Here is a 240,270-nt window from a genome sequence, read left to right on the forward strand (position 1 = left end):
GCCCGTCGTGCTTCTTGCGCTCCCTTTCACACCCTGCACACAAAAGGGGGTGGAGGGTGGGGGGTAGGGGATAGGTCAAGCTGTTGCACCCTTGTCTCCCTCCTCCACCGCCGCCGCTGTGGGAAACCCCCCTGCGACACCAGCGACATGCTGCAGATTTTAGGCCCTGCGCCTCACAATGGTGAACACACGCAGCCACACCAAGACTGTGGTGCCTTTTGTCTGGGCGGCAGGTTCTCACAGCCCCTCATCAGCAGCAGCTGAGGAGATACGTCAGTGTGTGTGTGTGTGTGTGTGTGTGTGTGTGAGGGGTGGTGGTGGTGGTAGGGGTTGGATGGAGAGGGGGTGGTGGGCTCCAACCTTCTCAATTATTTTATTGATGCCATTAAGTGGGTTAAAAAAAAAAAAAAAGAGTTGTGAGGTTGCAATTTAATAAGCCGTTCCTCCTGCCAGAGTGAGAGGTCGTCTCGCCAGGATCACTAAGCCCTCTGTGGCTTCAGTCTTCTCAGTAACAGGTGTTGGTGGGAGATGCTGCAGCTGATACAACACTAGCTAACATGACAAAGGTGACCCCCACAACACCCTCCCTCAAAACCCCCAACACCACCAGCATACAGACCCCCAACAACACCACCACCACCATACAGACCCCCAACAACACCACCACCACCATACAGACCTCCACCACCACCACCACCATACAGACCCCAGCACCACCACCACCACCATACAGACCTCCACCACCACCACCACCATACAGACCCCACCTCCTACACCACCACCACCATACAGACCCCAGCACCACCACCACCACCACCATACAGACCCCAGCACCACCACCACCACCACCATACAGACCCCAGCACCACCACCACCACCACCATACAGACCCCAGCACCACCACCACCACCACCATACAGACCTCCACCACCACCACCACCATACAGACCCCCAACAACACCACCACCACCATACAGACCTCCACCACCACCACCACCATACAGACCCCCAACAACACCACCACCACCACCATACAGACCTCCTACACCACCACCACCATACAGACCCCCAACAACACCACCACCACCATACAGACCCCCAACAACACCACCACCACCATACAGACCCCACCACCACCACCACCATACAGACCCCCACCACCACCACCACCATACAGACCCCCCAACACCACCCTCCAGATCCCCACCTCCACCACCACCATACAGACCAGAACAGCTTGTTTCCTCCATCCCCGTCATGTTGCTCCCCTTCCTAAGACATCTGCCCAGTAATGTCTAGTGACCGGGCGACCAGTTGAGCCCGTCGAGTCTCACTTCATTCGTCTCCACTGCGCTCTGCCATGCGCCAGCGAGTGATGCTGCAGTCTGTGTTAAAACGTTCCACCACCACCACCACTACTACTCTGTTCGTCGAAACCCAGTGTCGCTACTGTGCATTGAAATGTCACTGATGAGGGCATGACTCCAGATTTAATTAAATAAATGAATAAATAAATAAATAAATAAATAGATAGATAAAAGCCAGCTCACACTGGCATTAACAGATTATAATAGCTCTTTATGTCCAATGTATAAAACTAAATGTTTTATATTGTTCGGGTTTGCATCTTGTCTAAATATCTCCATATACTGTTAGTTTATATTTGAAGGAAAATCACATTTCGATGCATTTCATTTCAATTCAAACCCTGTGCACACACTGCGGGTACATTCTGAGCAGGCATTCAAAATAACAAAAGATAAAGCTAACTTCATTCCCCCCCGAAAACCTCTGTTTTGTCATAAACAAATCTTTGTCTCACAGAAGCCACGGTGTCTCGCTGCGGTGTTAACACGCGCTGTGCAAGCGTGCGTGCGTGCGTGCGTGCGTACCCACACGCCACGTTTATTGTTTCATTTCACCTTTGTGATCAGCTCAATATTTTTTTTCCTCCTAGCTTCCACGAGACAAAGATGATGACTTCATCTCTAACATTCGCCAACACCTTTCACCCCTTTTTTTTTCCCCAGTTACCGGCTCGGGGGGAAAAAAACAAACTGGGTTTTGTTGTTGTTGTTTTTTTCTGTATGTACGCGCAATATGAACAACAGTCTTACCTATGAAGCGCCGAGTCCTCCGTGTCCTCCGTGCGGCAGGCAGGCTGCGGGATGTGACACCATGCGGGAGGGCTCGACGAAACCCTCGACGGGATGAAGGAGGAAATGCAAGGGGTGGGAGAAATATACGGAGCCGTAACGACGCGAATGAATCGAATGTGAGGGAGGGAGGGAGAGAGGGAGGAAACAACACCAAGCCCGGTGGTGAGTCTGCTCCGATCTGCTGCGCTGGCTGGAGACGCGCTGAGACTTCAGAAGTGGGAAGTCTGCTGCTGCTGCTGCTGCTGCTGCTCCGACTGCTGCTGCCGCGTGCTGCTGCACCTGCTACTGCTACTGCTGCTGCTGCTGCTGCCAGTGACGACGAGCCGCCTGCCTCGCGCAGGTCAAGCTGGAGTGAAACGCGCTCCGATGCGCAAGCCTTCAGTCAGTCACCCGCCATCTGTTCCGTCACGAGCGTCGCGCACGCGGTGACGGCCAAAAAGAGTCCCCACCCTGCCGCGAGGCGGAACAGCTGGAGGCACTGAAGGCATCTCATTGTTGTGACTGTTTGACCTCTGCCCCCCCCCGTCCCCCGTCCCCCACACGCCACTAACCCCCTCCAACCTCCCCCCCTCCCCGCGACCGCATGTAGCCAAAGTTCACCGCCGTCTGAGAGGAACCAGACATCGTGTTAATTTAATGAGTCCTAATTAGTCACCGTGAAATTGGATCCATTTCAAATCGGATTTTTTTTTTTTCTTTCTTCGTTCCCTCCCAGTCCTGCCCCCCATCCCCCCCTCCTCCTCTTCCAGTCTATATTTCACAGTATTGCATGCAGGACATCACAAGCAGCGAGGTCACTGTTTAAAAGGGAGATCTTGCTGAATTTTTTTCCCTCCTCCTCCTCCTCCTCCTCTTCTTCTTCCTCCTCCTCCTCCTCCTCTACCTCCATCTTCTTCCCCTCCTCCTCCTCCTCCTCCTTCCCTCCTTGCCCCTTCTCCTCTCAGTGGGGAAGTGATGAAAATGACAACGTTTCATCAGTGGCCGTTTGAACTGCAGCCTGTCTGCTTCCCCATCCTGCACTTAAAGGGGGGCGTGATCGTATCACCGCTGGGACGAGGCTGTTGTTTTATCGTCGCTTCAGCTGTGTTATTAGAATGAGGCATAAAGGAACCATATATATATATTTTTTTTTTTTTGCAAAAGTCATTACAGTTTCTGCGGGATGTGTGAGTTTTTTATGCTACAAACCCATGCCATGAAAAAAAAAAAAAACAGCGTTTGATGACTGTAGTGGGACTTCAAGGTGGGGCCTTTCTGTCCAGAGTTTCCAGGTTCTTCCTGTGTGTTCTGACTCCAACCTCCTCTCGCTGTCCAGTGCAAGGCACACCTACAGGCTGATTGGCGACTCTGAACTGTCATGAAAGTGTTTATTTGCCTCTCTGTGTGGCCCTTCACCACAAGGACAGGTGGAATCCTGCGACCTGCAAGAGGAGCAGTGATGGAAGATGGATGGATGAACAATCACACCTATCAGATTGAACACCAACAGTAAAAACCTTGGAATGTTTTTGCAAAACTGACACTGTTTGGCCTATTAGGCATTATCTTTGTTTTTTGTTTTTTAAATCATTTTTTAAAACATTGGGTAGCCTATTTAACCTGAACTAGTTAAAATAACTTATTTTATGTACAATATTAATTTCTATGTTTGATTTTTTTTTTTTTTTATATCATGGACTTTCCCAGTTCCAGCTTTCCCATTTTGCCTTTTCCAAATGTTAGGTAACAAAGGAGGAAAAATAAATATTTTTCTATATTCTTAATCAATTTCGGTAATGTATTAAATCATGAAATCAGAAATTTCATACAATGCTAAAGTCGGTCCATCCATAGATAGATAGATAGATAGGTGTACTTTTATTGGGCTTTTTGCAGGTTGCTGTACAGTTCAAAAGATTAAATGAGAGCATCTTTGCTGCAAAAACGCAGCTGATAAACAAGGGGTATTACATAACCATAACAAAACCTACTTCCAAGTGTTTGGTCTCCAAGTTCCTGTTTCCAAGTGCCTTCTTTGGGCTTCTCTCCAGATTGAGAGACGTTCCATATGCTATGCCAGGTTATTTGGTAATGAGCCCTTCTTAAAATAGGGCTCAACTAAAACTCACCCATAGTAACTACTCAGCTCCCCTCAAAGGACACTGATGGACGGAGTTAAATTGTGGCAGTAAAACAATTCACGCAGGAGGTTAACCAATCATACAAGCTATGAGATATTATGAAGCTGACATCTGATGCAAAGCTTGCGTCAAAGCACCTGCCACATCACGAGGTACGCCTGTTCTGACGCTCATTAACAGCAATATGTTATCAGTCAATCACTCGGAAGCGATTTATTACATTCAAGCATGTGGGCACTGCCGAGACAATCTGTTAAAATTCAAATTCAGAGCCATAACAGACCAAAAAAAATAAATAAATAAATAAATAAAACAGTATTTCAGTGACTGAATGTGGTGTGGGTGTTGGTACCAGACAGGCCGGTCTGAGTATTTTTCACAAACTGCTGATCTACTGGGATTGTCACAACCTCCCAACCATCTCTAGGGTTTTGCAGGCGATGGTCGGAAGAGAGAAAATATGCAGTAACCAGCAGTTCTCTGGATTGATGCCAAGGGTCAGGGGAGAATGGCCAGTCTGGTATTGGATGACTGAAAGGCAACAGGCTCACCAAAACTGGGCATTATAGGGTTTGGAGGTTGTTTTCACTTGACGGCTGGAGATAGAAGCCAGGAAGAGGAAAGTAGCTTCGTAGCTGAGGATCTCTCTGAGAGAAAAATGCCGATATTTGGAGCAGTTTACCGTTGCTCCAATCGCTCTAACCAATCTGAGTCCGTTTCTTCTTCTTCTCTCCATCTGAATTCACGCCACCCTCACGCGTCATTATAACCACCTGCGGGAAATCCAGCTACTGGGTTTGATGAGTGGAAACACCATGAAAACATCCATGGAGCCATTCTGCCTTGAATCAACTCTTGGGGCTGATGTTGGTGTCATAGTAGCTGCATTTCCACTACCCATAGAATTGCACAGAACCGATATATCACACTAATAAACTGGTAACGTAAATACCTGAACTTTGAAAAACCTCTCAAATGTCACTGAAAGGTTTAGACGCTCTCATGAGGTGGGTTTTCAGACGTATCGGTACGGAGGTATATCGCAAAAGTGTCATGGAAACAGTTTTATGGCATTTACACGTCACCGGGCTTGACGTACGGGGTCACGTGACCACTTCACTTCAAGTGAAAATGGCACGTTATGTTTGGACGGAGGAGAAGATGAAATATTTTTTCCAAGTAATCAAAGAGAAAAATATAAAAAACATTCTTGGCAGCAAAACAAACGTAAACAAACAAAAGCAAACGTAGCTCTAGAATTACAGTTTGCGCACTTCACACCGTTCAATGGAAACACCTGCAAATTGCAATTGTACTTTGTTGAAATTTTAGAAATATTGCTTTCACTTTGCAAAAAAAAACTGTCATGGAAATGCAGCTCGTGTTGGGGATGTTTTTTGGCACACTGCGAGCCTTTTAGTACGAACTGAGCAATGTTTAGATCAGGGGTCACCAAACTTTTTGAACCTGAGAGCTACTTCATGGGTCCTGAGTCACACGTTCACTGCACTCATCTGAAATAACACATTTTCTCAGAAAATACATTTTTAGACGCAGCTCACTGAGTTGTGCTGTTTTTAGAACAGGCCTGCGGGGGACTGATGAGGTGTTTGGGGGCAACGTGGTGCCCGCGGGCCCCGTGCTGGTGAGCCCTGGTGTAGAAGTGACAGCCTCACCAGTATCGCTGTTGACCCACCTTCCGATGGACACTTCCAGAAGGAAAAGGCTTGAATCACCTTAAACTGTTTCCGGAACAAGACGGAGAGTTCGCTGTACTTCAGTGGCCTCCACATTCTAATCGCAGTTGCGGATGCCTCGTGTAAGACATGTGCAGCCTACAAGTCTGAACAGCAGTCCAGCTTTAAAGCTGATCCGGCCGTCGCTGTTCGTTAGCAGCCAGCAAATTTTAATTTCCTCCCATTTACCTGCAGTGCTTGTGGTGCGGTTGCCGGGGCAACAACTCACTCCCTGGAAAGGCGGTGCAGCATATCCACCGGTTTATTAGATCTCTGATTACAAAGCTCCCTCTCCACGGCCTTCCGGGGGAAAACCCAGAAACATATGGCCCTCGTTTTACCTTTTTGCAGTTTTTCTTCTTTTTTTTCCTCCCCCAGCATCTTGCAGCATTGCGCTCTACCAGAGATGACGACGTGCCGTCTCTCTAGTCAAAGCCTGCCGCAGACGAGCAGAATACTGAGTGAGTGTTGTACTTGGTGAGAGGCGATAAAATAAATGTGGGAATGTATATGTTGGCAGCGAGGAGAAGGAGACCTCGCAGGGTTCACAAGATGGTGAGCCGATGAGTGACGCAGACGCTGATCGAGATGAGCAACTTTTATTTGGAAAATATTTGAATAGCTTGAAGTAGAATGAACACTTCCTGCTGGATTTGATTTTTTTCAATTGGATATAAACTGGACATGTTGTCCAGCTGCTTCGGAACATCTGTCTGCATCATTTCCTCCATTAGTGATATTGGTGTGAGTCAAGATAACACAAACACACACACACACATGCACATCTTACTTGGACATTTGATTTGATGGGAACACACGGACGAGAAGACAACCTGCAAAGTGTTGGACACAAAGACCATATAACACAATTCAGCACAACACACAAACCGCAGCCCCTAGAAAATCCCCTCGGTGTCGAATCAGCACCTTCCAGCCTCGACACAAATTGAACATTATGAGTCTCATTGAGGTCCAAGTTATTGCAGGGGTGTTTTATTGGATTGCAAGAGAAAGAGCAGGTGATGTTTTGTCTCTGATGCGGTTTTCACTGACCTTGATCTGGTTGTTCCTTTGACCGCCACAATTTTAGGGCTTACCCAATGAAAACAACAGAAAGCAGCAGGGGAATGGCACACACAGGGAACCGTCCTTTCATCACAGATAAGATTTCTTTTTTTTTTTTTTAAGTGCTACTGTTATTGTCACTTAAAAAAATTTCTTTAGGAAGTTTCCCTGTGCATTTGAAGTGCAACTAGCGAAGTTTATCCAGAAATAATTAAGCCTGATACAAAAGCATTTCATTATTGTACCATAATTACATGTTTCTATGGGGTTTTTTTTCTTTTATGCGGGAAAAATTTAAAAAGAACAAATGACTGATTATCCTGAGAAGTAAAGCAGTGCACAGGTAAGGGTCGATTCTAGCTGTTGGAGTGGAGTGGAGTGGAGTGGAGCCGTATGCTATGAAGTGAAACATCCTCAGCAGATCGGTGCGCTACTTGGAAGAAGAGTTTGAGAAACTTGTTTGGACTCGTTTCGTTTGGTTTTGAATCCATTAAAAGCGTTGCATTAGCAGCAGTAAATATGAAACACAACAGCTTGTCTTGTGTCATATCCACCGAGAGTAAATACATACTGTATTAAAAACACCTCGTAGGTTTTTTATCATATTTTATGCTTTTTAGAAACTTTTAAATGTTACAATGTTTTTTTTGCAAAGCTTCAATTTTGCATTCTTTTAACCAACTATATTGACTTTGTCTCTAATTATTTGTATAACAGAGACACGCAGGGCACTGGCACTTCTTCTGTGTCAGCAGTGATTGTTCACATCCACTTGTGCTGCCAGGGGTTCACGGTAAGTGCGAGCATTAATTGTCTTCCCTGAATTAAGCCTAATGGGCACCGAGGTGAAGAGGTCCTGATACCTGTTAGACGTGTCGCTTTGCATTAGCGTCCGCATCAAGGGGACGACGACTCCGCAAGCAATCCGTATCAGTTAGCAGCAAAATTGACAGATCTCTTTGTAATTGCCCCGAGAAAAGCAATTTGGAAGAGGCTCTTGGGGCTGGACTTTGATCCGACTCCGTCAAGCCAGCCTTGTTTGATCAGAGAGTCCGAATTGAAATCCGAAGAAAAGCAAAAGTTGTATTCTCTCTCTCTCTCTCTCTCTCTCTCTCTCTCTCTCTCTCTCTCTCTCTCTCTCTCTCTCCATTGTCAGGTAACTTCATTTTCGTATTGGAATAAAAGATTTTTTTTTTTTTTTTTTTAACAGCACTGTTGCCAAATAGAACAGTACCTTAAAACCCAAAACAGCCTTGTGATGTGTTTTGAGAAGATGTTTTTTAAACAACTTCTAAAGGAATCAATGCAGAAATTAGATTTGGATTGATGTACAAATTGACAACCGCTTTGCCTGTGATGTGCCTTTTTTGTTTCTTTTTAGAGCAGGGAAGTAAAAAAAAACAAAAAAAAAACCACCACACCAATCAATACATTTGCATGAACAAATCAGTTGAGCTGCAGCTTTACTGTGACATTTTATTGGCTTACCGTCTCGTTAAACACGCCTGGGAACAGAATTTATGTATAGTCTGAACTAAGCTTGACATTGTTTAAATAGTTGTCGATAAGCGCTCTGTTAGCACTCTGTTAGCACTCTGTTAGCGTTGAGCATTTTTCCACTTAACGTTAGCTCTCAGACCAAACAATCCAAAATTGGATAAATCTGACTAATAGCCGTGTTGTCTTGGTATAATGATGAAATATAAAGACTCTGTTATTTGAGTACAAGTTTAATCAAACTAATGTGCCAACATGTTAAAGACACATACATGCATATATGCAATGAGCAAGTCCAGCTTCAATTGTGTTTAACCATCAGAATTCTTAAATGTGATAAATTAAATAGGTTTTATTCTGATGTTTGAAACAACACTTTATGGAGGAAATATTTTATCTTTTTACATTGTGCACTTTCAGAAAATGTCTGCAACTCTTTTTTGTGAATCCAGTGTAATTCAGATTTTTTTGCCTGGGGACACTGTGCTTATCTTCAAATTCACAGACTGCTTGCATGAGAGTGGACGTTGCCAGCCACATTTTAGGGCCAAGCTGATTTTCAAAGGAAATGTTGCAATACTGAATAGGGTGTTTTATAAAGTGAGTAATTTGTCATAACTCATTATAACAATGCAAACGATAAAAGCATAAAATCAGGCTTCTTTGCCTGCTCCACTTTCTCGAGTGTATTCTAAGGCACACAGTTCTGGAAATGAGGATTGTTGTGATGTCACAAAGGGCACATTCCTCCCTGACACCTCTCCTCGGGTCGTGGCAGTACCTAACAAGGTATGGGGGGGGGGTTTCAGGAAGCTAAAAGGAAACATTTCTGTGGGAGGATGTGGGAGCCTAAAGATTCTGACTGTTTTCTGGAGAACTTGAGAGGTTTTTGGACAATCAATCATCAGGCTTCAAGCTTCATCAGGCTTCTCAACCTTTCCCAGGGGAGGAAACTTTGAGGCATCTGACCACATAACTGTTGACAACATTGTTTTGTTGGTTTGGATCAATTGAATATTTTGTTTAATCTTTTTTTTTTTTTGCCAGCTGTCTCTCAAACACAAAAGAGAGCTGCAAAGTCTGTGCTTTTCTCTCCCATCCTCCATCTTCCCCCTCCTGTCGACCCCTCCCTCCCTCCATCCGTCCCTCTATCCCTCCCTCTCCTGCATCCGCTGAACAAAGACCACTGCTCTTTGTTGGCTCAGTCCAATACTTGGAGTCAGAATCAGTCTTTTCACTGATGCTGGTGGCAGAGACGCTGCAGCATGAGTGGCCGTGAGTGGAGTGGAGGTGTAATGTAATGTAAAATGATGATAGCAGGGGGCCTTGGTGCCTACTAGCTTTCTGTTTGGATCATCGGTACCTTTTTTTTTCTCTCCGGCATTCTCTAGTCGGGTCAAAGCGTGTGTGGAGCTGAAGCAGCTGTTTCTGTAAAGGCGCCTTTTTTACTTGAGATCGAACCACTCAGCCTTTCCATGCCGCAGCAGCTTTCTGTGCTTCTCCTTGAAAAATACCTCTGATTTTTTTTTTATACTAAGAGAGAGTTGCTCTTTTCCTGTCACGAGGATAAGATGCTGTTAAAGGATCTCTTTTCTTTTTTTTTCTCTCTCCTCTCTCCAAACCAAAACACTTCATCCTTGTAGCTCGGCGATGAAAGACAAAGAGTCCACAGTGTTGTGAGGTATTTGGTCAAGTGGCTTTCACGTCTCGTCCCACTTGTGAAGCGACAAGGTGAAGGAAAACATACTCGAGGGATGAGTTTCAGTTTCAATTGAGTTAGGATAGCCGCATATAAAAACAGCACAAAGACATGCTTTCCAACTTCCACAGCCCCTCACACCCCACCCACCACATCACAGGCTCTCAAAATAATAAGTTAGAGTAAATATATGCACGCGTGCCTACACTGCAGTACACTTAAATAAAACATCTGGAGCAACAGAGTGACACTGTGGTTTGGTTATGGAAGAAAATAATGAAATGAAAAAAGTAAATAAGAAATTATATCAGAAAGAAGAACAGTGTGTTTGTACATGAGAAAATAAATTTGCTCTAAAGGTAAAAGCAAAGAGGTTATGGACTTTAAAATGGACGGTTAATTGTTCCAATTAAATGGGGCTTTTCCGATTTGGGGATCTCTTCTCTTTTTTTTCCCACTCTCCACACCAAAACACTTCATCCCTGTAGCTCAGTGACGAAAGACAAAAGAATCCACAGTGCTGTTGTGAGGTATTTGGTCAAGTGGCTTTGTGTCTCGTCCCACTTGTGAAGCTACAAGGTGAAGGAAAGCATACTGGAGACATGGAGAAGAACAAGGTCAATAAAGATTTTTATTTTGGCATGAGATAAGAGTGATGGAATCTCCCCTTCTCCTGCCCCACCTTTTGCTCATCCATACATGGCAACAGTGATGTGCTCGGGGCTGTTGAGATGGCTCGCCGCTCTCTTCTCTCAGGGTATTATTTTGGCGAATGGGAGATGGGGGTGGGCTGGCCTACTTTACTAGCCTTTTCTCCAATGGAATACTTCTTTGTCTGCCTTTTTCCATATTTTTTCTTTTCTTACCTCATCATGAGTGTGCCAATAGCCTTTTTGGTCCTGGTTATTCACACTGAGCCACAGTAAGGAAAGAAAAGAATGTCTCGTGGGGATAAATTATTCCTATTAAATCATAGTAAAATATGTGCAACTAAATGTCAATGTGGAAGCAGTCACCAGTGCGGTTTAAAGTCATGGCTGTAGACAGATGCATATATCTAGATTGTTTGATATTCCTGTAAATAACAATTTCAGCTACTACTTCACGGATTATATCATTAGCATCAACATATTTCTGTTTTCTGCTTTTATTTTCTACCTAGGTGACAATACAGCACTGTTTGTTGCAGCAATGTATTTTTCTTGAAGTTTAATAAGCTGGGTTTGGTTCATGTAGCTTGTTTAAAATCTTAACAATGTGACAAACATCAGATTGCTTGTATGGTTGTATGATTGCATGGGAGGGTTTTGGGGGAAATCCCTGCACATCCTACTCTGTCTGTTTCGTACTAATTGCAAATGCAAAATTCAGCGCAGTAATTGTAATGCATTTGGGATTTCCTCTTTTTTTTGAGGGGGGTAAATGAAAGCGGTTCATTAGGTAAAATCAATAAACACTGCTCTTCAAAGAGATGTAGTGAAACAGCCGACAACTCCTCCAAGCCTCATTACATTTGAATAATGAGTTTATCATTTTGAGACAAAGTCAATGGTTTGAAGTGTGTTTTTAAGATTTCAGAGTTTCGTCCACTACACCAACCCCCTACCCACATTATTATTAACTATCAACATTTTCGAAGTTGGAGGTCATACATACATACATACATACATACATACATGTATTGTGCATTACTTTCATGTCATTGCTTTAAAGTATCCAAACGTGTTCACTTCCTTTTTCAGAAGTTGTTGATGGCAATTCTGGCATTTCTGACAAGGCAAACAAATCTACAGAATTCTTTGTTTTCCAGGCCTTCACCTTCCCAAATTCGTAGAAAAATCATAGAAATATAGACTATTGTTGCTGAGTTTCAAAATGTTCTACTTGAGCTGAGTCAACAAGCAGCTATGCTAAGTTAGCTATCTGGAGTTCAGTGTAACTACCATGGTGGAATGCCTCTATTTGCTAAACTTCTCATCCAGAACTGCAAACCCCCTGCACCTCAAACTCCGAACTATCCGGAAAACAAACTAACTAATGACAAGCTAACAAGCAAACATGTCGCTCCTTTAGTTTGGACCAAACAGTGGAAATGTGGAAGCAACGTTCAGCAACAGCGCTTGATGTTAGGCAACAAAAACATTATGCACTTGTAACTTAATGTTTATTCTAGTCCGTGTGAGTTACATTTTGTTTGTTCCTGGCTTCTCTCTCATCAGCACAATTGTCTGATCTGAAGTGTCTTGACTACCAGACGGCGTTCTCTGTGGCTGTTTGCTGCTGCGGTGTTTTGAACGACACTTCCAACTTTAGGCCCTGCAGCTTTTTTGAGAATCTTTTTGCGAAACCTATGTTTTCTGGGTGCCATCTCTCTCAAGAAGTGCAGTGATTCCCGGTATTCAACACCTGCAAACACAGACAACATGCAACCTGCTTTATATTCAGCCATCACGTCACGGTCCCATCGCCATCCCACTGCAGCAGCTGTTGTTTCTTGTTACACCTAGGCAAACATTAAATTTAAATATTAACCAGCTCCTCTGACAAGACAATTACATGCACTATGGGACAGTCCAACAGATTGCGACAGTGGTGCTAGCAGCTGGAAACAGCTTTGTGGAAAAAATACACCAGCACACCTAGCAGCACACAGCCACACACACACCACAGGCTCCTCATAAGAGATTTACACTACGTTGCTGGTAGAGTCACATGGCATGAATGGGCCAATCAGGGCCAAAGGTTAGATAAGAAAAAAGGCTCTCCAAAGAGAAAGAGAGCGTAAAATCTCATCAGTATTGATGTTTGATGCAACTGAAGTCATGAATAAACCAATAAGGCCAAAAGTTCCCTTTAAAAAAAAGGGGGGGTCTTCTCTAAGGGGAATGGAAAATCATATCAGTGCAGACCTCCTCTACATGTTACCATTAAAAATTCATGTTCTTTTCATATGCAGAGTCTGCTGGTTGGCTTACATCAAGTGGGACGATGTCACGCACAGTGGGGTGAACAGTCGTTGATATTAGCTGTTCAGCTGAAGCGCACGACAAACAGGAGTTAGGAGACGATTGATTGAAGCTGAGCGGCAAAGACAACCTGGCTGACTTTTCGTCCTTGTGTTACCGCTGTTCAGTTCATTGATTTCACATCTGGGTCACGGTGTCATTAGACCCCTGAGCCATCGCCCACCTCTGGACACCACCTCTGTTCATTTGACCCAAAGCCACAGGCAATAGGATAATGCCCGGGGAACTGTTTACTCCACTGTATAATACGATAGTACCTCGGCCACATTACCAACAGAAATTTGTCTGTTGTCTGTTTGATGGAAATGAGGCTGTGTGCTCCAGCAAGCCTGTTGTTCCCCAGTGGAGAGCATGGTTCCATTTGGTATTTAAATGGGTCAAACTGTGTTGATTTATTCATGCTCTGAGTATTTAGTGCCAGTCAGGCTGACAGGCAAGTTCCAGGTCTCAGCGCACCAACCAGGACCTCTTCAACCTCTTCTTATGGCACCTTTGTGTTAAATATATTCTGTAAATGGACAGCATCCTTAGATGAACGTGCTGTATAGACTCTGAATACTTGCAGGGTCGATACAGCTGCAACATGCAGATGTTATTTTCTAACAAGATACTGGTTCAGATGGCTTGGAATGCAATATAAAGCTTGTCAACAGCCTACAAAGACCCATTAAGATTTTATTAGAAATATGGACACATTTGATATCAAAAGGAGAAATACATGGAAATGATGGCAAATCTAATACTGTATGTATTTCAAAAATTACAAAAAGGCAGATTTTGTGCACCTTAACCAACTATATACCTATATACCTTTGTATATAGGAAAGAATAATCACTTTTTAATGCATATTTTCAGTTTATTTGTTGTTTTTTGTTGTTTTTCTAAGACCGCAAACAGACAGAAAATCAGATCAACACTTTCTGTTGGATATGGTTCTGCCATTTGCAATCTTTCACCCAGTCCTGTCAGATAATAAAGGCACACAAACCCTCTCAAGCTCCCTTTGAAATCTGCAGACTGGCGCTTCTACCTCCATTGACTCCAGGTTAGCAGTACCAGCCATCGGTGGCGGGCATCGCAAGTGAATAGCGGCGCTGTTCACTGCACTCAAACATGAAAGAATACTCAGGAGACAAACACATGTGCAGGCAGCTGCTGACAAAGACTACATTGTGGGGTTCCCACTCTCGGGAGGTGTACGTGATGGAAAGACGGACAGCGGAGAGAGATGAATGGCAGCACAAGGTTGAGCCTGTTGTGTGTCCGACGTAAAGGTTTTTTGTCCACATGCACCGTTTCAAAAAGGATGAGATCCTTGTCAAGGTCATCGCAGAGGCATGTTTGCAGCCCTTTTCTTCCCCATTCACGGCCTGCAGGAAGGCCATTCATGGCTCAATATTGCGCGTTAGATACCTTTAGTTATCAAGAGGCATCAGATGGCAAGCATAACGCTCTCACTATGACTGTGTTCTTGAAAAAAAGAGAGCCCTTGGACTCGAAAAAAGCAACACATTGGACTAATTCTTATCTTTCTGTCTTCTCCTCATGAAATCCTGTGAAAATTGGAGTGAGAAAAGAAGACGTTTTATTCCATTTCAGTCAGGCAGCGGGCGCGTGCAGTGCAGTCCGCAAATACTGCTGCACTGCAAAACGCCTGAGAAATCCACAGTAATTATACTAATATTGCGCCCTCTCAGCAGGCGCATTTGTTTCGCTCCCAATAGGGTGGACCAGATGGTTGGCTGAACTGAGTGAGCTTCCATATTCATGAGCTGGAGTTTGACCCAGCCTCTGGAGGCCTGACCTCTGACCCCAACCCTTTAGGACGTCAATAGAAGGTGGAACAGCACACACAGGGGGAACCATTGCACCAAGCAATCCAACCCCCCAATAACCAACCGGCCCAATGGGTGACTACTCTTGCCTGCGTGAAGGCATCTGATAGGGGGTGGGTCCAATCTGTGGATGGGTTCCCAGACTGTGGAGGACATGGTCTCTGGAAGCGCACATCTGTCTCAGGGGTCTGCAAGGGTGAAGACAAAGATGGATCATGAAGCCGATGAGGTCAGACATATGTCCCAATGATCAAGAACACACCAGTGACCTTGTCCAAAGTGCGCAGAATGTTATCGTAAGCACTTCGTGATGCACAATCACGTCGTTTTTTTTTTTTTTTGCCCCACCAACATTTCACGGCCACCTATCGTGATGAGAAAAATTAAATCTTTGGATCTTTTAGCAAGAAATTAGTGGAGAAAAGAGTCTCAAAACGATGGACGCACTTCACGCCCCAGCCATGTTAAAATATTGATGGGCACTAATTGAAATAATTAGATGAGGATGTACGTGGCAACGCACGATGGCAACCCCTGCTACTCCACTTCCAGCTGCTGTGCAGAGAGGAATATCAGCAGGATGGTTCTTTATTACTGATCCTATCTCAGCCTGCACGTCTGCATTATTTTCACAAGTCTGTGTGCCCGCTGAGTGAAGATGAGCCAGGGTGAAGATAACATTGCACATCCATCTGCCTAATTGGCTACTCAATGCAGCTACGGGGGGTGGGGTGGGGTGGGGCGGGGAGAAAGAAAGATCTTCTGATTTATTAGGTTTGAAAATGCAGTTTTTGCATTCAAAACATATCCGTCTTTGGCGGCATCGTCTCGCTTATAAATGTATCGCTCATTTATCCAATTAAAGGCACTATTCCTTTATCTCATTTAGGAAATTCTGTCTGAAATGCCTTTATATGCGGCTGATGGAGATTTCAATTGCTCAAGCACAGCGCAGTTAACTGCCTCCATACAGGGGGCTGTGTAAAGCAGGAAATCTGCAACTTTGGACCACTGCCACTTTTGGCAAGCTGAAGGCCTTTAGAGAGGCTTTGTACAAAGGAGATTCATCCATATAAGCTGATTATGTTCCTCCTGGAGATGATCATGTAACACTTTATTTTGGGTGGTTGCAAATTATCCACAAATTATGTGCACAATGGGATCTAATTAGCTGCTCATTCTTGTCCTCGCAGGTTTTCACAGAGACGCTGGTGGCTTTTGGTGTCTTGCTCACACAGTCTGTGTGGCCTTGGGCGATGCCTCGCACGGGACCCGTGTGACGACGTGCCGCCGTCACACGGGTCAGCGCTATAGGCGGTCCAGTCTGCGGCCCAGTCAAACTCCTCTGCACTGCCACGATGGATACATGTCACAATTTTCACCATCACACTTGTCACAGGAATTCTTGCCACTGTCAATACAACCCTTGTCACTGTGACACAAGAAAATGACAGCGGAGGCTTTTTTTGGAAGCCAAGCTGCAATATGCTGTACATGCAATGCATAAGAGACATCCGTAGTTTGAATATGTGTAATCATGTCTGCACTCGTGGAAAGATTTCCGTTTAGGGTTTTTTTTCTTTGACGGCACATTTCTTTGACGGCTGCTTCCTCAGAAGTGTCACAAGCCGGCGTAGTGTGACACGTCTTATCAGTTGCTGTTAGCAGCAGCAGCTGATAAAAACGCATCAACACCATTGAAACATGTCAAGGCAACAAAGAAAAACCTTAAGTGCGCGGAGAAAGAAACAAATCTCTTCACTGAAGACGCATCCAAGTATGAGCGCAGACTTGCTGACTTCATTTATAAGCCCTTGTTGAAAAAAAAAAGAGAGAGATCTGAAGCACATTTTTATTAACACCACACATTAAAAAAATTAAATGTTGAAGATGATGATGATGATGATGATGATGATGATGATGGGGAATTTGAACCAATATTTTTAAAGGCTAAAATTCAAGTTCAATATTGCATATTAATTTTGCACATCTTAACTCACTGGAGCGGCCACGCATGATCAATTATCCAATGAAATGCTCAGTTTTAGCGACTGGTTACAGCAAACGTCAGTTGGGACATATACAAACACATAAAAATAGGGACACATACAAACACAATGGTTTGTCATAAGGAACACACAATACTTGTTGCAGATACCAGGACTTTTCTGTAAATTTTGCAAAAAGCAAAAAAATAAGCACAGAATCTCCACTTCACATTTCCAGGATACGTCAGGATTTTTTTTTTTACCAAATTCATTCAAAAAGAGAATTCACAATATAAATGACAGTACAAAACAAAATGAAATTGATTTTCCACCACCTGGAGATCACAAAATTCACACAAAAGTAATGTTCAGGTGTACCTTTAATCAACCCACTTCTACTGCCAAGGTAAGGTACTAGTTCTTCATTCCAATACTCCAATACTTTGTATTCCAATCCTTGTCCCAGAGACGGGAAGAAACACTGTGACTATTTACTGGGAATGTGCACTAATGGGTTTAAATGAGGAAAAGGACAAGGTAAGAAGGTGCTAAATGGTCCAGGGCTGCAGGGACAGTAGATGCTGCATTAGGCCTGTAATGAAGCACTGAGAAGCTGCAGCCTGTGGGAAGCTTTAAAGTTAAAGCTGAGGCAGGACACTGAGTCCTGACTCACACTGAAGGGAGCTGCAGCCACGGCTAAGGAGGTTTTATTCACAGGTCAATAAGAAATCCTGACCCCTGCCCTCGAACTATAAATTTGGTAAATTCTTCAGGCATTTAAACAGCGCGGCCCTGTTAAACCAGCCTGGTCCTGGCTCAATCACTTTAATGACAATGAAAACAATTAAAGAAAGTGCATTCGCCCACTTTGCATCCAATCCATCATCCCAGCCGACGTCCTGCCGTGGCTCCCTCTGAGCTCGACGGCCAAATTTCACACTGTTTGTTTTCACCACTGGCAAATTGTATCCACGCAGCCGGGTGCTCATGAATCACCCGGGGGGACGTGGCTCAAGAAGGTCACCTGAAGGTCACCACAGTTGTTGCAAATGCACCTGAGAGCACCGCGCTGTAACGGTCAGCGGGCTCCTCTAATGGCTGCAACTTTGTTTTCAATCATGCACCTCGGAGAGCTCTGCGGTGCACAGGGCAAAAAAACACAGGAAAAAAAGGTGCCTGTCATTCATGTGTTGGCTACACGATGATTGATTGGTTCCACTCTGTGCCCTCAACGCCATCAGCTGGAGGGAGGAGAAGCCTTCATCAATATTCATCCCCCACCACCACCTCTCATCTATATTCATGCCTTCATTCATATTCATCACTGGATACACAGAGCAGATTAGAAAGCTTTGTGTGCATTTCTGGAGATCATCGTTTGAGATGAAGAGGTGGAGGAGTGCCGTGGCACTCCCCGCCACCGACGACACTTTTTTTTGTGTGTGTGTCCACAGGTTGAGTTCAAGCTTTCTTGCGCCTGCACTGGAACCAGTTCTGCTGGTACTGTACATTTTCTCATTGGATTCTCGGGCGCAGACTGTTGAAAACAGTTTGATCATGATCATCATCAGATCAAGCAAGCAGTTGATTATATTACATTTCATTTTTAACAAGAGACAGAGAACAATTACAAAATTAAATGGAAACTTTGCCAACATTGTTAGGTAGTTTGTTTGGAGTGGACAAAAAACAAAAACCGCTGTGGACGCTATGGACAAAAAACGCTGAGTCATTGGGTTTGTTCAGAGGTCAGAAACAGACCAAGTGAAAACACTTTGGGTGCATAAGTGAAAGTCAACCTTAAAAATCACATCCTGCAACAGTTTTGGAGACATTAGATTTTTAAACTTTAAACTTTAACTTGAGTTTAAAGCTGCTCTTGTGATAACTCACACCTGAAGCCAGTCAAGTCAAAAAAGACTCCCTGTCAATATTTAATAATAGTAACTATTATGTTATTATTATCATTGTTCTAATAATAAAAAGGATTCTGCCTTCAGTTGCAACATAACAGTAAAAGTTGTTTCATGAGTTGGTGTTTGTCTTCGTTTGCTTTCCATTGCCTGCGGAAAGAGAAGAATGATAAATTCAGAAAATGAAGTTTGCTCAGATTCCTGTATTGAATTGAAAGCCATGCCTGTGAGGCTGGATATTCTATTGTTTACTCTGTAACTTTGTGAACACAATTTAGCTATCATGGCTTGAAGGCAGAATGTTTCTTCCTTCACGTTGTTTATTCCACTAAATAATGATTATGGTTTTATAAAAAAAAAAAAAAAGAAAGTCTAAAACAACATGACTGCTGATAGAAACGTTGTGTAAAACAGTGTCATAGTGTTTGATTGTATTGGCCAGTCAGTGTATCAGTGCACTGGTCAGATTCCAGATAAGCCACCTGTGCTGCTGCTGCTGCTGCTGCTGCTGCTGTTTCCACTGCTGCTACTACTGCTGCCACCGCTACTGCTGCTGCTGCTGCTGCTGCTGCTGCTGTTTCCACTGCTGCTACTACTGCTGCCACCGCTACTACTGCTGCTGCTGCTGCTGCTGCTGCTGCTGCCACCGCTACTGCTGCTGCTGCTGTTTCCACTGCTGCTACTACTGCTGCCACCGCTACTACTACTGCTGCTGCTGCTGCTGCTGCTGCTGCTGCTACTGCTGCCACCGCTACTACTGCTGCTGCTGCTGCTGCTGCTGCTGCTTACTGGGAGCAGAATGTGTTGAGATCTCCTCCGTCCAGACGGGCGTGGACACTGTCTGCGTCGCCGTTCATTTTCGTCTCCAGCGACTGAATCCCTCTTCTGCCTGGCTTTGATTAATAATTCTGCTGCTCCATAAAAAAAAGAAAAAATCCTTAAAGATTGTCCAATTAATTTCCGCCTCCTTCAAGCAAGGCTGTGTTTTTTTTCTCCCCTCCCTGTCTCTGTTCTCTTCCGTCTTCCTTTCCGTTCTTCTTTCAGTGCGTCTCCTGATGGTTCCACTTCTCCATTAACCCCCCCCCCCCATTGTCTACTCTGCCTGTACCCTTCACTTCCCTCAGTTGAATCAGTAGAGGCGACACACGTGCACACAGATTTATTAATATGTGCTGTCATTCTTTAATGCTTTAAAGGTCTTAGAGCTTAAAAAAACAAAAACAAAAACAAATGTATTTATGGCATCATTACAGCAAATGAGTGGTTGGTTGATCTCAAGTTATTCCCATCCGTCCATTTTCAATACCTGCTCCGTCCTGCACTCAGGGTTGCAGAGGCCTGCTGGAGCCTCTCCAAGCTGTCATAGGGTGAAGGCAGGGTGACACCCCGGACAAGTGGCCAGTTCATCACAGGGCCACACATTATTCCCACTCTCACACGCACCTACGGACAGTTCGCCTCACAAGCATGTTTTTGGACTGTGGGAGGAAGCCGGAAAACATGTAAACTCCACACAGAAAGGCCCCAGGAGACCCTGGGAATGAAACCCACAACCTTCTTGCTGTGAGGCAGCAGTGCTAACCACTGCACCACCGTGTCACGTTCAAAAGTAGTTTTGTAAACATGTATACACACATTTAAAAAAAATGCACACGTTAATGTATACTTGTATATATATTATATATATGTATACAGTATATATAGGATGTAAACTTCTGTATATATTTTATTTTATTTTACCACCATTTCTTTTTTTTTTTTTTTTACTTTTGTTGACTATCTTCTCGTTTTCTTTTGCTTTTTAAGCTAAGTAGAGAGAACAAAGATAAACCGGAGTCAAATTCCCTGCTTGGCTTGCGCAAACTTGGCCAATAAACCTGATTCTGATTCTGATTCTGATTCAATATATACACAAATGTGTTGGGGCACTGTGGGGAATGCTGTAAAATAAGAATGGCTTTCAAATGCAAGAGCTCTTAGTTTTTATTATCAATTTGCAAAATGCAAAGTGACTTAAAGCGAAGAAAAGTGTTGATTAAAAAAAACACGACAACATCCTTCCCTCAGATCTGGGGTGACACGGGGTCTGATTTACAAAAAAAAAAAAAAAAAAAGGTTGATAATCTTGCCCCACCATATTGAACAAACATGATAATCCCTCATCATTCTACGTGCCCCCAAGATGTCACTATGGACGGCTCAGCATCTTTTTTTCTTTTTTCAGCGAAAATCCTAAAGTTTCCTTCACGCCCTTCACTCCCCGGCAGACTGCTGACAGGGACGTCAGCGCGCTTCTTATTTTAATATCCAGACTTAATACCAAATTCTCTCTCTCTCTCTCTCTCTCTCTCTCTCTCCCTCTCTCTCTGTCTGTCTGTCTCTCTCTCGCTCTCTCTCTCTGTCTGAAGAGCACACATAACTTTGGATATTTGATGGGATTAGACCATTTCAGCAGTGCACCTCAGGGCACGGTGGCTTACAGTTATTATACTGTACCCGTCAGTCGGGCAGTGACGGCTGTTTTGGAATCCTCCACCCGAGAGACGTGCGCAAGGCTCCCGCGCTCGGCCCTCCCTCTAGCCGGACTCCAGTGTTTTATTCAGCGAAATGAAATGTGTCCTTGACATATTGCATCTCTCTTCTTGTCCCTTCAGAAGACAAACGCACCCAAGAGCATCGGGGGCGCTGCTTTCCTTCATGCATGTCCTTTCACAAAAGCCTTTGTATACACAGGACACTGGCCGAGTGGAATCCATGTAATCTGACTCTCCTAAGCGGGGTGTCCGGCCGTGGTGCGGGCATAGATGCAGTGGCAAATCTCAGTGTCAGAGCAGGCAGGAAGTAGAAGGCTGCTGACTCATCTCTGGACCTCTGTGTTGTACTTTCAGAAGCCCTTTGGTTTCAGGGGGAAAAAAGAAAGAAGAAGGTGTTATAAATATGGACGTTAGGCAAATGTGCCAGCGCTTTCCCCGCAGTGCTGGCTCAAGAAAAATGTGAAACTTATTTATAGATAAACATGTGCACTATGAGGCAAGTTGTGAGTGTTGGGGTAGCCTCAAGTTTGTTTTTTTTCCAAGCATATTAGGATTAAAATTCTTTGAGGTACCAAAAAGAACAATTAATCTCAAAGAGCTGTTGTAGGAAACTATGTTCTTTCCCTGAGAATAATAAGTTGGTGGTTACCATCTCTGTTCTTCACTGTCTTCCAGTAGCTGTTTTCATGGCACTTCATGCTTTAAAGTATATGCAATAACCATGCGTTCACACTGATGTCTTCTATCACATGAAAATATTCCTGTACATTAAACATTTGTACTATTTGCTGTCATATTCTGCATTGTGTAATGGAAACAACGCTGATACAATAACATGGTACAACATTGGTGTAACATTGGTGTCAAACTCTGGCCCGTGGGCCAAATTTGGCCCGCAGTGCAATTATATTTGGCCCGCGAGGCAATGCAGAATCGCTACTAGAGCTGGTCCGCTGGTATTATACAGCACATGTACTGCTAATACTACAAATACCAGAATCTGCTCAATCAGGACAGGGTGTTCATTGATATAGATATTATTACTTCATTGGCTTATTGGTGTTACTTTATTTTGAAATTTATTGGAAAAGGGTAACTTTTGAAATTTAAATCGGAAGGCTGCAAATAAACAAATAAAAGAGGCTTATTTAAAATTTTTATGAGCTTTTTTCAATTTGAAATTGGATTTTGCATGTGTGCAATATGAAGTTATTTATTGTATAGTTTTAAGCTTTGCTTGTTCCATATTCAGGTTGAAGCAAAACTTGTTTATGTCCACAGGTTCACTGTTATATCTTATGGAAGATATTGTTCAATAAATACTAATGTTGGCCCGCTACAATGTCAACATTTTTGGCCCACTGGTTTGACACCCCATGTAAAGAAAGCTGTGTATCTGTCAAAGATTGTTAAAACAAAAAATAGAGATGAGTTTTCTTCTGAAGAACTGGAATCTGAGAATTGGTTTCTATTCCACCCACAATCATTAATTATTGCAGTGACACAAAAATAACACGGAAAACAATTCAATTTAAAAATCCACTCTCGCATTCCTTTATTGTGGCCCCAAACAATGTACAGCTCCTCCGCTATTGTCCTCCAGAGAGGAAAGCAATTATTGCTGCTCGCTCAGCTTGTTTCTCTTTGTTCATCCCTCTTTTTATTCTTGTTTGCTCCTTTGCAGGAAGTTTCTGATTAAAAACACAGCGAGCGCAGCTGCCGGCTCAGCGCCATCCCATCAAACCCTTAATAGTTTACCTTGCAGCACTTGTTGTTGGGATTTATTGAGACTTTAGCATGTGTTGTTTTAAAGTAAGATATGACGGCCATTTCCCAAGAGGAGGCCTGAGTTTGAAGGGGAACAGCAGCAGGCGGGGCGAGGCGGCATTTGTCTTGTGCTCCGGAGTTGGTTTAAATAACAGATGCTCTCGCAACTCTGTCAGCTGTCGGGACAGCGAAGGGATGACTTTCCACGAGGTGGTTTTGCCCTTGTAGTTTTTTTGTTTTGGAGCATGTGGTGCTGTGAGCAGAGAGAGCCTGTCCTTCAACTGGCGGAGAAGACGCTTCCCCTGATTTGAGCCACTTTGCCAGCAACCATCACTCCACTGAGGTTGTCCTTGAACAAGAGCGCAACAGAGTCTGGCACAGCTTTTTCCGGACACAGTTAAAGAAGAGCGACTGGAGTAGAAAAAAAAGGAAAAAAAAAAACAAATTTTCCTCGGCCATTGTGACAGTGACAAAGTCAAGTTGTTGTTTTTTTTAGACATTTTAAACAGAAAAACATTTCTCAACCACTTACATTTCATAAAGGTGCAATAAAACACTTATTTGCATTCAATGTGGTGTAAATAATTTCTAAATAATCCAACTGTCCTTATAGATGTAAATATTTGTTTTCCTTTTTTCCTCTAAGTATTTTATTGTTTTCCATATTTCTTTTAAATTCATTTACATTTTCCTTCTCTTTGCACTGTATATGCTGCTGGAATTATGCAAATTTTCCCCAAAGTGGGATAAATGAAGGCACTCTGTTCTATTCAAAAAGACACGTTAGAACAGAATGTGCAGGAGTTGTACAATAAGTTCACATGCTGAGGACACGTGACAGGCTGACCTTTAGAGTAGCGAGTCTGCATATGTGTGTTGGAAAAATGGATTAATAATTGATTTTACTCCTCCAAACTCCCTCCCTACTTACTCCTTTGCATGCATGCATGTGTGCATACGTGCGTGTGTGTCTGTGTGTGTGTGTGTGTGTGCTTGGTCTCAGTAATAAAATATTGGCTGCCATTGAGTGATTTCTTGTGTGCTCCCATCGTTAATATTTCATACAAACCTTTTACGTGCGAGAGAAAGGTCGAATAATGATGTTGTAACATCATGTGATGGACAGTTTAGTAAAAAAAAAAAATTTTTTTTTTCTTTTTTTTTTCCGAGAGTCACGCCGCCATCAGAAGTGGCGGCGGAAGTCGTCACCCCAGCGTGTCGGCCTGTCCTGACGTTATTCCCGCACAGCTAATTAACAATATCATACCCTCAGCCGCAGCCCCTTTGAAAGGCATGACAGGCAGCCACGAGGGGAGCGCGAAAAACATTAATATTTATGGATCCGTTCGGGAGCTGAAAGCGAAACTGACTGCATTAGCAAGTCTAACGCTTCGCCCCGCGATGATCCACCGCGCGAGCAGGAAAACTGATATACAATATCTACACGGAGCGCCGTTACTGCCGCTGATTGCCGAGCTTTGTTTTTTGTTCGCGTGTGTGTATTATATTTACCTCGTGCCACCCTGCAGGGTCAAAGCAGGATATATTCCTTACGAGGCCGCGTTGGCTGCAGATGGCTCGAGCATCTGCATCGTCGAAGTCGTCCTCTTCCCTCCCCGTCTCGTTCTCCATCCTTCAAACTTTTAATGAGTCATAATCTGGGCATGGCAATGATTAGATTTAATGAGGTGCCAACAACCTTGGGTTGACTCCGCTCGGCGGCAGCACGCGCAACTAATTTGTGACAGAGTGCAGCTGAGCCTCCAACATAATGACAGGAGCAATATGCAAACACATTTGGTATTGAATGCACCCTCTCCAAGTGTTGCCTCTTTTGGCCTGTCTGTCCATTAAATTACTGTCACAGTTTGGGTTTTTTTGCTAGAATGTCCATGGCAGATTGGAATGTTGGCAAGAAATACTTATGTCGGTATTCCCCATGATACTGAGTTCTACTCTTTAGTCAATGGAGACACATTCATTTTAAAACAAAATATGTTTTGTGGAAAGACGGAGGGAGAAGAAATCTAAAAAATGTGTCTGATGGGATGTCAGACTTTCAATACATCAACACAAATATGTTGTTGTTTTTTTTTAGTTTTTTTTTTTTAGGCGTGTCGATGTGTTAAACGTGACTTGCTAAAGTTCAAAGTGAGCGTCAGAGAGAAAAGGGGACTCCAGTGATATTTAATGTTGCACCGGCGTTGGCACCAGACAGGCTGGTCTGACTGCTGATCTACTGGGATTTTCATGACATCACACCATCTCCAAGGTCTGCCGACGAGGGTGCCGGAGGAGAAAATATCACCAGTGCGCGGCCGTTGTGTGGAGGAAAATGCCTCGGTGGCGTCAGCGGAGAACGGACCGACTTGGTCAGAGGTCTGCTGCTGAGTACCACCCCTGAACGCTCACAACACAGTGTTGATTGAGGTGCACCTTGTCAGCAACGGGTACCTTTTAGTGAAGCTTTAACGTCCATTGACGGAGTGTCCTCCACTGCCTTGACCTCTCATGACCTTCTTTACACCAGACAGAGTTCGCTTGTGTGAATAAAAGATTCATAACACCACCCGTGTATTGTTTTCTTTTATAGCTGTTTTTGTCATCTGTGCCATGTTTTCATATTTTATCATCCATCAGCTGACAGCCGTCAAGAGTGTCGCTAGCTCACTCTGACGGCTGACTCTCACTGTGAGGTGTGTTCACAGTGTGCTGAGACAAGCGTCACTGCCTTTGCTCCGCACATGTCACACGGCCCCCCCGTCAGGCCACAGGCCACTGTAACGAGCGCTGCCTTTCCACCAGTAATGAGCTCCTTTAGCAAATCAGCTCCAAGTGCTTTTTTATTTTTTTTTCAGGGGGATGCGCACGCAACACACACACACACACACACAGACGCGCATGCAGAGTGTTGCCATGCTCTCTCCGTCCTTGATCTGGGTCATGCTGGGAAGGGTTCTCATTTGAGCGTGTGTGTGTTTGTGTGTCCAAGTGCACTCACCCTGTGCACTAGTTAGTTGCTGCAGCCAGAGGCAGAAAGCATCAAAAGTATGCCTCTGCTGTTATGAAATTCACCCTGTATAATTCCGTGGCTCGCGCCTGACTTCCAGTAAAAATGCAGCGAATAAAGTCTGATACAAAACTCCCGAAAGCAGACGGCAGTTCGGTCCACACTCAGTGAAGCACTTTGTTTATCTCTGCAGATAAATGACCCGAACGGCAAACCTTAACATCGTAAACATGGCCCATTAGCCACTGACAGCTACTTTCACAATACCTAATTTAATTCATTCGCTTAAAAAAAAAAAGAGAGAGAGAGAGATATACAAATTCTAAATAAACACATTCTTGAGCATAATGATCAGTGAAATGTTTCTCGCTGCCAGCAATGCGGCGAGGCACAAGCATAAATTTGGACTTTGCAGTTAATCAGTGGGTGTACACAGTGGGCAGGGGGTGGGGTGGCTTCAGCTGTGGATATGAAACATTGTGTTTCTCAGGGAAAGAACATAGTTTCCTACAACAGCTCCTTGAGATTAAACTTTAGTCAACACACTTGAAGAGTTGTGTTTCTACAGCACAATCGCACACTTTTCATCTGTTCACACGTTCAACATTTGGCTCCGAATGTAACTCCATGAACAATGTGAGCGGAATTTTTCACACATTGAAATGGATGCATGACTTCCTTACTGACAGAGACATTCAACTTCATCGCCAAATATTCCACTTCAGTTTCAGCATCTCTTTCTATTTGGTGCTTAGGAGGCAAAACAAATTCTCACTTACCAAATTTCACTTTGTAAAATGGTTTCAAAAGCATTGATATACATAATTTGCACCATTTCATTCAATTCATGGCCCAGTAAAATGTAATTTATGCCCTCACACAGTCGCATTGTTAACCTGATAACCACTGATTTTGTTTCTAAATCAAGTTAGTGGTTTGTATTATTCAGGTGAAAAATACAATTCAATTATCCTGTTATGCAAAGAGCATAATTCAAAATTCTGCCCATCAGCGTGCTCCCAGTTAGCATCTTGCACTGCCATATTTCTAGGGAAGCCTGGTAAGAGTACAGACGGGGAAATGTCAAGAAGGAAAACCAGCAGGGAAATAGACCATAGCGAGGAAAGGGACTGTCTTTTATTCAAAGACAAGCGCATCCATTTATTTATTTTCACAGGTGAGATTTTGAACAGCAACAACCTTATATTTGCTGCTTCAATATTAGCCAAAGCCAAATATCCTCTTCCTGCGTGCTCCTCTCGGAGAGCAGGCATCCCATCTATCTCCGACTCCTATCTCGCCTCCTCACTCTCCCAGCAGAGAGATTACAGGCCGGAACAGATGAGATGAAGCGCGCAGCAGTGCTGAGATATGGACTTACACTCTGCACAAGACAGGGAAGGTGGAAGCTGAGATTGCGCTAAAGGCTGGAATCCAGCTAAGTGCTGCGTGTCATACTTTGGCGCTCGAGCCTCGCTGAAGGATGATTTATTTATTTATTTATTTTTTAACAGTCGAATGAAAACCCCCAAAAATTTGAATGAAGCGCGGGAGCTTTACAAAATAGTTTGGAGAAAGGCAAAGAGAGAAAGTTCAGGCCGGTGTGCCCTTGCTGCCGAGTCCTTGCTGCTGCTGGAGAAGTGCGGCCAGCTGATTAATGATCCGCAGGCAAGAAAGGCACACACACAGAGGCGAGCAGGTACTTTGGAGGATCAATTCATCACACTTTATTTTGTGTGACCCCCCCCCCCCTCCCTCAGCTGTAGGGGCTGGAGAGCAGTGGCATACACTCGGCGCAAATGTGTGAGTGTAATATGGGGCACTCACACACACACACATACACACAAAAACAACAAAGACCTTATAAAAAAAAAAAAAAATTCTGTCTGGGCTGCACCTGTTTGTTTGATTTAGCAGGGAATAGTGGAAGGTGTGTGTGTGTGTGTGTGTGTGTGTGTGTGTGTGTGTGTGCGTGGTGTGCAGGTTTACTGTTCTCTCCGCTCGGTTTGCATCTCTTTGATTTTGTGTGTGTGTGTGGACAGACCAGGTGAAGCTTGTGGCTAGTCAGGGGCACCACAGGGAGAAGGAAGGGGTTTACACCACGCTGTGCTTGGACACGGGTGAGGGGGGGGATGGAGGGGTGCTTCGTGAGGTGAGGGTTCACCACGTCATCCCCCTGAAGGACTCCAGGTGCTGGTTGAACTGTTGGAGGCCGTCTCTGGCCGTAACAAGCTGCTTCTCACACCACTGAACCAGAGCCTTGCGCATCATCTCCACACGGACAGCCTGCAGCCGCGAAATCTGAAGGGAGGGGTGTGGGGGTGTGGGAGAGAGAGGGGAGGGGTTGGTACAAGTAGTGTTGGGGAGAGGATACAACACATGGAACAGCACCGTTGACAGCTGACGTTCGTTTTACCTCGTCTTGCGCCCTCGCCGATATGTGATCAAACTCCTCCTGAGCCGCTTTCTTCACCTCGTCCATCTGAGGCACATGGAGACATCGCGCAGCCTCAGCATAATTAGATTCTACATCTTGGCGCAAGGGCCCATCTGCATTTTTTACTGTCTTGGATTTGTTTCCACAGAGCGCTACTGACACCTGCTGGCCCGCAGCGAGTGAAGCCATGTAAGAGTGGTGGGCTGCGTTCAGAATCTACGTGGAAACTCCAAATATTTATTTATTATTCGTCGATTTATTTTTGCTCCAGTCACCCACATTAACCTACATGCTCCCTTCTGCAAGCTCACTGTTCCATTCAGGTTAAAACTGGTATGATCCAGCAAGATAAATGATAAAACGTTTATAAAAAAAAAGAAAGAAATAACGACAACATTTTTTGAAATTGTATAAAATCCCACTATTGTACACAAGTGGCCTTTTTTTGTAACATTGGTGCACACACTCACAGCAGCCTTCTTGGGAGGTTTGGCCTTGTCAGCGTTCCTCCTGGCGGCCTCCAGCTCCACCAGTTTAGACGTTCTCCGGAAGAGCATTTCCTGCCATTGGCCATTGTAATCATGTTATACCCAGAGGACAAACAGCTTCATACACCAGATTACAAAACAGAAGTGATCTAATGTAGTTCTGACGCAAGGGCTGTAAAAAGAAATAATCACAATTCTTTTTTTCTTTTTGAAATCACCTTTTTGGCCTCCTGATAGCGCGACTCCAGGTCCAAAGCCAGCCCGAGTGTGCAGGCGTCGTTCGCAGCAACCAGTGTCACGTTTTTCTGCCTCACAAAAACAAAGCCGCACACTCATTACGTGTAACCGACTTGTCAACAAACGGAAACTTACAGTGTTAAATCTGTGCACTGTTTTGTCTGAGAAGAAGGGGAGAAGCTACTCACCTTCATGGACTCCAAGACCTCCGACAGTCTCACACAAAGCCTGAAGAGAGCGCATGTCAGTCAGTGCATTTCTCTCAGAGTATGTTTTTTGTTGTTGTTGGTAGTTTAGCTAGTATGCAGCGTCATCTTACTTTGAGAAAACCTCTTTCTCAAGATCGTCCCCTGGTTCCACACAGAGATGCAGTGCAGCCGCAAAGTGCCCACAGGCCACAGCTATTTCTGCAACCAATCACAGCGCGGATCATACTCCATGCTAATAGTTAGCTAACAACAAATAACAGAGGGACACTTCCTGCCCCCCTCCTGAAAACAAAACAAGAATCTCTTACTTTGTTCCGATTGTATGACATCGAGGAATTTCTAAAGGAAAAAAAAAAGAAAAATGAAAAGGTTACTGAATCAGTTGAGAGGAGGATGAGGAGTCAGCGAGTCCTGTCTTACCTCAACCGCAGTCTTGGTGGAGCCGGTCAGAACCAGGCAGTGATCGCGTTCATTCTGAAAGAACTCATCAACATCCTACAGGCAGAGTCAGGATGGCATTTACAGCACACACACACACACACACACACACACACACACACACACACACACACACACACACACACACACACACACACACACACACACACACACACACACACACACACACGTGTCAAAGAGGCGGTAAATACTGTATGTTGTTTTGCTTGACTGTACCTTATAGCCTTCTTTCCTCTTCTCATCCACAACTTGACTCAGGCGGTTGAAAAGGTTTTTCCTCGCTCTGTGTCTGCCTGGAGGCTGAACAAAAGAACACAAACAAACCAAACATTAAAAAATAAAAATGCAACAAAAAAAGGGACAGGATGAATTCGTTTTAAGACAAGAGGACGTCTGATTCACTCAGTCACTCATTCATACATTCATGTGATATCTGGCACCAGGTGAACACTGCACATGCTGAGAATATCAGACACATGCAAACAAGCTAGCTGCTCCATCGAGGTGCAGTCAGTGTGCGGAGCTTCTCTAATATCCATGTCTGTGTTACATGAAGTTGAAGTGATTCATGAAGGGACACTCCTGTCTGCAGGGACCCTACGAGTCGTGAATCCTTCCACTCTCAGCTAAAAGCTGAGGCATCGTTAACTTTGTATGTTCACTACAGGTTGATAATCAGGGCTGTGGGGAGATTACGAGGACTTTGTCATCGGGGTACTAGATGAACCAATATAAACTACGGCCTCTTGGAAACTAGCAAAGTCATCCAAACAGCACTGCATTGCCAAAGTTCTAAGGCTTCGGCCGCCCTCATGTGCAGACTGTGTGCACCACCTGACGCAGCAGGTGGCCACCCGCGCACTAAAAGCTCATTTACAACACGCCGCCGGAAACAGCAGCGGCAAAGATAGGAAAGAGCACGACAAAGGCAAATTGTGTCCCCCTAACAACGCTGTGGTGCACAATTGTAATGGTCGTAGGGCGATAAAAATGTTCACGGGGACAAATTCAATCATACTGAGCAACGGACAGGGAAATATCACCGAGGCCATCCATCGGGACTATTCAGCTGGTCAAGTCTCTCTGAAATCCAACACGTTCCGATTTAAGAAGGCGCAAAAGGAAACACTTTTAATCTGACAACAGATATTTTATAGTAGCATCAAGTACAAGTTAAAGCTGACTACACTCTGTCAGATTCCCCCATGACCTATTCTGCAGCACTTAAGAGTAAAAGTTTAACTGTTTAATATGACTCTACTGTCATTAAAATGGCATCAGATTTCTCTGTAGTAGTTTTATGTTCTTCCTCGTCCTGGTCACAAGGGCCCGTCATAAAAATAGCTGCGTAAAAAAAAAAGAGTTGTTTCCTTACATCTGTGCTGGTGAGAAAGGTCTCCACCGCGCTGTTTTTGCTGAGAGTGGCGTGCGTGGCAACGTGCCTGAGGAAGGTTTCCAGGGCTTGAGAGTACAGCTGCCACTCCCCTAAGCCAAGGACACCTGCACCAAAGGCATGGGAGGGGGAAAAAAACACAATAAAACATCAGGTAGAGGGTCTTCATCTTCGAAAATGATGTTTCTGTGGAAGTGATGCACTCACCGAGCTGCTTGAGGGCCTTGGCCGACACGTTCACCTGAGCCTTGGCAGGTAGGGGAGGAAACTTAAAGGGAACAAAAACAAAAGGAAAAAAAGGCGGATGTCATTTTCCTTTAAATGCCTTTAGGTGTGTTTCTGACTGCTCTTGTAAAACTGCCGACTACGGTATTTAAGGCTGATATTACACAATATCTGTGCGTAAAATATCATGCATACAGCATTTCTTTTGTAAACTGTGTTAAATTGTGGGTTCGGTATGAGGAAAATGATGTTAGAGAAGAGTAGAGAAGAGAATGTGGCATTTTATGCGATGCAATGAACTGGAATCTTTTTGAATGACTGGTTCAACAGAGCGAAGTTTGACTCCATCAGATGAAGCTCAAGGACCTTGTGTCAGGGGTGGCTAGTATATCTACAGCAATAGCAGAGTCTTTTTATTCCCATCTCTTCCCTCCTCAGGGGTGGCAGCAGCCAATCATCTGCCTCCATGCCACTCTGCCCTCTGCATCCTCCTCTCTCACCGCTCACACCAACTAACTTTGCGTCCTCTCTCACGACCTCCGTGACACCGTCCTCTGGGCCACCTGCCTGCCAGTTCCACAGCATCCCTCCGCTGATGTATTCACTGTCTGACCTCTGCTCACGTCCAAACCATCTCATTATCCGAGTACGTAATCTTTTGCTTTCTGTCTCAACCTGCTGGTCTTTTACTCGCACCTTTGCTCACAACCCTCTATGGCAGGGGGAAGCACATAAAGCAGTGAAACAACACCGGTCAAAAATGAACGGTCAGCAGATTTCGTCACCGCACTCGATGCTGTAAAGATGTCAGAAACAGAAATCGACACACATGCTGACACTGCACGAGAAAATCCAAAGAACCGGTGTGCAACTTACAGAATTTGGTGAATCACGCTGCATTTATTTGTTCAGCACTTTTAAGCCACTGACAAAGGCACGGCTCTGACACTTTGGTGTAAGGCAACAATCTAAAATATTTGTCTTTCTGAAGGAGACGAAACAATTTGAAAAAAAGCATCCTCGGACAAATTACCTTTCAGAAAGACCTTAAACAAAACTTGTGAATCTGTCACGCTGCAAGGAGAAATACACAAGGTGAGGTGCAGCAGCAAATGATGACAAGGCAACCGACGGATTCCAGCGCTCATCGTCTCGACCCCCGCAGCAGTCGGGGATAATTAACAAATGCAGTACTCACTATGACTCCCTGGATCCCTGGCACGTCCTCCTGAGAGAACAAGTGCTGCTGGAGCCATTCGAAGTCGTCGTAAGTCCGGGTCACATGGTATTCTCCAGTGCCAGTCAGCTGTAAAAGAGAAGATAGACGTTTAAAAAAAAAAATTGACTCAGCTTTTTGTTGCAAAAGATTAGGCAATTTTGAGCAAAATGAAAAAAAAAAAAAAAAAAACATCAAGGGGACGAATCATTCGCTCACCTTCTGAGACACAATTAGGAAAGTGAGCATGTCGTCATCTTTCAGCACCTCTATAATCTTAATGTTGTGACCATGAACACTGAGAGTGGATTCTCCTTCTTTAACCTCTTCCTACAAACAACAAGAAAATGTGGAAAACAATATCATTAAAAAAATAAACTAAACAGGAGTGCAAAACTTGACTCATCCAACAATGGATATGCGGACACTGCCTGGCATTAAAAGCAATCACATGATCATCAAGAGGTGGACAGAAAAGACAGCGGTTTAACAGTGAACTTACCATCATTGTCAGGATTGGATCGAGCAATTCCTCAGTTCCGTTAGAAGAATTTCTGAAACGTTAATGGACGGCGGAGCTACCTAGATCTGCTTTTTTCCCTCTCTTTTGTTGGCTTCTCTGCGCAGCTGTACGGCTCCAAATGCTGAGCAGGCACAGGATATCCTCTGGGTCAAAGTGCACGCTGGTCCTGTGAGAGATGGAGTAAGGAAAACGATGAGTAACTGGCGTGTTAGTCAGTAACTCCGGACCGTGGCCACGCCCACACAGGAAAAGCAGCGCAACGGTCCGACAGATCTGTTGGCATCACACACGCATACATTTGGAGACGTCCATTGAACCTGTTGAACCTTTAAAAAAAAAAAAAAAAAAGTGGCTGGACACAAGAGAGGTCTATTCTGTACAGCGTTGACATTGAGGTTAATTTATTGTAACACACAAACAACAATATGACAGTGTAAACGATGGAGGATTCTATCTATCTTATATCTTTAAAAAAAAAAAAAAGGAGCAGACAGCATCGACCTTCCAAACATATCTAGTATAAAACATCTTCATTTTCATCCTCAACAAAAAAGTAAAAGGCAGAGCTGGAGTGTCGATAAAAATAATCATCTTCGTCCTCAAAGTGATTTAAAGTCCAGTGAGAGCTTGGCTGGGTGAAAAGTGGACTATCGCTGCCGTGGAAGAGGTCAGCGACGGTGAAGAGGGGGTCATCCGCTGGTTCATCCATGGGGTGAGCAGGGGTTGAGCCTTGTTGGAAAGCAGCGTGGCCTTCGCTGTCGTACAGCCTCCTCTTCTCTTTGTTTGAGAGAACTCGATAGGCTTGAAAACAAGAGCGCACGTCTGTCAGTTTGATTGAGGAAAAGCATTCAGATTCAGGTTGGTTTTGGCTTGGTTGGTCTGATTAGTCTTGCAATACATTCACGTGTCATGGAGGTTATGATTGAGATTTCTGTTTTTTTTAAAAGAGATGAAAAGGCAAACTGTCCACTGTTTCAGTGTCGCCTCCACAATGGTGATGCAGAGAACAATACTGAAATACTGAATCAATCAGTATAAAGTTGGAAGTGGGAAAATTTAACCCTAGCATTATTAATGTGATTAATCAGTCAAAGCATTACCCAGCAACACATTCGGCCCAGGCTTCGCCACTGTAAATTCTCACTGCTTTTTTTTTTTTTTTTTTTTTTTTTTTTTTTTTTAATAAATACCTTCGACAGTCTCTCTGAAACTCTCCTCTGCATCGGCGGCCTTGCTCTTATCAGGGTGGAATTTGAGGGCGAGTTTGCGGAAACTCTCCTTTATCTGGCTGTCAGTTGCAGTCGGTTCTACATGCAGAGTCTCGTAGTGGTTTCTTCTTGTCTCGGCGGCGGCAGGGAGGGTTTGAAATGATAAGGAAAGCAGCAGGAGGACGCCACAAACGTGCGGCCAGTGGAAGAAGACACCGGCTGCTGCCATCCTGCTGAGTGGGCGCACATGAGAAACTGGTCGGCGTCGCACAACACACGGCCTAACCGTCGAAATGAGCTGCTGGACGCGCCCACCTACACACGCAGTCGAGTGATCCACTATCAAATTCCACGACGAAAGCCGTTTAGAACGTACAAACTACGAAAAAACAAAAACAAAACCCAAACCATCCTGCCTCTCAGGTGATGACGTTAATTCAGTCGCTATCGCTATGAACGTTGCTATTTCAAACTCACTTGGTTGAGGTTGTTCAGTCGAGTGGTTCTGCCTTTGGAAAACTTCAGAACGTGCGACTGTAATTTATTTATTCTCGTTGATTTTTTTTTTTTTTTTAACAGGTAGCTATTAACAATGACGGTTTTTTGTTTTTTTTGTTTTGTTTTTTTAAATATATATATATATGAGAATGTCCATGGGGGTCTGTTGTTTTTTTGTTTTGTTTGTCACACGCTAGCTCCACCTTTTGAATGAGGTTATTTTAGCATTAAGTGTCTCTGGAGATTTATACATTTTAAATTCAGTGTCATGAACTATGACTTTACTCTGAGATCTCTGCCTAAATAAAATGTTTTAACGCCATGGCCCCAGGTGGTCTCACATGAGGGAAGGGTGTGGGAACAATTCACACAACCAGCCTGTTTGTGGGTTGTGACGCATGAGTTTTACTTTATCAACATAACAAACACAGTCCCATGGATTTGACCATAGCTCTGTCAACAAACACATTTGTTGACAGAGCTATGGTCAAATCCATGGGACCCTACCCAGTCACTGAATTAAAGAAGCTATATAGTGACTATATTTTGATTGGTTAAATACATAGGACCCCCTCATTTTTATTTATTTATTTATTCATTGTAACTGAAAAGGCCTATTGGATGAGAGGTCAAAGGTCTTTGCCATCGCAAAACCAGTACAGTTGCCTCAACTTAATCCTTCACACCGAGACGGCCTGGACAATGGAGGACCTTCACAGACATACGGGATACTAAAGTTATAATTGCAAAAAATTATTGCAATATGTTTACTCTGTATGGATAGAAATGTTTGTGACTTGGGCGACTGAGAAACGTCACAGACATGTTTGTGAATTGTGCATGAACCCTCAAGGATAGAATCGCTTACCTATTAGTCAGGCTAGTGACAGTCATATCATTTCTTCAACAACTACAAAGAAATAACATAATTTAAAAAAATTAAATTAAAAAAAATTGGAACAGATGGGGACGAAGCAATAGCGGTTTAAAACCAGATGGGGGCGGTAATAAGGGTGCCAGCTTCTGGTCACACTAAGAACGAAGACGACGTCTTCTTCGTTGGTGTAGTAAGAAGCATCGCGGAATATGGCCGTGGGGGCCTTGATGGACTGATAAAAACAATGCACGAGTGATTCCAGTTGCTTGCGGACATTATTGCTTTGAACCCGCCAGGTTGGATCGACGTGTTTTCTGCGTGCAGGTTGACGACCAGTCGTTAGAATCCGGCATACTGTTTGAGCTTGGTAAGACAGCATCCTTCCCCCCCTCGTCGCTTCTCGACAGCCACGCTCCTGCGCTAATAATCCTATCGCGTTTTCCTTTGATTGTGAACGGTGGTGTAGTAAAGCCAAATAATTTTATAGTGTTAAATGAGTCTGTTGTTTTATTTTTACTGGCTTCGCGTTGCTGCTTCAAAATTGTGCTCAGACCTTGCTTTTGTTGTTGTACTAGCCTTGAGCTAACCTCCAAGTCAACACAACCTTGTGTCCGCGTTGTAAACACGGAGCGTTACCTGCTTTGTATACCACCTGGGTTCGCACAGATGAAAGAAAACCCATTTATGTCGTTTTTACTATCGATTATAAGCTGAAAATTTACCTTATCCAGTTCTAAAGATAACGTTGCTTTAAAAAAAAAGGAAAGGGGTTCTTAGACCGTTTCCAATAGCACTATTGATGAACGTGCTAGTTTTGGGTTCTCTGACAGTGGATCATAGTAGCAGGCCATCTAGCACAGCGGCTGTTTCATACTCACAACTTTTAGATGTACCGAGGCCGTTACTTCCATTGATCTTCTTTCATCTGTATTGTTGGTGATCTTTGCTTCTTAATCTCCCTGTCAAACTTTGCTTTGCGCTTTAATCTTGCGTCGGTATAAATAAAAGCTATCCACATCACTCACATCTCCCTTGTCCTGTTTGGGTTTCTTGTTTCCCAGGTCACGTCAGCCCCCCCGCCCCCTACACACATGAGTGCCGTCTTCTCCCCCCGTTGGGCCGAGCGCCATGCCTGACCGGGACAGTGCCTACCTGTCAGGTGGTGGTGGGAGTGCTGCTGGTCTGGTTGTGGAGGAGGGCGGTCCCGGGGCTGGTTTGGTGGGAGGCTCGGCGGAGATCAGAGGAAGTCCGAGCGGAGGTGTCGGAGGCAGCGTCTCTGCTTGCGGGAACATGGGTGGAGGCGAGGTGCTTGGCAACGGCGGCGGCTGCGGGAACGGCGGAGTCGGGGGACCCGGCCTGGGCATGGCGCTGGACGGCATCTGCAGGGACTTCATACGCAACGTCTGCAAGAGGGGCAAGCGCTGTCGCTTCAGGCACCCAGACTTCAACGAGGTGCCGGACTTGGGGGTGCAGAAGAATGAGTTCATCTTCTGCCACGACCACCAGAACAAGGAGTGCATGCGCTCCAACTGCCGCTTTGTCCACGGCTCCAAGGATGACGAGGACCACTACAAGAAAACTGGCGAGCTGCCGCTCAGACTGAGAGGGAAGGTCGCAGCACGCCTGGGCCTCTCCCCCATGGACCTCCCCCATAGCCGGGGGGAGGTCCCCATCTGCAGAGACTTCCTGAAGGGAGAATGCCAGAGGGGCAATAAGTGTAAATTTCGCCACGTCAAAAAGGACTACGAGTACGAGCCCACCAGGGTGGGGGTGGGCGGCACCGTCGGGCCGGGAGCCGGTGGAATCGTCAACGCTGGAGGAGGGATGGGTGTCAGCAGCGCCTGCGGAGGCATGCAAGGGCTCGTAGGCGCTGGGAACAACATGATGGGGATGGGCTGCCAAAGTCTGGGCGGGTGCAGGGACCCCAATATATCAGGAATGGGTGGCGTGGGGGTAGGCGGGATGAGCGGGTGCCTGTCGTTAAGCTCGGCGGGACAGCGGCGCTACGACAGGAGCGCCTGCTCGGTGTACGACCCTCTGCTGGAGAGCAGCCTGTTTGACGCCGGCTCGCTGGAGGCCTCGGTGGACCACACGGCCATGCAGCTGAAGAGGCGGAGGCTGGAGGGGCTGCGTCTGGCCGACGGGGTCGGGGGCGGCCACTACGAGCTGGGCGTCCAAGCCGCCTTGCCACCACGTCCTCTGGAGTACAGGTTTCTGGAGGAGGAGAACTCGCTGCTGAGGAAAAGAGTGGAAGAGCTGAAAAAGCAGGTGAGAAACTACAAAGACAAAAGGGTTTATTTATTTATTTATTTATTTATATGTATGTATTTATATATATGAATCTCTCTCTCTCTCCCGATATATGTGTGTGTGTGTGTGTGTGTGTGTGTGTGTGTGTGCGTGTGTATATATATATATATATATATATATATATATATATATATATATATATATATATATATATATATATATATATATATAAAAACTGTCCTTTTAGTGATCTTAAAGTAATAATTTTAATGCTGAAATTCAATTTTTGTCAATGTACACTTTCCTTTCTCTGTTTAGTATATATTAAGCACTGGAAAACAGTTGTGTTGTTTTCAAAAAGCCATTTGTGTCCATGTTTTTGCCACTGGGGCTGCAACGGTTTTCCGCTTCTGCGACGCTTCTGAAATAACTTCTGGATAACCGCAGCCGTATTTGCCACCCATTCCCGGGCCACTCCCCCCAATCCGTGTCCTGTGTGTCTCTCAGGTTTCCAATCTCATCGCCACCAACGAAGTCCTCCTGGAGCAGAACGCCCAGTTCCGCAGCCAGGCCAAGGTGATGACCATGTCGTCCACGCCGGCGCCCACCGAGCAGAGTCTGGTGCCCTCTGTCGGAGCAGTCAGCTCCTACAATCACGGCATCGCCCAGACTCACACCACGCTGAGCAGCGCCGGGCTGCAGCCGCGGCCCGTCACCCAGCAGGACCTGGTGGCCCCTGCCGTGGCGCCCGCCGCCCCCCCGACCAACGCCGCTCCGCCCACGGCCCCTCCCCCCCACCTCAACCCCGAGATCACGCCACTGTCCGCCGCCCTGGCCCAGACCATCGTCCAGGGGATGGCGCCGCCTGTCTCCATGGCACCGGTGGCGGTTTCCGTGGCACCGGTGGCCGTGTCCATGACGCAGCCGATGCCCGGCATCACCATGAGTCACGCCACCACCCCCATGGTGTCCTATCCCATCGCCAGTCAAAGCATGAGGATCACAACTTTGCCTCACTAGCTGTGTGTTTATAAGAGAGCGAGGCTGCGTGTGTAGATGAACTACTTCTTCTTTTTCTTTAAAAAAAAACAAATGTAATTGACGTCAGATCAGTGACTTGGTTTTTAGCAGGACAACGGTAGCGTAACTATGAGATCGTCCACCAGAGGGCGTGTCTGCGACATCCATCCATCCATCCATCCATCCATCCATCCATCCATCCATCCATCCAGCTTTCTGTCACTGAGCCCATCCCAGTTGTCTTGGAGAGGACAATTCAGGAGTCTATCACAGGGCCACTGTGAGACAAACAACAATGCAACAAAACAATGGCACTCACACTTCTTGCCACTACAGTATTTCAATGCTCTGCCTCATATACTCGTCTCTGGACTGTGGAGGATAGCCGGAGTACCTTGCAGAGAAGCCATGCACACACATGAGGAACATGGAAACTCCCATATCCCAAATCACAACCGCCTACACCACAGCTGAAGACAGCTGATGACTGCAAGCAACCTTTGTACCAAAGGGATTGTTGCAGCCTGATGCCAAAAGTAGCAATGACTGAACTGCAAACATGCGAGTACTGTTCTGTTGGGACTGTGGTGATGGGAAGATTTCAGGAGTTATATTTTGGTCAACTGTCCACTTGTAAATAAATGTTTTTAATGTTCACAGTTCCAAGAAATAACAAACCTGCAACCCCATGTGCTGTGTGGCCTGTTACTCACCACTGTCTTCTTTAGTTCTCCTATTTAACAGCTGCATACACTCTGTTGCTTCGGGTGAGACAACTGCGGTACTAGGTGTGACGGCTTCTCCTGGTAAACACTGCTGCTGACTTCTCATCGCTTGAATAGTGGGGGTGGAACTGCTTTGTGTTCTCTAGCAGCTTCACGTCCGTGTGTATGTGTGACAGAGGCGGGAGTCCTGTGCTTGTGTGTTCACATGGGATTTAGGGATTGAGAGGAATGCAGAGTCTGCTTTAAAAAAACAAAACAGTTGCACAGCAGAAAGAGCAGAGTGCTTTGGACCACTTTACTGTGAATATTTCTAATTATGCATATAATACAATTTAATAGACAACTTTTTACGTAACAGTCACTTCAAAGACGTGGCTCCGCGGTCGGGAGGGTAATTACAGTAATTTGACCGCCGCAGTGGCAGGGGAGTCGCAGATGCTACGTTCCTGCGTCGTCAGTGGGCGTGGCTTTATCCGGATAACGGGACTCGGCGAGGATCACAACTTCGCCACGACCAGCAGATCTCACCGAGGAGCCCTGCTCTCCCAGTCCCGACAGCCGCAACTACAATAAAATATACACATCAGAAACAACGAAAGAAGAAACGGCATGGGAGCGGAGTGAGCTAGTCGGTGCGTGGGAAGAAGAAGAAGAAGAAAGAAAAAAAAAACTAAGCGTGTGTATATTTCTGAAAGCTACTTAAGGGAATCAGTGGCGATCTCTGCTGCCGACTATTTCATCTCATGCGACGCTAACTTCAGTAAGTATAGGTCCTGATCCAAGCAGAGAGAACAGCGCCACCATGGAAGGCGACAAACCCGCGGCGGCCGAGTCGACGACGGCCGACCGCCCGAGCGGCGACGTGGCCGAGAAGGAGGCACCGAGTGCGGCGGAGTCTCGCCAGGAGAAGCCGCAGCAGGGGATCAGCGCCACAGCCGTCCTCTGGACCTTCGGCAAATGTGTGGGAGCCCTGCTGCCCGTCTACCTGGCGGGCTACTACCGGGTCAGCACCAGCCTCCTGGTGTGCGGCATGATGGTCTACACGGGCTGGAAACACGCCCGCGAGGCTAAAGAGGCGCGGCTGAGGTCGGCGATCCAGTTCCTCGGCAACGAGGAGGAGTTGACGTCCAGGACGGTGTCCGGTATCAAGCGAGAGCTTCCCGCATGGGTGAGCGAGACGCACGACCCTCGTCTGTTGTCGACGTGGTCTGATGAAGTTGTTTGTTTGTTTAATGACGACTTGCATTGGCCGCAGTGAGGTCGCAGTGAGGTAACTCGACCTCACTGCGGTAACTCCGTGCAGTTTAACCACGAATCAGAATAACCAGCGACGGGAGACAAGGTAAAAGACCAGGCTGTGACGTCATCTCGCCACTCCGTCTGTTTCCTGGTTTTATGTTTTTGGTCTCCAAAAACAGTTGATGCAACCCCTTCCATCAGAAACCTGGGTGGTTTAGTGTCACCAAGCGCTCTCGCATACAATAGATAGCAATAAATAGACAACAAAAAAATATAGGTTGCTGTGTTGCCTTTAATTTTTAGACCTTGTGTACAATGCAGCAAGTATGCAGCCATGTGTGCAGAAACCTCCCCCCCGCCTATTACTTTCTCTTCTCAGAAGCCAATGTGTGTGTACATGTTAGTGATTTTCAAGACTAAACTTGTTATAAGCGCCGATGGAATTTATTTGAAAGTTCACTGCGAGAAGAGCCCTTCACGTGCACCCGAAACCGAGGTGGCACAGGAAATGTGCACAGTAGTTTTTGCTCTAAGTTTGAAAGCCATGCAAACACAGAATATATGGACCAAAATAGCCAACCACACGGAACTGTTTGGCATTGGAACAACTTGCCACACCCTGTTCCTTTGGCAAGTTTTTTTTTTGTGTGTGTGTGTGTGTGTGTTTAGTTAGTGAATGATTGACCTCCCTGAATGCATACTTCTGGAAGTGACATTAAAATCTGATCTGATCTTGCTCTCTGGCACACATTATTCTTATTAAATGACTTTGGACTTTCTTTAATAAACATTGCATGTGACCACATACATAAATATGTTACATAATAAGCACATTAACTGTTGCTCTCATCTGCCTTCCTATTTTACTATGGAAAGATACGCTCAAAGCCCCAGACTGCCGTTAGCAGTGCTGTTGTACTGTGCATCAGATGAAATACCTTCTTATCTTGTCATACTTTATCACTCCTGTGAAGCTTTAGTTTCGTTTACCTCTCTTTCTCTATAATTGAACCTCCTTTTCTGTTCCTCAGGTCAATTTCCCAGATGTGGAGAAGGTCGAGTGGCTGAATAAGGTAAAAATGTGGCTGGTTTCTGGTTTGCTTTGTCACTTCAGACTCTTACTAAACAGCAGTCTTGTTTGCCCGGTCCATCTCCCAGCTGTTGCGCTGATTGACACTCAGTCAACTCCGGTACATTAATAGCATTTTGCCAACTGATGGACGCTGGCGCTGCTGATGTCGCTGCCATGTTGCAGACAAGGCCACACCCCCACTGCTGAAGCCACTGTTTCTGCGCAGCAGAGACCAGGCCTGAAGCCAGAGCAGCTCACTCAACATTTCCATTTCATTGCAGCTTCAGTCTCGGCAGGGAGGCGGAGCCGACCAGCCCCTCAAAATAAAACTGCAGTCATTGTACCCCCGCTCTCCTGCCACCATTTTTTTTTTGTTCTGGCCCTCAAGAAACAAAAGATCTTAATACACTCGGATAAAAAAAAAAAAAAAAAAGAAGTATTCATGCTAAGACGACCACGAGATCTAAGCTGCAGAGGTTCACACAAAGCAGAGGTTTGAGACAGTGAACTGGATGGGGCGGGTCAGCAGATCCTCTCACTCGGGCTTCATTCTCTTGAACGGAGGAAGCTGATGACTCACTCCCCACTTATGCCACCCAGTAAACTGACTGTGGTTTCTTCCAGGCACACAACAGTGCCTGTACTATTGGCACTTCCGTGTTGCCCTGGCTTGTTCGCGTAGAAACATTAACACAATTGTTTTTAGAAAAATACAAATTTGCGCTGACACTGAAAGACGTCGTGGTGGAATGTAGATAGATAGAGGGAGGGAGGGAGGCAGGGACATTTTAGATATCCATTATCTTACAGTTATAAGATAATGGATACCCTAACCCTTACAGTTTTGTGTTGTTGTTGTTGTTGTTGTTTTTTTTAAATGAAATCCAGGTTATTTGACACATAGTTTTGTTACTTTCTTTACTTTATTTAAAGAGGTGGTCTGAAAATCCTGTGTCTCTACTGTGTCTGTGGTCATATCAGGTGCTGCAGCAGGTTTGGCCCTTTGTTGGACAGTACCTGGAGAAGCTGCTGGTTGAAACCATCGCCCCATCCATCAGAGCCTCCAGTTCCCACCTGCAGACACTCAGCTTCACCAAAGTGAACATGGGAGACAAGGTTCAGTTCTTGACAGTTATTGGTGGTTTAGGCCACAGTGATTAATATGGAAATCCCTGTTGCCTGTATCGTCTAATCAAATGAGCTTTTGGTCTGCATCAGGCCATGAAAGTGGTTGGCATCAAGGCCCACACAGAGAACGATAAAGGACAAGTCCTGCTGGATTTGTACATCAGGTGAGTGGCTTGTCTGTTTTTATTTTTTTTTTATTTTATGGCTTCATTGGTTTTCCTTGTCGGTGACGTTTTTCTCCCTGATGCCGCAGCTACGTTGGAAACGTTGAGATCGATGTTGAGGTCAAGAGGTACTTCTGCAAAGCTGGGGTGAAAGGAATCCAGGTGCGTCGTCTTTCTCAGAACCGTCACTTTGACAGATGTTAAAGTCGCTCCCGGAGATGCGACTGTCTGCTGTGTCACACGTCTTGGATTTCTCACTTGTCTCTGTGCTGCTCTGTCTCCAGCTTCACGGCATGATGCGGGTGATCCTGGAGCCGCTGATCGGAGACGTGCCCATCGTTGGAGCGGTCACCATGTTTTTCATCAAGCGGCCTGTGCGTCTGCTCACACTCACCCCGTCGTGTCCTCCTGGTGTCTGTTTCTGTAACTGCCCTCGCCTTCCCGTTTAGAGGCGCTTCCTGCTATTGATTCCTCCGCAATCGATACCTTTTTGCTAAGAATGGCACGTCTCTTTTGCCATATCCCTTCCCAGAAACTGGACATCAACTGGACTGGGCTGACTAATTTGTTGGATATCCCTGGGCTGAAGTGAGTGGGCGAAAGTAAAGTGTACAGTCATGTTGTGAAACATCATAGTTGGTTGTATTTTATTGTACAGCCAGTTGGATATGGTGGATGTGTCAAATGAAATTTCCCTTCCTCCTCCTTCTCCCTTCCCAGTGTCATGTCTGACAGCATGATCATGGATGCCATCGCCTCCTTCTTGGTGTTGCCCAACCGCCTGGTTGTCCCCCTGGTCCAGGAGCTGCATTTGGCCCAGCTGCGATCTCCGTTGCCGAGGGTGACAATCCAATACTCCACTGCAACCGAGAAAGAAAACCAGGACGCAACATCCGGGGGCTTACTGTGCTTTCTTTGTGCTGTTTTCCTCAGGGAGTGGTGCGCGTTTACCTCGTGGAAGCCCAGAATCTGGCGGCCAAGGACAACTACGTGAAAGGGATCATGGCTGGCATGTCTGACCCTTACGCCATACTAAGAGTTGGACCGCAGACCTTTACCTCCAAGCACATTGACAACACGGACGCTCCCAAGTGGCAGGAGATGTACGAGGTGAGAGGGGTAGGAGGGAGTGGGGGCGTGGGGGTGGGGTCCACTTCAAGTCAGTCCTGAATCTGAACACTGCTGGTAATGTCAGGCGCTTCATTCATGGTCAGTGCAAACCACCACACACCCCATGTCAGTCTTCATGTCTGTGTTTGTTTGTTTGTGTGTGTGTGTGTGTGTGTGTGTGTGTGTGTCTGGCACATCAGGTCATTGTCCATGAAGTGCCTGGTCAAGAGATGGAGGTGGAGGTCTATGACAAAGACCCCGACCAGGATGATTTCCTGGGCAGGTACTTGTGAATAGTTCACCTTCCTTATGTGTCATCGCCTTTCATCTCTGTCTTTTCACTGACACTTTGAAAAAGTCTATTGATTTTTATTTATTTATTGCTGGAACCTACAACCACACTCTCAGGCATCTGCTGTGAGAGATGCAGTCCTCTCCCGTCTGTCTCTCCCTGTATCACGACTCTCACTGTCATGAATTCTCACTTTTTATGCCTCCACACAGGACCACCCTGGATTTGGGAATTGTGAAGAAATCGATGGTCGTTGATGACGTAAGTCATAGGTGTCAAACTCTGGCCCGCGGGCCAAATTTGGCTCGCAGTGCAATTATATTTGGCCCGCGAGGCAATGCAGAATCGCTACTAGAGCTGGTCCGCTGGTGTTATACAGCACATGTACTGCTAATACTACAAATCCCAGAATGCTTTGCTCAATCAGGACAGGGCGTTCATTGATAGATATTATTACTTCATTGGCTTATTGGTGTTACTTTATTTTGAAAGTTATTGGAAAAAGGTTACTTTTAAAATTTAAATCAGAAGGCTGCAAAAAAATAAATCAAAGAGGCTTATTTACATTTTATTTATTTTGATGATTTTTTTTTTTTCAATTTTCAATCAAAAAGAAGTTGGTTTTTGCACATGTGCAATATTAAGTTATTTATTGTATAGTTTTAAGCTTTGCTTGTTCCATATTCAGGTTGAAACAAAACTTGTTTGGATCCACATAAAAAGGTTCACTTTTAAATCTTATGGAAGATATTTTTCAATAAGTATTAATGTTGGCCCGCTACAATGAAAAAGGTGGGAGGTATTTTTCACGGTCGGAGGTTCTAAAAGCAACGTTAACATTTGGGGTTTTGTTCCGTGTCCAGTGGTTCCCTTTGAAAGACGCTCCTTCAGGACGGGTTCACTTCAAACTGGAGTGGCTCACCCTGCTGCCCAGCACGGATCATCTTGAGCAGGTCTGCGTCCCGGAGTCACTTTTATTCTGCTTTAGCGTCTACACATCGGCCGCACTCGCGACGCTCTCACGCTGACATTGAATAAATCTCCCCTAGATTCTCAAAAGGAACGAGAGCCTCGGCAGTCAGGCCGGGGATCCCCCTTCATCGGCCATTCTGGTGGTGTACTTGGACAAGGCTGAGGAGCTTCCTGTGAGTCAAGTAGCCCTGCTCATTCTCTCCCATGTCGGTACTCCGTGCGTGGCATAGCTGCTTCCTGTGAGTCAAGTAGCTCCACTCATTCTCTACCATGTCGGTACTCCCTGTGCCTGTGGTTTTGCTGCGGCGCAGCTGCGAACGCCAACTGTCGTGCATTCCTTTAAGCTGTTGTCTCCGCCTCTGACCCTGCGCATTCTTCGCCTCATGGACGTCAATGTTATGCAGCGTTGGAATATGGATGGAACCTGTTTAAATATCTTGGCGTTTTTCACTGCTCCGACTTCTCCTTCTAATCTAGATTCTTTTTTTTTTAACTTCCTGATCAAACCATGTGCTCTGCCGCTTACCACAAGTTATTTACATTGTTGCTATGGTAGCCGCAAACACACTGTTAATCACCTCAACCACGTGGTTGGAAGAATGGTTGAAGTCACTTGATTATTCTGCTCTTGGGCGCAGAATGACTTGCACTCCGTGCACTGCCTTTATGTGTGTTTACTCGCTACCGTACTGTTATATTTATCAGACGAAGAAGAGAAATGCATGTTTGTCCACCCATGTTGACAGATGAAGAAGGGGAACCAAGAGCCCAGTCCAATGGTGCAGCTGTCCGTACAGGACATAACACGAGAGAGCAAGGTATACAAATATAAACACATTGGAAAAAACAATCATAAAATGACGTTTGATCTTTCATCTGAATCATTTTCCATTGTTCCCTCAGACTTGCTACACGACCGTCAATCCAGAATGGGAGGAAGCTTTCACCTTCTTTATCCAGGACCCTCGCAAACAAGACATCGACATTCAAGTAACTGCCTCTCAGAGAAACGCTCTGCTCAGCCGGTGAGGAGCAGGTGGTGCTCTCGTCTTAGATTTGCTTCGTTTCCCGCTGAACTCACCAGGTGAAGGACGCCGACCGCGTGCAGACTCTGGGCAGCTTGACCGTCCCTCTGTCCCGCGTGATGTCCAGCCCGAATCTGTCTCTGGATCAGTGGTTCCAGCTGGACAACTCTGGATCTGCCAGTCGCATCTACATCAACTCTGTTCTGAGGGTACGGAGGCCTGTGCAGTAATCCTGTCCCAATCTTTGGAGAAAGCGAATATCTCAGATTTACACAAACAACAACAACAACAACAACAACTATGTCGTAGGATTATTCTGATCTTGATCTTTGATTTTGAGTTGATTTGAATGTGTTATTTCCTCATCTACGATGCTGCTGTGCTTCTTCTGGTAGGTCTTGTGGCTGGACGAGGAGCGTATTCCATCTGACGTGGCCTCCAGTCTTGAAGCTGGATTATCTAAACATCTGCCCCAGCATTCATCCCCTCATCCCTCTTTCGCCACTGAAGTAATGGACCGCAATTGTAGTTTTTTGATTTTGAAGTCCTCTTCTCTCTTATAAATAAGACTGACTTTTCATAATGAACATATGACTCCCCGCCCCTCCCCCACCCAGGGTCTGCTCCGGATCCACCTCCTGGCAGGCCAGAACCTCGTCCCCAAAGACAACCTGATGGGGGGCTTGGTGAAAGGCAAAAGTGACCCCTATGTGAAGATCAACATTGGAGGCGAGACGTTTACCAGCCAGGTTATCAAGACTAATCTGAACCCCACATGGAACGAGATGTATGAGGTGAATAATAGCTGCAAACACACTGTAGGCTTGGTCCTCTGGTGTCGAGCCACTGGAAGTACGCAGACATGTTTTCAATTGATTTGTAACTGGCATTGTCCACCAGGTGATTCTCACCGAGCTGCCGGGCCAGGAGCTTCACGTGGAGGTGTTTGATAAGGACATGGACATGAAGGATGACTTCATGGGCAGGTACAGTCACAATCAAATCTCCAAGATGATCCATTTCATGTCAGTTAACTCATTGCCGATGCTTTCTAATCTCACAATCACGTCGAAAATGTGCAGGCTGAAGGTCAATCTGAAGGACATTATCGACTCTCAGTACACCGACCAGGTGGGGATTCCTCTTCTCAAAGCCACTTCTGCATGTCCACCAACACGCTGTGTTTGTGCATATTTACACAGTAGTGCAGGCGACGGAGGGGGCGGAGGAACGCAGAGGCGACTGACTCTCACAAATGTGCCAAACACATTAAAGCTGAACTCTGAGCGGCTGCTTGGCCACGTTGCCCAGTTCGCTTCTCCTCGCTTCTCTCATGTGATAGCAAATAGAAAACATGAGTTTGTGGTGTGTGTGTGTGCACGTGTGTTTAGCTTTTCCCCCTAAGTCATGCGCCCGCTTTGGCTGCAGAGATTGTACTTGAAACAATGAACATGAGGGCGTGCGACACCGCCGTTGTTACTGATATGGGCGCTGAGGCCTGCAGCACCAAATAAAACAATGATAAAGAGTAACATTCCAAGTAAACACTCTAAATATGGAAATACCAAGCAAATCTCACCTCACATACCACAGAAATAGAGTCACTCCTTTGTGGACATTGTGTTGCTGTTCTCTTCGCTCTCTTTTGGCCAAAAAAAACCCTTTGACGAACCCAGTGTGACTGAAAGATAGTGATTTTTTTCCTCCTGTGAGAAACTCCACTGGTAGCCACCACGTTAAAGACGCTCTGCTCCTTCCCCAGTGGTTCTCCCTCACTGACGTCAAGTCTGGCAGAGTGCATCTCATCCTGGAATGGCTTCCCAAGGCCTCTGACTCAGACAGTCTGGACCAGGTGGGTTGCGCGAGGCTCGTGTGTTCCACTTGCACTCCAGATGAGCGGACGGACAGCTGCTCCCACGCCGGATCATTCATTCTTTTCCCGTGTGTGCAGGTTCTCCAGTTCTATTCGCGGCAGTCCTATCAAAACAAGGCGGTTCCGTCCGCCGGCTTGCTGTTTGTCTTCATCGAGCAGGCCAATGACTTGCCAGTAAGTATTCTGTCATCTGTTAGCAAGCGGAGGACAGGAAGCAGCCTTTTTCATTTTCTCTTTGTCCTTTGTTTTTGTAAAAGCTTAAAAAGAGCGGCAAGGAGCCAAAGGTGGGAGCTGAGGTCACCCTGGGAGCAGCGGCCCGTAAAACTACTGTGAGACTTCAGATTCATTGATCGATTTTTCAGTCGAACTGCCTTCACAACCGCTGATGATACTGACTGATCCCCAAAGGTGTGCGACCGAACCACATCGCCCCAGTGGAACGAGGCCTTCTGCTTCCTGGTTCAAGACCCCAGAGAGGACAACCTGGTCGTGAAGGTGTGCTGGCCTCTATTTTATAGACGTGTGGTGTTTTTCAGTTAAGTTGGGTTTATTCAGAAACACAATGGATTGTGTTTGCGCAGCTCTCCCACAGCTGGACTCTGCCAATCGGCTCCCTGGTGGTTCCGATTAGAGAGCTGCTGTCAGAACCAGAGCTGATGCTGGATCAGTGGTTCAATCTGGATGGGGCCTCACCAGAGAGTCAGATCCTGCTCAGGGCTGAGCTGAAGGTGAGGGAACCACAGTCCACATCTGCTGCTGTAGTGGAAGGAACTCCACAGCTGTTGTTTAAATCTCAGGAGGTTTTTATTTTATGTTATTTTTGTCCGAAACGTTTCATTTCTGTTCTGCTGTGTTTCCCCCTTTTCGTTACCACAAAACCTATGAACAAATCGCAATATTCATCCGTGTTTCCTTCTAGACGTTTGTTCCCAGCAAGTGTCAGACCACTGCTGGTAAGACGAGGGCTGCGTCCGTGTCAGACCCCTCCTCATCTCAGCCTAAACAAGAGAAAGACTCATCTCTGAGGTGAGACGTCTTTGAAAAGCGTCTCAGCTTTACATTGGTGCATCGTTCTTTTAACTCATGCTTCTTTTTGTTTATTTTTTTAGATCAAGGTCCATTGACTCTGCTCCCCTGGAGACTTCCTCTGAGGCAGTACCTGAAGTTGCTGAGGCCAGTAAGGATGTAGCAAGCGTGGCTGAGCAGAAGGTTGAAGAATCGGCGGCTCCTGCCGTCGTTAAAACTCTTCAAACTTCCCCCGATCTGAACTTTGCCAGCGAGGTAGCATCAAAGGGTTGTGACCCTTCTGTTTGACACGGCCAGTAACAAGTTATTCAAGGGGAAACAGTTCGATATAAATTAAAACCGTCTCAATTTCAGGGGCTCCTGAGAATCGTCTTGATGGAGGCCCAGAGCCTGATTGCCAAAGACAACATGATGGGTGGCATGGTGAAAGGCAAAAGTGACCCGTATGCCAAGATCCGCGTTGGGGAGTTTGAATTCAAAAGTCATGTGATCAAGGAGAACCTCAATCCAGTCTGGAATGAGATGTACGAGGTGTGTATGAAGGCTTCTTGGGTGAAGCACAGTCCTGCAGGGCAAAAGAACAACAACAAAGATCCGTCCATCATATTTGTAAATAATTAAACCATTCTGTGTTCTGTGTTCCCCTCAGGTGCTGCTGAGCCCTCAGTCTGGATGTGACGTTCAGGTGGAGCTCTTTGACAAAGACATGGACAAAGATGACTTCCTGGGCAGGTAACAGAACATCTATCTATCTATCTATCTATCTATCTATCTATCTATCTTAATAGATAAAGAGAAAGAAGGAGGGAATGCCACCTGAACAGGAAAAGGTCAAACTCCCCTTCCTACCAATATGTTTTGGAGGAAGGGCAGTGGCCTTTAGTTGACCACACACTCAGCATTTAGAGAACAGTGCCCTGTTTGAATGACCACTCACACTGCTGTGCTGCAGGACTTGATGTTACATTAAGGTGTTTGATTAATGCATTTCTTTTATTAAAGGATTTTTCACCCTAACACTAGCTAGCTACATTCATCGTCATATTCTGGTAAAGTCACCCTACTGGTGATCAATGGTAATAAAATCAGATGATTCTTGCCGATACATGAATTTTGGGGTGTTTGCAGATTCAAAGTCAGTGTGGCAGACGTCATCCGCTCCCAGTATTCTGACCAGGTGAGTGTTGGACGCCTTGTTGTGTCTTGGTCGTCACTGTGTGGTCACTCAGCGTGTCGGTCAGTGAATGTGTGCCTCTGTGTTAGTGGTTCACTTTGAAGGACGTCAAGTCTGGAGCTGTTCGCCTCATCCTGGAGTGGGTTCCAGCGGTATCCCATAATGCCACGCTCGACCGAGTGAGTGAATAGCAGTTTGTGCTATTTCTCTCAGACATTCCTTACCTTATTTTGCGTGTCTTACTTCTTTCGCGTCTGCTCTTCCTGCTTCGTCCACTCTGCCCGTCACTGCTGACTCACTGCAGTGTATTTTTTATCTGTTCCGCTGCTTCAGGTGATGCAGCTGCAGTCTGGCCAGTCCTACCAGAACAAGGCTGTTCCGTCTGCGGCCCTTCTCTTTGTTTACATGGAGAGAGCAAATGCCTTGCCTGTGAGTCCCCTCTGTAATTTGGCATCATCCAAACCACGGCAGCGGCATTCGGTTGCAGAAGTTAGCATGGACTCATTCCACTTCTTACATAACACATTATTTTTCCATAAAAGTTCAAGAAAAGCGGAAAGGAGCCCAAGGCTGGAGCAGAGCTGGTGTTTGGCAACACCACCTTTAAAACAAAGGTATGAGATTAAACCCACACATGTGAATCATACCAGTTTATTTAGGTACAGTCTTTAATATTGAAATCATCTTCAGGGTTTCTTTTTCCTGTTTTTGGTTTTACCTCATGACGTAACTGTGAAATGCCTGAACACAAGAGAAGGCTGCCCTTTTATAGTACAGCTTGACGTTGGTGCCCCCTGGTGGCGTTTCGGGAAAAAAACACAGATGCATAAAAGTCATGCGTGCAATTTAATTCACTGTGTGTGGTGGAATGTCTGCTTAACCACAGAGAAATCGTTGTTGTTGTTTTTTTAACTCCTTTTCGAAGGTGTGCGATCGCTCCAGGTCTCCCCAGTGGAACGAGTCATTCTGCTTCCTGGTCCGCGACCCCATAGAGGAGATGCTCATCGTGAAGGTAGCTTTGCTGTCCCTGTGATCATGCAACAAGTGAAGCCTTCCGCCACAGCGTCACAATCATCTCCACCTCTTCTTCTCCTCAAGTTGTCCAGTGCGTGGGACCAGCCAATGGGAGCTCTGGTGTTCCCTGTCAAAGACCTGCTCCCTCAACCGCAGCTGGTCCTGGATCAGTGGTTCCATCTGGACGGCGCTTTACCCGAGAGTGAGATTCTGCTGAGAGCGGAGCTGAAGGTGAAACCCGTGCACACAGTCGAGGACCAGTGGTTGAGGCGCAGCAGGATGGCTAGCTAGTAGCGTGCACACGTCTCTTCCAGCTTCCAAAGCAGTGTCGGTAAAACTCCCTAATAGAGTCCAGGGTTGGCAAAGGTATTTACATTCTGTACTTAAGTAAAAGTACAGATACTTGTGTAAAAAAAAAAAATACTTTATTAAAAGTAAAAGTACTGATTCAACTCCTTTACTCAAGTAAAAGTAAGAAAGTACAACAAATACATTACATACATACATTTGCTGAAGTAAAAAAGCAATTGATTTTGATAGTTTTTTGCCATTAATGAAACAATACATTTGTTAGTTAAAAGTTAAAAAAATAAGTTTTTTTCTTTTTCAACTCCAGCACAACCAAACTGTTATCAGCAATAGTTCTGACCAGTGAGCCGTTATTGAATGTTACCAATGTTATTTTCCATGTTTACTTCTGTACTTTAAGTTGTCTAAAATAATCTCCTTCTAAAATATCCATAAAATATCCACTTTTATTTTGAACTACACAACAGCAGAGTTCAAATAGCTCCGTGTCAAGCAACAAACAGCAATAATGAATAATAAGTCAATTACTTTGAACAGAATTTGTATCTTTTAAACACAAAAGTAACAAGAATGTTTTTTTTTCCAATGTAAGAAGTAGAAAGTACAGATATTTGTGTACAAACGTAGGGAGCAAAATTAGAAATGTTGTCAGAAAAAATCTAAAGTGAAGCACGGATGCCTGAAAAATCTCCTCAGAAAGAGTAACAAAGTATTTGTGTGCTTTGTTACTTCTACTCCCCTCTGATAATAGCGACCAGTTTTGACTGTGTCTCACCTCCGACATGCTCAGAATGTATCAAAGGGTTATTGTTGGCTGTGTTGTCAGATTTTGAGCTCCAGGATGCCTGAAGCTCCGCTGCCTTCCGTGAGGTCAAAGGAAGACGAGTTGCCGCCGCTCGCCAGCCATCAGGCCAGCGATCGGACCAGCGAGGAGCTCCCAGTGCACCAGTGAGTTCATCAGCACATTAACACTACGCTGAGTGCATTCATATTCTTGATGAGCACAAAAACACGTGTTGCACGAAATTTGACCAGCCCACTCTCAGTAACAAAGCCACTGTTCTCTGTCCGCTGGTGGAAGTTGAGGTTTTGTCTGAGGTGTTGAACAGAGTTGTGTTTCTTCCTGACCACCCAGCCAACCCAAACACTCTGACGCAGCAGAGGCAAACACCGCAGCACCCGCAGAAGAGCCTTCTCCTGCTGAACCAGCCGCCGCTCAACCTGCACCCGACACAATCTGTGCTGCTGATGTGAGTCAAAGCACACACACACACACACACACACACACACACACACACTGTCTTTTAATCATATTTAGCTTGTTTGTTTTAACCTCCTGTGACCTTTATTGCGTATGTGTAGCTGGAGGTGGAACCATCTGCCCCAGGAGATCAGCTCACATCTCTGGAAACGGGGGTCAAAGAGGGTTTAATGCAGACTGCAGAGTGAGTTTTAAACCACAGTGACACCACGGAATGTTTCCCGCCTGTGTTTTAACTTTCCATCATACGTGTGTACGATTGAATTTTGATGTCGGTGTCTCCGCAGTGCTAGTTTAGGCGGCCTCGCCCGCGCCACTGTGACCGGTCTCCCCGCTGAGACAGTCGGCCCAACAGAGTCCACCACCGCTGCTGAAGAGCTTCCAACTCACAGCAGCCCCCACCAGGACTTTGCCAAAGAGGTGAGTTTTGTATAGCAGCCACTTAGCACATAATTAAAAAAAAAAAAAAACTGTAAATCTCATTGAGAGCTTTTTGTAACAACGTCCATATTTAATACAGAGTGTATCTTTGATGTGGTTAATGTTAAGCTTTTAAAAGGTTGCAGTTCCACCTTTCAGTCAAGGAGATGAGTTGGACCTTTCTGTAAACTGCAACTTGTCTGCTAAGAGGAGACGCACAGACTCAGAGATAGAGGAATAGAGTAATAGCAGAGACCCTCCTTAAACAGTGCTCCTGTTAATGAGTTCTGAATATCTTCATTCTCCATTTGTTCATTGTCACTCTGGGCTCTCAGCTCATCTTGTGATCATGAGCGTCTCCGTGGTTGTTGAACCATGTGAATGTGCCACTTCCTCCTGTGTTATATTTAATTCAGAAGCATCATGACAGATGTTGAGTCAATTTATCAATGTGTGATTCAGGGGGCTGTTCTTCTGTAAGTGGAAAAAGCAATGAATAAAACTTATAAATACCGATTTTATTTGAGGAGCCACCCGCTGACTTCTAACTGTGTGTGTGTGTGTGTGTGTGTGTGTGTGTGTGTGTGTGTGTGTGTGTGTGTGTGTGTGTGTGTGTGTGTGTGTGTGTAAGGTTGACTGCAGGACTGGTATCATTTTTTTATTTTTTTATTTATTTATTTATTTATTTATTTTAAAAGCAACTTTTTACCACTCAAGTGCTGAGCAAAATGTCAGGGCTTGAATTTTAAAATCATATCTTCAAACACCATTAGATGTTGTATTTAATATATTGTTTCCATTTTACTGACTCGGCACTCATGAGAAGGTCACACAAACTCTCGCTCTCGCTCCCGCAGCTCAACACTCTTCCGTTATTATTTTTTCGCCTGCAGGGGGTGCTGAGGATTCACCTTCTGGAAGCTCAGAGTCTGGTAGCCAAGGATAACCTGATGGGGGGCATGGTGAAGGGTAAGAGCGACCCTTATGTCAAGATCAACATTGGGGGAGTGTCCTTCAAGAGTCACGTGATCAAGGAGAATCTCAACCCCACGTGGAATGAGATGTATGAGGTACGCTGTGTTACCACTTGGATGTCGCAGCGTCCATCCACACATTGGGTCAGGTAGGCGTTCATGTCCTTTTTGTTTGACGATGTGTGGCAGCTGGTTCTGACTGAGAGCAGCGCTGAGGAGATCAAGCTGGAGGCCTTCGATAAGGACCTGGACTCTGATGACTTCCTCGGCAGGTGCGTCTCGTTGTCCCGTATGTGGCAGAGTTGTTTAATCACTAACCTTTATTGGTGATGAAGACAAACAGCAGCTGTGTGCTGAGTAAACCAAATGTATGACGTCGTAATGCTAACAAAAAGTAGCGTTGGCTTCATTTTTAACCTGAATTTTAATTCCAGCTCGGCTCCTGCTTTGGAATTTACATTTTTTTTTTTTTAAGAGGAAAAAGTGTGAAAATGACAAGTTTGTTTTTTAAACACGTCTGCTTTCCTATGTTGACAGATTCAGCGTTAAACTAAACGAGGTCATCCGCTCCCAGTACACAGATCAGGTTGGTTAATAATAAACTCGCTCGGTCGTGGACGGACTTCCCTGCCTTTGTCTTTGCCCGCTTCCTGACTGGTTGTTTTGCCTGCGCTGCAGTGGTTCACCCTGAAGGACATCAAGTCCGGGAAGTTGCACTTGATACTGGAATGGGTTCCGACGGTGGCGCGCTCACTCAGACTCGACCAGGTGGGTTCTTCAACCCTCCTAACTCACAACTCTCACCAGACTCATGCAGGGGAAAAAAACAGTTCAGCATACGTGCACGCCACTGTCTCCCCACTGCAGGCGACGCAGCTTCAGTCTCTCCAGTCCTACAAGAACAAAGCCGTCCCCGCCGCTGCTCTGCTCTTTGTCCACTTGGAGAGGGCGCACTCCCTACCTGTAGGGCCCTCCTCAGTTATTCACACGCTGTGCAAGCATCACAGTCACATGACGATGAAGCTGAAAGCCCCCCCTGTCTCTCTATTTATTTTTTAATAGTTGAAGAAGAGTGGAAAGGAACCCAAAGCAGGAGCTGAAATAGTTCTGAATGAAACGGCCTACAAAAGTAAAGTAAGTCCTTAATATTTTATTTCTTTTATTTCCTTGTAATTTACATAAATCGTTCTTCTCTTTGCACTACGTTGTTGCTGTAATGATGCAAATGACTATTCTATTCTATTCATATGCTTTCCAATACTTTCTTTACAGCTGTGTGATCGCAGCACCAGCCCTCAGTGGAACGAGTCCTTCTACTTCCTGGTCCACGACCCCAAGCAGCAGATGCTCGTGATCAAGGCAAGATCCCGTTCCATTTCTCGAGTTTAAGCGTCGGCCTCTCTTATTCTGAAGCAGCAGCAGCGGGGGGGACTTCATTTTGTCCTGCACGCTCTCCTCTTGCCTTGCAGTTGTCCAGTGGATGGGACCAGCCTATGGGCTCTCTGGTGCTTCCTGTGAAACTTCTGCTCGTGGAGCCACAGCTGGCCCTGGACCAGTGGTTCCATCTGGATGGAGCCTTAGCCGAGAGTCAGATCCTCCTGAGGGCTGAACTCAAGGTGGGGGAATCAACTGCACCTACACACACACACACACACACACACACACAATGACCGTGTCCTTTAGCATCTTACCCATGGATGTATTATAAGAACTGAATACCGGACTGGCAATATGGCAGTGCGGTCATTCTTTCCCAGTGGCCACTCCAGGTACTGCAGCCAAAAACCCATCTGGCCCAAGAAGCGTTTTTCCCAGTGAAAAAAGTAGCAAAGGCCACCAGAGGGGTGTCCAGGGTGCCACTGGCTACCCCTGAAATGTGATTGGCCGCCCCAAGTGCCACCCCTAAATTCAATTGAGCAGAAAATTGTGCTCAGTAAATGCAGCTTTGTCATTCATGGTCTTTTAGTCTTTCAAAAAAAATAAAATAAAGGCCAGAAAATAGCCAGCAAAGAGTTTATTCCAGTTTATTCAGTGCTGGGTTAACATTAACCTTGATTTGACCACATAGAGTCAAAGTGACACATTTATTGGTTTGTTTGTTTGTTTTGGAACAGACCCTGGAGTCCCGGATGGTGGATATGATCGGTGACGAGACTCTGCCCTGCGCTGCTGGTCAGGGCTCTGGATACGGTCAAGTGAAGCTCTCGCTGTCGTATGACTCGCAGGACAGACATCTTCTGGTCACCGTCCACTCCTGCAGGTGTGTTTTTGGTGTCATAAAGCACAAAAAAAACAGATCGGACAGTGCACTGCTGCTACACTCACAACAGCAGTAGGAAAGTTCTTAAATCACAATCAGTTAATAGTCATGATGAGTTATTGTTTATTGAGTTTTAACATGAAAAAAGAATAGTAGTGAATTTCTCACGATGTACTGACGAATGTTTCAGAGAAATTGGCAGAAGGCCGACAAGCCCCTGTGAAATATCAGTGGATTAAAACACACAGTGGGCAGAGATGAGCGCTTATAGTTGACAACATCAACGGGAAAACTATCATAATGTTATTGTGTGCTCAGTGAATCAGTGAATCCATGGATAGTAAAGTTAATCCTACATGCACATCCTTTGCATATCAGTGTGTAAAACATGAACGCCACCCCTCTTCTTTCTGTGCACAGAGGTTTGTTGTCTCAAGGCAAAGACGGCGTGGACAGCTACGTCTCCCTCATGCTGCTGCCAGACAAGAGCAAAGCAACCAAGAAGAAGACAGCCGTGAAGAAACGAGACCTCAGTCCTGAGTTTAATGAGAGGCACGTCACTTATTCCTGTAATCCTTGGTGAAAGTCTGGAATCTGTAATAATAACACTAATAATCTGCCACCCTAAAAGGTTTGAGTACACGCTTCCAGCGGACGAGTTGAGATTCAGGCGTCTCAGCGTGTCGGTGAAGAACAACTCTGCCTCGTTCAGGAGCCCTGACGTTATTGGACAGGTGTGTGTGTGTGTGTGTGTGTGTGTGTGTGTGTGTGTGTGTGTGTGTGTGTGTGTGTGTGTGTGTGTGTGTGTGTGTGTGTGTGTGTGTGATTGTGACACTGCACTGTCACCTTCACCAAGGCAGCAGGCTGTTTCTGGGCGGGTGCTATGTGATTGTCATGACGACGCTGCACGCTAATGCTAAATAAACTGAGTAAATCCACAGCTTTGCAGTAGTGCTAGCGCGTAGCTGGGAACTAGCTTGGAACTAGCTAGCTAGGAACTCATGTTTATTTATCTATTTGAATGTTTTAGCTTAAGTTTGTGTTTTGTTTTTTGTTTTTTTTGTTTTTTCCTATGCTCTATATTGTAAGAAGTACTGCTTTAATGACATTTATTTGTACTCCAGGTGCTGATCGAGTTGTTTCCGCTTGACCTGATGACCGGCGTCACAGAATGGTGAGCAAAGAAGATGGTTCTTGTCACAATTGAATGACGAGGATTTGGTCATAATGATAATGATGCTTTAGTCATGTTTCTGCTCCGATCAGAATGAAAAGCAGGTGCATGAAGCCTGCCAGGGCCCAGAACATAATAACAATGGCTGGGAATGGTTGAGAAACCTTCTGGTCCATTATTTATCCTAATCCTCTACTGGCAGATGACTATTACTGCCAGTGTAAAAGACAAACGTTATTCAGGACATTTTCTTAAATATTTTGTTCATGACATTTTTCACATTTGCATTCCTCCATTCATTCCAGGTTTACTCTGAAAGATGAAGCTGAGTAGTCCGGCCATGGTCTATGACACCGCTGCAGCTCACTGATGCCTTCTCCCTGCTATATTTGCAAACGTCACAACTGTAGCAGCCGCACCTGCACCTTCCTGGCCGTCTGTGCACAAGTAATGTGTTTCTAGTTGGACCGTGTTGTTGTACGTTCACGCACATTGATGCTCTTGCCAAAGATTAGATGATAGCGTAAGTTGTAAAAAAAAAAGATTGTGCTGACTGAAGGTCACTCTGGTATGAGAAGGTGTTTCTTTAAAAGGCCGCGTGCAAGAAACTCAAGTGTGAAGGATAAACTTATAATTGTGTTTTATTTGTCGGATTTGAATGGCTGACATGTTTTTAGTCTATAGTTTTTAATGTGCTAATGCCCGTTCAGTATTATGAGTATGTTTAACGCAGTCTCACAGTGGTGTTATTTTTTTTGCATGGTGCAGCCGTTTTGCTATCTTTATATATATATATATATAATTGAGCTATTTTACATATATAAAATGCTTTTCAAGAAAGTTTTGTTGGAGTTTTTCTTTTCCTATCAGACATGTTGTGCACTGTTTTCACAAAAAAAAGATTAAGTTTGACTTTTGTATATTTGCAAAACTTTGGGTCCAGCAAATGGCTAAGATGGTTCAAAAAAAAAGAGAAAAGAAAATAAAGGTACTGTGCACATTCCATTTTGTCGGTTGTGGTCTGCCTGTCTCCATTCCTCATCTACTCTACAGGCTGACTCTTGGTGGCAACTGGCAGTATGATCGACCCCAGATTGTTTTGCCTGACTGTCTCACAGTCTCAAAGTTATGGCCTCTCGGGTTGGGGTTGGGGCTGAAGTAAGGCTTTTTTTTTTTTTTTTCCCAAGAATTTTCAGACATGTTGAGGTTTTGTTCTCTTTCTGCTTATTCCATGCTACACCGTAATAAAAGTGATTTCGGCCTCATCTGAGTCATCACATTTTTTAGTTCTCATGTCGCTCGGCATGTAAGAAAAATCTCTCTGAATACTGCAGAGGACGGTTAAGTTCTAATGACGAGCAGAGTTGCACCGCCAGTCTTGGGATTCCCAGCTCTTTGTCTCACGCACTGAGCTATTTGGCCGCTGTGAAAAACCATCTTTTGGTACACTTATCCTTGGGAAGTCTTTGGGTTCAAGGATCTTCTGTGTGGAGTTGACAGGTTCTTCCCGTGTTTGCGTGGATTTTCACCCGGCGCGCTGGTTTCCTCCCACCATCATCAAAAAGCATGTTAGATACTGAGAACAGGTTGGGGATAGGCAAATTCAGTGTAATAAGATTTGGCAAAAAAAAAAGAAAAAAGACACACTATATGATCTAGTTGTATTTTGTATCACTCAGTCCCATGCTAAATTGTGATAGGACGGTGATTTCGGTGAGTTTCAGGTTGATTAAAGATTTTTTTTTTTTTTTTTGTCTCAGCAAAAATAATGACATAACTCAGTCATTGAAACCTCCTCATGGAACCAGCAGCAAGAACAGCCCATATTATATGTATCATATAATGAAGTGAAATTACCAGCTAGGCTTATTCGCCCTATACAAAATATTACTTTTTTTTTTTTTTTTTTTTTTTGCCACAAACTTTATATAATCCACATAAATATCTATCAGTGATGCCATTGTAGCAGATGGAAACATTTCTTGAAAATACAGAAATTTTATCTGCCTAATTTTAAAATGAATATTTAATTCATAAAATTAACACAAGTGTGGCACTTTATCGTCGATCAATGTTTGCTAGTTGATTAGCTGGCTACTGCTCACGTCGAAGCGGTTGAGCAGCACGGCGACGGCCCTCGTGCGCGGGCACGATAGATAGAATGCGCGGGCACGTCAGTCAGCAGTTCCGGTGGGTTTCTTTCACTTTCATTTAACGGGAAGCCGCAGCGTCCGAAGACGAGGTAAATCTTTTGTACCGAATAACGTAGATGTTTTTCTTGCTCTTAACACAATACAGTCGTTCGGGTTGTCCCCCCCCCCTTCATTATACTTGACTGTGTTTGAAACGGAAGAGCAAAGGCAAAACGTAGCCTATTAAATAACAACGACAATCCGCGTATCATAAACGAAAGTCAAGTCGGGACAGTATTCCATTCCACTGTGCACGGAATGCTTTAAATCTGCGACTGAAAAAAAAAGAAAAGAAAAGAGTCTTGTTTTGTTCACTCGTTCACTCCTCGGGTGTGTCGAGCCTAGAAGGAGAAAGAAAGAGGAAAAGCCCCGCTGCCTGCCGCTGCGTACCAGTTTGTCTTCGAGTTAAAATGTCAGCCAACTATGCGGGCGAACCGATGCAGGTGAGTAGCGAGCAACCTGTGGAAACAATGAGGCTTCGAGGGAGTTGAGGCGTGAACGTTAACCAGCGCTAAAAAGTTGTATTTCCCGTCTGTCTGTCTGTCTGTCTGCCTGTCTGTCTTCCAAGGTGGATGAGGTAGCAGGATCTCCGCAGCCTGCACAGGTCGGCTGGCCTTCCCTCTCGTCTCAGTATCTCCTCCTGTTTTCTGAGAATCCAACGCAACAATAAACACCACTTGTGCTTGCTCTCGCTCTCAGGGTCGCCAGGCTGCGGGGTTCTTTCCAAACGCAGTGGAAAGTGACTTTGTGCACGTGAGTTTGCAGTCCTATTGATACACCGACGTGGTTTATTTGCGTCTAAGTCGTTTCAGGGAACCAACACGCGCAAGAGTAGCATGATCGTAATGTGAGAAAATGTATAATAAATGCAACGAGAGAGAGAGAGAGAGAGAGAGAGAGAGAGAGAGAGAGAGAGGTTGGTTGTGTGCATGAGTACTTGTGCACTGAAGCATATCAGCTGACAATAATTTACTGCTTTTTTAATAGTAAATTTGTTTAAAAAAACAAAAAAACAAAAACTGAATTAATATATTAGAAGCCATCCTAAGATGGCAGGTAATTGAGTTTTATTGAAGTTTAGTTTTAAGTTTGAACTCTCTTTTAAAATGTTTTATGGCCATCAAATGTATGAAAGCATGCCATTTTAAAAATATTCTACACTATTAATTCAAAATGAAATAAATATGCTGGTGTGACATGTTGTTTTTATTTCAGACAACCTCAGTGGAGAAAAAATGTACAATCAGGTTCTCATTTGAGGCGTGTGATGGTGAACAATCAATAAGAACCTTGTCGACTGCCCTTCAAAGCTGGTGCAAGGGACAAAGCCCCGCTCTTAACTTGGAGAATCCGCTGTGCCATGCAGATGGAAGTCTTAACTTTGAGGTTAATTCTGCTCCAGGTACAGTGCCTTTCTTTAAATGGTTCCTTCACCATGAAACATCAAAAATGTTCTGCTTGGAAAAAGAAGAAAAATAAGAAAAAACGATATATAAAAATGTATGTATGTATATATATATATATGTATATACATATGTATATATATATATATATGTATATATATATATATACATATATATATATATATATATATATATATATATATATATATATATATATATATATATATATATATATATACTGTACATACATGTGCATACTTTTGCTTTTGCTTTATTTGTGTTATTTGTGTGTTTGTCATCTTCTTCAGATGTTCAGATGCTGCAGGATCTCAATGGAAAAACACTGAAAACAGGAAATGGGAAAACAGTCAAAATTACCTCTATTAGCACATCTCAATCAAGTATACCAGTAGCTGAGAAGGCCCCCATGAATGAACCTGCAGAGCCTCAAGAGGTAAGCTTCACCATGGAATGCAATCTCTTTAAACTAAAAAATAAATCCTTTTTCTAATTATTTTATTTATTTTTCAGGAAAGCATGAAACCAGTTGCACAAAGCGATATGGGCAGTTCAGCCGAAGCTCCTGCAGAAGACTTGACCTGTCTGTTGTCAGTGAGTCACTTCTGGTACATGAAGCACATTTACAAGGACGAGATCCAGCAAATCCTGGAGAAGAATGGAGTGGACATGGTGCCAGAATTGACAGTGTCATTTAAGTTGCGGGGAGAGGATGGGAACCAGGCAAAAGCACTCGCCGAATTCACCAAACTCACCCAGAAGTCCTTCACTGGAATGGGCACTTTATCCATTCCCTTTAAGCACCTCAGTGCCGAGAAGCTGAAGGACTCGCTCAGTCTCTTCAGAGCAAAAGATGAAAAGCTCATGCTTGTTCTTTCCTCGCAAGAAATTACCGCGCATGGGCCAAATCAAAGTTGTAGTGCCATCTGCAAGTCCCTCGCTGCCTCCCAGGAAACAAACGACAACATTTCTGAAGGAGCCACATCGGCTCCTACACCCAAATACACAGGCTTGGTCTTGAACATCAACGACCCTCTTAGCAGAAACGGGCTGACCATGGAGAGGAGCGAATGGCAGCAGATTGTCTCTCAGGGACATACCATCCGTGACATCCAAGACAAGTTTGGCGTGCAGTTCAAGGTCTGCGAATTGGGCAGTGACAAATTGAACATCAAAGCTGTTAGCAGAAAGCGAGAGGGAAACGCCTCCATGGAGAGCCACGCCACCAGAGCGCTTGTCCGTTTATACCAGAGGTTTGTTATGTTCAAGCGCAGTTTTGGCGCCAGGAGCCCCCGCTCCGACACCCAGAGCTTCTTTGCTGAGGGGGCGATTGCGCGCTCTGGTGGACCGGTTCCAAACGGCCAAAGGGAGCCCTCTAAAGCTGAGGCAGCCCTAGTGGTGGAGGAGGGAGCAAGAGCTGGTGACAATGAAGATGAAAAATGTCCAATATGCTTGGACTCATTTACTGACAAGAGACAGCTCAGGTGTAAGCACGTGTTCTGTAATACATGTCTGAATGACGCAGTCAAAGCCCAGGGGAAGACCTGTCCAGTATGCAAAGATGTGTTTGGTATCATTGAGGGAGATCAGCCAGACGGAACAATGGACATTAGTAAACGTAAAATATCACTGCCTGGTTTTGAATGCCCCGGAATCATCGTGATCACCTACACAATTCCACCAGGTATCCAGACGGTATGTGTCCTCTCTCTAACACCGGGAGACAATTTTGGCACCTGTGTGCTTTGACTGTTGTTTTTGAAGCCTTTGTTTAATTTGCAGGAGAAACATCCGAACCCTGGAAAGTGGTTTAGCGGTGCGTCAAGAACAGCATATCTGCCAGACAACAAGGAGGGCAATGCGGTTCTGAAATTGCTGCAAAAAGCATTTGAGCAGAAACTTATTTTTACTGTTGGAACATCCACAACAAGTGGGATGGACAACCAAGTGACCTGGAATGACATTCACCACAAAACTAGTTCACATGGAGGACCAGCAAAGTACAGTAGTCCTATCTCCCTAAGTCATGTTAATATGAATTAGCTTTTGATGCTATGTCTACCCTCAATAAAAATTTGATTCCATGCTTTTCCACAGTTATGGCTATCCTGACCCTAACTACCTGGACAGAGTCAAAGATGAACTGAAGAGTAAAGGCATCGTGTAAAGATTCAAGACCGACGATTCCCTCTGTAGAATATTTTCAATGAAAAGCTTCAATGCCGAGTTCCAACATGTGAACATGTTGGGTCTTAAAGAAGCTACAATAAGACGACTCCCTGACAGCTGGACAAGACCATGTAAGCAGCTTGGATGCGTTTTCCTTTTTTGTGTTTTCATTGTGTTCATTTTCCCTCTTTTTGCAGACAGTAAGTAGGCTTTCTGCTGAGTCATGTTCTAATCTCTGTGAAACTCAATAATGACAACGTGGATTAAAAAAAAAAAAAAAAAGTTAGCGTGAGAAACTCATCTGATTTCAGTGCTAGTGAAAAATTGATGTTTAAAATTTGGACCAGCTGTCTCTTTAGTTTGTTGATTAGATTTGCACTGATTTGAATATGTGAATAAAGTGAATCTGCGACAATAGAGAAATATATTATAGAGTGCTGGGAAATGGTAGGTGTAGATCTATGTTATACATGTAAGCAATGCTCGATGAATTAAAAATAAACCAAATCCAATCCCTTCCAGTGCATTCTCTCCTATACCGCCACGTTAAAACAAAGAAAGATAAAAAAAAACACAGGACATTTGTTTTCTGTACAATTTTTTTTCAATTTTATTTATAACAATATCTGTTATTTAGTTTGTAGTACTCCAGCAAAAATTAAACGTTGTCTTTCTAGAAGAAAGTCTGAGCCTCCATGCATTGTGTAGTTACTATAAAAGCTATGTCTCTTATTTAAAAAAAAAAAAAAAATTATAACAATCAAAAAAATAATTCTCAAAATGCATGTGTGATTTTGCAAAAATGTTCTTTAGGTAAAATGATTGTACTTCTCTCAAAGACAAAACATCGACAGCTTTTTAATAACAACTGCTGAGCGTAAGCAAAAACAAAACAACAACAAACAAAAAAAAACAGTATCGTGGTTACATTAATGATTTTTGTGTTACTTTACACGTGCATTATGATATGGCTGACGCATGTCTGACAAGAAGCAGCATATTGGGGGCAGGGGCTGAGTGTAGGTGGCGCGTGTCTGAGCGACCAGGATGGCAGCACTTAGCAGCAGCAGGGCACTGAGGAGAGAGTCAGACGCTAGACAGAAGCCAGCGAGAGCCGAGAAATCGCTGAGGAGGGCCAAATGAAAAAATGTAAAGCACTTGAGATGATGCAAACGCATGAAGAGCTTTGAAACTCTGGATGTGCGGGGTGTGGGGGAAAAAGACACATTTTGGCACCAAGTAAAGGTGGATGTCATGCCGTCAGGATTCATAAAAAAAAAACAAAAAAACACAAGGCCGATTTTCAATCCTGGTTCCGGGCATGTGTGCAACATTTTTCTTGCCATCTAAAAAAAAATCTTGCTCACACAAAAAAAAAAAAAAAAAATCTAAATGCTAGATTAAAGACAACACTGTCCAGGTTTCTCTTTTAATCTGCTGCCTTCCCCTATTAAGCCCGCTGCGGCACAAACATGTAGCAGATTGATTTTTTTCCCCCTCCCACCTCTGTACATCTCCCCCTGTCCACCCAAACACCTCCGCCAGGAATGTTTCAAAAAAAGCAGAGACCAGCTTGATCCCTCTCCAGTTGCCGTCATCACGCAATGCAAACGCCTCACCCTCACTTTTAACGCAACGTGTGCTCCTAACCGACGCACAAAGTGGACAAAAAAGACTTGCAGTATAAAAGCCCGACAAACAGTTTCGAACGGCGTACCGTAAAATGTGAGTTCTGTGCAAGGAAGACGCAACAATTTCATTATTCTTTGACGAAAAAACAAACAAACAAAACAAAACAAAAAAAAACATGGACGTACTGTAGTTGCCCACCTGGTATTACTGACATTTTGGCTGTGCTTTACACAAACGGTGCCGTCGCAAAAAAGAAAAATCTGTCTGGCACAATCTCGTCAAAAGAGGCCGGTGAGGCCACGCACGCGTACCGATTTAGTAAAACTGTTGAGTGTTTTTTTTTTTTGCCTTCCCAAGAAATCGGCACAAATGACAAACGGTTGGCACTGGTGAAATGGAACGTTTTTTTTTTCCTTTTCTCATATATCTATACAATTCATACAAAAATAAAAGATTAAAATTGCTCCAATGACAACATCTTTTCTCTTCGGAATTTCTCGTTTCCATTTCGTTTTGCACAGAGGTAGTGGCTATTTAGGTAAAGGGTAAGGGACAAGTGAAAATTAAAAATCTCTCATAGAAAATGTTACTCATTTCTGACCAGAACGATCTCAAAAGAACAAAATATAATACTGCAATCACATACAAAAGTAGTCCTTCATTTTTGTACATTTTATACAGTGTTCACACATTTTTTTGTAAGCAATTTGCTCTCACATGATGATTTTTTTTCTTCATTTCTCTTTTTTTTCTTTTTTACAAGGCAAGAAGAGGGGGTGCGTTTGAAAAATGATTTAATCCGGACCTGCGGCTCTTAGGCCAGCGGGTCCACGAGGGGCTCCTCGTCCCCGCGTGAGAGCAGCTCTTTCTTCTCGTCCGTGCTGGCCAGAGAATTGCGGCTGTTGTGGGCTCCCATGTAGAGAGTGGCGTACACTGGGTTTGTGAAGTTAGTTGGCTGGAGACGGACAAAACAAAAATCCAGAACATTATTGACATGCACAGAGGCTCTCATAGAAAATGTTACGTTGTATAAATTTCTTTTAAGTATAAGTATAGGTATAACATGGTATAACATATGTTATACTTAAAGGTCCAGTGTGTAATATCTGGAGATTCTGAAGAAGAAATGGCGACATCAAGTGGTTACATGTTAGATTGCAGTATCTTTCACTCTCCCTCCCCCTCCTGAGCTTGCCAGTGAACTACGGTGGCCTGCGGCCCTAAACCTGGATACCTTGTCCACCTTCTTCTTCGTTGGTTTATTTGAGGATGTGAGCAGTCACCCTAACTGCCAATATATATATATATGTATATATATATATATATATATATATATATATATATATATATACATATATATATATATATATATATATATATATATATATATACATATATGTATATCCAGCCAAATATTACACACTGGACCTTTTGAATACATTAGTATGTGTGGTTCTGGTTCTCCACCTTGTCTGGGTCCAGCGTGAAGTCTGCGTCCAGCAGCTCCCCGGCGTCGTCGTCAGGCTCCCCCTCGTAGATCTTGTAGGCGGGGTTTCCAATCTCCACGTTCATGGCCCCGTTGGTCATCCGCTGGTGCTGGAAGCCTTTGGCCCTGAAAGAAAGTGCAGAGAGCATCATTACAAACCTTGCTGCTCTTTTGGAGATTTGGAAAAACCCTGAGCGGGTGCAAGCAGGGGTGATAGCCAGGGGGCAGCACCCAGCCCGAGAGGAGAAGGAAGCCACAGCACAGGCACCAACACAGAACAAGCAGACCTGGACATCCATGTACACTGTCCAAGGCCAGAGTGTGGGATTTAGTGGCATCTAGTGGCATGACTGCAGATTGCAAACAAATGAAGACCCTCTCACTTTCGCTTCTCTTGAGAGTTCACGTTGCATCACTGCAGGTCAACTAAGGGCAAAGAAGGAGGAAGAAACCTCTGCATTTACTGTGGGTTCATTCTGTATGAATGCATGTTTAGGCAAAATGATGGCCCACTATTAAACATGGTCCACAGAATGCTTAGTAGCTCTTTTTTTTTTCCATAGAAATGGAAAAATCAAATCATCAATCAAATTTCTAAAATGTATATGTTTCTCCCCCAGTGAGATTAGCTCATAATTGACATTTTGGGGTTCTTTATCCATTTCTATCAGCACCTAATGAAATGGAAAATGAGAAAAAAAAACTGAATATCAGCGAGCCAATGAGATGAAAGCTGAGGCGACAGCTCAGGGCTCGTCCCACTCCACTCCCCTCGTCCATCCACAGCACAGATACAAACTTTTACAGATTATATATTTTCCAATAATGGACCCCATTAACCACATGAAGAAATGGACATAAAGACATCAAGATGTCAATTACGAGTTTATCGCTGCAGCAAATAATACCATTTTAGAAAATGAAATGCAAGTTTCCACTTGGCTATTTATCGCTCTCGCAGTGAAAAAGCACAACGTCGTCCTCTGCAACAAGACTGACCCCGGAAGAAAAAACCTCCAGTGGCCGCTTGTGTTTCTGCATGGATGACTGCTGAGAGGATCTGCTGGTGGATTCCTCCAGGGCTGTTTGGGATCTTAAAGTGTATTGATGCTGTATTTTATTAAATTTTTTTAAACGCAGCTTTTTTTTCTCTCTCGAATGAACGCCATAGCAATATTCACCCGACCACCAAACACAGTACAAAACGCATGGCACAGCACAAGTACAATGACACTCACACTCACACACACACACACACACACACACACACACACACACACACACACACACACACACACACACGACACAAAGAACGCCAGGGTCACAGCGTCGCCCGTCTGCAGCTCAGGCAGATCTATCGAGAGCATCGTCTGAATAGATCTGCAGATCTGGAGCTGCTCCTGCCGGGGGGAGGGGGGGAAGCCGAGCGGGAGAGGGCGGGAGAGGGGCATGTTGCAGCTCCCAGTCACCACAGGGACAACAACACCGCACACAGCCACCAGGGGGACGACAACATCAGGATGCAGTCAGTTAATAAATGGCAGCACGGAGAACAAGCGCAACCCCGGCCAACTGTTACCGCAAGCGCTTGGAGGCGGCTTTGCTGGGCCGGCTAGACCTGAGGATCAAACCACACCAGCAGTTACAGACAAGGAAGAAAAGGTAGACAAGTGAGAGCACAGGAAGGAAGGAAGGAAGCTGCAAAGAGAGAAAACAAAAGTCATTTGTGTTTGTTACTCACCCTCTCATCCGCCTCCGGTACCAGATCAAGGCTCCCACAGCCAGCAGGATGAGCAGCAGCAGCAGCAGCACAGGGATGATGATGGAGGCTGTGCCTAGTACACACACACACACACACACACACACACACACACACACACACACACACACACACACACACACACACACACACACACACAGACATTCATCAACAACTGTGTAGCTGCCAGATTTGGTTCTAAGCTGTAAACTCGAGATTTTGGCGTCAGTGTTGTGGAAACGTCGTCTTCACCTGAGCCTGAGGTGCTTTCACTGCTGGCAACGGACTCACACCGAAGCCCCGTCCAGCCAGGTGAGCATCTGGCAGACACACACACACACACACACACACACACAGAAAGAGAGACACAAATGCAGGGAGTAGGATATGAATCAAGGTCAAGAAGCCTTTATATAGTCTTTTAAATCCATGTACAGTGGTGGCGTAAACTTTTTGGACACCTCCTGCGTTTGTGATGTGCTGTATTGCACTAAGAATCAGTCTCCAAGTCCAGTTCATTTTAGTTCACCCACCAACATTTACCAAAATACTGCACGTGCATCGTTCCATCCAGCTCACAAGTGGATGTTTCAGCATGATGACAACATTTGGATGCAACACATCCAGTGTACAAGAACTACCAAGAATTCAATTTTCTTATTCTGTCTTATTAACGACAAACAATAAAATCATTTCCATCTGTTTGTTTGCCTCTGATGCAGCCAAAACTTTCAAAATTCACACAAAAACATCTCTGGCAAATATGACAATAATTGAGCATTTTTAGGGTGACCAAAAACTTTTTTCCACGACAGTGTGTACATATGCATGCATGCATGCATATGTACACAGTATGCATACACAGCATACACAGTATGTATGTATGTATGTATGTATGTATGTGTGTATGCATGCATGTATGTATGTAATAACACGTACATGATAACAAAGAAGCATATATATATATATGTATATATATATGCAATTTCAGGGCCTCACCTGCACTCTGGAAGGTGGGTGGTGGGGTTTATAGAGCACTGGCCATTTGCACAGTATTCATTAGTATCACATGTGTAACAGCTGGGTTGAACTTTTCCATCGGAACAGCTGGAGACAGAAAGAAAAAACATAAAGACAGAGTCAGGACATCAGGGAATATGAGGACAGTAGGGTGAAGGTCAGGTGGGTGAGGGCTCCTACCGGCAGGTGAAGTCCCCGGCGGAGGAGAACCCGTGGCGGGGGAAGCACTCGCCGTCACGGCAGTAGTGGCACTTGTCCACCTCGCACTTGCTGCCAGTGAACTGGGGCAGGCAGCGGCACTGCTTGGCCCCGTTCTCGGCCAGGAGACACGTGCCCTGGTTGAGGCAGTGGCCCTCGCAGGTCCCTGCTCACACGGACAAACAACCGTCAGGCACACACACACACACACGCCCGGCTGCAACAAGGCTTTACCGGGGCCACCCAAACCCCTCCACTCTCAAACAATATTAGGTTCTAGCAGGGAATCCCTCTTTGCAAACCAACAGACAATATATTACAACATATGTGAAGAAACACCAACTTTTAGATTGCTTTTTCTTACTTTTTTTTTTCTATTCAGTAATTACTTAGAATAAATTAGTTTAGAATAGGCGACACGGTGATGCAGTGGTGGCATTTAATAATAATGGTTAAACACTTTCAAAACCTCTGTTTTCGAGTGCAACAGGAGCATTTGAGCGCCCCTGTTTTTTCGTCCAAGAGTGGGCCACTAGGAAACACTCACTGTACTGGCACTGGTCGCCCAGGAAATCAGGGGCACAGCGGCACGTCGGCTGGTTCCCAGCGCTGACTGTGCAGTTGCCGTCGTTCTTGCAGTAATCCTTGCAGGTGCGCACGTTACAGTTGGGCCCGGTGAAGCCGGTGAGGCATCGGCATGTCGGAGAGCCTGTCGGCAAAGGGAGATACAATAATGATCATTGCAATTATGATTACAAAGCTTGTGTTGACAATGCATGACTATTAATATACTGTTGCCACATAACAACAATGCAATTGACCAGGTGAAATTCTTATGTGTCAATTAATGGATCACATTTGGTGAAGAAATATTATATTCCAACTTCCATGAGCAACAGTGTTTTAATACAGTGGAGTGATTATATATCAAATAACGATGTGCTTCCCCTTTAAGACTGCAGATCCAAGAAATCCAAAGACATGGAGAGCCAAATCATCCAGAGGAAACGTGAAAATAAGGACCGACCAGAGGTTGCGCAGGTTCAACTTGCAATGTCACCATCTCACCTCTAGGGGAGGGCGTGCAGGTGCCTCCATTCTTGCAGTAATCCCTGCACTGGTCAATCTCACAGCGCTCCCCGCCGTAGTTGGGCTGGCAGCGGCACTTGGGCTGCTTGTGGGCATTCAAGAAGCAACTGCCGCCGTGCAGACACTGGACCTGGCAGGGGCCACTAGGAGGCGCTGTAAACGGAAAGGAGACTTTGTCATTAGTGCGAGTGAGTGGTTTGAGCAGAGCCCAGATCACTGGTGAGAACTAAGCAGAAAAACAACACATCCAACTCAGGACACGGAGCAATAAGTTTGTGTTTGTTGCACAACGCTGGAACACTGTTGTGTGTTTCACTCACAAATGGGAGACAGTGTGGGAGTGGGCAGCTCCACGCATGTGCCGTTGTCCAGCGAGCGTCCATTGGGGCAGGTGCAGACGGGTCCGCTGGGGCTCAGCAGACAGAGCCACTCGCATTTCTTCCTGTCGCACGGGTTAGACACTGGCAAACACAGGGAACACAGGGAGAGAGAGTCAGGTTGGGAAAAATAGAAGGAAAACAAGAAAGAAAGACACAGTCTTAAAGGTCCGGTGTGGAAAATTTGGCCTGATTTACGATTATTACATTGGTAAATAAATATTTTACTGTCTGTAAATACATTTATAAAGGTGGATAATCACATAAATTTGGTTTTCCTACCCTTGGAATGGTTCTTATTTATATATAAGAATATCCATAGATCAATAAGGGTCTCGCTCCCACTTAGCTGCCATCTTGCATTGCCATATTTCAAAGGAAGTCTGGTGTCGACAATCCAGGTCGCCTGACAGCGCGTTTCGTAATTACAGTAAATACTTGTCCTCAAATAAACCAACGAAGAAGAAAGTGGACTAAGTATCCAGGTTTGTGTGTGCAGGCCACTGTAGCTCACTGGCAAGCTCCGGAGAGGGAGAGGAAGTGAAAGAGCGCTCCAATCTAAAATGTAACCACTTGATGTCGCTGTTTCTTCTTGGAAATCTCCAAATATTACACACTGGACCTTTAAGCTCTTCTCTCGGCCTCTCAGCCTTCACGTCTGGTCTTCAACTCACTCTCAGGTTGCTTGTAGCGATGGTGCAGGACGATGTCTGTGGCGTGGTTCATTCCGATGGTCAGGTTCTCGATGGGGCCTTTGCCAAACTTGTTCACTCGGAAGACGTAGTTGTTGATGTATGTGACGCCGTAGATGTAGTCCTCGAAGACGTCGATGCTGAAGGGGTGACGCAGCTCTGGGTAAAAAGCAGAGTCAATGTCAGAGACCAGGCAGACAGTGTCTCTGTCCAACACCATTTTTATTTATTTTTTTAATTCTTTTAAAGAAGTCGCGGCGTTGCTAGCGTGTCACTCAACTGTTCTTGATGCTGTTTACGGCCACCACCGGATCGCTGCCGTTGAGCCTCACGCTGCAGATCAATGAGAGTTTTGCATCGGCCCAGTACAGGCGCTCGTTGAAGTAGTCCACCGCTAGGCCTGGTGAGAGGGTAGGGGGCGCTGTTAGCAACAAGTCTGATCCGTAGGCTGCCATGAGCTCAGCTATTTGACGCACATCACCAGAGGTGGGAAGTAAGGAAATACAAATACTTTGTTGCTGTACTTACATAGATTTTTTAATGTACTGTATCTGTTCTTTACTTGAGTATTTCTTTTTATGTCGACTTTTTACTCTTACTTTTTTCTAATACTTTCTACTTTTTACAGTGGAAAAACATGCTTGGGTGATATTTTAGAGGGAGATTATTTTAGAGATTCTCAGCTTTGGCGTCACTGTCCAGTACATGTTCAGTACATTTTGAAGAAGTAGAAAAAAAAAAACATTGGCTATTGTTCATTTTGTTTTTTGTTATTGTATTATCACTGGTCAGAACTATGACTGATTACAGATTAGTTGTGCTCTCTCCTCTGACCTCTGATCAGTTCAGTCCAGGTCGTTCTGTCAAAACATTTCCATTTTTGCTAAATTATCGACTAATAAAGAGTTGAATCAATACTTTCACTTTTATCAGAATATTTTTTTAAGCATCCGTACTTTTACTCAAGTACAGAATGTGAATACTTTTGCCACCTCTGCAAGTCACTTCTTGCTCTCTTTTATCAACTACAACAGTCTTGTCACTCTTCACCTGTCTGTCCAGAAACGGCTGGCTTGAGTGGATGGTTTTACCTGTTGGCCACTGAATATTTTCCTCCACCAGCATCTCTCTCATGGTTCCGTCCATGGCAGCAGTTTCAATCTTGGGGTGATTGCCCCAGTCCGCCCAGTACATCCTCCTATGAAATGGAAGACCAAACCCAAATTACCTTGATGCTCTTACTCCACCTTGAATCTCTACTCCTGAGTTTCGAGAGTTCTGGCTCACCCTCTCTGCGGATCCACCACGATGGCGTACGGCTCATCGATCATGCCGGAGATGAGGGTTTTGCGATGGCGTCCTCCACTCAGCTGCGCCACCTCGATGACGTCTCTGCCAGAGTCGGTCCAGTACAGGTTGCCCGCCACCCAGTCCACGGCGATGCCGCGGGGCATCTTCAGATCGGGAATCTGGTACGCAAAAACGACAGGGACGAGAAACAGGAGTCGTGATTTGGCGTGAGCAGGGGCGGAGCCAGAAATGTTTCTTTGGCAGTGGGCAGTAAGATGACACCTGAAATGTCTACATGACTGTTTTTATTTGTTAGTGTTTTTTATTGACATTTATTCTAACAGCTATTCTGTAGTTTTTTTGTATTCATTATTCAGTGTTGTCAGTATGATCTTTTAACAGTTGGCATGTCACCATTGCCATGTAATAGTGGACGGTAAGCTTGTTAATATTAATGATAAACCTACATCAGCTAGTTCCTGCTGTCCTGGGATTAGAGCTCCATTCAATTTCCTCTTTGAGTTTCTTGTTTCCACCAAGAAAAAAATCCAGTCAGAAATGGTACCTTGGAACCATAGGTGTCAAACTGTTGGGCCAAATCATTACATTTGGCCCGTGAGACAATACCACTACTAGAGCTGAGTAGAGTATTATACGGCACTTGTACCGCTACTACTGTAAAACACAGAAATGGTATTTTGGTGCGTCAATCAGGACAGGATGTTCATTGAAGGATATTATGACTTCATTGGTTTATTGCTGTTATATCACTCATTTTTAAATGTATTATTGGCCCTTGGAAAGGTTACTGTTGAAATTTAAACCAGAAGGCTGCAAATAAAAAGAGACATTTTATTTTATTTTGAAGAGTTTTTTTTAAATTTGAAATTGGATTTTGCATGTGTGCAATATGAAGTTATGTATTGAATAGTATTAAGCTTTGCTTGTTCTGAATTCAGGTTGAAGCAAAACCTGTTTGGGCCACCACGTAGCTCCGCCCCCGTGCACGACCAAAGGCCACGTGCACGTGCAAAAAAACAAACCAAACCCCACCCACCTCCACGTTGGTGACCCTGGAGTCGCTCTGCCGCCGGTGGCGGTTGCTGTTGGGCGAGGACGGGGAGGAGGGCAGGTCGTAGGAGGAGATGCGTCCCGTGTGCCAGTTGGTCCAGTAGATGCGGTTGGTCTTGACGTGCAGGTCCATGGCGTCGATACGCACGCTGGCGTACCCCTGGAATATCTGCTCGTAGCGCCAGTTGGGTACGGACGGGTCGAGGCTGCGGATCTCGTTGTCGTCGGCGATGTACAGGACCTGCCGCGGAGCTGCGAGGGGAGACATTGGTTTAGAATAAGAATACTGTCGACTAACATGTCATGTTGTCATGTTGTTGTTATTCTAATAGTTGTTCTGTCGTCTTTTGTATGGATGAAATGTTTTCAGTGTGACCTGATGACAGTCGGCGCGTCACCGTTCTCTCACCGTCAGCTTTGCAGGTGTCGTTGATCTTGGTGAAGTGCTTGTGGCAGATGCACTTGTAGGATCCCTTGGTGTTGTTGCAGATGTGGGAGCACGCCCCAAACTGAGTGCACTCGTTTTTATCTGTAACACAACGAGGCAGTCGCTCAAGTTTAATGGAAATGAAGGGCTTTGCTTGTACGGAACAAGTAGGATTTAAAGGTCCAGTGTGGAAAATTTGTCTTGATTTATAATTTTTATATTGGTAAAAGCTTAACATACTGCCCATAAATATATGAATTAAAGTGTATGCTGGCAGTTCCAATAAAAGTCATTTGGTTTTCCTACCCTTAGAATGGTTCTCATATATATAAGAAGATACACAGAACAATCTTGCTCTTAAGTTAGCTGCCATCTTGCACCGCCATGTTTTAAGGAAGCAGCACGACCGTGGCCTAAATACCAGACGCACTGTCAGATGGGCTTCCTTAAAAATGTTCCACACTGGAAGCTGATGGACTTAGAGTTGATGTAGCAGGAAGGAGCGCGGGAGCCGCACCGTCACATCTGTTGGGGCCGTTGGACTGGAAACCAGGTTTGCAGGAGCAGAAAGAATCGGTGCCGTTTATCACGCAGTGGGCTTCGTCTCCGTCGATGCACACCGTCCGGTTGCTGCGGCAGTCGCTCTGCACGTTGTCTGCGCGCACGGGATCACAAGAGCACAGTGAGAGCCGCGCCAAAGATGACGAGGCGGCGAGGCGGCGGAGCGCAGCAGCAGCAGCAGCAGCAGCAGCAGCAGCACAACACACCCTTCTTGTTGCAGTTGATTTCATCCGAGCCGTAATCCTCGCAGTCGTTGAAGTAGTTGCAGCGAAGGACGGGGCTGATGCAGCGGCCGTTGGAGCAGAGGAACTCGTCCTTCTGGCACACAGGCTTGGAAGGTGGCACTGCAGTGGGGAAAACGATGAGATGTGTCTGTCTGCTGTCTCTCTCTCTGCAAGCTCTCTGTTTTTTTGACTGGCAGGCCATTATATGATATATTATGATATATTACATTCAATAATTATTATTTAACGATAATTAAATCATATCCCATAATAGTCACTAAAAGATCATTTGATTCTATCATTTATTTTATTTATTTATTTATTTGCATTATTTTTTCCCCTTATCTTCTTTAAGTTCTTTGTAAATGTGTTTCCTTGGGTAAAGGGGCGAAATGATAATATAAGATTATTCTTCTTTCTGCTCCCTTTCATTCAGAGATGAAATAAAATAAATTAAAAAAATAAAATAAATAGAGCGCTACACTACGTCCAAAGTCGTCTCGAAGCAATTTCAAGGGAAACCAACCCATCTCTCGCAATAAAAAAAACCAAACAACAAAAACTTGCTCAAGTGGTAAAACTCACAGCATTTGAGTTCGTCGCTGTCGTCCCCGCAGTTGTCGACGCCGTCGCAGCGTTTGGACAGCGGCAGGCAGACGCGATCGTTGTGGCAGCGGAACTGGCGCGTCGGCGGACACTGGAACTTCACTGTGACAGAGGGAAGGAGTGTGGGAGAGCGATGAGACACACAGAGAGAGAGAGAGAGGAGGACGCACGCCGACTGAGACCATCGTCGTGCGTGAAGGCCATCCTCACCGCACTCCTCTGGATTCTCGTCAGAGTTGTCGCCGCAGTCGTCCTCGCCGTCGCACTTCCAGCCCAGCGGCTTGCAGAGAGTGTTGTTGCACTGGAACTCATCCAGGGGGCAGTGTCTACCCACTGGGACCGACAGAGGAGGAAAAGAGGAATAAAAAAAATGATGCACGTTTGCACACGAGGTCTCAATGCGTTATCACATCCGACAGACAATATTCTGGACTTTTCTGGACTCAGTGGCAAATATTGCAACAATGGTTCATGAAAAACGTGCTTATCCTTGCCTTTGCACAAGTGGCTGCCTTTTGCACAACTTGCTCTTCTTTGTTCTCTTTAGATTCACTTTGACTCTTTCTTGTAATTGCTGTATAGTTTATTTTTTGTATTGTTTTGTTAGTGCCGTAACATTGTAGTTGCCCCCTTTTGGGATCAATAAAGTACTTCTATGATCCATCCATCCATCCATCTACCTACCTGTCTATCTATCTATCTAGCTCTCTTTCTCTCTGTATGTCTCTATCTACATATCTATCTGCCAGTGTGCATGTGCGTGTGCGCGTGCGTGTGTGTGCGTCTCGTACCGCCGCTGTCACATTTCTCCTCGTCGCTGCCGTCCAGACAGTCGGCGTCGGCGTCGCAGCGCCAGCGAATTGGGATGCAGTGGCCGTTTTTGCACTGGTACTGGTCACTGTCGCACTTGACATCGCAGCCGTTCTGGCGACCAGAGAGGAACAGTTAGAGCTTCCCGACGTGCCACAGAGCAGCCTGCGGCCGAGAGAGGCGGTCGGTCCGTTGGGCGGTCGGTCGGGCGGTCGGTCGGTACCTCGTCTGAGCCGTCGGCGCAGTCGTGGTCGCCGTCGCACTTCCAGCGTCCGGCGATGCAACGGCCGTTAGTGCAGGCAAACTCGCTCTCTGAACACTGGCGCGGCACTGAGGGGAGAGGCAGGCGTTAGCTTAGGGATTTTGAAACCAACCGGAAACAAAAGATTTTGTTTCTTTTTATATTTTTTTCTTTGGTTGCGGGGCAAAGAGAAGCACCGGGGGGAAGAAAAGGGGGAACTTGGAATAGAACAAAAACAAAATTGGAACCCAGGAACGCTCCGTCAAGAGGACACAGAAACGGAAAAGGCTGAGAAGTCTAAGCACAGGATGACTGGGACTCAGAGATGGGGGTGGGATGTACTGCAGGGGGCTGGGAGGGTTTGGAAGGGAAGGACACGGACGACTGGAGAGAAGAAGAGTCGGGGCGGCAGCACAGGAGGCTAAAAGGGTGGAGACACCTACCTCTGGCTCACATCACCAGGCCAGTGTGAAATACAAAATAGACATGAGATGATGTGAGATGTGCAGATGGCCACAGAACTCACCCCCCTCCCCCGACCCCACAACAAAAAAAACATTTCGCACAATGCCCAGTCGCAAGAGCAACAGACAGACACGCAGTGACAGGACAAACTGATGATACAATTCATCTGAAATGTAATTATTTCATAATTGTTAATGTTAATAAAGGTCCAGTGTGTAACATTTGGCCTGATTTATAATATAATAATATATATATATACATCCATAGTTTAAGGTTCTTGCTCCCAGTAAGCTGCCATTTAGGTCACCATATTTCTAAGGAAGCCTGATGTGGACAATCCAGGTCGCCTGACAGCACATTTTTAGTATTTAGGGTGAATCCTGGCATCCTCCAAAAAAAACAACAAAGAAGGAGGTGGGCGAGGTATCCAGGTTTGTGTGCACAGGCCACTGTAGTTCACTGGCAAAGTCAGGAGAGGGAGTAGTGAAAGGTCACGCACCACACTTGTCTTCATCCGAGTTGTCGCCGCAGTCGTTGTCGTAGTCGCACTGCCAGCGGCCCGGCACGCAGCGGTTGTTCTTGCAGCGGAACTGGTACGGCTCGCAGGTCCGCTCCTCTGAACAAACAACACGCAAGACAACAGTCAGCACGAGCAAAGCGCCACACCGTCACTTCTCTTTTTTTCTCTCGCTCGCCCCTCACCGCACTCTTCCTTGGGCTCGTCCGAGGCGTCGCCGCAGTCATCCTCGCCGTCGCACTTCCAGCGCGCCGGGATGCAGCGGCCAGAGTCCTTGCAGCGGAACTCATCCACGCCGCACGTCATTTGAGCTGCGAGAAAGAAGCGGATTTAATGGATTAGACGCAGCAGCGGCGGTGAAAACACTGATTCATTGGAGCAAGTCTGTTTTTTTTTGAGTCTTACTGCAGTTGGCAGGCTCATCAGATCCGTCCACGCAGTCGTTGTCCCTGTCACACACCCACACCCGTGGGATGCAGCGCTTTGTGATGGCGCACTGGAACTGATTGGGGGCACAGGTCACCTCGGCTGCAAAAAGACAAACGGTAGAAGACGCTCCATGAGAATACAGAAGAATTGCAACGCAGCTCCTGCAAGAAGTGACTGCCAGCATAAAAACTGCACTCAGGTCAGTGCATAGCTGGATGGACGACATCCCACAAGGAAGCATCGAGTGTTCAAAAGTTGAGGGTCACTGTAAAAACAAAGCAGACTCACGGCAGTCCTTCTCGTCCTCTCCCTCGCCACAGTTGTCCTGCCCGTTGCAGCGGAAGATGCCCGGGATGCAGCGGCTGGGGTTGGTGCATTTAAACTGACTCGGCAGGCAAACGTGGATATCTAACGGGGGGAAATGAATGACTATGGGTGTCACAACCTGTGCTGAGAGACTGTTGAAAATGCAGCTCTTTCCACTGTGTGTGTGCTTTTTGTACCGCAGTTGGCCTCGTCAGAGTTGTCCTGGCAGTCGTTGTCTCCGTCGCAGATGTAGGCAGGGTTGGTGCAGATCCCCGTGCTGCACTGGAACTGACCCGGCCTGCATTTGAATTCGGCTAGAGCAAAACGCATTGCAAGCGCGGTTACTGACCAGGACAACACACACAACACACAACATGCTGGTACAAGTCGTCGGGTGTTTGCCGATTTGCCAGGGTTCCCTTCAAAACTCACGGCAGTCTGCCGGCTCATCAGAGTGGTCGCCGCAGTCGTCCTCCGTGTCACACTTCCACCAGAACGGAATGCACTTGTCGTTCTTGCAGACAAACTGAAAGATGCAGACAGTGTCAGTGATAAAGTATATATACATATATACATACATACCTACTTACAAACACACACACACACACACACACACACACACACACACACACACACACACACACACACACACACACACACACATCCCTGTAAGGTGCCATCACCTCGAGTTTGTCACTTCCTGTTATTTCCTGCACCCATTTCATAACTCTACTGTCTGTACAGGGAAAACAAAACTAAGAGAATCAAAAAAAGGCAGTGAGCTTACTTGACTGGCAGTGCAGTTGGACAAGCACTGTTTTCCATCGGCAGCAAGGTAAAAGTTGGTTGGGCAGGCGCACTTGTAGCCGCCATCAGGAGAGAGCAGGCACAGGTTACTGCAGCCTCCGTTATCCTTTTGACACGGGTGCTCGTCCACTGAAGAACCATCAAAACACACACACACACACACACACACACACACACACACACACACACACACACACACACACACACACACACACACACACACAGCATTAGAGGAGAATTGATGAGGACATGTGAGGGGCTGTGTGTGTGTGTGTTGGGTGACTGGGCTGCACCTTCAGGCTGGCGGTATGGGTGGTAGATGTGGACGTCCATGGGCCTGTGCAAGGTGCTGATCAGCACCGTCTTGTTGGTCCCCAGTGTTTTATGAGCCCTGTTGATGGATTTGGTCTCCCAGTCCGTCCAGTAGATGTACTCCTCAAACAGGGTCATGGCAAAGATGTGGGGGATGTCCTTCACCAAGACTGCAAGGACACAGAGGTTGAGGAAAAAAGAAGAGTGTGTTCAGACGGTGTAAAAAAAAGTGAGTGTGTGTTTGTGTGTGTTTGTGTGTGTGCATTACTCGTGTGTCTGTTAGTTCCATCCAGGCTGGCGAAGGCGATGTAGTCCTCCCGAGCGTCGGCCCAGTAAATGCGGTCGTTGACAAAGTCCAGCGTGAGGCCGTTGGGCCACGTGATCTTGTCCTCCACTATCACCTCCCTGTTGGTGCCGTCCATGCCGACCCTGCCGATGTGCGGGCTGTCTCCCCAGTCCGTCCAGTACAGGTACCTGCCACACAAATCTCGCGTTGGTCCAAAATTATGAGCATTGAAATGTAAAAAAACAAAAAAAAAAGAAAAAAAAAGAAAAGAAAAATCTGCCATTTAGAATAGAGTAGATTAAAATAGAATGCCTTCCTTTATCCTACTTTGGGGAATTACAGCAAATATCTGCTTATGCTCCATACATTTGGAATCATCTTCAGCTAATTCTCAAGTTTCACTCATAATGATCATCTCTGTTCCTGTATTTTATTGTGTCGATCTGTATGTTAATTCTTGTTTTGCTTGTCTGCACTGTAAATGAAGCCTCAGTGTATTAACGAGATTAAATAAAGGTACCAAACAAACAAACATGTAGTGCAATAGAGAAGAAAAAAAAAATATGAATTAAAAATAAATGAAAGAAGTAAGAAAAAGAAAGAAATCAACTAGTTACATCTATATACTGTAGACAGTTGTATCTTTTTTAAATGTCCAAGAGTATCTAACAGTAAGGGACAAACGGACGTCTGTGAGTCAAGACCCAGTGTTTGCTCGATTCCGACTCTCAGTCTCACCCGTATCGGACGTCCACAGCCACAGCGCGTGGCTCCCGCAGGCCGCTGTTGACCAGGACGGTGCGATACGCCCCGTTCAGCTTGGACACCTCGATGGTGTCCCGCCCCTTGTCGCACCAGTAGAGGTTCCCTCCGACCCAGTCCACCGCCAGGCCGTCCGGGTTGCTGAGCGACGTGCGATGGAGGACCTGGAAGCGACGGTTAAACTTTGCTGTATGTTTCTACGTCTCCTCTGCAACAGTGGCTAATGATGACCTAAAGCACTGGAGCTATTTCTGCTTTTGCCTGAACATTGTGGTTCTCTTGCCTCATTCTGGTCTAGGCCTGAAATACACACACAAAGGGACCTCAGTCTGAAAATAGGCTAGAACATTTGAATTTGGATGTTTGTTGGAATTCCAGCCTGGAGTGCTAGTTATTGGTGCTCAGTCCCACCTGGAAAATAAAGGCGACTTTTCCAAGATGGAATTTTGCTTTGGAGAAGAAGAACTTTCTTTCCTCCAACTTTCCCCAGAAGCACCTAAAGGTCAAGCGTGTAAAATCTTTAAGAAAGCCCGCCTGGCAATGTGTTTGGTACGTAGGCCACTGAATATAAACTTTTATTAATGTTTTTATGGGCAGTATGTTAAGGCTTTACCGATGCAAAAATCATGAATCAAGCCCAATTTTACACACTGGACCATTAAAAGAGAAGAGGACTGGAGTCACTGACATCAGTGTCACTGCTTTTTGCAGCCTCAGTCTCTGCCTGCCCACCTCCCTCTTTCATCTCCCTTGAGTCTCTGCCAATTGTCTTTGTTGTATTCCTCTAATTCTGCACTGTGTGAAGTTAAACTCTGACCTGCTGGTAGTTTCATTAAAACACTATTGCGAGTGATGAAAGGACAAAGAGAAAAAACAAACAAACAACTACTGGTGTGTTTCCTCCCCGCCCGCTTTCCCACTGACCTGGACATCGCTGCCGTTGATGTACATTCGTCGGATCATGCTGCCCTGCGTGGTCACGTCGGTCCAGTAAATCATCTGCTGTCGATAGTCGAAGTCCAAGGCCACAGCGTTGTTCAGTCCCTGTCAAGGAGCAGGCAGGATTATTAGAAAAAAAAGAGACAAAAACAAACAAACAAAACATCCTGTAAACATTTCTGAGCACTTTGTTTGGTTTTTTTTTCATTTACTTTTTATTGATTTTTAATTTTTGTATATAACAAACAAAGAACATGCGGACCTTTCGACAAATGCAAAAATATCACAGAGGAAATAAAAATTGACAAAAAGAGTTTGGTGAACACCTCCTGTCAAGAAAATAAGCCATAAAAGCAAAAGGGGGGTAAAGAGGTAAGTAAAGATATACGGCATATACAAGTGTATTAGCGGGAACCCGATCAGAGGTTACTTGAAGTCCGGTCTGATGGTAGAGATGCATGTGATCCATTTTTGCCAGTTTTCAGTAAATACCTCCTTTGGAGCTCTAAGGTTAAAAGTCATTCTTTCCATCACAAAGATACTGTGCACTACATCAACCCAGTCATCTACACTACAGTAGGTGCCTCCCTCTCCAGCCACTTCTCACTTATGGACTTCTTCCAAGCCACCGCTAATATTCTCAGCAAATATTTATCTTCGTTACTCCCCTCCATTTCCTCCAGATCAACTGGATATACACAGTTTGAAACAAACAGTTATTTTAGTCTCTAAGAGTCGAACGGGGTTAAAACCGAGGCGACTCCAAAATATTTGATAATGATTGGCCTCTGCGCTCCTTTTCTCATAGCATTTCATCAAGCTAATAAGTCCAGCAGCAGAAACGTCATGATTTCTCTTATTCACTACATCTGTATCGTAATCTGCACAGCATCAAGCTCTGCGAACAGAGCTTGCCGAACCTTGCTTCCCTCATCCTGTTATTCAACTGTGGTAGAACTTAAAGGGAAATTGTTGTGCAACTATTATTATCATTGTATTATTTTATTTCATTTTATTATTAGTATCGCTCCTTTTCTTTGAAACATACACGAGCGACTGCACCCAACTGGTCTTTGTCCTCTTCCACAGATCAGCCTCACTATCTGTCGAAACCTTTCACTTCAAGCGATTGCTTACACTTGCAATTCTTCCACAACGATTCTCACATTGTTCCTCTCCCGAAGCCTGGAGCCTCACCTGTATGAGCAGCGTGTAGTTGGAGCCATTCAAGTTGAGCTTCCTCAGGTAGTAGCGGTTTGCAAAGATCAGGAACGGCTCCACGTCTGTGCGGGAAGAGGGAGAGAGGATTCCATGACAGAGGAAAGCGGGTGCGAGGGGGTGGAGGGTTTGGACCGGCGCTGCTGCTGCTGCTCGTCCCACCTGAGGTGGACTTGCACACGGTGGGGTTCTCGGGGCTCAGCTGGTAGCCGTCCACGCACAGGCAGTGGAAGCTGCCGTGCGTGTTGATGCAGCGCTGCGTGCACGGGTACGTGGACGTGCACTCGTCCACGTCCATGCACGTCTTGCCGTCGTCTTTCAGACGGAAGCCGGGGTGGCATCTGCACTGCGGGGGTGGGAGGGGGAGGGAGCAGGTAAAGCGAGCGTGTCTCATAGAGACATTATAAATCCCCAGTCTTTTGCTCACTTACCTTGAAGCCAATCTTGAGGTCCTGGCAGAGCTGCGAGCAGCCGCTCAGCTTGCTGTTCAGACACTCGTTGATGAAGCAGTTGAGCTCGTCGGAGCCGTCGCCGCAGTCGTCCTTGCGGTCGCACAGCAGCGTCTCGTTGATGCAGTTCCCGTTGTTGCAGGCGTACGCCGTGCCGTTGCATTTCTTCTCTGTTGCAGTGAAAAAAACAAATGGTGAAGGTGATTAGCTCGAGGGCATTTAACCTCTTTTGAATTGAATTGAATTGAATCCTTTATTGTCACAACATTAACTGCAAAAATCACTTTTAGGCCCAAGAACATACAAGACAAACAGTACCGCCAGTAAGACGGACACAAAATAACACACTGTGCACCACTAGTATAAAAACAGGTAATACAAAATACAATTGTATGTGCATTGCTGTAAACAAGTAAGATTTCGACGTTTTAACCTTTTAAAGCGAGAACAAGTACGAGCGAGGTTGCTCATCATCAGGTGCACCCCTTGAAGGCCTTTGGTTGACTAATGTATCGTTAGCTGTGAGGCTGCCAAGAGGTATAAATGAATCTAATTTATAGTAAAGGTGCAGACTGTGTTAGATGAGTGGGGCATTGGCAGGGCAGGTTCCCAGCCCATCAAAGGGCTCTCCTTCACAGCAGGAGGAAGCTCAAAGCCAAGCGAATTATTGTGCATCCACATCACGATGATTTCCCATTTTGGGTCATCAAAACTGATAGGCAAGAGTCAAAGGGTATCACAAAGACTCTACGGGTGGTCAAACTGGCCTCACAATACTATCATCTAATCCAATCTAATCTAATCTGATCTGATCTCTTATAATACATGCTACCACTAATAAATAATTAATAACAACTAATAATAATAAAACATTGTAATGCAGGGGGCGCTACTGAGCCATTTTTCCAAGCCTGTGTTCAATTACGTTACGGTTATTTAGGTTCCAATTTTCTGTGCTGTCTTGGTCTTCAGTACGTTTAGGCTCAAACTAAATGAGTTATTTCGATAATTCATAATAATCTCAGCAGTCAACAGGCCGCCTTGTCGTCACGACCTCACACCGCTGGCTGCAGCTGCAGGGCTCTGACCACTGACCTGGCCCACTGCAGCGGGGGTTCTTTGGGGCTTCGTCCGACTGGTCGTGGCAGTCGAAGTCCCCGTCGCACTGCCAGGAGCTCTGGATGAGGCAGCGGCCGTTGGCACAGCGGAACTCACTGGGGCTGCACGTGGGATATTCTACAGCACGCAGGCGAAGGAGAGAGAGAGAGAGCGTCCATAAGCTAGCGTCCTCATTAAAGTGACCCCCCCCCCCCCCCCCCCCCATTAGCAGCTGGAGGTCACTCACCACACTCCAGGGACTCGTCGGAGCCGTCGCTGCAGTCGTTGTCATGGTCACACACAAAGTGCTTGGGAATGCACTGCCGGTTCTGGCACATGAACTCGTTGCTGCTACACGTGTCATTGAACACTGGGAGGTGTAAAAAATAAATAAATAAATAAAGAATGAAAAGAAAATGTCGAGGGTGATTCAAGCAACTTGCCGCCCCACTGGTGGTAGCATTAGCTTAAATATTTACAATGAGAAACAATAAAATAAAACTGTTTCGCAGGAAGTTGGAATAAAACTTTTATATAAAAAAGCTTTTCCATTAGGTAGCAGCACCTGGTACCAGATACTATTTTTGAACATACTTGGCCACTGTTGTGCTAAATTTGATTTTCATTAGATTTTTTTTAGAGTTAGGATTAAGGTTAAGACTGGGTTAGCGCTGGTTTAAAGCAGTGCTAGCAATATTTGACAAAGGAGCTGAAAGCAACAGAACACCTATCGAGTCCGAGTCAAGTCAAGTCAAGTCAAGTCAAGAGAGCCAGCAGGCCACTGATTGGACAGGCAGTGACTGCCACTTTGCTCTGACCACTGAACAACAGTTGAGGTGAGAGTCAACTCTTATAGGGAACGACTAACGCAGAACCGAGTCGAGGTCAGTGGTACGAAAACTGAAAACTGTGTCATGGAAAAGAGCCGTTTGAGCAACCTTTGCACCTGGTCATAACTAACAACTGATGTATTTGAATAGGAACAAAAGGAGGATGATTATGTCTGAAAAGCCAGTGAGTGCAATGTGACGGGCAGCAGTGTACGATGAGTCCAGTCAGTCTCACCACAGCCAGCTTTGACGCTCTCGTCGGCCCCGTCAGGACAGTCTTTGTCCCCGTCACACTTCCAACGCTCAGGGATGCACATGTGCGACCCAGGGCACTGGAAGGCCTCCGGACTGCACGTTTTGTTTTCTGAACAAAGACAAAAAACAAAAAAAAACACAAGTCATGCGGAAATGTTCTATTTTGTGTGGACTGTTGTTGTGCAGTTGTCATATACTGTAAACATGTAAATGTCAATCTTCAGGGCACTGAGAAATTCACGCACTACACTACTGTAAAATGTATTGTATATGAAATACACAAGTATGATCATTATGCGGACAAGGAAAATGATTACATTTTTAAGTTTAATTAAGTTTCTTCACACTCCTTTCAAACATAAACACATTCGTTCTTGACTGATTTAAATGTTTTCATTTTTCTTTTATTTTGGTTCCTTTTTTATATTTGTTTTACTCACACACGTTTGAAATAACAAAAGCCTTCACTGACTCCCAGTACTGCATGTTCATATTGGCTTGAGTGAACAAGCACAAATGTCACACAGATAAAATCACAAAATAAAATTCAAGCTCAGTGATTGGTCAAAAAACATTCTCTGCAACGCGCCGCCGTCCAAATGTTTTGGTTTTTTCTTTTTGGTTTTGCGCTAAAATGTTTCACTCACTGCATTTGCTGTCCTCATCGCTGTTGTCGCCGCAGTCGTTGGCTCCGTCACACACCCAGCGCGTGGGGATGCAGCGGTGGTTGGTGCACTCAAACTGAGTGGCGGAGCAAAATTCATCTGGAGACGGACGTGGAAAAAAATTGAGGAAAAAATAAAACACAAGTTTTCGTAGTTTTTTTTTGTCATTTCTTCTGAAAAAAAAAAGAAAAAAAAAAAGACAAAGTGTGTGTGTGGCTGGGCTGCCTCAGAGCCTCTTGGGGGGGGGGGGGGGGGGGGGGGGGGTTTGCGTGCTGACGTACCGCAGTGAGCCTCGTCCGCGCCGTTCTCACAGTCATTCTCGTTGTCGCACGTCCAGCTCATGGGAATGCAACGGCCGCTGGGACAAGCAAAGAAGGGTGTCGGACACTTGGTTTTGCTGCTCCCTTGAAGAGAGAGACGAAAGACGACCAGTTAGGAGAGAATTATAATGGAGCCGCTTCTGTTTCTGCTAGTTTTTGGGGGGCAGCTGTACAGGAGACAAAAAATCCTCACAAAATGTCAAAAGTTCATACGTTCATATTTTAGTGCAGTGTAGCATTGTGGGAAGTTTACCTTTTTTTTTTTTTGTTTCCTTAAAGGGATTTTAGAATATATGCAGTATATTTATAGAGAAAATGTAGGGCATCTATTTTGCAGGACACACAATTCAAGTAAATTATTAATAATTATATTATTAATAATATAATTGTTTTACTGGACATGATAGAAAGTGGGCTCGCGTTTTTATTGTGTGGAACAGATTTGGATCGCAACTTCATAAGAAGGAAAAAAATGTGGGTCCTGAAGCTCACTTCATTTTGTTTCGTAAGAATACGACTCAGACAAAAAGAACAAGTGTGACTCCTTCGTGGAGAACGGAGAGAAGAGAACGTGTGAAGGCGAGGCGGCGATACCTGGGCAGTTCTTCTCATCGGAGAAGTCTCCGCAGTCATTCGCTCCGTCACACTGCCACGACGGAGCGAAGCAGAGAGTGGTGAACTCGCACTTCTGAAATGTCACGCCCTTCACCCCCAGACGGAAGTAGCTGGAGCAGTCGGTGGCAGCTGGACAGAGAGAGCAGCGCTGCGTCAGACCGCGCCACAACGCAGCCACATAGACCCCCCCCCCCCCCTGGCATTTACTGCCGTTACTACGACAGACCACTCGAAAACCTACTGCAGTTCATCTCGTCGCTGGCGTCGTCGCAGTCCACCTTCTGATCGCACTTGCTGGAGTTGGAGATGCAGCCTCCGTCTCGGCACTGGAACTGATCGGCGGAGCACAGCGTGGCTGGAAAAGAGCAGGTGGCAAGGACCGTTAGAGAAACTTTGCAATGTAGTGCTCAGTGATGCACGGGGCGACCTGCAACCTGTGGGGTGCTGGCGGAGCGGGCTGAGCTGAGGCAAGACATTTTCAAGTCAAGTAATGTATAATGGTATTATTGTAAATGATAAAACACACATTTTATCATCAGACTGAAAGCAAATCTGTTGATATGGATCTACTATTATACTACTTAATAATAGAAAATGCTCTCAGCGATCTAATATTGATACATTAGGTAAATGCATATGCTACGTAACCTGCATGTGTCTTGACACAGACGTCACGAAAGCGCCGAGCGGTGAGCGGCACCACAGCAACAACAAACAGGGTGGAGAAAGATCAGCCAGTTTCAGGACTATAGTTGGACTGTAGGCTGCTATATTCTACTGGGTTGCCCAAAGAGAGTCGCTGGGGGTTAATCTAGTAACTGTGTTGTCTTATTGTATTCTGTTGGTTGCTGTTTCACGCACTTGGCACTTAAGTGACATTAGCCCATTAAGGCTTTTAACAACCACCTTTTTGACGGAATAAAAAAGCTATCAATTTTTCAAAGACATATTGGTCTATTTAAAGGTCCAGTGTGTAATATTTGGCTTGATTTATCATTTTTATATTGGTAATTCTGGAGGCAAACAGCTTGTTTTGAAATCAAGCGACTGCTTGCGTCCTCAAATAAACCAACAAAGAAGAAGGTGGATGAGGTATCCAGGTTCTGGATACCTCATCCACCTTCTGAGAAACTCAGGAGGGGGACGTAGAGTGAAAGGCACTGTAAAATGTAACCACTTGATGTCGCTGGTCCTTCTTCAAACTCTCCAAACAATACGCACTTAACTTTTAATGACAGTGGGTTGTCTGCTTGAGGGGGGTTGTGATAATTGATGTGGTAGTGTACGTGGGGTGGACTGGGACCCGTCTATTTATTGATAACTGCGGGACCCGTGGGTGTTGAAAAACCCTGACCCCCGCGCCACTACTACTGTTCACAAAAGGATAAAAGCCTCAACTCACTGTTGCAGAAGGTTTCATCAGAATTGTCCTCGCAGTCGTCCTTCCCGTTGCACCAGGCGGTGTGAGGCACGCAGCGGCCATTCACGCAGCGCCTGTAGCCCTTCTTGCACACACGGTTGGCTGAGAACGAAGCAAAAGGCAGAAGAGCCCAATTATAAAAGTCAAACGACTAATGAGCACGGCTGCAGCTCAACTGGATGAAAAAAAAAAACCAACAACAAGGATGAGCACTACTCACCGCAGTAGGACTGCTTCTCATCGGACTTGTCCTTGCAGTGGGCCATGCCGTCACACGTCAGGGTGTAGTTGATGCAGTCGCCGTTTCCACACTCAAACTCATCGATGACATTGCACGTCGTGTTGGAGGCTGTGAAACACACAGCTCAATATTGAAGACCCTTGATCTATGTGAATTCTTGTATATACATAAGAACTGTTCTAAAGTTAGGAAACCCAAATTACTCTTATGGTACTGCGAGTATCCACTTTAATTTGTGTATTTGTGGGCAGTATGTTAAGCTTTTACTCATATAAAAATCATAAGTCAAGCCAAATTATACACACTGGACCTTTAAAACATAAAACTTTGAAAAACAAAGAGGTAAAATATGAAAAACCTGTTACGTAGCAAGAAAACATTAGAAGGAAGTGCCATCAGGAAGAGTGTCTGAAGTTATTTAGCTTAATAATGTTGCCGTGCTCACTGACATTATTTTAAATCTTTAGGTGAATCATTGATTGTACAATTATACTACAGAAATTATGATCCTATTCAAATGTGCACCAGCATTAGCGCCCCTTCATTTACAACTGTGTGCTTGCCTATCAGTTTTTATCATATGTGGCTTTCAGCACCAACTGCTTTTTTTTTTTTTTTCCCCCCCATCAAGGTCATTGAGCGTCTTTACCAGAGCATGTGTTATCCTCCAACAGTTTTCGGTCGCCACGGCAACTGCAGTTGACCCTGCCCTCAGAGGTCAGCAGACACAGGTCCTGGCACCCTCCGTTGTCCACGCGGCACAAAGAGAACTCACCTTGGGAGAGATGGGCAGGTCAGACAAGGTCATCAGCAGGCACAAAGCTTTCACACGGCTTGCGACGAAGTCACGCAGCAACACGCACACACACACACACACACACACACACACACACACACACGGGCAGATAGATCCGTCTGCATGAATGTGGCAGTGTCCCTGCCTGTAAACGATGCATAATTCAATGCGACTAGATCTAAATGGGATTCAGCGCTATTACCACCGGCTCTGGGCTTTTACCGGTTCCGTGTGCACTGGAGCGCGTGAGTGCTCAGTGAACAGAGAGACTGTGAGGGTGGGGTGAAGATGGGATGATACGGCGGATCAGAATGCAGGGCTTCAAGATCGAGATGGAACGGTACAGAATATAAAGTAATGCACGGCAATTTAACCTCTGTGTGTGTGTGCGTGTGCGTGGCGCGCTACTATACCATATTATTGTGAATGACAGGTGACCTGTGCTGCTGTCTGTCGCTCATCTAGCGTGTCATTACTGATGACCTCGTTATCTCCCCTACTGGGGAAGATAATGAGTCGCTCTGCTGTTCATCCGTCCAGCTAATCATTCATCTACAAATTCTCACTTCTCTGTATTGCCAACGTCCACAAGAAAGCTTTTCAACCTGCCGTCATTTCACAATGGAGTTCATTACTGGTCACGTTGCCTTCAGCTGTGAGAAAAACGGTTGGCTACTGCTGCCCGCGGCTCATTGGTCCTGAAGAAAAATATCAGACCAGGAAGCAGGAGCGAGCTCAAGGTACTGTGGCAGGAATTAGCATGGATGCCGCAGTGGGAGTGGCCTTATCAGAGGTGTTTAGCATTCCCCCATTAAAAGATGAACAAAGAACAGCGCTGGTGGCTTTCCTCCGTGGACGACAATGCCCTTCTCCCCTAGAGGGCTTTGGCAGGAGTTTAGTTAGAAACACTGCAGCAGCTGGGCAGCGGCAGTGAACTGAGGTCACCCTTGAATGTGATGACGGGCAGAAGGAAGGAGGGAAGGAATCCTGTGGGCTTTTAACAATACAGATGTTAAAAAAAACCAAAACAAAACCAAAGGGTTCAGGGCCTGTTCCATGTACGGCGCACCTGGATTCATTTTATGAAAACGTATCAAGGCCAAGAATCCATTTTAATACAAATGATGGTTGGTTGAACAATTGGCTGAACCACTTTTGTGAGCAAAGGTTTCATGTTGTTTCCAGGGCAGGTTGGCTGACCGGCGGAAAGAAAGATACTACAACGCAGCATACAGCACCCTCGAACAGTTGGACTCGTGTGTGCGTGTGTGTGTGTGTGTGTGTGTGTGTGTGTAAAACACTCACAGCTGTTGGTGTCGTTGGCCACGGCAGTGATGCCCATGGGCTGCTGGGGGATGTCAGCACGCAGCACCTTCATGTCTCGTCCTGTGTACTTGTCAGCTCGGAGCACCGCCCTCCTCACCCAGTCCGTCCAGAAGATGTAGTCGCCGTACACGGCCAGGCCAAACGGATGCACCGGCTCGTTCTTCAGCACCACCTTCCAGATTGGAGAGTGAAAAAAAAAAAAAAAAAGATTAGCGTCACGTGCGCGGTGGGAACGTGCAGTAACACCTTAGGGTGAAATTTCCTGCTCTCCAGACTCCAGATATGTGGGGAGAGAAGAAGAAGAGGAAGAGGAAGAAGAGGAAGGAGGAGAAGAAGAAGAAGGAGAGGAAGAAGAGGAAGGAGGAGAAGAAGAAGAAGGAGGAGCAATGCTCATCCATCAAGGAAGAACTAACAGGAGTTAAAAAAAACAAACAAACAAACAAACAAAAAAAAGAAAAGAAAATCCCTGCACGCACTGATGCGCGCCGCCGAACTGCACTTGAGATTGCGGCTCACTCACGTGTCGCTGAGTCCCATCGTACTCGCAGCGCTCAATCTTGTCCAGCGTGGCGTCCGAGAAGTAGAGTTTCTCCGCTCGGTGGTCGATCGCCAGGCCGTTCGGGGTTCGGATGTCGCTCCCGATGATGACAAGAACGTTAGCGCCGGCCAGCGTGGCGCGCATGATACTGGGAGACTGCTCGTTCCAGTTGGTCCAGAACATGAGGCTGCAGAAGAAATCACATTTGAAAAAAGTGCATTGTGAAAAAAAACAAACCCTATTCTTCTTCTTCTATTATTATTTACTCAAACGATCAAATACGTTAGCCTAGCATCACCAAGACGCTAAGCTAACAGTGTAACTGTGTTGTGTGTTGACTATTCTGACGAGTTGCTGGAAGTTTTAGTAAAATCCTATTACGCAGGTGGTTCTACTGTACATGTAGCCATGAGTCTTTTAAAGGTTTTCTCATTCATTAAAAACATTTTTTTCCCATGCAAAACATTTGTAATAATATTAATAATAATATGAACAATAATTATAATATAATAACAATAATAATAATAATAATAAATACTTCTCATATGTAGTATAATGTGCATATGTGCAAATAAGGTGTAACAAATATTAACAACCACAAAATAAACAAAATCAACAAAAATCAGCCGTGCAGTATAACCGGCAACGTCTGAGAACTTGATGGTCGTGATGAAGTGAAACAAGGCGCTGGCTCCTACCTCTGGCACTCATCCAAGACAAAGGCTCGGGGGTGGTCGTCTCCCGACATGGTGACCACCGTGTGCCTGTCAACGGCGCCCCAGCGGCTCTGGTCTACCGTGTGCCGGGTAATGGTGGAGGTGGTGTAGCTGGTCCAGTACAGCGTGTCCCAGCCCCGGTGATAGGCCAAGCCCTCCACTGAGCCGACATCTTAGGGGGGAAAGAAAGAAAAGTGGATCAGACACGGGAAAGGAGCAGAGAGACATCATTCAACAAAAGAGAGGAATCGGAGAACAGGGGTCCATGGCTGCTTGCTTTGTTAAGACGGCCATGTAAGAATCGTCTGGCAGCGAGCGCTGAGTGCCTGCTGCTGTGCCAGTGAGAGTCTAGACTGCGAAAAAATAATAATAATAATAATAAAAATGACAGCCAGGTATTAGACCAAGAACACCGTGTGATTTCAGGCTTTAATCCAACAAATAGCTCACGAAAAAGGTCAGTGGCAAAGGTATCGCTTTCCACTGCGCCTCCCACTTGACATATACGCAATAAAAAGTCATTTCAATTTTGTTCACTTTGCAGGAACAGAAGCTGGTCTGAAGCTGCAGTTGGTGAGAAAAATCACACACGCACACATACACACGCGCGCACACACACGCACACGACAAACGACAAACGACTGCATAAAGGCCAGATCATATTCTGCACTTGGTGGAAAGCCGGAGTCAGGACCTCAGCACTACCGCTTCAACTCCCTGAGTACCAATCAACACTTTGTCCCATCTGGCCGAGAGCTGAGCCCTCTCGCAAAAGGAAAAACAAAAAAGAACCTGCTGTTGCCGCTCAAAATCTTAAGCCAGCAACATCCACCTCCACTCCCTCTTTCCTTTCACAAGTTAATGAATTAGCCTGCAGCACATCTACACTTCTCACTGCAGTTTATCTTCACCATGTTAACTTGGGGGCCCACTTTCTCAACATCCGCCACTCGATGCTTACCACAGAGCAAACAAACAGACAGTAACACCTCCTCATTGTCCTAAAGTGTGTTATATTTGGAGATTTTCAAGAAGAAACTGCAACATTTCAAGTTTTCAAGGATGAATCAAAAGATTATTTTCATCTGCGGGGATCTTAACATTGATCTCTTAAATCCAAATAAGCTCAAAACGGCTGATGAATTCATTAACATCAAGTGGTTACATTTTAGGTCGCAGCGCTCTTTGGCTCACCCTCCCTCTCTGGAGCTTGCCAGTTCTTCTTCGCTGGTTTATTTGACGATGCCAGCATTTACACTAAATACGAAACGAGCTGTCAAGCGACCTGGATTGTCCACACCAGGCTGCCTTAGAAAATGACATGCAGATGACAGCTAACTAGCAGCAAGATCCTTAATCTATGTATATTCTTGTGTGTGTGTGTGTGTGTGTGTGTGTGTGTGTGTGTATATATATATGTATGTATATATATATGTATATGTATATATACATATATATATACACATAAATATACATATATACACATATATACATATATATGTATATATTTATGTACAAACTTTAATCAATGTATTTATGGGTAGTATAAAGTAGCAGTATAAAGCATTTACCTTTATACTATTATATTTCTACATATATATATATATATATATATATATATATATATATATATATATATATATGTACATACATATATATATATATACATGTATATATTTATGTACAAACTTTAATCAATGGTATTTATGGGTAGTATAAAGTAGTAGTATAAAGCATTTACCAATGTAAAAATCATAAATCAGGCCAAATTTTACACCCTGACTGGACCTTGAAGCCTAGTTGCTCATCCTAACACATTTTTGATGCCATTATCTAGAGTGGCTGCGATAGCAGAGCCTGCCGGCCGGTCAATAATAACCCTGATTTTCTGAAGGCAGAACGCTATCACGCTTCGTTTCCACTGTTTATACACCTTATCTGTGGATGTTCCCACGTACGTATGCGAACAGACCCAGAAATTGTGCAGATCCTTTTAGGAAACATGCACGCAGTGCGGCTGAACCCTGGGAAAAAAAAATCCTGTTTGGTCTCATTTGGCCCTCCCACTGATAGTAGGCCAGCCCATCTCTTGCCTGGCGTATGATAATCAGTCCAGAGTTCACCTGCAATTCACATGCTTTCAGTGCACTCACTGTCTGGCTATTTGCCTCCCTTCTTCTCCAGCCTTGGCTTCCAGTGGCATCGGTTCAGAGATTTATTCCACGGAGGCAGAAGAAGTGACACCGACTGGGGATTGCTGCGCTCAGGCCTGATTGTGGAGCACTTTCTCGCTCTGAAGTGACAGGATATCATAGCGATTTCCTTTCAGTGGTCAGCTGAGAAAGCAGGAGTGTCTTTACCTCAGCCAGCTCAGAGAAGTGACTCACTCTGTCGCAGGTAACACTCACCACGATGACTCGTAAGAAAGTTGCACGCAGCCTGGTATTTATTTTTGTGAAAGTGAAGCACAATGCAAGACATCACGTGCCTAATCGTGCCTGTTAGTACTTCTTGTGTAATTAATGTGGCTGGCTGAGTGATGGGATTTCTGAGCAGATGATTGTTGCACCGCAGAGTAAGTTTTCATTCCGCTGTGTGATATCAGCTGACTTACTTTATGACTGACCTGAGCCCACAGCCTGGAAAAAAGTTTTTGGACACGCTTTCCCAAATATTATCATTGAATATTTGCCAGACATTTTTTGTGCGTGTGTGTTTCAAACGGTTTGGCTGCATCGGAGGCACACAAAGATTATGTTTTTGTTTATTGTTAACAAGTAAAAATAAGAAAACTAAATTCTTGTAGCTCTTGTACTCTTGATGTGTTTGCAAAGGGAGGTCGCCACCTTGCTGAAACAACCAGTAGCGAGCTGCATGGAACAGTGGACATGAGGCATGTACATAAATGTGGGTGACTGCACTAAAACAAACTGTAATCTGAGACTTAAAGGTCAAGTGTGTAATATTTGGAGATTTTGAGAAGAAACAGCGACATCAAGTGGTGAAATGTTAGATTGCAGCGCTCACCCTAACACCCTAACTTCCCCTCCGTCTCCCGAGTTTGCCAGTGAACTACAGTGGCCCTGTGCACTTGTGGACTGGATACCTCCACCTTCTACATCGGTTTAATTGAGGACGCAAGCAGTCACCTTTATTATGAAACACACTGTCTGGTGACCTGGATTGTCCACAACAGGCTTCCTTAGAAATATGGTGGCGCAGGATGGCAGCTAACTAGGAGCAAGACCCTTGATCTATGTGTGTGTGTATATATGTATATGTATGTATAGACATACATACATATACATACACACATACCTATATATGAAGAATTTAAGATTCTTTGCACAGAACAGTACATCACAAATGCACAAGGTGTCCAAAATACTGTCCAAAGTATTTGACCCATGTAAAAAAGCTAAATTCTGTGTCTTCACAGCTGCAGAATGAGTGGCAGGCTGAAGTGTGGCCACTAAGCCAACAACCTGCAGCGGTGGAGCGCCGCAGACATGGGGGACGCGGCCAGGAACGAGAGCGACGCTGGACTGCTTGCGGTCAACGTGGAGCGAGTCCTGGTCCCGGTACTGGACGTCTTGATCCTACTGCTGGGTGTCAGCGGACAGAGCGTGGTGATGCTGATCCTCTGCAGGAGGAGACACGCGGGACTGTCGGCCCACGGGTCCAGGACGGGGATGGGGACAGACGTCCTGCTGCTGGCGCTGAGCGCCGCCGACCTGCTGCTGTTGGCCGTCCTGCCCTTCCACACGGTCGCCGTGGCAGCCCAGAACTGGCCCTTCGGGGACGCCGCCTGCCGCCTGGTGGGCTTCATGGGATCGGCCTGCTCCTCGGCCAGCGTCTTCACGCTGGCTGCCCTGGCCGTCACCCGCTACCTGACGGTGGTGCACCCGGCCCGGGCCTACGGCCGGCTGTCGCCCCACCGCCTGGCGGCTGTGGCCGCCGCCCTCTGGGTGCCCGCCTGCTGCCTGGCGGCGCCACAGCTAGCCTTCCGATCGGTGGGCGTCCGGACGAGTGAGTCAGACGGCCCGCTGGCCTGCTTCGCCTTCCTGTCCCGCACGGACCAGCTGATCTACAACCTGGTCCACTTCCTGGTGGCCTTCCTGCTGCCGCTGGCCACCATCGCCGCCGCCTACTCCCTGATCTACGTGTCGCTGCGGCGGGCTGGGGGGAGAGCGACAGGGAGGGGCCGGCGTTCCAGGACGCCTCAGGCTGAGCGCTACCAGAGCAAAGTGACCCAGACGTCGGCCCTGCTGGTGGTGGCCTTCACCCTGTGCTGGCTGCCCTCCTACGGCCTGACGCTGGCCAGGCTGGCAGCCGGCCAGAGCTCGGGCGCCACGGGTGTTTCGCCGCGCTACAGCCCCTTCAGCACCTTCGCCCGACTCATGGCCACCTCGTCCACGGTGATGAATCCCATCCTGTACGTGCTCATGTCCCAAAAGTTCCGACAGGACCTGCTGCGCTTGTTCAAAAGAGGCCGAGGACGGCCAGGAGGCGCGTCGGCCACAATGGAAGCCACTCAAATGTAATGTTCTTCTGTGTTTTTTTTTTTACAACTGTCTTTCCACCATTTTTCATGCCACATTTTTTTTTACATTGAGAAAATGAAAAGAATCCCATTGCACACTACCAAAAAAAATATGATGAAATGACCCAATAGAGTCTATTAATTTATTTAAACACACTGAGCTTGAACCGTGGGCCTGTTTAGATGCACAAAGAGCTGATATCCTGGGAGGAATTGATAAAATGCTCACATTCGCTTAAAAAGCACTCCAAAGAGTCACTCCACTCGGACAGACGTGTTTGCCTGCTGGGAAACATTCTCTGGCAGTCTTGTTGCTGTACAAGAGGATCAAACTCTCAAGAGGCGAACTGCTGCAATCTGTCCATATTCCTTGTAAAAACAGTTTGAAGAACGAGGCACTTTGATAATAACCAAGCGTGTTTTGTTGCAAGGGAGACAAGGTGAATGAAAGTCTGTTTACATCTTCGCTCTGTCCTCAAACGACAGATACAAAAAGTTGTTTTTTTTCCCCCTTGTACATCTCACTGGGTTCCGACCTCAGAATAAAAGCCTACATTTGCGTGCGAGAGTGGCACAAAGTGTTCATCTCTCCGACTCTCAGTGTTATTTCCCAACTAAGCTTCTTTTGTCGTTGACACTGTACACACATTCCACACAAAGAACCTCAGCAACAATCACAAAAAAAAGGCTAAACACAACCACAATGTTGCACTAAAATAAACTGCACTTGGAGACTTAAAGGGCCAGTGTGTAAAGTTTTTAAGCAAGCCTGTCTGTATTTACGACACTGTCACTGGTTACAATTTAGACTGCAGCGCCCTTTCACTCCCGCCGCCGTCTACCGAGCTTGCCAGTAAACTACAATGGCCTGCGTACACAAACCTGGATACCTCGTCCATCTTCTTCTTCATTGTTTTTTTTTTTTGAAGATGCCAGCCTGTCTCTACCAGACTTCCTTAAGAAATGGCTATGCAAGATGGCAGCTAACTGGGAGCAAGACCTTTAATGCTCTATGAATATTTTTAAATATATGAGTTAACTGTTCTAAGGGTAGGAAAACCAAGTGACTTTTATTGTACTGTGAGCATACATTTTCATTAATGTATTTATTAGCAGTATATTAAGCTTTTACCAATATAAAAAAAAATCATAAATCAGGCCAAATTTTCCACATTGGACCTTCAAGCCTGATTCTTAAAAAACTTTCCTACCATTGTGTTTGACCCAGCTAAAAAAAAGCCAAATTCTCAACTATGCGAGTGAAAGAAAAGAAAAGAGGGAAACATTGAATACTCACTTTCAACCACAGTTTTGCGGTCGGAGCCGTCGTCGCTGATCTGCTGGATGTTGCCAAAGTGGATGTCGCTGAAGAAGATGCGGTTGGCTCCCTTCCCTCCGCCGCCGCGGTAATCGAAGGTGAGCGCGATGACGTTCTTCATGTGCTCGGGATCCTCGAAGGGCTTGATGGGCGCGTTGAGGTTGTTCTCGTCCGAGAGGTGGACACTCTTGAGTATGGTGCGCTCCGAGTACAGCAGGTAGCCGTCGTAGTCGCGGCAGACTTGCCCGTCTTCGCCCAGCATGCCGTGGGCGCAGGCGCACGTGCGCTGCCCGTTGCCGCGGTAGAGGCACAGCTGCTGACAGCCGCCGTTGTTGACTTTGCACACGTTGGTTCCTGTGCACATGGGTTCAAATTCTTCAGTAATTATAATCAGAGGTGGGATGTAATCAAGTGCAAACACTTACTTCCTCAACCTAAGTAGATTTTTTTTAAAGGTCCCTTTACTTTAGTATTTCTTTTTCTTTACTCCCTACATTTGTACACAAGTATCTGTACTTTCTACTCGTTATATTTGAAAAACAACTTTTGTGTTTCAAAGTGTTTAAAAGATACAAATCCTCTTCAAAGTAATTTGCTTATTATTCATTCACTATTGTTGTTGCTTGAAGTGGAGCTATTTCAACTATGATGTTTGTGTGTACTTAAATATAAAATTGGAACAGATTTTAGACGGAGATTATTTCAGAGTACCTCAGCTTTGGGGTCACTGCTCAGTTTTCAGTACAGAGAAAAATAAACGTAGAAGATAACATTGGTTATTGTTATTCGTGTCAACATCTAATAATGGCTCACTGGTCATAAATATTACTGATTACAGTTTGGTTGTGCTGCAGCTGAAAAAGTGTAGTCCCAAGGGCACCAAAGCTGTTAATAATGTTCCAGATGCTCATGCAAGTGAGTTCAGTGAAGATGATTCTGTCACAATTTTTTAATTTTTGCAAAACTGTCAATGACTGTATTGTATTATAAATGGCCAAAAACGAATCTTTACTCTTTACTCAAGTACATTTCACAATCTTTACTTTCTTACTTTACCAGGGTATCCATACAAAATGTGTGTAATAACCAGCGCTAGTGTATAACTAGTGTCTTTTCACCTTGCTGTCTGGCCCTGTTGAAAACCTTGATGTCTTTGAGCTGCACGCCGATCCCAGTTCTCAGTGACACAGAGTCAGTGGCGTTGTCCTTGTTGCCTCTCTTAATAGAGCCGTTGGCGTGCGTCCTGTTTCAAACACAATCACGTTCACAGTAGGCGATATGGGAAAAAAAGGAAAACACGTGAACATCGGCACCTGCGCCTTTATTCATCCCACCTTGACGACATTTGCATAACGTTTCTGACCTGTCACTCCAGTAGATGTAGCTCTCAAACACCGACACGGAGAACATGTCCATGTTGTTGTTGGCCAGAACCACCTCTCGGTTCTCACCAGTCTCCAGGTTGATGCGCTCGATCTTGTCCGTCCTGGCGTCGCACCAGTACAGCAGATTCTCCTACAAACACAGAGCGGGAGAGAGAGAGAGAGGGAGAGAGGATGTTGCGGACCTGCACTTTTACACCATCACAGAGGACTGAATGTGTGCGGCTCATCGTCGTCGTCGCGGCACCTCGTAGTCGATGGAGATGCCGTTGGGCCAGCTGATGCTGGCGTTGACCAGGACGGCCCTCTGAGAGCCGTCCTGGCGAGAGCGCTCGATGCGAGGGTACTGTCCCCACTCCGTCCAGAACAGGTAGCTGCACGCAGGCAATAAACGCTGTCGTTAGAGTTGAAGCTAAAGAAGAGCGCCACGGTTGACCTGTTGCCAAAATGTGGTCAGTCCCTGGCTGCTCTCACCCTTTCTCGGGGTGGACGGTGATGGCGCGAGGCTTGTCCAAGCCCTGCGAGATCACCACGTAGCGGAAGGAGCCATTGAGCCGAGCCACCTCAATCACATCGAAGCCCTGATCCGTCCAGTAGATGTTTCCTGCCGAGGATGTAGATGTTTAGATACTTCAGATGTTTCCAGACATTGGACATCACACGTAGATGTTTCCAGACGTCAGGTTATGACACCTTGAAAGTCCCCAGGGTCGCAATCTTTTTTTTTCTTTACCTTGTGAATTTGAAAATATGTGTGTGCAATACAAATATGAATAAATGACAAAAACAAAAGGCTTAAATCAGTCAAGGACAATAGAAATCATATTAACATGACATGTTTGAAAAGGAGCAGGAAGAAGAATTTCGTGGACTTAAAGGTCACGTTTAATTTTTCATTGCTGACTTCAATGGAGCAGTCTCACATAATTAATGATCTAAAGTGTGAGTCTGAATGTGCGCATGTTTGTTTTTTCTTTCTATGTGGCCGTGTGATGATAGGATGAGATGGCACCAGCAGACCAGCGGGGGAGGCAGGTGCAGAAGAAGATGGATGGATGGATGGATGGATGGATGGATGGATGGATGGATGGATGGATGGAAGTCAGTAGATGGAAACATGTGAAAACAGCATATTTAGCCCTTTGTTTACAGCCTCCTGCAAAAATGCACCATTTTAGCTTCCAGCAGTGTTCGGAAGGGGACAGAAACAAAGGAGCCGCAAGTCCTAAAAAAGGAGTTCCAGAGAGGCACGTTTGAGGAAACGCTTCCTGGAAAGTGGAGCAAGAAAATGAACTCACTGAGCACAGAGAGAATATGAAGATAGAGTGAATTTTGAATCATTTAGGAGCTTAAACGTTTGAGGAATAAATTACATGAAGTCTACTGGTCTAATTTGGGTCCGTGTTGGGGTTGGTGTGTAAAAGGTTAGGTACCAGTGCGAGAAGAAACTACATTTGGCAGTAAGTTTGCATACAGATGGCAGGTCGTGACAGATTCTCATTGTTTTTAACATCCTCACCTGCGATCCAATCCACAGCGATGCCCTCAACTCTGCCGATACCATTTGTCACCACGTCTTCTCGCCACGTTTGGTCTCTCTTGGCCCTGCTAATGGTGCTCAGGCCCATGTCCACCCAATAGATTGTGTCATTGTCTGTAAAGAATAAGTACATGATGTTAATTTACACATTTCTAATATGTATTTAAAAAAAAAACTTTTTAAACATTTTAAAGGGCAAATGTTAAAAAAGACATACCAGCATGGAAATCTATTCCCACAGCGAGGGAGGTGCCTGACACTGGTACCAGAGCATCAGACTTATCTGATGGGTCCAAAGGAATACCTCGAATGCCTTCATGCACAGAGTAGAGCAGGAAGGAGCCAACACCTGCAGCAAACACAGCAAACACACAACAGTTTTCAACCTCCAATGAACGTTGTGTTGCATTTGTGAGAGAAAAATAAACTCAGTCCACTTCTGGCTGGATGGGGAACGTTGCAAGTGTGTGTGTGCGTGTGTGTACATCAATTCATTGATTTTTATTTGACATGCCAGTGCATATTAATGCACAAGATGTAGTGTAAACGCATCAGAATTAGCATAGAATGGCAATACTGTCTGCAGTGCCCGCGTAAAACAATGGGCTAAAAAGATCAATAGATAAGTACACATTAAAACTACAAAAACACAAGTGCAAAAGTGTATGTGTGTGTGTCTGTGTACGTGCGTCTCTTACCCTCACATGACTGCTGCCCCGTGCGCAGGCTGTATCCAGCAGTGCACATGCAGGCTCTGGTGGTCGGGGAGGTGGGCAGACACAGCTGGGAGCAGTCTCCATTGTTGTGGCTGCACAGATTGGTGCCTGGGATCACAAAAACACACACGGAGCAAAATCAAAGGGGAGCTCACAGAAAGGCGAGCAGATGTTCTCAGGATAAACAGGCTCCTCGTGGCAATCACAACAACACATCTTCCATAAAATATTATCAGCAATGTGATTTGATTTCAGCTGAACAAACAGGCTCCAGAGGAAAAAAAACAACAAAGTCGGCCGTCGTCCTGCACCTTTCTGCACTGTTTCATTGTAGATTTTCATGTGCATCATGGGGGAAGTGCTGTTGCGCAGGACTTTCCAGTTGCCGCCGTCCTTCTTGTCGCAGGTCCCGATCTGGTCGGTCCCCTGATCGGCCCACCACAACTTTTCTCCTGAAAGACGCAGCACAGCACAAGACATGTAACACTGTCATTCAAAATTAACTTCTTCCAGCATCCCATCCTTCCATACATTTTCAATACCATCTTCTTCCTGCACTCAGGGTCACAGGGGTCTGCTGGAGACTCTCCCAGCTGTCATAGGGTGAAGGCAGGGTGACACCCTGGACAAGTGGGCAGTTCATGGCAGGGCCACGAGACACACAACCATTCACCCACATTCACACCTACGGACAACTTTGAGTTTCCAATTCACCTCACATGCATGTTTTTGGACTGTGGGAGGAAGCCGGAGAACCTGGAGGGAACCCGGGCAGACACAGGGAGAACATGCAAACTCCACACAGAAAGGTTGCAGGCCCGGAATCAAACCCACAACCTTCTTGATGTGATGTAACTACTGCGCCACCGTGTCACCCACATCCCATCCAGCGATGGGAATATTTTTATTATTATTACTACTATTACTACTATTACTATTACTACTGCTGCTGCTGTTGCTGTTGTTGTTGCTGTTGTTGTTGCTGCTGTTTCTGTTGCTGTTGTAGTTGTTGTTGTTGTTGTTGTTGTTGTTGCTGTTGTTGTTTTTAAGAGCTTACCCATGATTGCCAGAGCCGTAGCTTTGGTCAGTTTGCCCTTCACTCCGTCGAGCACCTCAAGGACGGAGCCGTCCAGCTGACAGCGGTTGATGGTGCTGTTGCCTGAGCTGATCCAGTACAGCTGCTCCGTGTCAAAGTCAATGGAGAGGCCTGTAAAAACACAGAGGATTAACACAGCAGCCCACTGCCACTAGGATGCGCTCCGTGTCACAGCCGAGCCCAGGTACGCGGCGCGCTTCCAGCCACTGACCGACGGGGCCTTTCTGGTTGGTGAAGAGGACGCTGCGGTTGCTGCCGTCTGTGTTGGCGATGTTGATGGTGTCGCCGTCAGTCCAGTAGAGTTTCCTGAGGTGGACGGACAAGGGACATGGTGACTGGTGATCCAAATCTTGTGGTCCCTTTGTTGATAGACATTCTTAAAATACTTTGTAGAGTGGGAAGCAACGGAAGAGAAGGAAGAAACACCAGCATTCAAAACATTCCTCTTCCTCCTAAAATGGCCCAGATTTTTCAGTAAACCGCTGGCAAAGTTGAGGTTGGTTGAGACATCTACACCATTTTCTACGGCGAGACAAAAATCTACTGAGGACCCACTGCGACATTTGACCCTTTCAATTTTATTGGTAAATTACTGAAAAACAAATGGGAAAAAAAACAGTTTTGGTCATGCAGGAGCAAACATTAAAGTTCTACACATAGTAGCCTGACATGAGAAGGTGGTTGAAATGTTTCTGCCATTTTCAGTGACCGAGCCTAAACAACTAACCAACCCTAACCCTCATTAAACCCCATAAACATGCTCCAAAACTAAAATAATTTGGCACACAAACCAAGAAAAGGATCAGATTAAAGAACAACAAAAAAAACTCTGTAGGTTCCAAGAGTTACTCTCTAGTGCCACCCAGAAACACTAACATGGCCGTTGTACTAAGATCACATCCACACAGACAACCAGACGGTGACGTGGCTTCCACTTTTTTCCTTGGGGCAGAATGGTGGGACTTCATGTGGCTCATTTATAAACAGTATTAAAGGCACACAAATCCACAGACCGGATTTTTTTTTATTACGTGGTTAGTAAGTGTCAGTAGAGGGCAAGGTCCCGCCCGTCCCCGCTTGCAAGGCTAGTTTTTGTTTTTTCTTAAATGGAGCGTGTTGATACCATCGACCATTATCGCTGAGTCAAAGTGACTCTTCATTCTCCCTGGGCCAACACCCACTTCCTGTTATAAGCAGCCACATTCAACACGCGCTGTATTTATCTGTTAACGTGCCTCAACGTTAAAGTTTGCGGTTGATTTGAAACGCCTGGATTCTTAAAACACCAGTAAAAGTTTGTTATTCGCCCAAATCTCTTTGATCCCGCCCCTTCCGCATGCAAAAAAACTGCTGCGGAAAGGAGGGGTCGGGGGGGTGTTTGTGTGTCAGGAATAGAAAACAGCCTTTGCATATGGATTCAACATCTGCTTCTCATTTTGGCGCCATGCAGTCGACACAGATCAGAAACATGCCTCCGCTAAAGCGGGCTAAGGTCGAGGGAGAGCACATGAAAAAACAAGGACACAGAGGCTTTTCTGACGAGAGCTTCCTTCTCCAGTCGCCTCAAATACTGAAAAGTGCACATTCTGGCATGACATAACAGAAATCTAAAAATACAGATGACCTGTGTCTGCTCTGACGCCGAGGCGAGGCTGTATTTGGGGTAGATGGTGGGGTGGTGGTGGTAGTGAGGGGAGGGGGGTGGTTCCAGAGGAAACGCAGGAGGGAAAAATGGACATCTTCTAAACAAGGAAAGATGGGACAGGATGTAAGATAAACACTGGAAAAGAGAGCGACAGGGAAGCAGGCTCTAAATAATTTATAGATGTCTTTTAAAATAGAAATGGAACAGATGAAGAAGGGAGAGCGACAGGAGGGAGAAATAAAAAAGCTTGGAGAGGAAAAAGTCAGAAGTTGGAAGCAGTCAGCCTTTTAGTTTGTGTGTGTGTGTGTGTGTGTGTGTGTGTGTGTGTGTGTGTGTGTGTGTGTGTGAGGAAAATTGAACCTGTTGATGACATTTGGTTTGCTCATGCAAACGTATGGAATTTTAGCGTTGGTGAATACTTAACTTTAACTACTTGAACAAGCACTTTAACTTAAACAAAACTATGCACATAACTTCGGTTTTCTTTCCACTCTTACCTTGACATGTTTCGGCATGCGGCGCCGATACCAAAGTTATGAGTAATGAAGACATAATGAATATCATGGAGCTAAAACTATGTACACCCTTGGCTACTCTGAATTATCTCTACAGACAATTCAGAGTAGCCAAAATGCTTACGTCTTTGGACTGGTTCGGGAAGCTGCAGTACCCTGACACGGCCACAAGGAGAACACGCAAATGGCACAAAGTGAGGCCCCCAGACGACAGAAATCAAACCTGCAACCTCACCTACCAACGCTAATCAATGCACCACCACCACCTGCAAATGAAAACAAAGCAATACCAAAATGTATGTGTGTGCGAGTGCACGTCCCCAATCCGGTCCACCTACCCCAGTATTGGATGCAGCACCAGACAGTGCGGCTTGTCGAGGCCCTGGATGACGGCGTTTTTGAAGGAGCCGTCCAGTCTGGCCACGTTGATTTGCTTCTTGTTGCCGTCGTAGCTCGTCCAGAACAAGTTTCTGGAGACCCAGTCCACAGCCAGGCCGTGAGCATTGGGGAGATCTGCAGTTGGAGCACACAGTCTGACGTTGTTTCATCTCCAGCGAGACCCTTGATCTAAGCACTTTTATTAATGTATTTATGGATATTATATTAAGCTTTTATCGACATAAAAATCATAAATTAAGCCAAATTTTACCCACTAGACCTTTAAATGCCTAATTATAACTGTAGGGGTGGGGGTTGAATTAACGGCCAGATACGCTGCACACTGTAGAATCTTCTCTCTATGCTGCTTCTCACCAGCAGAGACCACCGTCTCGACCCCCGTGCCGTTGATGAAAGCCCTCTTAATGGTCTGCGTGCGGACGTCGGACCAGTAGATGCGGTACTCCTGGGCATCGTAGTCCACCACCGTCACGTTGTCGATGTCCGGCACGGTGAAGGAGATGATGTAGTTGTAGTGGGGGTTGTCCACGTCCACCCCCCTGATCTCGATCTGGCGAGCGTACAGCAGGAACTGACGGGACTCTGCAGGCAGAAGGAAAATAATGACGCACACATCGCTAACACAAAGCGCCAGTGTTTGGCGCGAATAATCCACCAGAGGTGGGAAGCAACAAGGTACAAATACTTTGTTACTGTACTGAAGTAGATTTGTCAGGTATCTGTACTTTACTTGAGTAACATGCTGGTTACTTTTGTGTTTAAAAGATTTTATTTATGACAGTTGTTATTTCTTGAACAGGAGCTTTTTGAACTCTGCTGTCGTGCAGTTCAACATAAAACTGGATGATATTTTCGAGGGAGATCATTTTAAAGTACCTCGGCTTAGTTCACTTCAGTACGTTTTCAGCACAGAGAAAAATAAAGACGCAGAAAATAACATTGACAATTGCCGTTTAAAGCGTAAACATCCAACAATGGCTCACTAGTCAGAACGATTATGGATTACAGTTTGCGTCAGAGTCACAAACGCATGGGTGCACGCCGAAACTAGCGCCTTGCGGCCGCAGCCTGCAAGGCTGCGCCGTCACATTGATCCTGCCTCTTCAACGCACTTAATCCAATTGCATCTCGGGGCTCTAATGGTCGTGGCTGGCCTGGATAAAACCAACAGTGCGGACGGAGACGGCTGGGGTAAATTAAATGGGTGCAGGGCAGCGGTGCTGCCGCCGTTGTTAAAGCGCGGCCACCTCCACAGACGCACGGGGGGAGGCGGGGGGGGGAGAGGGACAGCGGCAGAATGGGACAGTAATGACAGTGTCACAGCGGATTGGACGGAGAAAAGTGGACGGCGGCGGTTGAGGCTGACGCCTGGATCACACAGAATGCAGCTCCCTGTTCAATTACCCCTCAAGATGACAGAGGGTGCTCCCCGGAATACTAAACACACTCACACTAGCGACAGCAGCAGCAGCAGCAGCAGCTTTTTACCCACGCATCTTTTCTACTGCTAACACTACTTTTCATAAAGGTGCAATTAAAACACAGATTTATATTCAATGATATGTATAATAATATAAATTAATAATAATTTGTAAATAATCCAACTGTCTAAATTGATGTATATATTTGTTTTTCCTTTCTTAGACTACAAATATTTTATTTTATTTCTTTTTAATTCAAATTTTTTCTTCTGCTTTTCACACTGTTTATGCTGCTGTAAATATGATCATTTCCCAAATGTGTGGGATAAATTAAGGTATTCTATTCTATTCTATTCTATTTTGTTCTACACAAACCTTCAAATTTGACTTCAGATTGTGTTTTGTGCTCAGGAAATGTCGTCATTTTTTTCCCCTATCACTTTGTTCGTCCTCACCGTAGCAGGTGCGCCTGTCAGGTCCGAGCTTCATCAGGTGAGGACAAGCACACGAGAAGGTCTGGTTGTAGTTGATGAGGCAGAGATGGGAGCAGGGCTCCTGGCCGTCTTTAGCCGCACATGGGTTGGGAGCTGAGGAGGAGGAGGGGTAGAAGAAGAGGAGGAAAAGCAGTTAGATTTAAAAGATTTGAAATTTATGGGCACCAGATCTTGTAACACCGTCTAATCCGTTGGGTTTTTTTTTTTTTTTAATGATTACGCGGCAGCAGGATCACTGAGAGTTCAGCAGTGGATCGTCGCCGAGCCACGTTGGCGACGCTGAAGAGTCTCAGAAAGACATCGGACACCATTAGCAGTCTGATCTGGCAAACCACATGGAACATTTTCTAAATCCCTCAGGATTGAACTTGGTAAAATGCTCATAAAGAGATTTGACCATTTGTTTGTCACATTCAACGAAATGAAATGAAACAAAATGAAATAATTCATTTTCTTGAATGTGACAAACAAAAGGTGTTGCCTTCCAAGTGTTGCCTCCACTTAACCGAAACTCTTTACTGGCTTTTAAGAGGAGATGAAACTCGGAATGCAATGCACAAATCATATTTGTTACTGCTGGCTTCACCATTTTTATTGGTCCAAAGGTCGACATTTCCCCCGTGACGAGCCGCGACCCGCTGCTGCGTGCAGTCGCGAGTGCTCCTGTACCTCTGACCTCATTACACACTGAGGAAACTGACTGATCAGGATATCCAATAAAATTTTAGGACCAATTCCAGATGATGTTTGTTTGAATGTGGGAAAACAGCTGATCGACAGGTGGAACTCGAAGCGACTCCGGTGCTATGCAGCATTATTGACAAACACATATAAACAGGTTGGGTCGTGACCACAACAGGCTAGCGCTACTAGCTAACCCAAGAAAGTGAAGGCTGGCCTTGTTCTGCTAAAGTGATACCTTGAGAGTCAGTTAAGGCAGTTTTATCAAGAATTGAAAAAGGCGTTCCTGCCTCACTCATAAACTAAAATAGTGAACTTCCCACCAGCTGCAAGCTACGTGGCTAACCCGGGAGGAGGGGGTCACTTGAATGCAAAGGAAGGAAGTAACAAAGTACAAATACTTTAGTACATTTTTCACGTGTCTTGTACTTTACTTCCTACATTTGTACACAAATATCTGTACTTTGTACTCTGTAAAAAAAAAGCATGCTTGTTACTCTTGTGTACAAAAGATGTTAGTTCTTTTGAAAGTAATTCACTTATTGTTACTATAGTTGTTGTTGCTTGAAGTGGAGCTATTTGAACTAAACTGTTTTGTTGTTAAATATAATCATATTTTTGACAGAGATTTTTTTTAGAGTACGTCGGCTCAGCAACAAATGTATCGTTTCATTAAGTGCAAAAAAAAAAAAAAAAATTTTTCCTGAAGTACATTTCAAACCTTTACTTTCTTACTTTTACTTGAGTAAAGGGGTTGAATCACTTCTTTGTACTTTTATGTTTTTACACGAGTATCTGTACTTCTACTTAAATACAGAATGTGAATACTTTTGCCACCTTTACTTGAATGTGAGAGACAGGTGGATTGCCCAATCAGCTTCTGACTTTACAATCCTTTTAACGCTTTGCAAGAAATGTGCAACAAGGCATTTGATATACGATAGATTCAAACAATTGAATAACCAGGTTAGATATAAAAACTAATGCGGACAATGTGCTTCTCACCCTGGGGCTGTCTGGAAGGGTGGTAGACCTGGAGGTCAAAGGGCTGCGTGTTTGTTCTCTGGACCACTGTGACGTTGCTTCCCGTCCACTTGTTGGCCTTGGCCAGGGTGTTTGTCCTCCAGTCTGTCCAGTAGACCTCTCCACCGTACATAGTGACGGCAAATGGATGTGACAGATACTCGTGTCCCCTCAGGACCTCGATCAGACCAGAGCCGTCGTACTTGGCAGAGTAAATGGCATCGGACCTGCAGAAAGTGCATTTTGTAACTATTAGAAACACATCAGATGAATGCATCAGAACGACGTCTTTAGAGTTCTGTTTTTTTCATTTGACCTGGCATCAATCCAGAGTATGCGGCGCTCCAGATAATCGACGGTGAGTCCGTTTGGCCAGCCTCCACTGCCCGTTTCCTTATGGATCGTCTTCCTGCCCTCCCCACTCATGGATGCAGCTTCAATCCTGGGCAAGCTGGCGTCCCAGTCGGTCCAGAAAAGGATCCTGCAGCAACATGGACACGTGTAACTCAGTGTGTCCGCCCAACAAATGAGATTCACGCTCAAAATGCAACTGAGATCTGTTGATATTTGGGTCGAGAGGCTGGAGAACAGAGGGATGAGAAGGTTACCCATCACGAGGATCCAGTGCGATAGCCCGAGGGTGCTCCACCTCTCCGGCCAGCAGGGTGGTCCTCATGGTGCCGTCCAACTTGGCCACCTCGATCTGGTCCAGGTTGCTCTCCACCCAGTAGATGTTGCCCGCTATCCAGTCCACTGCCAGACCCTCGGGTGTAGCCAGTCCGTACTGGATGACCACATCAAAGCTGGTAAGAGCTGCACGGGTGGGTCGAAAAGGGACGAGAGTGAGGATGAGCATCAGTATAGAACTGCTTCTTTATCTACAACAGGTGAGAAGATACATTGCATCCTGTTCAGTGGTGACAACAGTGACATGACATTAAATAACTTTAATGAATATTAATTTCTTTTGACAAATTGAACTGGATGCTTTTACCAAATGTAATTTCAGACTAAATGCAAAACCACAATATAAATACACCATCTAAAGCGTCTATTTTTATTTAAGAAAAAAAAAAAACAGACTCTGCCCGAGGAGCCAGATTTCAGTCATCTCTAGTGACTACTTCATAAGAAAATAAACATATCTGCAGGGCTCTTAAGATTCTTAATGAATTCGTTTTTGTATTTCAATATGTGCAGACGGAGGCTTTGAAGGCTGGGATTTGCTGGCGGTGGCGCGCCGACTGCACTAGAAGCTGAGAGAATATTTGGTTTTGCTTATTTGCAAACGGCAGATGTGATGAGGCTGTTTGGTGGCAAAGTGAGCCGCCGCATCACAGGCAATTCCTTTCATCACGCTGTCAAATGATAAGTCCAGAGTGGCCTAACGTCATATTTGCTCCAAGGTAGACATTGCACGCGGCGGTTTTAATCCGCTTTTTCCATCTTTGCCCCTTTCATTTTCATTTGGCTGACTAATAAGAGGGACACGCCGTTCGGCTTGCAATACGTCCCGATTACAAGACTGGGGAATCGTAAAATGAGCACACCGTCAATTTAACCTAATTAGCAAGGCCTTGCAAACAAAACCTGCTACCGCCAGCTGCACAAACAGCCACGCACATGTGACTGGAACAAGACGTTAACACGCAATCGCCGCATGTTTACAGCTCAAGCGGTGGCGCAACGTTGTGAGCTGCACCCTCGGATTGGCCTCATTTCTCTGAAACCCTGGTGTGTGTGTGTGTGTGTGTGTGTGTGTGTGTGTGTGTGTGTGTGTGTGTGTGTGTGTAAGCGCAGAGAGTTTTAATGGATAGTCAACAGCTTTAATGTTAATGCAATTTGACACTGCGGCAACAAAAGACATCATTTTGTGAAGTCATGAAGGACGATCATGGCACCGCCTTTAAAACAAGATTTTAGTCTGTCAAGTATTTTTCAACACTCATGTTTCAACACTCGGACAGACATTCCAAAGTCCCAGCAGCAAGTGATGACGGGAAACTCAAAACCTACTTGGAAATAAAGGTTACTTCATCCACGTTGCAAAACAAAAAAAATAACTACAGACAACGGTGGAACAGCGTGTTCTCCCCGTGTCTGCATGGGTTCTACCCAGGGGAGCAGCCCCACCCTCCACAATCCACAACAACGCACGTGAGGTGAAGTGGGAACTCCAAACTGGCCCGCAGGCGGGAGTTTCCAGCGGCTGTTTGTCTCGCCGTGTGGCCCTGTGATAAACCGGAGCTATGACTGGAAAAATAAACTGGCCTTCACACCAAGACGGCTGCGCTGGACTCCAGCAACATCCACTCATTTAGGTGCAGGAGAAGCAGTGATAGAAAATGGACGGATGATTGTATGAATGGATGGATTTTGGAACAAAGACCCCTCCCAAAATAAAAATCCTAATCCGTTTGGAATCCCACATTAATTGTCAGACACATTGATCTGGTATTTTCATTGAATACGAGTTAGGATTGAAAAGACGAAGCCGAGCTTGTGACTGATGAGTTCTTCAAGCCGGTAATGAATTTCTTCCCAGACTGACTGCGGATGAGAAGAGAGACGTGGGACTATGGAAACTATCCATCAACACATTTTTTTTAACGGTTTCCTGGCTTTTAGTTCAAAGTAAACTACAGTGAGTAGATTTGCCCAATAACCTTTCAAATGGTCATCCGCAGGAGTGGCACAGATATCTTGCATGTCTTTTGCAGCTAATTAAATAATTTGATAAATAGATAAATAAATAAATAAATAAAATACAAGACAATTCACTCACCGTTTTCTGCAACATAATGTAACAACAATACACAAATACCAAGTGTGACAAGAGAGGCCTTTTACGTCTCCAACAAGTGATCACCTCCGTTCTCCGAGAGCTTCCCGCGGTAGATCTTGTCCTCCACCACGTCCGTCCAATAGAGGGTGCTCTGGCTGAGGTGGAAGTCCAGGGCGATGGTGTTCCTCAGGCCCGGCACTAACACGCTGAACTCCCCTTTGTTCAGATCGATGCGGCGGATCTCGTGGCGGTTGGAGAAAATGATGAAAGGCTTGAAGGGATCTGTGGACACCAAAGGGGGGAGAGAACGGCTGTGACCTTCATCTTTGAGAGGAAGCCGGCGATAACAGAGGCCCCTCGGCCGAGTCAACCCGGCTGTTAACCCCCACTGCAGAGCGGACCTGGAATTCGTCGATGTCCTGTCCTGCCGTGTTGCCAGTGTCGCTAATCCTGGATAATTAAAACGCAGCGGGAATTATCTGCAGCTGACAGGCGGCCACGCGGCCTCCAGGATAACTGACTGACGCAGACCACAAACAAAGCAGGTAAACAGCCACCACCGGGCTATCAGTCTCAGTCCGCTGTGCTGGCAATACAAATGTAAACCTGACTGAGAACGTTCTGTTCTTTTACACACACAAAAACTGATGCTGCACTTTAAAGCTCCAATATTGTGAGAAAAAAAAAATGCTTTGCAGCAGCAAAATGTGCTACTAGCCTGTTAATATTCTCCAGTCAGTGATTGACACTTTTTGCTTGCTCTCTATAAGAAAGAAGCATTACTGGGTATCAGCTCACTGGTCCCTCCCCCTGGACACTGACCATCTTGAGGACACCTTGTTCATGTCCCTTTCCAAACACGTAGAAGGTGCGGCCAGTTTTAGCAGAAAGCAACAAGCTAGCATTTCTACACAAGGCTATAAACAGAGAACTCCATCTGCTTCTCTCTCTCCTCTGGGCGGTTCCCTTCAGTGGAGGCTACAGCCAATGATGTGCTTCCATCTCACCCTCCTCCGAATCCTCTTCTCTCACACCAGATATCCCTTTTTCGCCACTTCCAACTTTAGCATCCTTCTATCTATTCACTGAACCATGTCAGTCTGAACCATGTCAGTCTGAACCATGTCAGTCTGGCCTCTCTGGCTTCAACATCTAACATGCACTGTCCCTCTGATGTTCTCACTCCTGGTCCACTCCATCTTGCTCACTCCCAAAGAGAAGCCTCCTGTCTGTCACTCAATGGCATTGACTCTATATCATAGAAAACACAAAATACAAAATTGTGGCTCTCAGTACTGCTTTCTATATCTTTTCTTAATTCTGGTTGGTAACATTTTTGTTTGTACCGTACACTGTCCCATTGCAATAAAGTAAATAAAGAAAGAAAATGCAGAACTGAATATGCTTTGCTTTTTTTGCTTCCCAGATAATTCATCACGCGAGGCCTCGCCAAGGCCGCCGGGGAAGAAAAATGACCATCGTAAAACAGAAAAAACGGCAGAACTTTTAATACCAGATCACATTTTTCATCCCCTTCACCTCTTAAGAGTCGATACAAAGCCAATTAAAAGACAATCTTTGCTTATTCTTCCCACCGCTGCGCCGTCACCATCACGCCACCTGGACCCTGGCAGGTGTACCTGTGCTCTTGCAGCTCTCCATGTCGGGCTCCAGCTCCCAGCCCTCGTAGCAGGAGCACTTGACGCTGTATTTGTCCTGCTCGCAGCGCTGGCTGCACTTGAGGTGCTTGGCGCAGAAGCTCTGGATCTGGCAGGTCTTGTTGTCGGCGCCCAGCTCCATGCCCAGCGGGCAGGAGCACATCACGCCCTCGCCCGGCGCCACCGTGCAGTTGTGGCTGCAGTCGCCGTTGTCCAGCGAGCAGAGGTCTGCAGGAGGAAGGGAGCAGAGGGACTGAAGCGTTGGGTTTTCCAGGTCCGGGTCCGGGTCCTGTCCACGCTCGCGTTCTCGCCAACTTACCGCAGAGCTTTTCGTCGGAGCCGTCCGGGCAGTCGTCGACGCCGTCGCAGAGTTTCTCAGCGGGCAGGCAGATGGTGGAGTCGTTGGCGCACACGTGGTGTGACAGTTTGCACGCCAGCGCCTCGCAGTTGTCCTCGTCCGAGTTGTCCTCGCAGTCGCTGTCGCCGTCGCACACCCAGGCCTTGCTGATGCAGCGCGCTGCACGCAGAGAAAAAGGAAACCAAGGTCGCTCAACCTCAAGATCAAGGCCTGAGCTTCCCCCCACTCGCCCTCTATTCAGGGGAGTCCCAAAGTTTTCCACGCCAAACAGCATTAGCTTCTAGCAGGGAACCCCCTTCGCGAACCGACAAACAATGTTGCAAAATATATCAAGAAACATCAACTTTTAGGATAAAAGTCTCATATTTTATTACTTTATTTTGCTAATTCTTTCTTTCTGTCTGTTCCTTCTGTCTCTTTGTCACAAAGCCATCCATAAAATCTTTGAATTAATTATTGTAATTTTGTCTTTTTTATTTCCTTCTCTTGTTTTTATTTTTTTTTAAGTGTTTGCTTGTGCCTTTGAGGATGTTACAATTACACCAAGAACATTTCTCGAAGAAAAAAACTTTTTAAAAAAAAAATTATTTGCCGTCCTTACCCGAGTCCCTGCAGCCAAACTTGACGGCCGGGTCGCACATATGCGTGACGCCCTCGCAGTTCTTCTCGTCGCTCAGGTCCATGCAGTCGGTGTCGCCGTCACAGCGCCACCGCAAGGGGATGCACAAGCCGTCCATCCGACATTGGAACTCGTCTGTGTGGCAGCCCCCCGGGGGACGCGTGGCTGCAAGGAGACACAGGTCAACTCTGACTGTGAGGACGTCCTGCTCTCCTTACTGCCCCTCCTCCTCCCCCGCCAGACATGCAGCCTTTTTTTTTTCTCAGCTTGGAACAAGGGGGTGTGGAATAAGTTGGTTGAAGCAGTTGTGTGCAAGTTGGATGGCAACAGAAGGGGAAAAAAAAAATCAGTCCAAAAAAGTGAAAAGTTGAAGGTTCAACAACGCATCCTGCTGTTTTACCACAACAAAAAATGCCCTCACACTAATTTTGGGTCCTCAGGACTGGCACATCTCTCTCCGGTGATCAGAGATCCACTCATTAGTGCAGCGTTTCTCAACTGCGGTTTTGATTGGGTCGCAGTTTCATGGGCATTTTCCGTTTTTTTTGTAAAGAAAAAAAAGGGGACCCAAAACATATATATTTAAAAGACAAATGTTGGATATTTGTTTTGCAGGACACGCAATTCAATTGAATCATTTCACTAATTTATTTACTAGACATTGTTTGAGTGCTGTGGAATAAATTCTCGACTTCATGCTAAGGAATAAAACGTGGGTCCTGATACTCCACCAGTTGAGAACCACTGCACTAGTGCACCTACTGTCTCCTGTGACATAATTCGCTGCAGCTGCCACTTGACTCGCCCTCGGCAGACGGAGGAGCAGAGACACTCACCTTGATTGGTGCAGTTGGCGTGGGTCTCGTCGCTGTAGTCGCCGCAGTCATTATCCCCGTCGCAGGTCCAGTAGTCCGGGATGCAGCGGCCGCTGTTACACTTAAACTGAGCACTTGAGCAGGAGTGACTGCAGCCGGCTTCGTCGCTGTTGTCGCCGCAGTCGTTATCTGGAAAACAAGCACGGTCAAAGCGGCGGCCCACCGTCTCCCGCTGTGGCAGGGAATGTACGTGCATGCAAACAGGGCACACAACAGTGGACACAACAGCAGTGGGAACCACTGAGTACAAATTAAGTGGAGAGCAAAAACTGCATAGATCAGACCATGCACCATGAGGGAATGTACCCAACGCTGATACATTGAGCTTGGCAGCAAAGCATCAAAGCACTTCTGTATTCATAGTTAATGTGAAACTGCAACATCTTGTAATAGTATTTTACATTTCTGTGCAGTTTGGATTGCTGTTTTTTAATGGTTACCAACTTAATGATTTGAATTAAATCCAGTTTGTACTTGGATGTTTTGTTTTTTTCCTATGTACTTGCGTGACTAAATGCTCCAATTCCAATACTCTGTTTCTCAGCAACCGAGACCATTAACAGCATATTGGCCCCTCGCTGGCGGCCAAATTCAATTAGCGGCAAAAAGCAGCCCTGACTGTTCCTGAGCCAGCTTGAACTGATCTAGGCCTCATGGCGGGCAGTGCTGGTGCATGTTGATCTATGCACTAACCGGTCAGGTTTGGACAATTCAACTCATCAGAGCCGTCCCCACAATCCTTTTCTGCAAGACAGAACCAACCAAAGACAGCGGAATGGGCAAACGGCACAACACTGGACAAAACCAACAACAACACAGAACAAAACTGACAAGACAGAGTAATAAAAGTCAAGGCATGAAGGGAAAACACACAAACAGGGAATAAAAAAGAAGAACAACAAGTAAACACACAAAACGGGTGGCAAAACATGCACAGTGGAGGAAAGCGATGGGCGCGGTGAGACTTGCACAATCAATCAATAGCAGAGAATGAGCCGAGGATGAGAGCAGACACCAACCATTGTCGCAGCGCCAGTTGACGTTGATGCAGCGGCCGTTGTTGCAGGTAAACTGGGTGAGGGGGAAGCATGTGGGGTAGGCTGTGGAGAGAACCAGTGTTGAGTCACATCGGGTGCCGTTAACTTCGAAGATTGAGATCAATGAAAAAAAAAAAAAAAATCCCTTGGAAAAACAACTGAATATCCTTCCCACGTCAAACGTTTGACAGATAAAGTTGACCAACCGCAGGAGGCGGGCTCATCCGACCGGTCGCTGCAGTCGTCATCAAGGTCACATGTCCAGGAAATAGGGATGCAGAGACCACTGGCGCACGAGAACTGATTGGGTGGGCAGGTACGAGCTGGAAGGAAACACGCAGAGGCAGAGATGCCCGATTGTCAACGCCCTCGGCAACCATCTGGACAAAATCACTGGAATCTCAATTAGGAAAGTATTGCTTCCTCGCCGGCAACGCCCCAACAGATGGTGTTTTTAATCAGTCTTGAAAATGATTTGGGCTCTGTTACTAATCAGCTTTGGCTTGGTTGTGACAACACAAGAAGCAACAGCAAGTCGCTGCCCTTGAAAGCCACGGAAAACTGATCCAAGTGCATTGAAAAGGAGGACAACTTACACCATTCAATTACAAAACACACTGTAAAATAATCCAAATAATAGTATGTTGAATAAAAACATGCTGAAAAAAGCATATTATTCTGTGTATTGATAATTGCGTGTTTTATAAAAAATATTTAGACTTATTTAATGGAGCTCAATTGCAAACATGTCATATTTAGTTGCACTGATTTGAGACTCATTTGTTTCAAGTCTTAGTGAAGTGAACAGAAGGAAAAGTATAATACAGAGATAATATCAAAAGTAGGAGCACAAAGCATCCAAGGCTGCACCAGTAAGATGAACATCAACTCGACTGTCCACACTAGAAATGCACAGGTGAAACCACTGCAGGCCCAGCTGCTAATAAAGAGAGACCAGTTTGGTTGCATGGTTGGCGTTGAATTCAGACCGCTTGCGTACCTGAGCAGGTGGTGTTGGACTCGTCCTCGTCATTGCCACAGTCGTTGTCGCCATCGCACAGCCAGCGCAGTGGGATGCAGCGGTTGTTCTTGCACTTAAACCTGTCAGTGGGGCAGGTGTGCTGGTCTGGAGACAGAAGAGGTCAGAGGGGAGAAGAGAGAGGAGGGATGATGAACTTAAAGGAAATGTAGAGGATTTAAATGTAACTATTATTATTATTATTATTATCATTATTATTATTATTATCATCATAATACAGTACTGCTTCATAATAATAATTAAAAAAACAGTAGTTTTTGTGTTGTATTACAACATTTCACTGCCATGTATAGGTGACATGCAACAAGTGAAAACTTTTGAGTCTTCAAATGAGCCTTGGAAAAGAAGCGGGCTTGATTTGGCGAACCTCTCTGGATCGGTTCTTTTTTTGGGGACAGGCCTTCTATTTTGACTGGGGCGGGAACTTGTCTGCGCTGCAACCGCAGGCAGACGGGCCAGCGGAGAGAGAGGTTTCCCACATCCGCAGACAAGGGCCGCATTCCCCCCTCTTGCACAAGCGTGTGCGCGCATACACAAACACACACACATCCACGCACATAGTCACATATCAGGCACTCACATATGCATAAAATTAGACGGTACAAACAGTCTCTCTGTGTCGTTTGGCACCGACAGTCTGAGAACCTCAGGCCACCTGACCCAGGACCAGATGAGCGGATGAGTGGTTTTTTTGCGCGGCAACTCACGGCACAGCTCGGGGGCCTCGTCGCTGTTGTCCAGGCAGTCGTTGTCTCCGTCGCACTTCCAGCGCTCCTGGATGCAGCGGTTGTTCTTGCAGGCAAACTCCCCTGCCTGGCACTGAGGAGGGGGCACGTACGACGGGTTGGCTGCAGAGTGCAGGGCGGAGGGACCGCAGGAGGCCGAGGAGTGTAGAAGAAAAAGTTAATAAAAGTTCATCAAGCATTGAGTTACAAGGTTCTGGAAGAGAACAGCCAGCAACTGTAACAAAGTTGCTAACAAAGGGGACAACTGTAAGTGAGGTCAAATTCAACTGCTAGTTGCTTTTATGACATTTTAAGTCACGCTGTGAGTTTGTTGTGTTGTTGTTAGGTTCGCTACTCTAGCAGGGTTCCCACTCATTTTCACTGAGGAAATTTCAAAACTTTTCCATGACTTTTCCATGACCTCGTGTGAACGGTCAAATTTCATGACTCTTCTAAAAATTTCAGTGATTTTATAAAATGTATTCTTTCCAGATTTACCATGACCTTGGAACCCTGTCTAGAGGCTGTGTGCTACGTGGAACAAACACAAACGTAGTATGAAAGTATCCAGTAAAGTATTTAATGTTGAGTATTCACAAAATTTCACACCTTCACGTGGGAAAAACCAAATGCCATCAACAGGTAAAAACATCCTCACATATATCACACACACGCACACACATACACACGCACACACACACACACGTTTGCACAGCTATTTTTGCGAGGACATTCATTGACAAAATGCATTCCCTAGCCCCTCACCCAACCCTCACCCCTCCCCGCCAGAACAAAGCCTTATCCTAAACCAAACCAGACCCAGATTCAACCTGAGCACTAAAACCAGGTTTTGACCCTGAGAATTCCTCTTTAGGAGGTCTGCAAAAATGTGAGGACGAGCAAATAATAAAAAAAAAAATTCCTCCCTCTCAAGGTCTGCAACTCAAATCGCTCCAAATTGGTCCTCACTAAAATAGCTGCGCAAACACTCACACGCACGCACGCACGCACGCAGCATTCTTCCACCAACCTTTGCAGCTGGTGTTGTCGGCAGGGTCCAGTATTTGGTCTTCGGCACAGGCGCACTGCCGGCCTCCTGGTATGGCGAGGCACAAGCTGCTGCAGCCGCCGTTGTAGACACGACATGCATTGGAGCCTGTGTGCGACACACACACACAATCACACATGCATATGGCGAGCCAGTTGATAACGCACACTCTACACACAGCCATGGACGACTAACTCATGCTGCTCCCTGCTGCTTCCTCAGTGCAAGGAGGAGCGCGACTGCAGGTCATTCCCCCCAATGCATTTCATTAAGGTACAATAAAACACGTATTTGTATTTCTATGTCATGTAAATAATTTGTAAATGATAGAAACGTCCATATGTAGATGTAGATATTGTTTTTTCCTTTCTTACTCTATAAATACATTTATTTATTTTCAATTCATATGATTTTTTCTTCTTCATGCAAGACATGTTGCTGTAATTAAGCAAATTTCCCCAATGGGGGATAAACAATAGCTTTCAACTCATTCCAATCCAATTCAATTCAATTCAATTCCATTCAAATCAATTCAATTCTCTTCTCTTCTCTGAGCAGGTCGGAACGGTGGGGCACCTTGCTGCTGCTGTGCGTCGTACATGCGGATCTCGAAGATGGGCGGCCTCTCGTTGCGCAGCAGGGTGACGGCGCCGCTGGCCGTGTCCAGCTTGTAGATGCTGCCGCTCCGGTACTCGTTCCAGAACAGGAAGTGCTTGTAGTGGCACAGGCCAAAGGCATGGTTGAGCTCCTGGCCTTCGTACACCGTCTGGCGAGTTTGAGGGGAAGAGAGCACTGAGCGCTCTGACTCATCATCCAGCGCACAGACTGAATGTGTTGTTGTTGTTGTTGTTGTTGTTTTTTGTTCTAACGGAGGCTGATGATTTAATGACAGTGCTGTAATTGCCTCTAGTCTGTTCTGCTCCAGTGTTTAAACAGTGTGTCCTAAAACACAGTATGGGAAATCAATCATAGCAGCAGTGGTGAAATAGTGATTATAGGTAATATGTATACACTACTGAGCAAATACGACAATAATAACAATGATTTCCTTTTCAGTTGAAATCCTTAATTTGGCTTGATGTACGATTTTTAAAGCTTATTCTGCTGCCCTTAAATACATCAATAAAAGTGAATAGTCGCAGTACAATAAAAGTCATTTGGTTTTCATACCCTTAGAACAGTTCTCATATACTGTATACATAGATATATATATATATATAGATATATATATATATATATATATATATATATATGTATATATATATATATATATATACATATATATATAAAATATACCAAAAATGTATTAAAACAAGGGTCTTGCTCCCAGTTAGCTGCCATCTTGCGCCGCCATCATTTAAGGAAGCCTTGACAGTGGCCTAAATATAAAATTAGCTGTCAGGCGGCTTCCTTAAAAGTTTACACACTGGACCTTCAATGCTGCAGTGACAACCATGGAACAACGGTGGCAGTTAAGCTGCAACAACAACAACAACAACAACAACAACAAAATCTCTGTGTCTCAATAACTTGTAATGTGACCTTCTGTTCAGGCGTCATCTTGGTCTCACAATGGTAAAATTGTGAGCAGCGTGATATAGGGGACTGTTTAAAAACAAACTGTCCCAGAACCAGAACAACAGGCGGTCGATTCAGGGATCAGATGCTTATGTTTGTGATTTTTTTTTTTTTTTTTTTTTTTGGTGGCTAATCGCCTTGTTATGGAACCGCATGTGACACACAATGAGTGCTGCAACGGTTGAACAATCGCACACGTGCGTTTTCCAAAGTTCAAAAAGGTCAAATTAAGTTCAACTGCAAAAGTTACAATGCCTCTCAGGTGCATGTCACAACAAAGCCCAAGATCCCTCACTTCCTGCACTGTCAATTGTGTGTGGGACAACTCAAAACATATCATTTTATTTTAGCGACTATTTACTAAGTAGCATTTTCATTTTGGGAGGTTTTTTTTTTAAATGTAATAAAAATCCAAGGATAGAAAATTGTGATCACTGCAAGTATAGATGTAGCCAGCAGCCAACAGGTCTCAGAATCACAGCAATGTGTTATTGCTTATACTGTAACTTTATGAGTAATAAAAAGCAATACAAGCTTCCCTGATAGGCACCTTACATTAACAGGAAGCCAATCATTCCCCCTGCGGCCTTCCAGTTTAAATCCGACTTCTGCCGCTCCACTGGTGAAACAGTGTGATGTGTGGTGAAGGGACGGATCAGGTGCTGACCTTGCGCTCGGAGCTGTTGAGGTAGACCATCTCGATGCGGTCGTAGTAGGCATCCACCCAGTAGAGGATCCCCTGGGGGATGTCCAGACTCAGGCCGTTGGGCCACAGCACCGTTTTACTGCTCAGGAACACGTTCCTGTTAGAACCGTCCATCCAAGCCCGCTCTATTCTACCCCGCTTGCTCTCCTTTGGGTCTTCCTCCCAGTCTGTCCAGTACATCCACCTGAGGAAGCAAAGAGCCCTGCAGTCAGTACCACTGAAATTGTCTGAAATCTGAACTTGTCTTTGCAGAATGGTGGTCTAAATATATATATGTATGTATATAAAATTATAAAATATAAATATATATATATATGTATATATATATATATATAAATATATATATATATATATACATGGTATATATATATATATATATTTATATTACTTTAAAAAACAACAGTGATTGAATAATAATGTATAATAACAGTAATCATCTTAAAGGCAGTTAAAGTTGCAGTTTCCAGCGATGCCTGTTTGAATTCATGTAAAATATTCAACAACAGAATGTCAATGGTGCCACATGATACAAAGATTGTTATTTGAAGCCTCATCGACGGATTAATAAGAATGAAAATTGGGACATTTCTTAAAACGGCGCAGAATATTATCGAGCAAAATAGCGTTTAAGGTCGACTGGAACGACATGGATGGACAGACCACTTGGAAACATGCTGCCTCGTCAACAGGCACTAGACATCATGCTAAGACTGCTGTCACGATGCCGACCCCACTTTAGCTTTCCTCCTCCCTCTACCCTTCATCGCCTCCTCACCCGTTGAGTGGATCCACCACGATGGCCCTCGGGTGAGTCATCTTCCCCTCGATGAGGGTTTTGCGGGTCTGCGAAGCCTTTTCCAGCCGAGCCACGCTGATGGTTTTCTTGGGCCCATCGTCAGTCCAGTACAGGTTGTCGGCCATCCAGTCCACGGCGATGCCCTCGACCGTGTGGATCCCTGGGGCAGACAAGCTCATGAAAGGCCTGTTTGTGGCACACACTCAAACCCACTTGATTGTCAATAAGATTGAATTTGTGAAATTTCCACTTAAGTTGCAAAGTTCTACCAAAAAAAATGTTTTTTCTTAAGTTTTATTTCAGGTCCAGGATTCTCCCTCTCAGTTCTCACTGAAATTATATTCATAGTAACAGTGACATGCATTCAACGCCTTGTTTTTCTAAGCTGTGTAATCAGCTGACCTACCTTCCTTCACAATCGTGTCCCTCTCGGTGCCGTCGATTTTCTGACGTCCAATGATGTAACTCGTGGCATCGGCAAAGTAAATGAACTCGCTTCCGGCGTGGAAGTCCAAAGCTCTGGGGTTCATCAGATTCTCTATGGGGATCATGTACTCATCTGGAACCTTGGCGTTCATGTCCATCCCCCTGATGACCCCCGGGCGACCTTTGCCATAGAGCAGGAAGAGCTCGTGCTCGGGTTCTGAGAAGCGAGTGCAGGAATATGACATTAACTGTGATACATGTGCATTCAAAAGTCTAGTGGGGTTCAAATTAAGTTCACCTGAAATGTTTTGAGCGCATTTCCATCCTTTTTGCGAGTAGTTTATATTATTACTCAGATTGTAGCTGACTAAAAACTACAATTTAAATAGTATTTTACAGCTACTAATAGTGGAAGAGTATTTTAGACCTTCATCCACTTGCATCTAAAGTTTCAGAATATAAATCAAATGACTGATGCGTTTGACTGTAGCCAGGGCTGCTCACCGTTTCAAACTTTATATATATGGAAATTATTTTGAAAATGAAAAATTGACAAGGCTTCCTAACTGCTATGAAACAATTCCTTAATATAAAATAATATAGAAAGAAAATTTAAAGAAGCAAAATTACCAAAACACAGAAAACAAAACTAGCGACCTATTCGAAAAGGAGTGAAAAGAAGCATAGCAGTAAAGTAAATAGAATAGAAATAATCGATTTCTTCTCCAGCCGGACTTACTTTTGCAGGACTTGCCATCGCTTCCCAGGCTGAACCCAGAGCGGCAGCGGCAGGTCCGTGTCTTGTGACCGTTTCCGAGCAGGCAGATATCAGAGCAGCCACCGGCCTTCCCAAACTGGTCCACCTCGCACGCGTGGCTTCGCACTGGAGACCAGAGCAGCAACAGAACCAGCAGTGTGAAGGCAAGTATCGACACGGTGTGCGTGTGAGTGTGTGCGTTTTGTGTGCGTCCCGTGTGTTGTGTACCTGGAGGTTGCCGGCGCTGGTGGTAGACGTGCAGCGCTCCGCCCTTGTCCACACGGGTCACCACCTGGTAGTCGGTGCTGTTGAAGCGGTTCACCCGGATCACGCTGGTCTTGGGCTGCATGTTGGCATTGTCCGAGTTGGTGGCGTACAGGTAGTTCTCAAACACAGTCAGACCGTACAGGTGCTCAATCTGGAAGGTGGAATATCAAGAGTGGCTATGTTATATATAGATGAAGAGACTCCCAGGAGACTAAATGACAGTAATTTGTTCAAATTACACCTGAGTTTTTGTCATTTATATATTGCAATATTACATATTATAAATTGCAGTTTGCAATTCTCTGTAATATTTTTCTCTGTCCTTTTGTTTTCCTCTAATGAGTGTTGTTGGGATTACTCCATAAAAGTAATCCAACTACTGATTACTGATTAAGTAATTATTGGGGAGAGGTGTAAGGTTTGTGCTGATTCGTTAAGGTGGATACACGATACAGGATGGGATATCGGTAAGGATCCACGGAGGAGGAGAGATGATTTCAAGGTTTTTATTCCAGTTGGTAGGATGGAATGTTTACAACTGACGATGATGGTGAAAATGATGAAAATGACAATAAATTGATGCAGGTGACGATCAAAGGATGGAAATGACTCGTCGCAACTGGAACCAACTGAATGTTATCTTGGACTACTGATACTACTATGACAGAGGAATCGATACTTGACTACTGCAGCTACTCGTCTCGCTAGCTTACAGGTGAAACTTGAGGGGAACACGTGGAACATCAAAATGCCATAATATTGCGATAATCAACGTAGCTTGAGGGTTGAGGTGCTCTTAAAGGGCCAGCCCTTTTCTACAGTAACATAATTACTTCTTTAATTACTTTGTTTCACAAGTAATCAATTACAAATTACTTTAGTTTAAAAAAAAAAAGATAAAGTAACAGTTGAGTACATCTTGTTTATTCTTGTTTATTCTTTTGCCGCCGCCACGCTTGTTTTGGTGCTTCGTCGCATATCAATGACGTTGCATGCACGGCTGCATCGTCAATCTGCAAGATCCTTGTTTTTGGTTGTTTTTCTAAATTTCAGACATTTTGTGGTTAAGAGGACATTTTTAGCTAGCGAAATGTTTCAGAAAAGTAATGGAATCGTTACTTGATAAAGGTAACTATGATATAATTACCATTTTTGCCAGAGTAATCCCGTTACATTACTCTGTTACTAAAAATAGTTTAATTACAGTGGTGGATTACTTGAGTAATAGATTACTCACCAACACTGCCTCTAATTTCCTCAGACTGAGTCTTTTCCTCGCAGGCAAAACTCACAATTTAAGTTTGTGCTGCCTTTTTGACGTTCACAGGTTGTGTTCAACTGTTTGGACCCGCTCCACTATCAGCCTTCTGCTTTCAATTTCATGTCCTCTGATAAACATCTCCTTTTAGACATTTCCTCTCACACTTGCATTTCAACCCTTCTGTTTTTTGGGGGATCTTTTGCTTCTGGACTCCAGTGAAGCAGCAAGAAAAAACACTTTTTTTTTCATGAAGAAAACTGTGCGTCAAAAGCTTTCAGCAATGAGCCCAAAAACACAAAAGCAGCGACTGGACTCCTTTTCAAAGGAACAAAAACAACGTGTTGCTTAGTTTCAAGCTAACTCTACTCAGGCTGGCTGCAGGGAAAATAGGACCAGAGAGCTATTGTTCCGAACGGTCACCTTGAAAATAATCATGTGCTTAACTTGAACGCTGACTCGTTTCGTCGTCCAAGCAGTTCCACTGAAACCGCTCATTTGTGTGGCAGTGCCACAAAGTGCAATTAACCGATGAAGTGTCTCGAGGTAGTTTTAGGAAAAAGAAAAAAAGAAAAAAAGAAAAAGAAAGAAAAGTAGGATCTGTCTGACAAACTGGGTGAGGGACGCAGGACGGCAGTTTTCACACGTGGACAGGCCCAGGCCAGTGACTCAGTGTCCCATGAGGCTGAAAAAAAAAGTGTGAGATGTCACTGCTGTCTGAGTGCGGCGACGGGCTGTAGGGTGCTCGCTGAGCCACAGACAGTTACACGCGGGTAAAAAAGGTTCAAGGGAAATTTCCAGTGGAGGTGACGCACCGAATAGAATTCTGTCAGACGGGAGGGGAAAATGATTGGGTGTTAGGTCGGCTCACAGATCTAGTGCTGGAAAAAAAGGCACGAGGAATCGAAAAGATGAAGCTGATTTTTTTTTTAGCTTAGATTTAGGTGACGGTGGCAAACTGCAACAAATCCTTTCTCATTTTTACACACACAAAAAAAGAGGTTGAATTCGACGGGGCATCCTCCCTGAACAATGCACACGCTATTAATTAAGCGGCATGGATCTTCACAATCTGTAGCAAATTGTCTGTTAAGGTCACCCGAAGGACGTGCGTGAGCAACATCTCATCAGATACTAACACACAGACAGCTGGCAAAAGTGGGAAGCAACTAAGCACAAATACTTTGTTACTGTACTTGAGTAGATTTTTCAGGTATCTGTACTTCACTTGAGTCTATCTTTTGCAGACTACTTTTTACTTTTACTCCCTAGATTTGGACACAAATGATCAGCAAAAGTATTATTTCATTAAAGGCAAAAAAAAAAAACAACATCTTGAGTTTTTCTCATATTCCTTTGTTCAGACAAATAGAAAACAGACCTATGGGAGCCCGTCGAGTCGGTTAAAGGATTGGACAGTTGTTAAAGGACGTGTCAGCAACACGTCTGATGACGCCTCTGGTAGAAGACTGGTGTCACAGTCAAAACTGTCAAGGCAGGTATAACATCTTTCCTATATTTTCCTGTATATGAACAAAGGAAGATATATATATCTATACATTTTTTTTCATACCTAAATGCATTTCAGAACCTGTACTTTCTTACCTTTAGTTCAGTAAAAGGAGTTAAACCCGTACTTTAACTTTTACCAGAGTATTTTTGTTTTACTCAAGTATCCGTGCTTTTACTTAAGTACAGAGTGCAAATACTTTTGCCACCTCTGCCAGTTGGGAGTTGGAGTTGGTTAGAAGTGATTTTGCACATGTGTACCTCGAGCCTTGAGGGCCAGTGGCTCAATGAAAAGCTATTACTTCGATCGCAGCGAGAGCTGTGCAAGCACATTGAGGAGCGACATCCACGGCAGCAGAACCACACACTGTTGACCAACCGGAAGACGAACAGTTGTCTTCCGTCGTCCCTCTGCTGTCTGTTCGCCAAGAAGGACATGAGTTGCAGCAGCAGGAGCTCGCAGGCACAAACACAAGGTGTGTTTTAATGTAGAGGTGCAAAATGAGGCGTTTTCAAACTTGCTGAGTGTCACACATTAAAAAAGTGTGTGTGTGTGTGTGTGTGTGTGTGTGTGTGTGTGTGTGTGTGTGTGTGTTGTGGGTAAGGGGGGTGAAGGTACAGAATCTGTCCGGGGCTACGGAATGTGTCTGGGGTCTTATGGCAACTCTATCAGGACAGACTACATTGCTGCCGGATGGACAGATAGATTGCTAGCTAGATAGCTAGCCTGATAGATAGATATAATCATATTAACTATAATAGATAGAACGAACGAGATAGATGGATAGATATCTCTCTATTTATCGCTTGTTCGTTCTTCTGACTGCAATGCAGTTTGTCGTAACAGAGTCCACGTCCACGTCACATACGGCAAGTCGATAACGACAAACTACATCGCAGTCGGAAGAACGAACGAACAAGCATATAGACATCTATGGATAGACATCTACCCATCTATCTTGTTTGTTCTATATATTATTTATAATATGATTATATCTATCTATCTAGCTAGCCAGTTAGCTATCTATTCTTGCTAGCTATCTTTCCATTCAACCGCAATGTAGATCGTCCTAATAGAGTTGCCGTAAGACCCCGGACACATTCCGTTCTCCCGGACAGATTCTGTACCGGCAGTCCCGTGCGCCATTCTCACCAGCAGTCCCTGGATGATGGTGTGCCGGTTGCGGCCCTCGTAGTCCACCACCTCTATGTAGTCCAGGTAGGCGTCTGCCCAGTACACCAGCCTGCTGACCAGGTCCAGCGTGATGCCGTGAGGGAACACGATCTTACTGTCCACCAGCTTGGTTCGGTTCTGGCCGTCCATGTCACAGCGCTCCACCTTTGGGATCTGACCGTAGTCTGTGAAGAACACCTTCCTGCGGGAACACAAAGGGGTCAGGCCCAATGAAGCAGCAGACACAGACAGATTACAGACAGCATTATAGACAGCAGCTCCCCTCAGCGACGTTCACAGCCAATCACCTGCCACCGTCTATCTGCACTCTCTTCTCTCCACCAACTAACTTCATGCCCTCTTTCACTGTTTTAATAAATCTCCTCTTTTTTTCTCCCTCTGGTCTAGACCTCCTGCCTGACGCTTCCGGCCTCAGCATTCTTCTGCCCACATATTCACTGACTCTCCTCCGTTCACGTCCAAACCACCACATGACACATACCATGCTGTCCCTCTGATGGATGGAAGAAGACCAACATTTGGATGTCTGCTGCCTCCAGCCCTGGCCTCCTGCCTTTCAGTCAGTGCCGCTGTGTCTCAACTGTACAGCACTGATGTTTTCTCCAGCCTCCTTTCATTCTTGCTGATCCTCTTCAATCACACATAAACACATCACACTGCTTGCACCGGCTGCTTCTTCACCTCTTTCCCACTTTTCCCACCTCTTTTCTGTTGACTCTTAGCACTTGATATTCTCCACTTGATCTATCTCCACTTCCTGCAGCCTCACTCTTCCACTTTGGTCCCTCTCATTCACACACATGTAATCTGTCCTGCTGCCTGCCGCTGACCATCGTTCCTCCACCTCTCTAGATGTTCCTCCTCCTGCTCCCTGCTCTCACTGCAGATCACGGTGTCGATGCAGACGTCACCGCCCGTGGAGATCATTGTCAGACCTCATCTGACAGGCCGCCCATCTTCGTAGCAAAACAAGAGGGAGCTAAGAGCCTTGATACGGTCTCATCTCCCCCTTCGACTCCCCAGTTCCACCTGCAGCACAGCATCATTAATTTTTAAGCGACTGCTAAATCACAGTTGACTCAAACATGGGGATGACTCAAACAACAAATCACGCTCGCTGTGCATGTCAACACATTTAACAAGGCGGAAAACAAAAGCGCACAGTTTCATCCGTCAGCTTGATTGGCAGAATACAGCAGCAGAGGGCACCCACAGAAAATTTCAGGATTTTGGCAAAAATCACTCCAGTTATATCACTTGTTGCGTTTCTCTTCTCATCCTGACTGAAGCCAAGGATGTGGAGCAAGATGACAAGGACGCATGGCACTCTGAACTTCAAATGGAAGCGAATAAACATTCTCGCATTTCTGGGCAGCTCATTTTTTCCACACGAGTGTGCAAGACAGATAAACACACACTTTCAGGAATTCGGCTGAGAAATGCCCGGCTGTAAACAAAGGCACAGTAAGAAAAACATGCTTTTTCGCAGTCAGCAAACCACCGCGCCGCAGCGCAAACACGGCAGCTGTGCCCAATTAGCCCCCAAGTTCAAAACCTCATTTTTAGACTTTTTCCTCTCCAGTAAAACTCCTAGTTAAAAAGTCGGTTCTTCTCAGGACACCACATATCTGCCACTTTTACGTGCGTTTGCGTGTCTACGCATGTGTGCGTGGAGCGGGAAAAACAGGGCCGACGACTGACCCCATGGTGGGGTCCAGGGCGATGCCTTTGGGGTTGTACAGCTCCAGGTCCAGCAGGGTGACACAAATCTGCCCCTTTTTGTCACACACGAAGATCCTGTCGTCCACGTCATCCACAAAGTAGAAGTTCCCCGTCAGCCAGTCGATGGCCATCTGCTCCACATCTGGATGGAGAGAAGAGAAAGAGAAGGGGGGGTTGGAAGGGAAGGAGGACAGTGCTTTGTTTCGCTTTGTTCCCGGCGCTGGGACTTATTCGCTTTTGATGGGAATTGAACTGAAGTGTTGTCGAGTGGCTGGGGACGGACATGAGGTCACAGATCACAGATACGTGATCAGTTAAATAAGTCGGCACTTAGTCATCGCCACTCGCATTCTTTTCAGCCCTAACGACAAGTGAGATCACGTCCATCTGCGATGTGTTTGGTGTCCAGCGCTTCTTGGACAGGCAGGATCGGCCGTTTGTCGGCCCCAGGGGAGGTTTCATGCTGAAGCGAGGCGACAGCGGCCCTTGTGGTTCCTGCTGCATTTATTTCCCGCAGCGGTTCAACGCCCAAGGATGTCCAAAGCCCCACCCGGTGGGCGAAACTCAAACACCTTCATGTGTGCACAAATGGCAAAACCCGTCCGTCCTGGAGCGTTCGCAGCCGCAGGAATTTCAACAGTGAGCTAAAAAATAACAAACAAAAAATAACAATTATAAAAAAAAATGTTTTGCCTTGTCTGACCCTCTCTGACTGGGGACCACATAGGGAGGATCTTGGCTTGAGAGAAAAGAATAACAGCAGAAATGAATATACCCCTCTCCCTGGTTCTCTCATTCCTTCTTCTTCTTCTTGTTCTTGTTCTTCTTCCTTCCTTCCTTTCCTTCACCAGCTCAGCCACAGCGAGGCTGAGCCAAAGGATTAGAGACAGAGGCCTATTGTTAAAGCTGAAGGAGATGCAAGGGCTGACGGTGAAATAAGCCCCGGTATTTCCTTTAGCTGTAAGAACAGACAACTTTCCTCCATGTAGCTACTATTGTTGGCCGCCGCCTGACGAAAAAACAGCTAAACAGCCAGAATGTGAAAGGACGCGGCGAGAAGCTCAAGCTCGTTTCTTCCTTTACGCCAGAGCGGGGAGAAGTGCGGCTGATTTCCCTCTCGTGTTGGTGCACGAGGCTCGCGGAGGACTGGTGTGAGTGATGTGAAATGAGTTTGTAGCCATAACAAGGAGGATTTAGGAGGATTTTACTTCTAATCTTAAAGACAGCAACGGACAATGTTGTCAATTCATTTATGTAAGACACGTATTTGCACCTGTCGCAAGTCGGAAGATCTTTAAATATTGACCTTAACACGGGGGAACTGAAGCTTTTGTAAGAGTCAACTATGAAGCAGGAGACGGAGAGCGAGAGAGAGAGAGAGAGAGGAGGGGAAGGAGGGTTTCACCAACCACAAGACTTATATTTTCACAGCTGCCAGTCCACTGAAACACACACCCTGCAAGGAACGGAGGTCCGGCAGACTGGTATGTTTACCAGGTTGATCAGGTCAGCGCAACAAGGACAAGACCAGAAACCCTGAAGCAGGCCACAGCGGAGACGATGACAAAGGAAATCCTGCAACTAAATAGAGCAATTAAAGAGTCTGAGACGAGATGCAAAGAGGCCGACAAGGAGGCAACAGGAGGAAGGAGGCACTTGAGAAAGAAGAATAACACATTGGGTAGGAGTTAAAGTGGAAAACAGATGAAAGGAATGTGAGGAAGGGTGAGGAGGAAGGGAAGAAAACGTTGGGCAAATAAATGTCAGAGAAGAGAGGAGAAGGAGTGAAAAGGGGGGGAAGAGGGCTGAGAGAGAGAGAGAGAGAGAGAGAGAGAGAGAGAGAGAGAGAGAGAGAGAGAGAGATCTTATTTCCACTAAGGAAACTTGGGCACAATGCAGCAGCATTTCTGAGGTTTACAGGAATCGGGTCCGTATTCCCCAAGGTGCTTTCACAATTATAAGGCAGGCTTCTCTGTTTAAACACTTGCAGCTGCCCGACAACGCACTGATTCAGTGATTAGGCAATGGGTAAACAAAGGCATGGGGTCAGGGGATTATGTAATATTTAAAAATGTGGAGGAGTTGGGGGCGGGGGGGACATCGAACCCTGTTTACCAGTTTCCAGTATTTTCCAAAAAAAACAAGACACAAAAAGGTCTCGACACACACACACACACACACAGTCAGACACTTTTCGACCTCCTCCCCTTCACCGTCTCCTTCTCCACCACCTCCTCCGTGCATCATCGCACCATCCCTCCCCTTTGTCTGCTCCCCAGAAAGTGGAAAAATAGTCTGGATTCATGAGCTGCAGCAGCAGCTCCGTCTCTTTGGAACTATGCTTTAAAAAAAAAAAGGTGTGGGGGGTGGGGGGAGAGTACTGCGTAACTGTAAAAACACGGGCGACTGCTCCTCGGCGTTTTCCTGCTTCTTGTAAACGTCTCGCTTGGTATTTGTCTCGCCGCTCCCCCGTTTGTCCACCGAAAAACTGCACTGTGGAATCGTCTACGAAATTCCTCTGAAACGTGCATCCCAAGCGGAGCAGCGCCGGATTGCAGTCAAACTCTGAGAACTGCAAATCGGTGAACAAATCAGTTAGTTTGTTGTGTATGTTGAATATGTTTTCGTGTAAACTGGTTTTGCACATCAGTCACATTGTTTTCAGTGTATTTATCGTCTGTCTTTGAGTGTTATGTGTTTCTTTATTGTACTTTTTTTTTCACACTGCAGCACTGCTCTTTGATCCAAGACACATTTTTCCCCCCAATGGGAGACAAATAAAGAAACTTTGGTAGATGCTGACCGCTCCACCGCTCGCAATAGGGGGAAAAAAAACAAGCAGCGATATCTGCAGCCCTGCTAAACGCTTGATGTGATTGACGTTTTCACTTAACCTCTCCCACTACCCCCCCCCCCCCCAAAAAAAAAAAAATTCCTTTCCTCATCAACCTCTGGCTCACAGGACGGCACAGCAGGAAGAAAAAAAAAAAAGAAAAACACACACACACACACACACACACACATTTCTGGCTGGTTTCATAAAGGTCATTCAAAGCTAAAACTGGAAAAAGAGCGAGCTATTTGTTTGCCATTTGTAAGTGTGTGTGTGTGTGTGTGTGTGTGTGTGTGTGTGAAAGACAGAGAGTGACAGAGAGAGAGAGAGAGAGAGAGAGAGAGAGAGAGAGCGAGAGAGAGAGAGAGAGGGCAAGAGTTAAGCTGAATGAAGTGAATGGAGAAAGATTTTCAGAAGTGCTGACTGACTTGCCTTTTCGCAGCACATGACCTCTTAAGGAGATTTCGGTCCAGTGTCTGCTGCTGAGCGGCACACTGTGGCTCACTGTGGCTCACTGCACAGGCAGGGAAGCTGCTGTGGTTTTTTTTTACAGTACAACCAGGCGAGGGAGGCTTAGCCGCTCAGCAGCTCTGACACCCCGTCCTCCTGTGCAGCGTGGAGCCGAGCCGCCTACTGTATATTCCAGTGTCACTCTGTCTCTTTACCAAAGCGCTCGGCAAAGACCTACATCAAACTGCTTTAACCGTGTTGCTGCGGGAGGACAGGGGCAACCTTGGAACACACCTCGGCTCTCGCCATCAATGCCTGCCTCCTGCTGCATAAAAGGCACTTAGAGCTGCAGTTTACCACGGACATGCACGTGAGCACTCGAGGATGAGGAAACAGTGGAGAAGAAGCATCGTCTCATCGAATCTGAGAAATCTAGAAATGGTTAAAATGTTAAACTGGCTGAAATGTTAGCCATTTAAAGCAGTCTGTGCCAGACGAAACAGTGCAATGCTCTGCAACAATCATGAGAAATGCCTAAAAAGATGTGCAAATCTGTCACAATGACAGAAAATAAATGAGAAAATGGCTTCATTTGGCTCTATTAAAAGGTTAGCCTGCTAACAGTCGACCACACAAAGCTAGTTTACGCTCGGCATCACATCTGAAAACCAGCTTGTTAGCTCTGTTGGTGTGAAGTTGTTAGCACGCTGACGCTAACAACGCATAGTAGTAGTAAAAGGAGAGCAGAGCTGCTACTAAAGCTAAGGCTCAGTCTAATGTCACAGTCTGTGAGCTAACAATGTCTGTGGTGTCATTTTAAGGTCCAGTATGTAAAATTTGGCTTGATTTATGATTTTTATATTGGTAAAGGCTTAGCATACTGCCAATAAATACATTAATAAAGGTGTATATCCATAGTACATCCTTTACATATCCTTCTCATGTATGTAACCCTAACCCTAACCCCATGTATGTAAGAGCTTTATGTAAAAGAAGAAGAAGGCCCAGTATATAAAAACAAGAAAACAACACAAAAATGAACAGAATGTGACAGAATGTGACAGAAGGATTTGCTAGATCAACCCTCTGCATCATGTTTGTGTTCTGCTTCTGGTCACGAGAGTGACAAAAATGTGAAAAACAACAATTTGAAAGGGAGAGTGGGGGAGTTGGGTGGGGTTGAAGCACATCTGGGCGAGTCATCTGTGACATACTGAGGTCATGAGTCACTCAGACCGCAAGCTCATGATTTTTCCTGTGCGTTCAGCCGACTCCTTGTTGTCGTCTTTCAGAATAAACCTGCTCCTCCTTTGCTGTCACACTCAGATGCGCGCAGCCTATCCAGAGCGCAGCGACCCTGCCCTCTGGACAACGTAAACCAAAACAAAGAGGCTCAGGAGCTCCGCCTCCTTGCGCTCAAACTCATCCCCAATGCTCCATCCCCTCCACCCGCCACCCACTGAGCGAGCAAGGGAAATTTCCAGTGACCATGTTACTATGTGACAACAACAAGCATGTCAATGTTGAGTTGGACAATTACTGTATGTATGGACATTAATGTGATGAACCATCATGATACAAACAACAACAACTACATTTTAATTTGGAATTAAAGCTGGACATATAGATCTGCATTAGGTTTATACGAGACAAACAGGAAGGGAAGTAGAAGGCCGTAAAAAGTCCAACAACAACAAAAAATTTTCAAATTGCACACTGGTGCGACATTCAGATAATAACAAACCAGCTGCTTTCCAACTGACAATTCTAACCGACTCATTCTATTGCGATCTGCTGAAATTAATTGGTTGTTTCAACTTTGACTTTGATACAAGACAAGATCAGCTAGCAAGATTGCAACCCAGACAGGTATTTGCAAGAGGAGACAGCCAAGATAACATGTATGTAATATTCACTCACCCCTTTCAGGACATGAGGTTCCGTTTAGTCGTTTCCAATTCAAAGGAACACGCAGTATTTCCACCTGCTGCTTTGTGTTCTGTTCTGCATGCACCTGTTCCTATTTGCAATTTTAAAATTCTATGCGTGTGTTTTTGACACTCCTGCTAATCAACAAGCCAAAGCTACACGCAGGCCAACAGCAGGAGCCGACAACTGAATTCAAGGTAAGGATCTGCTGAGGCGGGGAGCCCAGATTTTAAAAGGACAGCGGAGAGGCTTCAGGAAATTAATTTGAAAAATAGCAGAGGCCAGCATCTGAACCATTTTCAATTAGCTTAGCGAGAAAAACAAAATGAAAAACCACACACACACACACACACACACACACACACACACACACACACACACACACACACACACACACACACACACACACACACAAAAACATCTCAATTTGTTTCGCTGGTTAACGCTGGTTTCTTCAAGACTAACAGAGGACAACTTTCACTGTGAAAGCTGCAAAACTTACTATTGCTGCAGCACATTTATCATTCTTCTGACTTGTCTGGGTTCACTTACTTAACATGTGTAATCATTTTAGCAACACACATTCAAGACATGTTGAAATACTGCACAGATACAAACATGTTTTGTAATGTGCATGACATTTGGACAAAAACTGTTGTTTCCAAACAAAGAATGGAACAGGTCTGCACATTATTATTATAAGTGACTGAGCCTCAATTTGCACCAAATTTTGCGCGGGTCAGAACTGGTGAAAATTTTAATCTATTAAAAAAACTGTATACATCTAAAATCGCCATAGCGCCCTCTATGAAGGTCGTAGAGACATGGGACAAAGACTCACACGTTCGTTCAATCAAGACCTAATTTTCATTAATGTTGACCTTTATCCCGGACAAACCAGAAGTGAGCTATTTTCACTTCTTTGAAAAAATCTCCAAGCATAAGGCTCTGAAACCGTAAGTGCTACGGCCTTGAAAATGCAGTATGACACAGACAAGACCTTCATGACAAAACGTAAGCGGCAAAACTTTTTAGTTCCCAACTGTTTTCATTCAGAAATGTCTGGTTAAACAAATCATGGCACCTTGCAGACTACTCTGTAGAGCATGCATGGCCAAACTATGGCACGGGGGCCAATATGCAGCCTGTTAAGCTTTTTAATCAAGCCCGCCAAACTTGAAGAAATTATATTAATTGTAAGTAAGTCATAAAATAGCTGTATCTTATCAATTTTTTCATTGTTTTCAGAGTCATTTCAATAAAGAGCTAAAGACCGTGGAGCTTCAAAGACACAGATTTTGTTGTAACTTTGCTTTTGTTCATTTCAATTGACATTAAAGCACATGTTTTCTACCTACCCCATGATATATTTTTCCTCCTATGAGGTCGGTCATCAAAACACTCCATCCATCTGCTCCTGCCCCAGCCCCCTCCTCTGTCAAATTTCAGAACCCACTGTGGCCCACCAGTCAAGAAGTTTTGCCCACCCCTGCTGTAGCGGCTCTATGAGGCTCTAATTTCAACACAAGTCTTCTTACCCAACTCGGACTCATTGTCTATGAGATATTTGTCTTTGACTGTGTGTTTACAGCTGCTCTGCTTACACTTAAAACAAGCTGCATGTGTGGCTGGGACTGTGTATTTCCTATTTCCAGAGTCGATGGCGTCAGAGAGAGCAGCAGCCGAGCTCCGTGTCAGCCTGGCCCTTCAGTCTTATTATGTTTTGTTTCGTTGAGATTGTTTTTCCTTCAAACAAACTGAACAGTGAGTGACAGAATTTCAATCTGAGCCACACAGTTTGAGTCATGCACTTGTTGTTACTATGGTTACGGCCTGTTTACGTGCGTGTTGTTGTTTGGTGCGCTTTGTAAGTGGCCGACAAAAGACACTTTACTGAGTACCAGGGTGCACAGCACAGTGTGTGAGCAGCCAACAGGACAGGATATATGTGTCAGGCACTGACTTTGGCTCATTGGTTCCACGGTATCGCAGCTGTCATCAAAATGAGCTGTACGGCGTTGTATCTTTATCGACAAATGAGTCGCAGTGACAGGAAATATCTGACTGGTAGGTTGGAGCTACAAATGAACTGACAGATGCCCACATAATAACAAGTTTTTTTCAAAGGAAAGCTCTGATGTTACAGCATCTGATTTCATGTGTACACAGATCTGATCTGTGCACAAAAAAATATATATATGTGTGTATGTATGTGTATATATATATATATATATATATATATATATGTATATATATATATATATGCGTGTGTGTACATATATATATATATGTATATATATATATATATATATATATATATTTCTATATACATACATACTTTTTTGCAGAATTTTGCAGGTGAGAGCTTGAACATGTGTATATATATATGTATATATATATATATATATATACACATGTTCATGCCATATTGAGTAGAAAAATTATCAATGAAAAAAATCTTCGACAGACCCACCAAATGAAGGAAGTCTTGCCTTAGTGTGAGGCAACACTTTTAGTTTACTGCACTTTGATTATAAAATAGTGATGTGATTGTGAAAATTCTACTGTGTGGGCCCATGGCCTCCATCTCTTTTTTTTCTTTTTTGGTGTGATTTCTCAGTGTAGAGGTGTGAAGCTGCACTCGGCTCCCCTGGACTCACGGTGCAGGCTGAGCGAGATGTTGATGACTCTTTCCTCGGCGAAGCTTTTCAGGTTGGGGATCTTGGCACATTTGAGGTGCGTGGATGCCGGCGCGTCGCCCACGTGGATCCAGCACACCGTCTCCTCGGCGTACACGAAGTCCATGGCGGTGGTCTGCTTGGTGCTGGTGGACAGTAGGCTGTGAACGATAGTGCCGCTCAGGGAGGTGGCCTGGATGTTCTGGGAGTTGGCGACCAGCAACACGGGCAGACGGTCCACCGGCACTGCAGGGACGGAGTGAATGGTAGAAGAAGTGAGCAGCAGGAGTACAGGCAGTGGAATGGATCTAGTGCATTCACATTATCTAAAGGGGTGGGGGGTTAAGTTCTGTGTCCAAACATATTTTCTGTTTCGTGCATTGACTTAAATTATCAACAAAAAAAAAAAATTGTGCATTCTAATAGTTGTGTATCCTGATTCTGATGTTGTCGCTCTGGCTGATTGGCTGAGCCAAACAACCAGTGTTGGGAAGATCACTTTGCAAATGCAAGTTGTTACAATTACAAGTTTATGTAATAGTAATGCAGCTATTTCTATGACTTTATCAAAGTAATGTAACTAATTGAATTTGATTACATTTTGATGACTTTTTCTAAATTTTGAATAAATGTTCTTAACAGTATTCAACACTTGAAGCAACACTGGAGTGAAAATATATTAGCCTGTAAAACAGTTTCTACTATAATGTTTTCATTTGAGTATATTTCATTGCTGGTTGCTAGTGCTGATCCACAATACACAATGTGATCTTCACAGGTTTCTCCTTCTGACTTAATTAAGCCACTGCAGTTGATATTTTTCTTTACAACAAAAGAAGGCTCCCCACAATTCCTTCCTTTCATGCACGTTGTCTAATCCAGGGCCGTACGTCTGCAGCATCTGCCACGCCGCGTACTGCAGCGACTGACACTCACCATTCTTGGCCTTGCAGGAGCGGTTGTCTGGCTGCGGCAGGTAGCCCTCCACACAGGAGCAGCTGTAGGAGCCATCAGTGTTTGTACAGGACTGACTGCAGGTCCCGTAAACAGTGCACTCATCAAAATCTGAAGGGGGAAAAAACAATATTGTCACTCAAAGAAAGAATTTCTGGTCACTTTCTGGAACTTCTGGATATGCAGCCCAGTCTACTTTTGTAAGATGAAATATTAATTAATACTGAAGAAAACTAATATATTTGAGCTTAAGGGTTAACGAACAAGCTTTGTGTAAACAGCTACCCCATTATGCTCAGGAGACAACATTAATAACATCACAATAACTTTAGTTATTTAAGTTAAAGACATCTCACTCATATGAAGATCATTCAGTTCCCACAGTGTGAATATTGGCAGTTGGTCACTTTATGCATACAGTGGCCACTGCTTCACAGAACTCACCTTTGCACGTCTTTCCATCCGGGCCGATCTCATAGCCACTCTTACAATAACAGGCGACTCCAGCTGGAGTGATGGCACAGGTTTCCTGGCATCCTTTGTGCGAGCAATTGGCGATTAGCTCTGCAGGAGGACAGAGGCAGTAGAATGTGTGTAGGAAGGCAGCAGAAACTGTATATTGTAAAGCATTCAGGCACAAAGCAATCATTTATTTTTCTGTAGATGGCATTAATATCAGGCGGCAACATTAAGTGGGTATAATATAGGTATTTACGTTACTTACTTAATCCCAGTGATCGACAAACTAGTGTGATGTCACAGTGTCGCTGATGTGCAAATTTAAATGTTAAATCATTCATTTAAGATGTGATTATTCTAAATATAAATAAATATAGGAGAAAAGCACAAGCCCAAAAGTTCTTCATAGTCTCCACTAAGCACACACACACATTTGATAGATATTGTTAATGTACAGTAGCTTTCAACTGAGGATTTGCTGAGCAATAAGTGTGCGCAGTCCAAGACAAGCTGTGCCTGGATCTGTGCTTTAAAAAGGCCCCTCTAATGTGCACTACAGGTTACGCAATTCACAAAACTCATTGAAACCAACAGATGGATCCAAAGTGATCATCAGCTCAATGTGAACAACATATTTGTTTGGTTGTCAATAGCGTACAGCCTTATGTTGCTTATTGTAGATGTTGTTTAGTGCTTTACCAATTATCATCATCATCATTATTATATTTATCTTAAGTAGCAGTGCAACCAATAGTGTCTTAATGATCTACTCCCAACATCAGCATTCTGACGTTACATCCAAAAGGAATTTTCAGTAATATTTCTTCCATTGAAAATGGAATGTTGTGTTTGTTCAGCTCGGAAGTAAAGTCAGTTGAATTGACTGCATCTTTTAGTGTTTATTCATTCATTTGTTTATTTCTTTTGCAGAAAGATGAACACAGTTTTCAAGATCTGAAGCCGGGGAAGTGAACGGCTCCAGGGATCAAACCTCGACTCTCTTCAAGGACACTCACATATCAGAGGCCTGAAGAATTGCGGATGAAGACTCAACACACACACAGGAATTTTCAGTACAACACTAAGTTCGCTGTGAGATAAAAACCACAAGACCGTTAGACGATTGTCACTGCTTTGTCTAAACTGACAACAGCCTAATGGTCCCGAGTTATTCACTTTCTCCAAGAGCACAAAGTGAGACCGAGGTTCAGGCGTCACAACAAATTCTTGAGGCTGCAGTCTGCACGGCTGGGCAAGTAGAAATTCCAAAATCAATAACAAATTAAACTAAATCCTGATAAATCTTCAGTGCACAGCAAACAATCAATCCAACTAATTTGCTTTTAGTTGATCCACACAGCCAGTGCTCTGTGCCAAATGAACAGGGAGGTGTTCATGGAGTCAACCGGGTTCTGATCAGTTGCTGCTGTTCTGACAGACACGGCTCAGACTTTCAGAAACAATTCAGTCCAGAACAGTCCGGTACAGCAGGGACACGTTTTAGAAACACTACAGCAACATCAACAATCTACATTAATCGCTAAACTCACCAGCCGCTGCATTAGCTACAATGTTCAACTCAATGCATATCCGGCATGTAGACGCGGAGAAGACGACATGCTGAAGATCAAAGTGAGCATCAGAATGGGGGAGAAATGGGACTGAAGTGACTTTGAATGCGACGGGTTGGTCAGAGCACTTCGCTGCTGTAACTGCTGCTGATCTAGCGGGTTTGTTTTTTACAACACAACCATCACCAGGGGTGCTGATGGTTGGACAGATGATGGACAGAGAGTAACTCAAACTCAAAGGGCTGGTTAGAACCAAGGTACACAGAACAGCATCTCTGAACACACAACACAGCCATCCTGGGAGCAGAGAACATATACACTCTACTTCAATAAACACACACAATGTGTGCTGAGGAAAGCTGCTGCTGCTGCTGCTGCTGCTGAGTGAAGTTCTCTCAGTTCCAGCACCATAATCCCTCTAATCCCACAACCCACCTCAACCTTTAGACTATAAACCCAATTTGAACAGCCACGTGTGCACCAAGGAATGACTCCATCCTTAATGTGTCAATAAAGTCACAAGGCAGTAATGACAATTGTCAATTCACATACAAGCCCGCATCACTTTTGCAACTCATAACTGCTCAAAATTGTGTGTGTTTTTTTTCCCGCTGACCTATAGCTGACTTCCCATGAGAATGCCAGCATTTACTGTTATATTCATTCTCTCTGGTGAAAAAAAAATATATAGGCACTTTTGCAATTGAAATATCAAATTTCACTTTGGATTGGATGTTGGATGACAATGGATTGGATGATGATGCTAAACTTCATCATCAGTGCGTGATCAAACAGAGCAAACAGAGGATGGACCAGTGTTGCTCTCACCACACTGATCTTTCACCAAGAAAGGAACTAAAGATTGCTATCAAAACAAATCTCAAAGACACAGTCAGACTTGGGTGTGGTAGTATAAAGAAGCATAGTAACACGTTGTTATGTAGTGATACCTCTGCAGTGTGGACCCTCATCCCAGCCGTCGGTGCAGTCCGGAACCCCGTTGCACAGTTTTCTCATATGAATGCAGAGATCAGTTCCTCCACACTGGTACTCGTTGGGAGGGCACCGCGATATAGCGCTGTGTGGGCCTGCAAGACATGAAGAAAACAAAGTTCAGTGCAAAAATTAAAGTTTATTCAGTCAAACTGATCAAAGTTGTGTTCTTTAACGAAAGAAGAAGAAAAAAAAAAAGCCTTTTCATGTGATAATCCTTTTTGTAAATAGCTTTCCACCTCTATATCCAGTCAAATCCAGCTCTTGCCCAGTTCATGAAGTCAGTGTAAAATATTCTAATGGTCATTTTTATAAAAACCTCTCTCAATATCTTGCTCCTGTCTGATGTGTCCATGTCGACAAAACGCCTCATATTGTATATTATATACTTGAAACAACTGTGTGACGGAATTGGTTCAATTCAAACCACTACTTCAGCACCAAAATAGTCCATTTAGCTGCATTATTAATTGTCAACTGATGTATTTTGGATGTGATCCAGATTAAATTTGGATGTCAATTGAAAGAAGTAGCACTCGGTCGACTATAGATGAATTTTTGGTTTGCGTTTTCAACAGTAATTATTCTAAGCAGCCAAAAATGTAAGTAGAATGTGTCAGAAAAATATGGACTGTTCAATATGCTACTATGCAGCTAAGCACCTTATCGTGTTATTTCTGACTGGCACACAGAAGTGACGGCAAAGTGAACCGCGTCACAGAACATGCTTAATTTTCTCCAACATATTGTCACTCCAATTCTCTACACCAGCCACCAACTTTTAAATTCAGCTTCTTTTTTTTTGCCAGTTCCGCCAGCAAAAATCACAAAGGAGGCATTCAAATGTAGTGGTGACGTATAACACTCACTGGCCACAAACTGGCAAGGATGACAGATTATCATTCTTATGGTGCCTCTGCAAATTCATGTCGTCTTTTGCACGCACATACAAAAAGACCTGCAAGGCTTTGAGGAGAACTATTGCAGGTGAGAGCATCAGGATCATATGGTAGGAAAACAAATCAGACCGTTGAATGAAAATTTGACAAAAATCAGAGTCAAAGACACTAAAATTGTCAACATCCGCAAGTCATAGTCATGCTGAAATTACAGATTCAGGACTCTTTGAACAACAACTGCTGCCTTGTGACAAACATCCATTCATTGCTCACATAACTTCTGTTCTTTTGTCTTTTTGCTTTCTCCGCAATTCCTGTCTCTTGATCTCTGTGGTCTACCTCAAAAACTATCTATGACGGGTGACATGAATCATAAACAGGGTTAAACGTATTTGCCAAAGACGCTGTTCAATGATTCATTTCAGCACAAATACTCCTACATACATCACAGCTTGAAAATACTGTAATTATTACAATTGCCATGGAAAACCCCATGTCTGTCAAACGTGTATTTTACCAGATTATCCGTGTCAAACAGTATAACCACGAAGTTATTAATATACTGATTTTAAAATTGTTTGTATTGTAAAGATCACACTGCAACTGTCAGACATCAAATGTACGGAACAGGATAGTTGGGAGTATTTTCAGGGCGAATGGATGGACAGTGGAAACTCTGTTTCACTAGTTGATCCAAATGCATCAGTAATTTTAAGGAAGTGGTTTTTAAAAAAAAAAGCCACTTACTCATCCACTGCCCCCAGACTTGTCACTGGACTAAAAACAATCACAACAAATCAACTATTTTATGTAAAGTCTTCATTTTGTCAAGCTCACCTACAGAATACCAGATAGCTATTATGCTAACATTGATTCAGGTAGGGCTAGCCTGCAGCTAACAATGGGCAACAATTGCGTCACAGTTTGACTTTACGTCGTGTGTACGGACAACCGCAATTGGGTTATTGTTACAATCCACTCATATGCATGGCATTCAGCGCCAGAGGCAGTTCTTAATAAATTATATCATAATTGGAAGTCCAGATCACATATCAGACTCCTTTTTTCTTCATTTTTTAAAATTCTGGACTTGTTTGGTTGCAACCAAAACAAAGATTGCTGTAGAAACGTAGGTAACTTGGTGAAGAGTTATGTATATATATACATATACATATATATATATATATATATGTACACACACACACATACATATATACATATATAGACACCATAAGTCTTGCAAAAGACTGCAGGGAGAAACTGCTCCTTTGTGAGCCACTTCCTCCGTTTTCCTTGTGCAAATATTTGAAGAGCTCATTGAAAAGCAGGAGGTGGTGCAATTTTTTTCAGTCAGACGCTATACCGCTACAGAGGAGGAGGAGGAGGAGGAAGGAGTCCAACCACGTACCTCTTCTCCTCAAATCCAAACGGTCACATTTCATTGTGGTTCCCATCTGACATGGCATTTCTGTTTGCTTTGTGTACTGGATCTTGTAACGCACTGTGTCACTGTCGGTCCACACACACACATACCTCCTGTAGTGGCATCTGCCTTTTTGCTGTAGCGTCACATTGCTTCTGAGCGGAATCATTGACATGTTTTTTTCTGCTCCAGTTGCTCACAGTTGATTTGCCGTTTACTCAACACAATACCCACTATTTTTTTCCCCTCCATTCTCCTTCTGCCAATCTTTTTTAATGGAGGAAACACAGTTGGTAAGCAAACCGGGCAGATTGTTTCTGTCTGTGCCAGGTTATTAGCGGCTCTAATTCTCCTCCCAGCTCAGTGAGATTATTAGTGCATCCCTCTATCATGAACCCATAAAGGAACTGAGCCATTGAGCCAGCACTAATACTAACTTGGAACAAAAGTTCTGTACAGACATCATACAGATGTCAGTGAAAACCAGGACAGTTCATTTCTTCCACTGGTCTTCTGTGATCATGTGACTAGATGAACACCTTCAGGGGAAACCGGATGAGTCAGTAGACACTTACAGGGATTTTTGTTTTAATCGGGTAAAATGTTCAACTGCTTGTCAGCACAAACAGATAACTGAGCAACCACATTGCAGCAACTCAATGCACTCCATGTAGACGAGGGGAAGATGACTCGCACAAGTACACAGTGAGCATCAGAATGTGGAAGAAAAGGGACTGACGTGACTCTGAATGTGTTGTGGTTGTTGGTACCAGTCAAGCCGGTCAGAGGATTTCATAAACTGCTGATCTACAGGGATTGTTACAATATCACAACCATCTCTGAGGGTTTGCAGAGAGTTCTCCCAAACAGATGAAACATCCAGCAAGCGTATATACACTCAGCGGCCACTTGGCATGAGCAAAGTGGACCAGATAAAGTGAAAAAGGCTGATAAACACTGAGGCTGGTCAATATCTCCAATTGCTTTTAATGTTTTTCACTGGGTCTATGTTTTGTGGCTGTTTCTTTCACATTTGTCTTCAGTTTTTCACCATTTGGTCGAATGAATCCTGAGCTTTGATTTATGCTAGGTCCGTCTATTCAGGTTGGAATATGTGTGCATTCTTTATCTAGAGAGCCCTTTCGTCTTCAAACTCGACAACGGCTGCAGTGCCAGCATGCAGTAAGCAGCTTTGGGGCCTACAGGGACGAGAAGAACGTGTTCCCCTTGACCTTTTCCCGCAGGCGAACCAAGCTGCCCTTGGAGCAAAACAAAGCTTTTCTTCTCTGTTTGCCACATGGAGGATTTCAGACACCTTGCACGAGTGGAGTCACTGAGCTGATCCACGTGCACCTCCGCAGTTTGAGGGGCGTGAGCACAACGTTCAGGGACAAGAGAACTAAGGCCATTGTTTTCTGGGCGCAAAGCTGATGAGGCCTCCGACAAAGAAGGCTGAGCCGCCGTGTTGTAAGATTTATCACGTGTGTGGCCTTGGACTTGGACTCTGGGGGGCCACCTGGAGGGAGAGTTTGGTATGGAGTTCTAAAAAGATTTTTTTTTTTTTTTTTTTAATAGTCCTTCTCATTAAACTTCTGCTCAGCCAGTTAAAATGTTACAACCTGACGAATGACTGTGCAGCAGAGAAACTAAATTTCCTTTGGGATAAATAAAGTACTTCTACCTACGACTATCGATCTATGTACTGTATCTATGTATCTATCTATCTATCTATCTATCTATCTAACCATTATAATTCTTTCTACAATAAAGATGTGCCAGCACCACTAATCATGGAAAACCTTGAGATTTGAGAAAAAGCAGCAACGACTGAAAAAGAAGGAGAAAGATCCGAGTCCCACTGCGGCGGCACTCAGCCGTTTTGTAAAGCTGTGGGGATTTTCCACTCACCTAGTTCACACCCCCGAGACCATATGTTGGTCACCGTACAGCTTTCTCACCCAACAACAAACACTCAAACAACTAACAACTCGCTGCCGGTCCTATGGAGCAAAACCTAAAAGGATTTTTTATCTTTTTTTCCGTGCTGAAATGAGGCTCTGCGGCCGAGAGCAGCCAGACAACCCGCTGTCCGAGGGCCCGAATTAGAACTGCTCCAGCCGGCCATGACAAAGCAAACAATTACAAACATGTACTTGTGCACGCAATTAACCGCACATTTTGCTAATAAGCGTTGGATAATTATAAACAAAATCTGGCCCCTCCTCGCCTACATCTGCCTTCAGGATAGTGTGAATAATTCATCATGTATATCCACGAAAAAAAAAACCCTCATGAATGATTAAATGAGAGCTGCGCCACTTTACTGACAGCAGCTCTGGGTGACACACTCATGCAGGCATTCTCTGATCAGCCCAGGACCCGAGTCCCCGCCACCGGGCCAGCGGCCTCGTTCTGGTCCCGGCCTCTGTGGCACTTTCTTGGACAGAAGGTGCAAACAGTGACCAGGCGACCCAGAAGCAGCCCTTCACCCTTTGTTCCTGTGTTCCATGCCATACTGTGGTCTGCCAAATTAACAAAAGTAGGACACGGCAGTGGGGGGGGGGGAACAGACACAGCAACACCAGAGTTTAATTAAAGGTCCAGTGTGTAAAGTTTTTAAAGAAGCCCGTCTGACAGAGTGTTTGGTATTTAGGCCACAGTCAGACGGGCTTCCTTCGAAAATGGTGGCGCAAGATGGCAGCTAACTGGGAGCAAGACCCTTATATGAGAAGTGTTCTAAGGATAGGAGAACAAAATAACTCCACTTTTATTAATGTGTTAATAGGCAGTATGTTAAGTTTTGTACCAATATAAAAATCATAAATCGAGCCAAATATTACATACTGGACCTTTAAGACCTTGGGAATAAAGAGCCAGTGGCTCTGGCTCAGGAGACTGCATGTTGATGCTAGCGCACGGTGGAAGGCACAGACACTGCTGTTTATTTCTGACAGCTATCTCATTACTGCTTCACCCTGGAGGTGAAAGAACACACATCAAGCTGCCAATCCAACCAAACCTGTGGTAAAGTCGCCACACTGGGAGTTGTTGGGGGGGGTGAGCTTATTTCCAGTCCTTGGGTCCTTTTGTTGAGGTAGTGAAACCTTATTAAAGACTCAGACTCCGTGTGCCTCTTTGCACTTGAACCCGGGTATCAAAACTTTCAGAATATCCAAATCGCAATTTCATTCCTTCCGAGAGTGACGGGGGGTGAGGGGGATTGGCAGGATGACAAACAAAGCAGGAAGGCTAAATCCAGCGCTGGAAAGCACAACAAACACAACGTCTCCAAACATAGCTGCGCCGCTGCTTCTCGGGGCAGAGCAGCCGCAGAGCAAACAGCTCTATCAGCAAGGAAAATTGCAAGTCTCATTCAGGACAATACCACAAGACACCCAGACTAAATAAATCACCCTGGAACCTGTAACCGTTTTTGGGTTATGAGAGAGGGGAAGTAATGGCATGGACACAAATAAAATCAACCAGAGACAAAATAATTATATGGTCCAGCTCTCTTTTTTTCCCTTTTTATCCTTTTATAGAAATCCCAATAACCAACTCATTAATTAAAAAAAACTAAACTTTTAAAGCATTTAACTGCAGCGTGAACTGCAGTAAAATGCTAAAAGCATTGGCTGAATATTGCACAGAAGGCACTCAGCAGTGTTATCGAAGCTAAAATGTAAAGATTTTAATGCATCACCTAATCTAATTCTCCTTTTGTTCACCATTACCTCACGATTCACCGTGTGAACACACATTTAGTACAAGCCAGTTAACTTCTGCATCACTAAAATCTATACCACATGGCTAAAGACAAAAAAATAATAATAACAAACATCTGTGAAAGAACTACGTAAACACAGCATTGCGCCAACAGATGTTTTGTCCACACAAAACCAATCAAATCACTATTGTGTATATGCCAGGCCTGTAAGTGGCGCTGTAATGCTGCCTACAGAAACGCAGCAAGAACAGAAGAGAAGACTTGGAGTGTCTCACAATGTAAACAAGCACATGAATGAAACATGTATGCGGTAGAACTTCTAAGAAGGCGACGCTGTAATCAGCCACTGTTGCAGGGTTATGGCACCCAGGTGAAGGGAGCGGTGGCGCTATAGCGTCAACGCCTCAGAAAAGACGTGTGTGGGTTGTAAACATGGGAATGCGAGGGTGGCGTTTCGAGATGCATCCCTCCTGGAACTGGTTCACTGTGGATGAATCGTCCACAAACTTTGGCAGACGCTCCGAAACTCATGTGTCTCTGTGTGTCCTTTAGCTTGGGGACGAGTAAGTGTTTAAATTACACTCCTCTCACACGTTATGGACAGTAAAGTAAATTATTCCAACTTTTTACTACCTTTTCCATTTGTGCCCTCAAACACAAAGACACAAAAAAACAGACACCCTGGCCACTGGATAAGCTTCTTACATAGCAGCGATATTTGAGAATGAACAGAGTCATTATTTGATCCATTCACTGCTTATTTCTTAACAATGCACTGGGGATTAGCTTGGAATTGTTGGTGTTGTGCAAGTATTTCTTGCAAAGGACAGAAAAGGGGGCATATGCGGGTGAATAGCCAAACATCTGAAATTGCCGACACTTTTTTTCTCAATAATCCCTAGACCAGAAAGAAGGGGACTGAGAATTAATTCTGAGCTCCGGTTATTGTCAATAAATGGCCATCTCGCCTCGTAACTGAGCTTCTCATGCTTCTGTCACATAAAAAAGGGCTGCTCGTAATAAAACTTTAAAGTAGACCAGAGCAGCCAAGAAACCCCAAAAGATGAAGGTCAAATAACAAATGTCTGGTAAAGACCTCTTACATCCAGGAAGGAGGCATTCATCATATGTGTGTACGTGTTTGTGTGTGTGTGTTGCAGCAGTTATTACAGCAACACACACAATAAGGTAGCCTGCTGCACGGACAGAAAAAAAACAACAACACAAAATGCTTCTCACCAGCTGCCTCTAGCAAACTGACGCAAGCTTGACTTTAATCCTAATATCCCAAATATTAAAACTTTAATGCTCCTGCCTCCTACTCCACCTGCACTGTGCGTCCCGTGAGGATGAGCCACACCCACTCAACAGGACTGGGCCGAGGTGTAACCCCCGCCACTCTGACACTCTTCAACGGCTAACGTCGGTTAGCGGCACGGTTAGCAGCGCGGCCTGTTTGTCTCACCTCCTCTCCCCTCTCCCAGAGGGAGCCTCTGGCTCACCCTTGGCTGTGAAGAGTCCTGCTGAGCTTACATAATGTTCTTTTAAAATTTAAATCCCCGACACGCTTTTCTTAGCTGAACACAGAGCAGCTTCTCTGGTTCCTGCCGCAGCAAAGAGGAGGGGAGGGAAGAGGAGGGGAGGTGGGCCACGCTGCTCCAGGCTGAAAAGGGTCTAGTGGGCAGTTTGTATGAGCTCAGCCACAGACAAATCCTTCATTACTCATAATTGAGCCTGTAACTTCATAAAGCTGTTCAGATAATGCAATGCCAAAGATTTAAAATGCTAGTGTGGCAATTAGCAGAATGTCTGTCAAATTAAGATCTTCAGGTAACTGCCTGAAGATCAGTTTTGGGTATGTTGATATTTTATACATGTCATATGTTCTTTTGTTCTTTTTGGTGGTGTTGTAGGGCTTGCTATCGGGCCTTGAGCCTGTAATAAAGTTTATATATATATACAGCTGTGGTCCTTTCAAGGCCATGGTAAGCTAAATAGAAATGTTTTTGGAAAATTTTAAAAAATATATATATTTTTTTTGCCTTATAAGTCACGGTCACAGTTGTCGGCTTGGCCAGACAAAACCATATAATCCCAGTGTTCAGATAAGGAGCCCACAGAATCTAAGCAGGTGAATAATGGCTCAATTGTGCGTGCAAGACATGTCAAATGTCCTCGCAGGTTCCCCCAAGGAACAAAATTCTGCAGTGCGAAATAACTTTTTTTATCTGGAGCAACAACGCTTGTTTCCCTTGACTTGCTGATCACTATCTGAGCTGGATGGTGGCCGCTTGTGGAAGGCGGTTGAGAAACTCACATTTTCCACCAACGGGGCAGCGGAGACGCTGCGTTTGCGTAAGCTGGTAAATGACACCACTCGTCAAACGCTTTATATCCCTCAAACCAAAAAACAAGAAGCTTTTTGTCCTTTCGTCAGTGCCGCGGGTCCAACTTGCAATTCAAAGAGAATGACGATTTGATTGGCCACCGAGCCAGCCTTTCATTCCTCTTAAGAGACGTAAGACAGTTGCACATTGCATCATGGGAGATGATGTTTATCCACTGTGGCGGTTCCAGAAACTCCTCATTCCCTAAACGCCAACCGAGGCCCAGGTGGGAACTGGGTTTGAGGTTGGGGGGGTGTTACACACTTCCTGTGTGGCTAACTCACTGCACGTGGTAACATTTTAGGACCCCTAATAAAACATCTGAGGGGGATGGAAGCACAACAGTCCACACCTGAGGACTGCGCTGTGTCTGTGTCACATTCATTTCACGGCCTCTCAAAAAAGGCCTGCAATCAATAATGCATCTCAAAGTGCACCACAAAGGTCATATGCCCAGACAACCACTTTGTATTTTTTTTTTCACTCTCTCAGTATCCCTTTATACTCATCTCACCCAGAACCCCGGGGGCACAAAGAACGGCATTGTGGGTGTTACACAGCGGGGCAAAGCAGCTGCACTGGACAGTGACTGACTTCCCCGGCGATGGCCGACTCACCAACAAAGGCCATCCACATGAGTGAATAAATACAGCTCTCATGCGTCGGCGCAACCTGGCGCATCCGCAAAAACAACACTGAACAAAGGGAACGTTTATCATTGTTAGCGAGCAGTTTGAGATTGCGTGGACTTGCCGTACGACAACACTCGTGCGACGACACTCTGGACGACCTTTGTCTGCGCGCAATTTAAAAATAACGCGGCCCCAAGAGAGAAATTTCAGATTTCAATCGAGCGAGGGTTCTTCAGTGGGTCACAGCTGCAACACCAAACATCTGTTTTGCCCATCTTGCTATTTTTCGAAAGGAGCAATTTCTAAAATGCAATGCTGAGTCTGAGTTTGACGCCGTCAGTCACTGAAGCTTTGGCTCGGTTCGCTCGTCCGACCTCAAGCCACAGCATGACAAACCTGGGAAAACCCAGAGTGTCTGGCGTTATGCAACTCTGCAGACAGCCATCTCACATACAAAACTTTTTTTTTCATACCATGCCCTGAAGACTGGTCAAATCTGCTGCGCCGTCTTCCTGAGGCTGAGTATGAATTATCATAAAACCCGACATGGAAATTCCTTGAATGAAGATGTACAATTTTATTCTTTGACATCTGTCATCCCGCAACCCCGAGTGCAGGAGGACGTGGGTCTGGAAGATGGATGGATGGATGGACATTTGTCATTCTCATGTGTGATTTCAAAACTTGAACATAATGGAGGGCATGGAAATGGAAATAGCAGTGGCCTTGTGGTTTCAGTCTCCTCAAAATGGTTGTTGTCAACAGAGCAAGAAGAGATGACTGAAGAAAAAAAAAGGCGGGGAAATGAAAAATTGCTGCCAAGCTCATACTTTAATTTTGGAGAAATCTATCATTTCAAGTGAAGCGAGGCCAAAAAGACTTTCTCTTCCTAGTGCTACTTGTGTATTTGTGTATCCTAGTAGCATTGCAAAATGCTACTAATTTTTTCTTTTTTTTACTTCCTGACAAAATCTGATGTCTTGTGTCACAAATCCAGGAGATATCAGAGCCCCTTTATGGCACTACTATTGTGTCTCGTGACACGGAATGAGTCTCAGTTGGTGTGTGTCCTCCACGGAGACGGGATGAGCATTGAGTGAGAGGTGGAGGGAAGCAGGTTGTCAAAGCAGCAGCTTTCACCACTGCTCTGGGCATGCCGGCAGGCCCTTTAATGACTGCAGAGTCACTCTTTTAACACAGCCTCTCCAGACGTTCTTCTACTCTGGCCTGCGAGTTGCTCAGTCACTCGCTCCTTTGAAAAAAAAAAAAAAAGAAACGGAAGAAAAAAAAAAGAGCACTGCCTTCCATCCATAGTTTGCTGCAAGCAAACCAAGACCAAGATACAAGATGCTGACCAAAACACGCTGCAGCTTTTTTTGGCCCTGAACTGTATGAACTCCAGTGGAGACTTTAGAAAGAATGGCCTTTTTTTTCTCTCCTCTGTCTACTTTCAGTTTGTTTGTGTGTTTTTAACGACTGCAACACACTGTTGTCTGACCGCCAAAGGGAGTCGCATCGATTTTTTTTTTCCAGCCAAGAAAAAAAACAAAACAACTTCTCCTAATTGGGCATGAAATATTTGCTTAACGATTAAAATATCTCATTGTTCTCCTGCGTCTGACTGCGGTCGGATAAATAAACCTCCAATCAGGCAGTCAGTGAGAATCGCACGCCTGAGAAACACTTTCATAAACATTTGAAGACATAAAAAAAGTACACAATAAATTCCAAATGACCCCCTTAAACGTATGGGCTTGAATAGGATTGTTTAAATTGACGGCATGTCACATCATTTCCGGTGCACTTCGGCCTTACAAACATCGGGCTCCTCGTCGGAACCGTCTGGGCAGTCCTTCTCTCGGTCGCAGCGCCAGCCCTTGGAGATGCACGTCACCCCGTCCTTACACACAAACTGCTTTGGACTGCAGGTCTTCGGTGCTGAATGGAGGAGAAGGAGAGAAGGAGAAGAAAAGCGTGAATTCATCAAAAGATTGGTAAGGGAAAAAGCAGCTGCTTTTGTGTCAGTGATCTTTCTTTTCTGTGGTCTCATTAGCAGGCGGGGTTTGTTGTGCTTAGTCAATAATGGCCCTCGCCGGCCCCTAATTAGTTCCTGGAAAGTTGCAACAAGATAAAAAAGGTGGAGAGAAACGGACGGAAAAGAGCCAAAACAGCCGCACGGGGCTTTGCATGAGTTGGCCACACGTCAATATCCAGGTCGGTGTTCCCAGACCATAAACACGGGGATTCAACAGTTCTGGAATATTCAGAGCATCAAAGAACAGCTTTGCCCGGTGAATTGCCCCAGTTTCGGTCCAACTTCCCGGAGTGAGAGGGGGGTGAGGGGAAGAAAAAAAGTGCCCACTCCAGTCGCAGCCAAATGGGAGACTGTTCTCAAACCCAGGGCTTTCAGAGCGTGCACATAAACAATTTGACAGTAGAGAAACACGAGCAACAAAGCTGAGTCACTCGGAGCATTCAGGGAAAAACAGCTCGAAACAAGCCGACGCTGAGTGGAAACACAAACAACCTTCTTTTTCTTTTGCTTAGATTATGTCAGTGAACACAGCAGGTCAGACTCGCTGTGAGGCCTCAGATCTTTTTCCCTAGACAGTGAGAAAATTCTGGAATCAATGACGAGAACTGCAGCGAGCGAATGCCAAAGTGCGTCCACTGGCAGCTTGGAGACCAGAGCAGACGGAGTCAAAGGAGGAACAAACTGCATTCCAATCATTTTAAATGGGCAACATCACAGTTTAGTGCATTTTTCTATCAACACAGTGCGTTTATTCTGACAGTGGAGCCCCCAGAAATTAGAAATTGGATTTTGTCACCAAGGGCACTGAAACCTCTCTGATACGTCGCCTAGGCTACAGACAACCTCACCAAGGAGTTTGTTTCACTGTCTGACTGAATCTTTCCGTCTCTTATCTAACATGTGGAAGGTCCAACCAAGCATTAGTTTTACAACACTTGCTTTGTTTTAGAGTATCTAGAAGCCTGTAAATCGAATCCTACTAATATCAGGAGCTTTCGGTAGGTAGCTAACAGTACAGGTATAATCTTAAGAGACCTGAGATAAAAAATATTTAATAGATAATATTTTGTTCTATGTCGCAATGTTACAGCATTAATTCTTAAGAGTCACCAATTACCCAGTGGACTCATGAGCAAGCTTGCTGTCTGGTAGCTGACACGGAGGACACGTCAACTACCAGACTGTCGACAGACACCTCTGACATCATCAACCCTCTTCCCCAAAAAAATCTAAGTACCTCGAAAGTCTTCAGTCATCATATTGCAGAAAAAAAGAAACCTGGGATCACCACAGTAATTGCAGTATTTGTCTTTTCATTTATTTATAAATTCCCTTGATAAAAATTGAAGGGAAGTGAAAACACCGTCTGTCACAACAGTTTGAGGCTTCCTGTTGGCGTAAAGGGCAACACTAGGCGCACGTCACCGCCAGCTTGTATCACTTCCCTGTGTCGTTTCTATACTTAAAAATATAATTCATTTCACATTCATATTGTTAGCCAACGTGTTTGCTTCTGTTAGCTCGTGCTTAAGACGGGCAGTGATATGGGTCACTCGCAAATGCCCGCGACTACTTGCTAGGACGTAACCAATTATTGTAAACCATCAACAAAAGGAGAATGATCATATCTATCAAGCAATGGGCTTTACAGAACATAAACAAATGTTTAAAAGTTTCTGTTTTTTTTTTTTTACAAAAAGCGGTAAATAAAATAAAATCAATTTACAAGCTGGCATTTGAATAAAGTGCATTAGGCCCAACCCCAAACTGTAATAATGAGAATGCAGGACTGGATAAATACACACACACACACACACACACACACACACACACACACACACACACACACACACACATATCCTTTGGTGTGAGTAATCTAACGTTTTGATTTGGTTGTGTGAGCTCACGATGAATCATTTACAATTTCATTGTGGCTCCACAAAGCCATATCTGGACAAGTGTTTGCAGCCTCTTCCAAAAGAGCAGGAAGCACTGATTAGATGTGCTAATGTTATGGTAAACAGCAGCTGATTTGGGTAGGTGACAGGAAGCGCTGGAGTAGGGCGAGGGATGGGATGGATGAGGAGGGGATGACGGGATGAAGGAGGATGAAGAGAGTGACTGCATTTACATTTACAGCTCAGCGCAGACGCCAGCAGCGGAGGGAATCTTCAAATGCAGCTCAACCTAAATACCATGAGTTTAACCCGACACACTGCTTCACACAAACAATCCCCAAATACCCTGCTCAGTGGAGTACTGTTATCAGTGTGTGTATGTGCGTGTGTGTGCGTGTGTTTATACAAGTGTTCCAGTGTTTTATGGGGCAGCTCTCTCAGAAATCCCAAGGATTTAAATTATTCATAAAAAGCAACTATGCTTGTGTTAAAGCGTTTTCACTTTGGCTTGCGTGCGTGTGTGTGTGCACGTAAATCTGCTTATTTACGAGTGGCAAAATCAGTCACAGCAAGCAGCTAGCTACAGCTCGTCTACCCCGCTGTGTATTCTTTACTTAAAATGTTGACATGCTTTACTTTGACACGCTGCTCTCAGCACAAAGAGAAGGTGCCGGGGGCTGTGCAGGCGGAAAAAAATATTAACATAAATCGTATTTTTCTTTCTGTATCTAAATCTGGAACTCTCAAGAAGCCTAACATCAATTACAACAATGTACCTTTTCCTTTTATTTATATAATATTTTACGATTATTTTATTTAGTAAAATGACGAGGAAACGTGAAAAACGTGGAAGTAAATGGTATCAGTGACTTTACATCAGTGTTAAGATAAATCACATCAAAAGATTTTTCTCGCCACTGGTGAAGACAGGAGCAGCAACTAGTTCAGTGCCACAAAAATTATTCATGTTAAAGTAAATTAAAACACAACTATATGCCGTGAAGGTATACATATATATACATACATACATACATATCTCTACATATTACATACTTTTTTCTGTTTGGGTTTTTTTTAGATGTAAAGTTAACACAGACTCTTACCTTCACCCTCATGGTGAATCAGAGGGCGGGGACGAGATGACTGGGATTCACCCAAAACATATTTTCATGTTCTATTTAAAATGGAAATTATACGTTATGGAAGGAGTTCAGCGAAAATGGCAAGCACACGGCTGTGATTCGGAGTGACATAAGAGGACGTACAAGCTGAACCTCTGCTGTGAGGACAAATGGACGGACGATAGGAAGAGGCCTCGGAGATGAAGTGAGGTAAGGGCGGCCCGGAATACTGAGACGGGGTGGAGGAATGTCACACATGCCGTCAACGAGCTGCCTGCGTGTTTACCCGAGTGGCGGCTGGGGCGAAAAAAAAACCCCACTTTGGTTGGCTGCCATTTGGTCGGGATGACAGACGCCCTCTGCTGCCGGCTCCAGAATGGACTCTGAGTTCGGTCTGGTCTTCGGCTTTCTGATGCAGATCATTTATTAATCCCCAAGGGTAATTCATTTTTCAGTCAGTCTTTTCCATAGCAACAAAATAAGAACAAAGAAGAAACAGCACAACATTTGACATCTTGATCATCTCATCTCTTAATTCTGGACCGGTCGAGGTCAGGTCCTTCAGCTGGACACCAGCGATTGTAGAGTGCACTCACACCCTGGTGATGTCAGACAGACCATCAAACGAGCAGATAAAAGAAAAGGTTATAAGACTCTCAATAAAAGTTTGATAAAAGGGACGTAAAATGTTCCTGCTGATACTAAAGGAAGATCGCAAGCACAACCCCGACCTCAACCATGTTTCCTCCAGTACTTGGTGTCATGCTGGAAATAAGCTGGAGGCCTTCACCTCAGAGGTCAACCGGGTCACTGAAAAGACTTCTGCCTGGACAAACATCAGTCGGCAGCAGTCTGGGGGCTGAGGCTTGATGTTCACAGCCAGGCTGCTGACGTACTATTAACACTCATAATAATGGACTGGATTTATACAGCGATTGTCTAAGCACTCAAAACCCATCATTCATTCACACCACATTCACAATGGTAATGGTAAGCTACATGTGTAGCCACAGCTGTCCTGGGGCAGACTGACGTACTGAACAGAGTGCAGGGCGAGCTCCCTAGATGATGTCACCATGGACAGGTCTGGTTCAGTCTGTAATCCAGGATAATTCTGGCAGTGCTGTCAAGCTGAACCCCGAGCACTGTTTACATCATCGTGCCTGCATGGCCCGAGATGATATAATGATGATAGCGCAGTGCGCAGCAAAGGGTCTAATTAGTTTTCTGGTATTTGTTTAGAAATATGAGCGCAGACAAAGAATGGTGGCTGTGTCTGATAAGAGGCTTGTCAAAAAACATCTCTGGGGGCAACAGGAGAGTCTCAAAGCAGAGAAGAATTAACAGCAACATGTCATAGCTTTGACTAACTACAAATCATTTCAGGTATCCGCTTGATCATCCACAGACTGATTATCTCATCTCTGTCTGGAAGCAGCGACCTACCCGCCTCTGTCAAATAACACACTTGGCTTTCCTCTCAACTTTTATGAACTGGAGTCACTCCAGCTCACGGCCATGTGTGAGTCTCAGGGTGCGTTCACACCAGCGCCGTTCAATGGAACTCCAGTTTGTTTGCTCGGAAAGTCGGCCGGTCAGTTTGGGCAGGTGCGAATGCGCCATAGAACTCTTGATGTGGAACAAAGACGCAAACTCTGGTCCACCTTAAAATCGTAGCAAGACTTCTTGGTCCACTTAAGGGGAACCGAATGCAGGAAGTAATCTACAACGCCAAGCGTTGAGGGTAAACGACTTAAAACAAATGCTTTAGAGTGCCAGATGATCCGCATTCGCCAATCGATAAGCTTTCCTGTTCACCGTCTTCCTTCAGTAATTCTAGACGCAGCGCCACTGCAGGCCAGGAGAAAGAAAATTAGGTTGGACCTGTTGAGGTCTACCAGGCTATCGGGTTTGAAAATGACCACAGATTTATTCACACATGTATGAGGAAAAAAAAATCCTTGAGCTAAATCTGAGCTACCAAAATCTTGTGAAGTGAGTGAGCAGGGAATCTTCTGAAAAACACTGTTGAGGAGAGTTGAGTCTGCTGAAGACAGTGTGGCCTCTTCTAAACTTCATAAAGCAATGTTAGGGCTTTTTCTTTTCTTTAGGAATGGCAGATTTATATTTGTATAGATTTATACAGTTTATATAGTTGCAAGATAAACACCCTCAGTTGTTTTATACTCCAATTGGGCGCCAGGACACATTGGAACAAACCTTGATTTATCATTTCAAAACAAACAAGAAAATGTGTTTGATGATAAAACACATAAATGCGTCCTGGTGGTCTTTTTTCTTTGGTATCTAGGAAAGGTCAAAAGTGAGGCAAGTGTCTATGTTGGCATGTTTGTCAGTGACCTGCCACATTATGATCCCCCGCCACAGCTCCGGCATAAATACCTCACGTTTTAGGGAAGCGGAGAGAGGAGGGGTAAGGGAGGGGGAAATGTTTCCAATTTGTCAGAGAGAGACCCCGGCTGTGACTCGGAAATAAACCTTTAGGAAAGAGAGAGAGAGAGAGAGAGAGAGAGAGAGAGAGAGAGAGAGAGAGAGAGAGAGAGAGAGAGCGAGAGAGAGGGTTGTCTAGGCAGCAGTAAACAAACCGTGAGAAGTACTGAGAACTCAAGTTCACAATGAACAGCTTATTAAGCATGGCAGCATGAAAGCAGATGCCTAATATTCTCTAAAAATTTGGGTGAAAAAAAAAAAAAAAAGAAAATATTGCAGTTTTGGGTAAGCAATTTTTTTTTATTTTTTTTTTATTACCGTGGCCTCCGTCAGCATGGCTGATCCACGGAATTATGTTTATATGGGGCTTTTGTGTGCTTGTACCTAACTGTGTGTTATGTATGCACCTCAGAGCTGTGGAGAATCAACGTCAAGAATGTGCTGATTACCTGACGCTGGTTGCCAAGTGAAACGGAGTGTCGCCATGCAGGACAACACTTGGGACTGATTCTTCTTTTCCTTTTTTTTTTCCCAGATCTGAGCCATTGCTCGGCTTATGCAGACAGATCCAGAACTCTCAAATATCATATTATCCTAAATTGCCTTTATCAACAATTTGGAGTCTCTATTCTGTTAGTGAACTGCCCTGTAGTGGGAAAAATCCACCCATGACTTGAATGCATGTGCTGAAACACACAGTTCTGGAATAGATCACTTGTGTTGATTATGCCTTTGGTTTTTAATGGATTTATATCTTTCCTTTATTCAGACATGTGTTTTTCTCCTACCTTGGACAGGTTTCGGCAGAGATTTCTGCTTCCTCAGAAGGTGTCACTTCTGCCTCCTCGTTCCGAGGAAGGCTAAAGTCTGAGGATATCAATTCACACAGTTCTGCTTTTTGGGATTTCACACTGAGGGCACTGGTACAGCTTGGCGACCACTCCCAACCATTTGTGGCTTCCATCTTCCTCTGAGACGACCAGGCACCCACCTCCTTTGTGTTGCATTTCCGCAGGTGCGGACGGTTGCGACAAAACATCACTTTCAGCAATTTGCCTAGAAACAGTTCAATCCCTCAAATCCAGGTCGTGACCACACGGAGGCAAGAAGTTTTCCGTAAACCCAGCGTCATACCGACAAATGCAATTTTTATTTTTTTTTTAATAATATACAAGTGGTGCTGTAATGCTGCCACAGAAATGTACGACACAGACATGGATGGTGTTCAGAGATTCTGAGCTCCACTTGGACCTGCTTCCAAAAATTACTTCATTCAGGCTCACAAAAATACCAGTTCCTCGAGGATGAAACGACCACTTGATATAAAAAATAGTAATAATTATGATAAACTTCTTTGGATTCTCCTAAATTTGTCTCTATTTCTATTTTATTAAAACTTGTCTCTGTGATATTTGTCCCGCCCAAATGATCTAATTAATGACATGGGGTGACTCCACTGGTGTCCAGGATTAACAAAAGAAGAGTAAAGAGAGAGAGAGGTTGCGTGCTTGATTTGGTGTCTGACCTAAGAGGAAGACATTAGGACTTAACTTTGGCAGACAAATATAAACTACCAGTTCCAGAGCCAAGACGAATATAACGTGTTTCACTTGCAAAGGACCCAGGAAGTCTATAATTTGCCACTGAGCAACTCACACAGGAATAAACATTTTCCAGCGTCTGGGCCCTCATCTGGCTTTCTAAGTTCTCATCTCATTGGCTGTAAACCCCGACAGCTGCTTGCCCTGGAGCCAGTGTTGGAACTTAGAGGGACAAGGCAAACACTTCCGTTAACGTCCACACGAGGATTAAAGCGAATCCAGCTGCAGAGTGGGGACGCAGCAGGAAAACTACAAGGTGTGCAGTTATCAAGCTAGTCAGTTTAGACAAATCCTCTTGCCGCGCCACCACCATCGCACGCGCCAATACACAGCAGCACGGGGAGAGTAATGGCAATTAAGCCTACTTAGTATTCTGTGAGGGAAACATTAAAGAAGATTATATGAAATTCTTTAGTGTCTTTTCATAAGAACTGGTTCTTATGAGCTCCAAGCAACCGCGCAAGAATTTCTTTCTGAAGGGTTCTTTTGCGTTCGCTCCCCATGTGCACAAATAAGCAACTTAAGCTGCAAGAGCATTGGTGTGTGATGCATCAGCAAAGTAAGGACATAAATGCTTTCGCCAGGGCAGCAGGTCTTGAGATGTCTTCATATCAGAGGTGGGAAGTAATAATGTACAAATACTTTGTTACTCTACCCAAGTAGATTTTTCCAGTATCTGTACTGGGCTTGAGTATTTCTTTTTCTGATGACTTTTCACTTTTACTCTCTACATTTGTACATAAATATCTGTATTTTCTACTTCTTATATTAGAAAAACATTTTTGTTACTTGCTACCTGTGTTTAAAAGAGAAATTGTTTTCAAAGTAACTCTTTGTCTGACACTTTTTTTTTTTTTTACACTTGTTGTTGCCTGAAGTGGAGCTATTTCAACAAAGCTGCAGTTCAATATAAAAACCGAATCGTATTATAGAGGGAGATTATTTTAGAGTAGAAGGAGAAGAATGCTTATATTTATCCCACAGTGTGGAAATTTGCACAGTACCTTGGCTTTGGGGTCACTGTTTCCAGTACAGAGGACAATATAAAGTAGAAAAATCACAGTGTCTATTGGTCAGTACAGAATGGGAATACTTTTTCCACCTGTGCTTAATACGTGGTCCCGGGGCCTTTCAGTTTGGCGTTTGTGTGTACTTCCTGGTCTTCCTGGTCGTGTGTACTTTGGCACACACTGATCTTCCTCACTAACTTTCTTTCTGCCCTAGACATGTCCAACTCTTGCTTCAGGATAGTTCCCAACGGCCAGCAGTTGCATGGTCAACAAAAGCATGGAAACATACAGGTTCACGCCCAGCAATATCGCTTCAAAATGACTCTAAACATCTCTCGCCCACTTTGTGCTTTAGCTCCGGCGGAGGGCGGAAATGACTGCGGGTTAGCCATGTGAGCAGTTCTCTACCACTGTGGCAGGGGTGACGGACCGCCTGCTCCAGAGATTATGGCCTTATACTTAGACTAAATTGAGGTTATGGTTTGGGACTTTGCGTTTTGGATTAGGACTTTGGGAATCAATCGAAGTAACAGCTGCATGAGCAGTGACCTCAGTGCTGATGGCACAGTCTTGTGGATGTGAGCTATTGTTGGCCATATAACAGAAAATAACCACCAATAAATTTCCCATCGTAGAGAGGTTGACCAGGATGCACCTGTGGGAGCTCTAAATCAGGCCAAATCACTGTATTGTAAGGCTCTCAGGATGTTATTTCAGTAAAGAAGAACAAGGCCGTGTGTCTCTTTTCCTTGCCCCGCGTTAATAATGAAAGTAAAAAAAACTAAAACGCTAAAGGCAATCATCCACACGCTGCTCCTTCTTCCTCGGAAAAGGCTGGATGACAATGATAACACCTCCAGCAGAAACTGAGGTCAGTGACAGCTATTGCTGCATTAGCTGATGCTAAAAATATACTTACACTTTATTTGACAAAGAATTAAGATTGGACGGGGGGGAAAAAAAAAAACAAAGAACAAAATAGGAAAATGAATTTCCATCAGGCCTCGCAACAATGGGAAACAACAGGGACGCAATAATGGATTAGAAAAAAAGTTCTGACTAAATGCCCATGGTTTAAACACACACACACACACACACGCACACACACACACACACAAACACACACATACAGAGATATAGCGCTCATTGTGAGTGAGAATCCTGCCAAATAAATGTCACAGCTTGAGGCATGACTCAGCATCACAAAGAGCCTCACTGACACACAAGAGCGACTAAACTCAGTGTCAACCGGTACGCACTGGTCATCCGACATCACCATGACGCCGCTCAATCAATATTCCTAGCAGGTCCACGGCGATGTCTTTTATATTAGAATTAGAAACATTAGATAGCAGTCTTATGCTGCTGCAAGTAGTGTTAATGTGTGTGTCTATTGTAAGACCTACTTATATTGATTTTTCAATGCAGTTCTAATAATCATTCAGAGTAACTAATTACGTATACTGTAATAGCCTCACTTTGGGTGATTGAAATCTCTTGGCTTCCTTTCTTATCTAATCAATCTGTATGAACATTCAGCAGGCCAAACATTGACAAACCTGACAACCTGTCCTGATCACATTTACACCCAATTATGAAAAGTGCCTCCACAGTGTGACGGTCACTTCGAAAAAGGTTACAGTGGCAAAACTGATAGTTTACACACAACGCAAATATATACTGTAATGAATTTACTGTGATACGCTTTTCCTTGAAACGTCAACGTCTTTGAGCGTAAACAGCCACACCATGGCCAGCTTTCATTGGTCAGAATACTTTGCTTCTGTAAGACAGGTTATGAGAATTAGAAAAGGTCACCCGAGCCTCCTATCAACTTTAGGGGGAGAAGTAAATGGGTGAAAAGCAAAGTAGAGTGAAGTATTCACACAGATACATTTTATTTTCTGCTGAACTGTCTAGCGAGCCCACTGACACATCATAATCGACAGCAAAATACCAATAAGTAGAATTTTAAAAAAGAGAATCTTGGGGGAAAATAGTGAATGATTCCTTGCAAAACTTTTGACATCAGGATGTCGCTAGATTGCTAGAAGCTACCCCAACAGACAAGGTGAAAAGAGCCCCTGTCTTCATTTGTGCCATCCTTGCAAAACTGCAGGTCATCCTCAGTAGATTCTTTCTGACATTTTGTCCCAAAGCAAAAAGGAAATGCTGAGATGACAAATAACACAGCAACTAGAGCCAACTCCCAAAAAACCCTCTGGAAACTAGCTTAGCATCCTCCAGAGTATGCTTTGATACTTTTTTTTTTTTTTATTTACAAGCTGAGCAATGTGCTCTTCACTAATTTTGACCTTCCAATTACCTGGTGTCCTGTTTGAAACCTTTGCTCATAATCCTTTGGGAGGGTCTTCTGTGACTGTGTTTCCTCGCCCTTCCTTAAATAGCTTCATCTAGATAGCCAACTTCAATCTGCAGTGGGTCACGTGGCAGTTCAGACAAGCCTGGCCTCATAAACAAACTTTGGGAGCACGAAGGGCCGACACCAAGACTCCGTTCACATACTGGTGTAGACTGGGAGCGGGGAGACACATCTCAACTGGCCGTCGACAGAAGGCAATGAGACCTGGGAACCTCCTCTACCTCCTCCTGTATCTGCCCATTATTGGTAAATTGAATAAAACTGTTAAGTGTTCATTGAAGAAAATGCTTTTTAACGTTTGTTTTTTTTGTTTTCAGGGACTGCAGTGGACAACTGAAAAGACTTTTCAGTGATCAGAAAGAGTTACTAACTCTTAGGAAAAACATATCAACATCAGGTCTATTTCATGGCCCCCCCTGCTGAAATGTGATCAGATGCAGAAAAACAACAACAAGAAACAGAGTCTCAGATTGCAAAAACAGTGCTCAGCCAGCTTAATGAGGGCCTTAGAGGTGCTGGTAGGTGGATTTTCTTGGTTTAAAGGCAGCTATTATTAGTCTTGATGCTAAGCTACTGGACGTGACTGCGGGCAGGGTTCATATTCTACAGAGAATGCCCCTGATCTCCTTTTCATTCGACTCACCATATTAAAAAAAAAAACTACAGCAAAGATTGAACATGTTGGATTTGTGGATGATGCCCAACTAATTCTGACTTGGCCAGTGATGGGATGGATTCGGAGTATATGCCGCACTTTATGCCAACCTCCACATATCAGCAAGTCTCTGAGCTTTTGTACTGATGAACTAGCACAATAAGTTGTCAGCTATTGTTTCGTGAGTGTTTGCGGGTAGGAAAAATAAATATGTGCTGCTATTGCAAAGAAAACTGTCAACAGTCAACAGTGTGAGCTTTAGTTTTCGATTGGTTTGAAAGTATAGTGAAAGTACATTGCTTCTGTCTTTATCATATATACTCTGCTATTCTCATGGCTATGATGTTTCATTAGTTAAAGCTGTCAAATTATTATGTTATGACCTACATCAGGGCAGCATGAGCAGCCCGACACATCGCAGGCGATTTCAGTGACCACGTTTCTGTCTCGTCAGCGACTTCATCTGGGATCTCTTACCCTGATATCAAATTCTGCTTTCTAATGTCCTAATGTGAGCTGGACAGATGTACAATTTGTGCTCCCATGTGGCTGCCACCTTACAACTGGATCTACAATTGATGCAATATAACTCTCATTTTTAAGGATGTTAAACCAATTTTTAAAAAAAACAAAAACATACATATGTCTGTTCTTGTTGAGATTATGTCACATCACTTGAGCCTTGTAAATGTTGCACACTGACCCTATAGCCATCATTTAACTCAAAAGAAACTAACAACAAGTAATATATGTCATGCTGATGCCACTACGTTGGCAGGAAAACCATGTTTGCCTTGCACCAAGTGGAAATGTGCAAACTGCAGTAGAACTGAATTTCTTTTTAGCCACAACATGAATATGCAGACTGGCGAATCAGTACAAGTGACGCGAGAGGCCCAGTCTTGTTTCCCCCACAGAAAAAGCTGCTGACCACAATACTGGATTTTATAATTGCTCCGTTACACAATCGCGGGCGGCTGTTTTTTTGTGTGTGTGTCACACAACATATTGTGGCGGCAGCAGCCACCACCGACGCTCTTTAACTCAGCCAGATCTAAAAAAGCACTCAGAGCGCAGCAGCAACGACAACAAAAAAAAATGCCGTCTGTTATCTCCATCTCGGCTTTGTGAACTTTGTGACTGTCTGACAAACGTCCTCCGTCTTCCACGTCGTCCTCAGACGTCAGTAGACGGTGAGGCCATCAGGGCCTTTTGGCGAGACGGTGTGTTTCGCAACACAAAGAGCCAAATACTGCATCGGCTTCAACGGGGGCTCCACCAAATGCTACCACCGAGAGACGAAAAGGAAGCGCTGTGGGTAATTAAAGCCTGCATCTCCTCTTTTTTTTTCTTCTTTTTTTTCCGAGGATGTGTTTTCAGGGACTTTTATGTGAGGAAATTGCAAAGTAGGGACGAGCAGGGAAAACACAGAAAAACAAGACAATAGAAGTATTTTATATGCTGTGTGTTTGAGTGTGTGTGTGTGTGTGTGTGTGTGTGTGTGTGTGTGTGTGTGTGTGTGTGTGTGTGAGGGGTGAGGGGGGCAGCTTTCCATGGATGTAAGTAGCTTCAAGGCTATTATCCAGTTAAAGCTTTGGGCTACTGCACTGTCCATTTGAGAGGAGGAGTCCTCTCATTTGGCAAAGACATTTCATTGCTTTGATGAAGCGAAACTATGGGAATTCATTCATTAGGGCCCCTTTTTTTCACCGCGGCCCCAATTAGCAGGGCCTTTTGAACAATTTCAGACTGTTGGGAGAGACCCCCCACCACCCCTCACCCCTGGGGGCTGGGGTGGAGGTTACACACTATAGTTGGACCTCATTTAACTTCTGGTTCTTGGCGGCCGGGAATTTTTGTTGCAGCGTCACAACAGCAAGAGAAAGTCAATAGAGATAAAGGGGGCGGAGGGAGAGTTGGTCTCCAAGTTAACCTCAACATTACAGACACATCTAATGATAAAAATTGCGAAAATGGAAGTCCAGGAAAACCTCAGACCGTGAAATAAATTCACGGCTAAATATCGAGGCATTTTTTGGAAGATGTTCCCCTGCCAAGTGCGAAACACTGCTGCGGCCCCCTGAGAGCGAGCAAGGAAAGTTTCCCTCAAACAGACAACAACATCGGAGCAGAGGAGGTTTGCGTGAAGCCGCCTTCAAGCTTCTAACTCCACTGGATTTCCCTCCTTCACTATGAATCTACCAGCACTGGGAGGCGAGCGTGGAGGGACGACTTCAAAGGGTTGGGGAGTCATAAATGGCCCGACGATGAATCTCGCTCTCTGAACGGCGCCCTGGTTTAGATCAGTCACACTTGTTAAAGTCCTGCTGATCTTAATGAAACGTCACACTCGGAGCTCCACATTTCTCGCAGGTTTAAAATGCCTCTTAAAGGAGCTCAGCGTGCGTTCAGCGGGTGAAACATTTCCATATTAAATCAATTTTTTTTATTGTGGCTTGAAAAAATCTCAAAACCTTTCTGCCCTCCTTCCTCTTTTATAACACCCTTCAATTGCAATTCCAGAGGAGCGATGAGATGAGAGAGGGGCTAGGTGGGACTTAATAGTTTCCAGAAGTTGCCCCGGTCTGCGAAGGTGTGCGCGTGTGTGCGCGCGCCTCTGCAAGATCGCAGTGCAGCCCTTTTGCTGAAGTGCTCAGTGTGTGACCGCAGATCACAACATGACCGCTGACATCCAGGGGAGGGGGGGGGGGGGTCCTGCCTGGGCCGAAGCTGCTGGGAGATTCGACCCGGCTAGACTGCGGTGACCATTTAACACACTCGGTACACAACCGCTGTGACGCAGCACAGCAGCCCAACTACAGCAGCCTGTTGAGGGCAGCGCCGCACATCTGGCCAACAGCAGAGGAACAGAAGTCATTGTATGAAGAATTCATTTTTCGATGATGAATACGTAGAACTGGGATAGTCGCACTGTCAGCTGTCAGCAGGAGCAGCCCCAGTATAAATGTGCCGAACGTGAACTGACTCACATTAGACAGACAGACAACAGGTCCGCAGTAGGTCTGCGCTTGTGGAGCCTGGAGAGGGGTGGGTGGGGGGGGGACAACATGATGATGGCCAACGCGGCCTGGTCTGTAGGAACTTATCCAGTGCGCGAAAGAAATGAAGAAATGGTGGCGCTGACGTGTGAACAGGTCGTTGAAGCAGGGTTTTTGGGGGCCATAGCTGAGATGTAGTGGTCTCCTCCGACAGTGTGTGTGTGTGGGGGGGGGGGGGGCAGAACTGACATGTTGGTACTGGACGTTTGCATCACACACACACACACACACACACACACACACACACACACACACACACACACACAAAGACCACTTTTAATTTGTCTCGTCTGGTTTTCATCACCAGCAAGCGAGTCAACTCTCACGTAGCGGCGCAACCAAACCTCCAGACGACGTCGTTAAATGACAACCCGCTCAAGTTTCCTCGAACACGTTAGAGAGAGAGAGAGAGAGAGAGAGAGAGAGACCCCCTCCCTTGCCCTCCTCTACGCCCCCCCGACCGTCGTTCCTCCGCCGCTTACCGTCCAGAGCTCTTCCCGGCGCGATCACCTCCAAACTGTGCAACAATCCCAAGAACAGCGAACCCGCTGCCAGCACGTTGGCGGTGGTGCGCAACATCGTTGCGTCGCGTTGTTGGTCTCCTGGTGGAAGAGCTATTAGTCATCAATCGCCTTCTCCCCCCCGCGGTCCCGGTCCTGGTCCTGTCAAGCACGGAGGGTTGCAGGCGGGCGACGACGTGTTACAGCCTTCCCCCCCTCCCCCCTCCCTCCTCCCCGGGGCGATGATGCTCCTCACTGGGGATCCTGATTCTCGGGGTGAGCGACAAGGCTGCTGTGTCTGCTGCCCACTAGGAGAATGTTGTTGTTGTTGTTGTTGTTGTTTTCTTCCTGCAAACTGTCAATGCAGAGAAATGACGAGGAGACGAAGTAGTAGTAGTAGTAGTAGAAGAAGAAGAGATATCCGAGGCGACTCCCAGCCCGGGTCGCTGCTTTAGGGGCGCCCCGGACTCATGGGCAGCCGTGGCGGCCACAAAGGCTAGCAGGCTGTGGGGAGCATCAAGCTAGCCCCGGCTGGCTGGCAGGCTGACTGGCTGGCTGGCTGGCTGGCTGTGTTGAGATGAAGGAGGGGAGCAGCAGGCGCATCTGCTCGTGAAGCCGTGCGCCTCTTTGTTCTCCCAATACTTCCAGTGCCGACGCCACCGGAGGAGGAGGAGGAGGAGGAGGAGAGCGAGGGATTGAGCGTTCCTCTCCTCCACGCCGCCCTTCTGCTGCTGGTCACAGACTGAGCCTGCTGGAGCCTGCTGGAACCCAGTCAGTCAGTCAGTCAGTCAGTGGTCTGAGTGACGTCGCAGCAGCAGCAGCAGCAGGAGTTTGCCGGCCCTCCCCAAATCCACCTCTACCTCCAAAGTGCATTCACACACCGCTAAACTACACCAAACTTCATTCATCATCACTGCTGCTCTTGTCTGTTCCACATTCTAACAGTGATTAAGACAATTCCCACCATAATAAACTCTTCTTGCCAAGACAGCAATGTGGATGCGTCTAAAACAGAATAAAATTAAAATCACTTTTAACGTTCTGGTTAAGACTGACCCCCTCCTTTTCCCCTCCACGCATTAAAGGGCAGCCACCAGACAGCATCAAAAACCAGAGTGAATACAGACACAGTGGGTTTTCTGGAACTGCATGTTTTGGTTGCACACTTTCTAAAACGTGGAGAAAGAAAAAAAAAGAGAAGTGAAGGAAGGATAAATCCCCATTTCTGAAGAATTTATTTACTTTTTGGAGACCATTTTGCTAGGGCGTTTGGGAAAGGAAATCTTTGCTGACTGGATCATTGATGTTCTTTTCCTGACAGCCTTGTAAAACAGCCACTTTTCAATAATGTAGCATTAACACCAGCCAAGTAAAAAAAAAGCAAAGCAATTGCTTACACTAGATGAATTGATTCAAAAGACTGTGACTGTCTTTCTATGCAAATGATACCCTTTATTAAAAATTTCACTCCAGACCAAGGAAGAGCCAAAAAGAGCAAGATAGCAACCCTCATTATAAAGTTTGTTGTTTTTTCCCTTGGTAACTTACCTGTCTCACATACAGTTTTGTACAAACATTCAGTTTAGCACCATTGCAATGCGCTGAATATTTACCCAAACAGAAACATTGCGCTTTAAAATTACGGATTTCTGATTTATTTCTATCCATGTGTTTATAAACTTGGACCTGCATGGGACAGGGAATAAACTTCTGGGCAGCAAATGATCAATACACGTCATAGCCACTGAGGCACTGTGTGGAAAGAGTTGTAAGTGGTAGGTAGGTGCAACTTGAGGTGATCCAGGGATGATGTAACAAACCCACATTTACCAAAAAGCCCCGAGATGCTTTTGGTTTCAAGAGCATTCTAAGCAGCCAAAGAAGAGTCTTCAACCTTTCGTGTTTCAAATAGTCTAAAGTTCATCCATGTGTATTTGAGCCACTGGCAAAACAGTGCTGTGACTCACTTCTGTGGAAACTAAACTTGAATCTTTAAATCTGATTCCATTTAACTTTCTTGAATATTAGATTGGAATGCGTAGATTTATATGGGGGTACAGCAAAATCTTACATTCAATTAAAAATCCCAGTGGATACAGTGAATTTCTTCAAAAAGAAAAGAGAACTTTCGGAAGAAAAAAAACCTCACCACGAGCAAAAAAATCTTTTGTCTCTTTTTGCTGGCAGGTTATGTAATGGTATAGAGAAAAGCTTTTTCATAGACCGTAAACCAAGGAAGTTTCGCATTTTGGAATTCAAGTAATAAATCATACCCTTGATTTTAGTCTTAAGCTAGCGCCAAAAAAGTCTTTCCCAAATATAAAAGAATCTATTGTTAAGAGAATTCAATGTGTATGCAAGATTTTTAGGTTCATAATTCTGCCCATTTTAAACCAACAAAATACTATTACATAACAGGAAGATGAACCCTGGGGCTCTTTCTAAAAAGGAAAATTATACTCAACTGGAAAAACAGTGTATTGAATCAAGAACTTCTCCACCTTACGGAATACTAAAAGAAATGGCAGATTATGTAAGTTTTGGCCCATGTCGGTGTTTTGTAGAAAGGAAGCGAACGTATCCAAACATCAGTCATCACTATTCCAGGCTCAGTCACATTGAAAACAACAATTGATGGTTTCAACGTCTGGTTTAAATGTCTCCAATTTTTTTTTCTCACCAACAGTTTTTTAAACAGCATTTGTAGCCGAGCCATGTGCTGAAACTTATTTACATATCTAAGTTGAGAATGTTTTACCTCTCTTGCAAGCCACATCGAGATGGAAATGTGAAATTGGTGGATCGCTCAACAATTAAATGATTAACAAACAAAACAAACTTTTATCTATTTGTTTTATTTGTTTTCATATAATCCTGGACCAGATTATGGCACAGACAGAGCCCTGATTATGCACATTTTACAAACAGTTCTGGGGCTTTTGCATTCCTTTTCTAATAATCCCTCTGTTTACTTGCTAAGTGGTCCTGTGGGCTTCATTAGTGACCACTGAAGGCGTCGAAACCAAAGCCTGCGTGAAAAGCTGGAACAGTGCTGACACCTAGTGAGTCTTTACTGACAGTATTGCATTTTGCAGAACAAAAGCTTCTTTGTTCTCGAGGGGCAACGAAGAAGAGGGAGAAAATCGGAGTTAGCATACAATGAGCACAAGTGAGGTATAATCTCAGCAATCTACTTGATTCCAGGGCCTCTTGCACTTCACTCAACGAGCTCACACGGAGCAGACAAAGAACCAGCTCTTGTGCTAACATGCATTTATATTTGAAGTGCTTGAAGATTTTCATGGTGCATCTTTAAAAAAAAAAAAATAGAAAGGAAACAGAAACCTGACAGATTAGACGTAACTCAAATCCAAGTCATTAGCATTTGGTGTTTTTTTTTATACGTTTTGTTTTTATCAATAACTATTCATAGTTCAGTCAAGAGATGAACAATATCTCCAAGTGTAATGGGCGCGTGTGAGGACCCAAAAGCAGCACCTTACAGACAGAATATTTTGGTTTTTACACTTTTAATAAGGTTCAGTTCTGAAACAATCAGCACTGCTGCAGGATTTAATACCGTTTGAAATGTAACTTAAATATCAGCAGGGGGGAACCAGGCAGGAAGCTCAGCTGGCAATAAAAATGGTTAGAAAATTCAGAAAAGCAAGATGATATACCAGGGCAGGCAGAGTTGGTCACAGTAGAAAATCAATCAGGGTTGGGAAAGTACTGGACAGTCTTGCATAGCAAAGAAGGATGTGGCAGTGAGTGTGTGAGGCTGTCAGGGACGGCAGGTGTGGGCCGAGGGCTTGATTGCTGGGGAGCAGAGTGACAGGTGTGAATGATTGTCCTTCAGAGTGGGCAGAGTGGGCAGCGCTGTGCTGTGGCAGAGGGAAGCACAGGTGGACCGTGACAGCCAGTGAGAGTTGAGGGAATGTATGTACAATGTGGCCAGATTAATCCTAGGATTGATTTTAGTCCTTTGTTTACCTTTGCGCATGTGCAAATAAACAAAATGAATCATTTTATCATGCTCACTGTGCTGAAGAGTCACAACTAGGCGTGACTTCGAGACAAGGAATCACAAGCACTGATTCATAATAGTCTTCTGTCTGACGTGCAGAGGGGCAAAGGGCAGGTAAACTATGAAGTAGCAAATGACACTACTGACCAGCAGGTGGTAGCAAATCACAGTCTCCCAATGGCAAAGGGCGAATAACGCTTGTGACGTCACATATTTTGAAATCCACATTCCAAACTTTAACGTCAGAAGGGCTTATTTATTTTTTATTCATTCGCTTGTTTATTTATTCATTATTGTACCTCCCGATTGATTTGAAACCTTTCCTTAGGTTCACACCCTCTTATATTCCACAAAGTCAGTTTTCCTTCCCATTTCCAGCCCAAAGAGTTTATTACTCATTGTTAATTTCTCACCCACATTCAGGTGCGCCGCTATATAGCAGTTTTTGGCCCGAACGCTAACAATCAATTGGGCCCGCCGTCCTTCCATTAAGCATGACGGCATCCTTTTGGGGTCTTCCATTAAAAAACATATCTCGCTTCCTCCATACAAATCTATTCCAAAAGACTCTTGCTGCCTGAGTTATTTCTCTCTCCCAGTGAGTCCCAGTAAGGTTCAGATCATGGGATGGATCAGCTCATGGCTGGGAGTTGCTTCAGGTTGTCTCCCCGGCATGAAAGACCTCCCCTGCTCCACCCAGCGAGGTGACTTTCCAGGGCTGCTTTATTGTCCGAGTAAGTGAAAGCACCATTCATCTGGTTTGTGTCATGACTGGAGCGAGCACTTCATGCGTCATTCTTTCATGTACAGCTCAGGGCCGCGGCACACCTCCGCCCTGTTCACACAGCTGCGATGGAGGCCAAGCTGAACTCCAAAAAAGGAGCAGCAGGTCGTCAGTGCTCCACGGCCAATGTCCCGAACAGTTGATAGAATTTTACCTGTGCACACAAACAGGTCTCCAAAGTGCGAGATGATGTGGACCTCGCTGCTCATTTGGAACCCTCCTCCTCCTCCTCCTCCTCCTCCTTCCCCTCCTCCTCCTCCTTTACCCCCTCCCCTTCCCTTCCCTCTCCTTTCCTTTCCCGCCGTGCTAGTCCCTCGCTCGGCCAGATGGATTACCTCATCAATGAAGGTTCCCAGAATCACATCCTGTGTGCGCGTCCCACCAGCGCACAGTCTCCATTCAGTGTTGGGAGAACTGCATTCACTCGCTCACGTTACTCGCCCATGATGCAATTGTAAACAACAAATAATACACTATTGCTTGTAAAGTTGGAATGGTTTTTGTTTTCGGACACAATCGCCACTTTGTTCATTTTTATGTGCGTCAGTAATGACTTCTGGCCAGCTGCGATGTGTGTCCCAGTTATCCAGTGGATGTGAATTTTCGTACTTAACGTTTGTATAAAAGGTAGAAGTATTTTATTCCAGCTTTATAGGCGACAGTGAATGTCATCATTATCATTCCTCTCTGTTTGTCTGCTCAGTCTAGAGGAGCCACAAAGGAAACTGCTAATTTTGTCCACACAGGAAAGCGTCTTCATGCCATCAAAGAGACGTTCAAAAGCGGGCCATGGGTGGTTTGATGAAGTCAGCCGTCGCACCAGCAGTGCAACAACAAATCGCAAGTCACATCACACGAAGGGACGAGAAGAAAATGCCCAGAGGAAGACAAAGAGGTCCCTGCAAGCTCATGTGAAGCAATGGCAAGTTGATGATGGAGCATTTAATAGATCTCAACAGGGCTGAAACTCACTTTGCTGCACAAAGTGGTTGTTGCAAGTGAAAGTTGCAATTTTCCAAAAGGAAGCATGATGAGTGGGGGGGGTAGGAGAAGTACTCTCATTACAATCTACAACAGCGAAAGTAGTCTGCAAGTCACAAATGGCGCCGTTGCTCCCCACTGGGCCGTGCGACTGAGAGGAAGTTTTCGATGTTATACAGTATTTTTTTTTTTTTTTTTGTCCCTCCTCAAAAGGAACAATTATGGAGCAGGCAATGCTGATAACACCTAAGGAATTTGAAGCATGCACAAACAGCCCTTCCCCCATCCACTCAGCTCTCTCTGCGTCTCCCCTTCCCCCTGCCGTCTCTCCTTCCTTCGCACTCCATCACCGCGCTGCCTCTTTACTCTCAAAATCTGTTGCTCAGATTACTTCCAGCTGGAATTTAGAGTAAATAGGCTCCGCAGAGCTGGTCCAAATCTAAATGTCTAAATAGACGCCAGAATTTGTGTTTCATTTATTTGTGAATGCTCATTCATAAGCAAATGTGAGGTGCAAAAAGTCATTTTAGGAGGGACTTTTAAAAAAGATTTTTAATCATAAAGCATACTATTGTTGCCATTGGCATTCGTGCTCACGAATATGTTCCAGCATTAATGCTTGCTAAGGCACGCGCCGTTTGAGTAATCTTCATTTCACAAGCAGCATTTAGTCTCGTCAGTAGATGTTTAATGTCTGCTGGTCCCCCTTGGTATGAACCCCCCGTGCAAGTGAGTACTGTTGCTTTGTTTCTGTTGAAACTTGAATTTAAAAAAATACCAAAAGAATGAAATGTCCAGATCGGGCCTATGCTAATTTGTCTATTGACTCTACAAAATGTCGCAATTGCGGTGAAGTCCACATTTTTGCACACTAAGTTTTGTTTCTCTTGTAGAATAAAACCAAAGACGTGCTGAGCAAATACTATCACATTGTTTTATTTCCCCCTGATGGTCTCCTCAGCAGAATGCGCTCCCTTTGGAGACACATTCCACACAGTGGGATTGCTTGACTGATTGGCTTTGGTGTTGTGCTTTGTGTGTGGTCCGTCCAGAGGGAAACTCACTTTTCTCATGTGAAGTTCATACATGCATGTTTTCATTTATGCCATCAAAGCCAAGTTTTCTTTGGTAGAAAGAACGCATCTAGAATCTGTTGACAGAATTATACTTGTCATATTAATTAACTGGTGTATTTACCAGCAATGTGACAGCTATATTGTTTTGTTTTTTTATTAAAATTCTATTCAAAGAGTCATTAACTTTTGGTATTTCTATCACTAACTAGACGACCGTAATGATGCAAAACTGTCTGATTCTAAAAATTCTTAACAATTAAGATTTTGCTTTTGCCTTTGTGATGCATTTTTGTTTTTATATTGCAAAATGATGGTAAAAACTTTTAAACTATTTTGAAATAAAAGTTCCTGTCAATGTTTTGTTTGTCACTTTTTATCTTTAGCTCTTAAAAGCAACCCTTTTACTTCACCCTCTATTTGCACCATTTGCCAGCCCTCCCCCTCTGTTAGCAATTCTGACCTTGAACCCCTTGGTGACAGTTTCAGTGACCGGAGCCCCTCACTCACACATGAACTCCCTGAACCCTTTTGCACCATTCATATCCACCTTCCTCCACAAGCCCTGGCTGCCCTTCCTCCTAAACAACAGCTCACTTTGATGACAGAGGTTCACCCCCCACACCGCCGGACGCTGCTGTGTGTGTGTGTGTGTGTGTGTGTGTGTGTGTGTGTGTGTGTGTGTGTGTGTGTGTGTGTGCGTGTATGTGTGTGTGTGTGTGTGTGTGTAGGCAGGCGGGGGGGTGTGAGTTGTTAAGGCAGGAAAACGGTGGTATTTCCTCACGTGCTCTTCATTACAGTGTACCTGTTCTGTTTTATGTTGTCATTTAAACTTTTTAGCAAATCTGTTTGTTTGTTTTTTTTGCATTTCATTTAAAATGACAATTACTATGAATGCAAGTTACAAATCTTTCAAGCTGAAAAAAAGATTTGTTTGAGTTTTTAGGGGAATTTTTGGGATGTCGTTCCTTTGTTGAACGAATTACAAATTAAACTGGAAAATGAAAAGAAAGAAAATGAAGTGAAATAGGCAGTAAGGGCAATACACCATCTTCACACGCGCGCGCGCGCGCACACACACACACACACACACACACACACTACTACAAGAGACTACTTCAGTATCCTGGAAGTAATAAGGGCAGCACATTTGGGATGGAGAGGCCTGGGTGACCTAGCAACGAGCCTGTTGACGTCCAAACAATGTTAATGTCGTCAAAATGTCTCGTAGTGCCAGACTGAGGTTCTGCTGAGTGCAACAATGTCACTGGTGTGTTCCTGAAGTGCAGACTGAGGAAAAGCCCACATACTTGCTAGCAGACTGAATGAGTCCAAGACAAAATGCCTCCAGAGCTAATTCATAGAAATTCTTTTCTTAGCACGGTATTTGTCACTGTGTGGCTCAAAGTGACAAACTTCAGTGCTGACTGGCTGAGTGGCAGTCGACAAAGGAATTACAAAACAAAACAGAGAAGCATTTTAATTGTTTTGATGGTTGTTTATTAAACTTAATATGACTTCAAACAATCTATGTAAAAGTATTTTAGGACAAATGGCCTATTTCATTTTAGCAGAGTTGTTCCTTCTATACACTTCTCGGCTGCATTGGTTTTGAGCTACAGGCAAACGCCAGGGGAACGTTAAGCTCCCTTATTTGAATAAGTATTCTGAGGGGAAGTGAGCTTTTCCCAACCCACCAGTTAGAGAGAAACCAAAAGGAGCACAATGGGACACGCTGGAATTATCCGTCAAAACAGATTCCAAGCAAGTTAGTTAATTCTCTGGCAACATTATGTTTGTGCTTTCTGTGTGAACAAATAACACTCTCAAGAATCTCAAGAAATATTCTCCCAATGTTTCTACATGAAGCAGAATGATAGTGTTAAATTCCTCCTTTTTTCAAAAATGTTCTTTTGAATTGAGTTTTGAACCCACCCCAAATGTTCCATTTAACACATGGTTGGACTATCATAATACATAACAGTATGTGTATATTACATTGTGGTTCACATTGCTTTGGTATGGAAAGAGAATTGGTGGATAAGTGAGAAAGGGGGAATAAACAGCAAAATTACCAAGGCACACTTGGTATGTGGGAAAAGCTGAATGCCAGACTCGGTTAATAATTGTTGTAGCGGAACGAGTACTAAATACCTTTGTAAAGACCCTTAAAGGCATCATATTACAACTGCCATCTGCGCTTGGATGTACCAGTGTCTGGCAATTTAAATATACCACAGAAATAGATAAAAAAGCATCTGTCAGGCAGGTTTGAGTGAGGCATGAAAGACGACTTTAGTACCAAAGTCTTTTATATTCTGGTAGCCAGTAGTTAGGTTGGTTTAGGCCTGTGTGTGTGTGTGTGTGTGTGTGCGTGCGTGTGCGTGCGCGTGCGCATGAGTGTGTCTTGTATGTTTCTTGCCTAAAGAGAAGACTGCAGGACACGGTCATGGGGAGAACAAGCCACACCAGTATTACCACATTACACCATTGCCAGTCAAACATGGATGTTTATTTTAAGTAATTTACCAAACAACATCTTTGTCAGAGAGTGTGCTCAGGCTGTGACGAGGCTATCAAGAGGCCTCACTGTCTCTCACACAGGGCTGCTTTGCATCAGCGCTGCCTGCGCCACATAATTACTCACAACAAGGTAATGGAAGGAATATGGTCTTGCATAGGGTGTAAGTGGCACGAGGACCATTAGCTAAGAAATGAACCGGTGGAGAGAGAAATTAAATAGGCCGCTATAAGGGATGTGATATTCCAAAGTTCAAACAGAAATGTCAATTCAATTCAGAACTGCTAGATATGTGTGGACTTTGACCTGCACTGAGCCTGATTTTTTTTTTCTCTCGTTCAGCTGTAGAATTTCCCATGAAAATGAAAATAGGGACTGCAATAATGGAATTTTTCATTTTTCGATAAGAGAGGCGCTCGCTTGTATTCAGGCTTCGAAACAATTAACGTGTTACACTAAATAGACAAGAGGGATTACATATAAACTCATTTTGTGATATTAACACCGGTAGTCTGATCAAACAGAATGGCGAGATTAGACTTAATTAAATTGAGCTTTTAGACATCATGCGGTAGAGGATGCTCATAAATCTTATTTTAAGACACAGATAACAGATTGACTGGCACGAGTAAGGGAAAGAAAGCAGATGTGATCTCTTGGAAGAGCTCCATGGGCCAGCCGTGATTAGGCTGGATGAGACTGGCCTGATACTTTTTTTTAGATAGTTGCGTCAAAGGAATTTTGATCATACGCTTGATGATGATTTTATCAACACTTTATAGTGTATGACCTGAAGTGTGGCAAAATGAGTAAAGAATTTTGACTTCAGCATCATCTTTGAGTGAAGCTGATTTTAATAGTTATTTCAAAAATAACTCCTCCATTTGAATTCCAGAAGTTCAAATATCACATACTTTATATGCGATATTCACATTGTCAGACTCCTGCTGGGGAAAAGTGAAATGCACGTCATGAAACTAAGGCCCAAGAGCTGGTTCAACTGGCTTCCTACATTGTAAAGTGTCATGTGTCTGTGTTTTATTCCATTACTTTTTCATTCTGTTCCTTATTTGTTTTTTGCTTGTTCATCAGCTTTACGTTAAAAAAAAATAAATAGGTGCAACAAGTTTTAAAAAGTGAAATAGCACATAGGTTTATTTGGAAAAGTAGATAGATAGATAGATAGATAGATAGATAGATGGCTTCTCAAGGTGGTAGAGAGTCAAAAGGGGAAACTCAAGGTGAGACAACACAGCGAAAGAGGGGGTGCTAACAATTCACAAAACGATGATGATCAAAATTGTGACAACAGTCTCTACTCGTGTTAGGTGAGGACAGGGGCCGCCTGGGGGAGGGGAGTAGAAAGAAAGAAAGAAAGAAAGAAAGAAAGAAAGAAAGAAAGAAATGCCATTGCACGTGACTTTGTGGCCATTTTGCCCTGGGAATTGGAGTTTCGGGAAGCTTCTTTTTTTCAGTTATCTTTGCTCCGAGAGAGATAACAGTGGGCGGTAGGTGAGGTTGAACTAATCCCCTCTCTTTCCCCTGGACCCCCCTGTAGCCGCGCGGTGCTCCAACATGAAGTGGCTCAGGGGCCGGCGGTGGGGGCGCGCGCTCGCCCGCCCGCCCGTCCAGCACCAGGCAGCAGCAGCAGCAGCAGCAGCACCACTCGCAGTCTAGCAGCGGGACTCCAGGCTCTCACTTCCCCAGCTGCTGACGTCAGCTGGCAGCCTGGGCTGTGCTCGCCGCTCCGGACATAGCGCCGAGAAAATGCTGCTCTCCGTACCGCCAAGGGCAGGAATCAACCCCTACAACGGCTACAACAGCAGAAACAACAAAAAGGTAAAAACCCATGTCGGATTTCTCCGCGATTTCCGCCTTGTTTTGCCCTGTAGGCAAAACACGCCCGTGTGTGCCGCGACCAGAGAGAGGCTTGTGACAGTGAGCTGCAGTGTCCTTGAAAGGCGAATCGGGACCGAAATGAAGTTAAAACTGCGCGCAGTGAGAACACGGACCGTGAACCGGCCGCGGTGCGTTCACGGTGGATGTTTTATCCTCGTCGTCGCTGTCACGTTGGTCGCCCGGTGTTTGTGCCGCTCTTTATTTTGTTGTTGTTGTTGCTGCAATTACTTGTATTTGCGTGCTGTGTTGTGTTTGTTTGGGTAGTACACAGCGAGGATGTCGATATGAAAAAAAAAGAAAGAAGAAAAAGTCAATGGTGGAAGAGCAACTTTTTTTTTTTTTTTTTTTTTTTTTTTTTTTTTAATGGTTGAGTGTGTCGCGTCGGGATAAGCGCGTCTGTGTCCGGGATGTGTTTGTGGGAGTGGGGGTAGGGCAGGGTGGCTGGACTGGACTGGCCGAGTTGAGGGGACGTGCTACGGAATACATTATCGCGCCTTCTCGATGCCCCCGGAGCTCCGAGCTTCTCTCATATCTGGCGCTATATCGGCTCCTCATTGTCTTCGCTGCCCCGCGCAACTTCGCAAAGTTCTCTCTCTCTCTCTCTCTCTCTCTCTCTCTCTCTCTCTCTCTCTCTCTCTCTCTCTCTCTCGCGTTCCCCCTCTTGTTTCCCAGCCGAAAGCGGGATATGCCCCACCCCTTCAAAAATCCCACCGCAGCAGCAGCAGCAGCACCGTGACCAACATTCCCCTCGATCGTTCGTTGATCGAGCTCCCGGGGGTTCGTTTCGGTGCGTTGACATGGTCACCTTTGTAACCAATAGGTGAGGGGAAGATACTGTTACATAAACGCACTAGGTCGAGGTTCACTTTGTTAGCACGCCGAGTTTTGCTGCCTCGCGTTCGAAACAAGTACACATTGGAGTGTCTGTACTTTCTTTTCTTTCTTTCATTCTTTTTCCCTTTTCTTCCACGCCCAAACTGCCCCCTTTTCGCTTATTAAATAGCGGCGTCATGTTGTGATTTCACTTTCACTTCGTGCGCAGTACACGAGCGTATTGCGTGACGCCGAATCAAAATTGAATATTGACGTCTTTGCTCTCAGACTGACTGCCTGACTTGCTGACTGACTGCCCGGCCTCCCATTGCCTGACACACTGTAAACACAAGTGTCTGCGAGTCACACACGTTTAAACGAAGCTGAATTGTCAGTGATAACCACACACACGTCAGTTAAAGAAACATACAGCATACACGGCAAAAACCTTTGGGTGGACTGCAGCTAAATCATGAAAAATTCTATTCAACAAAGAATGTAAGCGATTTAATCCCCAGTTCTCATCCCCCCGACCCCCCCCCCCCAAAAAAAAACCAAACAAACAAACAAACAAAAAAACTCATCTTTTTGTGGGGCAGAAGTTCACAAGGAGGTTAACCTCCTGTTGTGATTCCTAGCATTTTCTCCTCGCACCTCCACCTTCCCGCTCTTTTATCTCTCGCTCACATTCTGCTGTGCCTAAGCTGCGGTAATACACAAAATAAAAGTCTGCGCGCAAGGTAAACACGCAGGGGGTCTGAGAAAAGTGCCCTTTGTGTGCGGAAGGTGATTACCTTGCTAGCCGGACCACTAAAAGGTGTTTGGTTTCTGTTGTGCTTAAAGCCAAATGCTCCTCCCCTGACTCGGCACCTCATTTCCTCCCTCAAATAAATAGAATTAATGTTCTCAAATTGAATTTGGTTGGTTTCCGCGTAAAGCTTCCTGGGTGGAAAAATAACAGGAGGCGGTTTGTCGCCTCTTAAAGTATCATGCGTCTTTGGTCGGGGCCCTGCGGAGCAGCTTGTTTTTGCACTTGCCAATCAGTCCTTTTTCTCAAACTGTCAACTTGCGTCTAGGTGTGTTTCATTCACGTTACGCTCTATTGGACCGCAAATCCTAGATATGAAGAGACATTAAAATGGAGAACACACATGCAAAAAGATTTAAGTCCAAAATCTTTAGGATGTGACCTGATTTGTGAAATAAGTCAATTTGATGAACAGTTCTTCCCTTCATTCCGGTAACAGCTTTGGGTTTTTTTATAATGTGTTATGCTTTCAGTTTGTTCAAGTGATTGTCTAATTCTTGAGAATATGATATTTAAAGATCTTGAGAAAATTTTACACAGAGAGACAATTGAATTGATTGAAACACTAGGATCCAAAGCGTTACAACTCTGAAATGTGGCAGGTCAAACCTTAAAAGTGTTGGGAGAAAGACAGAGGTTCCTGTCAGGGCTGAATTGTCATGAAATTCTTAGTGTGGGTGCTTAAATATCAGAGAGTGCAATTTATTGTTATTAATTATTATTTTTCTTTCTTTTTCTTAATCAAAATGGTAAGCAGCAGTGTGGTTCTCATGCACCCTGAAAGGCTGCTGCTTAGCTGCAGTTATGTGGTTTACACACTCAATCACCATCAGACTTGATTTGAAACGGCCACCCCCTCATCCATATGTTGTTGATGACCTGTTTCCCAACTGTACACATTTCACCGAGACGTGAAACCTTTCCGCTTGTCCCTTGTTTTGTATGTGCATGTAAACATCATGTTCTGATTTCAGTGACATGGTTGAGAACTGACCTAACTTCAGCCAAGTGACAGATCGGCAAAACAATAATGATGACAGGAAGCAGAGCGTTCTACTTCTAAAGAGGAAACTGAGTTTTGTTCTTTCAGTATGGAAGTGTTTGACTGCTATTGTGAGTTTAACTGGGAGAACGCATTGGAATGGCAACCTCTTTAAGTACGGGGAAAAGGATAGAGGTTTTTGTTTCTGTCATTGCTCAAATTGAGATGGATAAGTCATATCTGCATTGCCGTGTTGCCATTTAATAGTCATTTTTATTAAACTCTGATGTTTCATTATTTCCCGGATTGAAAATTTGCCATGGTTTATGTTGCAAAATCTGAACAGCATGGGCGCCCGCACAAATAAGATGTAGTAATCAGAAACTGGGAGGCTAATGTTTGCCCTTTATACAGCAATATGTATTTCCACAATTTTTTTTTGTGAGTACATGTAAACGCAATTCTGCAAATGTAATCAAAACCACAATGAGGCTCGTAGCCAGAATTCTAAATCCTTTATCGGTTTGCAAATGATAATCTTATCTTTCACAAATGCAAAATTTGTAGTATTTATGCTACTTTAATAATGAGGATACTTTAGTTTCGGTACACATAAACTAGTGCTTTTGCGTTGTCTTATTTATCATGCTACCCAAACACACACATATTGGACTTACTCAAAAATCAAATTGCATCAGCCCACGAGAGGGAGCTTATAAGGTTGTGACCTCTATCTGTAAATCTGCAATTTTTGTAATAGAGTGTCTGATTTGTGAATTCTCCCAGATCTAATTAATAAACAGATCTGCAGCATTAGAAGGGGTTTGAAGGGGTTTGTGATGGTGACAGTTAATTTGTAAAGTTGATGTTAATGGCGTGGGGGGTATTTCCACCAACTTCTGGGAGAAGTGGCTTAAAGTCAAAGTGATTCTGAAGAGTTTTTTTTAAATACAGTATTGTGAAGACGTCTCATCATGCTCATGTCCTGAACGGAGCAGATGGCTTTTATGAACACTCACGCATTAAAATGCGAAACTTAAACGTAGAAACAATCTATTTTCTATCGCTGCCTCTCCAGCGTTCAGGGCCATAGGTGGCACAGAGGCCTATTCCTAGACGATCTCAGGGGCAAAGGCGGGGCTACACCCTGGACAAGCCTCAAGGTAATTGCAGGGCATAGAGAGACAAAACATTGGCACTTTCACCTGCAGCCACTTTAGGGTCTCCGGTATATAGTGCGAGGTACAGCACAGACACAGGGACAGCATGCGAACTCCAGCTGTAAGGCGGTGGTGCTAACCACTGCACAACCACTCAGTCTGCTATACTTACAATACAAGATTACATCTGATTAAATACATTTTAGCAGAACCTGACAGATTTGTTTGGGCTTTTGCGCCAACGTTCACACCTTGGACTTGTTTCACGCCAAGTGCATGTGAGTCTGTCATCTTTTTGGCTGTCACAGGCACCAGTACCACAGCAGTACAAGAATGTATAGCTCCCAATTGAAAGTGGCAGCTGGCTTATGATGCGTTTATCCCCCTTCTTTACCTCATTGCACTTCTTTCCACCCACATTTGTTTCCGTGGTTGTGGAGAGCCGATTTGTTCCCTCTTCACAGTCACAAGGCTGTCGTGATTAAAAAAATAGTCTCCAAATATTGACGATGGACAAGCTTTTTCCTGCTTTCAACACCTTTATTAGCGTATCTCATTACAGGAGCAAATGGAACAGCTGGCCAGTGTCTGTGTAATGTACCATATTGAATCCACTGAAAATGAACGACAGAGCGAGTTCTTCTGCCAAATTTGGGCAGTGTTTGATTCAACTTCACACTGAGCAATAATTTCAGTTCAAATGTGAGCTTCTGTGTTGCAGAGATGGATTCCTACTTGGTGTTATTGTGTAAAAAGTGTTCTCCATCAATTAACACATTAGGATTGAACTCACATAGGCTCAGCGGCTACACTTGTGCTGTAGCACAAATTCATGGCCCATATATACGTGTTGGACCTCGGGAGATGACAGTAAGGGCAAGAAATGTTAATATTCCAACATGTTCCCTTCAGAAGATTAATGGGGTTCAGCACTTTGTCTCCACAGCTAAGCAGGCCTCACTTACTTGCTAATATATGGCTGCACAGTCTACTCTGTCTTATCTCTCTTTAATGGTAAATAGAGTGCACTTATATTGCACCTTCCTGCACGGTGCCAAAGCACTTTACAGCTGCCTCTCATTTACCCACTCAGGACAAACATACACTCACCCCAATGGCAGCACGCAAGGCACTGCTTATAGCGAGGAATTGAGGGTTCAGTGTGTCACTGACCCTTTGATCATATAATGTCCGGCTCTACCAACAACAGGCTTGAAGCACGGGGCAAAGCGTCTATTGCCTGGAAATGAAGCTAATGCAGGGAAGGTTGGCTAGAGGCAGGTCTAGTCAGACTAGGCTGGTAGTCAACAGCTAACTATTCACATTGGAGACCTGCCATACAAGCTGCCCTCGATTGGACAAATTGTAGCAAGAATGTAAAAACTGTCATTCAAATTATTTATGTATGAACAGCTCTGTGATTAATCGTGATTAATCACAACCAATGACTGTGATTAACTCAACTACCGGAAATTTCTTTAAGCGATTGACGGCAGCAAGAGCAATGATAGGAAATGGACTGACGGTTGGGACTCATTAAAACATGCTAGGCCAGTGTTTCTGTTATCATGAGTTGTGTTTTACAAATAACTCTTAGCCAAGAACTAAGACTTAAACATAGCCCAAGATTTAGTTTTGCTGTATGTGTTTTTTTTTTCTGCCTTGCTTGGCCTAATATGCAAACATAACATTTGGAAAACTATTGATTAAAATGTCGGATTTTGTGAATTTGTTGTGCCGCACTCAGGTTATGCCCAGCCGGCCGTCTTCTCTCTGATCACATGATCATGTTGATATGCCCAAAGCTGAGGGGCTGTGCACAGAAGGGTCCGTTGTGATATGTTTATGAAATGGAGGAGGAACTGTGCAAGGAGGCCTGAGCAAATCAATAAACTGCGTGCAGCTGCACAGTGACGCAAGTTTTCACTCATGATAAGAATTAAAAATGTGGGTCACTGTTCATGCTGTGCTAGACTGAAACAAACTGTATGTTAGCATATAAACTTTTAAACATTTACACTCTGTAAATATTGTTCACTGAAGGGTGTTTGTAAAGATCTACATGGTTTTTGTTACAGCTTTATTGCTGTGCTATACGTCCTCTTTATGAGGTTGTTTTGCTCATCAGCTGTGTTAAATGCTGTCTTTTTATTGTCTGTGAGCTGCGATAATGTAGTTATTTTTAAACGTATGTTCAACAACTTCTCCAATGTGACTGATTAATGTTCCAAACTGAAACAAACTGTCTTGCAATTGCTAATTTGGTGCTAAAACAAAGACTCATTGCTCCCATTAATTTTAAGTCTTGTTAAACAACATAGAGAAAGTGCATGTATTTAATCACATTAAACAGATATTGAATTGAATTCAATTGAATTGAATTCAATTGAATTGAATTGAACTGAATTGATTTGAATTGAATTTAAAAAAAAAAATCATATACGCGAAGTACACAAGCACACAGGTCCCGTACCACACATCCGTCTTCACATCTTTAATGTGTTAGATGTGTTGGCCTGTTCCTCATCATCACTGCCAACCACTTGAGCTCGCCAAGGTGAGCAGACGGTGGAAGAGCGAGTCCGCTGAGAAAGCACAGCTGTCAGAAATACGACCTGTGCCTGTGCCCATGCCAGTGTGCTCCGTGCGCGGCACCACTGGTACCTCAGGCCGATCTTACGGCCTGTGTTTGGTTTTGCCGTCTTATTCCGAGCACACACGACCCAGCTTGGACGCCGTCCTCGAACGTGCATTTGCATCCAGGTCAGATTGAAAGTGTCTTCGGAATGGCCAAAGTAAATTCAAGCTTGAAGCTACAGAGAAGAGGGTCTTTACTGCTCATGCTAGCATTCCTAGATTCTATTGGTATTTATTTTCTTTAGGTGCCACAAGTAGCGTATTCCAGTATATTTCGATTTTTGAGGGGGTGGGGGCACACTTAAATACACTGGCACTATTATCGAATTGATTGGCGACATGGTGGAGTAGTTGTGCTGTGTCGTCTCACTGCAAAATGCTATGATAATAAAGCTAATCAAAATATTTTTTTGGTTTTATTTTTTTACTGATTAAGGAAGGAAAACATCAAATATGCAAAACTGTAGAGCGTGGACAAAGAAACCCTCCAAAACGAATGTAGGACCAGTGAAGTGTTACAACGTGATACATATACTTTTATGGTACAAATATCAGTCACATTATTGGTCATGCGAAACAGTTGAGCTAAGAGAAATAAAAACTTAATTCATCTCAATTGGAAAGGTCAAACATCTGTGAATTGTGAATGCTGGTTAGTCAGTATGAAATCATTTTTCCCACGACTCTCTCTCCCTGCTGCTCCTGAAGCAGAGCTGCTATGGCAGCGTAACTCTATACAAGCAGGAAACTGCGTCCTCGCTCAGCCAGGCTGTAAATCTGAACATTAGCGTGTCAAACTGTCATTTCTCTGGTCTGCCAGCCAGGGGTGAAGACCTGCGTTCCAGTGGCAGGGGGGGTGTTGGGAAGGGGGGGGGTCTGAGCGTAGGACGGAAGACCCGCACCGAGCAAGCGGTGGAGTGCTACAGATGCCTCCTGGTTAAACTGGGCTCCATTTGCGTAGGCGACACAAGCGGGGTGAAAAGCAACTGTGGAGATGCAGTCGCATGTATTAACAGCGTTCATGTGAATGGATCGCAGGGACAGGATCATATCTTCATGTCAGCAGGTGACGTTTAAACTGCACAGTGCTGGCAGACGCAGACTAGCTCTGCACGGCTGCGTCCATTTCAAGAATGCTATTTTTAAGATTTCTGTTGTATTTTTAGACTTGCTTTTGTTCCTAAGAATATCCAGTGATAAATATAAAACCTGTCCTTACCAACGGCGACCAACGCAGGAGTGTGAAGGCCACTTGAAAGTGCCTGCACTCCCTGTGAGATTGTGCAGACAAGTTTGATGTCATTTTTAGCGTCTTCCAATTGTATTTGTTTGTGCGGAACCATTTCTCTTCAGAAAGTCGGCTCCATTTAGGTATCGGTCGCTTGGAAGTGCGAGGTTGCCGTGGAACGCTTTGCAACCTAAATGAGCTGAACTGAAGCCCACAAATCTAACAGGAAGGATGTTTGGCTTTGCGTCACATTTTTCCAAAAATAAAACAAAAACGGACTGACAACAAAACTAATAGTTAGTAGAATTAGCATTAGCACTGAGTTTATACAGTTTACCTGATACCAAAAAATGCAAGTCTTGGGTCCAGTGCTTCGGCTGTTTTCGCTGCCTGACTACAGATAACACACACGCACCTTTTTTCTTCTTTTTTTTTTCAAATACCATTGCTTTGAGCTGGCAGAATTTGAAAATTTGAAAAACGGCCAGCAGGGCCCGGGCAATTTTTGGGTGGAATTCCCTGGGCCCTGCACCTCTTAAATATTTTCATTTGAGAGCCCATGTTTTTTTTTTCTTTCTACTTCTCTACTTCTGCTCCACTTTTGTGCTTTTTTAAAACGTACATTTTTATTATTTTTTTTAAATTTCCCAACACAATTACACTTTTTTTTTTTCTTTTAAGTTTCCTCTAGTAATAAAGTTAAGGATGCTTATCCATGGGAAAAATGATAAAGGGCCCGTCGATGGTGCTGGCGAACTAAAGGTCAGAGGTGATGCCTTGGAGGGGTGCGGTGCCCCCCCGGTTGGGCTCTAATTAGCAGGATTGTTGGATGTTGCTGGAGGTTCAGCCCTGACTGCGGCTTCCTGCTGGGCCTTTCCTAAACACTACCGGCCCATTCAGGGACCTTCCCCTCTCTTCTTAATTAACTCATTGTTCTCTTGTTGCCCTTGTCCAAGCAGCCTTTTCTCTCGCTCAACCCCGCTGTCGGAAATCATATAACCTCTCATAACTTCACATGCACACCCCTCCCTTAGAGTTTTTTTTTTATTTTTTTATGATTTAAGTCATTTTTTCCCCCTTCACATCAAACTCATGAATATTACCAACTCTGGCGTCACCTCCACTGCAGAAGTGTAGCTATTTTTTATGTTGCCCTCGTCTTATTTGGGAAAGTGCCAGTACTTCTGTTCCTGGAAAGAGAGGCCTTTTTTTTTTTTCTTGACAGGCAAAGCGATAATGAAAGTGCACTCCCAATAAAAATATCCTGCATGGTTACACAATCTTTTGTTTAATTTCCCACCCACCCCCCCCCCCCCTTCCCCTTCCTGAGGACGGCTACAAGATCAGATGCCGCATTTTGGAGTTGTTGCGCAACACTCTTTCATGTGTCTGCGTAGTGACTCACAAACTTGTTGACTGCCAGAGTTTATGACCGGTATTCAAAAGCACCAACTCTCTCATAGCCTGACGACACCAAACAGTCCAATAAAAGACATGAAAGTCGTGTTCAGCCGTCTGTAAAGGGAGGTATCACATTGTTAACAGTGTTTGTTTGTGTTGCTCCTGGTTTCCTTAGAACGGATTTCGTCTGCCATGGATAGAAAAAGAAGAATGCTGATCGTACCTTCTTTTTTTTTTTTTGCCACTCTGAACGGCTGCAGAGTTGCTTGAGAGGGAAACGTCAGCAAGTGCAGGTTGGATAAAAAAAAAAAAATGCATTCTTGGCAGCGGATCATTTAGAAATACCTGCTCTCATAAGCAGATGTGAACTGAGATCGAGCCCAGTTAGACTTTCGAAAGTGGTTCACTCTGTTTTTTGTTTTTTATTCTGGTGATCATTTCGCTCACTCAGAGTTTTGAAACTTCATTATGGATGTGTACCACTAGATTTTCTTGTGACTCAAGAAGTAAAAAGAAGTTGCCCAATGTGGAGGAAGCATAGAGGCCCCTTTTCCCTATATGGAGTAGGCAGCCAAGAGGCCCCACATTCCCCTCAGAAAGCGGTATTGGGGAGTGTTGACATGAAGTCTGGATGATATCATTTTTCTCAGCTCTCACAGGATACGCCTCAGCATCATTTTCACACTTCGATGCATAACAGAAATCACTCCTCTTGTCCGGCATTGGCTGAACTTAGAGAATATTTCTTCTGTTGTTATTGTTTTTCCATGAAGACATTTTTTATTACACAGGCAACTAATTGGCTTTTTTTCTTTCTTTCTTTCTTATTTCAGCAGTCCTATGTGTCCTCCAGCCACCAGATGGCGCCCCCCAGTCCCAACACCAACAGTAGCAGTAACAGTAGCGGTGGGGGAGGGGAACAGCTGAGTAAAACTAACCTTTACATTCGCGGCCTTCATCCAGGGACTACGGACCAGGACCTGGTCAAGCTCTGCCAACCGTAAGTTGCATTTATAATGTCTCCGTGAATTGTGTTTTTCCCCTTTTTTTGTCTATGGTTATGTATAAAGATCCTCACACACCTTCATTACAACTGAAAAGTTATTATTTTTAGTGACACATAATACATGGGAAATTTTGGGGGTATAGGTTTGATGCTTCACTCCCATGCACAGTCCTCTGACAGTTGATAAGATCACCAATCTACAATCTAATCTGATTAATTTAAAGACAATGAAACAGTGGAAGTCATCGGCGGCTCCACCCTTAAAGGTGGGCTCAACAGGAAGTTGGAGGCATCTTTTTACAAGTTGTGTGAATCAGACCATCCATGTTTGCAACCATGAGATTGTGACTTTGTTACTACAAATGAGCTTTCTAAAGTTACCCTTATTATGCTAATCTTATTATGTTAACATTTTTTAATCAATTTGGATGAATACCATATTGAGTGTGGCAGTGGCCCGCATTGTCTTCATGCTAACACAAGTCCTGCTATTTTAACATGGCTACATTGGACTAGCATAAACAATGAACCAGAATACAATCTGACTGCTTTACTTTATATTGAACAAGTTATCTGAGCTGCTAGCAAGAAGTGCTGCTGGTGAAGAGGGCTCACTTGTGGAGTCTAGTGCTCGGACGCGACATTAAAGCAAAACCCAAGCAACAAAGAAAGCGACTTGTGAGTGAAAATGCCAGCGATGCTAATCCGAAGCTGGCTGTGTTAAATATTTAGAATCAAAATAAGGTGTTTCCGGAATGTAACCTGACACACCATACAGAATGACTCTCAAGTCAAGAGCCAGTGGAAGGCCAGCGCCGGTGGAGCTGTGGCTCAAGAGATTAGCGCTGAAGTCGCAGCTGTTTTCTCCAAATCTGGTGCCGTTTTCATATTTGATAAGAACAAAGACCAGCACAGCAGGGTTTTCTCAGTGGGAAGACTTTCTCGCCTTCCAACTCCCGACTGGCTTTGGCTAGAGTTCCGCTTAATCAATTCAATTATGAGTCTAGTGGCGCCTCTGGTACCAAGAGGAACTTTCCGCTGGTGTAGTCTGGCTCGACCGGCAATGAAAATATCACTGAATTGAGCAAGACAGACAGAAGATCACCTGTCTGTCACCTTCCACCTTGCTTCTTCTTCTTCTTTTCACTCTTCTTCTGTGGTGCTCCGAGGGAAGCTAGCAGCAGTCGCTACCCTGGTTTGGTAGCCCAGCTAAAGGGAAGCTGATTGGTTGTGAAATTCCAAAGGTGAATGAAGGACTCTAGCTGCGTTTCCACTACCCCTAGAACTAGGCAAAACCGAAATATCGCAATAAAATACTGGTAATGGAAACACCTAAACTTCGAAAAACCTCTAAAATATCGCTAAAAGGTTTTGACGCTCTCATGAGGTGGTTTTTCAGACGTATCGATATAGAGTTATATCGCAAAAGTGTCATGGAAACACTTTTTTTTCGCATTTACACGTTAGCGGACGTGACGTACGGGGTCACATGACCAGTTCCCGTCAAGTGAAAATGCCACGTTATGTTTGGACGGAAGACGAGACGGAATATTTTTTCCAAGTAATCAAAGAGAAAAATGTAACAATCATTCTTGACAGCAAACAAATGAAGACAAAAAAAAGTAACGTAACGTAAGTAAACGCAAATCTCGTAAATTGTACTTTGTCGAAATTTTAGAAATAACGCTTTTAGTTTGCGAAAAAAAAAAATGTAACGGAAACGCAGTTGGTGACCTTTCGATTGATGGCAGATAAAAAGATGACGTGCCTTAAAATTCCCAGAAAAGAGGAGCGAGGCCTGCAATTTCACACACGAGGCGGGGGAGCAATAAAGGAATGTTTACGGGGGGGAAAAAAGAAGAGGGGTGCTTCTGGAAAGGAAGGCTGGGGGGTTGGAGGGGGGCAGCCCTGCTGCCAACTCTTGTCCTGATTTAACCTTCGACTTTCGTGAGGTTGAACAGCCGTAAACCAAGACCCGCACGTCACCGGGCAAACAGCCGAGGCTCTGTAGAATGTTGAGCACACCGCACGGGCATGCACACACACACACACACACACACACACACGCAAACCACATGCAGATTTAACCCAGCGTTAAAGCAACCAAACTGGTTTTAGCTGCTGCAGGTCAGAGTTTCGCTGCAAGTCACAGATGTGATCTGTGAACATCAGCTATGCGTCTGTTGTGTCTGCAGGTAACTCACAGTAACTGTGTGGCTCCCCGAACATGCTTACAAAGCAACACACAGTCATTAGCGTCCTATACTGGGCATTTTTCTTCTCCCTTCCCATGTTTTGTCAGTGTTGTAAACCCTCCGCGTTCCTCACGCGTGTGAAAGATCAGAAAAATCTGCAATTGGTATGTGAAACACAGGCGCTCGTAAGTATTAGAAGCGGACGGACAGACAGACAGAGGAGTCATTGTGGAGGCGGGGAGGGCCGAAGCCTGTGGGGGTCGGTGGGAGGGCCGCGCTGCGAGGAACTTAAAGGGGAAACTTAAATGAGAGGGAAAAGAGGAGCGCGGCCTGCTGGGAAAGAATGCCAGACAAGTCGTATATGGGTCAGGGATGTCTTTTAAGTCCCCCAGGCTTCCACTCTATGGTGGGCCTTCACCAAGGGGGAAGGGTCAGCCAGGGACTTTTCGACATTTGAACCCTCCTGCTGCACAAAACAAAATGAAACGCACTTTGTTTTTCCTTGTCCTCCCAAGTGAAGACGATTAGCAGGATCCGAGAGGGTTGAACCCATCACTGTCATACATGACATGGCCCAGAGCTTTGTTGCAATGTTGGTGCCATGTGAATGTATCATGGCATATAATGGGCAAAAGCAGTTGGACAGGCTCGACAACGTGTTGGTGGATTAACAGTAAGATGAAAAGGAAATCGAAATGTGGGCTGATTTATCTCGCTTCACGTCGCTGTGTTTGAACCTATGTTTTAAAGAAGAAATATGAAATGTGTCTGGTCATATGCACATAAAGAAGCTCCTTTATTTTCCTGCATTAAATTTAGTCAGAAATGAAAGATTCTGCCTGTAAAAGAAAATACTTTTAGTCGTGCGCTGCGTGCTGCTGTTTGTGTTGTTTGTGCTAAATGAAGATAGCTGGTTGAACATGTTAAGTTCTAACACCATGGCTGAGTACAGGGCACAGTGCTTTGGATTTATTTTCGCTACTAGGTTTTGAGACATTAATTTACCTTTTTAATCAGTTTTTGCCCAAACAACACGCAATGTTTATTTTCAAGTGTTGAATCTTGTTAGCTTGATGTCGGAGGCCTGTTTTCTCAATGCCTCGCGATTCCTCCGCTCACGGCCGGCGTGTTTGCTCCTTCTACTTTGTGCTGAAATACATACATGTGTATGTGAAGAAACATGATCCGTACGGACGCATCCGGTCGAGGCATCTGCGAGACGAACACGACTTCCCCAAAAGGCACGTTCTAGGAGTCTCGACCAAATTGACCGTGTCTCGTGCGTGCGAAGCTGAAAGAAGCGGGTGGGAGTATAGGACCCAGCGGCGCGCTGGATGAGCGGGCGTGGAAGAACAGAGAGAGGGGGGGAGCGACATGGTGGGAAGGAAGGCAAAGCGGAGGGATGAAGAAGAAGCATCAGGTTACAGTGTACATTCCGCTCAGAAGCCATGTCGCCCAAACACAGGAGCGGCGGCTCTGCTCGGGAGCTCAGTCCACCAGCCGCTGCTGCGCTTCAGCTCACTTTGAAAATGTTGTTAAAAAAAGAATAAAATAGAATCCCGGCAGAATTAAGAATTAGCCCCAGCGCCGATGCTGCCTCTCATGACTTTTCTTGCATTTCATTGACCTCTCAATGCCTTACACAACACTTTTCAGTGAATTCCAGGCGTTTGTCATTCTGCAAACATTAATCAAGCAGCGTCGGTGTGCTCTGTTCATTCCCATTAGCCCAAACAGGAAGTTCACTCCAAAGTTAACACTCCTCCTTTCCTTGCGTGTCAGACATCACAGCCTGAAGGACTATAAAGCATTTGGTCCAAAAATACTCAATGGCAGTGTGTGTGTGTGTGTGTGTGTCTGTGTGTGTGTGTGTGTGTGTGTGTGTGTAGACGCAAGTGTCGGTGTGGGTGTAAATTGCAGGCCTGAGACAACATGGTGTTGGCCCCCGGGGCTGCAGCCTCCCGCCTCACTGCTGCTCCACCTGCAGCAGACAGAGGCGGTCGGGCAAAGGCGCTCTCATGTCGTGCGACGCTCGACCCGTGCTCGTGTCTTATGCCTGTAGATTTGTGCTGCCTTTGTGTCAGGTGCGCAACGGCCGGTGTGTTTGCGGCTCTACCCACACTGACTGATTCTATCTCCTGTTCCCTGTCTTGGAAGGTATGGCAAGATTGTGTCGACCAAGGCCATCCTGGATAAAACCACCAATAAATGTAAAGGTAAGTTGCGGATTTAAACAAGCTTTTATTTTTAAATTCACCTTCTCGCGTTCCTTCTAATTTAAGCATCAAACTCGTTTGCGTTTGTATGAAATTATGATTTGAAGGAAACTTTTGAATGTTTGCATAAAAAAATGAAGAAGTAGAAATGGCCGTAGCGCCTTTTCCATGGAGCTTTTTTGATACAGATGAACAAAGCTGCAGAAAGTCCAGTTACATCATAGGACGGCACTGTGTGTCTTAAGGAAGAAGCTGGAAACTTTGTTGACCACTTAAATCACATTAATGAACTTTAGCTCTGATTCCAAAACGACTAAAACCATCTCAAGAAAGTTTGTCTGCAAGTTGTTCTGAATCAGGTTGTTTCCATAACATTTTTTTTTTTTTTGTGCGATTCTCATCGTCAAAAGGTTTTTACAAAAACGCTCAACACTTAAAAAGGTGGGATGACAAGATGAGAGACTGAAGGAAGGTGTTTGGACTAAGTTTGGAATGCAGGGAACTGCCAGTAACATCACAGACGTGGCTGTGAGCAATATATTAAGAGAAAAATAATTGGCACAGGTGCATCGGCTGCCTTTGATCTTTATGTTGCACACCTACCAGCAGGTTGGTGTTGTCAATCAATGACTGCCATGTTTTACTGGTATTCACGTTACTCTCATATCGGCTCGGAAATCAAATCCTGGCTAATTTGCCCCTGAGACAATGTGTGAGACTACATTCCGAGAACTGCAGTGGCACTAAGTGATATATGTGGAGACACATGCTGTCAAACAGTGTGCTACTTGAACAGAGATGTCAAATAGCACACTTACTATGTGCTATTTGACATTTTGTGAAGCCAGAGGGAAACAAAAAAAGTGAAGATGGTAAACTATGTCTATTTACCAAAGAAAATCTCGAATACAAAATAAATGAGGTATGCTTATATTGGTGGATTTAGTGCAATGTGTTTTAAATGGAAACAAAAAAATCCTCCTGTCAGACATTTACAACTCTGGCGAATCAGAAAATGTAACAAGCAGTGTTTGTTTGTTTGTCAGCGCTGGAGTCCTTCTACTGGCTCGGACCAGCTGTGTCCAGCTCCTGCTTCATGTCAACCAGCAGTGGCGTCACGTTGAAAAGGCGCTTATGTGGCCGCCTTTTTTTGTTTTTCCAATTAAAAAACATCACTTTGAGAATAATAATAACAACATAGCCAATGTTTGCTCTCTCTCACAGGATACGGCTTTGTGGACTTTGACAGTCCAGCAGCAGCACAGAAGGCTGTGACGGCCCTGAAGTCAAGCGGGGTCCAGGCTCAAATGGCCAAGGTAAGGAGTCATCCTGCTGTGACCGTGTGTGTCAGAGCCACAAACACTCGTCCAAACACCATCCCAAGTCCACTCTCTGCAAAGAAGATTGATTATCTAACAGCCTGCTGGTGACCTTCGCCCACCAGGAGTTAGAATCACATCCACTGTAAGCAGAGTGTGTGTGTGTGTGTGTGTGTGTGTGTGTGTGTGTGTGTGTGTGTGTGTGTGTGTGTGTTACGCACAAGGCAAACAGTTGCGCTGACCTGACTGACCGTGCTAGCAAAGGATTTTTTGAAAAATATTATTTAACCTTTATTTTACCAGGAAAGTTCCATTGAGGTCAAAAACCTCTTTTCCAAGGGAGTCCTGGCCAAGGGGCAGCAAAACTTTTAAATTTAATTTTACAGCGATTTGAAATCAACAGTTTCTGTAAAATTATGAGAAACAGGTTCAATATGAGGAGGTTGTCTCAAGTGCTCCTAGTCTGGATTCAAAGGCATTTAAAGAAATGAGCTGAGACAATTTCCAGTGTTTTGCAACATGGTTGTGGACCCACTTTGATTTGCACGGAGGAGGAGGAGGAGGAGTGCGTCTGCTCCAACTCCTGCCAGTGTTGGCCAATAATGGTCGGACGTGTGAAGCGTGGCCTCTACAAGCCGAGACGCGACCCCCTTTTCATATTGGCTAATCACATTGCAGCCTGCAACTTTTTTTTTTTAATCCTCATTGTCTTGCCTGCCCCTCCACCCCTCCCCCCCCTCCACTCCACGACTTCCCTCTTCCTCCCCTTTCTCGCGTGTGTATGTTGCTAACCTGCCGCCGCGGCAGCGCTTGTTCTGAGCTCTTTGTCCAAGTTGTCTGCAGTCAAAGCAACTCTTGTCGCCCCATTAAGCTGATCCCTCCGGCTCTCCGGCTCCCCATTGAGGGAGCCCAGGGGAGGGTGCCACTACACCCACCGTCAATGGGGACTCGCACAATGGGCTGGCATTGTGCGTCGTCTGGGTGGGGGCGGTGGGGGGGCGACACCAGCACTTAATACAGTCCAACCACCCCAATGCCCCCCCTCCGCCCCTCTCTCTTCCTCCCTATCGTCACCCTGCACCCAAATGATGTAACGTAACACCAGGGTCTCCCTCAGCACAGTCCTGGAAAACTGTAACACAATCCCAGCTTCCAGCTGACCTGAACCGGACCAGTACGATCAAACCCGCAGTTGACTGGACCTCCTCCTCCTCCTCCCCCTCCTCTTCATCCTCGGCCAGAGTGCCACACAATCCTTCCTGTGCAACCAGACACCGACGAGACTCGGCTCACCCGGGCGGCGGCTGCAGCATGTGCCCAGCGCGAGGTGTTGATAACCGCTGTAAAAGCCTAAAATATACGTGAGCCCTTCACCAGGCAGCGGGGGTTACCTCAGGTCGGGACCAACACCCTGCCAGCCCACAATCATTTTTCCTGTCCTTTCAAGTGACTCTTCGCCCGCAGCCGCGGCTGCTGCAGGTCATTGTGCTGCCGCGCACAAAGGTTGAGCCACACCTCACGTCGCTCCCTGAATGGGCCACTCCAAGGCCCCCCAGGGCACCCCAGGGCCCCCCAGGCCCTGCAGGAGCCGCATGCGTGCGTAAGAGCACTGGAACCATGGCACGGGTTAAAAATAGATCCTTCCTTTTCTTAGTTCCTGCGGCAACTCCCTGCTCCGCTCCGACTCTCATACGTCAGCTCACGCGCACCGCACGGCGTCGCACAAATAGACACACCTAGCACAGACAACAGCTTAGTCAGAGCCATCGCACGCGAAAAAAAAAAAAAAAAAAAAATGCACTCAGCAGATCCCATTCGCATGTGTCGGGGTTGGGCCCGGCTGTGTTTTGTTTCATGAAATGCTAGATATTTGTTTGATGGAAATATACACACACACACACACACACACACACACACACACACACACACACACATATGCATATATCATTTGTGATGCAGCCCGGACAGAAGAAAAGGCTGGATGACCTGAGGCCAAGAACAGATGCTCATGTAATGCAATAAGTCCTCATTATATTTAGTCATGGTTGTGCTGAAATACCATTTATACCTCAAATCTCCCCAGTCGGATCAATAAACTGTGTCTCCAGTGAGTTTAAGCTCCTTATAAAGCTCAATTAGCATCCAGGCCTACGTCTTTTCCCCTGTCTGACGGTTCTGAGTGCAGAATAAAAGTCCCACGATATTAGACATGCACTGGATGTTTGTGTTTGATTAAATAGTGTTATTATTTGTGGATGGAAGTGATAATAACCAACAGGAAGAGGGGATTTGCAGTGAGATTGAAGCGTTTTCATGAAGGGAAGTTAATTTTATCCGTCTTTGTCCTCCTTCTGTAGCTAAATTACCATCTCATCAATTCCCTAAGTCGCTTTAAAATCCTTTTAGATTCTCGTTTCTTCCGACCCACTTCCTTCATTTCTTCCCCTCTCCGCCAAGCCCAGCCTCTTTTCCCTTTGTTGGCAGGCTCCTGTTGATCTTTATACTCTTTAACGTAAAGCCCGACATCCTGTCTACTTCTGCAAAGTTAAAGGTTTCACTTTCAAGATCCTTTGCGCACGTCTCTGAAAAGCCTCGTCCTCGTGAAAATGCCTCGCAGCTGTCAAGACAACATTCCCGCAGAACTGAGTGACTCAGTCGCTGCAGGGAACTTTGGTGATTTGTCGGTTAATTTGCTCGTTTATTTTTAAAACTGTTTGGAGTGTGGACCAATTTCCTATAAAGGTGTCCGCTTGCAAAACGAGGCTTGACACATTGCTATGGTTGTATTAAATATTTACGAGTTATGACTTTTATTAGATGGCGATGACAAATATGCGATACAACCATGAGAGGGAAAAGTAACATCCTCAGAGGAAGATAAACTGGTATGTGTGAGACTTGATTTTAAAACAGAAAGACCAATCGATTTTATCATTTTAAGATTATCTTTTTTATTATCGATCCCCAGGCCCTGGGGCCCTTTCTGTGTGGAGTTTGCATGTTCTCCATGTGCCTGCGTGGGTTCTCTCCATGTACTCCAGCTTCCTCCCACAGTGCCAAGACATGCACAAATTGGCAACTCTAGATTGTTTGCGAAATAGTGCGAATGGTTGTTTGTCTCTATAAAAAAAAAACCTGCCAATGTGTCCAGGCTCAGAGTGTAACCCCAACTTGGCTCCTGCAGACCCCTGCAACCCTAAGTGCAGGAGAAATGGGTTTAGAGACTGAATGAATGAAACCTTTAATATTAGAAACCTTCAAATCCATCACTCCACTAATCCAAATCGGTAAAACCGGAAGAGGGGCAGACTAAAAGCTCCGGGATATTTACTTGCCAACAATGATCAACGCTTTCCTGCCCCTTTTCCCCACGCAGCAACAAGAGCAGGACCCCACCAACCTCTACATCTCCAACCTGCCAGTATCAATGGATGAGCAGGAGCTGGAGAGCATGCTCAAGCCCTTTGGCCAGGTCATCTCCACCCGCATCCTCCGGGATGCCAACGGGACCAGCCGTGGGGTGGGGTTTGCCAGGTGAGAGCCTTGAACTGCTGGCACTGCGACGGTGGTCCACGGTGTTGTATATTGCAGATTTAAAGGTCAAGTTCGTAATATTTGGAGTTTTTGAGAGGGAACAGCCACATCAAGTGGTTATATTTTGGATTCATCAGTCAGTCACCCTCCCTCTCCTGACTTTGCCGGTGAACTACAGTGGCCTGCACACCCAAACCTGGATACCTGGTCTACCTTCTTCTTTGTTGGTTTATTTAAAGACGCGAGCGTTCACCCAAAATACGATACGCACAGTCAGGCGGCCTGGATTGTCCACACCAGGCTTCCTTAGAAATATGGCGGAGCAAGATGGCAGCTAACTGGTAGCAAGACCCTTGATCTATGTATGTTCTCATGTAAATAGAAGAAGTATTCCATGGGTATAAAAAGCAAATTACTTTTTATATTGCGATGACACACTTGATTAATGTATTTATTTGAAGTATATTAAGATTTTACCTATATAAAAATCATAAATAAATTCTACTCACAGAACCTTTAAATGTGGCCATGGGGCCTGAAATGTGCATTTTGCAAATGTGACCTGTGGATTGAAACTCACTTCCAAAGTGTTGGTTCCTCCTCTTCAGAATGGAGTCCACGGAGAAGTGCGAGGCCATCATTCAGCACTTCAACGGCAAGTTCATCAAGATTCCACCGGGAGTGCCTGGTGCGTGCCAGCGTTTGTGTTTTTTTCAATCAGGAGAAGCTGATCTTGCCGCCGCTGGTGCCCAAACCCTCTGTGTTGCTGCGCTGACTGCTGCCTTCTCTCTCCCATGTGTGACTCCTCCAGTGCCCACGGAGCCCTTATTATGTAAGTTTGCAGACGGAGGTCAGAAGAAGAGGCAGAACCAGGGGAAATACCTCCAGAACGGACGGCCCTGGGCCAGAGATGGAGACACGGTGAGCGAGTCACTTTCGAAAAAAGAAACTCCAAAACATGAACTTCCTGCCTCGCATTCTTGCCGGGGATCAAAATCGAAAACATGTTTCGAAAGCTGCTCAGTTTTTCCCTCCTCTTTTACGCCTTGGTTGACTCTGTTTTGTGTTTTTTTTTTTTATTTAACTTTCGTACAAGCTGCCGTTAGCGTTTGCATGATCTCACAGGTTCTGAATCCTGTTCATTGTTTTCCCAGGGAGGAATGACGCTTGCGTATGACCCGACAGCCTTACAAAATGGGTGAGTGGTATGCACAGACTGGCTGAAAACAACCCCACCGCGCAGGGTGAAAAGTGCTCGTGTCGCAGGCGAGCTGAAGTGATGTGCTGCCCTCTTGTGGTCGTTACAGAAACTCAAACGTGCGAAAGGTCTCGTGTGGCGTTTGCTTTTCAGTTCTTTATTTGTTATCCCAGACACTAGTAGTGGAATGGCTTCACATAAACAGAGGTGGGAAAAGTATTCACAGTCTGTAGTTAAACAAAAGTACTGATTTTTCAAACTGGAAAGTAATGATTCAACACCTTCACTCATGTAAAAGTATTAAAGTGACCTTGTCTTGGGTTTTTTTGTTTTTTTTAGGTTCTTTATGCTTTTTCAACTGCAGCACAACCAAACCGTAATAATTGAGTTAGTACCAGTTAGCCATTATTGGATCTTTACACTTTTAATAACCATGACTAATGTTATTTTATGCATTTTTATTTTTCTCTATACCAAAAACTTACTGTACAGTGACCCCAAAGTAGAGGTCCTCTAAAATAATCTCCTTCTAAAAAATGATCCACTTTTATATTGAACTGCACAACAGCAGATTTGAAATAGCTCTTCTTCAAGCAACTATAATAATAATAATAATAATAATAATAATAATAATAATAATAATAATAATAATAATAAGTAAATTACTTTAAACAGAAATAGTTTTTTACTTACTAGTAATACACTTGTTTTCCCAATGTAAGAAGTAAGAAGAGAAAAAGTCATCAGAAAAAGAAATACTCAAGTAAAGTACAGATACCTGAAAAATCTACTTAAGTACAGTAATAACGTATTTGAACTTTGTTACTTCCTACCTCTGCACATAAATAATACGATTTTTTTTTTTAAAAAACTCTTCACATCCAAGGCCAGTTAACCTGATGCGCTGTGTGAAGTTTGCTGTACACGGGTCCATTCACACAGTGTTGCCGTGGTGCAGCTGCCTCTATATTATCTCCTTAACTGCTCTCTCTCTGTCTGTCTGCCAGCTTCTACTCGTCGCCTTACAGTCTGGCCCCAAACCGGATGCTTGCCCAGACTTCGCTCTCCCCCTACATGCATTCTCCAGTCTCCTCCTACCCGGTGCGTGATTAATATAATGTCTTCAAATTTGGCAGGCCGGATTAAAAAGCTTAACGGGCCGCATATGGCCCCCAGGGCCATAGTTTGCCTATGCCTATGGCTTTTTATCTCATAAAAAGCCTGCTGTTCACACCAGGGTGGAATGTGCTGTGACATGAACGCTCTTTTCCCTTTTGACTGCTGAATGAAGGTACACAGCCCGTCCTGGATGCCCCATCAGTCATACCTCATGCAGCCAGCTGTAAGTAGTGGCACACGCATGTCTTATAGCTTACGACTTTCTGAATATGCCGTCGCGTCTTTGACTCTCCCCTGCCCGTGTGTCAAATCCATTCAACAGGGTACAGTTCTGACCCCAACTATGGATCATGCCATGTCCATCCAGCCCACTTCTATGATGGGACCCCTCGCTCAGCAGCTAAGCCACCTGTCCCTGGGCAGCACAGGCACAGTTAGTATTCCTGGCACAAGTACACACCTCCAAAATAAAATGTGTGCCCTTAAAGCGGTGGTTCAGAATGTTCGCCATAGTCCCTCGTTTCCGAGTTAGCCAGTGTGTCTACATGTTTCATGCAGTCGCTCTAGTGTAGCAGAGTTCCCTGGTGCTAGGCTAGTGCAAGTCAATGGTTTCTGCTAGCCTGCCAATAAAAGAATTCACTCACTCACTCCGTAGTACACCCGAGTAAATTTAAACACCCGACAATCAGTGTAGATGTCTGTGTTGATAGAATAATGTTACAAAAAAGCTCCCTTTGCCGTCTGCTCTCATTGCAACAGAAGCAGAGTAAAATTGTGCCGCAGCTGAGACTCCAGTCCCTTCAAATGCAAGTCGATGCAAGGGTGCTTTTATTTTGAACATTATTCTATCAACACAGACATTTACATTGATAGTCTGGTGTTATGATTTATTTCCTCAGGTGCACTGTGGAGTGGGTCAGATTGTTGCTATTGGCTGGCTAGCAGGAAACACTGACTTGCGCTAGCCTAGCACCAGGGAACGCTGCTAAACTAGCGCAACCGGATGAAACATGTTGAAACGCTCTCCACTGAGAAACAACACACTGGCTAACCAGTAAATGAGGTTCTTTGTCCAGAATTCTGAAGCAGCCCTTTAACTAAACTGGACCTCAGCAGTGGGTTGGTTATTTACCAGAAAGATCTTGTCCTGCTTTTCCTACAGTATATTCCAGCCAACACAACTATGCAGGGGGCCTACATCCCCCAGTTCACACCAGTGCCTCCCTCCAGTGTGCAAGAGGTATGACGTGCAGATTTAACAGCTCACATTAAGTATGACGGTTGTTCAAAACTTCCACTGTGTCATTGTTTTTTCGCTAAAATGGAAAAAATCAAGCTGCTGGTTTTGTCGAGCGCGGAGCGCCGTGATGAGTCGGAGTGTCTGACGGCTGAGCTGGGCTGTTTTACCTTGACACCGTGAAATGGACTGCGTGACCAGTAGGAGTGTTTTGGCCGGTGGTATTCCTGCGATGTTACATAAAGTAGAGCAATCATTCCGCTGAGCCCCTGTGATGCAATAGAGTGAGCGAGCAACCAACTGCGGCTGGATGTTAACGCAATCCTCGGTGAGGTGAAACCCAAGTGGCGATGAAGTTAGCCCATTGTTCAGTGTGACCTGACAATGAACAGATGGCGTGAGGAAGATTTTTTTTTTTTTTTTTACATATCCCTGCATTTTATTTGCACATTTTTGTGCAAACATCTCTATGTCAGGACACTCCTGCATAAGAAAAAGGATGGCATTGTTGTTCAGTATCATCCAAATGGTAAGAATACAGGTTGCAGACAACGTGAACCCCAGTATTGGGATGTTCCCACTTGCTCTGGTGTCAGGGTAACAATCAGAACCCTCAGTAGATCCACTTTCTAGACGACTGTGGTGAATGTGAACGGGAAACAAAAGTCATTTATCATTAGTGACTTTATGTGACTGCACACATACAGCATTTAATTAAATCAAATCAAAGCTGTATTTATGTAGGGCTTTTCAAGCATTACATGTACGGGTATTTTCACATCATGTGATGCAAAATTCTTTGATATTTCTTGCAATCAACAAAATCTGGAGATTTTGCAATCTAATATTAAAAAAAACAATTAGTCATAATTGATTAATATTATATATTGATCTGACATGATCTGACATATTCTGCTCCATCTGCAGTGAATGCAGCATTGTTCCTAACAGGAATCTAGTCACAAGTTTCTAGAAAGCATGCTTACTATGCTTATTTTGGTATTAAACTTGGTGACCAGGATACAGGTTGGGCGCCACACATAGTATGCAACCATTGTAGAGCAAGAATTAATTGAATGAATGGGACAAAAAAGGGGGGTGCTCACCTTCAACCAGGGTCAAATTGAAGACAAACGTTTCTGTTGTTGAAGTTGTTGTTTTGTGATCTTGCCTCTAGGGGGGGTCGTGTCTTTATGAACAGGATTAGGAGGAGGAGCCACAGGCTGTTGCTGGGTGGGCAGGGAGGGAATCGTAGTTCAGATCAAAGAAACAATCAAACTTTTTCAGTCTGTCAGTCAGAGCAGAAGGCGAACTTTGGTTGATGAAGTCGAGAAAAGAGCTGCGTTTTAATTTTACCTTTGATACTCGTCTTGTAGGAGAACAGTGGTCAGCAGCAGCAGGTGGCCATGGACGCTCCCACAGAACACACAAACTACTCATACCAACACACAAAGTAAAACTAAGGTAAGGAGAAGCAAGGTAGACTGTTGGCTAAAGTGTCAGATCTTGGTGTGAAGTCTTAAGTTTATTGATTGTTTTTTTGTTTTTTAAATGTCATCAAGAATGAATTAAAATGCATTTATTTATCCCACATTGGGGAAATCATATTAATGTTATGAAGCTAAGTCTAACTCATCACTGCTGACAATTACATTTTTATTTCTTTTTTTTATTGTTTGATAAAACATTCAAAGGATGGAGTCTCTCTACGTATCATTGCATTGCACCTGAACAAGCAGTTAAACACTGAGCTTCTCCTCCTGTTCACTGACTGCGACGTCTCCATGGGTTACAAACTATTTCAAAAAACTTTGGGGATGTTGGAGGATAAGAAGTCAAATGTTTACATTTTTGGGCTTGAGTGAGAGTTAGTGAGCTCAACGTTAGCCTCTGTCAGTATAAATGCTAAGCTAACTGGCTTCAGATTTCAAAAAGCTAGCACACATGACAGTGTTGAGAGTTTTCTTCTTTTTTTTTTAGAGAGAGATTTATCAAAGTCAGATGATTTGAATAGAATAGAATAGAATGCTTTTATTCATCCCACATTGGGAAAATTTACATAATTACAGCAACATGTAATGCAATAAATAAACAATTTATAGATGAAGAAAGGAAGAAAGAAATCAATTCTTTATATCTATATGGACAGTTTTTTTTTGACAAATTATTTACATTGCATTGAAATATAGCTAAGTGTTTTATTGCACCTCGATGAAACATGATAAGCTTGCATGTACAGAAAACTAAAGCCACAGGAGCAAATTGATCACATCGCTGTTTGTTCAGCTTCCAGTGGGCGGCGCCGGTGGCAAGACAGGAATCCACCACAAGAGAGAAGTGAGCTGGACGAGAGCCGTGCTCCACACCATCACCAAGCACCCGGACTTGAACATGGATAACAAAAGGAACATGTGTGAGTGTGTGTCTGAGTGTGGAGCGTGTATGGGGGGTTTTGTGTGTGTGTGTATGTGTGTGTTTTGTTTTTAAAGGACGTTACTCACGTCTCTGGACTTTCCTGTTCACGTCCTCAAGAGTTGATCAACCAAAGGTGGAAATCTTCTTCTTCTTCTTCTTCTTCTTCTTCTTCTTCTTCTACTTCTTCTTCTTCTTCTTCTACTTCTTCTTCTTCTTCTTCTTCTTCTTCTTCTTCTTCTTCTCTTTCTTCTTCTTCTTCTTCTTCTTCTTCTCCTTCTTCTTCTTCACAGAAGCTTTGTTCTATTTTGATAAGTGAAGAAAAGGAGCAAAACAAAATGTTACAAAAAAAATTTAATGGAAAAAGGAAAAAAAAAAAACAAGAGAGGAGAAGGAAAAGACCCAGAGCATTATTTTTGTGCACGTAATATAACAAATTCTTATTTTTTAAAAAAGAAAAAAAAAAGCATTCTGGACGTTTCAGGGTGATTCAAGGAAGAGTTGAAACACAATGTGTCTTTTTATTTGTAAGATATGCAAACTCTTATTTTGTATTTTCTTATGTCTGTTGTTTGACATTCTTCGTGCAGCAGTGGCGGGGGTGGGGGGGTGGGGGGGGCGACAACAATTTGTACAGATTTTAAAAACCTTAATTTTTTTTTTTTATTATTATTTTGTTTTTTTTGCTGTTCCAACGTGTGGAGTCACTGTCCCAGTAGTAGGCGAACACCGTTTAAAGCTACTTCTTCCTGTAACTGCTGCACTGACTTCTATAAATGCAAAGGTTAAAAAAAAAACACACACACACACACACACACACACACACACAACTGTTGTTTATAGTCAAGTCAGAATCGGTGTTTTGAAAACATGAAACTGTTATTCCACGCGTGAACAAACGACAATCAGTTATTTCTATTTATATTGGAGTTTTTAGATATTTAAAAAAAAAAACGTAATTGAAACGTTCATGATCCAAAAGAACTATTGATCGCTGCAGCCCGCAGAGGAGAGAGTCCGACCAGTGAAATGACCAGTTGGCCAGTGACCGCGGTCGCCAACAGCCACATGGACAGCGATCTTGTGTCTGTGTCTGTGTGTGTGTGTGTGTGTGTGTGTGTGTGTGTGTAACTGTGGCTTCTGTGGATCGCTGGGCGTCTGGGTGACGCAGCCAATCTTGTGGCTTGTGAGTCTCTGTGAACTCAGACTGACTCTGATGAAAAATCAAATTTGAATTGGACATTTACATCTCTGCTTAATCTGAAGTTTAAAAAAAAAAAAAGAAAAAAAAAGCTGCCCACTGACATTAAAATTAGTACAATAAGACATTTGGCTCCATACTGTAGGACCTGATTTAGAGCGACATTGTGGATTCCAATCAAATCAAAATACTCACGTCAAGCAAAGCATGATGGGAGATCTGTAAAGCTAGAAGGGCCGATGGAAGGAATGCATTGTCACCGTGTGATTTAGCCAGGGTCCACGCTATGCTGTCATCAGCTGTGGGCTCCAACAGTCCAACATTGGTCGGGCTCTGCTGCGAAGTGGTGATGGGATGCATCACGCTAATGATGGAAAAGATTGAATTTTTTTTTTTAATTAAATTTTTTTTTTTTTTTGCTCCACTGTGAGCTGTTAAAACAGTCGCTAAACAGCTGATTGATTGATGGGTTTTTTTATTTTATTATTTTACGTTGATTCAGTCGTCCTGCGTCGATTCAGCGCACGTCCACGTCTGCTCGGTGTCTGCGGGGAAAAGTTGCTTTGAGGCGTTCTTCTCTTTGCCGCGGGCGAGCGGAGCCTCTCCGCTGACCGCTTGGGAACCGATGGGGAAGCCGGTGGAGGAGGCGCCGCAATCACTGGCAATCGCTGAGGGCAGTTAGTTTGTGGATGGGGGAGGGTGTGTGTGTGTGTGTGTGCGTGTGTGCGTGTGTGCGTGTGTGTGTGTGTGTGTGTGTGTGTCGTTGTGTTCAATGCTGCTGTTGTTACCCGACTTTGATCCTCCGTCAGTTGATTTTTTTTTTTTTTTTTTTTTTTTTCAATTTTTAGTTTGTAGAAGTTCAGGCGTTGACATGGTTGTGATTTGTTCTTCTCTCTTTGGTCTGTCACTTGAACACCTTCTCAGCTGATTTGCCTTATTTTAAGTGATTTTTTTTTTTTGAAGTAGGTTTGATCTTTAGTTATAGAGTTGAGCTTTCAGTAGTGTGTAGACGCTAGTTTTGTGTTTCCCCCCACCACCACCACCACCACCACCACCTACTTCTCTCTGTATGGATCCATGCTGTTCGTCTCTCGTCACGTTTGAATTTGGTTTGTTCTCACCTCGGCCTGCAAGTCTGGTGTTGTGCTGTGGGCCGACCTGTTCTTCATCTTGGGGTCGTCTCCGAGGGCAGAGAATTAAAGCCCGCTGATGATGCTGCGCTGGGTGGGCAGCATTAGGGAGAGCTCGCCGCTGGGTGTTTTCTTGCAGCCTATTGGTTAGCGTCAACTACGGTGGCCCGGAAGTGCAAACCGCAGCAAGGCAGAATACAACATTAAAAATCATGATGCACGACAGGAAATACAAACAAAAGAGCAAATCGTTAAACAACAGCAAATTTCAAAAACACAAGCTCTGCTTGCTGAACACCTGAGCAGGTGACTGCAGTCGAGCCATCTGATTGGACAACGGCAGCGTCCGTCTTCTGAACTGGTGCTTTTGCTGTTTTTGCCATGTTAATTACATGCTGGTTATTTCTTACAGTCAAAAGGTCGCAACTTCTTAACCTCTTGCCACAGTTCAGGCAGCAAAGTTACCGCCTTAAAAGACAGGACACCAACCAGTAGCTTCCATCCATCCATCCATCCATCCATCCATCAATCCATCCATTTTCAATACCCACTCAGGGTTGTTGGGGTTTGCTGGAGCCTCTCCCAGGTGTCATAGGGTGAAGGCAGGGTGACACCCTGGACAAGTGGCCAGCTCATCGCAGGGCCACACAGAGACAAACAACCACACACCCCTACAATCAATGTAGAGTTCCAAATTCACCTCACATGCATGTTTCTGGACGGGATGGGAGCAAAGCCGGAGAACCTGGAGAGAACACATGCAGACACAGGGAGAACACGCAAACTCCACACAGAAAGGCCCCAGGAGATCCCGGTAATGGAACCCGTGTCCTTGTTGCTTTGAGGCAACAGTGCTAAACCACTGCACCGCCACGGCGCCGACCGCTAGCTTCCCTTCCCTGGGAATGCATTTTCTCCCTCTTGTTAAAGTTGTACGTTGTATTTAATCATTTGCTCTTGTGTTTTTGCATTTGCTGCTGTGTTTTGCACTTCAGGGCCAACACAGCATGTCAAGGGGAGGCTACACACAGACACACACACACACACACACACACACACGATATGTTGCTTATGAATTCCTGCACACATCAGAAAGTGTAGATAAAGTGTAGATAGATTTCAATCCTGGTTTCTCCTATACGGACCTGCTCACTACCATGGAAGTGCCATTAAAGAGGATTCCTGCAGCCTTTAGTGAGAGCAAGTCTACACGGGTTTGTGAGTGACCTGGTAACGTGCAGCAACTATAAAAAAAACCACGAACGACAGCAGTTCTTCTAGCTCAGCCTTAACGTTCCTCTGGATGAAGCGCTTGATGTCTGCAGGACGCGGAACACTAAGTTGTAAATACTACGGTGACGTGGCGGCAGGTGGCGCCAGTGGCAGTTTGACGGGGAGCTTCTCTGCCTGCTTGAGTCTTCTTTTTTTTTTATCTCCCTCCTCACGGTTTCACCTTCCTCGTTTTGTTGCCCTCGTGTTTAGGTTTTTTTTTTCTGTTCTTTTTTTTTTGTGTGTGTGTGCGTTTCTCTCGTTTATTTCCACAACCAAAGATGTTGTAGTCTCCCGTGTAAAGGCTCCGTGTCTCAGCGACACCCTTTGCGCACCCACCAGCCCTCCACCCCCACCAACCTCCACCCCCGGGGTGTAGAAACGTGTGAGTGCTGGTATGATCAAAATATTCCACATGGAATCCGGCGCCTACGTTGTCCTGAGGAACGACCTGGGAGCTGGGGGATCTCATGGCCACAAAAGGTGGATCAATTCTGCAGCTATTTTAATTTTAATTTTTTTTTTTTGGGGGGGGGGGGGGTTTTTTATTTTATTTTTAAATGAATAAATTGAGAAACGACCTGGTTAAGATTACGTGTCGGTTGACCTGAGTTTGATCTCAGCGTGCAGCAGCAGTAGAGCGTTTGACTTGGCAGTCAGTTAGACTCGTTGGGAACCTAATTGGATGCACAGCCCTTTATGATCTCATGAGTTGGTTTTTGTTTTGTTTTTTGGGGTTTTTTTGGGTTTTTTTTTTTTTTTTTGCAGACATGAGAGGTTATTCTGTAAATAGTTTTTTCTTCCCTTCCACTTTCACTTTTACACCATCTTGCTTGTTTCTCCTTGTGTGTGTTTTTGTGATGATTTCTTTTTATTTCTTTTTTTTTTTTTTTTTTATTGTTGATAACCTGTCCACATAACACAGTGACTACCGAGTTTTCACATTCAGTGCACCATGAAGGAAAATGTCATGGATATTGTTTTTTAAAGGCAGAGGAATGATATTCCGTGAATTAGCCATCACTTTTAATACAAAAACAGGAATTTTGGAAGTATGAAATGACCACAGCTTAAAATGTATTGTTTTATTTATTTTAGTTTAGTTTCACAAAAACTTTCTGCAGAAAGAAAAAAAAATAAAATCTTTCCGGACCTGAAAATTCTCCAGAAGTTATTTCGGGAGGCTTAAAATTTTAAAACCTCATTGTTGAATTTTCAAAAAATTTCCAAAACACAATATTAACTACACATAATTGGGCAGAAGAACTTGCACTTATTTTTCGGTGGAGATGAAATTGAAATGGCTTTTTATCGTCCATCCTGATCTGGTGGTTTGTTTCATAGTTTCAAAATGTTTTGCTGCTAAAACAGGATTTCCAGGCAGGCGGTGAAATGTTTGGCGCTCTTGAGTTTTCAAAATGTGCCTTTATTACGACCTTCGCGTGGTTCGGGCAGAGTTCACGCGACTTCTCGTCACAGCTCAGTGTTGCTGATCCAAGAGAAGAGCAAGACAGGAGCGTTTCCCAGTCCGGGAAGCGCTGCCTTGTTGTCGCGCTGCACCATCCGAGCTCAGTCGGCCTCAACGTTGAGACATCTTGAAAACTCCATCGGCTCATTTCACTCCCTGCTTGTGAACCGTTTTCTTATTTATACAAGAACTCATTTTGTAAAGTTTTGTTAAAGGAGAGAGGTTTTTGATATTTGGTTATTTTGCAAAGCCACTTGGCTACTTTTGTCTTCCTGTGCCAGAGTTGCAAAGTTGTCTGTAACTAGTGTTTGTTTGTTTGTTTTTTTATTGATTGAGATAAGAGTTTCCTTCTTTCTTGATTTTTTTTTTCTCTTTGAATTTGAACATGTCAATTTTTTTCTTTTTTTTAATAAAAGTCTTGTTTCGAACTGCTGGCTCGTCGGGTCATTTCTTGCTCAAAAAGCACCAAAGCACACTATGATATAGATTCTAATGCAATACATCAAAGTCTTTGCTAGTTTGGAAAATTCCAACTTACACTTGCTGATTATCCATAGTGCTGTTGGTCATTGTGCAGGCTCTATGGCCAATTACTTTTTTCATGCAGGATTTTTTATGCCCAACACGCATCATTTTCAAACCACAACTGTGAGCAAATCTGTCAATCTGTGTTGTCCCATCCACAACCCCCTACACACACATGCACGCGCACACACCTTCACTAAAATTAGTTATATGTAAATTATAATTTTGATAACAGTTATAATTGATAATAATAATAACACAGACAGTCTTAAATGTTATGTTTATTTTTATTTTATTTTATTCTGATTATATAAATGAACAACAAATGAACAATCCATCAGTGGGCCTAGCACATTGATGTGACGGGGTGTGTGTGTGTGTGTGTGTGTGTGTTTTTATATTATCATGTATATTCTATCACTATTGAGGATCATGTATAGTTTTTTTTCCAAAGGCCACATTGAATTTTCAACGTAAAATGCAACTTGTTTCTGAAAACCTTTGTGTGATGTTGATTGTATTCTTTCCCTTTGTGTTTAAGGTTGAACCTGAATCTCAGTCTGTGGTCGTATCCCTGCTCACACTGACCTCTGGTGTGAATATATCCTACAAACACACAATGAAACATCAGGCTTCAAACACCTAGTGACATTTGCATTAAAAACAAGTATAAAACAAATTCTAAATCAATCTCAGACATTCTCTTGAAATCAATCCTGCTCAACTTGAAAGTGCTCAAATGCTATTTTTGGCTTGATGAGGGCTAAGCAAGGTAACGCAGCCTAAGATACGTGTGCCTAATGTGTTTGCTTTGTGCTTTGCTCATGTTAAACTATATGATGGTGTTTGAACACACAATGTAGAGTGCTGGGCTCACAGGTTACCTCGGATCAGTCAAGGAAAACAACGATTCTAACACACTGACCTACAATTTAAAAAATAAGAAAATTGCACATAATAATACCAGCTGCAGGTGGACATAGAGACAGGATCACTGAGCAGAAAGCAAAGCAGGAAATGTGTCTTTTTGCTCTTAAGCACGTCCAAAACAAACAGTGAGTTGTCAAAATCTCATCTTCCCGAAGGAGGAAGACATGAAGCAGTGCCGACGATTTATTCACGGCCTCCTCCCATAATCTGTAGCAGGAAGCTGAACAGGTAGATGATGTCCAGGTAGATGTTGAGGGTGGCAAAAACATACTCCTCCGGACTGATGCTGTAGCGCTTGTTTCCTAACAGCATCTGAGTGTCAAAGGCCAGGAACTGTGTGTGGAGAGGACAACAAAAATATAAGTCCAGGAAGGAAAAGTCACCAAAGAAGGTTTTGTTTGTTTTTTCGTTTCCGTTGAGTTTGAAAGAAGTGCTTCATATATAATAACAATGATTGAAAAAGTCTATGAATTAAATAAATGTTGTTGTAGTTCAAATATAAATGGATACATTTAAGGACAAATCATTTTTAAAAGCCTCAAAAGGTGCATTTCAAATGAGATTTTAAAGGAATCATACCAGAGTGAAGAGAATAGCTCCCCCTACTGCATAAATAGCATGCAGCCAAGGAACCTGCGGGGGGCAAATATTCAAACAAACAAAAAAAACAAATAAAAACACTGTTAGGAAGTAGCTGGAGAGAGCAGAACTTTTCCAGATCAACCTGTGAGGTAAATCCTTTCGCTCTCTCCCTCCCTCTCTCTCTCTCTCACACACACACACACACACACACACACACACTGAGCCAGCAGCACCTGAGGGTTCAACCGGCCGTCATTAATCGCAGCTATTTCAGACTCCTCCCAGAAAGGACTTACGTATCCGAAGGGGACGACGATAGACAGGGTGATGGAGCAGAGCAGCATGACCATGCACAGAGAGAACAGGACGCCCTGGCAGGACGTGACATCCACCTGCAACAGGACACAGAGGTGTGAGTTGAGCTCCGGCGTGTCGGGTGTGTTGCAGCGAGTGCAGTGAGGCGACACTCTGCTGCTCTTACTTTGCTCTGGAAGCTGAAGATGGTGACAGACAGACACACAAGCGCAGTGATTCCCAGGCACAGGACCACTGACTTGGTGTTGTAGAAGCTGTAGGTGGAAGAGGAATGAAATGATCATGGATTGGCCGGGGGTGGGGGGGGGGAGTGCAGTTGCTGGAGACCTCAAAACATGCATCTAAATGGGACCTTACCTTGACATGAACCCCATCATGAAGGCCATGCTCAAAGTCTAAACAGAAAACCAAAAATGTTTCCAGTTGTGTAGGGAATATCGATAACAATAACAAATATAATATTTGAATGTTGATGCTACAAGATACTTACAAAGAGAACTAACAAGATTACATTCCAGGGAAACTGCCTCCTGTTAATGAAAAAAAATGCATTGTTGCAATCGGGTTGTTATGTATATATTAATGTTCATAACACGTGACAATACATATCATACAGAACATTTATTATGACCTTATTTTGATTTACATGCATTCACAAATGTTTTTGGATTGCACTGTGGGTGTGGGAGGAATTATTACCTCAGCTCTCCGCAGCAGGACAATGCAATGTAGGTTGCAAGGAACATGAGGCTGTGAAACATAGAGAAGATGGATTTCTATACAGAGCAGCATAGAAAAAGATGATGACATTACCCGAGTTGAAACAAAGAGTTTTCACTCACTAGGAAGCCATGTACAAGCCTGGATGAGTCTGGATGAAAAACCTGACCGGAGCACTGGGGAGACAAACGACCACTAGACTGTTCTCATGTGTCAAAGTGTAAAAAAATAAAGTCAAATAAAGAACAGCACTCACCAGAATGAGAAGAGGGCGACGATGCCGACAGTGACGAGCAGCTGGACCATGAGGATGGCATAGACCTGCAGGGGAGACGTCAATGCTGATCATTTGCTTTGGTTCCAGGTTTATTTATTTCTCTATTTTCGGGGAAACGACAGCGTACCTTCCGGATGAAGGTCTGCCGGATGGTCTTGTCGTCCCAGGCAAACTGGGCCTCCATGTCCTCATAGCCTGGAGACGGGACGCAACGTGCGAAGAGTGACGGTGAGACGAATGTGATCAGATTCAACGCACAATTATATATATATATATATATATATATAAAAAAAAACAAAAAAACAATTAGAATTGTGTGGAATTTATTTTAAGATGCAGAAGTTTTGATCAAACTGAATAAAGATAAACCACGTGGTGCCAGGGTCTGGTTTTTTATAGCTGCAAGATGAACTGCGAGAAGGTGTTTATGATCTTGACAAAGATTATTAATATTAATAGACCACACAGAGAGAGAGAGAATGGTTGCTTACCTGCAGTGGCCTCATGATAGGTGGGCGGCTCATTGTCATCGATCACCTGCTGAAGTCAAACTTCTGTTAGGTGTCCATTCAACGCAGAAAAACACATCCGCATTCTTTCTCTTTATAGATTGAAACTGCAGTTGCTTTCACATGCTGAACTCGTTCAGCACGACGTCCTACTGTCAGTTATTCAGCTGCAGAATTACGATTTTTTTTTAGAAGAAATAATACATTAGGGTAAAATTATATATTTATTTATTCTTTTTTTTTTTTTTTTTTTGATAAAATAAAATAGGATCCATTCCCCACTATTTCCAAAGCACATCCTCATTCAACTGATCTGCTGCCGAGGCAATAATGTAAAGTTTCCCATTGGCAGTTACATTGATTTCTGCTCAAATTTAAATAAAACCAACACATCTTCATTTATTTCACTACACAACAGTGCCGTAGACTTGTGAAGAATGACGAGAAAACATACCTTTCCCTTTTTCATGATTCTCCCCCTTTTATCCACTCGTGTGTTGCTTCGTTCACGTGGAAGACGTTTTGTTGGGGTGGGAAAAAATAAATAAATATCCAAAAAATATGGAAACTCTGGAGCGCTTCTTCCTCCTTCCTCCGAGTCGTCTAGTGCGGGTCTGTGTGGTCCAAAACACTGCCAGCAAACATGCTATTTGTTGAGTAGTTGTTGGTCTAAATTTGTCTCCAGTGTGCGGATTACACTGCAGCTTTATAGGCCTGTGTGCGGTTAATCTCCCTCTAACCCTGATCCCACGGCCCCCCCCGCCGCTGCCCCGTGGGCTCGTCCTGCTCACTGCTGGGATAGGCGGGACCGAACCACTGCCGCTGGCCAGCCGGGGGGGGCGTTACACACCGTCTCTGAGTGTTCCAGAACAGTTAATCATCCTAGTAGTCGGCAGAAAAAACTCAAAGGACTTAAAGCCCTATGGATGTGAATTACATACGTATTACATAAAAAACTATTTCTGCTCCACTTTAATAGGAGCGGCGATTCAGGATAGCTTGGAAGCACAAAGACTGAATTCCTGTTTGTGTCGCTGTCTGTGATGTATTACAATACATGGAATGGCTGTCCGTGATTTGGTTCAGTCAAATTCCACCGCATGTGTTACTCTGTGTTTACATGGCACAATTGATGGCAGACGCAAGAGACTTTGAGACAAAGCCTTTCCTGCTGCGATGACATCATTATTTTTTTTTTGTGTAAGAGCCCGCCAGAGTAATGAGATTAAAGATAAGGACAGTATTTAGTGCACATACATAACCTTTTAAAACAGTTTTAATGGGATTTACTGGACTTTCCCGCCACTGCTACTGAGAAATCAGAAGACAACTGAACAGGCTGTATGTCAGGGAAGAGATGTCACATTTAACTCTTCATTTGTGTTGTAACTTCAATAAAGAATCACATATTGTTTGCCTCTGTGTATAACAATTTCCTTTGCTTACACAATTGCATCAAATCTATTTGTGTGGCATCACATTTGCAGCATCTCAGGCTTGTTTTGTTGTCTCTGGTGGCACAGAGCTCACAGCGCTTCCTTTTCTGCCCATGTCCTTGTTGGGGGAGAGCAGCCGGGGCAGCCGGTTGGGGCTGAGGCATGCACACTCCTAACCAGGTTGGTTGTTTGTCTCTATGTGGCCCTGCGATGGAACTGGCCACTTGTCCAGGGTGTCAACCTGCCTTCGCCCTATGACAGCTGGGAGAGGCTCCAGCAGCCCCCCGCGACCCTGAGCTCGGGAAGAAGCAGGTGCAGATGATGAATGTTAAGATATGATTCACTGTCTCATCAGGAATTTGGTTCACGTGGGAGGATCGGCACATACGCACGGGAAAGAGATGTGTACCCGCAAAAGACATTGTTCAGTCTTTTCACTCACTCATTTCAGTGAGTGAGTTGGGCTGGTGTGTATGGGGATGTTTTCTGTCTGATGGATGAATATAGTCTGGATTCCCATTCATTTCCTATGGCGGTCTCTTTTGACCGGGGACAGCACAAGGTTGATTAAAACACTCAAAAAATTCAATGAAAGAGGTCATCATCAATTTTATATGTTCAAGTGCATAGTGTGGAGGATATCATAATGCCTTGAGGCAAGCTCATAAATATTGTGTTTTACATCTAAACACAATATTTATGAGTGTTTTAAGTTGTGAATCGGTCAGATTTGACCCGAACACGACAGGAAGGTTAATAGAAAATACAAAAAAAAAAAAAAAAAAGTAGTTGAAGTTGTTTGAATGCTCCCAGGAATATGGGGGTGAAACACTGTCAGAGACCTTTTTGTGCCAGCATTGACTGCCATGGGCGGACTGGCATACGGGGATACCGGGGATTTCCCCGGTGGGCCGGTGGGTCGGTGGGCCGGACCATGAGAAAAAGAAAAAGAAAGAGGGGGAAAAAAAAAAAAAAAAAGTCTATCGCAACAGCCAACCGCGCTGTGGTTCGCACGGGGCGGGGGCTATTAATGTAATAGGCTATACCTGTGTGCACGTATCACACTACTTTTGCTGATAACCAATCAAAATGTGATCCACATGGGTAAGTCCCACCCATTACCTCAGCCTGTTTGCAGCTTTGACACGTCAATCACGCTGCTGTGACGGCGCTTGACAGCTCTCGTGGAGGATTCAGAGTTAGCGCTAAACGCAAAAAGGTGGTTCTGAAAAGCACGGGGATTCAAAAAAAAAATAAATCCCTCGAAGAACTTGCAGTAACCAGTAGGGAGGAAAACAAACAAACAAACAAACAAACAAACAAACAAAAAACGACAGACGTGTTTGATGGTGGTTCGGTGCCGAGTTTACCAAAGCTGCATTAGCGGTGGTTAGACTGGATGATGAGTTCGACACTAACACGGCAGAGCACGGAACTGAGACCAGTGGAACCAGTGACAGAATTATGGTAAGTTATGATTAGTACTTGATGATGCTTCAGGCGAAAATGCTCATTTGGCCAAACGTTAGTTAACGCCGCAAAGTGTATGGATCTGAGTTAGGATTAAAGGTTAAGGTTAGGCCTTGCAGAGAGAACTGTTTGGGGTTAAGGTAAACGTATTCTTGTTGTTGTTGATGTGCTCAGGCTGATGACCATAATGCTTGTTTGCCTCGTTTGCTTTTTAGCCATAGACACGAACTCGTGCACTGACACCATATACTGCTATCCTTATATTTTGTTGATAGTGCAATTTCAATGGTTTACTAGCATTATTATCAATGCAAAGATTCTTGTCGTGTGAAGATGATCCTGCTGCTGACAGATATAGCCAAGGCCTATACTAGAAGTCAGTGCCCCCATGCATTATTTCACCAAAACAAAGCCAGAGACATTAGACCTCGTTTTAGCCAAGGCTTCTGGACGTTTTAACTTGCATTTCGGCGTGCACTCTCACCTCATGACTTCCATTGTAACTGTAACTGTATTGCATATTGTAACTTCAGTAATATTTTTTTGTCTCTCACCCACATAGATATACAGCATGTTCCAGAGGAGACCCCAGGGAGCACTGTGTACAAAAAGGCAGGAAAGGTTCTTCTTCACATTTCAAGTTTTTAGTTTACAAATGTCAGTTTGCTATTTTCAGTTTAGTTCTCATGTTCATACAAGTTCTGGGTTAAGTTTGTAGATACTATATAGTTTATATATAATATATAGATTACTTTATAGCTTTGTTGTTTATCTATTTTTAAATGCCATTTTTACTGAAATGGGCTCACTGTTGTCATTATGTTGCACTCTCGTGGTTTACTCATGTTGTAGTTATTTAGTTCTAACAGCCTGGCAAATTGGTCTGCCAAATTTTATTGTATCAATGACTTGCTTGCATTAAAATCGCTACATGCTTTAAAATAACTACACCGATGTATTTTTTTTTTTTTTTTTTACTCTAGGCTACTTAAGGGTTCAGGTTAATGTTTACTATATGATTATTGTCCAAAACACCATCAACTGCTGTTTTTTCATCCCACACTGCACATGAAGTGGGCCAGTCTATCGATAATTCCCGGGCCACTTTTTCCCCCCAGTCCGCCCCTGTTGACTTGCTTATCATGGGCTAATTTAAGTTTAGTTCGACAGTCGTGAAAGCAAAACGCCTTAACATTCTTTGAGATTCAGGCTTCAGGTCAAGGGAGATGTGGGAAAAAGATGTAACTACTAAATTCCATTCGTATTCCATCGCCTCAAATGTTTCTACGTTTTCATCGGTTCTCCGTCCTTTCTGACACGAGTCACTCCCGTTTATGTTTCTCCCACTTTAGCCGCTAGATGGCGTCCGCAGGCCGCGATAGAGGTGCTCAAACGCAATCCAACGTGCCATGAGCCAGATCACACTGTAGAGGTGCCAGACAGTGAGACCTTCAGTTACTGGAGCAACAAAATGAACCCTTTTTCTAAAAAATCTGAACTTTTTCCAAGCAGATCAAGGCTGTTTATCTTTTTCCTTTTTAACTCAAACTGTACAAAGCACGCACTTTAAAAAAAAAAAAAAAAAAAAACGATTTTACTTATTTTTTTCAGATTTCACTATACAGAAAACCCACTCATAAGTATTGTATTAATTTTTTTTTCAGTTTTCGAAAATGATCGAAAAGCAGTATTTATTTGCTAATAGCTTGCCAACATTCAAGTCAGTCAATATTAAATAAGAAGTAGAAAATAAGAGAAATACTTGAATTGCTTCATTTGTAGTTTGCAGAATATTAATATCTGTGAAGAGTTAAAGTATTTCAATTTGACAGAGATGATAGTGCCTCAATCCTTCAAAGGATGTTTTGTCCTTATTCCAGCTAATTGAATGAACAGAAATAGAAGTTTGTTTTCTTTTACACAAATAAATGTACATAAGAATACATACTTTGGCTATCTATGTTTACAATGTTTTACTTTGCCACAAATGTCTTTGTTTGTGTGTTTGTTTGACATCCAGGAAGCTGAACTATTGTCACATTTTCTCTAAATCGTTAAGCACGAATAACGTAGGGGGAAAAAAGCACATCATCGTTCTTAGGAATGCCGATTGTTTGGGCAACAAACCACATTATCGTGACGTGCAAAAATCGCTTGTTTTCGTCTTCTATCTGCGATAAGTTACGCTATCGGCACAGAAATGACAAGTGTGCAGATAAGGAGACTTTTGGAGGACGCGTTGCTTTCCATGGAAAACACTCTTGCGCATTTACACAAATAAAGTTTTTTCCCACACTCCTCGGTCGTCTGTAGACACAGCAGTGAGGGCAGCTTCTCTTTGTGCTGTCTGCCGTCCTGACTGTTTGCCCTTCAGAATACTCAAACAAGCCAAACTAACACAGTGGCACACTTACATAAATTATTGTGCGGCATTGGAGACGCTAATAGAATGCAGCCATTTGCCTTCATTCATTCATTCATTCATTCATCACTCTTCAAAAAGATAGATAGATAGATAGATAGATAGATAGATAGACAGACATAGAGATAGACAGACAGACAGACAGACAGATAGATAGATAGATAGATAGATAGATAGACAAGACAGACAGACAGACATAGAGATAGACAGACAGACAGATAAATAGACAGATAGATAGATAGACAGACAGACAGACAGACAGACAGGTAGGTAGATAGATAGATAGATAGACAGACAGACAGACAGACAGACAGACAAATAGATAGATAGATAGATCATGTATGGATGAGATAGGTGTGTAACATTTGTGTTTGAGTCCTGATGCTGTCATTATGCCAGAGAGTGGAACCGTTTTATGAATCTTAATGATATATTATTTATGCATCGCAGCTTCCTCTGCAAGTAAATCCTGCTGCCCTTCTTGTATGGAGGTGTAGGTGTAGTTGGCTCCCCAATTCCGTACTTTTGTCCATGGTCGGGTGCCAGCAGCTTCACAGCTCCACCCAGAATCCACAGGCACCACAAAGTTCTTCTCCCTCGCTCTGAAATCAAACACTCTCTTCCATCTGGTCCACGTTCAGCAGCAGGTGCTTTATTCCAGCTCACCCCAAACAATCTGTCCGCCAGTCAGTCGTCTGTGCTCCCCGCCCTCTGGTCCAAAGCTAACACACCCAACACACAAATACAGCCATCAGAAAACTTGTCAGGACTAACATGACTCGGGGGGGTTTGACTGAAATTCTTTGGTTATAAAGTGAACAGGAAATGAGAAAGCGTAGTTCCCTGTGGGGGCAATAAGGCAGGCAGGCAGGCAGGCACAGGCAACCAGAAGCCTCATTGCATGGGACGAGCAGATGTTACTGATGCTGGCCACCTCTAGGACACTGGACACATCATATGTAAATCAAACTCTTGAAGCACAAATATTTTACATCTGCGAAAGCACATCGTCAGCTTTTAGAATGGCGATTGTTTGGACAACAATCCCTTATTATGGTGACGTGCAAAAGCTATTTTTTTTTAGGACGCCTGAGGTCGTGAGGATCCAGGGTGGGTGATGTTTCAGTCCTCACCGCTTTGCACTGGTTGAGTCAGTGAGCTGCAAATCAGTGCTGAGTTCACTGGCCAGATGTCCGCCTGCCTCTCCTACCACATCCTGTGATGGCCTTCATTCCAGTTAAACTCCTCCCCATGCTGCTCTGCTAGAGCTGGACCTTCAGATTCCTCCAGCAGTGGGTGCTGCACTCCTCCTGCCCTGTCTTGGACCTGATCACTCCTCACTTTGCAACTCAACAGAACTTTCTTCTCATTTCGCGATCCACAGCTTGTTGTCTGAATAGAACGCATGAAGTCATTATCATGCGCTGAAAAAAAAAAAAATCAAGTGTTGCTCCTCGCGAGAAATAAAGCCCCCTAATGGCTTTCAGCCTGGCGGCATGATTGGAAGGTTGCCTCTGTTGCTAGGCTACAGCGCCACTGTGTCTGGAGTGGCGTTGTCTTTGCATTGAAGAAAGTGGGGATAAGAAAACAACAGATGAGCCAAAGAATAGTGCTATTCAATTTCATTTATTATTGATACTCTATGGTGTAATCATAAAACATTTATAAAATATTCACAAGGTGATGCAGTCAATCGACAATACATTTATCTCAACAATATATTTCTCCAAATAAAAAGTTTATACTCCGGGGGGGGGGTTCAAAAGCTGCTTCCTCTTGGCTGTCTGCAGATCAATCTAGCATCTGTGAGATTATACAATAATTTCAATACTAACATCATTCATATATCCAAGGAACTGCAAACTAGCAAGGGTTATATTTACAAATTATACATTTAAACACCTGGACATACACTATAATCCATCAGACATGGTCTAAAAATGACCAATAATATTTCCCTGATGGCCGTATACAAATACAACGCATCCAACTCTCATTTCTTAAAAATGTTATACATACTATATGAATCACAAACAGGTGATTTCTTTATAAAGATTTCCCACATGGTGTCATGTTGTGAAAATAGCTTATAGTCATTCCCGACGCGCGCGCGCACGCACGCGGACCTTCCAGCTGTGTATTAGACATGTCTATTGCTATGTTACGTATTGATATAAGAGGTTTACTTGATGCATGGAGGTGCTGTTTGCACAATTTAGCATGAAAGAGCTGTAAAAAAAAAAAAAAAAGAAAAATTCATGATGGTGTGTGTGTAAATACTTCTTCTCGGACCACTTCGCTATCATTCGCTTTGTAAGCTGCAATAGGTGCAGAGTCTCGTGAGTCTTCTTTTGGGTCTTCAGAACGGAAAGACTGTCTCTGAAAATCCTCCAGGAAGAAGGAAGGTGAGAAGTCGGTGGTCTGATTTTGACTCTTGACTTGAATCCAAGGAAGAACACAGTCTTTATTTTGGTAATTCTTCTTCTTTTTCTCTCCACTCAGGAGACCTGGAAGCAACTGGTATCAGTTTGAATTCAGGACCCTTCGCACCCCCTGCTGTGCCCGCACTCTTTATTGATTACTTGGTCCAGCTCCCACAGCAACGGCCTCCACGTGCGCCAACTGTAGCAGGGACAGTGCGCAAGGAGGCGGGAAGGAGGTGTTTTTTTTCCCCCACAGCGCCAGTCAGTTTTCAGCGTCGGACAGTTCACGGGTCGATGCGAAACGCTAAGAGCTTGTCAGAGTGATGGTTGTTCAAGGTGCGCAGGTCTGGCAGACGCAGGAGCAACTTTGGGAAGAGCGTGCTGTCGTCTGGGCGCCGGCAGGTGATGAGCGAGCGCAGGGCTTTGATCAGGTTCTCCTGCAGCTGCTCCACCGCTGCCATGTCCACGATGCCAGAGCGATCTGGACCAAAGCAGGGGAGAGTCAAGGTTAAGTCGTGTTTGCAGAGGAAACGGCGACATCAAGTGGTTACATTTCAGATTGCAACGTCTTTCACGTTTGCCAGTGAACTACGGTGGCCTGCGCCCCCAAACCTCAGTATCTTGTTTACCTTGTTGCAATTACACACGTTTATGAAGTATTTATAGGCAGTATATTAAGCTTTTACCAATATAAAAATCATAAATCAAGCCAAATACTACACACTGGACCTCTAAATACGTCGGGGGTGGGGAAATGCCCACGCGCAGAGTTGTGTGCGTGTAGCGTGTTGTCTTTGTGAACTGCATTACCTGCAGAGACGAGCACGACAGCCATGAAGAGGGCCATCTCGTCGGGCTCGAGCCCCATGGACCCGAGCTTCTCGCTGAACTCAAACATGGAGTCCAGCAAGGAGCCCATGCCCAGGGCCCTCAGCGACGCCAGCGAGTACGTCTGCCCGTTGAGGAAGGTCACCGTCCTCTCCTTGGGGTCAAACAGCGAGCAGAACCGCACCATCAGAACCTGTGGATGAAAAAACAAGGCTCGCTCAGAGATTCGCAAAGAGGTTTCGAAGTAGCAGGAACGGTCATTAAAGATCCGAGTGGCCATGGCCAAGTATTTCAAGTGCGTACCTGAAAAGTGCCAGATTTGAGCAGCATGACCTGGTCATGCTGGCTGAGACTCTGGAAGCCTGGGATGCTCTTTGCAAACTCCACCACTTCTTTCACAGCCGGGGTGAAACACTGGGAGAATGACTCCCACACTTCCTGACTGGAGCGACTGGCCGGGGCCACAGGACACGCGTTGAGAGGACAGGCCTGAAGGAGAGACAGAGAGGGATATTAAGGGATGTGTTGCAGTGCATTCATACACATAGAACATTTCGAGATTAAATTCAAAGTTTCGATTTTGTGAACAAAGTTGAAAACTAGGGATTAAAGTCAAAATTTCAATTCTTGTGTATAAAGTTGAAATTTCGAAATAAACAGGAAACTACTCTGGTGAGCAGACTCACAGAGCCTTTCGTGTTTAGGCACAAAATTCTCAAAACTTTAATCTCGAAATAGGAACTTTATTCCTGAAAATTCAACTTGTAAATTTAAGTGGAGATTGGGCTACTTAAAACAAAAAATAATAATAACAATGATTGCAGAATCTTACCAACACTTTGGCTCCTCCATTTAACTTCCACGGACAGGGACTTTGGCTCTGGGAGTCCCTGGTCTGGCTGGCTTGGTAGGACTGGGACGACAGGCTGCCGCTGTAGGGGCACCGCGCCGGACTGGAGGAGAAGCCGTACTTGCTGTTGTCGCCGTTAGCGTGAGCGTGGTTCTCGACCTTGGCGGAGATGTAGTAGCCCGAGGGCAGGTTGGCCTGCTCCCCAGGAGCCGCGTGGTGTGCCTGGGCCGCCGTGTGCGAGGCGTTGTCCTGGAAGGACACGTTGCCACCGCTGCCGGCGGCCATCTTGAGCGGCTTCTCGTCGGCGCTGATCAGGGTGGCGCAGTAGGACTGCGATATGGAGCCCGGGCCCTCGGCCGCCTGGACCTGCGGACTGCACAGGCCGTCGGCAGCAGGCGACACCTCCATTTCGTCCATGCCCGCCGACTCGTTGAGGCTGTTCATGTAGCTCTGCATCTCGTCCAGGAGCCTCTGCTTCTCGCGCTTGGGGATGCGGCCGAACCGTACGGCTGAGGACGAGAAGAGGCAAAAGTCTTGTGTCAACGTCACGCCGGCAATTTCTGAGCACTGATACAGATGATACAGACGCAACTACATAACTGTATGTATATCAGGAAGTTTGAGGTTCAAGTCAAATTTTGATTTTGTGAATAAAGACAAAATTGTGAGCCAACCATTGCTCGTTTAAACTGGGAAAACTGTAAACTGGGATTACTAATCCTCAGCAATGTCAGCATCCATCACTGCAGTTTTTCTGGTTTTTTTTTACACCACCTACTCTTAAGCCTTCATCTCATTGGAGGGCTTCACCCTCCTCCCCGGCCTCTCCTGTCCTCCCTCCCCCCTCTTCCTCTTCCATTCTGCATCTCTACTGACAGCCCTATTTATAGAACGCCGTGTGCTTACACCACCTCCTCCCCCAGCCTCTCCCTCTCACTCGCTCCCACTCTCTCTTCCTTTCTGTCTTATACTTGAGCACTCCAGCTCCCTTTTTCTGCAAGTAGGTCACTGGGTCGGCGGTGCGGAACACGATGTCATTAACAAAGTAAGAAAATGAGTGAGATGCCGAAAAAGGTCTAGAGAAAAATCGTAGCAGGTAGGGGCAGAGGGCGTAAAAATTGAGAAAATTTCAATTTCACAAGTGAATGTGGAGTGGAGCGACAGCAGTGCTGTGGGAATAATGGGCGGAATGGAAATAACAATACATGCTTCCTGTTCATTTATCAAATGTGAGAGCGTTCATTTATTCTAAAACAAAAAAAGCCAAATGTTGTTACATAAAAAATTGCTGCCCTGCGCTAATCTGTTCCACAGGCCCATACATCGGTTTTGGGTCAGCTAAAAATGCTAGCTCCAGAAGAAATAACGTGATTTATTGTCACCTAGTTTAACTGCATCCCAGGAGAGCAGAGACCGGCCATGCAAATAACCCAGCAGAACAAATATTATGTGCAGACGCTGCTGCAATTCCAAAGCAACTGGTAGAGGACTTTTGTGAATAACAAGGCGGGGACTATGGTGAATTTGTATAAATGCATTCGCAGTGATCGATGGCTATGATTGCGCACCTCCACAACGGGGGGCAGCCAACGAGATGGTGGCCCAGTTTCCAGAAATAAAGTAAATGTGTCACAGCTTCACCGTGACTAATGACGAGTGGGACTCCGGAGCTCCTGCTGCCATAAATCAGGCAGCAGGAGAAGCGAGACAGAACAACAGGGTGCCCACCGAAGAACAAAAGGAGAGGACGGAGGAAGAGGAGGACCTGCTACTGTGCTCACGCCTGATTCTAAAGGTGACCCTGCTTTCTGGGTCACGTGAATTCAACCCTTCCGATTAAAAAAAGAAGGAAAATAATAATCTGCTTGTCAAGATGTGAGAATCTTCCTAGTGGGCGTCGTGAGTGTCTCTCACCATCTCTGGACATGCCCACGGAGAGGCACTTCTTGAAGCGGCAGTGCTGGCAGCGGTTCCGGTTCATGCGCATGATGAGACACTTCTCGTTCTTCACGCACATCTTGTAGTGGATGTTCTGCTGAATGCTGCGTCTGAAGAAACCCTGGAGAAGGAGCGAGACGGAGATGATGAGGAGGAGAAGACCGAAAAGAAAAGCAAAAAAAAGAGAGGTAGTGCCTGCTGCTGCCCAACATGAGGCGCTGGCGAGTCCGGTCTCACCTTGCAGCCTTCGCACGCGTGGACGCCGTAATGGAAGCCGGAGGCGATGTCACCACACACCTTGCACAGGAGCACCATGCCACCAGTCTCTGTGGAGAGGCACACCATCAGTGTCATCATCATCATCACCACCATCGTCATGATCACCATCATCATCACTATCATCATTCTCACTATCTCAGGTAAACTCAAAAAGCACTCACTGGTGAAGGTGCCCCTCAGGCCGCAGGACCTCTTGGCCACCGTCGGGTGGTTGTGGGTGGCGGGCGACACCGTGGTCACCTGGGCGACGGGGGCGTTGTTCACTTCGGGGAACTGGAAGACCATGCGGGGGGAGGAGCTCCCTCGGCCCGACTCGGCCCTCTGCTTCAGGGGCCCGATCTCCTGGAAGGAGGCGCCCTCCGGGGACGAAGGCTGCGAGTGGGAGGAGGGCGACTGGGTCTGGTACCCACTGGAGGGGCTGCCAGGGCTGGGGCTGGCACTGCCGGAGGAGCCGGCGTACAGGATGACACCACCTGGCACAGCAGAGAGAGAGAGAAGCTCACATTTAGAGGTCAGCAGAGCAAAGTGTCAAACAATCTCAGGCTTTGGCTTCAGCGAGTCTCACTGACACACACTGCCGTCCCAAATTGTGTTTCAGCATTTACCCAGCACACAACTTTCATACTGACGTTCTTATTTTTTTATTTTTTTATTTTTTTTGAGGCACAGCTTGAGCAACAACAAGTATGACCTGGATATCTGTATGCAGGATTTCAGTGAGGCAATCAATCAAAGTATTTTTAGTAAGTGGTTCAGTGAAGCCTGCCAGTGTTGCTGTGAAGACGAAAGGTGACACACTGGATGCATTGACGAGTCTTTTTGGTAAATATACAACAGTTAAATCCATAATTATCAGGTACGATAATGATACACTGTATAATTTTTTTTTTTTTTTTAAAGATAAAATAAAAAATAACTGCCTCAATTACATACCAACATGCTTATTATTGTTTATTTGAAATATATGAAATACGTTATCTACTTAAATTCACCTAAATCATGATCACGGTGGTTCCAACTGATTTCTGCCTATGATCCATCAAAATACATTTTCTGAAAGCCAAGCGGTATACATATCTATTCTTTGCATCATAAAATGCACGAGTCACAGTTCCACTGGCAGCCATGGCCACGGAGCTCCGCCCCTCCCCGCTCATTGTTTTTGCAGACAGACGTTCTTCCCTCCTTTTGAAAGACAGCCTGCCTCACGTGCAGCCACCGTCTGCCAACAGCTCCCTGACTGTTCGCTCTGAGCGCCGACTGTTTCCTCCTCCTCCTTCTCTTCCTCCTCCTCCTCCTCTCCACGCCCCGCCCCCTCCCTGCTTTCTCTGCCCTCGCTCCCTCCCTCCCTCCCTCCTTGCTTTGGCTGCTGGCCTGCAACACATCTATCCGCCAGCCACCTGACCGGGAGCTCACATGGACTCTTGACACAGTTCCCGCCCGGCTCACAAGGCTCTTTGCGCAGTCTCGTGTAGACAACAGCAGCAGCAGCAGCGGCAGCAGCGGCAGCACAATAACAACCGCAAGGGGGCTGATCACGTTTGAGAGGTGGGGGGGTGGGGGGGTGGGGGTTTAATGCTGTGACTACAGATGTAGCGGGAGGCAAAGCACAGCAAGGCTACCTTAGTCCTTGCATTCCACACAGTTAGGAGAATCTAAGTAGGTGGAGGCGGGGGTGGGGGCAGCAGTCACGTTGCTTGTGGTTTATATATTTTTGACGTATTAATATTCATTTATGGAGGGATTTCAGTTCAAGCAAGCTGCTAGAACCCAACACGAATTGATCTTGTTGAGGTATCAGCTGGTATGATATCAATAAAAGAGAATGTTTACGAATATGAGAGCAACAGAAACAAATGTAGTGGTTTCAGAATTTAATTTAATTTAATTTAAATTTAATTTTTTTTTTTTTTTTTTTTTTTTTTGTGCAGTGCCCTCTCCCCACACACACACTCACCCTTCCCCCCCTAATGACTGCACCAGTTTTGACCCGATTTTATTTATTACTGATCACTGTGCCGAGGATCTTAATATCTTAGCATGGAGCTCTGGCTACAGAGACGCTTCCCACGTGCAGGAAGAGCATGTGTCATATCCAGTCATCCCCACCATCTGCGTAGCAATACTTAGGGTTATGTTCACAAACTGCACTTTTTCAAGAAAAATGTTAGTGATTCAACGTGCGTCAACTCCTTCATCACCAGGTTACTGCGGGCACATCAAGAGGTGCTTGTGAATCTAGTGAGAGTGTTTATTTTATTGTTTTGTTATGTTATGTTTTTTTTTCACTACAACCAAATAATATCCTTGACTCGCCTTTACGGCCTCATTTTTCATACGCGCTTCCTCTCAAGGACTTGGAATCATCCTGGGAAGAAAAGCTCCTGCGTCTCTGGTGGTTTCTCTCCTTGAGAGAACACGTGCTAAGTTTCTGTTTAGCTCTAAGTGCCTCCTTAAATCCCCCGCTCACACGTGTCAGCGCCGAATGCACTGCACTCCGGTGGCCCGGCTGCTCCCATGTGCGTGCGTGCGTGCGTGCGTGCGTGTTTGTGTGCGTCAGACTGTGCACTTTACACACCAAACGTTAAACGAGCCCCGTGCCATCGCGAGACGGATGGAGACATGTGTGTCACCTGCAGCAGAGGGCAGGGTCACGCACACTCACGCACACGCGGCTACAAGGCAACGGCAGCCTCCTACAGTGCCAGACCCCCCCCACACCCCCCACACCCCCCACCCCACCCCACTAGTAAGAAAAACATCCAATATTGCATCTCATAACCACTTCCTGGAATCTGGTTTGGCTGGGTGCCAAGACACTGCTGTGGGAGTATCGTGGTTGCTGTTACTCAGGCACAGGTTAAAACATGTGAGCAGTGGAAGCACTACTGTATAAACGCTGCCCCTCCCTTCCCTTGGCCAGGCCCACCTCTCATGTGTTCCCTCCCCGACCGGGCACTCACGCATGACGAGGAAACCATATAGACGCCACGCTCAAATCCTGTCGTGTCTGCGGGAATGGCGGAAGGAGGAGGTGTTGAGGGGGCGGAATCCCCCCCCCTCCCCCTCCCAACCACTCCAACTTATCTGCTCTCCAACATGTGAAATATTTACTACCGTGCACGGACACTACACCTCGCGCCACGTGAACCACTGTTTGCCTACTTGTGAAACACGTTAAAATGATGGTGACAGTGGCGGCGGCAATTATGTCTTCCAACCTGAGGGCAACTATCGCTTCAAGGAAAAAAAAAAAAAAAGGATGGGCCATTCATGGCCTCATCTGAAAGGGTTTCATGCCAGTCAGAAGCTGTTCAACGTGTTTTTGTGTGCCACTCTTGTGTGCACATCCTCAAGATGAAAGGCTGGAAGTGGCAGACTGGCAGCCATTCCTTGAAATTAAATCAATAGGAACTTTTCACAGGGTACTTTTGACACAAATTTAAAGTGAATTAGAATCTGTCAAGCTGACAACTCAGGCAGCGTGGTTTGTGAACTGGCACAGATAGCTGTATCAGATCGATCAATCAATCAGATCCTTTGATCAATTTGAGTATGATACCATACCCTTATTTAGCCATGCATACATATTTGGGTTACATTTAGATAGGTCGTTTTTTTTTATTGCCCTAAATTTTGCTGATGTAGAACAGCTGAAAAGGAAATAGTAAATCACCATGACTGAAAGGTCTATGAAAGACTTTGAATAACTGGATAATGTGTTTTTTTTCTCATGACAGACAGCAATTCAATTAAATTCAATTCCGTTTGACCTCATTACATTTGAGAGAAGGCAGATGTAGCGCTAAAAAAAATCATCCAAACACCAAAAGAATCTGAATAAATAGTCTTTAACTGGAAAAATATGTAGGCTATTTTTGTTATTGTGGATAAGCTATCGCTTTAAGGCAGTGACGAGGGTGATTCTCCGCGGCCTCAAAAATACTATTTAATTACTTGTTTTGTGTTGTTGACAATGATTTGCGAAAACAACATGGTCGGCTTATTTTTGCCCAATAATTTGCGTCGCCGCAGAAATGCGCGCGCGCACGTGTGCGTTGAAGAAAAAAAAAAAAAAACGGAACTAAAACATCGGGCTGCCTTTTCTAGAGACGACACATCGTCCAGAATCGAATGGATCCGATCAGCATTACTGGGAAGTGTTTTGCCGAATAGTTTGCGATAATCATGGACGACAAAGTGACCCACTGACCAAGCTAGCAACACGCACAGAGGATCCCCGGCGCGCGCGCGCGCACAGCAGAGCAGAGCAGAGCGGCGGCGCGCGGCGGGTACCACGGGAATCAGCGCGGCACGTGGACACCGGGCTGTATCCACGTGCTGCTCGCCCGAGGCACGTTAACTGCGTATTAAAAAAAAAAAAAAAAAAAAAAAAATCAGGCACATGATTCTCGACATTATCACGACCGATCTTTTTTTTTTTTTTTTCCAGGGTGCACCGGGCAGGCAGGCGGGGGGGAGCGTGACGGCTGTGTGACTCACCAGGTGCTCAAATGTTTGATCGATGAGTTTGTGATATCTTCTGGAACAGGCATAGGCAAACTACGGCCCGCGGGTCCATTAAGCTTTTTATTACCATTAAAGATATTAATAGTCAGTAAGTCATAAAATAGCTTTATTTCATTCAATTTCTTCAGTGTTTTAAGAGTCGTTTCAACAAAGAGCTAATTACCGTGGTTGCCATTTTGTTGGAACTTTGCTTTTGGTTCATTTTCAATTGACATTGAAGAGCATGTTATCTACTTATCCCATGATATATATATATATTTTCCTCCTATGAGGCAGGTCACCAAAACACTCCATCCATCTGCTCCTGCCCCAGTCCACCTTCATCCCTCTGTGAAATTTTACAACCTATTGAAATATGAAAAAGTTTGGTCTGGTCTGGGATCTCTGCTGTTTGTTGTATTTTAATCAAACTCATCTCTGTTTGAATCACTGCTTTAATAAGAAAAGGTAACTAACCAAAAAAGATCATAATCGAAAAGTTAAAAATAAAAATAAAAATCCTCAGATGAAGCTTAGTTTTGCGTTAAAAGTGAAAGGAATCTATGAGGAGGGAGGTGAGTTCGAAACACATCAGATATCAAAAAGTTGATTGATTGAAATAAAACGAGGCATGACACGCGCCGTCACATGTTCACGTGTGTTCTCCCACCATGATCCGGGTCCTGGCGGAGACCATCGCTCCTCCAGATCAAGGACAGTTCATAGAGAGCAAATGTGGCACAGATTGTTGTTTTGATCCGGTGGGCGTGGCCACTGCTTGACACAGCCAACTGACCTCCAACCCTCTCACATGTGTATCGACAGAAGGTGCGCCACAATGCAAAGGGCAAATGGCGATGCACGTTGCAGCGAAATGAACAACAAGTGACGTTCATAAAATGCAAGGCGGGGTTTTTAATTTTATGAACCGGAAGCAGCGTTCTGGACGACGCTCGTCTTCGCCTCGTCCATATAGTTTAGATATAGAACATTTAGAATATATGGAATAAAAATCCATCCTCTCAACAGCTTTACATCTTCACAAAGGTGCAATAAAATACTTATGTATATGTCAGTATGTAGATAACTATGAATTATCCAACTGTTCACAAGATGCAAATATCTTTATCTATCTTTTTTCCTTTCTTAACATTCGAATATTTTACTTTATTTTTCATTTCTTTCTTTATTTTAATTAATATTATTTCCCATCTTTTTTTGCACTATGCCGTTGCTGTAATTAAGCAAATTTCCCAGTGTGGCATTAATAAAAGCATTCTATTCTATTTCTCCGTTGGGGGGATGGGGGGATGGGGGGATATAAGACGCAGAGAGCGCGCGCGGAGGTCTGGCGGTACCCACCCAGGGTCGCGTGGGGTCGCACTTCACGTGAAAGTTTGTTTACATGCGGAGAATCGGAAGTCCGCCGCAAAGTGAGAGGACTTCCCTCTCTCCCTCGCGCTCTCTCTCCTCCTCCCTCTCTTCCTCCGCACTCAGCCCTCAGCTGTCTGCCAGCCCAGAGGCTCCTCTTCTGTTGGCACCGAGCCACCGTGTACACAGCTTATGGCCATAGTTAAAAGCCCCCCCTCCGCCCCACCGTTTTCTGTACATGAATTATACATCAAATCAACAGTCTGACGCCAAACAGCGACAGTCTCGGGCGTTTTGTCTTGTCTTTTCTTTTTGCGCAGCAGCAGCAGCAGAAGCTTTGGAAGCGCAACGTGATGCGCGCAAAGTGACACATTTCACACGCTGTGTATTTGGTATAGCAAACAACGCCATGAGCATTAACACACACACACACACACACACACACACACACACACACACACACACACACACACACACACCTTGAAGAACAAGTCTGTATTCGTTCATACAAAACGGACCGTGCTAATAAACAATTATTGATATCTGACATTTGATTTGCCGTCTACAGTCAATATTTGATGGGGAGAAAGTCCACTTGCATATACATTTACGATGACAATTGATTATATCTCTCTACTCCCTCTCTAAATCAGCCATACAGTAGGATTGCCAAAGCTTTACTTACCACCAGGACTGTTTTCCATGATTCCGGTTGATCGATGCTGTTGAGCTGGATCCCTGTTTGGTTTTCTTCCTTTCTTGTTTTCTTGTTTTAAATTGTGGGACAGATCAGCCCTGCTTTCCAACGAGGATCTTCGTAGATGTCGATGAAAAAGTCATGAACTGCCAATGAGTATCCGAGAACTTAGGATAATAACACGAGTGTGCACAAGGCATTTAGGTTTTAAAAGAAATTATTTAAATAAAAAAAAGACCAACGAAAAAGAAGCAAATGTCAAATGGAGAAAAGACAGGAGAAAACGATCTTGTCTCCGATCCAAAATAAGTGGTCTCTTTCCTTCTGAGCGCCTACGATGCCTGTGGTGTGCAGGAGCTGCTGGTCATGACAAAGGTAGCGGAGAATCCGACTGCTGCTTGTCATGTATAGTCACCATGAGAACATGATCAGAGTGCAAGTGGCTTAAACACTCCCCCACTCATCAATAAGCAACACGCGTCCCAAAATAACCAGCACGTTTTCAGGTGCCTGAGGAATGTGACCAGTTTTTTTCTCTCTCCCTCCTCGCTCTCTTTTTGTGTGTCCGCCTGTTTGTTGATGTGTATCAGGGATCTCTCTCTCTCTCTCCCTCCCTTTCTCTCTCTCTCTCTGTCACGCTCTCTGAAATCACCCCGCACACACACACATCCGTGAGCATTCCCTCCTCGTGCCCCCGCCCCGCCCCCACCCAACGGGTTTTTTTTTTTTTTTTTTTTTTTTATGCTCGTTCTCACCGTCTCATTGGCCGAGAGCCCCGCGTGGAGACGACACACTGGGCTGGTTCGACGCTGGAATGCTGCTGAAAAGCTCCGCAGCATGTGCGCATGGCACGTGAGCTAACGCTGCCCTACTGACACACATTTTATGCAAACGAGGAGCCTGGGCTCGGCGATAAGGCAGCGATGGAGGAAACAGGAGGTATCACTCCTGCTGCTTTCTGTTCGACCTCGTGGAAAAATGAAACCGACGCCGTCACCGTGTATATTCAATATTTAATCTCTTTAAAAACTGGTCTCAGCTTCCCAGTGGCTCACGATCAATAATTCATCCTGAACTGGGTCCTCTGATGAACGTATCCAATAACAAAGAAAGGGCCGCGTGTGGCTGATCCAGCGCTCAGATCAATAAAAAGGAGCATTTGTAGGAGAACATAAGATGAGTGTGATTTCCCAACTGAAATTGTCATGATAACAGAATATTTTAGGTTCACAAATACAGACACCATCTATTGTTCCAGGAGGTGGGCGTCACACTCCACTGGTTGTGAGGACAGACGAGAAGTTTGGTTGAAATCTGTCAAATTAATGTTCACATGACAAGTAGTTTAGTAACAAGAACCGTGTGTCTGACTGTCTTTTGTTGTGATGCATTTCAACATACTGTCATACACTAACAATAACAACACGGCCGCACATGGTAAATTATTGTGCTTATCTGTCCAACTGCAAAGTGATACATTTTGTATGGTTTTGCAGGCCCTCAGTATCTTACACCTATGTCACAGAGGAAATGCTGAACCATATTGATCCTAGTCTCGCTCCTTTGTTGCTCTCACAGGATTTGGGACAGATAGTGACATGATCCCATGTTTCCATTAGATGACAGCCCGAAAGCTGGCATCTTCTGATTGTGACACACTCATAATGTAAGATATTAATGTACTAATATTACCAGCTCTTTGGGTTTGTCAGCCGACTAAACATTTTGGTTGTGTTGTTGTTTTACAATTGGAAATTAGAAAGTTATTATTGTTATTAGTTTATTATTTATGATAGCTTTCTGAAATTTTTATGGAGACGGGTTGAAAACGGTCTTTTTCATCTCATTTCATTTATGCAGCATTGAATCACAGTCAAATAAACTTAACAAACAGAACATTAGACAAAAAAAAATGATGGGACATTTCCAATATAGATTCAGGTATAGATTTGTGGGAAATGCTTAAATTAAAACAAAGATGGAACTGGGTACTTGTTAGACCGCCCCCAAAACAACATTCCCAAATACCCACCTTTCTATTTTGATACGGAGGAAACCCCTGAGCCTCTCTCAGCTCCTCGCTGGCTCGGGGGTGAGCCGTTTGTTGCGGACACACGATCTTTGTCCGACTGGGCTGGCACGTGTTGACGGGGCGTCGCTCACCGTGACTCACCCCGCCCCTCCCCCCTCCGTCACGTTTCCTCCCCGACCAGTGTTTGCTGGATGCCGAAAGAGCGCCGGAGATTGGCTGGAAAGGAGAGAATGTAGGTCAGGAGGTACTGGTGCAAACACGAGCATCGTGGAACAGCACGAATGTTGAGGTTTTCAGCACAGGATGCGTCCGAGCGCCTCCTGGTTGCGAACAGGCGCATATTTAGGTCACGTTGGCCGGTATTTTGGGGCGTTTCGAGGGATGTTGTTGCTTAAAAACCTTTGTCTCGTCCCGGATTGCTGCACACATTGCGGCGTTCATTTTTTTTTTTTTTAAGGCAAAGTGGGCCATGAGGTCAGCATGTTTTCGTTTAAAAAAAAAAAACACACACACACATCAACAGCAGCGGCTTCAGTGGTAATCTGTTATTCACATCGGGCCCAGCATTGTTTAGGATGTGGGCTATCTGTCATCCACTCAGACCACCAACGAATTCAGTCAATTTTTTACTATTCTACAGTATTGTGTATCATTTATATTCAGACTTTATCTTCTTTTTTCCAGGAGCATATTAAACTAAGTTTATATGCTGATCACAGAGACTGTATTTATGCATTATATACATGCCAAGCAAGTTGTTCTTATATACTTCTCAATAAGCTCATAATGTCCTTACCATTGCTTTTTGTCACTTTGTAGTCGAAAATCAACTTGTTTTAAGGTACGCAAGAATTGAAATTGCTACACTTGCAGTAAACCTATAGTGTGTAATAGCAATGACTCTAACCGTAACACTGATGAGCTAATTACGACTCAATTCATGTTAAAAAATAAAAATAAAAATAAAATAAAAACTTTAAAAAATAAATCCATGCCACTTAAATCTATCTGCTTTAAAGCCAGCAGTGTGCAGAGTAGTTTCTATTTTTCAAATTTCTAATCCTGTCAAGTTACGAATAAAAGGGGGTCAAATCTCAACATACATCAGAATCTCCCCAAAAACCCCACAAGCATATTGATCTTTTTTTTCTTATTGATGCATTCCTCAATATGTGACTTGTGACCATCATGTGATCATTCATGGCTGTTGTCTTGTTATTCTCCTTCTTCATTCATTCTTCTGTATCCAAACCACTGGTCTTGTTGCATTCCTGGTTGTATCAAAATCTAAATCCCTAACGGTGTGTAACTACCAGTACTGTTTTCAGTACTGTTCAACAGAATGGTGAAGTGCAGAACTGGCAGATTGTTTGGACTCCCCATTGATAAGTGCTGGGTTTCAAGTTATGTGGCTTTTTCAAGTCAGTTGACATTACCATAAAGTAAAATGATTACTATTTAATAAAAAAGAAAAAAAAAAAGAAAAGAAAAATGTGTTGAGCTTGCCAAACATTGCTACTATGTAAATCACGAGTTCGTAAGATCAGAAGAACGGGGCTCTATTTGAAAATTGTGTACTCACTGAATTTGTCACATTATTTGGTCTAAGTAATCAGAATTTGGAGGAAATGTAAGTTTAGTATCAGCTGCATGCTGGTTGATCATGGTTTGTTTGTCGAGTAGTAATGCAGGTGCATCGAGGAGATTTTTGTTTTTACTTTTGCTGCTCCTCCAAATCAAGAGAAGGTACTAATTCTCATGATTAGTACCTCTGAAATAGAGAGAGGATTGGAGCAGCGTTGGCAGTGATACGGGCACTGGACCAATCTGTCGAGGCCAAGAGGGAACTGAGCCTCAAGGCAACGCTCTCCATTTACTGGTCACTCTATCCCCTGACTGTCACCTATGGTCATGACCAAAATATTAAGGTTGCGTATAAAAGGGGCCACAATTAGCTTCCTCTGCAGAGAGGCTGGGTTCTCCCTTAAGGATAGGGTGAGAAGTTTGGTCTTCTGGGAGGAGCTTGGAGTAGAGCCACTGCTCCTCCATACCAAGAGGAACCATTTCCGGTGGCTGGAGAATCTAGTTAGCATGCCTCCTGCTGTTGGAGGCATGACCCAAACGCAGACAAACTCCAGGTTGGAGCTTTAAAAAAAAAAAAAAAAAAAAACTTTTATTGAACAATAAAACTCTTTCAAGAAACACAATGGTGACTAAAGTATTAAAGGAAAACCACTCTCGTGGGTGGTATCAAAGTCACATGATTCAAGACTAAAGAAAACAAGGACGCAAAGTATTAAAGAAATACAAAACCTGACTCGGCGATACATGAGCTGTGGGCTGAGCAATTCTTTGATTTCACAAGACAAGACGAGCTGGCAGGGAAACAAGGGAAGAAAGAGCCGATAAAAACAAGAGGGCAGGGGAACGCAAGTGAGAGCAATCAGGGGCAGGACTGACAACGAGACACAAGTGAAATTCATGGGACAAAAAAGGTGGGAAAACGGGAACCGGAGGTAAACAATTGAATACACAGGGGGAGACAAGCCACCTCATCTGGCTAGGCTGCAGATGATGAGGTCGAATAAAGAAGTCCTGATGCAACCAAACCGTTGAGGAAGATACATTGCTCACAAAATGTGACCATGAACAAAATGTGGGAAGATGGTGAAGATAATAAAAACGGGGGACAATAATAATAGTGGACATCATGGATGATGCCACTGTGTGCACACCATCATTAGCTCAATTGTATGTTTAGATCAGATCAGATAGCAGACAGCTTAATGTTGTTGGGTTCAGTAGTTATTTCTCCAACTTTTTCATTCATTCATTCATTCATTCATTCATTCATTCATCTATACCCGCTTATTCCTATTCAGGGCCACGGGGGTCTGCGGCCCTCCAACTTTTTAAGAGGTCCAATTTAAATGTGTCCATACTATATCATGCCACAAGATGGCAGTGTTGCACTTGACCGATTGTAGCCACCTGTTTGGCACGACCACCGCCACATGTGGTTGCATAACGAAAGAAGAAGACGGAGGAGTGGCTGCGTGCGTTAAAGTTGCAAGGGCTGCTGCCGTGAGGCGAGTCAGTCTGGTCTTGGTCTGGTTGTTTACTGGGAGACGACGGCCGTCAAAATGGCTCTTATTATGCAATGCTGCACCTTCGTGGTCAACGTGCTGTGCGTGCCGCTGCACCTCATCGAGGCCGTGGGCCTCTTCAAAATATACAAGAGCATCTTCCCGATCATCCAGAATCGTTTCGCAGCCTCCTACAACAAGACGATGCACGAGGAGAAGAAGGAGTTGTTCCGCTCGCTGTCCGACTTCGCGCCGGCCGGCAGGAAGCTGACGCTGCTGGAGTTGGGCTGCGGCACGGGCACCAACTTTGAGTTCTACCCGGCGGGCTGCAAGGTGATCTGCACCGACCCCAACCCGCAGTTCCAGAGGTTCCTCACGACCAACATGGCGAAGAATGACCAGCTGGCGTACGAGAAGTTCGTGGTGGCGTCGGGCGAGGACATGAGTTCAGTCGAGGACAACTCTGTTGACGTGGTGGTTTGCACCCTGGTGCTCTGCACCGTCGGCAGCGTCCCGCAAACTCTGCGCGAGATTCACCGCGTCCTGAGGCCTGTAAGTCATCCGGGGTCACTCATTAATCTTTGCACACAAATCCCTGTTGCTCTGAACAAACATGAATCCTGGCTGACTGGAGCCAGGACCAGTTAGTTTTCTATTGATGTGCTTTTCATATCTATCTATCTATAAGGATACCATGGTGTTTTGTTTTTTTTAATGAACAATTTTAAATAATAGTGCGCTTATAAGCAATGGCCAATATGTGTTCACGTACGTACTACTATCTGTTCCCATATAAATACATGCAACACTCAAAGCTTCATATTTATTGAAAGGGAAGACATCCGTTTGTCGTATATTTCAATATAGTTTCAAAATGAAGGATGTTAATTGCTGTTTTGCTGTAATTGCTGTTTTCATCTTTCTGAATGCGATCCACATCTGTCGGTACAGACCTTTTTTTTTTATCTGACCCCAACAGCCATTGAGTTTCCTGTTAATCTCAAACTCTTGTTTACTTTGACTTGTTTGCGACTTTTTCTCAGTGGAAGGTGGAGAGTATGCCAGCATACATTACATAATGCTTTATTTTTCCATGTTCATTTCCGTAAAATGGTTGTTGAAGTGCACAGAGAAAACTGACTTGTGTGGAAACCTCCTTCCTGATACACTGAACAAATATATAAACGCAACACAAAAGTGTTGCGTTTATATATTTGTTCAGTGTAGATGGAAATGTTTTTGCGTTATACAAGTTGTGCATGTATAACACAGTGATTACATTGCAGGGTGGAGCCTTCTTTTTCATTGAGCATGTTGTGGGAGCACCCTCGACGTGGACCTTCTTCTTCCAGCATGTCTTTCAGCCAGCGTGGTACTATTTTGGTGATGGATGCCACATCATCCGGGAGACCTGGAAAGATCTGGAGGAGGCTGGTTTCTCCGAACTCAAATTGAGACACATCCAAGCAAAATTTGTTGCCTTAGTCAAGCCACATATTATTGGTTATTCTGTGAAATAGATTCAGACTTTGCTTTGAGCACATAAACAGTGTGCAGGTTCTCCACAATTTAGTGCTAGGATCACTTTTTTGCTATCAATAAAAATTATAATTATTTGAAAATACTATTAACATGCTCAATTATTGTGCCACCATTTTAATGTGAAGAGTGCAGCAAGCACTTCTGCGGTATTATCACCGATAATGATCGCAGCTGTCACTGTGATACTTTTATTGTTGTAATAAAAGGGCTTTTTGCTTTCAGTGGAGTTTGAATAGCTAACTTGTCTGCAGTTTCTTTCACGCATTGAAGTGCTTATCAGCTGTCTATCAGCATTTCCATTGTGCTGTGATGAAGTGACTTAAACTTCAATTAAAAAAAAAAGCACATTGATTCCACTGTATTTTTTTCGCAGTCCATATTTGAACCATTAGTTAATCATATTTTACCAATAGGATTAACTTCTGTCCTCGGTAGACGAAAGCGCGCCATCGTGTGGTGAGCATAGGCGTTGTCTTTCCCAGGTTGTGTAGTCTTTTGCCGTTCTCACGTTGCACTTCTCCAGACGCCCCACAGCAGACCTGCCGAATAGCTGCCAGCTACTCCCAACATTTAGCCCAACTTTAAACCTTATTCCTCCCCTAAACCCAGCCCCAACCTTAACTATAACCCCAATCCCTATCTGGCCTTAGGGTTCGTGCGTTAGTTGTGTGTGTGTGTGTGTGTGTGTGTGTGTGTGTGTGTGTGTGTAATAATGTGCATGAGAAGATGCACATTATTACTAAATATAATCTATTATAATATATCATTTGATTGCCTGCCCTGCAGCCCTGAGTGTAGGACAAAGCAGGTATTGCAGATGGATGGATGGATTGCCTGCCAGTCGAAAGCATTAGGTCTAGGTAGTACAAAATGGAACAGGTTTGTGACAAAGAGACTGAAGAAACAGACAGATGGTCCCGCTGTGGAAGACACTACCATGGCCATAATTATCAATATGATAGTATTCCTATTCTAAACAAATTATTAAATAGATAATAAAGGTAAGAAAAAAAACGTTCTAAAAGTTGACGTTTCTTCACATATGTACAATTTTCTGTTGGTTTGCGAAAGAGGTCCCGGCCAGATGGCAAATGCTGTTTTGGGGGCCATGGCATGGAATAGTTTGGGAACCCCTTGTTTAGGCCACTGAGCAGCACCCTGTTTCACAAATACAGTATATAAGCAACACTATTTGTATCTGTTATTGTCATAGAACAGCCCTTCCGATGAGTTTCAGTCTGATCTGAGCCTTTGAATCCTATTAAAAAAAAAAAGATAATTAAAAATAAATAAATATATTTCTTCTATAAGATAAGATACTCCTTTATTAGTCCCGCGTGGGCAAATTTTATAGCACTTTTTATGACTTGCAGGGGGTTATTACATTATTTACAGTGTTTAATGATAGGTTATCAAAGAAAAGTCATGATGTTATCATCAGTCACTGAGTGCATGTGTTTGAATATGTATGGGGAAAGTTCACGTGAAGCTGTCCTGGTGTTGGCTGGGTGACCTGAACCCTGAGTCTCTTTTTCCATTTTCATGTTGAAATGTGGTATTCTTTCACACTTTTCCAGGCTAAACTATCATAGAACAATCATTTCAATGAGTTTCGGGTTGACTTGGAACTAAAATTTTTGGTCCTCGAATAAAAAAAAAAAATTAAAAAAAAAAAGATAGCATAGAGTATGACCTTTTCTGATTTTCAGACAAGTTGAGATTTTGTGCTCTTTCTTCCTATTTAAAGCTAAACTGTCATAGAAAGGCCTCTATCATCATTTGAAAGTCCTGCATATATGATGTAAAGCTGACAGTTTGACTCAAATCAAAAGGTTAATAAACAGCCTTGAACTGGCAGCAGTGGCTTCATGTGTTCTTTTATTTGTTTAATTAATGCACATATGGAGACACATCATTAGACGTATTTAAAGAGAAATAGCTGGGCTGCGGATTAA

The 240,270-nt window shown here is 44.6% G+C and overlaps 11 protein-coding genes and 1 long non-coding RNA gene across 16 annotated transcripts in view; 7 read left to right on the forward strand and 5 right to left on the reverse strand.

Annotated features, from left to right (window-relative positions):
- The window catches only part of LOC142887166 (leucine-rich repeat neuronal protein 1-like), an 11,962-nt gene extending 9,368 nt beyond the window's left edge, over positions 1-2,594 (reverse strand). Inside the window, exon 1 of the mRNA XM_076024604.1 lies at positions 2,118-2,594. The gene's annotated coding sequence lies outside the window, so the exon portion shown is untranslated. The remainder of the gene's footprint in view (positions 1-2,117) is intronic.
- A 24,875-nt stretch (positions 2,595-27,469) lies between these two features.
- Positions 27,470-37,133, reverse strand: LOC142887170 (sorting nexin-5). Of its 2 annotated transcripts, XM_076024610.1 has the most exons (15): positions 36,999-37,133; positions 33,517-33,703; positions 33,234-33,344; positions 32,997-33,104; positions 31,781-31,841; positions 31,556-31,680; positions 30,397-30,480; positions 30,142-30,216; positions 30,030-30,060; positions 29,832-29,919; positions 29,701-29,740; positions 29,494-29,580; positions 29,258-29,347; positions 28,767-28,832; positions 27,470-28,651 (listed from the first exon to the last, which is right to left on the reverse strand). In XM_076024610.1, the coding sequence occupies exons 2-15, from the start codon at positions 33,520-33,522 to the stop codon at positions 28,511-28,513; spliced, it is 1,113 nt and encodes a 370-aa protein (XP_075880725.1). In that variant the 5' UTR covers positions 33,523-33,703; positions 36,999-37,133; the 3' UTR covers positions 27,470-28,510. The 2 variants fall into 2 exon arrangements, with proteins under 2 accessions (XP_075880725.1, XP_075880724.1); XM_076024609.1 differs by lacking the exon at positions 36,999-37,133 and having other exon boundaries at positions 33,517-33,964.
- On the forward strand, positions 36,248-40,102 carry zc3h10 (zinc finger CCCH-type containing 10). Its single transcript, XM_076024608.1, has 3 exons — positions 36,248-36,487; positions 37,182-38,388; positions 38,878-40,102. The coding sequence occupies exons 2-3, from the start codon at positions 37,249-37,251 to the stop codon at positions 39,388-39,390; spliced, it is 1,653 nt and encodes a 550-aa protein (XP_075880723.1). The 5' UTR covers positions 36,248-36,487; positions 37,182-37,248; the 3' UTR covers positions 39,391-40,102.
- A 483-nt stretch (positions 40,103-40,585) lies between these two features.
- esyt1b (extended synaptotagmin-like protein 1b) lies at positions 40,586-59,607 on the forward strand. Its single transcript, XM_076024607.1, has 52 exons — positions 40,586-41,283; positions 42,386-42,427; positions 43,408-43,542; positions 43,645-43,718; positions 43,808-43,880; positions 44,003-44,092; positions 44,251-44,306; positions 44,439-44,559; positions 44,652-44,828; positions 45,029-45,111; positions 45,333-45,381; positions 45,984-46,073; positions 46,170-46,265; positions 46,839-46,910; positions 46,996-47,082; positions 47,177-47,326; positions 47,513-47,626; positions 47,735-47,911; positions 48,018-48,103; positions 48,200-48,248; positions 48,880-48,969; positions 49,069-49,164; positions 49,248-49,319; positions 49,399-49,485; positions 49,572-49,718; positions 49,910-50,016; positions 50,100-50,271; positions 50,371-50,547; positions 50,666-50,748; positions 51,145-51,193; positions 51,280-51,369; positions 51,524-51,619; positions 51,733-51,804; positions 52,116-52,202; positions 52,289-52,435; positions 53,340-53,461; positions 53,649-53,763; positions 53,876-53,958; positions 54,062-54,194; positions 55,088-55,264; positions 55,358-55,440; positions 55,706-55,754; positions 55,847-55,936; positions 56,036-56,131; positions 56,231-56,302; positions 56,441-56,527; positions 56,638-56,784; positions 57,283-57,428; positions 57,849-57,980; positions 58,060-58,162; positions 58,553-58,602; positions 58,908-59,607. Exons 1-52 carry the CDS (start codon positions 40,918-40,920, stop codon positions 58,933-58,935), a joined length of 5,472 nt encoding a protein of 1,823 aa, XP_075880722.1. The 5' UTR covers positions 40,586-40,917; the 3' UTR covers positions 58,936-59,607.
- Positions 59,608-61,125: 1,518 nt separating this feature from the next.
- Positions 61,126-64,900, forward strand: LOC142887172 (uncharacterized). The gene is made up of 8 exons (XM_076024613.1): positions 61,126-61,237; positions 61,363-61,398; positions 61,494-61,547; positions 62,010-62,196; positions 62,506-62,651; positions 62,729-63,910; positions 63,998-64,215; positions 64,313-64,900. The coding sequence occupies exons 1-8, from the start codon at positions 61,205-61,207 to the stop codon at positions 64,380-64,382; spliced, it is 1,926 nt and encodes a 641-aa protein (XP_075880728.1). The 5' UTR covers positions 61,126-61,204; the 3' UTR covers positions 64,383-64,900.
- A 227-nt stretch (positions 64,901-65,127) lies between these two features.
- Positions 65,128-168,713, reverse strand: LOC142887171 (low-density lipoprotein receptor-related protein 1-like). Of its 2 annotated transcripts, XM_076024611.1 has the most exons (89): positions 167,939-168,713; positions 153,059-153,181; positions 142,133-142,270; positions 139,597-139,716; positions 139,135-139,263; positions 138,181-138,444; positions 130,288-130,450; positions 128,545-128,767; positions 124,586-124,775; positions 124,340-124,483; positions 123,581-123,817; positions 123,154-123,334; positions 122,340-122,562; positions 120,671-120,860; positions 120,077-120,202; positions 119,029-119,169; positions 118,283-118,408; positions 117,489-117,605; positions 117,265-117,345; positions 116,207-116,374; positions 115,353-115,535; positions 114,713-114,910; positions 114,376-114,621; positions 112,820-113,017; positions 110,559-110,763; positions 110,267-110,431; positions 109,933-110,177; positions 108,208-108,339; positions 106,686-106,913; positions 106,271-106,445; positions 103,984-104,078; positions 103,734-103,883; positions 102,988-103,128; positions 102,659-102,784; positions 102,178-102,309; positions 101,940-102,074; positions 100,895-101,024; positions 100,668-100,794; positions 100,402-100,553; positions 100,157-100,281; positions 99,018-99,392; positions 93,160-93,349; positions 92,444-92,648; positions 91,903-92,095; positions 90,451-90,576; positions 89,781-89,909; positions 89,543-89,662; positions 88,382-88,495; positions 88,120-88,269; positions 87,487-87,609; positions 87,188-87,304; positions 86,521-86,649; positions 85,703-85,825; positions 85,453-85,593; positions 84,340-84,527; positions 84,071-84,254; positions 83,888-83,973; positions 82,676-82,795; positions 81,728-81,915; positions 80,972-81,177; positions 80,685-80,873; positions 80,372-80,520; positions 80,017-80,110; positions 79,782-79,898; positions 79,567-79,686; positions 79,255-79,377; positions 79,035-79,160; positions 78,832-78,948; positions 77,850-77,956; positions 77,608-77,740; positions 77,027-77,149; positions 76,796-76,918; positions 76,193-76,330; positions 75,943-76,080; positions 75,408-75,527; positions 74,985-75,250; positions 73,925-74,106; positions 73,729-73,835; positions 72,918-73,037; positions 72,620-72,796; positions 71,889-72,029; positions 71,548-71,721; positions 71,027-71,188; positions 70,462-70,645; positions 70,261-70,368; positions 69,514-69,581; positions 69,244-69,337; positions 67,484-67,628; positions 65,128-66,971 (listed from the first exon to the last, which is right to left on the reverse strand). In XM_076024611.1, exons 1-89 carry the CDS (start codon positions 168,033-168,035, stop codon positions 66,831-66,833), a joined length of 13,662 nt encoding a protein of 4,553 aa, XP_075880726.1. In that variant the 5' UTR covers positions 168,036-168,713; the 3' UTR covers positions 65,128-66,830. The 2 variants fall into 2 exon arrangements, with proteins under 2 accessions (XP_075880726.1, XP_075880727.1); XM_076024612.1 differs by lacking the exons at positions 65,128-66,971; positions 67,484-67,628 and adding an exon at positions 68,912-69,120.
- LOC142887173 (somatostatin receptor type 5-like) lies at positions 95,312-98,300 on the forward strand. The gene is made up of 2 exons (XM_076024615.1): positions 95,312-95,574; positions 96,617-98,300. The coding sequence occupies exon 2, from the start codon at positions 96,687-96,689 to the stop codon at positions 97,719-97,721; it is 1,035 nt and encodes a 344-aa protein (XP_075880730.1). The 5' UTR covers positions 95,312-95,574; positions 96,617-96,686; the 3' UTR covers positions 97,722-98,300.
- A 10,121-nt stretch (positions 168,714-178,834) lies between the features above and the next one.
- On the forward strand, positions 178,835-210,002 carry LOC142887174 (RNA-binding motif, single-stranded-interacting protein 2-like). Of its 2 annotated transcripts, none has more exons than XM_076024616.1 (14): positions 178,835-179,181; positions 189,104-189,270; positions 193,629-193,687; positions 194,912-195,003; positions 198,383-198,540; positions 199,149-199,228; positions 199,352-199,461; positions 199,695-199,738; positions 200,746-200,839; positions 201,030-201,080; positions 201,180-201,290; positions 202,020-202,097; positions 203,471-203,558; positions 204,381-210,002. In XM_076024616.1, exons 1-13 carry the CDS (start codon positions 179,110-179,112, stop codon positions 203,549-203,551), a joined length of 1,197 nt encoding a protein of 398 aa, XP_075880731.1. In that variant the 5' UTR covers positions 178,835-179,109; the 3' UTR covers positions 203,552-203,558; positions 204,381-210,002. The 2 variants fall into 2 exon arrangements, with proteins under 2 accessions (XP_075880731.1, XP_075880732.1); XM_076024617.1 differs by having other exon boundaries at positions 189,107-189,270.
- Positions 210,003-211,120: 1,118 nt separating this feature from the next.
- On the forward strand, positions 211,121-211,969 carry LOC142887176 (uncharacterized). Its single transcript, XR_012926507.1, has 3 exons — positions 211,121-211,257; positions 211,339-211,420; positions 211,839-211,969. It is a non-coding gene; the product is annotated as an uncharacterized LOC142887176 (long non-coding RNA).
- On the reverse strand, positions 211,213-214,245 carry faim2b (Fas apoptotic inhibitory molecule 2b). 2 transcript variants are annotated; one of them, XM_076024619.1, is made up of 12 exons: positions 213,887-214,245; positions 213,415-213,460; positions 213,051-213,118; positions 212,903-212,967; positions 212,769-212,822; positions 212,626-212,676; positions 212,417-212,456; positions 212,284-212,321; positions 212,093-212,180; positions 211,908-212,003; positions 211,609-211,662; positions 211,213-211,362 (listed from the first exon to the last, which is right to left on the reverse strand). In XM_076024619.1, exons 1-12 carry the CDS (start codon positions 213,899-213,901, stop codon positions 211,213-211,215), a joined length of 765 nt encoding a protein of 254 aa, XP_075880734.1. In that variant the 5' UTR covers positions 213,902-214,245. The 2 variants fall into 2 exon arrangements, with proteins under 2 accessions (XP_075880734.1, XP_075880733.1); XM_076024618.1 differs by having other exon boundaries at positions 213,415-213,463.
- Positions 214,246-220,367: 6,122 nt separating this feature from the next.
- On the reverse strand, positions 220,368-232,336 carry LOC142887177 (nuclear receptor subfamily 1 group D member 2-like). The gene is made up of 8 exons (XM_076024620.1): positions 231,644-232,336; positions 225,240-225,551; positions 225,037-225,125; positions 224,776-224,920; positions 222,844-223,370; positions 222,315-222,500; positions 221,994-222,204; positions 220,368-221,664 (listed from the first exon to the last, which is right to left on the reverse strand). The coding sequence occupies exons 1-8, from the start codon at positions 231,660-231,662 to the stop codon at positions 221,468-221,470; spliced, it is 1,686 nt and encodes a 561-aa protein (XP_075880735.1). The 5' UTR covers positions 231,663-232,336; the 3' UTR covers positions 220,368-221,467.
- Positions 232,337-236,718: 4,382 nt separating this feature from the next.
- Positions 236,719-238,536, forward strand: LOC142887178 (thiol S-methyltransferase TMT1A-like). The gene is made up of 2 exons (XM_076024622.1): positions 236,719-237,325; positions 238,060-238,536. The coding sequence occupies exons 1-2, from the start codon at positions 236,831-236,833 to the stop codon at positions 238,291-238,293; spliced, it is 729 nt and encodes a 242-aa protein (XP_075880737.1). The 5' UTR covers positions 236,719-236,830; the 3' UTR covers positions 238,294-238,536.
- Positions 238,537-240,270: the final 1,734 nt, after the last annotated feature.

Source organism: Nelusetta ayraudi, unplaced genomic scaffold (genome assembly GCF_046127955.1).
Source record: "Nelusetta ayraudi isolate G7.1 ecotype Tasmania unplaced genomic scaffold, CSIRO-AGI_Nayr_v1 ptg000017l, whole genome shotgun sequence".
NCBI lineage: Eukaryota > Metazoa > Chordata > Actinopteri > Tetraodontiformes > Monacanthidae > Nelusetta > Nelusetta ayraudi.

What these genes read in the sequence shown, in the direction of transcription:
- LOC142887170 (XM_076024610.1), bottom strand. An exon ending in GCTATCAGGAGGCCAAAAAG is followed by an intron (nt 29,348 to 29,493) that starts GTGATTTCAAAA and finishes GGCCAATGGCAG; the next exon opens with GAAATGCTCTTCCGGAGAAC. An exon ending in AACCTCCCAAGAAGGCTGCT is followed by an intron (nt 28,833 to 29,257) that starts GTGAGTGTGTGC and finishes CATGTGCCTCAG; the next exon opens with ATGGACGAGGTGAAGAAAGC.
- zc3h10 (XM_076024608.1), top strand. Translation starts at nt 37,249, where the DNA reads ATGCCTGACCGGGACAGTGCCTACCTGTCAGGTGGTGGTGGGAGTGCT. An exon ending in TGGAAGAGCTGAAAAAGCAG is followed by an intron (nt 38,389 to 38,877) that starts GTGAGAAACTAC and finishes TGTGTCTCTCAG; the next exon opens with GTTTCCAATCTCATCGCCAC.
- esyt1b (XM_076024607.1), top strand. Translation starts at nt 40,918, where the DNA reads ATGGAAGGCGACAAACCCGCGGCGGCCGAGTCGACGACGGCCGACCGC. An exon ending in CTGGGGTGAAAGGAATCCAG is followed by an intron (nt 43,881 to 44,002) that starts GTGCGTCGTCTT and finishes CTCTGTCTCCAG; the next exon opens with CTTCACGGCATGATGCGGGT. An exon ending in TGCTGAGAGCGGAGCTGAAG is followed by an intron (nt 52,436 to 53,339) that starts GTGAAACCCGTG and finishes CTGTGTTGTCAG; the next exon opens with ATTTTGAGCTCCAGGATGCC.
- LOC142887172 (XM_076024613.1), top strand. Translation starts at nt 61,205, where the DNA reads ATGTCAGCCAACTATGCGGGCGAACCGATGCAG. An exon ending in ATGCGGGCGAACCGATGCAG is followed by an intron (nt 61,238 to 61,362) that starts GTGAGTAGCGAG and finishes CTGTCTTCCAAG; the next exon opens with GTGGATGAGGTAGCAGGATC. An exon ending in GATCTCCGCAGCCTGCACAG is followed by an intron (nt 61,399 to 61,493) that starts GTCGGCTGGCCT and finishes TCTCGCTCTCAG; the next exon opens with GGTCGCCAGGCTGCGGGGTT.
- LOC142887173 (XM_076024615.1), top strand. Translation starts at nt 96,687, where the DNA reads ATGGGGGACGCGGCCAGGAACGAGAGCGACGCTGGACTGCTTGCGGTC.
- LOC142887171 (XM_076024611.1), bottom strand. Translation starts at nt 168,035, where the DNA reads ATGTTGCGCACCACCGCCAACGTGCTGGCAGCGGGTTCGCTGTTCTTG. An exon ending in CGACGAGTCCCTGGAGTGTG is followed by an intron (nt 85,594 to 85,702) that starts GTGAGTGACCTC and finishes TGCGTGCTGTAG; the next exon opens with AATATCCCACGTGCAGCCCC. An exon ending in ACTACACGCTGCTCATACAG is followed by an intron (nt 82,796 to 83,887) that starts GTGAGGCTCCAG and finishes GCTCCTTGACAG; the next exon opens with GGACTGAACAACGCTGTGGC.
- LOC142887174 (XM_076024616.1), top strand. Translation starts at nt 179,110, where the DNA reads ATGCTGCTCTCCGTACCGCCAAGGGCAGGAATCAACCCCTACAACGGC. An exon ending in CTCCAGTCTCCTCCTACCCG is followed by an intron (nt 200,840 to 201,029) that starts GTGCGTGATTAA and finishes TGCTGAATGAAG; the next exon opens with GTACACAGCCCGTCCTGGAT. An exon ending in CTCCCTCCAGTGTGCAAGAG is followed by an intron (nt 202,098 to 203,470) that starts GTATGACGTGCA and finishes CTCGTCTTGTAG; the next exon opens with GAGAACAGTGGTCAGCAGCA.
- faim2b (XM_076024618.1), bottom strand. An exon ending in GGCAGACCTTCATCCGGAAG is followed by an intron (nt 212,968 to 213,050) that starts GTACGCTGTCGT and finishes TCTCCCCTGCAG; the next exon opens with GTCTATGCCATCCTCATGGT. An exon ending in ATGATGGGGTTCATGTCAAG is followed by an intron (nt 212,181 to 212,283) that starts GTAAGGTCCCAT and finishes TTCCACCTACAG; the next exon opens with CTTCTACAACACCAAGTCAG.
- LOC142887177 (XM_076024620.1), bottom strand. An exon ending in CGTGGGCATGTCCAGAGATG is followed by an intron (nt 223,371 to 224,775) that starts GTGAGAGACACT and finishes TCTCGTCCTCAG; the next exon opens with CCGTACGGTTCGGCCGCATC. An exon ending in TCAAATCTGGCACTTTTCAG is followed by an intron (nt 222,205 to 222,314) that starts GTACGCACTTGA and finishes TTTCATCCACAG; the next exon opens with GTTCTGATGGTGCGGTTCTG.
- LOC142887178 (XM_076024622.1), top strand. Translation starts at nt 236,831, where the DNA reads ATGGCTCTTATTATGCAATGCTGCACCTTCGTGGTCAACGTGCTGTGC. An exon ending in TTCACCGCGTCCTGAGGCCT is followed by an intron (nt 237,326 to 238,059) that starts GTAAGTCATCCG and finishes ATTACATTGCAG; the next exon opens with GGTGGAGCCTTCTTTTTCAT.